Source organism: Puma concolor, chromosome C1 (genome assembly GCF_028749965.1).
Source record: "Puma concolor isolate L17-30 chromosome C1, mPumCon1.1.hap2, whole genome shotgun sequence".
In the NCBI taxonomy this organism is placed as follows: domain Eukaryota; kingdom Metazoa; phylum Chordata; class Mammalia; order Carnivora; family Felidae; genus Puma; species Puma concolor.
In genome coordinates, this window is record NC_141674.1 from 45,748,418 (window position 1) to 45,974,173 (window position 225,756).

The 225,756-nt window shown below is 46.3% G+C and overlaps 1 protein-coding gene, 3 long non-coding RNA genes and 1 pseudogene across 7 annotated transcripts; all 5 read right to left on the minus strand.

The window, feature by feature from the left end:
* Window positions 1-4,741: 4,741 nt before the first annotated feature.
* LOC147578042 (uncharacterized) lies at window positions 4,742-85,739 on the minus strand. The gene is made up of 3 exons (XR_015254180.1): window positions 85,485-85,739; window positions 85,123-85,172; window positions 4,742-4,867 (listed from the first exon to the last, which is right to left on the minus strand). It is a non-coding gene; the product is annotated as an uncharacterized LOC147578042 (long non-coding RNA).
* On the minus strand, window positions 26,359-33,061 carry LOC147578043 (uncharacterized). 2 transcript variants are annotated; one of them, XR_015254729.1, is made up of 4 exons: window positions 32,738-33,061; window positions 32,274-32,367; window positions 30,768-31,819; window positions 26,359-29,165 (listed from the first exon to the last, which is right to left on the minus strand). It is a non-coding gene; the product is annotated as an uncharacterized LOC147578043 (long non-coding RNA). The 2 variants fall into 2 exon arrangements; XR_015254730.1 differs by having other exon boundaries at window positions 31,708-31,819; window positions 32,738-33,051.
* Window positions 85,740-101,148: 15,409 nt separating the features above from the next.
* On the minus strand, window positions 101,149-188,264 carry PLPP3 (phospholipid phosphatase 3). 3 transcript variants are annotated; one of them, XM_086717080.1, is made up of 6 exons: window positions 187,590-188,259; window positions 143,285-143,442; window positions 127,500-127,780; window positions 127,007-127,064; window positions 116,078-116,254; window positions 101,149-103,087 (listed from the first exon to the last, which is right to left on the minus strand). In XM_086717080.1, the coding sequence occupies exons 1-6, from the start codon at window positions 187,726-187,728 to the stop codon at window positions 102,962-102,964; spliced, it is 939 nt and encodes a 312-aa protein (XP_086573206.1). In that variant the 5' UTR covers window positions 187,729-188,259; the 3' UTR covers window positions 101,149-102,961. The 3 variants fall into 3 exon arrangements, with proteins under 3 accessions (XP_086573206.1, XP_086573207.1, XP_086573208.1); XM_086717081.1 differs by lacking the exon at window positions 187,590-188,259 and adding an exon at window positions 176,387-177,568; XM_086717082.1 differs by lacking the exon at window positions 116,078-116,254 and having other exon boundaries at window positions 187,590-188,264.
* On the minus strand, window positions 128,680-143,277 carry LOC147578044 (uncharacterized). The gene is made up of 2 exons (XR_015254731.1): window positions 141,338-143,277; window positions 128,680-141,083 (listed from the first exon to the last, which is right to left on the minus strand). It is a non-coding gene; the product is annotated as an uncharacterized LOC147578044 (long non-coding RNA).
* A 3,633-nt stretch (window positions 188,265-191,897) lies between the features above and the next one.
* On the minus strand, window positions 191,898-192,067 carry LOC112849193 (U2 spliceosomal RNA; annotated as a pseudogene).
* Between the last annotated feature and the right edge of the window lie 33,689 nt (window positions 192,068-225,756).

The window sequence follows — 225,756 nt, forward strand, 5'->3', positions numbered from 1 at the left end:
TGCCCTGTCTTCCCCATCTTGGTAAATAGCAACTCCACTCCACTAGTTATTTGGGTTCAAGACCTTCAAGTAGTGTACTTTCACATCCCATCTCTGTCCATCAGCCAAGCCTGCCTCTTGCACCTTCTGCAAGCTCACCTGTTCATAACACCCAACCCCTCACCACCAACATCCAAGGTCCCATTAATCCTTTGCTTGGATTATTGCAATAGCCATCTTCTGGCCTTGCCCATGCTGTACAGTGCCACGGTAACACTTTAGAACCTTAGATCACAGATCACGTCTCTACTCAAATCGTCCAGTGATTTCGTACTTGACTCAGTAGAAGCTGAAGTACTTACAGTATCATAGGGGGCTTTACGAAATACGCCCTCCTCTCTCACAGCCAGAACTTCTTTTCTTCCCTCTTCTCCCACCACACTCCCTCTCAAGCCATCCCAACCCATCCCACACCACCCTCCACTGTGCCTCCGACCTCCAATGGGCTCATTTCTACCTCAGAGCCCTGGTAGGAGCTGTTCCCACTTCCCGGATTGTGCCTCCCCTGGTTATCCGTGGGGCTCAGTCTCTTACTTTTTCTACCCCTCTGCTCGAATATCATACCATCAGAGAGGTCTTCCCTTACCCTTCTGCACAACAGTGACCTCCTATTTACCACGCCATTACCCCCAGTCCTGCTCTATTCCCCCTCCTGACCTTACTACCACCTAAAGCACCCATTCGGTTGTGAGGTGTCTGTCTCCTGAATGTGCATGTAAGCTCTATGAGAGCAGGAAATTTGCTCTGCTTCCCACTGTGTCCCCAGAATCTAGAATAGCACTTGGTGTAGAGGAGGAGCTTTATTTTTTTTTTAAGTTTATTTTGAGAGAGACAGAGGCAGCACAAGTGAGGGAGAGGCAAAGAGAGAGAGAGAATCTCAAGAAGGCTCTGCGCTGCCAGCACAGAGCCTGACACGGGGCTTGAAGTCACAAAACCATGAGATCGTGACCTGAGCCAAAACCAAGAGTCGCTTAACCGATTAAGCCTCCCAGGTGCCCCAAGGAGGTGCTTTATCATGAATAAATGAATACATTCTTAAAACGGAAGATAACTGTTTCCCTACAAGGAATGGTGGAGCGATTGAATGGGATGTTATATAGGGGCTGCAGGTGAGCCTTTTAGTGAAGTTTCCAGTGTTATAGGTCCTGGTAACAAGTGATGCGGTAAAAACAGCATCCCAGCCCCTTACACAACAAGAGCCAGCATTGACTCCTGTGTGCCAGCTCCTGTAAGCTCTCACCTTCCTTATATATCATTTACTCCCACAGCCAACCTATGAAGTCGGGATTTTTATTATTTCCAACTTATAGATGGAGGAACTGGGGTCTGGGGAGGTAGAAAAATTAAACAGATTAAATGTATGTAAAAGAGCCTGTCACAGAGCAGGGATGCGACACAAGTGTGTCGAACCTTCCATCCAAAGTTCTGCCTGTGACTGGGAATTTAGGGGCCAGTAGTCTGCTGGGCCTCATTAGAACCCAACTATCACTCTAGATCAGACTTTAAAAGGCTCAGAATGCCTGAAAGCAGCAAGAGAAAAGAATGGAACTCCTCTTCCATAAATTAGGCCTGTAAAGAAATCTTTCCTTGAAACTTTAATTCTTTAATCAAAGAAGTACTGAGGTCAGCTCAACATGGCCCTTTTCAACACTTGTTTAGAGAAAATCGACTAGCATTGAACCAAAATGGATATGCGCTTGAGCCCACATGTAACACTTATCCCAGGTTTCTACTTCCAAATCTTGCCTCCATCAGTTGAAAGAACATGGCAGCCAATAGAATCAGATTAAAAAAAAAAAAAAAGGGGCGCCTGGGTGGCGCAGTCGGTTAAGCGTCCGACTTCAGCCAGGTCACGATCTCGCGGTCCGTGAGTTCGAGCCCCACGTCAGGCTCTGGGCTGATGGCTCAGAGCCTGGAGCCTGTTTCCGATTCTGTGTCTCCCTCTCTCTCTGCCCCTCCCCCGTTCATGCTCTGTCTCTCTCTGTCCCAAAAATAAATAAACGTTGAAAAAAAAAAATTAAAAAAAAAAAAACAAACAGAAATAACTGCAGCCAGCTGAGTCACTTGGTTGAGACCCACAGATGGGGGATTCCTCTAGCACCCTGACACCTGACCCCACCTCTCAGGCCTTTGAGGTGTTCTGAGTAAGAAAATGACAAATGGGGGCGCCTGGGTGGCGCAGTCGGTTAAGCGTCCGACTTCAGCCAGGTCACGATCTCGCAGTCCATGAGTTCGAGCCCCGCGTCGGGCTCTGGGCTGATGGCTCAGAGCCTGGAGCCTGTTTCCGATTCTGTGTCTCCCTCTGTCTCTGCTCCTCCCCCGTTCATGCTCTGTCTCTGTCTGTCCCATAAGTAAATAAAAACGTTGAAAAAAAAATTTAAAAAAAAAAAAAAAAAGAAAGACAATGACAAATGACACCTGTAAAATCACATGCATTTAAATGATGAGAGAGGGTGAAAGAGAAAGAGAAGGTAGGAAGAGCTAAAAGCCCAGTGTTGGGAGAAAAAAAGCTCAAAATAGATGCTATTACACCGATATGTGAGTGTGTGTGTGTGTGTGTGTGTGTGTGTGTGTGTGTGTGTGTGTACCTGTTATATAAAGTTTTGTACATAGAGAGATTCTGTAAGCACATATACTAAAATGCTAAAGGACTTCTCTCTGAACAGTGGGAATATGGGTGATTTTATCTCTTGTCCTTATATTTATTTTTTTTCCCTGCAATGAACATATTTTTGTAGTAAGAAGGAAAAAGAAGATACTAGCCAGAAGAGAGCAAGCCTCACCATTTCCCAGACAGCACTGACACTTGGCTCAAGCATTCGCCTGCGCTCCTCAACTTTACCCCTCTCCTCCTCCCCTTTTGTCCTTGACTCATCCTAACATGCAAGATGCTGCTTGGAAAAAATGGCCTTCACCAAAAAATAATAACAACTGAAGAGAAGCAGGAAGTATCAATCCTCTATGAAGGAAAACGATGCACTCCAATAAGTAAAGAGATGCAATGTGGAGTGAAAGGGATTGACCATATTTCTCCTAATAACAAACAACAACCACAACAACAATAATACCAAATGCTGGCAAGGGTGCGTGAAATCTATAGCGTCCTGCATCGTTGAGGACACTGCAAGTTCAACCCCGTGGAAAAAGCAATCCTGGAAATATGAATTAAGATCCGTGAAATTGGTACTGTATTTCATTCAGTAATTCAACATCAGGAAATGTATCTTTAAAACATAATAAAAGGTGCTGTCAAGGATTTATGTTCCAAGATGTTCATATTAGCAGAAAAAAATAGCTCTGGTCTATCCATGCAATAAAATATTAAACACCATTTAAAACTATCATCATCCTACGCTCGTGATATTTGTAAATGTACATCATTATTACAATTACATGTAAGTTATGGATAAAAGAGTCTAAAACACTTTAAAAGGAAACATAGAGACCTACTCTCATTGGATATGAAAGACCGAGAAAATCGGTATTTTTATTGATTTTTCTACAGTGTGGGTATGCCTAAGAACTTTTTTAAAAATCCATTCTAAATTAAATTGGGGTGGAAACCTGCCTTATTTGCACCTCAACTTCTCCATGCCTCAGTTTCCTTACCTCCAAAAAGTGTTAAGAATGGTGTTCACCTCAGGTGTGCCATGGGTGTAGGACAAGTTAATACATTTGATACATCAAATGAGCAAAGTCCCTGAGATGCTTAGACAATACCAGGGACACAGCAAATACTCAGCGAACATTAGTTACTACTGCTGTTGTTCTTTTGTAATTTGTCCTTCCCTTTCCTCCCCATCCCCTTGTACCACATGATTCTAGGGAATTTCTCTTCTCACTGAGGCCCTTTAAGCACCCGCCTGATCTGCCTTCAGACTGATTTGTTACAGATCCTGAGCGCAACTTTCTAAAAGCAAACAAACAGACTGTCTGTTCACATCACTCATCACAACCTCCAACCTCTTCCAGCTTGGAGATGCTATCCAAACTCTTCAGCCTCTCATCTTATGCTACGGGATCAGCCCTACGTTTCCTAATAGACTCGCACCATCAATCGCAAAACTGCCCTTTCCGCTGTTGCTGAAAGGCGAAGGCGAATTGATCATGCACGCCTAAAAGAAACCGGGAAGGGGGACGGGGGCTGTTGACGCGCACAGCACACAGGGTGCCTGCAAGCGCTGTGCAGCCGTCAGCACTGCCATCATGTCACAAGAGAAAACAGGCTGAGATAAGTGACTTGCCCAAAGGCACACGGCTAGCAAAGCACAGAGTGGAGATTTGGACTCCACGCTCTCCCGCTCCCGACACCAACCCCCGCGCCCGTGTCCTTCCGCCTGCCTCCCTGCGTGCCTGCCTCATGAACATACCTTCCAGTTCAGGTCTTTCGTATCACCATTCTGCAAACAGGCCATGTTTCATTAAGGACCCCTTAGGTTATGGCGTCTGAAATGGCCCATACACACACACACACACACACACACACACACACACACACACACACACTCCCCTAGCCACGTGAGTGTGCCCGCATGCATACCACATACAGACACTCTCTCTCTCTCCCTCTTTCCTAATCTTTTCTCTCTTTCTTGAACACCATTCCTCCTTCTAAGACCATTTACATCCTTCCCCTTGCATATTCTTCCTTTACCCTACCTTATTCATTGAATTCCATCTATGTTAAGAGATCACTCACCTGCAGTAAACAGAGCACTGAGATTCGGCTTCAGGGTCCGCTGAGAGGTGGTGGGCATGGTTCCACCTACAGAGGGCTGACAATCCAGCGGCTGCATCCTCGAATGCTGACCCCAAAGAAGGTCAAATCCTAGGAGAGAGGCGGGGGGGGGGGGGGGGGCGGTCAGAGCTGCTTGGCATGCAAGAGGAGGTATTTCACATCAGTGAGGACAGGACCAAGTCCTGACTGATCCCGTCATCGTAGACAGGTTACTTCTTTCTGCGCTCAGTCTCTTTCTATATAAAATGGTATTAATGAGCTGGCTGTCCTCGGAGTGCCTCCACCCTCACCCCAAACTCAGCACAGTGTCTGGCATACAGCGGGTATTCAATAAATATCTGCCGAACGAATAAATGAACTCTGTCGGTCTACAATGGAGGGGAATAGGAAGCGAGTCCTTTCAGGGAGAAAGACACGCTCTTCTCTTCTCAAGCTTTAGGCTCTGAAGAAATGATTCCTGCCCCAGGGGTAACCAATCACCCTTCTCCCCTTTCTCGCAAGGTCCAGGCCAGGTTTTCCCCAAGACCCTGACCATTCTTAGGCAGGGAGTGTTTAATTATTTCTCTGTGAGCCTGTACCCCAGCTGGACAGAGTTAATAAACCCGCCAGGTCTTTATCTTAACAAGGAGTCTGAGGATCAAATTCTCTCCTCATTAAAGGCCCAGAAATCTCCCTGACAGCGAGGCCTGGGAGTTCAGCAGTCAGCCTGAACACAGAATTTGGTTTCTTAGTGAATTCCTCCAAAGGCTCAAGCCTTTAGAGGTGGGGCAGTTAAGGGAGAGAGGGAGGGAGAGGGGGGAAGGTCAGGGAGAGGAGAGGGAGGGAAAACAACCCTCCCTTAGAACCCAGGACTTAGAGATGAGGCAAAGAGGCGCTTCCAGAGACAGCCAGTCCGTGGTGTGAAGGGGGGGGATGCTATGGGCCAGAGCGGGGCCCTCCACACACACTATCTCCCTGGACCCTCTGACCTGTCTTCTCATCTGCAAGAGGCCTGACAAACCCGAGTCCCCAGCTAGTAAGGGTTGAAGCCCATCCTTCCTCGAGCCTGAGCCCCTTCCAGTCATTGCACAGGCTTCCCCAAATATGCCTCCAGACCGCGGGGGCACCAGGGGCAATTTCATATTCCCACTTCTCAGTGTCCCAACAACCACACAGGACAGATTCAGAGCCAAACACGTCTTTCCTCCTTCAGATAATGCCACATATAGCCACACATTTATGAATAGGTGAATATATGTAGGGAGAGATTTCAATGTGTGCAAAACATACACGTGTCTGGTTTTCGGGACCGTTTTTCTGTATGTACCTGTGTCTACACATTCAACATGGAGCCACAAGACCTGAGTTCGAATCCCGCCCGTGTCACATACTATCCACGTGAAACCAAAGAATCTCTTCCGTTTCATTTCCTCACCCATCAGGCATAAGTAACAATAAGGCCTGTCTGCCAAAGTGGTTGTGAGGGTTGAGTAGGAGAATACATATGCCAGTCAAAAAGAAAAATACCGTGTGCTTTTATTTACATAAGGTCACTAGAGTAGTCAAATTTACAGAAACAGAAAGTGGAACAGAAGTTGCCGGGGGCTGGCAGGGGAGGGGTACTGTGGGTTGTTTATGGGTGCAGAGAGTTTCAGTTTTGCAAGGTGAAAAAGTTCTGGACATGGGTCACACAAGAAGACGTTTAACACCTCTGAGCTGCGCTCTTAGAAATGGTTCACATGATAAATTTATGTTTTGGGATTTTCATCCCGCTTAAAAATAAATGCTAATCAAAGGATACACATGAGAGGGCCCTGCCTAGCATGAAGCACGTACCATGCTTGATGTTGTCTCACACACAGGAGCACACACACACATGCACACGCATCCACGGCACGCGTGCTCTTTCGCAGTGACACTTACAAGGCGGCACACGGGAACCCTATTTTAGGAAACTGTTCACAAATGAATTAACAATCCCATATTGGCTGCCTCTTCTGATAAGCACAAGTTACGTGCTAGTAAGCAGGGTGTGGGGAAAAGATGGCCCAGGACAAATAAATAGGGGAAGCATTAGGTAATATCTCGGGACTTGAGGCTCATGCTTTTTTCTTTGCAAAATATACCAGTGTGTCTGCTGGTATGCCTGTGTTTGCACGTAGCTACCACTCATTTGGCATCTCCTGAACAGGTATTTTAAATACTTTGTCCCACTGAATATTCTAAATCACTCATCGCCATTAGGTAAGGTAGTAATTATCTCTAGTACACAGATGAGACAACTGAGGCTCAAAGAGCCAAATCATTTACCCAAGCTCACGTGGCTAGGTGACGCAGCTTTATTTTGAACTCGAATTTCTCCAACTCCAAAGTCCACTTCCTCTGTTTTGACAAGCCTGTCGCTTTCCTTAGAATGCTCATCCAGGACAGCGCTGGACATTCTGGAAGTGTTGAGAGCAGATGTCGGGTGAATATGTTCCCTTCAAGGTGGAGGAATATACTATGCCCTGGAGTATAAATGGAATGAGTCACGGGGCAAACCGAGCACCAGCTGGGCGATTCTGAGTATCAGTTCTAGCTTGGGGGCCCCTAGGAACCCAGTGGGATTGCCCCCTGGGGGAAACTGCCAGGGTCGATGAGGTTCAGGCACCAGTTAAACCACCAGGGACCAGAATTCAGGGTTGCGAGGGAGGCCCAGGGGTGGCAGAATAAGTAAATCTGATTAGCAGGGTCAAAAGGCAAGGCAAGTCCAGAAATTAAAAACCGAAGCAATGGACTTGAAAGCAGTGTGGACCAAAACACTGTGGACAAAAGCACATACCACGTATGTCTGTCCATGAGAGGGAAGCAAACCAGGCTTTGCCCTTCAAGCAGCGCTGGGGACATCACTGGGCTTAGAGAGACCACAGAGGAGACACTTCGCATGTTTCCGAAAGGTGCCTTTAATGACTGAGACATGCACACTAGCCTATGAACCAGAGCTGAAAAAAACGGACTGTCTTGCTATAAGCTCCAGGGGTAAGGACAAAGCAAACCAGTGGCATTTTCCATCACAGGTAATTCAGCCCCTAGTCAGCCTCACAGAGGAAATAAGGTTTCCGTCTTCCCCTCCACGGACTGTGGATCTATCAGAACAGGAGCCTTATGGGTTTTTGAAAGATTAGACAGAGCTCAGTGAGATTTACATCGGTCAGAGGACACACCGGGGCAGGAAATGCTGAAGAAGTGGTGACCACCCATCTGAAGACAGTGTGGGGAGTGGGGCACTGGGACAAGGGTCTCCTGTTGGCTGAGTGCCCCCCACCCCTTCCTTCTGGTTCTGGCAGGGCTGAGACAGAGGTGCTGGAGATGGCAGTGATCCCAACACTAAGAAGGGCTGCAAAGAAGTCCTCCCACTGCCCTCGGGAGAAGGACGGTTAGCTGTGAATTCTGGTGCTCTTGTCTCAGGGAAGCGGGGCTCTGTGGTTGGCCGGGGGGCGGGGGCAGAAGGCTCCTGGAGAAGGTGGCATCAGAGCTGGGACCTGGGTGAGGGCACGGAGCTAAACAGATGGGGAGGCACACTTCAGAAGGAGGGAAGAGTGGGTGCCAAGGCCTTGAGGCAGGAATGACTTGGAAGCGCTGGAGGAACAGAAAGGGCGTCAGCATAGGGAGAACTTAGCTGTGCCTACCACGTGGGGCTTGGAGAAGTACCTAGCGATGCCTGAGGGCAGGCAGGGGCAGAGGCTGCAAGACCCTAGTTTTCTCAGGTGTAAGTGCAGGTAACCTCCCTCCCCCTAAGATACCGGGTGGGTGAAAGAAGTCTGCAAACCCAGACATAGGTCACATTCTCGGGGTACTCCTCCTCTGAGGGCCCAGGGAATACTCAAATATAAGCCTGGCTGCGGGCTGCATAATTTTCCTGATTTCCTTATCACCCGACAGGCAAGTGAGCAAAGAGCAAGACCAAAGGCATGTGGCTTGGCAAGAGTACCCTTCTTGGGGCCATCTGGTACCTAGCATGCGGGGTTTGAGTGAGGAGTGCACACAGGAAGGAGTATGAGGGAACTCCCTAGTCACTTGTCACAAAAATCTGAGAACAGCGCATCCTTGACGGCCATGAACACCGGGCGCTACTTTGATGGGTAAAAGCGCATCCCGCTTCTCATCGGAGCAGGTACAGCCGAATTCAGGTTCCCCAGGTGCTCCTAGCCAGCACTGTAGGTCACTCATAGAGAGGTGACCAGGCTGGGAGAGGCCTAGGAGGAAAGCTGGGAAGAATTTTCTGGCTAATCATGCTAGAACCCTCTAAGACCAAGAACTTGGTGTTGAGTTGGGTGTGAGAATTTTGGGGCCGTTCCCCGAAGAACATGTTATTAACATTCTGAATGTGTTGGCGGGGGTGGCAGTGACCCAGAATTCCCTCCCACATACCCAGCCAGGGTGGAGAGCGAGGGAAGGGAGTCTCCCCATGAGTATTTATCCTACATGCTTGCACCCAGACATAAAACATCCATGCTCCGTGCTGAAATCCCACCCCCACCCCCAAGCTTGTCCACGTCATGCCTTTTACGTGTGTGCAGGAGAAGAAGGAGGGCTCATCGCCTCCCCGGAAAGAGCCAACAGCTGAGAGAGATAATCACAGGACTGAGAGAAGACACGGGTCTGGATTCTGACCCTCCTGCTTCCCCGCTGAGTGAATTTAGGCAACCCACGTGATCCCACTGCCCTCCAGCCGCCTCCCCTGAAACACAGGTGGCCCCGCCCCACCGGACTCCAGCCTTCACCTACAATTCTGGATTGCTCAGGGAACACGACACCAAAAAGGACTGCATCAGTTTGGTTTAACAAAGAATAAAGTGTAGCGACGAGATGCTAAAGCTGCACCAGTTGTCCCTTTCCTCTAAGAGCTCCAGGTGAGACAGTAGCACCATATTATAATAATCAGCAGTAGCAACTTTACAGAAAGATCCCCCTCTGGGATATCTGGATGTAAGCAACTGCCTTGAGGCTTTGAGAATGATTTGATTTGCATACATTTGGACTGCAGACAACTATTCAGGAGCCTACCCACCTCACACGCATACACTGAGCCTGCCCTTATTGTTGCAAGTTTATTCTTACTTATTCTTTGATTTGACAGATGGCCTTCTGTCTCCCCTGCCCCCCGGCCCCTCAATCTCCTGAGAGCTGTATTTGTTAGAGAGTCATGATCTTTCTTATAATTTTTTTGTTTATTTATTTTTGAGAGAGAGAGAGAGACAGAGCATGAGTAGGGGAGGGGCAGAGAGAGAAGGAGACACAGAATCTGAAGCAGGTGCCAGGCTCTGAGCTGTCAGCACAGAGCCCGACACAGGGCTCGAACTCACAGACCGTGAGATCATGACCTGAGCCAAAGTCGGAGGCTCAACGGACTAAGCCACTCGGGCGCCCTGAGAGTCATGATCTTTCAACCAGTAACCACCAAGTACTGACTTTCCCCAAGGGGCTGGGCACAGTATTAGCGGTGTTCCCTCACGTTTCCTATTTTTGCAACAGCCCAGGAGATGGCTGCTACACGGATCCCATTTCACACACAAGGACACTGAGGATCAAAGAGGTTAAGTGACTTGCCCGGGGTCACACGGTGCTGAAGTGACACGGCACTATGTGTCAGGACTGACTATATGTCAGGAGCTATGGTGGCTCCTGAGCGCTCACTCCATCCACGGCACGGGAGAGGCAGCAGAGTTTCCCGCCTGTGCACTGTCCTGTTGGGTCTGACGCACACCCTGAGCTCCTCCTTGCCAGCGGCTCCGGGCCCACGCAGCCATCCACGCGGCTAGCTCTGACGTCCCCTCAAAGTCACACATCCAAGGGACACTCTTTTGTAGCAGATCAGGAGGACTTTCCACTGCACGGAGGATTCCAGCCTTGCCAAGTTCTGCCCCAGCCAGGCTCCTGGAGGTGGGCCTCGTGTGTTCCCATTGCATAAGTGTTATTCCAGCCAGTTCCTGGAATCGGAAATACGGCAAACCATTCACCTCGTGGGGAGCCCTTGCCCGGGAGGGATGGTTGTTTGGTTAGCTGTGCCTTCAAGGCCCTTTCCAGGAGAAGAGCTTGTGAAAAGGCTTGTCTAGCAAGGCCACTTTCTGAAGTCAAAGTTGTTTTATTTTCCTTCTTCTTCAGTCACCCAACAGACACTTTTCCGCCCAATGATCTCTGAAATCCACCTCAGCGGCCTCTGCCTGGCTCAGCCCCGCTGCCATCTCCGGCTGAAATCACACTGTGGCCTCCTTGCTGGTATCCCAGGCTTCCTGCCTCCAGCCAGGACCAGCTATGAGCCAACCTCCACTCTGCAGCCAGGAGGATCTTTCCGAATGCCAGTCCTCCTGCATATAGGCCCCAGCGTAAAAATCCTTCTATGGCTCTCCAGCAGCTAAAAAATAAATACTCTCTGCTATTTGAATTGTTTGCAGTGAGAATGTATTATTGTTATAAGTTTGAAAGAAAATGTTTTAAAATGCTTATTTAGCTATGGCAGGGGGTGCTTGGCTGGCTCAGCCGGTAGAGCATGTGACTCTTGATCTTGGAGTCATGAGTGTGCCAACCCCACGCTGGGCATAGAGTTCACTTTAAAAAAAAAAAAAAAAAAAAGTTTCACAGATATGCTTCCCTCCCTAGAATGAAACTCTCAAAAGAAGTGGGACAGCCAAAACAGCTTCATCAGTGCGTGCTGCATCATCTAAGATAAAGATATAACTTCCATTATAATATTTTGTTATTGTAAATGGTTCCTAGACTCTCTTTGTTAATTCATTTTAGACGAGAACTCCAGATTGGGATCCATGTGATTGGCCAGATCTCTTGTATACCAATGAAGGCATACAAATTGCCTAGGGACAATTCTGATCAGCTCCCAAAAGAGAACGAGAGTGGTGAGTGGAAATTACCAGAAGAGCAATTTCGGTCCCCTGCTCTACCCTCCTATCTAATGCCAGTGACACCCTTTGCCCACAGCTGATGTCTTGGGCGTCGAAGCTATGTTTGGTCGTGTACTAGCTCTGTGACCCCTTCACTTCTTGAGACTCTATGTGTGCATCTGTTCATGGGCTACTTGTGAGAAGCAAATGAAACCACATAGCATAATGTTTTGTAGATGGCTGGTGAATTCAGGGAATACAGAAAACCACCGAAATGATTAAAGTTACCTAGGCACAAACCTGTCTCTACTGCAAGATTCGGCACTTGAATTGGAGAGACCTTGTCTCACTCATCCTGCCTTCCTCAGAGTTCCTAGGAAGTTATCGTGAATTCACCAGGTGATCAGCCAGTGATCTGGGCAGGAATTGACATTAGGCCTGGATGTGCGAGCGCTACTGGCTTCTAGTAAGAACAAGGCCAAGCCTATGGGAATGGTCACAGGCCTAACTCAGGTTTGCATCCGCGAAGCAAAGAAGACACATTGTCAAGGGAAGGCAGTACACGGTTAAGTCTTCCCAGATGTCTTCCAGGCGAGCATTTTATTCACTCCCTTACCGAATTTGCCCAAGTTGTGGATTTATCCTATAGCTGCAAAGGCTAAGAAACACTGTGTTGTCAGCCCCCAAGAGCTGATCTTTCTCTCCTGCACACCAAGGGCTAATCTGGAAACCAGATCGCTCGTGTGTTATTGGACAGTGAACGCAGGAAGGTACCATAACATGGAAGTAGAATCCACACATCAACACAACTAGTACATTCTCTACCTTCTGGGCCACACGGCTTGGGATGTCACATTAGACACGCTGACGATCACAGGGTGACCTAGGGATCAGCGCAGGAGGAGTTACATGACTACACTATCTAATAGCACCCAATTAAGATAGTCTTATGTGATTCCTAGCACACAGCATGGACAGAGTGCCAAAATTTCCCTCTCTGACTCTGTTTTCCTTCCTTCTTCAAATATATTTGAGATCTATGGCTGGATTAAGATCAGTTGACTCTCAGAATCCTGGGAGCCATCCTGTCTCCTCACTAATCCTCTTGTGCCTGTCTTAAACTTAAACTCTCAAAGGATAATCTTGTTTCCATATTTCTGAGAGCCCCCCCCCCCCCCCCGCAGGAAGTTCCTTGTAATCCTAAGTACTGGCAACAAAGGTTTTACTTGAGAACAGCCTGGTACAGTAGAATGAGCATAAAATCTACAGTCAAGAAATTGGGATTAAAAAGAGGCTCAGACACTTGCGTGGAATGGACCTCATCTCGTCATCCGGTAAGTGGGAATAAAATGCTCGTAACCTCCACTAGGGTAGTGGCGAGGGTCAAATGAGGTCAAGGATGTTATCAACCCCATGTGACAAGCTAGTCATTATTTCTGTTCTTTTCTTTAAAGTCTGGGAATAAGAAGGGTATAATTTTACTGTCATTAGGCCGTTCTTTACTTGACACAAAGAGAAAAACCACCTGTAAAACAGGAGGCAGTGTTTCACACTCAACCACTGGGTAGCCATCTTCCCTCCCAGACCAGCCACACCTCTTCTGCATCTGAACTCCTAGTCTCAGACTTCCCTAAAGGATATGTCTGAGGAAGCATCCAATTGGATGTATTTCCTGCAGAGCTGCCTGGGGAGACATTGGATGTTTTTGCCCCATTTTGCATATAACTGGAGGTTCCAGTCATATGAAAGCCAAGAACTGGGTGGAGATTCGTCCAGACAATAGCCAGACTTTCTGGATACCAGAAAGAGTTCACTTGGGGTTGGACGGATTCAGCTGTCAAGCAGTAGCAGGCAGAAGGATTCCTTTTTAATGAGAGCTAACCAGCCCACTCCTCGTGGGGTATGAACAGCATGAGCAGTATTTGGCAGATGAAGCTACCGACTGTAGGGTCATCCATCCGGGATCGGCTCAAATGCGGCCCAAAGAACCGGGAGGTCCTTGCGAAACAGTCACCACTGTTAATTACAGGACTGTGTGCTGTGGAAACCGAAGCAGATGTTGACTCCTGTTCTCTAACCGTCTCTGATTCTCGTGCCTCAATAACTTCCTAACACTCAGTCTTTGCTTCAGCAAGACCTGTCTCCTGACTCTGATCTCCTCATGCCACGACCATTTCCCGCCTCTGGGTCTTTGCTCATACTGTCATCTGTCAACAATTAGTAGTTGGGGGTAGGGGGACACAATGGCCTTATCCGTAAGTCTCTAGTATCTAGCATGGTGTCTCGACAGAGAAGTAGCTCAGTGAGTGTCAGGTGGATGAATGAATGAATGAACGAATGAATGAATGAGTCAGTGAATGAATTGGTGAATGAGTAAGTGGATGCATAAGTAAAGGAATAAATTAATGAATGGAAGCCTGCGCTTTCCTTCTTCGAATATAAGCCAGCTGATCTCCTGATCTCGTTTTATTCTAGGATGGCCCAGACTGCATAGTTCTCATAACATAGCAGGAAAATAGGTCAGTGAAACCTGGGGAATCACAATGAGTTTCAGATTAATTGGGCTTAATTCCCAACCATCCAGTGATAGCCTAGGGGAGTCTAGTACCAATACTAAGATCTGGGGGCACAGATTTGGTATAAACTCCAAACAGTAACCTGTTCTGTTAGGGCGATGGGTTCTTTAAAAAAAAAAAAAAAACTCAGGTTTTGTCTCCATGGGGCACGACCTGGGTGAATCGGCTTCTCTTCTCCCGTCAGAACAGGGTCCACAGAGGCAAGATTGAAACCACTGCTTTTCACATGCCCAGAGGTGTGTGCTTCTCTTACAGCTGCTGTACAATATAAACAATCGTTACCCTCCATTTCACTGCTGAGAAAGCGGAGTCTCCAAGAGATGAGGTGACTTACCCAATCATATCACTAGCGCACAGGTCCAGGATCCACATCCGGGCCATTGTGCCTCTAGGTCCATGCTCTTCCATCCACGCCTAGAGACGGCGAGGCCAGTGGTTCTCAAACTTGAGATGTCTGCAGGGCTTGTTAAAACCCAGATTGCTGGGCCTCCCCTCCAGATTTTCTGATTCAGTAGGTCTGGGATGCAGCCTGAGAATTTGCCCCTTTAACATGTTCTCCAGTAAAGATGTTGATGTTGGTACCGGGATTACATTTTGAGAAAAATCTGGCTACAGTAACAGAAAAGACTCTTAATTGTAGTTAATAGAACCCAACTGAGGGTAATTTGAGGAGGAGGAAAAAAAAAAAGAGAAAGAGCATTTTATCACATGGATATCAGGGAACCCAAAGGACAGAACGCGATTGAGTCTAACAGGTCTGGAAGCTCTATGCCTAGCTTTCATCCTCAGCTTCTCTTTGAAAGTTGCTTCATTTTTCTCCTTCTATTTATACCAGCTTCTGAATCTGCCCCCCACCCCCACCTGCCATCTAGTGACAGACCACATGGCAGGCAGCTTCTTCTAAGTTATGCCATGCAGAGCGAGCAACCCAAAGAAAGACAGAACCTTCCTCACTGTCCCAGTCCCAAAGTTCCCCAGACTTGCTTGAGTGGGGTGCACGCCTCTAGTCTAATCACCTGTGAGCGGGACAATCATGGGGATGGCGTTGTACAAGCGGCTACCAGAGCCCCATTACTGGAACCATACAGATGGACAAAGAAGGCTAGTTTGCAGAGAAAGGATCTGGGTAGTAAACCCAACAGCTGACCACTAGGCTAGGGTGTGATACGTGTGCATACAGAGAGGTGAGAGGTGAGAAAACTGGATTAAGCTGGAGTATTGACCACAACATGAACAATGATGGTTGGGAAACCTTTCAGAACATGCTGCTGATGGTCTTTGGAAATACTGTTTTTCCCTGGGACTAGAAGAGACAGTAAACAGTAAATCCATCTGGTTTGCAAATTCTCTCAAACAAGTCTACACAGACAATTCCGAGGGCTGAACAGAGCCAATTCTGTTTTCTTAGAAGGACAATGGAATGTGGAATTTCAGACCAGTACAGCTGGCCAAGCTGGGTCAGGGAAAAGGCACAGATTATATTCATTAATGTTTTGCAAACCCACCCAGTTCCTCCCCCTGCCCCCCCACCACCACCCCCACCCTTGCCTCTCTTTACCCCACCCTGCAAGGGAAAAGCCTAAAAGTTGCTAAAAAGGGTTGAGAAGAATTTGAGGCAGACGGGGTCAGATGTTCAGCGAGCACTTCCCACGCGGGCACGGGCACCAGCCTGCTGCTGTGTTTTCGAGAAGCGTGCACTTCCACCAGGCCGTGTGCTGCTGAACTAGGATCCCTGTCCTGGCAGCGCCTCTGAGTCCCTGCTTGCTGGGAATTCCCATGATGGGAGCGTGGTGAGGGGCAGGTGCCGGCAGCCGGCACCATGCAAAGAGCACTGGATTTGTGATTAAACCTCAGTGGGTTCAACTTCCAGCTCTGGCGAACAGAGTGAACAGCCCAAGGAAGTCACCTGAAGTTGGGCAACATAATAATCCGCATCCCTCTGATTCACCCGACCGCTATGAATAGCAAATGTGATTGGCTGAAGAGTATCACACATGACATCAGGGCAAGGCCACCGCTGGCACGTATGATGCTTTCATGTAAATTAGAACGTGGTTTAGCAAGCTGAACATGGGCTGCATTTCTTCCCCGGAGCTACCTCTGCACAGGGAATATCTTCACAGTGTCCCTCGGGTCATGGAGCCCCCTTTCAGAGGGCCACAGAACGGTCCCCGTCAGCTTGGACGATAGCAAGAGGCAAGGAGAGCGGTCAAGGCAGCCGCGACCACTATCCTCCCCGATCTAAGTTAAAAACATCCCAAAATGAGCAATCCCTAACTAGAAACCCACCCTCGCACCAATGGAGAAAGGCGGAGGAAAGAGTCGTAAATCTGCTTTCACTGACATGCTTAACTGGAAACACCTACACCATCAAGAAAAAACAAAGTGTTTTAGAAGCTTCAAACTGGCTGGTGTGAACGTACCTATTTTCACAAAACTCCCCCCAGCATCTCCGTTCCTAGACCTTACTATGGTAGGCCTGTACTCACCGTTCCTTCCATTGCCAGGTCTATCTAATATGAGTAGAGGTTTGGTGTTGAATGTCATGTATGAAACACAGAGTCTCAGCCGCCAGAGTTCATAAACACAAATGGGTGTTAATGCTACTTATCCTTTGCTTTCTGCTTTTTACTAGAATCCTATTTTTCTTTGATTACTTTTTTTTTCCGCTTCTAAAAACACTATTGAACCTGTATTCCTATTCAAGCTTATCTTTTGCCTCATTGATCTGCCTGCTTCTGCTGAGCCACAGTGCCTGAACCCCTCGTGCATGGAACCACAGAGAAAGGGGCACACAGGGCACAATCTTGTTTCTTGTGTGCCTAGTCCTGAACTATATGTCTTTGTCTCTTTCTCCACCCTCACTCCATGCTGCTCCTGAAGCTCCTAGATTCTAATCGCATGGCCCACTTTCCATTTATATCTTCACCTTGCCGTATAAACTTGACCCTCTACTTGCTCCCCCCAGATGTTGAGATCACCTCCCAGCTAACAACATTCTGGTTCTCCCCTCCCAGCCTGAACTGTTTCAGGTAAATATTTCTACTGGTTTGGCTGTGCCCTGGGGCATCCCACATTCATCAACCCCACCCCTCGTGAGTTTCATACCCAAAAGGCCACCCAAACTCAGGAACCAGAAAAGAGTAAGCAGCCTTAAGAGGAAACCCAGTGAAATCTGGAAGGAACAGAAAGGTGCCCTCATGCTCTTCATGAGGGGGAAATCCCAGCCATCCCACTTGGAAAGAAAGGCACCGTGAACCTCTCAGGAATTGAGTCTGAACCTCATACGAGCGGACAACTGGGGAAACCTCAGGGATGCCGAAAGGGAGTTTCAGGAGGCTCAAAAGAGCTGTAAATACAGTTCATAAAGTGTCAAGTGAAAAATCAATATAGGTTCTCATTAAAGTTGGATGTCAGTTAATACTTCCAGGATTAGGCTGCCTGTAACTGCATGTCTTTCTTAAATTCCTGAATGTTTCTGAAATCTGGGGGTCTACCTGCTTTCAGGCTTGTTCCACTCCAATTCACCCCCAAGTAGCCGGAGAGCCTGCCCCTTGTCCGCTAAGAACCCGTGAGTTGTTTCACCAGCACTGGTGAAGCTCCATGCGTCCTCGGTCTGCCCACAAGGCCCTGCAGGACCACAGCTTGCCTACTCACCTGTGTAGATACCTGTCCCCATCACAGGACTCTTTAAGGCACGGCCTCTACCTTCCTCGTTTTTGTGCTCCTCTCACCCAGGGTCACCCTGACACATAGTGGACACTCCATAAACAGTAACTGTATCATTTCACTAATTAATAGCATGGACAACGTCTTCCTGATTGGGACCTAATCCCGTTTATGTAAACTTCTCTTCTTTTTGTGAAGGAAGAAACTAAGCGACATCACTGTGCTCTCAGCCACCGAACCTCAGCGGCCCTGGACCTTGCGAAAGCAGTCCCTAGGGCTGCGGGGTTATGGGGCTGGGCTGGGGCTCCCTCCGCAGCCCGTGTCTGCAAGGCTGAGTCCTTGAGCACGAAGCCTGCCCTGGTTGGAGAAGGGGAAAATAGCTAGGAGCCACTGAGAGCCTGCAGCCAAGGAGATGTTTTTCTAGTCTGAACCCACACACCCAGACAGTCCCGAGAGATCCTGAGGGTAAGTGAATGTCCGCTTACACAGGAACTCGACTCCCTGTGGGGGCCACCTCAACACCAAGCCCACCCTGGTCTTCCTCCCCGGCACCCGGCCGTCTGACGCCCACTTCCTCTACCACGTGCCACAACAATGAGGTCTCCTGGCGCCCCGTCTAGCTTCTGTTCCCCCTCGCCTTCGTTCCAGAATGCCTCCTGGAAAGGTTCTAAGTTTTCTCCCAAGAGTGGGGGATTCTTGGCTGTTCAGCAAAGCCAGCATGCGTGAGTGCACTCGGCAGGCTCCAATGCAAAGGTTCTCTCGATGGCTCTTGGCAGCATGAAGCGGCCATACCAGCTGTCTTCCCATCACAGACCCTCTTTACATCCCCAAGGTCCAAAATAGCCCAGAGTGGTGGCATGAAGCAAAGGTCAGAAGCACCCCAAGGACAAGCAGGCACTTGTCTTGTCGACCCCATGACATTTCTGCTAACTTGGGACCCTTTGTGAAAGGCAACTTCTCTCACAGACAGCTGAACAGAGGGTGCTGGGGAGAGGCCGTATGTAGAGTAGAAAAAGCAAGGACTGTGAAACCAGAAGGTCCAGGTTTGGCTCCCTGCATCCAGCTTTGGGGTCTCTGACAAGCCACTGAAGCTTTCTGGAGCCTCCTTTGCCGAGAGCCCATGAGGTCAGTTAGATCTGAACCTGCCGCATAGAGAGCATGTAGAGAACCCCGACAAGTTGTGCCTTCACTGAGTGCCAGATTCTCCGTCCACGAAAACCAGCCCAAAACTCCTTCCCCCCTTTGGGAGGAGCACTGGGTGTTGTGGGTGAGCAGTGGATCACGGGAATCTACCCCCCAAACCAAGAGCACACTGTATACGCTGGTATGTTAGCTAACTTGACAAAAAATTATATTAAAAAAACAAACCGAAACAAAAAAAACCTTCCCCCTTAAATCCTCTCGGCAGCTTCTTGAAGCTCAGAGAAGTTAAAGTGCTTTCTAAGGTCACATAGGTGATGCTGCAGAACCGGGATGGAACTCAGCTCTAATGACCAAATCCTGTCTCCCGAGGCTCGTCCTTCCAGAGCAAATAAGACACACACAGAGTCTCTGCTTTCAGCCAACTGGAGTCTTTCAGAGAAGTTATGTTTACATCTCAAAATATGTGCCTTGTGTCCCTTTAGGTTTGGTAGAACTTCTTCGGCCAGGTGAGACACAGGGGCTGGGCTCTGAAGAATGGGTTTGCTGGGCCCTTTGTACCCTCAACTGCCAGCAACACTGGCCAGGGTGAGTGGCTCTCTGGCAGCAACAGGATGGGCTTGTGAGCAGGGGTGCTGTCTGCACTTACCTCACCTGCCCACAGCCTCCTCCTCCTGTCTCACCTTTCCCCTCGCTTTGCCACTCTTGACTCGAAGTGTACTTTATCTCCCAGGTCTGAGTGTCTCTGTGTAAGTAGGCTGCCTTCGTGCATTTTGCAACAAGGCACAGGACGGGGCAGTTCCCCACTCCACACCTACTTAAGCGTAGACACTGCTGGGCCAGTGACTGGTTTCCGTCCTCACTTTGTGTGAGGCCCCTGCCTCAAACGCCCTCTCATCCCTGCAGTTAGGGCCAATTGCCCTCTCCCGCTAGGCCTCCAGGTTCACTAATTAGGGACACTGAGGAGCCCAGATATGGGCAGTCGGGGTCTGGCGGTTCAAGCAGGTCAGCCTGCTGAGCTCACGCAGAGGGTGGCCCCGATTTCAGTGAAGGTGCTCGTGGTGCTTCTGCAGACCACTGTCAGAGCCTCGGTCCCCACCTGTCCCTGTGCCTACCCTCTGCTGAGGCATCCCGCCAGCCCCCAGGTTCTTTTCAGGATTGGGCCTTTGCTCTCGCCAGACCCCGTCCTGCAGCCAACCCCAAGGCCTTTAGAGGTGAGCACAACGTGGGACAACTTGGAGGTAAATGAACGACTGCACTCAGATTTGACCCTTCACATCAGTGGATGAGAACAGAAATATGCAAAGTCATCTGAAAGACCTAGATGGGCTCCCAGGCAGGAGAGGCTGAAAACCCCGATGACTTCTAAAGGAAGGCAGGTCACACTGCAAGGGAGCTGGCCGACCGTTTCAACTGAAAAAAAGAGAAGGTTACAAAGTCAAACCAAAGGACACCGCCTATGGAGAAGATTCAGCCGAACAATTTCCAGCATTTACAGCCCCACTGGCAGACTGCCCCTACTGTGTGGTCAATAACTGATGGGTCTCATAAAGATGTTAGAGGGACCTAATTCTCCTTGTTTCTATTTCATGCTTGCCACACAACCTTGCACCTAGGGGTTAGTTTTACCGGTAGGTCTGCTTTCAGGGAAAGCGTGAGCTTATTATGCCGGTGGGAACATTCCATTCCTGTAACCTTGAATTAGCAAGTTACATGAACAATTGGGCTTCTGAGACCCTTCAACCTCATTAACAGTCTCCTCTTGAGTCAAAGATACACTGCCAGAGACCTCACAAAGTAGATGTCTACGTCTGAAAGCCAGCATGGTTGTGGAGAATTCACCGCACGATTGACAAAGTGTAAGACCCTTTGGTGGCCAAGCCATTGGGGATCAGTGGGTAGGAAATGTAGCTGCCAAAGAGAGCGTTCTTTCCTACATGTGAAATTCCACTTCTCCCCAGTCTTCCTAAAGCTGCCATCCACAAGAGTGCACGGCTGTTTTCCCTATTATCTGTTCCCTATCAGGATGCCTGTCCACCCCTCTCCCCATACACCCCACTCACCCTGGTGGATTTCTAGGCACCTGTTCTCAGTCTGGACTGCCCACCACAGTCCCTGGGGAGCAAGCACACCTTGACGAGACTCACCCTTCCCCTGTGCAGTTGGGCCAGACTCTCACTAACAGCCAACACCCCGTTGGTGAGAATGATTACCAGTTGGTGAGAATGATTACCAGTACCCAATCCCTCTCCGTGCAACCTGTCCCACTACCTAACCGAAGTCAGAGCCACGCCTTCCCTCCCATGTGGCTCCCTGGCCACCGCCACCCCCACCCAGCTCATACAGGAAATAGAAATGTGTCTCCTCGGATAATTAACATATTAAAAATGTTCATTTCCTAGTATACAGCACTACTCAAACTGGATGGAAAAAAACAAGAAGGTGGCACTGGAAGAACACAGATTTACTACAATAGATATTTTGTGTTTGGTTATCCAACTGGCAGGCATCCTTTGATACCACTTTTGAGGGAACAGGGAAGCAGGAATGTTCACCCAGTGCTAGCAGCAATTAAAAATTTTTACAGCTTTCCGGGGGGATAACTTGACAATACGGTATACAGAAATGTCTTTAAAACTGAAATGTACTAGGGGCGCCTGGGTGGCTCAGTAGGTTAAGCATCCGATTTTGGTTCAGGTCATGATCTCGCAGTCTGTGAGTTCGAGCCCCGCATCGGGCTCTGTGCTGACAGCTCAGAGCCTGGAGCCTGTTTCAGATTCTGTGTCTCCCTCTCTCTCTGACCCTCCCCCGTTCATGCTCTGTCTCTCTCTGTCTCAAAAATAAATAAACGTTAAAAAAAAAAATTAAAAAAAAAAAAAAGAGTCGTATGCTTGGGGCACCTGGGTGGCTCAGTCAGTTAAGTGTCCAGCTTTGGCTCAGGTCATGATCTCGCGGTCCGTGAGTTCGAGCCCCGCGTCGGGCTCTGTGCTGACCGCTCAGAGCCTGGAGCCTGTTTCAGAGTCTGTGTCTCCCTCTCTCTCTGACCCTCCCCCGTTCATGCTCTGTCTCTCTCTGTCTCAAAAATAAATAAACATTAAAAAAAAAATTAAACAAAAAAACTGAAATGTACTTTAAATCATCAACTGCATTTTTAGGATTCTAGCCTAAGGAAGCAAAGATGTACACACAGATTGAACTGCAAAGAGGCTCACTGCAGCATTTTTTAACACTAGCGACAAATTACATCAAACTAAATATTTAACAGAGGATTGGTTAAATGAATGGCACATTCATAGAACAAACTACGAGGCAGCCCTTTTTAAATTACACAGAAACATGGGGCGCCTGGGTGGCGCAGTCGGTTAAGCGTCCGACTTCAGCCAGGTCACGATCTCGCGGTCCGTGAGTTCGAGCCCCGCGTCGGGCTCTGGGCTGATGGCTCGGAGCCTGGAGCCTGTTTCCCATTCTGTGTCTCCCTCTCTCTCTGCCCCTCCCCCGTTCATGCTCTCTCTCTGTCCCAAAATAAATAAAAAAACGTTGAAAAAAAAATTTTTTTAAATAAATAAATAAATTACACAGAAACGTATTTATAGATGCAGAAAGATGTTTATAATATATATTGTTAAGCAGAAAAACACGTTACATTGGGGCGCCTGGGTGGCGCAGTCGGTTAAGCGTCCGACTTCAGCCAGGTCACGATCTCGCGGTCCGTGAGTTCAAGCCCCGCGTCAGGCTCTGGGCTGATGGCTCAGAGCCTGGAGCCTGTTTCCGATTCTGTGTCTCCCTCTCTCTCTGCCCCTTCCCCATTCATGCTCTGTCTCTCTCTGTCCCAAAAATAAATAAAACGTTGAAAAAAAAAATTTTTAAAAAAAAAAGAAAAACACGTTACAAATATACATGGGGGAGAAGTCTGAAAAGACATACCAACGTGACAATAATTTTTATTTTTGGATGATAGAATTCATGGGTAATTTTTATTTTTCACTTGTTTCAGTATTTTCTCATTTTTAGGCAGTAAATATATATTAGTGGCAAAAATAGATAGATAGATAGATAGATAGATAGATAGATGATAGATAGAATGAGTGAAAGAATGAATGAATGAATGAATGAATGAATGAATGAATCAATGAATTTGGGTTTTTTCAAGGGTGTGGACTTCATACTCACACAGACTCAGATTCAAGTCCCAGCTAGGCCACTGATCAGCACCATGACCACAAAGACATTACTGACACTCCCTGAACCTCGGTTTCCTCATATCCAAAAAGTCAATCCTAGCACCTTCCTCATGAGGCATTTGCAAGGATTAAATGAGGAAACATAAATAAAGCGCCTGGCACCAAGTAGACATTGATGACATTTTTCCCTTCCTTCCCGGATGTCCAAAAATACCTCGGAATAACAATTCACAAAGACAAGATGGTCAAACACGCACCTAATTATGTAAAACGTAGTTTGGAAACTTAGGAAAGACTCGTATTTAATGCTCCAGGCTTAATTTTTTCAGCTCTGATCTCCCCAAGCCCGCACGGTGGCACACACGGAGCCCCGTAGGTTGGCAACCCAGGTGGAATCAGGCAGGCTGTGTTACCCAGCCCCAGCAGCAGGTGGGGCCGGTCTCCATCCTGTGTCTATAGACAGCCTGCCGTATCCACTGGCCAGCACTGGACACAGCTCACGGAAGGCTATCCCACCAGACCGACTGCAGACACGGGGACCCTCCTCTCCGGCCCCTCCATGCTCCCATCTTCATCCAGGTCCCGTTCACGTCCCACTCTTAGCATTTTGGACTTGAGCTTCCAGGTTCATGAGTCTAGCTATCCATCAGGAATCCAGCTGGGATCTGCCCTGTCTTCCTTCAGCTTCTCATTCATTCACTCTCCAAACTTGATGCCCCCCTAACGGATACGAAGCTCGGCACTAAGACACAGGATGAATCAGAGACAGGCCCTGCTCTGGGGGCCTCACAGTCCGGGGGGAGAACCGACAGCAACACTATATGCTGTGGTATAGTGACTATTAATATCATACTTGTAGCACTTGCTCTATGCTTTTAAAAACATTTATTAATTTCTTTACAATAATACCAAACCCACTACACATTAATCTAAATAACACGTTAAGTGAAAAAAATCTATATGAAAATTAGTGAGAAGAATGGCATTGTTTCACAAGTTTACAAATCCCTTTAATGTCTGATTTATTACCATACAGGTGGATTTCTGTAGCCTCTTTTTTTTTTAAGTTTATTCATTTTGAGAAAAAGAGAGTGCAAACGCACGGGCAAGTTGGGGAAGGGCAGAGAGAAAAGGAAAGAAAGGAAGAAGAGAGAGAATTGGGGCACCTGGGTGGCTCATTCGATTGAGTGTCCAACTTTGGCTCAGGTCATGATCTCACAGCAAGTGAGTTCGAGCCCCGCATAGGGCTCTGGTGCTGACAGCCCAGAGCCTGGAGCCCGCTTCGGATTCTGTGTCTCTCCCTCTCTCTGCCCCTAACCCACTTGCATTCTGTCTCTGTCTCTCTCAAAAAATAAATAAACATTCAAAAAAATTTAAAAAAAGAAAAGAAGACAGAGAATCCCCAGCAGGCTCTAGAGCCCAGTGCGGGGGTCAAACCCACGAACCATGAGATCATGACCTGAGCCAAAAGCGAAAGTCAGATGCTTAATGGACTGAGCCACCCAGGGGCCCCTCCTCTTTTTTTTTTTTTTTTTTTTAATTAAGTAGGCTTCACACCCATCCTCTTTTGCATTCAGTCTATGATGATACGGTATTTGGTTGTGTGAAAAGATAAGCTGGGGACAGTAAAAATTTTAAGAGCTTTGAGGGGTACTGATGGTGCACAGCCTGCTTGGGATTCTTCTCTCTCTCTCTCTCTCTCCCTCTCTCTCTCTCTCTCTCTCTTTCTCAAAATAAAGAAATAAACTTTAAAAATGTTTGAAGAAAAAAATGGGCTTATTTGAGTAAAAATCAATTTGAATGAGGCAGGACCAAACCGGGAGTGATTAGCAGTGCTCCCATGGCAGGAGTGCTCCCATGGAGGAGCTGGGGGCAAGACGTTCGCAGAGAAGACAAGGAAGTATGGCTAGGGAATTACTGGATTGGCCATAGCTTAAGCAGTGGTTGCCTTATTTGGGAAAGCCTATTAGGCTGGGATTGATTATCCTTAGGTTTTGATTTCTTAAACTTGAGGCATTTAAAGGCTTAAATTTTGGTTTGCTTGCCTAGGATACAAAGGCATTAGAATGACCTTAGCCTATAACATTAACAACTCAGGCAACAACAGATGTTGGCGAGGATGTGAGAAAGAGGATCTCTTCTGCATTGTTGGTGGGAATGCAAGCTCGTGCAGCCACCCTGGAAAACAGTATGGAGGTTCCTCAAAAAACTAAAAATAGAACTACCCTACCACCCAGCAATTGCACTACTAGGTGTTTATCCAAGTGATATAGGTATGCTGTTTTGAAGGGGCACATGCACCCCCATGTTTACAGCAGCACTATCATCAATAGCCAAAGTATGGAAAGAGCCCAAATGTCCGCTGATGGATGAATGGATAAAGAAGATGTGGTATGTACACACACACACACACACACACACACACACACACACACACTCTGGAGTATTACTCGGCAATCAAAAAGAATGAAATCTTGCCATTTGCAGCTACGTGGATGGAACTGGAGGGTATTATGCTAAGTGAAATTAGTCAGTCAGAGAAAGACATATATCATATGACTTCACTCATATGAGGACTTTAAGACACAGAACAGATGAACATAAGGGAAGGGAAACAAAAATAATATAAAAACAGGGAGGGGGACAAAACATCAGAGACTCTTTTTTTTTTTTTTTTTTTTTTTTTTTTTTTTTTTAAACTCCAGGGGATCAAGTCATGGAAGGTTCCCCAACTGTGAGTTTTTGGTTTTTTTTTTTAATTTTTTTTTCAACATTTTTTATTTATTTTGGGACAGAGAGAGACAGAGCATGAACGGGGGAGGGGCAGAGAGAGAGGGAGACACAGAATCGGAAACAGGCTCCAGGCTCTGAGCCATCAGCCCAGAGCCCGACGCGGGGCTCGAACTCACGGAGCGCGAGATCGTGACCTGGCTGAAGTCGGACGCCCAACCGACTGCGCCACCCAGGCGCCCCCATCAGAGACTCTTAAACATGGAGAACAAACCGAGGGTTGCTGGAGGGGGTGTGTGGGGGGGGATGGGCTAAATGGGGAAGGGGCACTAAGGAATCTACTCCTGAAATCATTGTTGCACTCTATGCTAACTAATTTGGATGTAAATTTTAAAAAATTCAAAAAAACAGACAAACAAAAAAAAGAATGACCTTAGCCTAATGGCCTCTTTGTTTAATCAGTTCAACAGCTGAAATATAAGAAGAAATGTGGCCTCACACAGATGGTGGAGTTGACTAAGGGAGACCTATTTTAGTAGCTTATTCAGGTAACTGTGGATATTCTTCTTTGATACTATTCCAACACTCGACAGGCGGTGGGTGGTTTCTTAAAGGATGGACGGAATTTGACAGTTCACAGTGGAGGATATAAATCTTCCAAAATTCTCATTTTTAATTTGTACTCTCAAATATGGTCTTGTTTTCTGTGAAGTGACAGCCCCCCAAAATCTGCCAACTACCCAAGTCTGATAGCCACAGTGTGTGTATCAGTCATTCTTTAAAGGGAAAACTGTGTTCTCAGAAAAAAAGTGGCTAGCTCAGTTCCCAGCTCAAACAACTGTGCCAGCATGCTTCCTTGAGGGTGGGCAGGAGAAATAGCTTATGAATACTTCCCATTTCATCACACAAAGCATTAAAAGATAAGTACTCGGGGCACCTAGGTGGCTCGGTCAGTTCAGGGTCCAACGTCAGCTCAGGTCATGATCTCACAGCTCGTGAGTTCGAGCCCCGTGTCGAGCTCTGTGCTGACAGCTCAGAGCCTGGAGCCTGCTTCGGATTCTGTGTCTCCTTCTCTCTCTGCCCCTGTCCTGCTCACACTCTGTCTCTCTATCTCTCTCAAAATAAATAAACATTTTAAAAAAGAATTTTTTAAAGACAAGTACTCAAGGGTTGACATTTAATAAATGTGGTCACTTTTACTGCTTCACCAAGCAACACTCTGAAAACTGGCTTTTGGTTTTTTTCTTTGTTTACTGTGCACGAGCGGGGGTGAGTCCCAGAGTGATTGCTACTGTAGCAAAGTAACTGTGTGTCAGGTTCCTCCGGGGCCCTCAGACTACACTTCGAGAACCGCTGCTTTATACAACAGACCCGGGATCAACCTGCGGCTGTAGGAGCTTCCTCCTGCAGATCAGAGTTTGGACTGAAACCCTGCCCTGAGCCTCATGACTGCAACAGCCCACATGGCTTGGCCAGCCCCTTCCCCCACAACCTCCAAGAGTCAGCCCCAGTCCCTTGACCTCCAGCTTCCCGCTCGGATGCACCACTCACCACCGCTTGTCATCCACCTATAGAAACGGAGGGGAATTCACATGCCCCGGGCCCTGACTGTGTGCCAGGCATGACATTATCGGATTTAATGGTCACGACACTCCTGTGAGGTAGATATTATCATCCCCATTTTGCCAGTGAAGAAACTGAGGCCCAGGGAAGCAGGATTCCCACACAGATCTGTCTGACATGATAGTGAAGGCTCGCCCCGCCTTCTGGTCCATTCTCACAGTCTCATCCCCACCCCCGGTCTGGACTTCCTGCCCTTCGGGTCTGCCTGCTGGGGAGGTTCCAGCATGCCTCACGACCAAAATTTCCTGAAATGAGAAAATTCCCAGCACTGGCCGTTTTAATCATCCAGCGTCTGAATTCCTAACGTTCACAAATCACTCAGATGTTGGAAACTATGAGACACCTCAGTCTCCGGAACGGATAACTGATAAAGTCTGAGCTGAGTTCGCTTCTGCCGGTGTCTGTCGTGCCTGAGCCCAGGAGACGAGGCTTTCCTCTGGGGAGCACTTCCACCCAAAGCTGACGGTTTGCCATCTCTGCCTTTGTACTGCACACGGGAGTTGACATCCTCTGGCCTCTTCCTCGGTGCCAGGGGGCTCCCTGGAAAAGCCAGAGCCCATTCAAACAAGTCACAAAACAACTCCCCAGGATGTGACCAGGATAAGAATCACATCCTAAGACTCAGCTTCAGGAAAGTTCATCTCAAAATAAACCCAGAGCTGAAGTAAATAAAGCATTAGGATTATTTTGGGAGAGCAATTTAACAGAACTAGAGAAAGGAAAAAAAAAAGAAAAGAAAATACTATTGTCCCCAGCCTTTGTTCAGACATTCTGCGTTTCTGGTACGTCTTGTTAAGTGGTGGTTTCGTATCTGACATTGATGCAAGGGGGAAATGACCCATGTTTATGAAAATTATACCATCTCTGCTGAGGGGAAGAGTGTCCTTTAAGCACTGGTTGGAGAGAGGGCAGAGAGTCTGATGAGGATTCAAGGTTGTGTTGATTAAAGCTGGAAGAAACATGTAATTTGTGCAAAAGAACCGAGCGAACAGCAGCTAAGGAAGAACAGTGCTGAGCACGTACCAAGGGGACCCTGCGGTGCTGGCTCCCAGGGGAGGTGGGGCCGCAGACAGACAGCAAGATTTCTCAGGACAAGAGAAGGAACGGCACTCGGCACAAGGAAGGGCAAAGCAGTTGGCAGAATGGACGCCAACAGAGCCTCCACTCACGCATTCCACCAAAACAAGCAGGTTGTTGTTCTGTCATGGTGTGACCATGATCTTCCTGCAATCACTCCTTCATCCGATATGTACCAAGTCCACAGTCCTTGGCTAGGCACTGGGAAGATCTCAGGGATGACAACACCGCCTGTGCCCCCCAGGAGCTTCCAGGCCAGTGGGCAAAACGGACGTGTGAACAGGCAAGAATAGGAAAGCGACGGTGCTATGGATTCTGTTGGGGAAGCGGGTGCACCCAGGACGCTTCCTCTGGAAGGTGGCAGTTGACCTAGTTAAACTCCCAGCGAGGACGGTGTGGGGAGGGGTTTGACAGACGGAAGTGGATGCCGATGGTCAGCATGAGTACTCCCAAAGATACCAAGGCATCAACCTTCTTCAGTCTGTGTTGTATCATTCCACTTAAATCCTTCCAAATTGGTATAACTTCTATGGTCCTTAATTTAAACAGGGTAAGCAAGAAATGGTCATATTTGACTTAGGAAAGCCACACAACCTAGTAGTGTTTGGGGTTTGGGGGCCCACAGACCTGGGTTTGAATTCTGCCTCTGCACTCACTAGTGGTGGACAAGTTGCTTAACCTGGAACCATATCTACCTCACAGGGACGTTGTAAGAAATAGAATGAAGCAATTAGAGTGTCTGGCCCACTCTGTCTCTGAGATCAAGTAACCACTACTCAAATATCCCTCGGGGCAGCTGGGTGGCTCTGTCGGTTAAGCATCCGACTACGGCTCAGGTCATGATCTCGTGGTCCATGAGTTCAAGGTCCGCGAGTTCGAGCCCGGCATCGGGCTCTGTGCTGACAGCTCAGAGCCTGGAGCCTCCTAAGGATTCTGTGTCTCCCTCTCTCTCTGCCCCTCCCCCCGCTCACACTCTGTCCCTCTCTCCTTCAAAAATAAACATTAAAAAAAAAATATATATATATATATATATATATATATATATATATATATATATATATGGGCGCCTGGGTGGCTCAGTCGGTTAAGCATCCAACTCAGGTCATGATCTCACCGTCCGTGAGTTCGAGGTCCGTGAGTTCGAGCCTGGCATCGGGCTCTGTGCTGACAGCTCGGAGCCTGGAGCCTGCTTCGGGTTCTGTGTCTCCTTCTCTCTCTGCCTCTCGTGCTCTCTCTCTGCCTCTCTCAAAAATAAATAAACATTAATAAATATATATATATATATATATATATATATATATATATATATATCCCTCAACTCCCTGTATTACTTTCTCTCTCCAACGCCACGACCTAATCCAGGCTGCCGTCTCTCCCCTGGACTACAGGACAGCCTCAGCGCTCCTGTCCCCGCTTCCTATCTTGTTCCCCTCTGAGCCCCTTCAAGCTACCAACAAGGCTTTCAGGTACTTATGTGCCCGTGCCTTTCCCCGGCGTCAGCCCCTCCACAGCTCCCCTTGTCCGCGGGGTTGAAACAACAGTGGCTCTCAGCGCATTCACCACCTTACCTCCCAACCTGATCTGCCCCACACTGCCCCATCACACTCCAATTCACTTTTGCCTCCAGAATTTGGGTGCGCTTCCTTCGGCCTGGAGCACAGTCCCTGCTGCCGGCCCTTTCCTCCAGGCTAACGTTCTCCTTCCCAATGCTCTATGCTTCTATCCTTCTTTCGGGATGCTCTTCCTGCCTCCTCCCCTATGGCAAGGCTGGATCTGGTGCCCCTTTTTGTGCTCCCATAAAGCCACTTCCATGTTTTCCCCATCGCCCTACTCTATTGTAATCCAGTTCTCTGTAGCAATTGTTAGACAGTCATTTCTTAAGAGCAGGTCTTGTACTATCCCCATCATCTGGCCTGTTTTGAATGAATGAACAATCTCACAGCTAATGAATGGCAGAAATGAGATTAAAACCCAGGGCACTCTAATTCCTAAACTCACGGGTTCCCCCCATCCCCACTGAAACCTAACTAAAGACAGGTAGTGCTACCCCCCCATCCCCTTGATCCCCCCCCCCAACTCCTCCCCACCCCCCTGCAACAAACACATTCTACAGCCTCTCTACTAGGTGTGGACTCACTTTCTGCCAGGAATGCATATCTCCATTGCAGACGGAGGCTCTGTCTGTATTGTGCAAAGTTATTATTCTCAAGGAAATCACTCAACCCACTGATTTTGGTGAAAACATTTTGGAGTGACAGCAATAACAGGGGGCTTTCCTGAGCTTAGGACATTGGTTTTGGGGAGTGGCAAAAACCACATTGCAACTCGGTTCGGGAGAAAATTCCTGGAAATTTGAGCAAGCTTGTTTGTTTCTTACTCATTAAAGTGCATTGGGCCAACTCTCATTCTTTTGTCAATATTTGCAGACTGAAGACATGACAAACTGCTCTCTGTGCTGGTCAAGATATGGGTGTGGAATGATGGGACTAGGGACAAAAATCCCCTGGGACCAAGAGAAGTTTCATGACTGGCTATAGGACAACTTTTTCCCATTTTGGAAGGTTCCACCACAGGATGGGAAAAATACATGTATTGGCTGAACATGGGAGACATTCCCTTTCTCTTCCACCCGGAGCAATTCGAGTCCATTGCAAGTCCAAAGGGACTTGCATGTCACATAAGGAGTTTGGATGTTAACACTAACAATGCCAATTATTGGGGACCTTCATTGTGGTAGATACACTTAATGTATCTCTATAATCCTGAGAGCTAAGCATTGATACAACCATACTATGGATTTGGAAAATGATGTAGAGAAGTTAAGAGCCGTGTCACTGCCACTCAACTGCTAAGCGACCAGGTTCAATTTTGTCCTTTCTGCCCTATCTCACCTGCCTCCCTCCTCCCGGGCCCAGCCACCATCATCTCTCTTTGGAGTAGCTCCAAATGGTTCTCCCAGCTTCCTCATTTTCCCTCCTCCAATGCAGAGAGATCTTTAAAAATGCAAACCAGTTAGGTCAACCTTCCTGAAATCTGCTTGAAATCTTCCAACCGTAACAGGGGTTGTCGCTACTTACCAGCATCCATCCTGCCAGCAATCCCGTGGTTTGGTGAGCCTAGTTAACTAATCTGGGGAGTCCCATGAGCCCTGCTGTAGGAATTGGTAATGCAGGCACTGCATTCTCTTCGCTGCAGAGATTGAGCAAGGTGTTGGGAGAGGCCATTAGTCAGAAGTTCAGAAATGATGTTCTGTTTTCATTCTGGGGCTCTCTGTCTCCGTCCCTGTCTCTACCTCTGTCTCTGTCACTGTCTCTTTCTTACTCCAGAACATGAATGAAAAAGCACAGCCTCCGTGCCTGCGGGAAGCCACCTTGGGAGGGAGGCACTGAGCTTCACGAGAGGAGCACGGAGCCAAGGGGATCACAGAGACAGAGTTGGAGCCTCGGCTGCACCACATCTGAGGACTCTCTACCTTTCACCCTTCTAGTTATGGTGTGCCAATAAACCCTCTTTATTATTCAAGCCGGCGTCCATTAGGTTCCCTGTAACCTGCCACAGAAAGTCTCCCGAGTGGTTCGAATGCCTCCCAGGGCACTTTGAATTACATCCAGATGCCCTACCTTGGTATTAAAGGCCCACTAACCTCCAAGATCAATGAGAGGTGAGGGCAAGGACTGGACTTTCATCTACCCTGGTACTGCCAGCCCCTCACATCAGTCTAGCACATAGCAGGCACTCTAAAAAAAAAAAAAAAAAAAAAAAAAAAAAAAAAATTTGTTTTTGGAGCCTATGAAGCCAGGTGTCTCTCTACTACATTATCTGCTTCCCCAAGGCAGGTGGTCCCACTGGCGTCCCACTGCATCGCATGCTGGACTGACCTCTCTGCAAGTCAGCCGCATTTTGCTGGACATCAGTTTTATTAGACATTCAGCTCCCCCATCAGTGTCCTTGGGGACACCACCATCAGGGAGGGCTTGGCCCTTCTGAATGTGAGGATGTCAAGCTGTGCCTCTGATGGCCAGACACTCCCGGAGGAGGCAGCATCCCAGCAACGCCGAAGCTGCGGACCTTCCCCCTCACCCCCCACCCCCCTTGCCCAAGGAGAACCTCTGGAACAGGCTGGAACTCCCACGAGCAAGTGGGGAGGGGACTCCTAGCCATCATGATCCGGGCAGTGGGGCATAAAGAACATTCAGGCATGGGTCAGAGGAACATTTTATTCCCTTTGTTTATCTGACCAGCAGGCCCTTCCTGCCCTGAGCCCTCTGCACGGCTGCTTCCTCTGCCTGGTCACCCAGTTACTCTACTCTCCGAACAACCTTTGTCCTAATTCTCTGCAGACTGTTGATCAATAACTGATTTTACTTACCTGTGTGTTTATTATTTTTCTCTGTCCCTTCTTCTCAAACATAAACTCCATAAAAGCACAGACCGAAACTCTCTGCCTCATCACCACATCTCTGGTATCGAGAATCCCCTAATACACACAAATTATCAGTGATCGGTTGCCCTGCCCCCTCCCCGGGACCCACCCCCTGAAACAGCTGACTTTGTCTCATCAGTTAGGCATCATTCATTTTTTTTTTTTCAGGCGTCATTCATTTTATTCATTTATATTTAATTCTGAGAGAGAGCAGGGGAGAGGGGCAGAGGGAGAGAGAGAATCTTAAGCATGCTCCACACTCAGCCAACTCGGGCTCAGTCCCACAACCCCAGGATCATGACCTGAGCCGAAATCAAGAGTCAGATGCTCCACTGACGGAGCCACCCAGGCGTCCCAGTTAGGCAATCATTCAAATATGGCCTCCTCAGAGAGGCCGCCACCCCCTCGTGTAGAGCGACCCCTCCCCACAGAACTGCTTTCTGTTGACACATATGTGTATTTTCTTTCATAGCTCTGATCACACTACAAAATTATCTCGTGTTTGTATTTACTTGTTTGTCATCCGTTTTCTCAAATGAACGTAAATTCTCTATCATTCCCTGTGGAATTCCCCAAAGGCAAGATCACTTCCAAACATTAAGTAGGTACTCAGTGAACTTTTACAGGAGGAATGATAGGAAGAAAGGAGGGAGGGAAGGAGGGAGGGAGTCTCCAAGGCTTTAGAACTGGCAGACAAGAGGAGATAAGGCACGGAGGGAAATCAAGGTTGATTTTAGAGTAACGCCGTGAGGTAAACAGGGCAGGTTTTGCCACCTGAAGAAACCACAGGTCAGCCATGTTGTGACTGTCACAAAACAGCATGTCTGGTGAAGTTCAAATTTGAACCCAAATCTCTATGATCCATTTTCCAGTTCCCTGTCTCCAGAATCGTGCTGCTTTCCTGTTTAAAACTTATCTACATACACTCTTAAGGGAGCAACTATCTCCCTTACCCCCATCAGTACAGATTCTCCTGAGGCGGAGACTAGCTATTCAAGAAACTGTAACTGAATCTCTTGGTTTGTCTTCACAATGCTTCAATTAAACCACTTTAATGAGGCACAAGCAGCCAATACCAGTCTGATATAAAAGTCTTTCCATGCCTTTGTGCAACAGCCAGGTCTCTGGCTTCTCTCTCTCAATTATTACCTTAACCGTGCCCTGGAGACTGAAGGAGCCAGTTTATTTTGACTGGGAGATTGTTAAACTGCAGGAGGCAAATCTGAGACACTGCCAGGCTGTGATTTCCATTGCCCCACATGGCCACAGGGTGCTGAGAATAGCCAAGGGCGCTTCCTGCTGGAGGAGGAAATGGCAGTTTCCTCAACTCCCGGAAACATTACTTCCTCTCTGGTGCCTAGCTCCGTGTTAACCAATTAGACAGCCTCTTCCCACCCCAAACCCCCAGAGACCTGGCCCAAGCCTGTAGAAGAGACATCCTGTTTCCCCTAAGGAAGTAGCCCAACTTGAAGGGGCCTCTAGGGTACTGAGTGAGGGGTGGGTAGGTAGTGGGGCAGGAAGGCAATGACCAGCAGTAATAATAGTGTTATCCAGTGTCAGCTAAGTACTAAGCCCCCACCCCGCCCCCTTGTCCTGAGACTCAGAGATCTAAGTAAACTTGACCTAAACTCTCACTGGCCTTTGATAGTCCAAAGTCATCAAAGATAGAAAATTCAACCCTTTTCTTGTTTGTACAGAAAATAAGCTCACACCACACATTCCAGGAATTTAGAAACACTGCAGTGGAATTTGAGTGGTCACAGGGCACCGACATATTTCTTGGCAAGTAGCCTCACGGAGACGGCTCTGGAGCCAAGCTTCCTGGGTTCAAATCCTACTTCATACTCCCTATCCCTTCTTAACTGTATGTTATTGGGCAGGTCAAGGTCTCCGGGCCTCACTTTTTTCTCTCTTTCCTTCTTTCTAGGGAAACAGTGGTACCTACCTCATCAAGATTCAGTGAGATAAAGCACTTAGAATAGATAAAGCATTTGGCACAATTCAGTACTCAATAAATGTCCATTATTGTTTATTCTGCTTCCTCCTCCCCTTCAGAAGGAAAAAACAAAAAAAAACCCTTCCTTGTCTCATAAAGAATAATGGTACCCCTTCTCTGAAACCTTGGCCTCAGCCAGTATCCATGCCCTTGAAATTTTAGCTCCTATGGGAACTGGCCTTGTCAGGCATTCCTCTAAGTGCTCTCCCTGTAGGCCATTTGAGTGAATAAAAATTTCTCAGTCTCATTATCATTTATTACCATTTAATAGCAACCACTTACTAAATAATGTTTGATGGTATTATTCCGTTTTTTTTTAATAAACTTCCTATTTTAGGATAGTTTTAGATTTACAGGAAAATTACAAAGATAGTACAGAATTGCCATATATCTCACACTTGGATGCCCCAGGTATTAACATTGCACATGAATGTGGTACATTTGTTACAATGAATGAGCCAAGGTTGATATATCATATTAACTGATATATCTGTATTCACTCATACATCTTTATATTTTACCTAATGTCTTTTTAGGTTTCAGGATCCTATCAAGGATAGCATATTATATTTAGTTGTCTTCCTCCTAGGCCTGTCTCGGCTGTGACAGTTTCAGAGGCTCTCCTTGTTTTTGATGACCTTGACAGTTTTGAGGAGAACCAGTCAGGTATTTTACAGAGAGTCCCTCAATTAGCCATTGTCTGGTGTTTTTCTTATAACTTGAGAGACTGGGTTTCGAGAAGGAAGACTGCAGAAAGCAAGTGTCATTTTGATCATATCATATCACCCTATACCAATATAACTTATCATTGTTGATGCTGACCTTGAACACCTGGCTGAGGCAGTGTTTGCCAGATTTCTCCACTGTAAAGTTACTCTTGTTTTCTCCCTTTCCATCCACACTCTTTAGAAGGAAACCACTCCATGCAGTCCACACTTGAGCGGGGAGATGTGCTTCACCTCCTTGATGGCACAGTATCTATATCAAGTATTTGGAATTCTCCTATACGGGAAATTTGTATATTCTCCTCTGTTGATTTATTTATTCAATAATTTGTCTATACCAGTAGGGGCTCCTCTGACAGTCAAAATCTTAACTTATTTATTCTGTTGTTCAAATTACTCCAGCTTCGATCATTGTGAGCTCTTTCACTTGATTCGTGCATCCCTTCACCATATTCTGTCACTGGTTTGGTTTCTTTCGTTTTACTTTTGAACACTTCCTCATATCCCGGCACCATGAGATGCCCGAAGCTCATCTTATAAATTTCCTGCCCCGGTCTTAGATTCGGCCATGTCTCTAAGGAAAACTGATTCCTTTTATTGTAGGACGGTGTTAGCAACCAAGATCTGGGCACTAGATGTGCTCGCTATGACTGCAGTGTCCTTGCTTTTAGGCTCTCTCAGTTGACCAAGTGAGGAAATTTTTGTGTGTACGCTAACTGCAACCCATGTATTTATACATATCTATAAATACTTATAAATGTAGCCATCGGTATCTGTATTAAGCTGAACACTGTTGACACTAATGTCCTCAACTCTAATCCATTAATTGCCACATGGGTCATTCCAGCTTCCTCCTCTTGCTCAACTATGTACTCTCACTCCAGTAGGAAGAAAGCTGGCCCCTACCATCCATTTATTTAATTGTTCATTTCCAGTATATGGATGACCCTTGAACAACATGGGTTAGGGACACCAATCTCCATGCAGTCCAAAATGCCCATATAACTTCTGATTTTCCAAAAACTTAACTACTAACAGCCTACTGTGGACTAGATACCTTACTGGTAACATAAACAGTCGACTAACATACATTTTGTATGTCACATGTATTATATACTCTATTCTTCCAATTAGGTAAGCTAGAGAAAAGGAAATGCTATTAAGAAAAACCATAAAGATGAGAAAACACATTTACAGTACCATATGGTAAAAAATCTACATGTAAGTGTACTCACAAATTTCAAACCCGTGTTGTTCAAGGGTCAACTGTACTTCTATAGCAGTATCAGAACTGTTGACCCATATTCCCTGGGAACCAAGTTTTTAACGGAAGCACAGTGTTTATACACAGTTCCTTCTGCCTTTAGTTTTACAAACTCCACTCATTTCCAAAGTTACTTAGTTCAGTGACTTTTTCCTTCACCCCTTTCACTAAAGTTGTGTCATACATGTGTAATACAATTAAACTGTTCTGCCACATTCTCATCCCATTCCAGATCCCTTGACGTCTCAATGATGTTCCTTTACTGTGCATACATTAAGGTTCGCTCTGTGCTACAAAGTTCGATGTGTTTTGATAAGTGCATAATGTCATTTACCCACAGTTACGGAATCATATTCTAAAAAAACCCACTAAGCTTCACCTACTTAACTCCCCCACCCTAGTGCCTGACAATGACAGATTTTTTTTTTTTAACGTGGGGCTCAAATTCACAACCCCGAGATCAAGACCTGAGCTGATATCAAGAGTCAGACATTTAACCAACTGAGCTAGCCAGGTAACCCCTCTACAGATGTTTTTAGCCCTACTTTAGTTTCACCTTTTCTAGAATAGCATATACAACTGGAACCATAGAGCATGCAGCCTTAGTAGACTGCCTTCCTTCACTGAGCAGTATGCATTTAAGAGTCATCCGTATCTTTTCAAGGCTTAATAGCTCTTTTACATTTTGTTCTCTTACTGTGGAATAATATCTCATTGCATGTTCATACCACATCCAGTGAGGAACACCTTGGGTGTGTGCGGGGGGCGGGGTGGGGAGGATCCAGTTTGGGGCAATTATGAATACTAGTGTGCAGGCTTTTGTTTGCACGTTGAGTTTCCACGCTAGAAAAATACCTAGAAGGGCAGCTGCTGGATCATAGAGTAAGAAACTGCAAGACTGTCTTCCAAAGTGGTAGAGCCATTTTGCATTCCTATCAGCAATAAAGGAGAGCTTCTGTTGCTGTACTGTCCTCACCAGTATTTGGTACAGTCGATGTTTTAAATCTGGGCCATTCTTATAGGTGTGCAGTGATATCTCATTATCGTTTTAACTCGAAATTTCCTAATGACAAATGATATTGATCATCTTTCCATGGGTGACCTTCTCTGATGAGGTGTCTGTTTAGATCTGCTGCCCATTTTCATATTGTTGAGTTTTAAGTGTTCTCGTATATTTTGAATAGAAGAAGTCCTTTATCAGACATGTGTGTTGCAAATATTTCCTCTCATTCTGTGGCTCATTTTTTGCCTATCTTAATGGTGTCTTTCACAGAGAAGACGTTTTCCATTTTTTTGGAAATTAAAAAAAAAAATTTATGTTTATTTATTTTTAAGAGTGAGAGAGACAGAGTATGAGCAGGGGAGGGGCAGAGAGAGAGGGAGACACAGAATCCGAAACAGGCTCCAGGCTCTGAGCCGTCAGCCCAGAGCCCGACACGGGGCCCGAACTCACAGAACGTGAGATCACGACCTGAGCCGAAGTCGGCTGCCCAACCGACTGAGCCACCCAGGCGCTCCTAGAAGAATAAAGTCCAAGTTACCTGCTTTTCCTTTCCCAGGCCACGCCTTGGATGTTATATCTGGAAACGCACTGCCATGCCCCGAAGGATTTTAAACGTGTTCTCTTCTGTAATCCTGACACCAGTGCTCTGAGGCAAGGGGCGTTACACCCATGTCACAGAGAGAGTGGCTGCCTGCCACACTTTTCTCTGAAGTACCTTTAAACAGCCGAAAGAGGGGTGCCTGGGTGGCGCAGTCGGTTAAGCGTCCGCCTTCAGCCAGGTCACGATCTCGCGGTCCGGGAGTTCGAGCCCCGCGTCGGGCTCTGGGCGGATGGCTCGGAGCCCGGAGCCTGTTTCCGATTCTGTGTCTCCCTCTCTCTCTGCCCCACCCCCGTTCGTGCTCTGTCTCTCTCTGTCCCAAAAATAAATAAAAACGTTGAAAATAAAAAAATTTTAAAAATAAATAAATAAATAAACAGCCGAAAGAGAGGACAGGTAAGAACTAAAAGAGAATGGGTGGCAGGCCAAGACAAAAACTACATGTCTTCAAAGTTCCCTATTCAGCCTTAAAATTTGAGCCTGTTGACTATCTCCTCCGCTACCCAGCTCAGTTTGTGGTGTTTTTAGTTTCAGAGAGGGCACGCGCGCGGTAGTGGGGGCGGGAGAGGGGCAGAGAGAAGGAGATGGAATCTTAAACAGAGTGCACGCTCAGCATTGAGCCCAACGTGAGTCTCCATCCCACGACCTGAGCTCAAGTCAAGAGTCAGACGCTCAAGGAAACGAGCCACCCAGGCGCCCCAAAGCTGAGGTGTTTGTTTGTTTGCTTGACTTTTTTTAATGTTTCTGTATTTTTGAGAGAAGGAGAGAGAGCAGGGGAGTGGCAGAGGGGAGACAGAGAATCCCAAGCAGGCCCCCCGCTGTCAGTGCAGAGCCCGCTGCGGGGCCTCGAACTCACCAACGGTGATATCATGACCTGAGTCGAAATCAAGAGTCAGATGCTTATGAGTTTGTTTTAATATAAATATTACATTATTGACATTATTGTTGCTGGAACACACACACACACACACACACACACACACGCACACCACCAACACTATAATGAAACTAATGCCTCGCTAGGAAATTTCATATTTATTGAGTGGGTGACTTTGCACCCCCCAGCAGTGACATGCTCTTTCTAAGAATATTCATTCATACCTCAGTTTGGAAAACAAACTGGACTGAAGGGAGAGGCAACGAGAAGGGACCTGGCTAGTGTCACGCAGCTAGCAAGCTGCAGGTTCAGGATCTGATTCCTGAATGAGCAGACTCCCAAAGCAGTGCTCCTGGGGACCTGCGGGGTACAGTAGGTGTGCCGGGGTCCTTGGCCAGACATAGCCTGCAGCGCAAGGAGGCACCCCCTCCCCTTCTGCCCGCTGACCTGGCCTTCCCCTGGCTTCGAAGCCTCTAGAACCCTACCATGTAATTTAGGCTTCCCTCCCTCTTTGAAGCATAGAGAAAGGGAAGGAGCAAACCTGGGAAGTGCCTACCACTGAAGCCTGTGAATGTGGGGGGAGAACTAGCTCGAAGGGATGATACAGAACCTGAAAAAAAATCACCGATGATAAAAAAAAAAAAACAACTTTGTAGGTCAAGACAATTTTTGCTGCAACAACAATGCACATAATAAAACGTCCCGAGGAACCTTATAATTACGCCAAGTTAAACTGCGCGGGAGCGTCTCTCCGGCCGTGAGAACCATGTATTTCTTGGTGCAGTTGCATTCAGTGGCTGGGGCTGGGGTAGCCACAGCTCTGAAAGAGGCAGCTTCATGAGAGAAAGAGGTCATTCTCTCAGAGGAATGGCCTCTGCCCTTCAGAGCTAGGATCTGACTGGCTCCTCTGGAAGGAGTGGGGGCCGCAGGCATCTCTGTGTGACAGCGGGGCTTTCAGAGCCCAGCGCCAGGCACAGGAGCCTCTCTGCTCCCCACCCACCCCATCTGGATTTCACGCATTCAGCGAGCATTCCTGTGTACAGGCGGGGACCCCCAGCTCCACCCTCCTCCTCAGGGTTAGTGGCCCCTTTTCCCACATGCCGTCCTGGAGTCCAAGGCCTCCGGTTTTTTTTCTCTGCTTCCCCAGCGACTAACCCTGTCCTCCTGCCTGCCCTCTCGGGGCCACTTTCCTCTCCTCTGCAAAACAGGAGTCAGAGGACTCTAGGTGGGGTTGGACGGGGCTGCCTCCACCCTCGTGGTTGGACAGACGCTGCTATCCTAGCAGAAAAACGGCCATCGGGACTGGCCTTCCAAGCTTGCTGCAAAGACTTCAGGTCCTTCTGGTAGCAAACGCCTCCTCCCAGATGTATGTAAAACAGTCAGCACAGGGTGCTAAGCCAGTCAGTGTTAAAACTTTCCTTCCCTTTTCTTGCACCGGCTTCAAAGTGCCCCCACCCGCTTTGCATGCCTCACTGCCTCGGATAAGGCCGCTCCACCCCATGCCCCCCGCTTATGCCCCGAACCCCGGCGCATCTTCAGGGAGAGGGTTGGGGTGACCACTGCCATTCACATTTCAAAGACTCCAAAACGGGGGGCTCCTCCGAGCCCCAGCCTGATCGGCGGCGTGACTGAAGGATGGAGCGGGGACAGGGGGTTTTGCAGGATTAACCAGCTCTCCCACTGAGAGGCCGGGCAACCTGTGTTACTAAATCCTCCTACTGGATTAAGCCTGAGCCCACAGATCACCCGCAGCCTTGAACAGATGTGACACAATGGGACACTTTCTGGGCCTCGGTCCAACGAAGGGGCTAAAAGTAGACGGCGCATGGGCACATAGCACTTGTCACTCTCTCCCTTGTGTTATTTGTAGAGGCAGCAGGGTGTCTTAAAAAGAACATGAGCCAAAAGACCTGGGTCTGTTCCCAGCCTTGCCACATGCCAGCTGTGTGACCTCTGGTGGGTTACTTCACTTCTCTGGGCCGCAGCTCCCTCAACAGTTCACTGCATGGATTTCACGGACTCGTGCAGGGTTCTGAGAAATTACTGAAAACTCATGTCCTCAGAGAGCATGGGCATGAAGCATGAATGGGACTTCCCCTGGCTGGGATGAAGGCCTGGCTCGAATGTCGTCTCACATCTGTGGCTTCCTGCCCTCTTCCTCCTTCCTCGTCCGCGCTCTGCGGCACTTTGCACGTGCCTCCATCTTTACCCTCCGTCTTTCCAGTTTCTCTCCTCTTAAGGGGGTCAGGGTGGCTGCCCAGAAATTAGGGCTCCATAGTATTTATCTTTGCCCTCACTTATCTGGCCACCCATGGGTTCCTAGAAACACAGATCAAACTAAGAACGCTTTGTAGCTGGTGCCCCCTCTGGGGTCATGAACCAGCCTATCTACCGGTACGCCCCATCTCCCCTCTAGACTGTAGGCACTCCAGGGGCAGCGACCAGGGTCGACTCATCCATGCATCCACCATGGTGCCACACTAGACACACAGCGGGTGTTCAGTGAGTACGTGTGGAAAACGGGAAGGGGAGAGAAACAAACAGAAGCCCTCTTCCCAAGAGCAGCTCACCCAGATAACTGTCATACCCCCGCAGCCGCCAGGCAGACCTCGATCTCACTCCTCCCCCGGGGTGCAAGTTCCACACGTTTTCTCAGTCCTCCTGGCCAAAATCTTTCCAAATTCAAAAAGACTGGCTATGGTCTCTCCAGCAGCACGTTTCCTGTGTGATGTTGAACTCAACCTGTCACCCAAAGGACACAATCACTGCAGGGCTATCAGGGTTATGAGAAAAGTCACCCCTGGCCCCATGGAGCAGGAAGATCCCCGTATAATCTCTCCATAAACATGGGTGGGGAGGACCCGCCTTCCATTCACTGCTGCTTCTGTCTTTGCCGGTGCACGCTTCCCTTTGGTCTGAACCGCCTTTGGCCATTCCCCAAACCACACCCTCACATGAGACCCCTCCAGCCACCACCCTCACCACAGCCAATTTGCCTACGGGACTCACACTTCTCCTTCAGAATACAAGCCAGGTGTCACCTCTCTGACGCAGAGGCCATCTGCACAGCAGGCATGCAGGACAGCTGTCAGGAGCCGGGGCGTTCCAGTTGAAGCCCTAGCACGAATGCACTGTGTGACTTCGGGAAAGTCGCCTCCCAGGTCTGAGCCTCAGTTGGCTCATCTGTAAAATGGGAATGATACCAGCTCCTTCACACAGTTGTTACGAGATGTAGTAAACGTGAAGCGCTTGGCACGGACCTAGGCAGAGGGAGAGCTCTTAGTGAACGGTGGCTGTGGGTGCATATGAAGCATTCCTAGACCCCCGACTGGATTAGATGGCCCTCCCCTAGACTCCGACAGCACCCTGTGTGTATCCCTGTAGTTGTCATTCATCTGTTTTAATATCTGCTCATTATCTGATCATACCAACTCATGGGCAGCAACTCTCTGTCTTGGTAACCTCAGGAGCCAGGAGCAGGTCTGTTTATTGCAAGGGAATGAATGGATGAAATGAATGAAGGCAGGAGTAAGTAAAGTGAATGAATAGGTCTTCAGGCTTCATTGACAGCAATGCCTATTCTCAACCCCAGTAGGGCTAAGGCTGGAGCTGCCCAGAGCGGCTCAGGTCTAAACCATGCCTAGGATATCACTTTGGGCCCCCAAGGACACAGAGCAGTGGGGACAATGAGAACTCAAAGGTAGACTCTCACATGTACTTTGTTACTGCTGAGCCTGGCCCCTGTCCTCCCCCCAAGGCCCACCAGGCATCTGACCATCAATAAATATTTGCTTGGGGGGGCGCCTGGGTGGCGCAGTCGGTTAAGCGTCCGACTTCAGCCAGGTCACGATCTCGCGGTCCGTGAGTTCGAGCCCCGCGTCAGGCTCTGGGCTGATGGCTCAGAGCCTGGAGCCTGTTTTCGATTCTATGTCTCCCTCTCTCTGCCCCTCCCCTGTTCATGCTCTGTCTCTCTCTGTCCCAAAAATAAATAAACGTTGAAAAAAAAAATTTAAAAAAAAAAAATAAAATAAATAAATAAATAAATAAATAAATAAATAAATATTTGCTTGGAATGTAGAGATTCATTTATTCATTTAAGAAATATTCATCGAGACAGACACCATTCCAGGGAACAGGTTACAGCAGTAGAGGGATGAGCATGTTCCCAGGACAGACAAGGGGAAATATGATTCCTTAGAGAGGTGACATAAGCCAGTATCACCTGTCACTGTGGAGGTAGAGGAGGAGGATGAAGAACTATGGACAGGGAGCCAGGAAGCCCAGATCTGTACTTTGGCTATAGGCACAGTCATCTCAGCCAGGCCACTTAGCTTCTCTTGGCCCCTGTGACTTGCTGCTTAGACGGCCATATCTGCCCTTCTACACCAGGTCAGATATTCATATCAGGAATGATTCTAGAAAATGCTGTGGAGTCAGGGAAGGATGACAGCTTATTGCCACAATGACCTGGTTCGGGGACCTCCATCTACCTCTCCAAGCCTCTACTTGTTCCTCTGTAAAGTGGGGATGAATACATACTTGGCCTACCCCACAGAGTCCTCGTGGATCTTAACCCAGACCACAGAAGGACACAGGGCATTGTGAACAAGCAAAGAACACTGACATTGGAACTCCCTGCTCTAGGCTTGTACTTACTCCACTCACACTTCAGTTTCAAGGCCCGGATTTCCCTGAGGTGAATCACTTAGCCTCTCTGATGCTCAAGGTCCCCATCTGTAAAATGGGAATAATAATCCCTGTCTGGCCCGCCCCACAGCGTTGTGAAAATCTAACGAAATTGTGGATTTGAAAAACCTTGGCAAATGCTGACACGCTATATAAATGATCAAGGGCTCTATAAATGTGAAGAACGATTATTCTTTTTGTTGTCATGTGGGAGGATGTTCATCGTGGTAGAATTGGACTTGGTGCCACATCTGTGGCTCACCTATCAAGAGAGAAAGAAAAGAACCAGTAAAATGCTCTCCGTGTATCCCAAACGTGTGGAATCTCGCCCGATTCTTGAGGGGACCCCACGTGCTCTATGCAGGAAAAAGAAAGACTTTTTTTCATTAGAGAGGAAGATAGAATAGGATTCCAAGTTGTCCCTGTTGCACCTACAGTGTGACCTTGGGCAAGTTGCTTTCCCTCCCTGAGCCTCATTCTCCACACTTATCAAAAAAAGAGATCAGATTCTTTTTAAGTTGAGATGCTCATGCCTAAGAGGAAAAAAAAAGTGATAATCAGTAACTCGATTTGTTATCTCACAGCAAGAAGCCCAGATATCGGGGTCCTGGGCTTGGTATTACAGGGCCTCAAAGGGATCAGGGCCACAAGCCAGTTTCTAGGTCATTCTTTAATGGTGTCAAGACAGCTCCTGCAGCTCCAAACTTCACACCCCCACTCAGCAATGCCCAAAGGCAAGAAGAGCTGAGTGTTCGTCTTGGGCCTCTCTTAAGAAAAGAATGAGGAAAATTTCCCAGATGTACCCCCTTGTTTTTCGTGGTGGGGGCGGGCGGCAGGGGCAGGAGGGTGATCACATGCCTCTTAACAATCAGCAAAAAGAAAAGGGAATTACCATGATGAGCAACAAAATCGGTGCTCTGATAACAAGAACCAAAGCAGAAATGACCGCGGGGCAGGTAACCTTCAGCGTCTGACACAGTCTCTGGATCTCTGAAGTCCACTCGAACCCCGAAGTGCAATGATGAGATCAGCCCAAGGTCACAGAGCCCCACGGGAGGAACTGAAACACCCTGCCCCTGCCCAGTCTCCACGCCCTACCCTGTTCCTAGTAGATGGACTAGATGGGAGGTGGTGCTGGTGAGTGAAGCCAGACTCTACACCATCACTGAACTCTCCTCCGGCGCAGGACACCCGTTCAGCCAGGTGCACCTCTGACAGCTTTCTAGATTCTATTTCTAAAAACAGCCTCGCCCACCAGGCTCAGAGCTGATGATCCCTGACTTTCCTTCCTGCATCTTTCAATAAATAAACAGCAACTGATAAGAGTGACTTAAACAAAGAGGTGTGTTTTTTCCCCATATAAGAAGTCTAGAAGCAAGCAACCCAGGGCTCCACGGTCCTGAAGAAGCCAAGTTCCTTCCATCTCTCTGCCCCTCCATCCTCAAGATTATTTCATGGTCCAAAATCACTTCCACAACTATCATTATCATTATGTCAACATTCGGAAAGGAAAAGGGAAAAGCAAAACCAACAACAAAAAAAGACCTTTATCTTTCTTACCCTCTCCTTTTTTTTTAAGTAGGCTCTATACCCAATGAGGGTCTCAAATCCACACCCCCCCCCCCGAGATCAAGAATCATACGCTCTACCAACTGAGCCAGCCAGGCACCCCCTTCCCCTCTCCTTTTTTAAAGAGATTTCCCACACACCCCATCCCCAAACTCCTTATATCTCATTGGCCAGAACTTCATCACAGGACCACACCTTGCTGCTAAGGAGGCTGGGAAATGTCTGTTTTAAACTGGGCATTTTGCAACTCCCAATTCATTTAAATTAGTAAGCAAGACAAAGAGAACGGGTATGAGGCAGGCAGCCCGCAATCTCTGCTACAGTTTTGGGGCTGATCGTTAGAGAAAATAACGTGAGTTCCAGACAGGAGATCTGGGTGGTTGATCGCTGCGAAGTGTTGGAGGACAGGGGACCCTGGGCAGTGGTGGGGGTGGTGGCTGCTTTGTTTCGTTTTGTTCTGGCTGGCTTTCATCTGGCTACCCGTGGAACTTCACACATGTCGCCACATCTCCCTGAACCTCCTAATGTAGAGGATGGGACTTTCTAGGTCAACTGTGGTAAAATGAATCTGGGGACAAGGTTCATCCCTTTACTTGTTCATTCTTTCACCCAACCAGAATCTACTCATGCATCTTCTGTGCGCCAAGGGCTGTGTAGGCATTGAGGATTCAGAGATTCATCATGAACCCTGCTTCCGGCAGTTTATAGTCAATTGAAAAAAAAAAAAAAAAAGTCCAGGGAAACAACATCCATTAAGGTACATTGTGCTAAATTCTACGTGAAGGATAAGTACAAAGAAATCGGAAGCTGGAAGAGGGGCGCCTAACACAGGCATCACGAGGATGCTTAAAACATGAGCAAGAGCTGGTGGGGGAGAGGAGGCTGGAAAGTACAGGAAGGAGGCTGGCACGTATAAACGTGTATCATGTTCCAGAAACACTCTCCCACTGCACACTGACCCTCAGGTAAGGCTCTGGCTTCTGAGCTTTTTTTTCCAGCTGGTATTGTTTATTCTGCTTGTTCAAACAGATCAGAGATTGGATCTCAGGCTACCACCTACCAACACGGGTTCAGGTAAGGGGCTTCATCTTGAACTTGAGCTTCACCATTGTCATGAGCTTCCGTGTCCTTGTCCATAAACACCATCAGCCACTGGTGGTGAGGACTAATATTGTGCACGCCTGGGCCTAGCCTGATCCTGATGCACAGTGAGCTTTCAATCCATTTCTGCCCTCCCTCCCTTTCCTCATGACTATGGTGTGAACCCAACAGGTGTCAGGGAACCAGGAAGAGAACCACTGGCAAAGGGCTTAAGCAGAACAAGAGTGGTTTCTGTATTGATCATGGAACGGGGAAAATTCAGGTGAAAGGAAACGTGACACATGCCACAGAGCCAACCGTGTTGTTCGCCCCTGATGAGGCGGCCAGAAGAGCTTCTGGAGCAGGGGGACGGTCAACCCCTTGGAAGAGAACAAACCACCAAACCTTGTGGCCCGGTGACCCCTGCTGCAATTGCCATGAATCTCTGTGCTGGCTGCCTCCTGTGGAACAAGGGAAGTGTATCACAACCTCTGCCCCGCCAGAGCTGCTGGGGCTGTGTGAACAGGCCTGCAGGGGCATCCAGGGCACCCCTGATGAGGAAGGTCGGTGCCATCTCCGTGCCTCTGCCAACCTAGACGCACACCTCCGTGCCTTCCTACAGGCTCCCCTTACCCCCGACCCAGAGCCCTCCCTTCTTCCTTTTACCTTCCACATCCTGCCCATCCTTGACAACCTTGCCTCCAGGAAGCCCTCCTGATGGCCAGCCTGCACTGATCTCACGCCCTCAAGACGTCTCAGACTGGACCACGCCGTAAGACGGTCACTCTGCCTCTTCCATGTTTTTCTGTTCTGCTTCACCCTCACCTCACCAGGACAAAGCCCCTTGGGTGTTCACCGTATCATCACTTCCAAGGGACTTCCCTCTACCCCCCCAGTGCCCACTGTAAATCAAGGCCACTTCATCTCTGCCCTCTGATATGATGATTTCAGTCCCTAAACGTGCCATACCCCAGCTTGTCTATCTTTCGAGCTCTGGTTTACACGTCACCCCCTTTGCAAGCCTTCCTTTGTCCTTTGCCTCTAACTCCCCTCAGACCGAGTACTTTTACCACGAGCCCCTTTTATACCGTTTCCCCCATTACTCCTCTTACCGATGCTGAAACTAACCAGTTCATGCCTTCCTCCCCCTCTGACAATAAACTACATGAGAGCCAGGGCAGAGATATATCCCCAGCACCCAGCGTGGTACCCACCTGGGGCAGGTGCATGAATGACCTACCATGAACTACCCGACCTTGCAGTGATTGCACTCAATTCACAACACATTCGCACCGAATGCCATGCCATCTCGGCTCCAGCCCATCCTTTGAGGTGTCAGGCACAGAACTAGATCCCAGGAAAGAATGATCCCAGGCTGAGGGGGACAGGAGACAGCTGTAGGGTGTGGGGAGGGAGCCCTGGGTGGAGATACAACATCACTGCCGCATCAGTACAGGGAAGGAAGCCAAAGCTTCATCTGGGACAATCAGGGAAGGTTTCTCAGCAGTAGCAGCTGAGGGGTCCGTTCAGATAAGGAGGAGTTTCCTAGGTTTAGGAAAGAGGACCGGGCTGACCCAGGTAGTAGTAGAAGCAGCATGTGTAAAGACAGGGAAGGAGGAAAAAGGTCACTAACACTAAGGGCAGGATGAGAAGCCCAGGGTCATGGGCATATGGAGTCCAAGAGGGGAGTGGAGGCAACAGGGCTTGAGAGGAAGGCAGAGCCCAAGTAGGAGGGTCCTCACACTGCCAGGTGCCGCACCTGAGCCCTGATCCTGCAGGCAGCGGGGGGCCGTGGAGACCTCTGAGTATGTGAGGCATGTGCCCAAGTCTGATCTCTAGAAAGATGTCTCTCAGCGCAGTACAATCTCATTTCCTATCCTCCTCTTTGACAAACTCATTCACGACCTCCACCCTTCCTGCAGACCAGCAGTGCTCAAGGCATGGCTGTGAACCAGCAGCAACATGTCAACTGGGAATCTGCTAAAAGTGCAGGGGCACCTGGGTGGCTCAGGCGGTTAAGCGTCCAACTCTTGATCTCAGCTCAGGTCACGATCTCACACATTGTGAGATGGAGCCCTGCATCAGTCTCTGTGCTGAGAGCACAGAGCAAGCTTAGGATTCCCTCTCTCATTCTCTGCCCCCCACCCAACTCTCTCTCAAAATAAATAAATGAACTTAAAAAAGAAAAGTGCTTCTTATGGGGCTGTACCCAACCCACAGAATCTGAAACCCCAGGACAGGGCGGGGCGGGGGTGGGTGGGGGGGTGGGCACCATCTGTGCTTAAGTCTGCCAGGTGATTCTAATACACATCCAAGTTCAAGAATCAGTGCTTCAGGTGACCCTGTCTTCTAAGAAGGGAAAGGACAAAGTACTAACACCCTTCCTTAAGCTGCAGAGTTCTCCAGAAACACACTGACATGAAGGTCTCCATCACAGTGAACTTAGTCTCTCCTCCAACAAAAATCACGGCACACCGGCTGCCTGGAGACAGAAGGCAGAATGGTCTGTGCCCGGGTTCATTCTGTACTTTACCCCCCCCCCCCAATAGGATTGAGTGCATATGATGCACGTTTCCAGCTTGAACTCAGAGACATCTGAGCCTCAAGGGGAGCAAGGGCTCCCGTGGGGAAGTGAGACAAGAGGGCTGGGTGAGCTCAGTGCCCGGCTCTGCCTGCAGGAGGGGCTGTTCTGGGGGGGGGGGGGGGGGAATCTCTCTAGGGGTCCCCTCCACCTAGGGCTTCAGCAGAAGGGGCTACCAGCCGCGAAGCAAAGGGCATGGGGTGCAGCACTCCAGCAAACACCAATGACACATGTTTCCTATTACATGCAACATTCTTTGTGGGAGCCCCTGTGAAAAATACACATGGCCAGCCAGCCCTTTCTAGGCAGGAGGGGCCCCAGGAAAGGGGATTTGGGCTGCTGGTTTTATCAAGCGTTAGAAACAAAGTGAAGGCTTTGAGCTTGTTAGAAAAATACACGGTTTGTGTTTGGGCTTTTATCTTAAGGATCTGGAGGTGGTCTGGATATCAGGGGATACCTGAGGAGCCCACGTGAGTCTCAAGACAACGGTTGAGAGTGCACAGGGTTTGGCACCCCCCCACCCCAGCTCCGTGGCTTCCCTGCTGCGGGACAGTGGGGGAGCCACCTGCCTGGCTGAACTTCCTGAATGTGATAACACTGCACCTCGCAGAGACGGGGCAACGAGGACCCTGGGAAATGTCATTTGCACGCCTGCTTTGTGACACAAATTACATAAAGGGGATTCTTCTTATCATTACTATATGTAGAAAATTCAGAAGGAAATATTGTCCAACAAGTTATCCGGCAGCATAATACAGTGGAAGAACTATGGATTCGAAGACATTCAAAACTGGACCTAAGTCCCAACTTCACCACTTACTGGCTGTGTGACCTCAGGCAAGTTACTTCACTTCTCTGAGCCTCAGCTCTCTCATGTGCCAAACGGGGGTAAAAATGCTCCCCAGCAGACAGGTTGCTGCAAGGACTAATGAACGCGCACGCTCTGTAAACGTCCCTGGCCTATGGAAGGTGCTCCATACAGATGAGCACTGCAGCCCAAAGGTGCCCAAAGCAGCACCACCCACGCCCCCGGGTTCATGGCCACTCCAAGGGGCAGCTCCATGCTGCACACCCCCTCGCTGGAAGAAAGGAAGCTGCCTCCACCTCCTGACATGCTTCTGAAAGGTCTTCCTCAACCTTACAGCTCTTGTAGCCTCCCTGGCCACCTCGATCAAGTTACAGGTCCGTTTGTTTCCCCTCACAAAGCACTGCGGTCTGGAGGCTGCCCCCCTTCTCTACCCTGGTGAGCTGGGCCCAGAGCTCCGCTCTGAGTAGCACGGCGTCCGCACTTCCCATTAAGGCATGGAGAAGTCTCCCGCCTGGCCCTGTGGTCCTTCCCTAGTATGTGTCTTCATCAATTTCCAGGCCACTGGAAGCGGCCCCCAGCATCCACTTCTTTTCAGCTGAGTAAGCTCCCTAGAGGGGAGGGGGTTTCATCAACCCACAGAAACCTGGTAGGTGTTGATGAGAGAGGTGTGATCCAAGGCAGGGGGTGGGAGTGAGCATTCACCAACCATCTCCCACATCCCAGGCTCCCTGGATGCACAGCAAACCTCAGCATGAGCATCACCTTTCTGGGGGCCCCTCTCGTGACCCCCCCCCCCCCCCCCGCCCCAAGACTCAGCGAAGTCCTGTTACACACCACCTTGGCAAGCCACATTTCTTCTGGCAACACTTACAAGGCTGTGTTGAGTCTCTTCCCTGCTGGTAAGCTTCATGATGGGTAGGTCAAGTCTCCCTCCTTCCCCAGATTTCTTTGGCACCTGCCACACAGTAAGCGCTTAACATTCTACTGAATGAGCGCATAAAACCTCATGGCAATGCTGTGGGGTAAATATCGTTTTCCTGATTTTTCAGAGCGGCTACTAAGACTCCCAGGGACAGAAATGTCTTCCCCCAGCCAACAGCCAGTAAACGGGGGAACTAGGATTCGAACCCAGGTTTTCACCAGGCCTCGCTGCATTTGCTTCATATTAAGATCAGGCTGAAAACGTTAACAAAGGAATTTTTCAAAATAAAGAAGCTGAAGCTGTTTGCCCAGAACTCCCTCTCCACCCCCAACACAGCGGGATTTGTACCAAGTGAGCAAGCAGATTCTGAGAGCTCTATGCAACCCACACAAGGCGGGGAACGGGGACAGGGGCGGCCCTTGTCCCCCCAGCTGCCAGGGACTGGCTCCTCACACAGAGCCCCTCCCTGGCTGGTCCCCACCAGGGCAGGACTGGGATGAAAAGTCTCTCTCGGGAGAACAAAGACCACATTTTCCCCCTGGAAGCAGAGAAGCCAGTGCTAGGGAAACAATGGCCTTGCTGGGATCAAAGAGAGTGAGGCCCAGACAAGGGACAAAAGCTGAATCCCAGCAGGGTAAGAATGACAACCTGTTCTCCTCCTCCTTTTGCAAAGGTCTCCAGAGAGCAAGCATGCGCCTCCTTTGCAGCCCACACCTCTTTCCCGCCTCCCCTCCCCACGGCCTAACTGCTCTTCCCTGGGCCAGCCATGTTCTATTCCCTTCTAGGCCTTCCCTCAGGTTTTTCCTCTACCTACCCTGCCCTTCCCCTCCTTTTCTCTGAAGTGTACTTACTCAGGCTTCAGTTCAAGAGCTGCCTCCTCTCTGCCCTCTGTGACCCCACACACCAGGACCAATGAACCCTGCCGTACAGTGCCCCCACACGGGTGCCTGCTTCTAGTTACAGCACTGATCACGCTAAATTATTACTACCAGGGTCAATGCCTGCCTCCCTGACCAGACTGTGACCATATGGAGGCTACGACCATTTCTTGATCATGTTGTAAATGCATTGCCTGGCACAAGAGGACAGGGATGAGTAAACAGTTTGTTGAACGAACAAAGCAATAAATGGTGTAGAGTGAGCTCTCCCAAGGCATGGAAATTCACTTGGGGTACCATGTCTTTTGGCAAATCAGAACCTCTCTGACCTCTCAGTGCCCCTCATTTAATATTGTGCAACTAGGGGCACCTGGGTGGCTCAGTCGGTTAAGCGTCCGACTTTGGCTCAGGTCATGATCTCACGGTTTGTGGGTTCGAGCCCCGCATCGGGCTCCGTGCTGACAGCTCAGAGCCTGGGGCCTGTTTCGGATTCTGTGTCTCCTTCTCTCTCTGACCCTCCCCCATTCATGCTCTGTCTCTCTCTGTCTCAAAAATAAACGTTAAAAAATTTTTTTTCTTAAAATATTATGTAACTAGAATTCTTTTTTTTTTTTAATGTTTATTATTTATTTTTGACAGAGAGAGAGAGAGAGAGAGACAGAGCACAAGCTGGAGAGGGGCAGAGAGAAGGGGGGAGACACAGAATCGGGAGCAGGCTCCAGGCTCTGAGCTGTCAGCACAGAGCCCGACATGGGGCCCAAACTCATGAACTGTGAGATCATGACCTGAGCCGAAGTTGGATGCTTAACCGACTGAGCCACCCAGGCGCCCCTAAATAGGGCGTAATGTTCTAACCCCGCCTTGCCACCTAGATGGCCTTGGCAATACCCTGATGCCTTCTCCTTGGTAACAACAAATGGGATGTACCCTGCATCCCATAATATCTACATTCCTTTTCTTCTTGCATAGTTCCATTGTGTAAATAGAAAAAAAATAAATTCCTCGGCAGTGGTCACTCCAATGGCAAGACAGGAAGAAGGCTAAGGTTCTGCTATTTTCAGAACCAGTCACACCAACACCCTCCAAGGGCTCCGCTTCCTGCTGTTCCTCTGAATCTGTAGTTGAAGCAACTCCAGAAAACATTCTTTTCCTTACCTTTCCCCTCCTGCCCTACCCAGCAAGTGGGAGCCACGTTTTGCTTAGAGGCAATCAGTTTTATTATTATCAGGCAAAGAAGACATAACTTAGGGAGCCACCCTGACAAGACTTAACTGTCCCCAGGTCACCCACTGGGTATTTTAGGCAAGATTCATCCATCTGGCAACCTGCCTTGGCATGCCCCAAACAGCTAACCCTCCAGGAGCAGGTGACGAGGCAACTTCTCATCTTGCTGCTTTCTTGGTGAGATGCTAAAGAGATTCTGTAGTTTTCTTCTAAAGACTATGTCAGCATATCATTTTTGCAATCTGAGCCCAGGCAGTTCCTAAAGACTGGCTTTACTCTGTTGTATTTGCGTCCTCTTTGAATCCAGTCAAATCAAGATAGTGATGCCAAAAGAGATGAGTAAGCAGAGGAGAGCCGCTGAAATGGCACTTTGGCACAGTCAGAAAAGCAAAATAGTTTTGAAAAGGTGCTAGTTGATCTCTGGGCCACTGAGGCCCTATCTGGGAGCTCACTGTGCCCCATTCTGAGCCCCATATTTTGTGTTGCTTTTCAAAATGACCATGCGCATTGCAGAAAATTTGGAAAACAGAAAAATGTAAAGAATGTACACATGTACACACATACATATTTACACACGTGCGTGCTGTTTGTTAGCCTATCATCTCAAGATATTGTTGAAACGATGATTAATGTTGGGATGTATTTTATTCCAGGCTTACTTTATGTTGAGTGGAAATCATACTAGAGATAACGTTTTATATCTTGTTTGTTTTCTTTTGGTTTTTAGCTTAATTGAGGTATAACTGACATATATTGCTTGATTTGATTAGCATTTTATCATAGGCTTTTTTTTTTAAAGAAACTTTAATAGCTGCATATTATCCCATTGACCTGATGTACCTTTGCTATTTAACCATTCTGCTGTGAACGTTTAGGTTAGTTCTGTTTTCTGTTTTATTGTGGATGGCTTTTAATTGTAGGTCTGTTATAATTCGTAATTGACTATCACTGCCTTAATTTCCTACACAGTATTCTTGAAACTACCTTGAGAATTAGGTAGTATTCACCTGGAGTAGATAAGGATCCCAGAAGCAAGTAATGAAACACAGCTTGTAAACCCAGAACTAAAGCAGAGGCCACTTCTTCAGGCCTCAAGCCCCATGCCTGTTCTACCACTCTGTGCTTCCTGATACAATGTGAATGACAGGAGCATGGACCATCTGACAGTCACATCTCATCAGAAAGCACTGGAGGAACCGGGAATTCTGGACCTGGAGGAGAGAAGACTTAGAAAGCAAACATTTCTTCCAGCACATGCCAGGACGACAGATTTCCTGATGCAAAAGCAAGCAATAACGTCTATATGGAAGGGGCGCCTGGGTGGCTCAGACAACAGTTAAGCGTCAGACTTTGGTTCAGGTCATGATCTAACAGCTCGTGAGTTCGAGCGCCGCGTCAGGCTCTATGCTGACGGCTCGGAGCCTGGAGCCTGCTTCGGATTCTGGGTCTCCTCCTCTCTCTACCCCTCCCCTGCTCACACTCTGTGTCTCTCTGTCTCTCAATAATAAATAAACATTAAAAAAAATTTTTAAAGAACATCCACATGGAAGTTAGAGATGACTGTAATTCAACATGAGGAGAACATATGGTGCCTTGGGTTTGACATAAGATGGACTTGAGTTTGAATTCCTGCTCCATCACTTACTGGTTGTGTGACCTTAAGCAAGTCTTACTTGTGTTCTATGAAACTCAATTCCCACAAATTTAAACCATGTGTGGCTCATCGGAGGGTCACTGTACATTTAGAATACTTCTTGGTTATTTAGAATAACAGGGACTCAAAAAATGGTATTATTTTTAACACTCGGTTATAACTGTCTGACCCTAGAACGGGCCACGTTGGATGTTCAAGCAAAGTTGGTAGAAACAGTCAGAGGCTGAACCAGGTGATATCTAAGTCACATTGCAGGAAAAAGGTGAGCCAGAGTTAGGAGCCCTGCACACAAGACCCGGCTGCATTACTTAGCAGCCAAGGCATAAGGACAAATGACTTGCCCTTACGAGGCCTCGGTCACCTCGTTTATTAAAATGGGTAGAATAACAATGCACTCCTCACTGGGCTACTGGGGCAGAGAAAGGAAACTGCGGATCTGCGAGCACTCATTATAATTCCAAAAATTTCCACCAAAGTCCACTAATTTTCTGATTAGCCTTCCAACTCTATGACGTGATGACTCTCCCGGGGTTGCATGGAGAAAATAAACCAGGCTCCTGATACAGCTGCTGCCTTCCGGCCTCCACCACTCTTCACAGCAGGCCCTGCATTTTCCATCATTGTTTCAAGGGAGAGCCAGCCAGGATGAGCAGGGCCTTCCTGGGGTTCGGAGGGGCTCCCAGGACTGCCTGTGGAACTGCCTTTCACCTCCCAGGAATGTCTGGGGTACTGACAGAGCAGACAGCACCTCGCCTCCAGGACTGGGGCAGAGACTGTGAGCACCCTTCCCCAGCCCCCTCACCTCTGGGTATGGGACGCTCTCGGGTTTTGGACAGCTGACCCTTTGGGCTGGAATGCAGTGAGCGAAGCCTGACACATCTTCTATCAACTTCCTTGGGAAAGAAAGATCCCAGAGAGGCAGCCTGCGTTCATCCATCTCATCTCAGCCATCCCGGGTGTCTCGGGGGTTTTATCTGTTCATCCATCGCAGAGACTGACTGGTGCCCTTCACTCAAATGTCCATTACGTGAGGCCAGAGATTCCCGATCCTTGGTGCTCTGACCTCCATCCATCACTTAGAAATGGACAGGAATTGCATTCATGACAACTTCACCCCATAAATTCTGATTAGGTGTTTTCTTAGCCAACATTAGCTTTCCTCCATTGAAAACCTGGGATTTATATCAATCCCCCATCAGTCTCCTTAGAGCAGAACTGGGCAGAAGAAAGCTCTGAGCAGAGGTAGACCTGATCATAAATACCAGTTCTGGCATTTATTGGTGATGTAAGGCAGGCTGTTAGGTAGATTAAATGAGAGAATGTACATTAGGCCCTAAGCCCACCGCCTGGGGTCATAGAGCACGCTCTATAAAAGTTAGCTCTTACTTAGCTGTTGTATCAGCTGCATGATCTTGGGTAATTCACCTAGCTTTTCTGAGCTTCAGTTTCCTCATCTGGAAAAATGGATCATCTGTAAAAGGCGGTTGGGCAGAAAGCAGTAAGTTTCACACTCAGAGCAGGCTAGGATCATTTTCTACTTCTTTCCTTTAGCAAACTGTTTTCCTTGCATGTTGTTGAAAGGAACCTCAGAACTTCATTTTCCTTTTCCATAAAGTATAAATAATAATACCCATTATTCAGGGTTGCTGGGAGAATGAGAGATAATATCTGGAAAGCTCCTGGCAAGAAGAACAACTATGACATAATTCCTGACGGGTGACCGGCAGAACGATTACCACTTTGACCTTGAATGGCAGCGATTTAAATTCGGCGTCTGAAGCCCTCGTCTTCTTCAAAGGGTGGAAGGGTATAATCACCAGCCAACATCGTAGCAAGTGGATGCTGAGGTAGATGCTGTGGGCACAGCTGATGGGCCACAGAGATTAAATCAGAGCCGGGCTCAAATTACACAGGCAGCCACTAAGTGCTTTGCAGGGGGAGATGACCCCTGTCCAGTCTGTCCTTCCCAGCCTCGCCCTGCCCCAGTTCAGAAGTAGCTATTCCTCAAGACCCAACTGCGTGGGACAGTCAAAATAAAACAGATTCTTACTCCCCAGTTTCCATTGCATCCTCAGTCCCCATATCTACCCTGGTCACCCCACATCCAAAAGCAGCTTTGTCATATGACTTTCAGTTTAAAGAGCTTCAGCGTATCCCTAATATCTCCCAAATGAAGTTCAAATTCAAAGCATAAAGTTAAGGTCTGCTAGAACTTTCCACCATTTATCCTGAGATGAGCTCATGGTACAGCGGGGTAGGGGGCTCTGGACTAGGAATCACACATACGTAGCTGAAGCCCGGCCCGTGCCACAGAGTGCCTCAGTCTCGTGTGGACAAGTTTCCTGGAAGAGACAGGCGAGCATCCCTCAGGTACTACAAGCTGGGAGCTGGTGCTGGGCACTTCCCCTTGGTATTCCAGAGGCATTCTCACCACACGGCGGCAAAGCAGAGATTTTTTTTTTTTTTTTTTTTTTTTTTTGAGAAAGAGAGAGTGTGTGTCCGGGGTGGGGGGGGGGGGGCAGACAGAGAGGGACAAAGGGAATCCCAAGCAGCTTCCGCACTGTCAGCACAGAGCCCGACGTGGGGCTTGATCCCATGAACCACGAGATAATGACCTGGGCCAAAATCAAAAGTCGGCCGCCTAACCGACTGAGCCACCCAGGAGTCCCAGAGCCAGAGACTCTTATTGTCCCTGTTTTGCAGATGTGGGACAGAGCTCAAAACCAAGCAACACAGAGTCTCTGAGCTCACTTCCTGGTGCAAAACAGGGAGGCCCTGGGAATGCCTCTCCACGGGAAACAGGAGGATGCCCCCAAAACACCGTGAGGTTCAGGGCTTTTGTCAACGGCACCTCAGCTTGAGGGTTGGTACTCTTTCCGGCCTCATCTTCCTTTCTTCTTGATCTGTGGCTACACCATAGAGGCTGGCATGGCGTCTAGAAATAGCATGGACTTAAAATCTGCAAATGATTTTGAAGACTGGACTCATCCCCAGGTTCCCACCATAAAGAAAGGAGCAGGCAACTCCCACCCAGTCTGAACTAGAGCCAGCCTCCTGGTTATACATTCTCAAAGTTCCGCTGAATTTGCCTATAGCTCGTACAATTATACCCAGTGGGAACACAGAGTGTGTGGAGTTTATGAGGGTAAGAATTATGTCTAATGAGGGGCGCCTGGGTGGCTCTTGATCTCAGCTCAGGTCATGATCCCAGGGTCACGGGATCAAGCCGTGTGTTGTGCTTCGGGTTGGGCGTGAAGCTTGCTTGGGATTCTCTCTCTCCCTCTCTCTCTGCCTCTCCCCTGCTCATGCTCACTCTCTCTCAGTAAGTGAACATTAAAAAAAAAAAAAAAAGAATTATGTCTAATGTGCTCATCAGCCCCCTGCCCTGCTGTACCATGAGCTCACCTCAGGACTCAGGACACCTGAAACACTGGACCAACGTGCACTGCCTTGGCCACAGTGTCCTAGGCTGGCACCACCTCTGACTCAAAAGAGGCTGTGTGTCCCTCAAGGCCCGGGCTATGTGCGCAAGTTTTCAGAAAGCTTTGTTTCTTGTCGAGAGCTAAACTGATGTTTTTCCTGGAATGGGTTTTGGAAGGAAGCATGATTGCTGATTAAATATGAAGTGGTTTGAAACCTCAGGGTCTCTCTGAATAACGTAATGTGTACTCCTGATGACCAGGAAGGGGTGCCAAGGGGCTGTCTCCTCAGAGTTATTTACATGTCCGGGTCTCCAACACCCCCTTTGGAAGCTGCTGCAGTGACCCTCTTTGGGTTGGATGCCCCTGAAGGGATCCGTGTCCTGAAGTGGCCTGAGGGCTGGGAGGGAGGACTGCTGTCCCCAGAGCCATCATCTCTGCTGGCTGCACCCCCCACATCCACCCCCAACTCTTGTGCCTGCAGAGAGCTGGCTTCACTGCTCCGTGCCCAGGGGAGGAGGCAGACACATACAGACTCACAGTCTCCCACCATCTTAGCATGGGGCCAGGGGATCCTGGCCTGTGATGCTCTGGAAGGAATCCTGCAGGCAGGTGGAAAGAAAAATAAAAGTTTCGTCTGAAAGGGCATCCTAGGGGTGCCTGGGTGGCTCAGTCAGTTGAGTGTCCAACTTTGGTTCAGGTCATGATCTCACGGCTCATGAGTTCGAGCCACACATCAGGCTCTGTGCTGACAGCTCAGAGCCTGGAGCCTGCTTCGGATTCGGTGTCTCCTTCTCTCTCTGCCCCTCCCCTGCTCGTGCTGTGTCTCTCTCTCTCTGTCTCAAAAAAAAAAAAAAAAAAAAATAGATAAAAAAAATAATAATAATAAAATAAAAGGGCACCCTGTGCTACATCTATCATCTCTCTGAATTCTTCAAAGAACCCTCAACGTGATCATTCCTGTTGCCGTTTCATAGTTAAGAAAAGCCAAGACCCAGGAAAGTTAACACTTTTCCCAAGTTCTCAGAGGATTTGCCCCCAGGACTGTCTGATTCTAATGCCTCTGTTCGCTTCAGGAAGGAAAGGGCAGGTAGGAGGAAGGGGGGACTTATTTTCTGCCATGCACTGTGCAGGATGACTTCCTCTCCATTATCTACTTTATTCTTCCTACCATTCTTGTGAGAAAGGTGTAATTATGCTCATCTCACAGGTAAGAAGACTGAGGTTCAGAGGACTGGAGTGCTTGCCCAAGGGCACACATGCAGTGAAAAGAGCTAGGGGGCCCACCCGGGTGGCTCAGTCCATTACGCGGGACTCTTGGTTTCGGCTCAGGTCACGATCTCATGGTTTAGGAGTTCAAGCCCTGTGTCGGGCAGCATCTGCTTGAGAGTCTCTCTCTCTCTTTCTCTCAAAAAAAAAAAAAAAAAAGTTAGAACCGGGTGATAGTTGAGGCTGGTCCTCATTTCCCATCCCCTTACACTGCCTCACTGACAATGAGTCCCAACGTCTGAATCTCTTTCTAACCCTACCCCTAACTGGTGTGTGATCTGGGATCTGGGGTAAATCACTCGCCTCTCTCAACCTCAGTTTCCCCTTCTGAATCATAAAATGGCCGCGAGAGTCTCCTAGGTTTCTAAATCTGAAACAATGGAGGCCCATCAGAACAGTCTCTACGTGTGGAGAGACAACCTGGCTCCTGGTCGGGTTTTACGTAAATGTTGTTTAAGTAGCTGGCTCTTAGGCTGTCTTTCTGTAAGGAAAATATCTCAGAAGATACCCAAAAAGTTTTGTCGGTCACTAGGGAGAGGCTGGGGGCAGGCGGGGGGGGGGGGGGGGGGGGTTGTGGGGAGGAAGAGTGGGATGTAGGAGTGTTTGGGAGAAGAAGCTTCAAGAAATCCCTGGAAAGTCCCTGAAATAGCTCACGTAGCCACCACCTCGCTCAGCCACAGCAGGAAAAGTGTAGGTGACCCGGGGCTCGCGTGATGGGGTTCTGAGGATGTATCACGAGGCCATCACCCTCCATTTCGTCACCCCCAAATTCCATGCCCCTGACACGTGCAAGAGTCAGGGCTTGCAAACATCAGTCCTGGGACACCAGTTATAGGAGAGTCTGCAACAGACCAAGCTTGAGAAAGGAAAAAAACCTAATTTGTTGCAGACCAAATGAATACCAGACACATATTCAATAATAAAAGTAACAAATACTGCAGTATTTTTTACCTACTAATAAGAATAACAATAAATAGGAAACGAAAGACAAGTAAGAACAGTAATAACTGTGACCAACATTCCCAGAGCTCTTCCTTCGTACCTATGCCCCAGTCCCTCTTTGCATGCATTATGGTCACGAACCCTGACAACAACTTGCTAGAATATTTACTGTTACTATGCTCATGTCACCATTTCGGCCCCCTGAGGCTCAGAGAGGTTGAGTAACTTATACAAAATCAAACAGCAGGCAGCTGGCAGATTGGGAATCTGAACCTATGTCTGTGACCCGAATGCTCTGGTTACTCTCCATTAAACCATGAGGACTCCTGGAAGAATTCCAAGAATTTCCCCGTCTTTCCCCTTATTAACTGTGCCACCTTGGTCAAGGCACTGAATGTCTCAAAACGTCAGTTTCCTTATCTGTAAAATGGAGTTGTATGAGGACCAAGAACATTAGATCTGTTTGCGTACTTAGCCGGTCATTCCACAGCCACTTGTGGGGCTCCCCTGATCTATCAGGCACTGAGGTTCTGGGGTTTGGGAGGTGAATGTGAGTGTCCACCAACAAGGGCAAAAGACACCTGCACAACTAACCACAGGAAGCGTGCTAAGCGTTATTAGGAAACTGACTGTGCACCCAGTGACACCGATAAACGCTCAGGGTTCTTAGGAATACAGAATATTTATAGAATAAATTATTATTACTGCTGTTCACTGGGACATTAAAGGCCCTTCTGAGTCTCCCTTCCTGACTTCTCCCTTCAGATCCCACATTCCCCAGATGAACACTTTGACCAACAGAACATGTAAATGCAGCTGGCTTCAGAACTTGCAACACTATGGACTTTTTTTTTTTTTTAACCCTCCAGGAGCCGATAACTTGGAAAATCCCAGAGGTGACTCAGAGACTTTCAGGGAAAGCGACCAAAGCTGAAGCCACTAAAGCCCCTGGACCCTACCAACCCTACATCGTCCCCTCTCCCGGGGGCAGAACTGGCCGGAGCTGAATCCCACAGACCTTCCCACCGCCTGTGGCAGCTGAGGGAGGGCGCAGGCGCCCCGCGGGATCTGCTCATCCAGGCTCCACCTGCCGCTCAGTTCTGGGTCAATTGTGGGTCCCTGGGCAAGTCCCTCCAAGGTCAATGTCCTCTTCTACAAAGTGGAGATAGAATTTTTCTACCCTCTTTTCCTCATAAGGCTGCTGTAAAAACTCAACAGGAAAGTACAGTATTGTGCAATGACTTACCTGTAAGAAAGAATCCATTCATTCTCTATTTGTTGAGCATACGCTTTGTGTCACAAGCTGACCGCAATAATTTATTGGGTACTAATTCCATGTCTCAAATTAGTTAACAATTCTACACTACATTTCATATATTACATTTGTCAATACATATTTTTTTAAAGCTTAGTTTTACATATATTACCTAATTTAATTCTCATAGCAAGCCTGTAGGTATATATTTTCTGTATCCCTGCGTTGGGTTAGGCGACCTGCTTGGGTTACACAGACGTGGCCGGGGCATAAGGAGCTGGACTCTGAACCTGGGCAGGCTAGCTCCAGAGTCTGTGTTCCCAGCCTTTATAGTACTTCCCTCTCCCTGGGGGCAAGACACGGTTTCTGCTCTCAGGGGGTTCGTGGTCGGGTAGGAAAGAGAGACAAGTAAACAGACAATGACAGTATACAGTATGATACTGCTGTGATGGGGGACGTACAGGGGCTCGTTCTGATGGAGCCTGGGGGTATCAAGGAAGACTTCTCGGAAGAAACAGATATGGGGTAACAGAGCCAGAAAGCCCCGGGGTGAGAAGGAGGCTGGTGCATGTGATAACAGAGGGGGCCAGGGAAGAGATCAGTTGTGGGGGGGGGGGATCACACAGGACCTTGTAAGCCAGGGTCCCAGCAGGAGAGAGGAGGCACGCTCGCCTGCACGGTTTAAGAAAAGCTTAAGACAGGGACTTCACACAAAGTGTGAGCAGGGACTAGGAGACTGATAACAGATGTTGTAGGGGTCATGGGTTAGCAACCAGCAGCACCAGCAGCCTGAAGAGATAAGAGGCAAGAGGAGTATACAGGACTGTGGCAGGAGCTGCGGCCTGTGGTCCAGGGGCACAGTCCTCCATGGGAACCTGGCAGGAAGGAAGCAGGAGGTAAATGCTCTGACCACTCTCTCCTCCCCTCCCACCGCCTGGAGCTTCGGGGGTTGAACCCAACTGGAAACATGCATGCAAGCAGGCTCTGTTGGCACAGTCAGGACGGCTCGGGGTCTTGAGGCACAGGGCGGGGTGAAGAAGGGAAGATGGGAGACCGATAGGGGGGTAATCCGAAAACAGCCCTGCCATGGGATTTGTTATTCATCCTGGGGGCCACGGGGAGCCATTACTATACTAAGTGGAGTATCATTCTAGAAGACTGGATCACAGTGTGAAGGAGAAGGAAAGCAGCATGCGGGCTGGAGGCAGGAAGGCCAGTTAAGAGGCCACGGGCGGATGTCCCCGTGGGAGGGGCGTGGGCCTGGACCACAGCAGTGGTGTTTAGGGTAATGAGATTCTCACAGGTCATTAGGGAAGGCCCTCCCAAACCTCAGGAAACTGCATACCTTTCCTTTTCCTCTTCCTCTTCTCTTACACGCACCCCTTACATGCACCCTCACGGGCACTGAGCCACGTGCCCTGGTGCTGTCCCCAGCTGCATCCTCCGTTCCTCTGACTCAGATTCAGCTCACACTTGCCGGGCATCCCCGGGAGAGCCAACACTGTGTCGCTGTGTTGTTTCATTCATACCCTCCGCAGACCTGTGGTCCGGGCACTCTGCTTTCGTCGTACAGCTGAGCGCCGAGAGGGTCAGACAAATCCAGAGACTTGCCCAGGGCTCCCGTGGCAAGTAAGCGGCACAGCCAGGACTGGGAGCCAAGAGTGCCTGGCGCCCACCCCCCCCCCCCCGCCCCGGGGCCCTGACTATGCAGAGTAGCCCCCCTCCTCTTCCCTTCTTTTCTCTTGCCACCCCCCCTTTGCCCTGCCATGAGACCTCTGACTCTCACACTTTGCCCCCACCCCGGGATTTCCTCAGTGAGAGGCATCACTCCCCACGGGGTCCTCAACAGCCAGATCGGGATGTAAAGTCAACTTTCCACTGGCACAGGAAGCCCACGGCACCGTGGGGCCCCACAGTGGTCTCCGAAACGGAGGGCATCGCCCGCTGTGGGATGGGTGATGATCACAGTAACTCTTTATACCTACAGGCCACTTACTTTACTTTATGCCAGGCACTGTCTGAAACGGGAAACCCCACATGGTGCATACAGTGAATATTCCCATTGCACAGATGAGAAAACAGAGGCGCGGTTTAAACGAATTACCTAAGAACGCAAAGACTGTGGGCGGCAAGGCTGCATCAGAATTCGGGCAAGGTGGTTCCTGAGTCTGCTCACTTAATCTCCTCATATGTTTTTTGCCAGAGCTGGAAAGTCCCAAAGGACATCCAACATCACCCCTCATTTTGAAAATGAAGACCATGAGGCCCAGAGAGAGGGAGGGGGCTTGCTCCAGTCCGTGGGTCCGTGGCAGAGCCTGGACTAGCAGTCTCCCCCCGCCCCAGTTCCAGAGCCCCTCCTACCTCTGGCACTGCACCCCTTCTTAGCCTTCCATGGAACTAGTCTCTCCTGGCTGGAAACGGGCTGGGTTTCTCGCTAACAGCTCGATTATACTGGGGTGAGCACTCCACTCCAGGAAGCCGGTTTACGGGACATTAAAGTCTCTTGCTAATGACCTATGTTCCTCACATTCAAACTGGAGCCTGGCCAGACGCTCCAGGCAACCCCTTGCAGGAGTCACGAAGCTTTTGGCTGGGGAATAAGCGAAGTCACATATTTCCAGAGACAGGAAAACCCCTAGGGTCCCGTTGCTCAGCTCCTCCACAACCCACAAGGAGGTCGCTGTGCAGCCAGTGGAAGGCATTTTTTTTTTTTTGGCCTCCTGAGATTCTCCCGGAGGACACCTGGTTAGCCTGGGCTCCCATCACCCTCACCCCGGAACTGTTCTACAGATGAAAAACTGTCACGGGCTTTTGGATAGGGGATGTCTGTCCAAACCCCACCTTGAACCAACGGGGAAACTGAGGCCAGCAAGGAGACTGGGCCAGCTCCGAGCCACACGGTGGGCCAACAGCTGCCAGAGGCAGGCTGGAAACCTGACCTGTCCACTCGGAATCCTACTTTCCATCACACTGGCTCCTCCCAGCACTCTGCCCAGAGTAAATAATCCCTGAAAGTGTCTTAGGTTCTTCTTAAAACTTTAAACCATTGTAGATATCTCTGCAAAGACATATTTGTGGAAATAAAGAAAACAATCGTTCAGGGAATAACTTGTCTCCCTCATCGCTTACTTAATCTGTTTACTCAGCATTGCTGGGCCAGTTACCCAGCTGTCCCTTTCCTTCCCCGGGGGCTTGAAGGAGGTAAATTTAGGACATATCAATGAGCTCAACGAACTAATGTTTGTGAAGTGCTCCGCTTCACACAATGGTTTCGTGTTACATTTTCCAACGGCCTTGTGAGGTAAACACAAGCGTCTTGCAAGAGATGGTATGGCATGCTGTCTCCACCGGACACGAGAGTGAGGTAGACCGAGGGCTAGATCCCAGTCTCAACACACACGAGCCATGCGAGCTCAGGTCACTCATCTACCCTCTCTAAGCCTCTATTTTCCTCACTGATAAAACGGACATCGTACCCACCTCACAGATTTGTTGGGGAGACTGAATGAGGCAAGGCGCCCAGCACACGATAGCACTCAGAAGATGCTAGCAACGGTTATTCTTGCTTCCTCTGTGGCCAGGGGCCACATTACCAATAAGGCAGTCACCCCTGGGGTTTGATAACCCAATACAGGCAAAAACCACAGATGAGCGTCAGAAGGGCTGGATGGATTCCAGCTGACAAATCCATAGCGGGAGCTGGATATACTCAGGATTGGCACATCACCCTGGCTAATCTAGTCAGGGTGAAGCCGGGATTTGTGAGGGGGCTGCTGGGAAGATGCACTACTTTTTTCTGTTGGATGTGAACCCAGAGAACGCAGGCATGGAGGTGGTGGCTGCCATGCTGGCACTATGTGGAAAGTGGGAATGAAGCCAGCAGGGAGAAAAGAAGGCCCAGGAAGGGAAGAAAGGGTGTCCCCGATGACATCATCTTAGCAAGTTCTGCCCCAGGGCATTCAAAGGGCAGGAACCAATGCATCCTTTTTTGGGTGGGGGAGAATGTCTATCACTTACAAGTGAAAGAATCCTACAGATTCACCCACTGGCCCCCTTTGATGGATCTTTGATGGATCAAGAGAGCCACTGGCCCGCTGGGAGAGAAGAGTTGGGCGATACCACTGGAATGAGATACGCAGGGCACTTCAGAGAACTGTGGAGGAGTTCTACTTCTTAAACTGGAGAGCGAGTATGCAGGTGTTTTTAATGTTATTCTCTGTGCCTTGCACGGATGAAAAATCTCACCAAAAAAAATTTTTTTAATTCTACCTAAAGAAGTATACCTCACAACTTTTCTGGAGACAATCTGGCAACACGTTGTATTGTGTACTGTGTATTTGTGTAAACACAAATGTATTTATCCATTTTGAAATTACCAACTGAAGGTGCACAAACAAGTTAACCCTAAAATCCCTCTTCTTATCCTACGAAAACATTACCGTGGGCACAAAGATTTATGTTTCACACTGTTTATAATTTTCAAAAATTGAAAAGGCCTTACGAGATTGATCAATAAGGAACTGAGTAAATCCTTATGCGGGAATATTTAATCATGAGGAAGAATACAGTAGATTTTCCAATGTGCTAACAGGAAAAATATCTACAATATAAAGTTAAGCGGAAGGGGTGGGAGAGAACTAGGTGTCATTTAGAAACTGCATTCAGTATCAGGAGCAGATGACTTCATCATAGTGGCCTAAGCTCACAGGGGATTATTCTCCAATGTTAAAGAGAGCCTGAAGAAGGACGATCAGAAGTGGTGTGGCTGTTCCTTTAAGCTGTCAATGATTCAGACACTTTCTTGTGGCCTCCAACGTGTAGCTTCCATCCTCAGGGTCCCCTCATGGCCTAGGATGACTGCTGGAACTCTCCTTCACATCTGTTTTGTGCTAGGAGGAGACGGAAATAAGCTAAAAAGATGCACCTCCCACCTGACTTAGCCTCATTTAAGCAAACTTCTCGGTGTTGCACAGTCTGTCTGCTTATCTGCTATTGGTCAGAAGTTAGCCACATGCACACGCCTTGCTGGAATGGAGACTGGGAAAGGTAGTCTTTATTCCAGGTGGCAAAGTGCTCAGCTAAAAATCAAGATTCTGCACTAAGTGGGGCGTGTGTGTATGTGTGTGTGTCCACATGTGTGTAGACTGCAACATACATGTTTATGCGAACAGAGAATAAAGTCTGGAAGCGTATGCATATGACAAAACATTGTTATGTCTGGGAAGTCCAATTAGAAAGGATTCTTTCACTTGCTACTTCATATCATCCTGAATTAATAAAATTATTTTCAACCACCTTATATTACTTTTAGACTCAGAAAAAAAAAAAAAAAGCCATAAAGATTCCTCAATACTGGGGACAAAAGAGGTTAATCACGTTAAAATCCTATAATGTGAACTTCAGAGTGTGCTATGAAATTGGCAACAATATTTTATTTATGCCAGGGTTTGAATACACTCATCTACAGTCATGCAGTTAATAACCATTCTTAAAGCCTTTAGTGCGTAGTAAGCCTGAATAAGGCTGAACATTGTAGACGTGAAAATCTCTCTTCTGATCTAAAGAAGTTAGATCCTCCTGGTGGTGCTCTGATCATGAGTCAGTGAAGACTTCCTTTTACAAACATTTCATCTCCCCACGAGACTCATTCAGTGAACATTAACTGAGTGCCCACCACAGGCCAGGCAATTTATCAGGCCCTTTCAACCTTTTCTCACTTCATCCTTAACAAAAGCTCTGTCAGGCAGATACTACCGTCCCATTTTATAGATGAGAAAACCAAGCCTGAGAGAGCTGAAATAAGTCACTTGATCACATACAGCTCAACACTAGATCTATCTGACCTTGAAGTCCGTCCTTTTTCCATGCCAGCCCCTCCTCTGAAGGCCAGCGGATGATAAATGACAAGTAATCTTCACTGAGTTCCTTGTCTCGTACCTTAGGAGCCTCAGAGTCTGAGGCTTTCTAAAATTAGGTTGATGGCTTCCTTCTCTACCTCCGGCCAGTTTTAAATATAGGCTCTCCTATCCATCTTCCTTACTCACCAATGTTTCCTCTGCACTTCACAGACCATCAGACCAGCAGTATTTTTCCTATTGCCCTCTTAACTTCCTCTGGGAGTCTGACTTGTTACTCGTTTTGGACCCAGCGTCTTGCAAACTTGTTAATGGTCATCCTTACCTAACCGTCAGCTCTGACACAAGTCAAAAAGAGCCTCCATGTATTAGTCACCCCTTGGGGACAGGGCTCTCGGTGACGTGCCGCCCCTTCCACGTTAACTTGAGCAAATTTCCTGGAAGCAGTGGGTGCAGTGGACAGACCTTGGGCTTCGGGCCCAGAGAAGCTTGGGTGTGAATCTCAGCTGTTCGATATTTCTGAGTCTTAATTTACTTATTCCTAAAATGCAAGTAAGATAATACATCTTTTCCAGGCTGTATGGGGGGGGGGGGGGGGTGGGTAATGGAGATAAGTATTTTATCACCTGGCACCTGGGAATTGCTTAATAACTTTGGTTATTTCTTTTTTTTTTTTTTTTTTTTTAATTTTTTTTTTCAACGTTTATTTATTTTTGGGACAGAGAGAGACAGAGCATGAACGGGCGAGGGGCAGAGAGAGAGAGGGAGACACAGAATCGGAAACAGGCTCCAGGCTCTGAGCCATCAGCCCAGAGCCCGACGCGGGGCTCGAACTCACGGACCGCGAGATCGTGACCTGGCTGAAGTCGGACGCTTAACCGACTGCGCCACCCAGGCGCCCCAACTTTGGTTATTTCTCTACCTTTCAGTTTTCTTGATTGAAAATGCCCCAAATTCTCACTTTATAGCTAAAGCATACCAACACCGGTTGTAACTGTGCCAATAATTACATAGCACAATAGTCCAAAGCACAAGCTTTAGGATTGACTGCCTCAACCCGAATCTCAGCTCCGTCACCTGGTAGCAAGGTGACCTTGGGCACTGACTTAAATCACCCGAACCTGTTTCCTCAACTGCAAAATGAGTTGTCTGACCTTACCTACCTCGTGGGGTTAAATCACTTAGAATAGTGCCTCGCCCATTTGTAAGCACTCAGTTTATGTGAGCTATTACAGCTGCCGTGCACTGAGCTCCTGCTACATGCCAGCCTCTGCGTTCAAGTCTCATCTATGTGTTCTCATTTCCACTACGTCATGGGTCACACAATCCCCACCTTTAGGCCATGGGAACCAAGAGTCACGGCAGGAGGTTGACTTCACAGCTGGCAGGTGGCAGAGGCTGGGCTCAAGTCAGAGCTCTTTTCCACTTCACCCCAAGTTTATCTCCCTCTGACTTCCAGCTCATTCTCCAAGGAGCCCCCTTGGCTCCTTCGCAATTTCCTATCCTGATATCTCAGGGACATTTCCACATTAATCTTGGTTTCCTATGCTATTTATGTGCTGTTACCTCGCCCATGCTGTATCACCAGGGTTGATTAATCAGAAATCGTGTCTCCGTGGTTATGACCCTGAAGGAAATGTTTCAGAACCCCCGCCAACCCGTCCCTGATGTCAGCTCGTGAAGGACGGGCTGTTTATCAGAGGGCAGAGGGCAGCCTATTGTTGCGATATAAAGGACGCTGGTGGCAGCGTCTCCCACAAGACTCGGCCTCCGGGGCCTGCTGAGTAAGCGGGGGCCCATGTGGCCCTCTGTAAGCAGGATGGTGCTGGCCCAAAGTGCTGAAGCAGCTCCGCTGTGTGGTGGAGGGAGGCCTGCAGGAGCAGGGATGCGCACACAGAGACAGTCACACGCCTACCTCCCCACCAGCAGCAGTTAGGATCACGCAACACTCTGACTGTTTCTCCCATGCTGAGGAGGAGGCACACATACCTCTTGGGTGTCAGCTCTCACCAGTCCCTGCCTTGCCCCTGAAGCACCAAGAACCCCAAACAACCCAGAGCTCCCTACAGGCCGCCTCCCCACCAGCCCCCCGCCGAGCTGCTTCTTGCCTCTGTGCCTTCATCCATGCATTCCTTCATTTGACAAATATATTTTGACTACCTACTGTGTGCCTTTTGTGGGTTGAATTGCACCCACCCAAAATTCGTATCTTGAGGTCCTAGCCCCCAATATCTCAGGATATGATCTTATTTGGAAATAGGGTCATCGCAGATAGGATTCGTTAGGTTGAGGTCATGCGGAAACAGGGTGCACCCCTAATCTTATATGAATTGGGTCCTCACAAAAAGGGAAAATTTGGACACAGACGCACACACTCAGGGGTAAGGCCACATAGAGATGAAGGCAGAGAACAGGGTGAGATATTTACAAGAAAAGGAACACCAAAGACTGCCAGCAAACCACGAGAGGCTAGGAGGAAGACATGGAACTGATCCTTCCTCACGGGCCTCAGAAGGAACCAATCCCGCCTATGCCCTGATCTGGGACTACTGGCCTCCAGAAACACGAGGAAATACATTTCTGTCATTTGGGCCGCCCACTCTGTGGTCTCTTGTTATGGCAAACCGAGCAAACTAATCCAGCATCAGGCCGGAGGCAAGGGGGACGCCACACTGAACAAGACAGAGGAGGTCCCCACCCACATCACGCTTACATTCCCACAGGGAAGGCAGGCTGTAAATCCACAAAAATATATATAAGATGATTTCAGGTCATGATAAGTGATATTAAGGAAACTAAATCAAGGTAAAGGAATAGAGGGACCAAAGTACTCAGACCAAATGCCTGTGGGGAGGTGACATTTGAAGCCCGGAAGAAGTAAGACAGCATGCCATGAGAAGTTATGAGGAAAGGACATTCCATGCGGCCGAGGTGGTCCACCTCTCCTGTGCGCCCCAACTCTCACACCCGGCGGACTCATCCTCCAAGGCTCAGGTCAGATGCCATCTCCTCTGAAACAGACTTGGCTGACCTACAGACTAAGCTTAAACGTGCTTCCCTCTGGACTCCCAGGTCCCTCGAGTTCAGGGCTTTCCCCAAAGTCCCACACTGTTTTATAATTTGGGGGGGTAGAGTTTGTGTGCAAGCCTAGATAGTTTCTGTCCCATTACTCCAGACAAATACCAGAGACACGCCGCTCTGTTCCAAGACAGCAGGAAACACCTGCCCTTTAAAACAAAATAAACAAGAAGCAAAACAAAAAAAGGAGAAAACCATTATACAGACATAGCCCAAAAATCCATTTTTCCAGAGAACTGCACTTTAGTCTTCAAAGCCCCTTTCCCTGGAAGACCAGAGCTTTTCTGGAGGATCGAGCTGGAAGACAGCAGACTGACGATGAATCCGCCAAACAGAGCAGCCCCTTCCACAGGGAAACACGTGGAGGTGGAGAGGAATACGTGTGGGGGTGGACGGAGTTCCAGAAGCTTCTGCCTCACTGACATGGATGGGGGTTTGCCCAAATGGCCCAGTATTCCCAGCAGGAGATGGCAGAGAGCACAAGTCCCAGCGTGGCCGGCAGCCTATAGGCCAGCAAAGGTCACTCTCCTCAGTGTGAATATCGCTGTGACTTCCATCCTTGCTGCCCATGTTGCAAAACAGCCCTCTGTTCCGTCCTGGGCCTCTGTGCCCAGGTCAAGGGTATGGATTCCACCTGGAGAGGTCAAGGTCAGATCCCAGAGCCCCAGTCCCCATGTGAAAAAGAAAAAATCTTTCAAGCTTACAAAGCATTTTTGAGTAAAATACCTCAAAATTGGTCTAAAAACGAGGGCTCTTATCCCCCCAAGCTTACTTCCACTCCCGTGTTCTCAGGAAGCACCAATACTCACGTATCATTCAGCTAGAAAAGTAATTAAGCATCTTCGTTTTATCTCTGCATCATTCCCCTATTCAAAAGATGAACAACTTGAGAAATGTCTCCCGGTATCCCTTCCTCTCCATTCCCGGAACACCTGCACTCCTGCGAGCACCTTATCGCCTCGCTCATGACCTTCTAACTACAGCAGCAACCTTCCTCCCCCCCACCACACACACACACACACACACACACACACACACACACACACACTTGCAACCTACCCTCCCTGTTGGTGCCATCTTCCCACACAGTTACCCTGATCAGGTCAGTTCTCTGCTCCTACTGCTGAATCCCGATTTCCCTAGGGATACATCCAAACTCTTTATCAGGAACCACAAGGTCCCTTTTCCTGGGACACCTCCCTTCCCTCACCCTGCCCCTACCTAACTCCTTCTCATTCTTTGTGGCACAGCACAGGTATCATCCCCGTGAGGAAGCCTTGCCAGGCCTCCCTCACCCTGCCCCAGCACACCTGGCAAGGGTAGGTACTTTTCCAGCACCTTTTAGGACCCGAGTAAGTCATCTTGCCACGGCCCTTTGTTGTGACATGGTGCACCCAGAGTGACAGCCAGCCATTCATGTGCGATTCCTCTCATTTGACTGTGAACTCCTCAAGGGCCAGAGCTGTGTTCTACTCGTGTCTACACCACCAGCTGCTAGTCACAGCCTTGGCAGAAAGTAAGAACTGAGTAAGGGTCGAATGAAGGAAAGAATTTTAATGGACTTGATGTAACTCGAGTGGAAATGAGGAGTCTAGGGTAATTCCAAGTTCAAGAGGCTGGATAGTGATGACTTTTATAAGCATAGGAAATACAGGATGAGTGAAGGTTTAGGGAGCAGATAGCCACCTGCATCAGGAAGAGACTTCACTAGGCAGTTGGGTCTATGTACGCTTCTAGAGTTCAGGGAAAGCTCTCGCCCGAATCAGAGATATCATTTGGGGGAATCAATGCAGTGGGAAAATTCCCCAGAGGGTGGTCTAGAGTGAGAAAAATAGTGGAGGAAACCTTGAAAGAACACTGACATTAAAAGGTGGGCAGAGAAAGACAACCCCATGCAAATGACAGAGGGGGACCGGCCAGAGAGGTAAAAGCTGCTCCACCAGAGAATGATGTCAACCAAATCAAGTGAAGAGTGCATTTCCAGAAGCGTGACAGGGTTTCCAAATGCAGCAGTAGCGACCACACTTTTTCAACTATGGGCAAGGCCCTTTATAATGCAGTCTTTGCCTAGACTTCCCACCTCACCCCCTCGCACTGCAGATCCCAGCCTGTCTGCATGGTTTAGGATTCCCGAATATGCTATGCCATTTCACCCTCTCATACCTTTGCTCAGTCATTCCCTCTGCCTGTAAGGTCCACATCCACCCACTCTGAAATTGTCATCAATCAAATGCCACCTTGAGCTTTTCCTCCTGCAAAGCTCTCCTAGCCTGTGCCCTCACAGGAGAGGGAGGTGACTGCTCCCTCTTGGTAAGCCTCCACTCTTCTGTGAACTTGGCTCTTATATATGACCTGTAATACTATATTTTTCTTTCCATGCTTGAGTTGTCTAGGGGCACGGGCTGTCTTATTTATTTCTATATATTTTTATAATGCCAAGACCAGACACAGTCTGGCATAAAGTCTGAAGTCCATATATTTTATTGAATGAGAAAGAAAGAAGGACTCTGCATGTCAACATCACTCAGAGAACAAACCAACAGACATGCAAGAATCAAAATCTGGTTAAATGATCTCCTTGGTTGGGATTCGGTTAACAGGTTTTCCTGAGAATGCCTGGGTTAAATGTTACATAGGATGCATTAAGTGAGTTTTGCCCTGGCCTATGGAAGCTCCCGAGCAAGGCTGCAAATGAACTAATCTGGGTGGGAGGGAGCACCTTTGAGGGATCACAGAGAAACATCCGTTTGTGTTGAAGCTGCCAAACTGCCTTTCCCTTGCCCCCAGCGCACCAAGGGTGTCTCATAAATGTTAAATAATCATAATGACCACGCTCAAGGGGTGTCAGTGCTCATAAAATCTAGCTTTTATGGATGATTCCGAGTCTCCTGGTGGGTGGTTAGAAATTGAGCAGGCCTCATGGCCAGAGGTCTCCATACAGGCTGCATCTGAGAGACCTATAAGCTTGGGTGGCAGGAAGGGGATCCAATCACAAGCTAGGACGCCCAACCATTGATTGATTGAGGAAGGCCACCCACACTGAGCCTTCTGGAATCCATTGGTGAGTCATGGGCCAAAGGATTATGTCTTCAATATGGGCCATCGGGCCTGATATCGAGGCATTTCCTGCTTACAGCTTAGGGGAGCTATCCTTAATGAGGGTGATGACCTGTGAGTCCAAGAAATAAGCAGCTGAGAGGAAAACCCTGGTCTCCTTTACCCCTCATGGCGGGCGCATGGCTTCCTAAGCCTTTTCTGATGGTATAATCTCCAGCAAACCTCAGTTTACATTCATTCGTTCATTCATTCCATCATTATTCAGCTGTTGTATTCATTCTTTCCACAGACATTAATTAAGTACCTGGGCTAGATGTTAGAAGTACCGAGATAAATAAGACACGGTTCCCACCCTTGTTGGGTCAACTGTAGGAAAATGAGTAAAACACCAATTTTTATGTAATGGGTTAAGTACATATAGCCATAGAGGCACGTACAAAGGGCAGCACAGCAACCTGTACTGCTGTAGAGGATGAACAGAGTTCTACCAGGCAGGTAAAAGGGAAGAAGAGAGGGGGCTAGGTATCCAGGGGGGTTGAGAAGGCACTGTAAACAATTAGATGCACAAAGTGAGGGTGGCACCAAAATAGGGGTCACGACCAGGACCTCCACCTTGCATAGTTCAAGGAGCTACTACTCACATCAGCATCTATAGTCATATAGTGCACAGTCAACCCCCACACCCGCCCCACCCCTAATCGGGGTTCAGTTCTTGGCTCTGCTTCTAACTAGCTGTATGACGCTCTTGGACAATGCTTTTCCCATTTCTCAGTCTCTTCAAGTGTGGAAGAAAGAAGCTGCACCAGCTAGCTTCCAAATCTCTTCTTCCCTCTAGAGTCCCCTAGGAATCTAGGGGTCTAACTGGAGCTGGAACGACATGGGGTTATTAAAGCTTGTCATTCAGGACCAAATTAGGTATTGTCCTTGGAAATGAAACTCTACTCTTCGCCAAATCTTGATTCGCACAAAGGTTGATTAAACACTGACGCACTAAAATGTAAATTAAGGATCACTTAACCCAAGTGGTTCCTTTTTGAAAAGGTGAGACTGAGGCCCAGAGACAACAAATGGTTCACTCAGAGGTAAACAGCCAAGTGGATTAGGACCAAGACCAAGGTCGGGACAAAAGTGTTGTGTGTGCCAAGCCAAGTAGTTACCAAGCTGGACCCTGACTCCCTCCAATGCTTTGTAATGGCAGAGCACCCCGTTGACCAAACCTACAGATCTAGGACGGGAGCACAATTCCAACTGATATGCCATTAAGACCTAAGACTTCCAAACCCATTTCCTCGGAAGTAAATTGAGTCTACGTATATAGTCAAGTTACTTTAGACATGGCCAAAACATTTTAAACACCATCCATCCTGACAGCCAAATGAGAACCCAAGTGTGATCCTAGCTCCTCCCTCTCTCTATTGTCTCTTGCCAGGGGGCGCCTGGGTGGCAGTCAGTTAAGCGTCCGACTTCGGCTCAGGTCATGATCTCCCATGAGTTCGAGCCCCGTGTCGGGCTCCGTGCTGACAGCTCAGAGCCTGGAGCCTGTTTCAGATTCTGTGTCTCCCTCTCTCTGACCCTCCCCCGTTCATGCTCTGTCTCTGTCTCAAAAATAAATAAACATTAAAAAAAAAAATTTATTGTCTCTTGCCAGATCCTAAATACGTGCCTCTCCCTGTCCCACCACTGACCTGGTTCAGAGCCAGGCTATTGCGTTAGCTGGCTGACTAGTCTCCCGCCCTCCCATGCATCTTCCTCCGTGTAGCTACCAGGACGGTGTTGACTCTCCCCTGCTCTGAGCAAGCTGGGGGCACTCCCACATCTGCCAGATAAAACCCAACCTCTGCAGCATGGCACGCCACACCTTTTGCAATTCCCCCCACCTGCCTGGCATTGTTGGTCTCTGCCTTCATACTCCTCAAGGGTGCACCGGTATTGCTCATGGGTCTGCAGTCATGCCGAGCTCTCTCGGCTCTCTGTGCCTCTCCTCAGACTGTTTCCTATGCCTGGAAGGCTTCCCCCGCCTCAAATCCATCTCCTTGTGCATCCCTCGTATACTAGTCTGCTCGGGGTGCAAAATACCACAGGCTGAGTGGTGCAAACAACAGAAGTTTATTTCCTCACAGTTCTGAAGGCTAAAATGCATGACCAAGATGCAGGAAGATTCAGTTTCTGATGAGAGCTCTCTTGCTGCTTAGGGACAGTCGCCTTCTCTCATGACCTCATGTGGTCTTTCCTGTGTGTGTGCATGGGAACAGAGCTTCCTGGTATCTTTGCCTCTTCTTACAAGGACACCAATCCTATTGGACCAGGCACCCACCTTCATAACCTCATTTAACATAATAACCTCCCTAAAGGTCATACCTGCAAATACAGTCATATTCAGGGTTAGGACTTCAATATATGAACTTAGGGGAGGGGGACAAACTTCAGTCCATGGCACCTCCATTTAGAGGTCTTATCTCTACGAACTGGGATGATTTATTTTCATATCTGTCTCCTCCACTGGTTTTGAGTTCCTGTGGAAAGTTAAAATGGTCTCTGAATCCTATGTCAGTGATGACTGGTCTAGGTTTTGCGAGGTCCTCATTAAGAAAAGGATGAAAAATTAGATATGAAGTGAATTTAGAAAGGGCCCGTACAAGTGACGGACCCTGGAGTTAAGCTTTACAGCTTCAGAGTACATCCGCCTCTGGGCTCATAGTAAGAAGCCTCACTGGGTGCTAGAAAGACCACAGGCTGGGCTGCATTCCAACTTCTCCTTTCTTTTTGGGCAGGTGAGTTCACTGTCTGCACTTCAGTATTTCTGCACACCTGCAGGTGAGGGCATTTTGAAAATGTAATGACATAACTCGAAAAAGATGTTACATATTTGTTTACGTGCCTACTGTCTGTGTTTCTAACTACAGTGTGTACTCCACGAAGAAGGGGACCTGCCCTGGTCACTGCTGAATCCCAGTGTTCCATGATGGTGCCGGAAAGGACGAGATGCTCAAGAAACATGTGTTGATTGAAAGAATGTAGTCCTTGGTAGTACCTGAAAGATTGGTGTCTGGTATCCATCTGTAAGTAAGTTTTCCCCATTGAAGCTCTTGCTATTATTAATGAATCTTAGTTAAATGAATAAAGAAGAGTCAAAACACACCCACGTTCAGAAGACATAAAAATCACTGTAAGCTAGACTCTGGAGAGCATAATAATTCAAAATTTCTTATGGCCCTAAGTGTTTTTAAAGCTAGAATAATAAAATACCTGGAAGGAAGAAGGGAAGGAAAAAAGGGGAGGGAGAGGGGGAGAGAGAGAAGGGGAGAAAGAAAGTAAGGAGGAGGGGGAGAGGGAGACAGACAGAGAGACAGAGAGAGAGAGGCAAAAACAAAAGAACACAGAAAACTCTCCGGGCAGTGGGCGTAATCGAAATAGGAAAGCCCCGGAAATTTGACATGGTTTCTCTGGGGACTAAACATATTTATTCCTTGTGGAGTGGCCACCTCCGTACTCTCCAGGGAGCAGAGGGTGCTGGTAGGTGCTCTCCAGTGGGCTGCTTAAGGGGAGGCAGGGACCAGCCTCATCGGACAACCTGGAATAGTGCCAAGCTCCAGTCTCTTGCAGCTTGGAGCTGAAAAGCCAATCCTCCAACTTAGCTCTGAACTCTTCACCCCAATCAATTAAGAGAAATCCCATCAAAACCTCCAGATAAGTCTGCTTGGCCTGACCCTGATGATTCGAGAGACTCTGCTGCTCCTGGAAGAATCGGTTTTTAAATGGCTCACCCTGTCAGGTTGAGGAATTCAGGGAGAGGTAGACAATCCCAGCACTGTAGAGCTGAGAGGGACTTAGCACTCACAGAGTGCACATCTCGACAGGGTCACGTAGCTTCCTTAGTGTTGTTGGGAGAAATTTCTTAAAGTGGTCTGGCTTCCTACGCAGCCCATTTAATTCTCACACTTGACCGTGTCAGTAACTCTGACTCGTGGTTCAAGCATAAGAGCGTGGCCTCGGCTTCACAGACCTTGTTTCATTTCTCACTCTGCTTCCTGTGTACTGTGTGAGCTTCACCTTCCTGGGCCTCAATCCCACCCTCCACAGGGCAGATATTATCTCACATTCCTGTAGTCAAGATGGAGTCAGATAGCATTTACCTAAAGGCGGGCACTTTCAGTGGTGATTTCCCACCTTCTCTCTTGCTCCCTCTTCCCTCTACTCCTTTTCCCCCTCTGTTCCCAGCAGGTACTGTGATGAACGCAGAGTGCAGTACGGAGCCCTTGCTCAAAGGAAGCTCACCTCCATGGAGCTTCAAGCTTCCATGTGAAGGTGGGAAGACATGGCTTCTCCAGATCCATGCTCCCCCACAGACTTCTGGGACATCACATCCAGGCCGTGGACCAAGCTGCAGGAATACACAGATGTCCATTCCCTATCCTCAAGGAGCTCACAGAAAACTCTAGCTAAAGACAAGGAAGAGAAAAAACCCACAGTAAGCATGAAATTATATAGAGTCCAGAAGTCATGTAGAAGGGAAGGAAATGGCTGCATCAGGGTCCAACGATGACACGATTGGGGGGAAACCCGAGAACAACTGCAAAGTCCTCCTTGTCTGATTAAAAAAATAAACATGCAAAAAAAAAAAAAAAAAAGTACAAGGAATTAGAAGCTCACCAGTCAGGGCAAACTATTCCTGGGCACCGCATATTCTGAAGAGAATCTGGTGCGTACCAGCTACTACACTTATTCAGTCCTCTGGATCCTGTGATTATTAAGGCTGGTGGGAAAAAGTATACAATCAAAGGAGACTGAAAGAAAAAGAGAGAAAATGAAAGAAGAGCAGAAAAGAGGAAGGAAGAAAGGAAGGTAACTACCTTTGGTTTCACTTGTGTGTACTAAGTCCCCTACCAGGTCCCTGCACTTACTCCACTCCCTGACTGGAAAGAAAGAAGGCGGTGGGGGAGGAAGAAATCCTTGAGATGGATAATATCTCTCTGTAACTATGAGGAAAGTAAAGCCAGAAGATGAAACGCCTTGCCTAAGGCCACATAACCGTAAGCAGAGAACAGGGATTGAAAGTCAGCTATGCCTGGGGCGCCTGAGTGGCTCAGGTGATTAAGCTCAGGTCATGACCTCACGGTTTATGGGTTCGAGCCCCACATCAGGCTCTGTGCTGACAGCTCAGAGCCTGGAGCCTGCTTCGATTCTGTGTTTCCCTCTCTCTGCCCCTCCCCTGCTCGTGTTCTCTCTCTCTCTCTCTCTCAAAAGTGAATAAACATTTAAAAATAAAAAATAAAATAAAAAAGAAAGTCAGCTACACCTAACTCCAAAGCTCATGTTCCTTTCAGGGTATCCTGATCCCTGGGACAGACTCTACCATATTCTTCCCAAATGATGGCATAAATGGAAAGGGGTAGTCATGGGTGTAGGAATATGAAGAACAGAGACATGAGCCCTTCCACGTGCCCAAGGAATCCCACCACCCCTGTGACTGACTTCTCCCTTTGCTATTGAGTTAACCCTGGGCAAATTGCCTAACCTCGGTGCATCCTGGGTTGTCTTACGTGTAAAATGGATTCCCTAATATCTTCATCATCTGATAAAGGAGAATGGATTAGCTAAATTCTTTTTTTTATGTTTATTTATTTTGAAAGAGCACACGAGTTGGGGAGGCGCAGGGAGACAGAAAGAGAGAGTTAATCCCAAGAAGACTCTACACTCGGAGCAGAAGCCTGATTCAGGGCTCAAGCTCATGACCCTGGCATCATGACCCGAGCTGAAATCAAGAGTTGGTTAACTCAACTGACTGAGCCACACAGGCACCCCCAGATTAGCTAAACTCTTGAGATCCCTTAGAGTCTACTCACATCACAGAATTTCATACGTAGAAAGAACTGTAGAAATTAGCATTTCTCAAGCTTGAGGAATGGCTAAATCCTATGGCAGCTATCTCCATTTGGCCTCTTTATCTGTTCATGAACGAATTTTTAGTTGGTCACAAGAATGTCCAGCTAAAGAGATTTCTTGGCATCCCTTGAAGGTAGGGGTGACCACTTGACAAAACTATGGGCAGGGAACTATAAAAAGAAGTGATGTGTGCAACTTCTGCCCTTTAAAGGAAACAGTAGACTCTTGCCTTTCCTCCTTTCCTCCTTCCTATTGGATGGAATACAGACTCAATGGCAGGAACTGGGGCTGCCATCTTGGATCACAAGATGGAAGGCATGTGTGGAGAACTACACGGCAATATGATGGAAAAAGCTGAGGTCCTGATGCTTGAGAAGCCATCGTTCCCCTTGGGATGCCTATCTGGACTTTATATTTGAGAAAGAAATAAATTCCTATCTTGCTTATGTCTTCTAACAAATACATCCCATTTAAGGAAAAAAAATTCACAGATTCCCCAGTTTGGGAAACACACTGCACAGAAAGTGAAATGGGAGAAATTTTAGATGTTTTCAGGCTGCTGCCACAGTCATACATATAAATGCCAAGGGAGTGACTGAAATTTCATGTCTATCCATGAGAAAAAGGGGTGAGGGAGGGCCATCAAGATAATCTGGATTACGTTTATATGTAATGGCTAGAGCGTTGGATAATCATTTAATGTATACACAAAATTATAAAATTATCACAGGACTTTTTAATTGCCCTCACCCCTACCTTGAGCCCAGGGACCTGAGAAGCCAGTTTACAGGGAAAATGTTTGATTCGGTTGTTTCAAACTAAATTGCACTATACCTCCAGGGCAATGTCTAGGACTCAAAAGTCCTGAGAGGATGAATAGGACAAGTTGAAATCTAAAGCTAAAATCAGCAGAACCTCAGGCCACAACCCCATGGCTTTCATCTGGTTTATATATTGGGGTTCCATAGAAGAGTTCAAAGAGCTCTGCTGATCACATGTCACTAAGTGAAACCTTCTTGTTAATAGAGGAGGGACCTAATATCCAGAAAGAGGAAGTGATTTGCCCACAACCACACAATGAGGAAGAAGCCCAGTTCCCAGGCCTAAAAAGCAGCCTTTCACCTGAATCTGACCTACTGAGCAGACCATGCAGCTTCTAAGCTGGGGACATCCCAACAAGGCCTCCTGGAGTCCCTCAGCCCACTCTTACCCCAGAGATGGAGCTTCCCTTTTGTTCATAAGTTTTAAGTAACTCTCCATCTCCACAGCCAGAAGAGAAAGCAGCTTTGACCACAGCAGGTGCTCCCAGACTAAGGATGAGCTGGTGAATTCCCATACAGGCCCCAGAAAGTCACAGGCTGGCCAGCCTGCTCAGCTGACCCACAAAGAGATGGTTTCTCTCCTGGGCAGGATGGGCCATGACAATAGATAAGGGAAGGTGTCAAGGTGTCACATTGTGATCATGACCAAAGGTCACTTCTACCCAGAAAGTAGGATCAGGTAGGTGCCTAGTGTCAGGAACAGACCCCCAAATGCCTGGGCACTGGTGCTGGCCACAAAGATTAAGATTAAAAGTGTGTTGGGGCACCTGGGTGGCTCAGTCAGTTAAGTGTCCAACTCTAGATTTCAGCTCAGGTCATGATCTCACAGTTCGTGAGTTCGAGCCCCACATGGGGCTCTGCACTGATAGCACAGAGCCTACTTGGGATTCTCTCCCCCCCCCCCCCCCCGTCTCTGCCCCTCTCCCACTTGCACATGCTGTCTCCCTCTCTCAAAATAAATAAGTAAATAAATGTTTTTTAAAAAGAGTGTCTAGGGGTGCCTGGGTGGCCCAGTCGGTTGAGCGTCTGACTTCAGCTCAGGTCATGATCTCACGGTTCGTGGGTTCGAGCCCTGCATCAGGCTCTGTGCTGACCGCTGGCTCAGAGCCTGGAGCCCGCTTCAGATTCTGTGTCTCCTTCTCTCTCTGTCCCTCCCCCACTCATGCTTTGTCTCACTCTGTTTCTCAAAAATAAATAAATGTAAAAAATAAAAAAATAAATTTAAAAAAAAAAAAGTGTTTACTCAAAGGAATGATCCAGAAGTTCCCGGTTCTCAAAGGGCTTTTACACACATTATCTCATTACATACAATCCTAGAGGGAAGGACCCTTATGATACTATAACAGACACCAGAGGCCCAACAGGATCTCACTACAACACAAATTCCTCCAGGGCAGGGGACTGTGAAGACTTTGTTCACTACTATTTCCCTCATGTCTACAATACTGAACTTGGAGTGACGCCCACTGATTATTTACTTCATAAGTGAATAAACGGCTCTGCCAATCTTCCAACCTCGTCTCTTCAAGGCCCCCAGGACACCACACACTCTCCCTTCTGGTCACAGTGAACCACCTGCAGGTCCCCAAATGAAGGAAGCTCTTTCCCAAGCCTGCAGGTTTTACACATGCTTATTCCTTGGCCTGAAATGGACTCTTCCACCTATGTCTTCTGCTGGACCTCTACACCTTGGTCTTGACATTCAGGGCCGCAGTGTTCAGATCTGCAAGCTGTTCACAAAGCAGGAGTGACCAGTCCAGGGGGGCGGTGACTGGAGGCACCAAAGGGCTCCGCCTGCCAAGCGGTGCAATCTGATATGGGGATGCCCAGAAAAAAAAGGGGGGGGGGGGGAGCGGAGGTTGGCACCTTTTTCAAATTTTCATGAAGGTTCCACTACTAGGGTTGTTGTGGTCCTACTGCCATCAGCTCCTCCAGGGGCTCTGTTCCCATACCCCAGGGTAGTTTAGGATCCACTCACAATGTCTGGCCTTGTCGGTTTCCCCCTCGAGGTTGTGAGTGTGTCCACTATAGGGGCTGTCTTGTTAGGTGTCTCATCCACCAGGACTGTGCCAGGCCCACAGTAGTACAAGAAATGTTAGTGAATGACAAGGGAATTGCCTTTTCCACGGTCACAAAGCCAGTGAGCGGCAGAGCGGGCTCAAAACCCCCCCAGACCTCCTGTAATCGGGGGCAGAGCTGCCTTCCACAGTAGAAGCCCTCCTTCTAAATATCCCTTCTTGAAGCCAAGCCTTCAGAGACACTTTAGTTAGCAGTGAAGACAAGCCAGAGTGGCTAAATTAATTTTAAGAACTGCACGCACCTCATCCACTAGGTCAGTGAGGTCACTCATGAACAAAAATATTTGGGGGGGAGGGACTTCAGTTTTGCACCCCCAATTCATAACTCTATCTATTGGTCACTCTCCACCCAGATTTAAGAGATTCTAAGTTCCAGCAGGCCCCATGCCTACGGTGCCGGCTATCCTGACCAGGTTTTGCCCCCCTGATTCTCATCCTGCAAACCTAAACCAAAGTTGCTTTACCAAATGGCTTCTCTAAGGGGTCGCAGAGCCAAAAGCATCTCACACTTTGGTTTTCTGGGATGATGTGATCCAGATCCCCCGAAGGCATGCTGCACAGGAGAAAGCAAGGAGGAACACAGAAAATCACCACGTTGGCAGCCAGGAGATCCAGGTCCTTGTCTTGTTTGAGCAGGAAATTCATTATGGGAAAAGTGGTATTTGACCCCTTCTGGAGCCAGAAGTGGAGCTATTTTACCTGCTGAGGCCAAAATCCCCAAGGGCAGTGTCAGAAAGATGGGAGTCAGGAGAAGGAGGGCTGTGATCAATTCTCTATAAGGCGGGGTTACGCTAGACGGAGCAGAGAGAACCCAGGACTGGTCTCCAGGGCCGGTTCCACCACTTTTTCACTCTGCGACCTCGGGCACCGGACATCTCTGAGCCTCAGGTCTTCATCTGAATGTGGGGGTGAGACACATTTCTACTGTGAAAGGTTTTTTGTTTTTTGTTTCATCATGCCTTTCTTTCCTTATCTACTTTCCTTATCATGACAGATAACAGAGTAGTCAAGAGCCTGGGCTCTGGGCTGAGATTTGCACTGTGATCTTGGGTAAGTTCCTTCTGTCTCAATTTTCTCCTCTGTAAAATACTTGTAAAAATACTATATTTTGTCCAATACCTCATGGAGTTGTTATGAGGACTAAAAGAAATGCAAGTGTATAAAGTAACTTATTTAGTATGTGTTAAACAAGTGAACTACTCTTACAGAAGTCGGACCCTCAGTTATTAAGAAATCCAGAGAACACCTTAAAGGGTAGAGAACCTGTGTTCCAGGCCATTTTGTCATTCCTGTTCTGTGACCTCATCCTCTCTGGGCCTCTATTTATTTCCTCAGTAAAATAAAAGGGTGGGGGCTCCCTAAGAATCTTCTAGTCAGTCCATCCTGTGGGTACCGATACATGCCCCTTGGAACCTGTCTCAGCCATGGAACTCCCTACTCGTCTTCAGTGGCCAGGTTACATTTAACTTCGTCTGGGAATGCTTCCCTGTATCACACAGAAACAAGCCAACACACAAAAATGACCACTGGAATCTTCCCTTGCCTTGAGCATTCACCAGATACTTACTGATTCCCTAATCATCAGTTTCCCTCCTCTCCCCACCCTTGCAAAGCCCTTACCCCTGGAGGGCATGTCCCAGGTGGAGTATTACAAAGTGCCCAGGCTATTAAGGCAGATCTGGGCGAAGCCGAATTCTAGATGACACTGGGTACGTCACTTCAACCCTCTAAGCCTCGACTGCCTTATCTTAAAAAAGGCAGACTAGTATCTACATCATAGGGGTGTGAGGATTCCACGCAGGGACAGCCAGGAGCTGGAACACAAGTCACTAGAAAGGGCTGGAAGTCGCCTTTTTCTCCAGAAACGTCCCAGGCTGTGGCAGACAGCACGAAACACAGAGCTGGAGGACCGCACGCTGTGCTTTGTGCAGCTTGGAGATCCAAATCGTCCTGCCGCCTCCCCCACGGATAAACCACCGCCACAAAGAGTTAACGTTCAACCAACCACCCTACTGACCCCATTCTTTTCAAAACCAGACCTGGCTGGAAGCCCTGAGCTGCTCCCATTGGGCCCGTGCCTGCCCCGCCCTCCAGCGTCCCACCCGAGGCGGGGGCTGGGGAAAAGCACGCCAAACAAAACCCTGCTGCTGTGATCGGGGTCACCCCAAAGACGCTCCCAGGAAAGCGCGCCGCTGCCGCAGAATTCCGCACCCGCAGTCTAAACTGTGGGCCTGGGGATGAAAAGCAGGGAACTGGGTCCCAGCCGGCCTCACTCCCACCCCGGGACACTCGGGCCGGAGGCAGGGCTCCGGCGCCCACGACGCCCAGAAAGGCGCGCGACGAGCTCACCGCGGGGTCTCGGCGCCCGGCAGCCGGGGCAGGCCCCGCCCCCGCACTCAGGCCTCCAATCAGCGCCTCCTTCCGCCTCCAGCCGCCCGAGTGCATTGCCGGGGGCGGCGGGCGCGCGGGAAAGCTGGCGGAGACCCACCACCGGGCGCGGGCCTCGCGGCGGCCGGCGGAAAAGGCGCTAAGAAAAGCGCAACTCACCTTCTCCCGAAAGGCGGAGAGTAGTCCTCACGGGAAAATGACCGCAGAGGCTATTGCAAAAAGGAAAAAAAAAAAAAAAAAAAGAATTGGACAGTCACAAAGGCGCATATATATATATATATATATATATATATATATATATATATATGAATATTTTGAAAAGAAAAATCCATACCTCACCCCCACGGCTTTAACAATCCATCGCTCCCATCACCCATACCTATGTCCTCCCTCCGCAGCTCCAAGGCTAGCCTCCATCACCTTTACTCGGCCTCAACTCCTGTGCCCCATCCCCCACACCCGTCCCGGGCCGCACCTGGCAACCCCCAAGCTGGTTAAAGCCCACCCCCGGCCGCCCTCACCTGCGTCCCGCCCCGGGAACGCAGCACGGGAGCAAGCTGCCTTGCTGCCTGGTGTCGATAAATTCCTGCGAGGAACCTCAGGATTTCCCGAGTGGATTCTTCCCCGCTCCTCTAAAGGACATTGCACATCTACTCTCTTATCAGCCCAGCACCTTCGCTCTCCTCACAGCGGCTCGTTTGGCCGGGATATTACTGCGGAGGTAGGTGCAATCGGGCCAGAAAGGACACTTTTCACCTAGTTCCCCCACCCCCTCGTCTAAGGCAGCCAGACTTCTGCCCGCCCCCGCGCCTGGGGGTCTGCGGGTTCGCCCAGGCCCTTAGGCCTTGCTTTCGCCGGTACTCTGTGCGCATGCCCTTCCCTTCTCCCCACCCCCCATCCCCACCATCATTTGCCCCTTGCTTCCAAATCCTTGCCCTCGGCTCTCGAGTTTTCACCTATCTTCAAAAACAAAAGCAAACCAAAGCCGAGCCAAAAACCAAAAATCTCTCTTGGTACCCTAATTTCCTCCGGCTACCTACCCGTTTGCCCCCTTTACAGAGCGACTCATCAAGAACCCTTAATGCCAGTGGTCTTCAAACTTGTTAGGTTCACCTGCGCCCGAAAGAACATAGACGAATCATGTACTCCAAAGCCGATTTTTAAGTTAACGTCTAAAATTGTTCATATTAAGTTTAAATAGTTGCAAACATGATAATTTATGGCAATTTGTAAATATTGGAATTATAAAGGCACTTACTATTTTAAGTGTATCCAAGTGAATTTAAATATAGCACTCTGTTGCTTGCAAGAATGAAAGATTTACAGAATCAGAAATTTTGCATAGTTCCTTTTATTCCTTGAACTCTTATTTTTATCCTATTTACCTCCCTTCCAGAATCTTAGCCTACTGCAGATTATTCGATTCAAAGTCTTTTATTCATCATCATACCATATATCTAACAAAACATGGATATAAATGGAAATATAAAATGTTCCGCTTCCCGTGTCCATGTGGTTCAAAGTATCAGAAAATTCCATCTGGGGTTGCCTGGGGGGCTCAGTCCGTCAAGCGACTTACTTGGGCTCAGGTCAGGATCATTGGGCCCTGTGCTGACAGCTCAGAGCCTGGAGCCTGCTTCAGGTTCTGTCTCCCTCTCTCTCTGCCCCTTCCCTGCTCACGGGCTCGCTCGCTCTCTCTCTGTCTCTCTCTCTCTCTCAAAAATAAATAAACATTAAAACATTTAAAAAGAAAATTCCATCTGAATTATAATAATTATCAGTAGTACACAATTGACCAAAACAACAAATATACTATGGATTTTTAAAAATAATTCTGAAACGTATAAAGTAAAATTTTATTGGAAATGAATCTCATAATGAGATCTATGAGGATTTTCTCAGTTCATGTATCCATTGGCATATATTTATTGCTAGAATGGCACAAGGTTAAGCATCAAATCTGTTCCTGTTTTTCATATTTACAGATGTCAGCACTGAGAAACCTTATTCTCAAAAATAAGTATGTGGGGAAAGAGTTTGTTGTAAGAATGTGACTCAATTCTTTGAATTCCTTCTAAGGCACGTTCCAAAACCACATCGCGAACTACCATCAAAAATTGTTTTCAAAACTGTATCATTGGATAACAATAAATCAGGGGCTCAGTTTAGGGTATTGTGAGGTGTCTATTAGATATTTGGGCAGAGACGTCAAGGGAATGCATTCTCTGCTATGGAGAAAACTGTGTTCTCCAGGCAGCATCAGGATGTGAAGTGACTGCAGAGGCCGACCCTGACCCTGACCCTGACGGCCAGTGGAATGGGAAGAGCCCTGAACTGGAGTCAAAAACTTGGATCCTGGGGTGCCCCGGTGGCTCAGTTGGTTGAGCAACTTCAGCTCAGGTTGTGATCTCACAGTTTGTGAGTTCGAGCCTGGCACTGGGCTCTTTGCTGTCAGTGCGGAGCCTGCTTGGGATCCTCTGTCCCCCTCTCTCACTGCCCCTCCCCCATTTATGCTCTCTCACGCTCTCTCTCTCTCTCAAAATAAATAAACATAAGAAAAAATAATAAAATAAAAAAACCTGGGTTCTACTCATGGGACCTAGTCTCTGCTGACAGTGTGAGCTTGCCCAAGTTACACAACCTCTCTGAGCCTTAGCTTCCCCTTTCCCCTTTCATGGGGTCCACAAAATCTGGAGCAGGAGGAGCTCTCACTGGGAACACAGACTTTTCTGAGTTCTTTAACTTCTCAGGAGACCAGAATAACACAGATCCAGATACGGCTGCATCACCAGCCACTCAATGAGTTTTTATTTTATTTTTTTAACTTTTAAATATAGTAAGATAGGCATAGTATAAAGTTTATCATCTTAACCATTTTTAAGGGTACAGTTTAATAGTGTTAAGTGTATTCACATTGTTGTACAACTAATTGCCAGAAGTTTTTCATCTTACAAAATTGAAAGTCTATATCCATTAAACAATTTTCTATTCTTTCCTCCCCCAGTCTCCGGCAACTGCCATTCTACTTTCTGTTTCTATTACTTTCACTATTCTATATACTCCGATAAGGGTGATCATCTCTTATATGTCCTTGTGATTGGTTTATTTCATTTAGCACAATTTCCTCAAGGTTCATCCATTTGTAGCATATGTCAGAATTTCCTTCCTTGTTAAGACTGAATAACATTCCACTGTAGGTATATACCAACTCTGAATTTTATTTCACACTGAGATGGGATTTTTTTTTTTAATTCAAAAGATGCTATGTTTCTGCATACACATTTGTATACGACCTACCAGACAGATGTAAGGTTCACGGTCTACTGTAGACTTCAAAGTTGACTCATTCACCTGTCCTATTTATTATTCCATCAATCAAAGCTGTGGGTCAGAATATCAAGTTAACACCACAATCCCAGTGTTCCAGTTTGGAGCCCTGAGACTACCTAGTTCCATTCTCCAAGCATACAACACATCTCCAGATCGGTCCTCACACCAACTCAAACCTCTGCTCACCTTTATTCACTCTCTTATGATAGCTCTGTAGAGGTCTGTATCTCTCATGAGATTGTATACCTGTTTGCAAATAAGAAGCAAATATTTGATTCTGCATCCCCAGCACTTTAACAAGGTATTTGGCACATGGAAATGTTCAATAATTGTTTTTTAATGTTTACTCCTAAAGTTGGAAAATCCCTTATTTGCTTGTTTCAAATTATTCAAATAGTTCAAAATTTGAATGCAAAATAATTCAAAAATTACTGCTTGCCTTCTCTGAGCCAGGCTCTGTTCTAGGAGATGGACTATCACAAAGAACAAGACAGACTTGATCCATACTCTCATGGCACATTCTGGTAGGAGTGTGGGAGAACCAACAATCAGTAAAATTCCAGGCCCTGATTAGAAGAGGGTATTGGAGTAGCAAGGGCCTGGGTTTATATTGACTTATACTGGGGGGGATCATGGAAGTCGTCTCTGCAAAAGTATTAAAGAGAGACCTACATGCCAAGAAGGAGCCAAGCAGGGGAAGAACAAAAAGAAGGGCATTCCAGGCAGAAGGAACGGAGAGTACAGAGGTCCTGAAGCAGGAAAGTTACACTGATGCAGGTTAAAGTCATATTACTTCTATTCTAGAGATACGACAACTAAATCTAAGAGAGAGTGATTTGCCCACCTCTCACAGAAGTGGCAGCTAGGTTGGGAGTTGACTACAGCCAGAAAGTAGTCATATTTAGGGGGTTTGCAGACACTTACCAAAGCGGTTCAATTCCCTACACTATGAAAAAGAAGTAGCCTGACTGACTGTGATCCCCAATAAGTACGCTTCACATTCTACATTCTCCCACTGGACCATTTGTCTCATCCACCTCTACTGGCTTTCTCCACCTCCGCCAGTTGTTGACTCCAAAAAGCCTACTAACCCCCAACTGGAATGCAAGCACTATTTTGTTTTGTACATTCCTACATGCCGAGAGCTAAAACACTGTGTGGCATGTAGTAGATACTCAATAAATATTTGTTGAATGAATGGATAACTGGACCGCAAACCTATTTTTCTGTTATTCACTGGAGGTGTTCACCTCGACCTCCCACAAACACCTGAAGTTCAGCACATGCAAAGCAGACCTCCTCGTCTCTACTACTCTGTCCCCCAAATTGCCCTTTCCCTGTCTTGTGTCTCTCTCTGAGATCAGTACACACTCCACCTGATTGCCCAAGTAAGAAACCAGATTTCTTCTTGATGATTTCACCCATATCTAACAGAAAATGAGATCTTCTCAGTGCTGACTCTTGATATTTCTATAATCTGTCCCTGCTTCTCTATATCCCTTCTGCTTATGCCTTGGCTAAAAATCTTATCCTTCTCTCCTGGATTAGTATAATAGTCAATCAGTTGTCTCATTTTTTTCTTACTGCCCTACATAAGCCTCTATTCTGTACATGCCTATAAGAGTGATAATTCAAAAAATATTTTTAAATTGTAAAAGCTATATATCCATTCTAAAGATTTGGAAAGCACAGAAAAAACTTGAAAAGCAGAAAAGAAATCACCAATAATCCCTCCACACAGAGATAAGTACAGTTATTTATTTATTCGGGTGTAGGTCTTCCCTTTCTTCCTCTCTTTCTTTCTCTCTTTCTTTTAAAACAAGACCAGGGGCACCTGAGTGGCTCAGTCGGTTAATCATCTGACTCTTGACTTCAGCTAAGGTCATGATCTTGAGATTGGTGGGATTGAGCCCTACATCAGGCGCTGTGGATTCTCTCGCTGTTTCTGTCCCTCCCCTGTTTGTGCTCTCTCTCTCTCTCTCTCTCTCTCAAAATAAATAAACTTTAAAAATAAATCAATAAATAAACCAAACCCAGAACCATTGTATTTAAACTTTGAATTCTTCTTTTTGCATTAACATTTTATTATGAATGCCTGCTATACCTTTAAATGTTGTCGAATGTATTTGATTTAAAATATTCTATCATTTGGATGTATCATAATGCATTTACTCATTTTCCAATTATTTAACATTTAGATTATTTATAATTTCATTATTATAAAACAGTCTTTGATATGCATTCTCGCACATAAATTTTTGTCTTTATCTCTGATTATTTCCTTATTATAAATTCCTAGAAGTAAAATTATTAGATCAAATTATATGAAAGTGCTTAAGGCACTTGACACTTTTATCAAGTTGCCTCAGCATAATTTTTTTTTCTTTCTTTCTTTCTTTTTTTTATTTTTATTTTTTTTTGCCTTAGAGTAAATGTTTTTAAATGCAAATCAGTTGGCTACGCATTTGACTCTTTATTTTGGCTCAGGTCATGATCTCATGGTTCATGAGCTTGAGCCCCACATCAGGCTCTCTGCACTGACAGCAAGGAGCCTGCATAGAATTCTCTCTCCCTCTCTCTCTGCCCCTACCCAACTCATGCTCTCTCTCTCTCTCTCAAAATAAATAAGTAAACTTAAAAAGTTTTTTTAATGAATAAATAATGCAAATCTAATCACCTTCTTTTCTTAAGTGTTTTTAAAAGATTTTAAGTAATCTTGGGGCGCCTGGGTGGCGCAGTCGGTTAAGCGTCCGACTTCAGCCAGGTCACGATCTCACGGTCCGTGAGTTCGAGCCCCGCGTCGGGCTCTGGGCTGATGGCTCAGAGCCTGGAGCCTGTTTCCGATTCTGTGTCTCCCTCTCTCTCTGCCCCTCCCCCATTCATGCTCTGTCTCTCTCTGTCCCAAAAAAATAAATAAACGTTAAAAAAAAAAAAATTTAAAAGATTTTAAGTAATCTCTACACCCAGTGTGGGGGCGTGAACTCACAACCTGAGATCAAGAGTCCCATGCTGCACCAACTGAGCCAGCCAGGTGCCCCACATTATTCTTTTTTTTAAATCTCTAAACATGGAGTGCAGAAAATGGTTCAGACTTTTTAGGTATACAGGACTGCATGATTTGACCTCTGTCTCTCTGACTTCAGCTTCCACTTGTTCTGTGAGTGAACACTTCGTTTCAACCATATCAAACTATATAACAGTTCATTACATGTGTCACACCTCTGGACAAGGCTGTGTACCTCGTCTAGAACACCACTAGAACACTTTTATTCTAGCCAATCTTGCATGTTGCTTCAAAGTTTAGCTTTAAGCATCATCTGTATGTGATATAATAAAATATCTTCCACTTGTGGCGCCTGGCTGACTCAGTTGGAAGAGTGTGCCACTCTTTTAATTTTTAACGTTTATTTATTATTGAGAGGCACAGAGAGAGAGAGCATGAGCAGGGGAGGGGCAGAGAGAGGAGGAGACACAGAATCTGAAACAGGCTCCAGGCTCTGAGCTGTTAGCACAGAACCCGAAGCGGGGCTCGAACCCACAAACCGCGAGATCATGACCTGAGCCGAAGTCAGATGCTTAACCGACTGAGCCACCCAGGCGCCCCGAGTGTGCCACTCTTGATCTCAGGGTGGTGAGTTCAAGCCCTACGCTGGGTATAGAAATTACTAAAAACAAAATAAAAAAATAAAATATCTTCCACTTAAATGCTTGCAGTGAGTCAGACCTTCTGCTAAAAACTCATGTCATTTGCTCATCAGACCATTTCACACAAGTACGTTATCTTCAGTATCCAACTGAAGAAATGGAGTCTCCATTAGTAAGTGGTTTCTACTGTTAAGTGGCAGAATGGAGGCTTAAACTGCTTCCAAGCCCACATTCTTTATCACTGTGTGTGATTTCCTGCCTCTCTGGGCTTCTTGCCATTTAGATTCATCTTCTCTGTGTTTCCATAGTATCCTGGGCTTACCTCTGTCACTCTGTCCATAAATCAATCTCCCTCCCTAGACTGTAAATTCCTTGAGGGCAGGAGCTATGTCTAAGTCACAGTATAGGAGCTCTTCATTGAATGAATGGAGAATGAATAAACAAATACTGGTATTACTCTTATAAATCTGACCTCGGTTTTCCTTAATTTCCTTTGCTGTCACTGATGATGACTTTATGAGCTTGTCTCCTTGGGGGATCACCACTCATTTCCTCAGATGTCTTGATTCATGCTGGGGTCCTCCAACAGAGCAGAGGTGACATCATGGTCATGGAACTCCTCTGCCAATAAAGGTGGACCCCTAGACAGCGTCCCATGAATCAAGCAGAAAGAGAAAGATGTCGAAGGGCAGTGCTGGTAGAAAGTTTCTGTTTGCCCACACATGCCAGAGTAATGAGAGGAAAAGAAACACAGAAATAGAAGGCAGAGGCTTAATGGGATGGAAAGAGGCCCCAGTGTGCAGCAGGAACTAGCCTCAAAGGATTAAAAAGAAAATGAAAAAATGAAAACTTGGCACATAAGCTTCAATTGGCATTAAAGAGATCGGGTCCGTAGGAACCATTGTCCACCGAGGCTGTCCCATTGATGTCAAAACTCATTCTTCCCCCTCCTCCCAACACCCTAAGTGTAAGAGCAGTGTAGTATTTGCTTAGGTAGAATGGATTGCACCCCCCATTAGAGGCACCTTCCATAGGGAGAGTTTCTAGCTGAGGGTTGCTTGGACCACATATGCCACAGTTTGGTCACCAAAGTGGCAATTATCCTTTATTTCCCCTCTCCACTGTCACCGCAAACATCACAGCATCTCCACAAATGCCACCTAACGGTTTGTGTCTCCCACTCAGAAGCAGAGTGAACATGGACATGCATATATTTGGATGCACACACTCACATTTGCATGCATATCCAGAGATACAAATCACGCATCTGCAAATACATATACATACTTGCGCATACAATCCCACCCCCCTCCCCCACACATGCAACTTTCACATATAAACTGAAAGAGGGACTCTCTAGTCATCTATTCCATCAAAAACTATTTATGGAGTTCCTACTCTGTGCTAACCCCTGAGCTCCATCTTAAGGAAAAAATGAAGGATGAGACATTATCATTGCCCTCAAAAAGTTCTCAGTCAGTAAGTGAGATAAGGAGACATATGGTCAACTGCAGAACAAAAGGGCAGTTGGAAGGCCAGCAAAGCCATCCAACCCAACCTCTGGACCCAGAGTTTTTCCAGAGAGGGTGGAGGCAGATCCGATCCTCAAGGACGACTGGCTACAGATACAAAAGCAAAGCAGTATGAGTTTAGAAGGATTGCAAGCAGTTCAGCATGGCTGGATTTTAGGGGGCAAGGGGGAAAAGTAAGTACATTGGGAAAATATAGGGGTAGAGGGATAGGCAAGTCCCAGATCATGAAAGTTATATTCCATGCTGAAATTCCAAATCTACCAACATGGCAGACTTCACTAATGTAGAACTTCCTCTCCCAGAAAAACACATAGAAATACTGAACACAATATACTGCCTCTCTCCACTGAATAAAGTATAACAATTCCATGCCCCCATTAATCCATGGACCAGATGAGTAGAAGTTCCCTATATCTGAAATGAAAGAGAAGTACAAGAGCAACGTAAGACCTTGAGGCTAAAGTTGATGTTGGAGAGGCGGCCATCAAATCACACAGTCCTATACCTCTGAAGAGTCTCAACTCTTTCCTGAAATCCCTCTTTACAAAGTTTGAAAAGATGGGGCACCTGGGTGGCTCAGTCGGTTAAGCATCCGACTGAAGCTCAGATCATGACTTCATGGTTCATGGGTTCGAGCCCCACGTCAGGCTCTGTGCTGACAGCTCACAGCCTGGAGCCTGCTTCCGATTCTGTGTCTCCCTCTCTCTCTGCCCCTCCCCTGCTTGCTCTCTCTCTCTCTCAAAAATAAATAAAAACATTAAAAAAAATAAAGTTTAAAAAGAGAATAGCATATTAGATTTGCATTGCCCAAGGCCTGTGAAATCCCTGGGACTCCCTCCTGGCAGGAGCAAACACAGAACTACTTTTTAAAGACCAGGGCACATGGCACTCCTACATTAAACATAAGCCCTGCCACAGATAAGCTCAGAATGAAAACATTATAAACCACACAAGCTCAACCTATTTAGTATCCAAAATGAAAACTAAAATGCAAAGGGATTTTACTTATTCATACCTATTAGATCATTAAAATTTTAAAGTCCAACAATTGTTGAAGATGGAAATCAATTGGAAATCTGTGCTGCTAATAATAGTTTGAGTGTGATACAACTACTTCTGAGAGTATTTTGACAATGTCTGTTAAAGAAGGGATATATATATATTCTATCCAGTGATTCCATGTCTGTGGATCTCGTGACTAAAACTCACATAGACAAGGAGAGAGACATAAGGGTGTCCATTGCTGCACTGTGTATAATAGTCAAAAATTGCAAACATCTTGAATGTCTTTCAACACTATAATGGATTCATGAGGAATGGTTTACTCATACAGTGCTGCTGCAGAGTGGCTAAGATGAACATTCTAGATCTGTGTTGCATCATGTATAAATTGCAAAAACACAGTGCTGACTAGTTAGAGCAGATTATAAAAATACATACTATTTTGATAATTTTTACATATATGTATATTTAAAGCTCGTAAAATAGTTCTACACATTATTCATGAAAGCATCCATGTATTATTGTTCAACTACGAAGATCTGATTTGAAAGGACTAGAAGTCAGGATAATGGTTACCTCTGGGACAGACTGTATGGAAGAGAGGGGCCGAGCTTAAATTGTATCTTAATGGTTCATTTTTTAAATTATAACACTATTTGATCTGGAACAAATGGGGCAAAATGCAAATTTGTTATACCTGAGGGGTTGGCATATGGTTCTCACGTTACTCTCTGTATTGTATTACATTTTTAAAATAAATTGAAATTTTCAAATAAGAATAAATGCCATGCAAAGATTTTATTCCCTGAGCGGAGAATGACACGGTTAGTTTTGTGCTTTGGAAAGCTCCCTCTGGCCCTTGTGTGGAGGGATTGTTATGATAATGTAGATGGAGGCAGGGCTCTTGCAGTAGACTAAGAAAGACGTAATGAGGCCTGGCCTAAGTTCATGGCCAGGGAGTGAAACGAAGGGATGAGTTTGAAAGTAATTTAGAAAGTAAAATTGCCTATATACTATCAGCCTTTTCCTTTGTCCTTTGGTCTTTTTTTTTTTTTTTTTTTTTACAAACTCCTTTTTTCCCGTTTCAACTGAAGTATGTCATGGCAAAGACTAATGAATAAATCATAAGCATACTGCTTAATAAGTTTTCACAAACTGACCACCACCTAGGTCAAATCCTCTCCCAGCCAGTATACTCCCAAATGTAATCACAAATCTGACTTCTGTCACCGAAGATGAGTTTATTCTGTCTTTTTTTTTTTTTTTAATATTGAGTTGAATTTATTAAAATAACGAAGGCATTTAGTGACCATGTATTATGAGAGTCTACATCCAGATGGTTCCAGAGCTGATCCATCCGGGGCATCGGGTCAACGGCCCTGTGAGGTTCTGGCCCTTTCCTTATGGCTGGCAAGGAGGCTGCCATAACCCCAAACATCATACCCTCACAGGACAATGCCGAAGGAAGGAAGCAGCCATAACCAAGCTAATGAGACACCTCCTCAAATGCTTTCCTGTTTTCTCAAATACATAGAATATTAGCAGCTGCAAGGAGGCTCAGAAAGCCAGTGACCCTCTTCTTTAGACTCCATGACGGAGGATAGGTTAAGAACAACCTTCTTGGGCCAGGCGCCTTATGATAGTTAAATAATTTCCTTGGTTTCCAACCAGGCCATTTCAATGCTAGGAATCAAGTAGTACAAATATTTATTTTGGTTCAAGAGTCTTTTTCTGTCTGACGTATAATCATTACCCTGGAATTTTCTGTTCTTATTGAGCTCCTTGAACTATTTTTGTTAGTTTGGTTTTATTTTTTGTTGTTGTTTCCCACTTTTGAGTTATAATACGCATACAGCACTGTGTCAGTTTAAGGTATATAGCATGACGATTTGACTTACATATATTGTGAAATAGTTACCACAGTAAGCTTAGTTAAGATTTATCATCTCGTAAAGATAGCAAGAAAAAAAAAAAGAAAGAAAGAAAAAGAAAAAGAAAAAAATTTTTTTTCCTTGTGCTGATTTAAGATTTATTCTTTAACACGGGTGCCTGGGTGGCTCAGTTCATCAAGCACCCAACCCTTGATTTTGGCTCAGGTCATGATCTCACAGTCAGGGATTGAGGCCCTCATCGGGCTCTTCACTGGTTGTGGAGCCTGCTAGGGATTCTCTCTCTCTCCCTCTCTCTGCCCACCTCCTCAAAATAAATAAACGTTTTTTTAAAAAAAGGATTTATTCTTTAACAACTTTCAAATATGCCACACAGCAGCGTTAACTATAGCCATCATGTTGTACATTACGTCCCCACTACTTATTTATCTTATAAGTGGAGTTTGTACCTTTTGCCACCTTCATCCGATTCCTTCCCCTCCCACCTCCAGCCTCTGGTACCACAAATCTGATCTCCTTCTACGGCTTTGGGTTTTTTGGTTTATTTTTTACATTTCACATATAAGCAAGATCATACTGTATTTATTTTTCTCTGGTTTATTTCACTTAGCCTTAAGCCCTCAAGGTGCATCCATGTTGTTGCAAATGGCCGAATTTCCTCCTTTGCATAGGTGAATAGTGTTCTATTGTATATATATTCCACAACTTCTTCCTCCACTGGTAGACATTTAGGTGGTTTCCATGTCTTGGCTATTGTAAATATTGCTGCAGTGACATGAGGGTGCAGATATCTCTTTGACAAAGTGTTTTTGCTTCCTTCAGATATCGTCCCAGAAGTGGAATTGCCGGATCATATGGTATTTCTATCTTTAATTTTTTGAGGAACCTCCATACTGTTTTCCACGGTGGCTGCACCAGTTTGCAATCCCACCAACAAGCATAAGGGTTCCCTCTCTTCCACATCCTCATCAGTATTTGTTACCTCTTGTCTTTTTTATGCCGTTCTAATAGGTGAGGTGATATATAGGTGAGGTGGCTTTGGTTTGCATTTCCCTGATGATGAGTGATGCTGAGCATCTTTTCATGTACCTGTTGGCCATTCATATATCTTCTTTGGAAAAGTGTCTATTCGAGTCCTTTGGCCATTTTTTAAAATTAAAATTATTTATTTATGTTGAGGGAGAGAGAGAGAGAGAGAGAGAGAGAGAGAGAGAATCCCAAGAAGGCTCCTCACCCTCAGGGCCAAGCCCAACGCAGGGCTCTATCGCACAAACTGTGAGATATGACCTGAGCTGAAATCAAGAGTCAGACACTTAACCGAGCCACCCAGGTGCCCCTCTTTTGGCCATTTTTAAATTAGGTTATTTGGTCTTTTACTATTGAGTTGCATGAGTATTTATATATTTTGAATATTAACCTCTAATCAGATATATGATTGGCAAGTATTTTTTTCCCATTCCATGGTTGTCTTTTCATTTTGTTGATCATTTCTTTTGCTGTGGGCTTTGCCAGTTCCGAACTTCGTACAAATCAACTCACACAGTATGTATTCTGCTGGGCTTGGTTTCACTCACTCTATAGTCTTCTGTGAAATTCACTCATATTATGCATAGTGGGGGTTTGTTAATTTTCATTGTTTAATAGTATTCCTCATGTGGCTATTTAATTATCCACTCAATTGATGAGAATTTGAGTTGTCTCCAGTCTTAGGTAGTGCATCCATGAACATTCTTGTACCTGTCTTTTGATAAGTATGTGGAGATATATATATTTGGTGTATATTTAGGAGAAGAATTTCTGGGGGATAGGGTATGTGTATAACTGGCTTTAGTAGATACTGCCAACGTTCTCCAAAATGGTTGTACCAATTTACCTCCCATTTGTCATGCATGAGTTCCAGTTTTGTTTTGTTTTGAATGTTTATTTTTGAGAGAGAGAGAGAGAATATGCAAGCTGAGGAGGGGCAGAGAGAGAGGGAGACACAGAATCTGAAGCAGGCTCCAGGCTGTGAGCTGTCAGCACAGAGCCTGACACAGGGCTCAAACTCACGTACGATGAGATCCTGACCTGAGCTGAAGTAGGACGCATAACCAACTGAGCAACCCAGGCACTCTAAGAAGTCTACTCTTTGCCCAAACCCAGGATCGAACTAGGGACCTTTAGACTCTTTTTCTTATTCATTATTATCTACAACCTGTTTTGGTGTCAAAAGAAAACTACCAAAGCCTCCCTGTCACTAACATTTTCTCTGATATCTGGCTGGGGCCATTCCTTCCACGTCATTTAGAAAGAGATGTGGAGAATCCAAATGGGACTGTGTGCACTCAAGGGTCTTTGAAACTGCAAAAGGCTGTTAAAGGCATGATTATCATCATTGGAAGGATTCTTGCAGAAGCTAGCATCTTTTTCGGGATTGGATGTTCTAGAAAGGACGCTTACATGAGGTGAGAAGAGGGTCCACATGGAGGGTGTCAGTCTTTCTGATTCATTCCATTTAAGTTCCCAGGATACTTTATACAGGGCCCTCCTCCCCCATTCTACTGCCATAATTATTTATCTACTCATTTGTCTCTTGTCCTAGACCTGCATTTGGCAGACTCTTCATTCGTTCTGTTGGGGTCGGGGAGGGATACAAACAGGCTTTGGCCCAAGGTAGCTCTTAGGGAAACCAGCCTCGGATAGGACATCTCCTTCTGCCTACGCCTCATGGCTTCCTCTACTTTCTTCATAACAGCTTAATTCGTGATTACATATTTGTGTGATTATTTGATATTTTACATTCTCCTCTAGCCTATAAACTCCTTAAAACAGAGATCCTGTCCCTTTTATCCACTATCCCACCTTACGTGTTTACTAGTGCTCAGTACACTGTAGGGAATTGATACTAGTCAACAAATAATTGAAATGGGTTGGATCTGAATCCCAGAGGTGCCCCATACTATGGCATGGCTCCATCTTCCCTTAAGTCTCCAGGAAATGGGGTTATTTCTTCTTGAGACCAGTTGAGTCTGTCAAGTGCTACTGGAAAGGTGTGATGGAAAGACTAGAGGATTAGCAGTACAGGGGTTTGGTCTCCTGGTCCCCCCTCCTCTAATTTGCCTTCTCCCCCCCACAAGTTGTTTTGTCTGTCTGGACCTTTGTTCCTCTGGATTTGAAGGGAAAATCTGGACTCTGACCTTGAGGGTCTCCCTAGCTGCATACTGGGGCCCAAAGGTACATTTCTGCCTGCAGGAAAATGCTGAGAAAGTGCTGAGCTAGTGTCAGGGCCTGAGCAGGCTTATCTAGAAGTGAAGAGCAGACTGATTGGGGGGGGGGGGGGGGGCTTTATTCCCCCATGCCCTGAAACCAAATGAAGTTTTGCCTCCTTGGATTTTCAAAGTGCTTGGAATCCACGGCTTTTTTCCTCCCATTTTCTCTTTTGAACAGGAATGTGTGTAACTGTTATTCTACGCCTGTCCCATCGCTGAATTTGGGGGAGCAGCTGACTTGTGTTATGCATTCACAGTTGGAGAGCAATTATGCCTCAGGATGGACTAAACCCAGAACCCCATCCTTACCTGACTTCGATGATTTAGTTTAGATGATGAGATTTGAGACTCTGGAGTCAAGATTTAGATAAGACTTCGGATTTGAGTTGATGCTGTAATGGGTTGAGACTTTGGGGGAGGTTGGGATCTGGTGAATCTATTTTGCATATGGGCTGGATGTGAATCTTTGAGGCCTAGAGGGTGAACTGTGGTGGGCAGCCTGACCACCCTGCAAGACGTCTGTGTGCTAATCCCTGGGTTCTATGCATATGCTCTGTGACATGGCAAAGGGGAATTAAGGTAGCAGATGGAATGAAGGTTGCTAATCAGCTGACCTTAACACAGGTAGAGCATCCTGGGTAAGAGAGGTGGGTCCATCTAATCAGCAGGGCCCTAAATGTGGAAGACGTGGCAGAAGTAGAGACCCAGAGACCGCAGAATGGAAAGGACCTGGTCCAGTACTGCTGGCTTTGCAGATGGAGAAAGAGGGCCACAAACCAAGGGATGCAGATGGCCTCTAGAAGCTGGACAAGACCAGGAAACAGCTTCTTCCCCAGAGCCTCCAAAACTGTCAGCAAATCTGTGCCGCTTTAAGCTACTGTGTTCCTGGTAACTTGTTTACAGCAGCAATAGGCAACGGACACAAGTCTTGGCCGGCAATTTACTCTTCCAGGATCTCAGGTCGTTCCATCTTTGGGCTCCTTCGCATTCCTCAGTTCTCAAAGTAACTGCCAGAAGGATCAGCAGTGACAAACAGGCAGACGTGCCTGGCACACAGGTGCTCAACGGGTGTGACATGTACCAGCTCCCCCTCTTCTTCCAGGCTGGGGAGACACCGGGAGAGAAAGCAAGGGCCAAGTGCCATTCTCTGGGGAGCGCCCTCCACCCTCCTTCTTTTGATACGTAAAGAGCTCCCTTGGGAGCTCCCCGAAGCACACCTTATCAGGAGCCCTGCTTCTTATCTGCCTTTGGGGGACCCACTAGCTCCTCCCTCCTTGACAAACCCCTTTCGAATACAGAAGCTCTTTAGAGCCTGAGACAGAGCAGAGCCAGAGTCTGGCTGGGCAAACAGGCTTTCAGAGATGAAAGAGCAGCTGAGGCAGCTACGGCCACCATATTTCCCACTGGAAGGATCAGGAAGTGGTGCCCCGAGGTGAAGCCAGCCCATTGAAAGAGCTCAGATGGCCTGCGAGCCCCCTCCCTCCTGCCACACACCCGAGACAAACACCCCTCACACATTTCAGGATTCCAGCCCCTTCATTAGTTGGGTTATGAGCTTTTATTTAAAAAGCACATTTAATACAAGTGTAGTTTCGCAGATACAAGTTTTCACTTTGTATTCTACAAAAGTCTTTGAATATTATTCTCTTTACAAAATGGAACCTTACAAAAATACTGACACTTTAATGTTTTTATACAGTTTTCTCTAGTTGCAGTTATTTCTTTCATTGTAAAACAATGTCTACCACAGAACTACGATATTTTATTTGATATTAAAAAAAAAAAAATTAACTCCATGCTTTTTTAAGCAGCTAATGTAAATAACACAGGTCGAGACAGTTTATAATCATAGTGGATGTAGCTAAAATTGTTTCAGAAATAATATCTTACATAGTTAACTTTTAATGTTTTATACATTATTTATATAATATTTATATATAAAAATCATAGCTTGCTAGAAGTGGAAATGAAAAGGACGGCTTCTGGAGTAAGGATGTACATGTGCTTGATCCATGTGGTTACATTTAGCCCTTTGCAAGGTTTGCACCCGCGATCTGAAAGCATTTCTTCCTTCCTCCTTTCCTCGAAGGTTCAGTAGAAAGGATCCCTGTCTACTGCCCCGCGTGGGACCTTGCTTGGAAGGACACTTACGGAGAGAGGATGAGGAAAAACTCTACGGAGATTTAACCCATGTGTTCTGCCCAGCAGAACCTACCGAGAACTGCCCTAGAGATCAACCCCAAGACAATAGTGCTTTACACAGCTTCGCAAGAGCAGCCCCCGCAGAGACGCTCGTCCGTTCCGAGATCTGGAAGGGCCGCCTCTCAGGCACGAGACCATCTGCTGCTCTGGCTCATTCTGACTCTGAGTAGCCAAAAGGTTGGTGAGTTTTTCATTCTTGCCCATTCGCTCCCACGTCTCTTGTACGTAAGGCTGCTTCCCGTCAGCCGACGGCAGAGCATGCCTTTGCTGGTGTCGGGACCCTCCCGGAGACCCCGGGGGGCACACAGCAAGGACTTCCAGGGAGAAAGCAGTGACCGAAGCTAACTGTTACCAAGAGTGTGAAGGTGCCGAGTGACTCGTGAACACAACAGGGGCATCCCGCTGCTGACGTCCCGCATCACCCAATGATGCGGACAGAGAAGACAAAGGAGGGCCAGCACCCTCGATCGCTTTTGAAATTGTGCTATTTGTGAAACTCACTCATCCACAAAGAGTCTCCTAATCGCTAAAGTGAGGGGCTGTGGCTGCTGGCCTGGGGGCCGGGGGAGGGAGGGAGAAAGGCCTCAGGACTGGGAATCCAGATTCGGGATCGCGTGGCCTGACTTAGCACACCTGCTCTGCCCTTATATTGAACAAAACAAAACCAACCTTCCCGAACCAAAGTCACAGCACAGATCAGAGTGGTGTGGCCAGAGAGACACGAGACAGGAGCCCGCCCAATGGCTGTTTTCTTGATTCAGTGCTACTTCTGGCATTGTGTGCTACAATGTGAATTTGATCTTTTCTCACAGGCCTGGGGTTCCTCGGGTCACAAGCGTGACTGGCAGACCCTACTCAAATCATTTTAGTGTCTGTTCCAGAACAAGCCCGTGTTCACTAGAACATGAACACTTAGACCAATTGCACATCCAGGATTTCGGCACTTGGTGTTAGTTTGCTGTTGTTTCCACATAGGTGAATGCTACCTATTTTGGAAGGCCACAAAATAAGACTTTTTTTTTTTTTTCCTTTTTAAAATCAGTTGGGCAAAAAGTTTTTCCCTACATTCTACTGTCTGATGAGATTGGAGAGCAGCAAGAGCTTGCTGTCAGCAGTCATTTTATAAAACAGCTCAGGAGGTGGGCAGCACCTACACCATGTTGTGGTGATTGTTCCTGTCAATAATGTCCACAGGCGAAAGGATTTCCTTCCGGAGAGCAGGGGGAGGCAGGGAGAGTGTCGTCTTGGTCTTGAAGAGGTCGGACACAAAGAAAACCTAGAAGCACAAAATCAGACATCGAAATTAATAACTGACATCTGGGGCCTGGGGACAGGCAAAGGGAAGGTCATAGAAGCACAGACTTTGGGAAAAAGGGACCCCCAGACCATAGATCTTTGACTAGGGAAGGATCCTACGGAGATTATATATATACACCAACTTGTGTTATACAGGTAGGGAAACTGAAGCCCAGAGAAGCACAGTGACATGTCCCAGGATGCACAGCCATGGCGGGAGTAGAATTCTGTTCTCTGGACTCTCAGTCCAGTGCTTCCTACCAAAAATGCTACTTCCCTATTTCTCAAGGAAAATGAACAGCAGTGAAAAATAAATTCCTACATGAGGAAGCAAGTCATAATTAGTCATGCTCATTAATCTACGATACTTTCCCTTTCCTCACAAAGAAATCTAGGGTGTAACCACAAGAGATCAGCCAACATGAATTCCTATCAGCAGGAGTGGAGAAGGAAGCCGTTGTGACCACGTTTTCCTGAAAGTCCGGATCTCAACAATTTGATGGGGGTGCAGAAGCCAGGGTTTTGTGGCTGAGGGAGTCAGCAGCTAACCCGGAGGAGAGGTCAATGCAATCTCCTATCGCTCCTTCCCAAAGTCCTTCCCATTTGTGAGCACAAGACCCCACCCGGTCTTAACAATCCCTGAGGAACATTTACCACTTGCAAAGGTACGGGGACGGCTGAGGCATAGCTCCCGTCCCAATTAGCTTACGAGGACAGATTCAAGAGCCTGATGAGTTAGTGGAGTAAGAAAAATTTATGCTTTGTATTACAAGGCAAAATAAATACACAGACATCCACTTGAGCCATTCAGCAATAGGAGTTTGTATTGCGTAACCATAAGAGGCGGCTATCAGTCATGTCATTTAATAGGAAACACAGGGCAGATTTTTGAAATGGAGACTAGAGCACCTCCAAATTCCCTATGCCTAGCCAACTTTCTGGATTGGAAAGTCCTTGTCCTGCCATGGGTCATGCGCTCACTAACAATGATGGCACTGTGACTTCGTTCTGGACACAGTAGAGGCTAAAAAGTTACTTTTCAAATTTTTTTGAGAGAGAGAGTATGAGCTGGGGAGAGGGGCAGAGGGAGAGAGAGAGAATCCCAAGCAAGCATGCTCAGTGCGGAGCCAGATGTGGGGCTCGATACCCTGATCCTTGGATCATGCATCAAGGGTCCATGGATCACCCCTTGGATCACCTATCGAACCAACTTCCATGATGTCCTTTCTATAGTCAGACAGAGCATCAACCAAGTGCCACAGAAAGCACAGCCAGAAACTGGTGGTGCTGGTTACTCAGGAGATCAAGGGACCAGAAGAGGAACAGGAAATAGAGACTTATCAGCTGCTACAAAACCCTGACAACTTTTTAAAAAAAAAAAGAATTTTTTTTTTTTTAATGTTTATTTACTTTTGAGACAATGTGAGAGACAGAGTGCAAGCAGTGGAGGGGCAGACAGAGGGAGACACAGAATCTGAAGCGGGCTCCAGGCTGAGCTGTCAGCACAGAGCCCAACGCGGGGCTTGAACTCAACGAACCGTGAGATCATGACCTGAGCTGAAGTCGGACACTTAACCGACTGAGCCACTCAGGCGCCCCAACCCTGACATCTTTTGAATTTTGTACCCATTCTATACATCGCCTACTCAAAGGTTTAATTATTATTTGTTTGTAAAAAAGTAATAAATAAGAAAATATGGCTGGGATGTTTCTGTGCTACTATCAGAAAGTGAAATGTTGCCAAGAAATGTTAACATTTTAATACATTTACAGCCCCAGTGCTATAGAATGTACCATTTTGCAAAGAAAAAAAAAAATTAAACCTTCTGTCCCTTTCTTTTCCAAGGAGGTGTGAACAGTGAGAACTCCTGGCTCCTAGTCCGGGCCAAACCCGAGAACCAGGAAAGGAAAGATGTGTACCCAACCCTGCCAGGAGGTTCGAGGCCCCCTGGCTGGGAATCCTTTACATGTGGTCACAGAAGGAGCTTGCAAGTGCTTCCCGTATAAGGAAGCACTAACGACTGTGACTGAAGTTAAATGTGGAAATAATTACACTTTTCAACTCTTCTCTGACAGGTGCAGAGCCAATATCCCCATCTCCACCTGGAAACTACCCTCTCCTTCCTCCTTTACTTGGTTTTGGAGGAAGGCTTCAATCTAGCCCTCCGAGGTGGACTCTCAACTGCACTTCTTCCTGCCCAGCCGCCGGTGGCACCAAATGAGGGTTCTCACAGCTCCCATCTCTTAGAGATCTTTCTCCCAGCTTCAGCCCACCTGCTGAAGGCAAACATAGCAAGGGGATGAACCCCCAGCCCCCAATAAACATCTTCCCTCCGAGAATCTGACACCACCTTAATCTACTGGCTTATTTCCCAGTTTAATTTTCTGAGCTCATTATCTACCGCATATTAGGGTTTCCGTTTCCCAGCTGCGAGACAGGGATAATACGGACGTTAAAGGCAAGAATGTAGGGGCCGCCTGGGTGGCTCAGTCGGTTAAGCGTCCGACTTCGGCTCAGGTCATGATCTCGTGGCTTGTGAGCTTGAGACCCCACGTAGGGCTCTGTGCTAATGGCACAGAGCCTGCTTGGGATCCTGCTTCTCTCTCTCTCTCTCTCTCTCTCTGCTCCTCCCCTGCTCACTCTCTCTCTCTCTCTCTCTCTCTGAAAATAAATAAATAAACTAAAGAAAATTATTGTTGAATTTTTTTTTTTTAATATGAAATTTATTGTCAAACTGATTTCCATACAACACCCAGTTGAATTTCTAAACTCCTCTCTACTGGAAGCAAGCATGCTGGCCTTGGGTCTTATCGGCACATGCAAATCCCCCAGCCTTCTGGGGAACCACACGCTCGCACGCTGCATGTACGCGGCCAGGCGGCAAGATGAAAAGTTGAGTCAGGTCCAGCAGAACCCCCCTTTAAAAGCTGCATTTCGCTTTCAGCGTGGCTTGAGCTTACACAAACACTTTTTTGGGATCATGAAACTCGATCCTGTCAAGACTCAAACAGGGCTCAGTCTTCCCAACGCTTGAACAGCAGAGCACAAAAAGGACTAGCAGAAGTGAAAACCTTGCCCCGAGCAGTTCCATTTCCTGCAGAAGGTGCTCTCCACCCAAAAAGAAAACCCAGAGGCCCAGACGGGGAAGGGTCTATACAAATTAGGTAGCTATCTTATGTCCAGGGAACCACTCCCAGCCCACAGCCCTACTTCCACAGATCTCTGCTGTGAGAAGAGAGCAACATTAGATAATAAACACAGTGTCAGCGAGCCGGAAATCTATACCCTAAGCACCAAGAAAAGCTCTTGTTTAAACTGCCCTGAGCATTTGCTTTCAATTCCGTCTCTCCGATTCTTTGAATTTTATAAAGTGCTTTTTTTGAAAAATGCAACCAGTAACGCGTATTGAACATCTGCTCTGTGCCAAGCCCTGAGATTATAAAGATAAATATACCTAAGAGCACTTTGCCCTCCCAAGCTCACAGGGCAATGGGGGGGGGGGGGGGGGACAGATCCAAGCAAACAGATAGTTACGATACAGTGTTTTAAAGATCATGATAGAGGGAAGCCAGGGGGGTTGAAGAATCATGGAACCCACACTGAAGGGGAGGGTGGGGGGCTTTATAAAGAAGGCTTCCCCCAAAGGAGGTATATTTGAGCTTAGCTCAGTAGGAGTTAGCCAGGTGGCGAACGCCAGGAATGTTGTTCTAGGCAGAGGAGCAGTGCGTGCAAAGGCACGGGAGTGAGAGAGAACAGCACGTTCAGGAGCTGCAGGAAACTCAGCATGGCTACGGCCACGTGGTCAGTAAGGCTGCAGAGGAGACAGCCAGATCCTGAGAAGGCTCCTAGGACACGTTAAGGAACTCGGACCTCATCCTCTTGGCTTCAGGAGCCACTGTCAAGGCTGTAGCAGAGAAGCAGCCTGTTGAGAAGGCTGTTACCTAAAGATGCAGAAGGAGTCAGAAAGGGAATGGAGAACCTGAAGGCAAGGGCACCAAGTCAGGACCCGCAGAGTCCAGAAGACGGGTCCCACGCTACAACCAAGCCGTGAAGACGCAGAAGAGATGGGCTTCTGGAATGTGGAGAGGAGACGGCAGTTGATAAGAACTGACGGGGGTTGGTGTGGACGTGTGGAGGTGGATACGCGTGCAGGAAAAAGGCGATGCTTTCCTTCCTAGTTGCGCGTCTCACTCTAGAAATCTTTGCTCTTGTTCCCCCCCCCCCCCCCCCGCCGAACTCTTGCGGCGGGGGTAACCACGCCAGGGGAAAAAAATTCTAGCTCCGTTTTCATCTGCCTTCTAACATTTGGGGTCCCTCTGACAGCACCTTGGGGAAGCAGGTGTGGCCTTCTTCTGAGTTAGAATGGCCAGGCCATTCTGGGACCCGAGTGTGCAAGATGCCCTGACGTACCCAAGCCCTCAGGAGACTGGAGTCCTTCGACCAAGAGCAAGACTCCACACAAATGAGGCAAGTCCAGGCTGAGGAATCCCATTTGTTACAAAGAGGAGGTAAGAAGCATACAGGGAGCCACCATCCCCAGCGCACCACTGTGTCATCACCCCCCCGCCCCGTCCAGCACATGCAGCACTGGCAACGAGCCTTGCCCACAAGGGCAAGACAGACTTGTCTTCAAATCCAGCCTCTGCCATTTTCGGTAAAATACCCAAATGAGGGACACAGTGCCCACCTCGGAGGGTCACTCTAAGGATGTGACGTAACAGAAGGCACAAGTGTTGACAGCGTGGTTAATAAACCATAAATAAATAAATAAAGGTTAATAAATGGGAGCCATGGCCACTGGCTCAGGCGTCCAGTGCCTACCTACACAACGTCACTTCTCCTTCCCCGCTCCTTGTGTGGGAAGACAAGAAACAAGAGAAGGAACTAGAAGAAAGGAAAAGGGGGGGGGGGGGGGCGGGGAAGACGGATGATGAAGAATATAAATAAGCCAAAAGGTAAAAGTCGAGCCAGACAGAAAGATCATACGCAGGTAGGAGTTTTCCACAGGACAGATAGAATCTGATCTCCAAGTCCTATAATTTCCGAGGCTATTTTGGGGAATGAGTCAGCACAATCAAGAAGGAAGATGCCTCTGATGTCTTGCTGTCAGCACTCACTGGCCCCAGAGATGCCAGCCCCCCGGAGCAGAGAGGCCCTTCTGGGGTACGGCCTGGCTGGAGCTCAGCAAGGGACCAAGCCGGCCAGAAACAAGAAGGCCGGTCGGTAGCAAGGTTTCCACTCCCACTTGCCTGCGAATGGCCACGTCGGCAACTTCTGAGGGTCACTTCGTTAATCTGCCCTCGGTTATGACAACAAAAAAGTGTTCTTTAAATGTTTCTGGAGTCCTTGAGTGTTTCAACTCCTGAGAATGTGGAAGTTAGCTCCCTGAAAATAGGAATCACCTCCTCATACATTAAGGATTTTTATAAGCCCCTGTTGAGCTTAGATGCCAGCCCAGAGCAGCTAAATATTAAAGAAGAATGTTAGAACCTTAACAACCAGAAGAACACGGAGGGTTGTCTATTCTGGTATTTCTCCAAATGTAATCCTCAGATTATCTGTTTCAGAATCAGCTGGCTGCCTCTTGAAAAAGCAGATTCCTAGGCCCACCCTAGGCCTACGGGAAGTGTAGGGTTTTAACAAACCCTATTTTAGTCTGTTATGCAGACTAAAGTTAGGAGAACCGCCAATGGGCACCCGATGGAGATAACACAGATGGGCTCAAATGCTAGATCTGCCATTTTAATGGCTGAAGGTCTTACACATCTTGTAATTGCTTTGAAAGCAGCTCCCGTATCTATACACTGGGTTTCGGGATACCTGCCCGGAGCTGCCTGTGTTTGCTCTTTGCTATCCACACTCAACGTTTTTTTAAGTTTATTTATCTATTTATCTTGAGAGAGACAGTATGAGCGGGGGAGGGGCCGAGAGGGGGGGCTCCCAAGGAGGCTTCATGCTGTCAGCGGAGAGCCTGACGCGGGGCTCGATCTCATGAACGTTGAGATCATGACCTGAGCCAAAACCAAGAGTTGGACACTCAACCAACTCAGCCACCCAGGCACCCCTACCCACACTCCACTTTTAATGACCTTCCGTCTTAGCACTGGGCACAGGCTTTAACGTTTCCACTTTAGACTGTGAGCTACTCAAATGCACGAACGACTCAGAGCCCAGCTGTGGCCCTCAACAAATTCTACTCCACCCCCACGGGAGGATACAGTCCATGAGCTGATCTTTTTCTTTTTAACATTTTATTTTCAAGTAATCTCCACGCCCAGCACAGGGCTCGAACCTACAACCCCGAGATCAAGAGTCTCACACTCCACCGACTGAGCCAGCCAGGCACCCCTGTGCTGTTCCTTTTTGTAGACATCCCCATGCCTTGGCCTCAGGATTTCCTTTTGGCATCCTGCTCTACCATAATAAACAATCTCATGGATTAAGGAATCATTTTCTTTGCAGGAGAAAGCCTTGGGACCTGGCTCACCCTCGTGCCCCAAGTATAATAAGTGCTGTCTAAAGAAAAGCCATCTTTGGCAGCCCTGTCTTTTGACTAAATGAGAGCTACCCAGTTGCAATCGTCACTTTTTGACCTCAGAAAAGGACTTCCAGTGGCTTTTGGCACTGGGGACTTGCCAGCATCTCATTTGAATGGTTTCCTGGTATATCTGAGAGAACTTGATGGGGTGGAAACGGTCACACTAGGCATCAGGCAGCAGGATCTGGTACCAAAATTGCTCCTGCTGTGTGTGACCTCAGACTAAGTCACACTCTTGTTGGGACTTGAATTTATACCAAATGAAGAGGTTTATAACTTCAGATGATAGATCGTCTCTGTATGTGTGTGCAAGCATTATTTAAAAATTCACCTTCCCATAGTTGTCAGGCTTCAGTGGGAGAATTCACATGAAAACACCTCCTACTGATGTAGGGCTACTCAAATCCTACCTCAGTTATCATCATTCATGACCATCACTGCTACTGAGGGTCATGGATGAAGTTAGTCCCACAAAAACAAGGTGTGTTTGGAACAGCGGAGGAGAGTTGGGGGCAATTCTGGAGGAGAACAGGGATCTGTGCCTGCCTAGGACCCTTCCAGGAAGGCGCTTCTAGGCTATGGCAAAGGAGGGTTTCTGGGAAGGCGGGGGGCGGGCACAGCACCGACAGCTCAGCTAGTGGGGAGCTACATCTAGCAAGATCTGGGCTTCCGGAACATGATGCTCAAGGATGACAGAGGCTGGGAAAAGCAGGGGCTCTGCTTCCAGAAGTCCTACATTTTGAAGCCTTCTAGGATCAGAAGACACACTGTGTTCCCATTGTTTTCACCCATCCCCATGTCTCTGCAACATTCCTTCTTCATGAAATGCCTTTCCTTCTCTTTCATAACTCATAAAAAAATGTCCACTCATCAAGGTCCCATCTCCTCTAGGAATTCTTTCTAGCCTTCCAACACCCTCAGAATGAACTAACTATCCCCTCTCTTGTGCCCCCCATTGTCCCCACTACATCAGTGTTTTTCAAACCTCATGTCACAAGTCCTGAGAAAGTTACAAAATCCATTTACTGGGTGGTCACTACCAGCATTTGGTTTTGTTTTTTTTTTTTTTTGGATACACTATCAGCATTTTTAAAGGTTGAATGAAAAATATTAGACTGTATCACACACAGTAAGGGTAAGTCTTATTTTGGGAAATTTTCCAGTTATGTGTGAGTGCTTCTATTGGGTTATAATGGAAAACATACTTCTTTTACAGTTTATTTATTTATTGAGAGAGAGAGAGAATGAGAAAGAATATTCCAAGCAGACTCAGTGCTGCTTGCACAGAGTCCAATGAGGGCTCTATCTCACGAACCATGAGATCATGACCTGAGCCGAAATCCAGGGTCAGAAGCCTAACCAAGCAAGCCACGCAGGCACCCTGGAAAATGTATTTATTATTACGGATCGTGGTCAAGTCTGGGGAAGCTCCTGCATTAAAACTCTTCAAGGGCCAACTCTTTTTAGCTCCAAATCTTTAAAACAAAGTATAGTACTTCCTCCATGATACACATTCAATTGATGTGTTGCATGTGGCAAGCACAAGCATCTTTTATTCATCGATTCCACAATCCAAAGAGAGTGGGATGTTATTATCATCCCCACACCCCACTATGGGGAAAGGTGGCTGAGAAGAAGTGACATGCCCATATGCCTCATTAGCAGGTGGCTAGTGGGATTCCCTTTGGAGTCTCTGACTCATCACTCATTCATCTCAGCAGTGGAATGAGAAACGAGATTTTCGAAGGACACTGAAGATGGTGGAGGATCCAGTCATCATCTGTTGGGGCCACAGTTTGTCTCCAGACCTTGCTCCCTTCTCTTTCCCACATCACGGTCCTGACACCCCTACCCTCCTCAGAGTGGGGGCCCTGAGGAGGCAAGGTCAGCCCCAGGGCCTACTGGGCAAAGAGCTAGACTTCTGCATGGCCAGAAAAGACTTGCAAGGTCATTTCATCCATATTCCTGTGCCCAGACAACAGTGCGATCAATCTAATGGGAATAGATGGGAATCTTCCATTAGAGAAGGAAGAGATCTCACAAATTCATGGCATAGACCAAGCATGTTTGGAGTTCACGGTTTTAGTCCTATGAGAGAGAATTGTGAGCCAGGATCTGGTCCCAACTCTGCCACTGTGTGTCCTTGGGTGTGCCACACCCTCTCTGCATCCATTTCCTCTCAAGGGGGTGTCATCACCAAGTTCTTAACACTTGTGTTCTTGCTGGTCTATTCTCCCAAGGTCACCGCACTGGGGCAGAGACAAAGAACGCCCTCTCCCTTCCCTACATCCTGGAGGAAGACAGCAGCACACAAAAGAGCGACTGCTAGCTGAGCTACACCCCCGGGGAAGAGGAAAACCAGGAAAGACTCTGCCGTGTGTTTATGACATTCGAAAACAGCTGCTTCCTCTGCTGCACCCACAGCAATGGCGGCCTGGCCCTGCCCTGACCCCTCCCAGGGCCCCATCGTTTGCCATCTGCTGGAGGGTCAGGGAAGAGGTGACCAGATAGGCAAGTTGTCACCAGACAGGAAATGAACTGATGTTTGTCGCCTCGTCGGAGTCCCTGGGTTACTCTAGGGGTGAGTCCAGCTGTAGGGCTCATATCTTGGTAGGGCTGACTGTGTGTGTGTGTGTGTGTGTGTGTGTGTGTGTGTGTGTGTGTGTAGGCAGGAAGGGCACTGCGAAGGTCAGTATGTGGCTGTGTTTGCATTGGCTTGCCTGACTGTGTGTTTCTGTGGTTCTGATCGGAAAAAGGATGGATGTCTATGTGTCTGGGTACTGCTGGGTCTGTCCATGCGCCTCTGGGTCTCTCTACCCCCAGCCACACGTGTAAAGACCTACATCAGTGCGCAGGCCTATCTGACCCCGTGTGCCCATGTCTTCGTGTTCAGTCCGTGATGCCACATAGGTTCAACTAGCGAGCAGTGGGGTAGGAAATCGGATCTGCTCTTGCTTGACACGTGGTTTCTGTCTAGACACATGTGCTTGCTGTGCAGGACTTACTCTCAGAAGACCTGAGTAAAAGTGCTAAGCTGTCACAGCCTGTTGCCCAAGGCTCTGCAGTGACTCAGCCAACATTCTAGGGTGATGCAAGGCACCCACTGGGACTTAAAAACAAGTCCCAGCCCCCCAAAAGAGGCCATCTTCGTGGGCACTGCAGGAAGACGGTTCCATCCGAGAAGGCAGGTAGTTTACTCGCTACAAAGTCGGCCGTGCCTCTCAATCTCTGTGGGAGAAGGTCCCAGAGCTATCACGCCTCCAAGGTCCATTCACAGGATGAGAAAACTAGGCTCAGAGGGGAAGTGTCTCGCCTGAGGTTACAAGTTCACTCGTCACACGCCCTCTTTAACCAAGGCTAATCAAGCACCCCTTGTGCCAGCCACTGTATAAGGCCTGAGGATGACAAAGAGCTGGAAGGTGAAGCCACAGGATTCTGCTAAGGCACTGGCAGCCTGGTTCGGGAGACAGACATTTGAGCAGGCAACTTCAACAAAGCCAGGCTGAAGGCCACAGCAGGAAAACCATGAAAAGGGCCACGGGAACAGGAGGAGAAAGTTAGACAATTCTGTCTTCGAGGAAGATGGCGGGAAACGTGTGATAGACTAAACAACGGTGCCCCAAAGATGTCTGTGTCCTAATCCCTACAACCTGCTAATATGTTACCCTCCATGGCCAAACAGACTTTGCAGGTGGGATGAAGTTGAAGACCTGGAGATGGGGAGATTTCCCTGGATCACCGGGCGGACTCCATGGAATCTCCCGAGCCCTCCTAAGAGGGAGGCAAGAGAGTCAGAATCACAGGGGGAGATGCAGTGACAGAAGCAGAGGCCAGAGAGAAGGAAAGAAAGACCTGGAGGGGGAGGAAGGGGCCATGGGCTAAAGAACGCAGGCAGCTTCCAGAAGGAACGCAGCCCGCCAACACCTTGATCTCAGCCCAGTGAGACCTATTTTGTAATTCCAAACTCGAGAACTGCCAGAAAATAAATCTGTGTGGTCTGTGCTGTTCCGCCTCGGGTTAACTCTGGTTGGCCTTCAGCCCCAGTGACCATCCTTCCTTGCCAAGTGCAGAGGGCAAAGCTTTCAAGTCAGGGAGCACCTAGGAGCAGCCATCGACCATGGGTAAAGGATCTGGAATGGTGCCAGCACAGAGTAGGGGCTCAGTAAATGCTCGTACCCACTTCCTCTCCTCAGCTACAGTCAGCCAGAGTCAAACAGGACAAAAGTCAGACCTCTCATTTCCCTTGTTGAAAATAAACCCCGGTCCTCCCAGATACTGTCTCATTGTGCATGGAGAGTGCTATAGGATATGAAAGAGGCAGGCTACAAAGCATCTCTGCACCTTTTTAAACTGGGGGTGCAGGAGACCCTAACTAGGACAGCAGCACGCGGAAGAAAACACAGCAGCAGGCCGGTGGGCCGGGCGCCTGCCAAGAGCACGGCTCAGAAGGCCACAGTCGACAAAGGGTTACCCCCTCGAGCAAACGCCCGTCCCCTGCTGTCACTTCACATTAAAGCATCAGAGACTGAGCTGGCCGGTGACCGATGCTCTCATTTAACGGTTTGCTCCCCCAATTTCTCTCCCTTCTGACCTTGACTGAAAAAAAAAAAAAAAAAAAAAAAAAAAAAAAAGGAAGAAAGAAAGTGATGAACAAAGCCATCAAAAGAGGCAAGTCCTGGGGCGCCTAGGTGGCGCAGTCGGTTAAGCGTCCGACTTCAGCCAGGTCACGATCTCGCGGTCCGTGAGTTCGAGCCCCGCATCGGGCTCTGGGCTGATGGCTCAGAGCCTGGAGCCTGTTTCTGATTCTGTGTCTCCCTCTCTCTCTGCTCCTCCCCCGTTCATGCTCTGTCTCTCTCTGTCCCAAAAATAAATAAACGTTGAAAAAAAAAAAAATTAAAAAAAAAAAAAAAAAAAAAAAGAGGCAAGTCCTTAGGCCAGGATTCTCCTGCCAAAACTGACAAGCAGCTCAGACACGACTTTCTACCTGGTGCCCACTCGATCGCCACTACTCCCTGCCCACTTCCTTCCCCCTGCACCCGGCCCTCGCCTGTAGCCGAAGCACCCTGTCCGTATCTCCATGACAGCCCCGTGCTGTGTTCTAACCCCTGTGCTGGCCAGGCGGTGGGAGCGAGTAGACTGGGATTTCCTTGGAAGCAAGGCCCGTGCCTTATTCATCCCTCTGCCTCCAACACAATGTCTCTTGTAGTGTTCTCAAGGAAGAGGAGAGCCACCCATTGACTCAAGCTTTCTGTGGATTAAAGATTTATCTACTCTGAGCAGACTCCCTGAGAGGCACTGGGGAGACGGGGAGAACAACAGTGTGTCATCTATGGTCCCTGTCCCCGGGGAAATTTACAGTCTAAAGGGATACACACATCTGCAATGTCAGCACAGGGTGACAAACGCCATCACAGGAGTGAGTGGGAGAGGTGATCAAAGGGAGACTCGGGGCAGCAGCCAGGTTTAGAAATGAAGAAAGGCCAAGGGCTCGTCCAGATCTCTATTGTTCATGAGTCTTACTGCGAGTGGGCAAGGATTATACGAACAACACGACCCGCATGTGTGGTGCCTAAACATCCAGCCACGACTGTGCTCTGAGATTCTCACTGGCCTGGTGTGAGCTCCCCAGAGTGGGGCCCAGGAAGGCACGGTATCAGAGCAGGAGCTCCACCATGTGTGCTGAATAAACCCCTCAAAACTTTTAGCAGGCAAGAAAAGCAGAGATTCTTGAGGGGACAGAAGCTCAGAGAGCTGGGATGCCTTATGCACATTCACAGAGTCAGGGATGAAATATGGGAAAAGGGTAACCCAGTCACCTGGGGCAAATGAGAACCTGGCCCATCCCGAGGCCATTCTCTAGGTACAAGGCCTTCTCTTGATCTACAAGGCCCTTTAGCTAGCCAAGGTAAGGCTCAGCCTTGACCAAGCCCCCTCTTGTCTAGCCAACACCACGTTTAGGGTCTGTTCAAGTCACCCTAAAGGTCACACTGGGAACGGTGGAAGTTTCCCAAGATTCTGAATTCAACTCAATTTTAAGTGTCCACCAAAGCAGCACGTGAGCACTGAGTCAGGGACCCAGACTCTGCTGGTCACCTGACATGTGACCTGGGGCAAGTTTCTTCCCCTTTCAAACCCTAAATGTCCTCATCAATAAAGTGAGCAAGGTGGCCACTATCAAAGATCTCTGGCTGCAATGCTCTATGAGCCCAAACCTGAGGACTCACAGACTCTGCTGAATGAAATCTCACAGGCTGGAAGGAAACAGAAATGACTTTCCTTTTACTGAAGGGGTCCTGGGGCGGGGTGACTCTTTATACACCAAGCAGAAAAAAGGATTGAGAGCTCCCTAGCTTTGGTCACTGAGCTGGAAACATTTAACAAGCAGGCGGTGTGGGGCTCTGCGTGTGTAGTAAGAATACGATGCTACTCACTATGCAGCAGGCCACCAGGGCTCCTTGAGCAAATCCTGCAAGCACATCGCTGGGATGGTGCTTGTGGTCGGACACACGCGACAGTCCTGTGTAAAAGGCCATCATGATCAGGGTGAACTGCAGGAGGGGCCGGAGCAGGCGGGCCCCTCGCCAAGTGAAGCGGGCCTGAAGGTAGAGCTGGACAGAGGAGAGAAAATGAACAGAAGCTCAGTGCATTAGAACACCACGAGGACACACACTACACTTCCATTAAATGGACCCATCTGGACCTCAGGTGGCATGTTTTACAAAAAGCATTCAGCTTGGATATGACCTCAAGCCAGTTATTTAAGCCTTGAGCCTCAGCTCCCATATGGAAGAAAGAAAGAAAGAAAGAAAGAAAGAAAGAAAGAAAGAAAGAAAGAAAGAAAGAAAGAAAGAAAGAAAGAAAGGAAGGAAGGAAGGAAGGAAGGAAGGAAGGAAGGAAGGAAGGAAGAAAGAAAGAAAGAAAGAAAGAAAGAGGGAGGGAGGGAGGGAGGGAAAGGAAGGAAGGAAGGAAGGAAGGAAGGAAGGAAGGAAGGAAGGAAGGAAGGAAGGAAGAAAGAAAGAAAGAAAGAAAGAAAGAAAGAAAGAAAGAAAGAAGAGAGAGAAAGAGAAAGAGAAGGGAAGGAAGGAAGGAAGGAAGGAAGGAAGGAAGGAAGGAAGGAAGGAAGGAAGAGAAAGAAAGAGAAAGAAAGAGAGAGGGAGAAAGAAAGAAAGAGGGAGAAAGAAAGAAAGAGGGAGAAAGAAAGAAAGAAAGAAAGAAAGAAAGAAAGAAAGAAAGAAAGAAAGAAAGAATTAAAATGGAGACAGCAAGGAATGCCTTAGAATACACAGCCTGGGGGCGCCTGGCTGGCTCAATTGGTTAAGTGTCTGACTTCAGTTCAGGTCATGATCTCACGGTTTGTGGGTTCCAGCCCCGCGTCGGGCTCGATGCTGGCGGTGCAGAGACTGCTTGGGATTTTCTCTCCCCCCCCCCCCTTTCTGCCCCTGCCCCACTTATGTGCACACATGCTCCTTCTCTCTCAAAATAAATAAATAAACTTAAAAAGAAAAAAAAAAAAAAAAAAAAAAAGAATCCACAGCCTGGACCAAACTGGACACTTCCTAAGTTTACTAGTTTCTTTTCATCATCTTCTTTTGAAGATTTGAAGTTTGATTGAAACTCACTAAAGAATACTAACCAGGGTAGGAAAGCTTTCTTTTCTGCAACCCGTGACAACTCATTTCATGCATTTGTGTGTATTCCTGGAGATATGGCTGTACAGTCCCTACATGACTCGCCTCTTAGGATCGTGTTGGAAATAAATGCAGGATCGATAGGAGAGGTTATCGAGATAGTCACAAGGGGATGCTTCTGCTTCAAAACAAAGCAACCCTACCAAAGACCAAGTGTCTAACTATGGACTTTTGAGCTCGAATATAAAGGAAACACATAAACCAACCAGACAATGCCAGGGAGCTTTCACACAGAGGTTGACAGACACTGGGCTGGGTGGAGTAGAAGAGTAACCTGAAGAAAAATGGAAGAAAGAAAAAAACCACCTCTGGCCGAGGCAAAGAAATGACGTCAACTGAGCATTGTCCCTTGGAGTTATCTGGCTGCGGTTTCCGTTCTAACCTCTGGGCACAACCTACTTCCCAGGTTCCTGTGGGAACTTGGGAAATGAAGGGGAAAAGGCAAGTGGACAAGGGGAACTTCCGAAGACAAATCAAAGGCAAGCGCAGGGGGAGACCAGGAGAAAGGGGAAGAGAGCGCAGGGGAGGAGCCGATGGCCCAAAGACGGACCTGGGACTGCAGGGATGGGACTCTGCCCTGCCGGAGACAAAGGGACACCTTCCTCCTGGTGGTCAGGAAGGAGCAAGCCACTGGCTGGTCCTGAGGAGAAAGAAGGGTGGAAGATTCCAGAGCCAGCCCTGACAGGGCAGGAAAGTTGGCCAGCACTGAATCCACAACTAACCGGAAAGACAATTTTAAAACCCAGGCCAAGAAAACAGCAGGCAACTCTATAATCATTATGAAATGCTATGAATGCGTTATTGGGCAATCTACGAATAACAAATGAGAAATAATAAAGAATGCACTGATGGGCACGGTTGAACAAGTGATAAAGATCAACAGTTTCTCGTATATAAAAAATAAACAGTTGAAAATCTACAAGAAGAGGTAATGGGGCGCCTGGGTGCCTTAGTCCATTAAGCGTCGGGACTCTTGATTTGGGCTCAGGTCATGATCTCACAGGTGGTGGGTTCGAGCCCTGCTCTGGGCTCTGTGCTGACAGTGTGGAGCCTGCTTCGGATTCTGTGTCTCCCTCTCTCTCTGCCCCTCCCCTGCTCACACTCATGCTCTCTCTCTCCAAATAAATAAAACATAAAAAAAAAAAAAAAAAAAAGGAAAATCTCACTGAGCCTTGAGTTTTCTCACAAAGAAAATAAGTGTAACAGCCACTATCTCTCAGGCTGTAGTACAGGTGGCTGCTACGGTAGAGGTGCCTGGCACCAAGTTCTGCTCAAGACACAGATTTTATTCTCTAACCACATTTCTTTTTTTTTTTTTTTTATTTAAAAAAAATTTTTTTTTAATTTTTTTTAACGTTTTTATTTATTTTTGAGACAGAGAGAGAGACAGAGCATGAACGGGGGAGGGGCAGAGAGAGAGGGAGACACAGAATCAGAAGCAGGCTCCAGGCTCTGAGCCGTCAGCCCAGAGCCCGATGTGGGGCTCGAACTCACGGACCGCGAGATCATGACCTGAGCCGAAGTCGGATGCTTAACCGACTGAGCCACCCAGGCACCCCTCTAACCACATTTCTTAACCCGGCCCTGAGATATTCTCATTTCCCTCAACTGAAAAGTCTGCAGATCCTCAGAAAATGCTTCTTTAGAATCCTCCAGGGCTTCTCCCTCCCTGTGCAAAGTTTAGGTCATGGGCCTTGGAAATGAGGGTGGGGCAGAGGAAGGGTGGGTTTCCCAACCGGACACGGCCCACATCTCCCCTTCTACTGACTCAGATACTGGAGCTCACGAAAAGAAAAAAATAAATACACCAGAGGAACTTGAAGAGAGAGGAAGAGACCAGTCATCAGGAGAGATTCAGGAAGGGAGTGCTTATGAATGAAAAAGGAGTAGGGGCCACAGGAAAAGAATCCCTTTGGGAAGCAGTCAGACGTGGACTGGCCGGCAGCACGCTGAAGCTTGCTCCTCTGCTCCCATCAGTAACCAACACATTTTACCCACGAATGGCTCAAGGCCTCAGGGCTGATCCTGGGGTCTGCAGCTGGGGCTGCAGGGGGAAAGCACAGCGGGGGCGGCACCGGGAATTTTGGGGTGAAGCAGCCCCAACTCCATTCCTGACTCTGTCACCTCCTAAGTGGGTGGGCCCCCAACTTCTCATCTGTGGAACAGGTACAACACTATCTCCCTCTCAGGGTTGCCGGGATCGAATGGGACACACAGGACCCTGCCTGGCGTGACATGGGAACTCAAGGCACTCTTCAGAAACCTGTGTCAACCCTTTACGTCGGTGAATGCCATTTACTCGCTGACGATGAGGGATTTTGCCAAAACAAGTAGATTACCAAAGCAAAAGGTTGCACAATAACCTTCCACCTTGTGGCTAATTCTGATTTGAGAAGCTGTTACAACAGGCTTGGAGGCTGACCGAAGGACCTGGTAAGTCCCTCCATGCCCCAGCAACCCTGCCGCTAAATGGATTAGCTTCTGCCGGTTCATAGCCCAGTTCTCCTGCTCTCGGAAACCTGAGCCTGGGAACAGTCCGTGGGGCAAGAGGCTGAGTTCACTGCCATTCCACGGGAGGAAGCCGCACTTCTGACCACAACACTCCCATGGCCCCTGTCCTAGACCAAACAGCAAGGAGACTTGCCCAGAATCAGAATTTCTGCAGGGGCTTCAGCAAAGTCCCAGGCACCCTGAACGAGTAATTAGCAAAGACATAAGCAGAGTTGGACAAAACCAGAAAGGCTGAATCACCTTGATCTCTCCTCGTGGTCAGCAGCCCTGAGGTCCTGACCGATCTGTCTTTACTTCCCCTTCTGTGTGAAGACCTCTGGGCTGGGAGAATCCACTTCTAACCATCAGTGTGACACTGCAGAAAAGTGTCTGATTTGCAATCAGAGCAAAACCAAACTTGAACCTTTTCTCTGCTCCAGGCCAGCTGGGGGACCCTGAACCAGTCACTCTGCTTCTCTGAAATTTCTGCTTTCTCTTACAGAGTAAGGGGATTTGTTCATTAAAAAAAAAAAACCTCCAACACATATCGTGTACATCTGTTCAAAATTGTGAAAGACAGAAACATCAATAAAAAATAAGTTCCTCCATGCAAAAAGAATATGTTCACATTAAAAATTAAATCTCGGGGCGCCCAGGTGGCTCAGTCAGTTGGGTGTCCGACTTCGGCTCAGGTCATGATCTCCCGGTTCGTGGGTTCGAGCCCTGCATCAGGCTCTGTGCTGACAGCTCAGAGCCTGGAGCCTGCTTCGGATTCTGTGTCTTCCGCTCTCTCTGCCTCTCTCCCGCTGATGCGCTCTCTCTCTCTCTCTCTCTCTCAAAAAGGAATTAAATGTAAAAAAAATTTTTTTTTTAATTAAATCTCATTCTTTGACTAAGATTTTTCTCCCCAATTGCTAAAATAACACTGCTGATCGTAGACAGGTAGCTTACAACAGAAAGGACTATGTCTGCTCGTGAACCCCCATCCCCAAAATGATGTATGTGGAAGTCCCTGGCACACCCAACTCACTCCCTAAATGGAGTTCTCTTCTTCCCGGTCCTAGCTCCCAAACTGGGGTCCTGTGGAATTCAACAAAAACTCTTTAGAGAGGTCTGGCTGAACTCAAGCTGGCTCCTCTGGTCTGAACCAGCCGAGTCACATGTGGGGTGAGTCACACTCCTTCTTGCGAAGTCATTTGTGTTTCATTACATGATTTGCATACTGGTGAAACAGGTCGGTACTGTCCTCTTACTTCATTTCCATTGCTCTTGGGACTGCTCTGCTCAGAGTGAAAAGGAGGCTTTTGTCCCTCCTTATGTCCCTGCATATGCTCTCTTCCTGGAAGTCGGTCCAGATCACTGACACCCACAGGGAGAAACTTTCTCCCTCCTCTCAGCTCCTCCACGGCTCACGCCTGGCTCTGGTGCCTGTGCCTGGTGATTCATCTACGTGGTGCAGAACGGGCATTTCTCTCTGGGAAGCTATTCAACTACTTTCAGGAGAAAAGAAGAATTTTTAGTCGACTTTTCTCCTCCTTGAGAAGGGAATCAGCTCTTGTTTTCTGTCACTATCAGGGGGAGAAACATACACTCCCCATTTGTCAAGCACGGTTTCAGACACAGTGCCGCGGCTTTAAACGGCCTCACCTGCAACTATCACAATCATCCTGTTGGGTAGATACCACCATTGTGCCCATTTTTCAGATGAAGAGATCAAGGCCAAAAGGCCCTGTCACTTGCTCAAGGTAACAAAGAGCCACGATTTACACTGAGTAAGATGTGTCTTTTTCTAAGACTGAGATCTAACCACAGAGCCTGGCTTCCTTTGAGGAAATTAGTGCTCTCCACACAAAGTAATGGTCTTTTATACTGGATTTGTCTTAGGAGAAAAGCAATTTGAGGGGACTACCCGCTTGTCGTGGACTTAAGGACAACCTACGGGGAACATCTGAACACTCCTGCTCCTTGAATTCACCAGTCACATACTTTTACAAGGCCCATGTCAAAGCACAAGTACACAGCTTTTGGAAGAGTCAGGGTATTAGAATCTCTGACCTGATCATAAGCTAAGGAGACCCTGTGAACTGAGTCAGTGAGCCTCAGAGTGGAGTTCACAGCCCTTCCCTTGGGGCTCCGTGCCTCAGTCCACCCCAATTGGGGACCTCATCCAACTGTTCTGAGACTCTACCTTTCAGGATTTCCACACCAAATATGAGGTCTCTTCGTGTCCTCAGGTGCTCAAACAAGGTCTGGCTCAGAAACTGCTGGCTGGCTGAATGGATGGACAGATTGATGGATGGGCAGATGGACAGAAGGGTGGTTGGATGGATGGATGGATGTAGATGGGGGTGGGGAAGAGTTTGGAAAACATTTGGTACAGTGGTTTATTCCCCTTACAAACAGCCATCTTGTCCCTACAAGGGGTTTCACCAGAAACTCCCAGGATCCGTGGGCATGTCTCGTGGGCATACCAGACCCCACCGCTCCAGGATTCTAAACACACTGAACAAAACCTCAATGACTAACAAGCACAGGCCAGGGAACATGGCGGTCAGAGGACGGCCGCTTCCCTGTTTCCTTGGTATCCGACAAACCCTTTGACACATCGACATTTCTCATGGGCACTGCAGTAAAGAGCCAGTGCATAAACAGTTCAGCAGAGAGGCAGCAGAGGCCTTCCTTACACCACATAGGTCCTTCACGATCTATCAATTCAGTGACGAGGAGAGGAACAAAATCTGCATGGAACGGAAAGAAGCATGGCCTGGGAATGTTGAAGACCTGAGATTGATTCATTCACTCACTCGTCAAATATTCATTGCAACTAAGTGTCAGACGCTGTCTGGGGCAGTGGGATACAAGAGTGAGTCAAGAGACAAAAACGTCTCCCTCATGAAGCTTACAATTTATCCGGCAGAGATAAACAAAGAAGCGAAGAATATATAGTATGTCAGATGGTGAGAAACTGGTCAGGGGAGGGGGGCAGGGATTAGGCTGCACAGGGGAGTCAGGGAGTATTGCAGAAAGGGGGCAGGAAAGGCTTCTCTGACCCTGAAAAAGGCAAGCGGCCAAGGTTCACGTTTGGGGAGGGGAGCGTAGCAACAAGGGAAAGGCCTCACCACCAACTTGCTGCCTGCTCTGGACTAGAGAAGGAGGAGCTGGGGTGGCTGGTCCCAAAGGTCCTCTCAGCTTTTACTGCGCCCTCCCGCCCCTGCTTCCTCCCCTACCAGCCACCCCAGCTAGACCGAAATGAAAACCTGCAGCCCCCAAACCATCGTCCCCCTTTTCACCTGCACACGGGTGGTCCTTCCAATCTGCCCATCTTTACCCTATGGGAACCCTTCCCCAGCTCTGCCCTCCTCCACTCTGGGCTGGCTTGGGGTGCCATGACCCCGAGCTTCCATAAGATCCCACATCCACCCCCCACCCCCACCCCATCACACAGTGTACCCAACCGCTGTCACTGTCTCCTTGCTCCCCTAGACTTAACTCCCCAAGGCTGTGACCACGACTTCCCCATGTCTATAATTCCACCCCCTAGCACGCTGTTTGGTGTATAACAGCCACCCACTGAATACGCGCTGAATGCCAAATGCCGAAACCGTGTTGAGTCCCTGGAGGGCAGGGCCCACGTCCGATGCACGTCAGGGGCCCCGGGAGGTAGCAGGGTGCTGGCACAACACAAGAAACACCAGGTTGTCTGGTTGCTACATGGTTTAGTGCCTGTGCTGGTATAGGCGTTTTATCCAGAAAGCCAAGTTATCCTCAGTCCCCGACCGTGGAGGGTACAGGGCCAGTCCAGATGTGGTTCCCTGGGGTTGGGGCCAGGACTCCGGGCTAGGAAAGCTTCACATGCACTTATACATGCTGTGGGTTTTTCTTATTAGAATCTGCATTAATCACTAACATGCCTTAACCTCATCTGTAAGCTTCTATGCCCAGAGATAATTTGGTGTTTGGGGCATGGTTTTTCCAAGCTAACCATTTTACAAATCAAAACCTAATACGGAGTGTCCTTCAAAGCCATGGGAGGCTCTAGAGGGCAGCTGCCGTCAACAGGCCTAGAGTGCTTCCTGTCCGCCCCTCTCTTTGAATGCCAGGGCCATGAGGGCATAAGTTTGCCCCCGAGGGCTTCCCATCTTCCCTTGCAGAGTTTAGGGTAGTTCAAACATCTTTCAAAGAGAGCCACAGAGATTGAGAAGTAAGTAGATGCCATCTAATTCCACTCTTTCATAGGACAGCTGGAGAACGTGGGACCTGAAGAAGTGAAGTGGCGAAAACCCGGCGAAATACACTATTGTCTCTACTTTACAGAGGAATACACCGAGGCTTCAAAGCTCAGTGAGCAATGCCTGGTTCCAGAGCTAGTAACCGCCAGGGCAGAATCTTCCAGGTCTGTCTGACCTTGAGGGCAAACGCCATCAATGCTGCCGACACCCAGCTGGTTCAAAGGTGATTTTCCCCCAAGGCCCCAAGGAAGCTGCCCTGGGGGGGGCGGGGGGGGAGGCCAGGGTCTCCTGTGGTCTCATTTGCCCAGCTCCAGTACTTTGGGAAGCTCCACATCCCTGGGGGATGGGTCTGAGGGCTGCTCTGGCCGACTACAGCATTTCCCACTGACCCTGACGGGCAGCCGTGGTGTTCTAACTTGCTTTAGAAACCTCTGCAAATTGAACATAGAGAGGGTTGAGACTTCGGTATGACATCACATAGAGGAAGAGCCCTGGGAATGAGCACTGTCCTCCTTGGAATTTAGCCTCAGAGGTTGCCTTAGGGCAAGATAACCTCGGAGCTAAAAATGGAGCTATGTGTTTCCATGTTGTGTATGTGGGTGTCCGCGAGTTGTGTCTGTTTGCAAGGGTCCTTCAACGTGTGATGTGCGCATGGTTGTGTGTGCACGTGTAGCAGGATGCGAGGGATGTGAAGGACTAAGGACGCTCTTCTCTTCCTCCCTCCCTCCTTCCCTTCCTTCTTTCCAGGAACATAAAGGCACTGCAATTTTTTTCCTCCCTCAGAGATGCAAATAAACACCCAGTCTGAACTACCCCTTATTCCTCACCCCTGCAGAGATCTCCAGCTGTAATCATCCTGGTGGTGGAGGGTGGGGGCGAGGGGGGCATCTCATCCATTAAGGCAGCTCTGAAGAAAGGCAGGTCGCCTTCAGGTGAAATTGAAATTAGGGTCGGGAGCTTATATTCTTTAACTTTATCCCGACGAGGTTGGTTTTGGGTTTGTAGTGCAGTATCACGAAAGGAAGAGGCAGCGATCCTGGTGGCATCGAGACCAGCCTTCAAATCTCTTTTCTGCCTCTTACAGGAGGTAGAACTTTTATTGTTTTTAATGCTTACTTATTTTGAGACAGAGACAGAGTGCGAGTGGGGGAGGGGCAGGGAGAGAGGGAGACGCGGAATCCGAAGCAGGCTCCGGGCTCTGAGCCGTCAGCACAGAGCCCAATGCGGGGCTCGAACTCACGAAACGTGAGATCATGGCCTGAGCCGAAGTCAGAAGCTTAACCGACTGGGCCACCCAGGCGCCCCTGGAGGTAGAACTTTTATTACTAAACTTCTTAGCGTCAGGTTGGTTGGTTTGTTTTCAGCTTAAAACGGGGTAATCAAAACGCATCTCATCGAGTAATTGAGAGAACCAGTGTGGGAGAGAGAGCTTGACCCAGTGCCCGGCACACAGAAGGCACCAGAAACGGGTCAGCACCTTTATCTTTTGGGCGGCCATAGAGCACACAGTGCACACAGTTGGTTTCAAAATTACCCAGTATTTTTCTCTTGGAAGAAAATGAAGGAACATGAGAAAAATGAACAGAGACCCACTCCTCCAAGCACCTTTGCAAAACACTGAAATGACATTTGTAAAATTGCTTCCAGACCTGAGTAGAATACAAAAAAAAAAAAAAAAAAAGAACGAAATAGGAAACGAATGATCTTCGCGACATTAGCTTTCTAAAAGCCAAGCGAAAGCAAAACAACAAATGAAGAATGGAGGGAGTGTGATTCGTGTATAAACAAAATCCATGTTTGAGGTTTTCATAGGTTGGGGCCCACCTTTCAGCTCCGCATCCCAGGTAACGGGAAGCCGGGAGGCCTCCAGGCTTGGAAAGGATTGTTTTGGGAGGAGGGGGGAAACAAAACAAAAAAAACCTTCTGCTAGGTTTTCCAAATCCTAATTATGTTTTTTAAATAAGTCAAAATCAAAACGTTCTTTTGCAAACAGCTTTTGCTCCCCTGAGCTATGTCTGACCTCTCAGCGCCTTCTCGCTCTGCATCAAAGGGGCCGAAAGCAGGAAGTGCCTTGGCACAGGGGCCTCATTCAAGGGGAGAGGAGAGGCAGGGGACCATTTTTTAACTCGCAAAGAGAAACAGACCAGCTGCTGTCTGTGCAGCAGCTGGGGAAGAACTGGGCACTCACCTGTCCCTTCCCAGCACCTCTAGGAAGTCGGGGCAGATTCAGATCATGGCCCCACCACTAGCTGAGGGACCCCCCAACATGCCGCTTAGCCTCCCTGGGTCTTAGTTTCTGGCTCCAAGCAGTGGGGATACACATTTCATACTTCGCCATGCTGTCATGAGGTGACATGTGCTCATGGAGCAGAAGTATTCTGAAAAACTTGAAATCATTCTATGTAGTCAGATATTGATGATTTTTAAAGCCTTTCCATCAGCGGGGTATGGAAGAAGCCTGGCATGGTGAACACTAGGAATTTGATGACAGGGTTTGCATTTGAGCAACAGTTCTAGTGCCTGTCAATTCTGACAGTTGACTTGAATTCTCGGAGCCTTATTTAGTAATCCTTTCCCACAACGGAGACAGTAGTACCAGGGTACCTGGAAGGGTCAACTGAGTAAACAGATGGTCAGAAGACAGTACTCATTACCATAAAATATTACACAAGTGTCTTTATCACTTTATAACTTCAAAAAGGGCACACAAGCCTTATCAAGCAGCCATGATCAATATTATTTTTATTTGACAAATGGGAAAAGCCTAGAAAGGAAAACAACTTCTAACGCTGTGGCAGAGCTCAAAACGGAACTTAACTTTTCTAGCTAACTTCTTTTTCAAGGATTTCACAATGGGGTCTATCCCTAACCATTCTGAGGGCTCTCTGCACAGAAGAGATTTAAGCTGGGGCTCAACAGTACACTCCATTGGAATCAGAAGGAAGGTACTTACCACCAAATACAGCATAGTGTACATGGAGAAGGAGGCGTGGCCAGAGAAGAAGGACTTCCTGCAAGAGCAAGAGAGGGCCATGAGAGGGCCATATGCACATCCCTGACACATGTCTGCCTGTCCGTCTTCTCTCCCTAGACCATGACCTTGAGACCAGCACTGTCTTGTTTGGTTTTGCCACCTTGGCAGTCCGTGGGACATGTTTTCTAGAACCTAGCAGGCACCCATGAATGAATAAGCAAAAGAATGAATGAATGAATGAATGAATGAATGAGTGGACTTACCAGTATTCTACCATAATTGCTTATTTACCTATGCATCTAAATCAACTGACCCCGAGTTCCTTAAGGATGGGGACTATGCCTCATTCACCCACTGAAACCAAAGCCCAGCACTGAGCCTGGCACCTCATGTCGCAGGCGCCTTCGCAAGTGCTCCCTGAGCTGCCCGTGTCAAAGCAGGCACGCTGTGGCCACGGCAGGTGGTGACTCACCTGGCCTCTTGGACTTTGCTGTCGTCCCCTCTGCATTTGTAGTTTTGGATGTAGCCCTCGGAGCAGTTGATCTGGCTGAAATCGGGGTTGCAGACGTTCAAGAAGTGAGGACGCAGGCGCCCAATGGAGACTTTGGCAATGTCGGTGAAGGACTGGCTGATGGCACAGCCGAAGAGGAAGCAGCCCACCTGCTTGTAGAGGGCTGCCACATAGGGATTCTGAATCGCTGGCCGGGACTTCTCCTTCAGGTAGTAGATACGGTAGAACTCCCCAGTGATGATCTGAAAGGAAGCCAACGGGGGGAATTAGGTGGTCTCAAGACCCGTCATCAAAGTGGACGCTGTAAAGGTTATTTCATGGCTCGAGAGAACGTTCAGTACGTAATCGCAGGCTATAATCTAGAAAAATCCCAGTTTTCTATTTAAGAAATATACAGACAGAAATACGCAGGAGAGGAAAGAGCAAAGTGCTAATAACATGGTCATTTTCTCCTTTTTAAAAAAAGTCCCACCAGAAATATACAACTAAATATATTTATATATAAACACATATGATATGTAAAAATATAAATATTATGGATATGTAAAAAATATAAATATTATATATAATATAAATTATATACGTATTTTTTTAAACAAAGAAAGAGACAAGGACCCAGATACGAAAAAAAAAAAAAAATAGATGAAGAATCAAGGACATGGTCAAGGGTGGCCAGGATGTCAGAGGATCTGAGCAAATGTCAGGATTCTGAGCTTTTGAGTAAGGGATCCCAGCCTTGTGTCAACACTGAGCCGTGGTGGGGGCTTCTATAGGAGGGTGGATGCCTAAGACCATGTCCTGGGTGTGAGTCCCAGCTCTGCCACCTGCCCAGTGTCCTTCAGCAATGACTTAACCTCTCCGAGCTTCAGTCTCCTTCTCCTTGAGAGGAGGCTGCAGGCCTTTGCAGAGTTGTTGGCTTCAATCTGGTAACGCGGATGGGAAACGACCTGGGTTGTAGAAAGGGATTCTTTCATTTTCCTTTGTAGAGGAATGCTGTGATGAAAAGAATACTGCTCTACAAACCAAGGAGCTTTTTTTTTTTTTTTTAAATAGAATCCAGTTAACTATTAAGCATTGTCTTTAGTTGGCATGTTTCTTTAGCTGTCTTTATTTATTTACTTTTTTATATTTATTTTTGAGAGAGAGAGAGAGAAAATGAAGGAAAGGCTGAGAGAGAGGGAGAAAGAGAGAATCCACTGACAGCACAGAGCCCAACACAGGGCTGGATCCTATGAACCCTGAGACCATGACCTGAGCCGAAATCAAGAGTCTGACTTAACAGACTGAGCCACCCAGGCGCCCCCAAACCAAGGAACTTTTAACACAATGCCCTTCAGTGTTTGCAAATTTCCAAGTCTCAGCACATTGTCTCCCATCTCCTCAATCCTAAAGGGCAGCCAATGAGTCTGGATGTTCATACCCTTTCTCCATCCCACCTTGTTTACTCCTAATACTTAGGGGAGGTTTGTCACTCCGGGAAAAATTATTGATTACCTACTGCATACTAGGTATTGCTTTCATACACTTCATTTCATGAACTGCCTACAATAATCATGAGTTAGGTACGGCGGGAGCTCAAAATCAAGTCACACTGCCTGGTTTTATATTAGGAGTGGGGGGCCAGCCTGCTCTCCGTAAGGCAAATGCCCTTGATGCCTACACAGCAGAGGACCAATCCCACTTTGGTGATGCCCCACCACACAGCCTGCTGCTCTTGTCTTAACTCCATAGCACAGCCCCGGCCACTTCCTGATTGCAACCACAGTCCAGGGAGAGTGATGTTCAACTCATCACACACCACAAAGCTCCTTTCACAATTCCTCCCAGGGCAGGGTGACGAGCCATACTTGCTGCTTCAGGGAACAGACAGCGTGTTCACAACCGCAAGGGAAGCAATAGACTGACATATCCGGGCACTCCTTTTCAACGTCTCCCATTATTTTTTTTTTTTTTACCGCTGGGGAAGGGGTCAACGCAGGGGATCTGATCCAAGTTCTCAAGGGCTCCTACGTCTAGCAGGAGGATGGCCAGGTGGCAGGGAGATGCCAGCCGGGCCCAGGGGCCAGCCGGTGTGGCAGCGAGAACAGCCACCAGCACTGCTAACGTTTACACAACGATTCTGTGTTTATAAATACCTGATTACTTCTAAGTGCTACACCTTGGTTCCCACATCACACTGTGATTCTACAATAAAGAGAGACGGTCAAAGGCCAGTCCAATGCAAAGTCCTGGCTTAGGCAATCCCTGAGGGGCAGGACGAGTACCTGCTCTGGCAGAGGTGCTCAGACTACTGATTGAATGAATGGACGGATGGAAACAGGACCACAGTTTTCGCAGTTGTTTTATTGCAAAATTGGAAATATCCTCTAAATATTACCAAAAGCCCTTTGAGAACATGTTGCAGAGATTAAAATCTGAGAAGCACAGCAAGTCAGAAATGAAAGGGTCCCCTATACACGGAAGAAACCGAGGTCCAAATTAACTCGCAACTGAAGATTGGACCCAGGTGTTCTAGCTCCCCGCCCAGCGTTCTTTCCTACGATTCCTGGTCTAACTCCCCTTTGAACCTGTTTATACTTTTACTCTGTGTAACCTTACAGGCTAACAAGTTCCAGATGTTCACTACCACCGTCATGCTCTTTCTTCTTCTTTATTTATAAATGATGCTCACATGACTTTGGATGCAGGGAGAAGAAAACTACAGTAGGAGTCGGTAGCCAGCGTTCTCTACTCACTGAGCGAGTCTCTACTCACTGAGTGAACCTGAGATAAGCCAGTTTCTCCATTGAGGAGACTAGACTCCGTAATTTATCACTTCCTCATTGCAATGACATTTTCTTGTTTTTGAAAGGGGGGAAGGGGTGCAAGTGAGCGACGGGCAGAGAGAGAGGGAGTAAGAGAGAGAGAAGCGGGGCTCACCTGAAGCAGGGCACGAGCTTACCAGAAGCGGGGCTTGAACTCACCTGAGGTGGGACTCGAACTCACAAACCGTGAGATCATGACCCGAACCAAAATCAGATGCTTAACGACTGAGACACCCAGGCGCCCATACAATGACATTTATTTTCAACTCTCCCATACTACCTTCACCACGACCCTCCTAACCAAGCAAAGGTAATCAGCAGTAGCAGAGGTAAGGTACTCCCTCCGAGATGATGCCACGGGCACGGAGCAGAACCAAGGCCCCGTGCACAATCCCCGCCCTTGGACGGCTCCTGAGTTCCTTGAACCATACCGCGGCCACAAATGAAGAAACTCTAAGCTGGCCTGGTTTGAGCCCGATTTCCTATTTGATGCTGAAAAAGAACACGTAGCTTTTCACTGCAAATCAGCATCTCTTACACAAATCCACGGATTAATCTCAGGGGATTCACTGCTGTGCTTGAGTCACTTTAGGGAGAAAGGGTTTGGTTACAACTCAAGGACTCATTTCAGTGCTAACATCCCTTCATTTGAAAACTTTGGGTTCGGTGCCACAGTGTCTCACACAGTTAAAATGCTTCCTCCTCTCACTGGAGGAGAAAGAGGTAAAGAAGGCATTTCGTGGCACCTCAGATTCCTCAAAACGATGCTAATAACGGCAGCAATCTTTTACATTTCTTTCGTACTTTTTGGTTTCATTTGATCTGCGGCTCTGTGAAGTTATACCCATTCTACAGCTGGGAATGGTAAAGCACTGAGGGAGAGTCACTAACCTGAAGGTTCTGAAGCTTCTAAGTGACAGAGCTAAAAGGAGAGCCCAGATATTTAAGTTCAAAGACTCACAACACACTGTATTGAGAGAATTTTTTATTACAGATCTTCCTCAACCTATGATGGCATTACGTCCCGATAAACGCATCCGAAGTGGAAAATATCGTAAGTCAGAAATGCATTGAACACGCCTAACCTACTGAACATCATAGCTTCGCCTGGCCTACCTTAAATGTGCTCAGAACACTTTCGTTGGCTTACATTTGGGCACAATCACTACCAAAGAGTCTATTTTACAATAAAGTGTAGAACGGCTCACGTAATTTATTAAATATTGCACTGACAGTGAAAACCAGAACGGTTGCACGGGCACAGAATGATGTGAAGAGTACAGGCTGTTTACCCTCGTGCTGGCAAGGCCGACTGGGAGCCGTGGCTCACTGCTGGTGCCCAGCACCGTGGATCACTAGCCCAGGAAAAAAAAAAAAATCAAAATTCAAAATCAAAGTGTGGTTTCTACTGAATGGGTATTGCTTGTGCACCCCCGTAAAGTCGAAAAATCGTAAGTCAAACCCTCTTAAGTTGGGGATCAGCCGTATTTCTATTGTTACTAAAAACGATCTCCACGGCCCAACAGCAACTGCGTATTTTCAAGGACAGGGCCAGGCTGAAGCCATTTAGCAGACACATGACTCCAGGACCACATGGCTTCTGGGGCAGCCCTGACAGATCTTACAGTTAATGAGCAACAAATTATGTATTTTCTCTATCCCCTTGTACAGAAGGGTCGGGGAGTCGACAACACAGCCATAAATCATCATTATGAACCAGCCGGACTTGGCTTCTTGTAATCCTAACTCTTAAAAGGCCATTTAATGAAATTCGGGCTGTGAAAGGCGGCCCGAATACCTCACCTCTGCCGAAGAGGCGAAGGCTTAAATTGTTCTCCGACACGTTACACACCTAACGCCCGAGTTCCAGATTTACTGCTTTCGGACTTTATTCATTACTCACAATGTTTTTATTCCCGGGTAATAAAATAAGCTCTTCCCTCCCCCTACAAAGGCTCTGTCCCCACCCCCAGACTCCAGCCCCTGGAGCCCTCATTTCTGCTTCAGTCAGCAAGGCTGTGATATGTAAATTTCACTACTGAGAAAAATGCCTTCAATGTTGATCCCTTTCTGAAACAGCAAGCAACAGATTCCGGGGGTAATGGCAAGCTGCCAGGCAGCAGAGGAGAATTCTCCCCTACCTTTCTTTTAAAGCACTTGGCACAGAATCTGGAAACTAATAAAGCGGGGAAGCATCGCAATTAAAGCTACAAGGAGACAGAAAACGACCAGCGCTTGCCCCCCGACCACGGTGACGGTTTGTCCCCAACTCCAAGCCAGCTCCTCTCCGCCTCTTCTTTCTGGTGTAAAAGACCTCAACTGTCCACATATTCACCAATATCGGAAGTGTTCCAGAGAGGAAATCTGGAGAGCATTGACTTTTTGAAAAAGAGAGAGCACAGGGTGGTCAAAGCAGCACTGACTTTGGAGCCAGAAAAACCTCAGCCTGAATTGCACATCTTAGGTTAGGCAAGTAACTTCGCCTCTCTGGGCTTAGGGCTCCTCCTCTATGAAAATAACGTCAATAACATCTACCTGGTAGGATTGCCAAGGGACGCAAGAAGGTGGTATGTCAAAAGCCTAGAGCTCTCTTATAATTTTTTTCTCTTCCCCTTAGGGAAGAGGAAACAAAACATTAACAAATACTTGTAGAAAAATCTTTTTTTTTTTTAAGTTTATTTATTTATTTTGAGAGAGACAGAGACAGCATGAGTGGGGGAGGGACAGAGAGAGAGAAGCAGAGGCTCTGTGATGCCAGGGCAGAGCCTGACACGGGGCTCGAACTCACGAAACCGTGAGATCATGACCTGAGATGAAGTTGGACGCTCAACCGACGGAGCCACCCAGGCGACCTGAAAATATCTTCTCTAAGATACTTTCAAAAGCTCCTTGGAAAAGCACATTCCAAAGTGAAGAGTTTGGAAGTACTACCCCTCCAGAGTAGAACCAGAAAACATGTGTATGGATATGTTGGCTTTGACCACTTTATCCATAGGATGTCTTTTTCAGGGGGACAAAGCAGAAGTCTCAACCCAGGGCAGCAAGGGAAAGCCTAGTGCATTGTTCGTGTCATCTGTCACATGCCACTCTGTAAGTTATCCCAAGAAAAGTCAGACTTTTGCACAGCATCCCAACAAACACCTCTTTTAGAGACTGAGAACTCATCTTCTTCCCCTGCCGAGTTTGAAGGACAAACTTCCTTATTTTTTGACCTGCTTGGATAATAATATTCGCCTAGCACTTTATAGCTTACAAAGCATTTTCACAACTACTGCATTATCTGCTTCTCCCAACATCCTATTACTGAATTATTATTAACACCTTATAAGTGAGTATGGGGAAGGCCGGGGAGGCCAGGGAATCACCCTTAGAAATCAGGCAATGGCAGAACTGTCACTGCAGCCTGGACTCCTCATTCTAGCTCCTGGGTCCTGTCCGATGGCGTCAAGCTGGCTTTCTCTTAGATGTCCCAGCAGGCGGCAGGGTCTGTGTTTCCAGTGAGACAGGTGCTCCTAGAACACCTGGGAAGGTCAGATAATCTTGTCAAACGCTTGCCCACCTCAGTCCCTGCTAGCCACAGAGGGCCAACCTGTTCTTTCACATCTCAGTTATGCAGACTAGTGAACTTCTTTCCATCCAGAAGAATAGATTCATTCAACAAACACTGGATGATGGACAATAAAGAAGGGAGAATCATTTTTTTCAGTCCCCAGCGAAAGGAAAAAGGTAATGTTATTTGGATCCCGCTTCGCGGGACGGAGACAGAAGTGTGGCTGGATTTTCTCTGAAGCTGGATGCTTCATCCAGGACAACAAAATGCAGTATCTTTAATGACTAGAAATAAATGATGAGAAATTTAATCTTCACTGCTTCTCCTGCTTGGGTGGAAGAGTAGTGCCTTGCAGACTGGGAAAAGCACTGAGGACATAGTTCTGTCCAAGGCCACCAGTGGAGTTTCTGGACTCCGTGGATAAGCCAACACTCCAATATCTAGAATACAGACAGCAAAGAGGCCAGAGAGAGGCCACAGAAGCTAGCTATGGCGGAAATCAGCAGTGGCTGCCCTAAACCCAGAAGCTTTAGGAAGAAGGCAGTCTGAAGTGCAAAGCATCGTAGGGGCGCCTGGGTGGCTCAGTCGGTTAAGCATCCAACTTCAGCTCAGGTTATGATCTCACAGTTGATGAGTTCGAGCCCCATGTCGGGCTCTGTGCTGACAGCTCAGAGCTTGGAGCCTGCTTCGGATTCTGTGTCTCCCTCTCTCTCTGCCCCTCCCCTGCTCACGCCGTCTCTGTCTCTCAAAAGTAAATAAATGTAAAAAAAAACAAAAACAAAAACTTGAAGTGTGAAGCATCGTCATTTTCCCAAAAGTCAGGGACTCAAAGCCACGGGTGTCCTAGATGGCTAGCTCTGCCTGTCCGCGTAAGGGTCTCCTGAATGTTTTTTCTGTAGCACTGCCTGCTGCCCATCTCATGCTCTTTTTTGACACTGAATCCCCTGAACTTCCTGAATATCGCACCACCATGCTTTTCTTCCTATTTCTCAAATGCGTTTCTCCTTCCAGAGGCTCCCCTTCAGGGTTCTCCCAGATAAACGTGGGTCTTCCTGGGGTTGAAGCCTTGCCTTTCCGCCCTGATCTCTGCTGCTTCAACAGTTCCAGTTATTACCTCTGTGAAGACGTCCATCAAAAGGGCACTTCCCTCTCTCTCTTCCCCCCCCTCACCCCAGCTCTACTTTCAGCTTACCCCTTACCCCAGGGGTTAGCCTTCTTCCAATCTTCTGCCAAATCTCCCAACCAGTTATCAAACCAATGGTATCAGTACGTCAACCTAACCCAGTCTGTCACACCCATTCCCACTTTTTCCCCAAACCTCACTCCTCTTCCCCTTATTCCTGCTCAAGTTACCATCATATAACTGCAAAGACATGACCCTGTAGGCTGTCGCATGGTCTTCCAATTCCATTCATCTTACTTCTACAAGGGGTCTCGTATCCGTCTCTCTCTCTCTCTCTCTCTCTCTCTCTCTCTCTCTTCCCCTTGCATCAGCCCCATCGTGGTTCAGGCCTCCTCCTCACCTTGGCTGCAAAATTGACGAAGCTAGCTTGAAAGGCTTTCATCACAATCTCCAGCCGATTAACTGGGGTAAAAACTCCTTGACATTCAAGGAATTTCACAATCTCGCTGTGATCCTTTTCTACCTTATCTCCATCTACTCCCCGATACTCTTATTTCTCCAGCCAAACAGCGTTGCTCTGCGTTTCCTGAAAACACTCCATTGTTCCAGCCTCTCGTTCTCCAAGCAAGCCCTTCTGCCTAGAAGGTCAGGATCTCTGATGGAAGTCCCACCCACCCTTCAAGGCGGAGCTCCATCAATCAACGAGTGCATCGGGGGAGAGTTCTGGCTCTCTTCACTTAATGGGTCCTGGACAACAGAGCGCTGTAGCCCTCAGTTTCCTCATGTGTGAAAAAGGAACGATGCCAATACCAAGAGCTCAAGGGCTGTGGTGATGATTAAGTGGGACCAGTGCCCAATGAATGATGAGGGGGACAATGATGATCCCAGTCTTGACCCATGAAAGTAACCTTCAGTGATCTTCTTCTGAATTTTCACAGCAGCACTTGATTTATACCTCACACCATCTACAGCCTTTGGCCTGTTTTACCCTTGAAGCTCTCAGTTCCGGGGGGCACCACCAGCACCACCGGGGGCACTCTGGCCCCCGTCCTGTTCTCTGACCAACTCCTCAGTCTCCCCGCGGGGAACAATATTGTCAGTCTTGTAGTTGCCCTGCTTCCCCTTTAGACCCTAAACCCCTAGGGTAGCATCTGGGTCCTAGGGCGAGGTGTCTACCACAAAGCTTGCTTGTTCTAAGGGGGCAGGGGGGGCTCACCCAACATCCACCCTCCCAGCAGGTTATCACCTTCTACAAAAGCCACTTTGCCCAAAACACTATCGCACACCGTCCACGGGAGGATCTTAGGCGGCCGTCTGCCTAGCGGTCTCAACGTTTTGCCTTCCGCCATACGCTGAGCTCCCCAAGCCCAGAAACGAAAAGGTTTTACAGCTCACTGAAATAAAGAGCACTCGGCATAGCTCCTGGCAGAGCAGGCCTTGAATAAATGTCAGTTCAGGCACTGGGCTCTGAAGCCACAGAGACCTGGGTTCTCATTTCTGCTCCCTCATTCACTAAACAGAGTAACCTTAAACTAGCCACTTCTCCCTTGGGAGCCACCGTGCCCTCCTTCATTTGTAAAACAGGGTAAATAACACCTACCTCTGGGCACCTAGGTGGCTCAACCGATTAAGCGCCCGACTTTGGCTCAGGTTGACAGTCTCACAGTTTGCGAGTTCGAGCCCCACGTAGGGCTCTCTCCTGTCAGCGCAGAGCCCGCTTTAGATCCTCTGTCCCCACCTCTCTCTGCTCCTACCCCGGGCATGCTCTCTCTCTCAAAAATAAATAAACGTAAAAAAATAAAAATAAAAATAATAATACCTACCTCATCTAACTAAAGAAGAGGATTTAAGATAAGGCATTAGTTTCCCGTCCATCAGATAGCTTGTAAATGTTACCTGATTCTCTGCCCCAATCCCGAACAGAAAATGATTCACAGAATGGACTTCTCGGCCTCCAGAGCATTATCATTTAAAATGGACAAATGAGGGGCGCCTGGGTGGCTCAGTCGGTTGAGCATCCAACTTTGACTCAGGTCATTATCTCGCGGTTTCCAACTTTGAGCCCCACGTCGGGCTCTGTGCTGACAGCTTGGAGCCTTGCAGCCTGCTTCAGATTCTGTGCCTCCCTCTCTCTCTGCCCCAACCCATTCGCATCCTGTCTGTGTCTCTCTCAAAAATTAATAAACATCAAAAAAATTTTTTTTAAATGGACAAATGAAAAGCCACTTGCACACTGGAGACATTTTCCAAGTGGTCATTAACCCCCTCAGAGCTACATGTGCCTGAGGAAAAACTGGTGCCAGAGCATGGACTGTGTGTGTGTGTGTGTGTGTGTGTGTGTGTGTGTGTGTGGAAGGGGACAAACTAAATCCTAATCCCGATGCCTGTGTTTGTTAAATTGCAAATGGATGCCCCCTGCCACCATCCCCTCAGGGATAAGAAGGTCTCAGAAGAACTCTGTGCCATTTGATCAGAGACCGACACAGTGGAAGGATTCATGCGGCCACTCTCTGTGGGTGGTCCTGGTAATTGCACAGGCCTAGTGGATTGTAAACTGGGGGACCGGGTCTCCTACCGGGGCACCGCTGGGCCAGCCCGACTTCACTTTTTGCAGAGTTGAAAACTCGACTAACCCTTAATGAGGCAATCTTGGGGAACCTTGTTTTCTTGGCAGTGTGCTCTCAGATAAAGGGGTTGGAGGGGTGGGGAGGAAGTAATGAAGTCCAGATGTGGGCACACTGAAGCCCGATCCTGAATAAACAAGTCTTGGAGGTATTAAGCTCTTCTTCTTGTCTCTGCAGCAAGACATCTGCCGTGTGCTACACAGCCCGTTCCCGCGTGCGTCGGGGACCGTATTTAAGATTTCAGGGAAGCACATGGAATACTTTGCCCGGCTGCCTAGGTCCTCTGACATCTCCTGGCCTAATGCTTTTGATTTGCTGCCCAAAACGTATGGCTTGTGATTTTTACAAACGCGTATTGAGCACCACAGTCTGTGCCTTGCACTAGAGACTAGCAATTTAAAATCAGATCAGGCCGCTCCCTGTCTCTGCTGCAGCTAACGGGGTCACCGAGAAAAAGATAGGACAGTTGCACACAGTAACGGCAAAGACAGAGGCCAGCCCAGGGATCTCTGGGACCTTTGGAAGGTGGGGAAGGAAGCAGCCAAGGAATGTTTCCTGGAGAGGGAGATGTCTGCCTGGGGTTTATTTAATACATACCATGGGCAAGAAGAAAAGGCTGGTCTCAGCCTTCCAGGGACCTATCATCTAGCTGGGGAGACAATACCCAGACACAAATCACATTACCAGGCAGAAATACTGTAGGTGCTGTTTGCCTGCTTGAGATGCAGCAGGTTCACCATCGGGTCCCCAGCACCTGCTACTTCGGGGGTGCTAGACAAGTGAATGTGGAAGGCAGGCAGGCAGGCTTTATAAGGCAGCAATGGTGCCTTATATTATTATTATTATTATTATTATTATTATTATTATTATCATCATTATTATTATTTTAAAAGCCTTACCTGTGAATCAGAGGACCCCTGGTCTGGCCCTGCCACTAAGTAGTTATGGGAAAGTCACTTAATATCCTTGATCCCCAGTGGCCTTAACTGTAACAGTCAACCTCCCAGAATCACCACCAGGTGCAAATAAGAGAATGTGCACATAATGGGCACTCTGTTAACTGCATGACACTACAGCAATGACAAGGAGGATTCTCGCCAATGACACACGTAATGTCACTTGATTGGACCTCCAGAAAAGCCTAGGGGGTTGGGGAGCTACTGTCACCATCTTACAGGAAAGGAAGGTATAGTTCTTTTCCAAAGGGGTCTGACGACCAATAATCAGCACAAAAGTTAGGACATAAACCTAAACCAGATGATGCCAAAGTCTGAGCTCTTTCTCTAGTTAGGAGTATTATTACAGAAGTCCCATTCAATGGGATCTGAGAGGAAAAGTCAAATTTATATGGCCAGAGGGAGAAGGGGATTCACCCGTGACTCATTCACACATCAAGTCCTAGATGCTAAGAATCTATATAAACCACTTTCAGGGCCTGACCAAAGCAAGCCCTGAGCCCACGCTGATTTAAAAAGAATACTGAGCATTTTTCCATATTAAAATCTTCGCCCCTGATACTCTTCATAGTGCGGTACAAGGCAAATTGAGAGGAGGCTAGGTAGGGGGTGATACTTCACTGTTTTTGCTCCTAATCTCTCTGCTGCTAGAGTCATTAAACCTTTACAAGGCAGAGATAGGAACCGCTGCTTTGCGGATTTGGAAGGAATTCCCATTATGCTATAATTCCAGAATCTGAGATACATCTGAAAAAGAAGTCAAAGCGACTAGATTTTTCCATATCTCCTGCCATCAAAAGGTGTCTGCTTTCTCTATAACTTCTGATGATTTGCACCTCCCGGTCACATTTGAAACGGCACCGCCACCCCACTCCTTTGCTGTGGGGACACTCAGACTGGAGCAGGGGCGTGCAAGTCAGCCAAGGATTCTCTTGTTGTTTTAAACAAACCTGAGGTCGGCAGGAGAAGGCCCGGGCAGCAAATATCAAGATGATTAGATTTCCAGACCGGGTTCCCCACCCCCACCCTCCCTGACTGTCACTCACGCCCTCTGATCAGAAGCAGATCCTGGACGGAGGCAGCCAGGCTCTGTGACCAGTCATGATGGGGAAGTGGGAAACGTGTTGTTGTTGTTTAATTTAAGCTGTATATAGCTTTTCCAGAATCGGGTGCACTAAAGTGAATTACTCATTTCTCCTCTGAGGTCTTGCCTCTGCTTATTTCCATGAGTACTCTAGTACTTAATGGCAGGGAAGTGGGTAAGCAGACCTCGTTATGAGCCCACATCTCACACATGCCCCCAGCTGGATCCAGAGGTAAAGGTCCTTTTGCAAAGAGCACGGGAGGAAGAGTCAAGAGATCTGGGTTTTAGTGAATTAACTACAAGGAAAGAGCGGGAGCGGCAGGATGGGTCCCAAGGCTGGCGTTCCTTTCCTGATTCTATTTTTATTAGACATGAGGTCTTTGCAAAGTCACTCCACCACTTTTTGACTGTTTAGTCACTTATAATGAAAACAGTTAACGTTTATCAAGGATGCCCCAGGCACCAAGCACGGAGTTACCTTACATGCATCATCTCATTTAATTCTGAAAACCTTAATAAGGAGATGTATTATCTCCATTCAACAGATGGGCCTACTGAGGCTCAGTTAATTCACTTGTTGCATACACACTGCACAGCGGGAGTTCAGAGAGGCACCGGAGCACATGCCTTTAACTCCAGACTATATGGAGGCAGGTTACCTAGCTGTCAGGGTTTCCGCACGGGTGAAATGCTTGAACACAGTTTGTAGGTTTCTATGGCACACAGTGGCACCTGACGAAGGACACTAATTATTATCTGTTTTGCCTGTTTTGTTTTGGGTTTCGGCGGGGGGAGGAGCACGGAGAACTAGAGGAAAGCACTATCCAAACCTATTTTGCTGACACCGTATGGGATGTGGAAGCAATGCCGTCGCTCATCCTATAACCAAGGTCACAGCGCACAACTGACCGTTTCAAGGAAACCTGGGAGGTCAGGGAGGCTTTTAATTAAAACACCAACATGACATGAGGAGAAGAGCAAGCCAAACTAAACTCCTAAAAGCAGATTTTTTTTTTCAGAAATGCTAGCATTTCAAGAGGAAGGGGCTGGTCTTGGCCGACAGCAGGGAAAGAGCTGCTGACCAGGAGTTTTGCTTGAGGAAGGAAGAACAGACGAGAAGCACAGCCCTCAGAAAAGCCACTTTGGCACCCCATGTCCATCTGCTACAAAGTCCGTTCCCACGAATGATGGCATCTGATCCTTATAGCAAGGCCCATGAGTGAATCTGAACACAGGTAAGGAAAACGAGGGCTGGACAGAGTCAGAATTTACCTGATTCACGTAGCTGGGGTGCCACGGCCTCTGAAGAGTGCCTCGCTCCCGTGCTGGGTCTGGGAGCAGTCCCACTAGGCAAGCCGAAGCCAAGAACAATTGCATGTAGAAAGAGCAAAGGGCATGGGGCGCCTGGGTGGCGCAGTCGGTTAAGCGTCCGACTTCAGCCAGGTCACGATCTCACGGTCCGCGAGTTCGAGCCCCGCGTCGGGCTCTGGGCTGATGGCTCAGAGCCTGGAGCCTGTTTCCGATTCTGTGTCTCCCTCTCTCTCTCTGCCCCTCCCCCGTTCATGCTCTGTCTCTCTCTGTCCCCAAAATAAATAAATGTTGAAAAAAAAAAATTAAAAAAAAAAAAAAAAAAAGAAAGAGCAAAGGGCATGTGACACTTTGTCCCTGTGCTAGTCTTATCTTAACCACTCCTGGGTTATAGTCAGCTTCCTAAAAGCACTCAATTAACTGATCCTCCCGAGTGTCAAAAACACCTGTTCAAACCCTAGTAGACGATACTGCACAATTATGTGCCTTCTACGACAAACTTCTCTTCCAGGAAAAGCCATTCTTCCTACAGAACTCAACCCCACACTGTCCATTTGGAACAAACAGTAAAATTAGATTTTATATCTCTCAGTTTCTGAACACAAAGATCCTCAGTGCACCTTTAAGAAACTACGAGCATTGCCCAATGGACTGTTTTTATTTTAAAGGTTGGAAAGAATTCTACCAGCCCCCCTCCCCCCCCTCCCCAATTTCAAACTGTTGATTGTGTGCCTGGTTTACGATGTTATTAAAAAACAAAGAGGGGTCTCAAAGTTTACAACCAACCCCCAGAGTGGGGAAGTCAAAAGAAAAACTTCATGAAATGCGGCTCAGGACCATCAGCAGCTTCCATCTGATCCAGAGTAGGTATGAGTAGACAAATGCCGATCCCTTAAGCAATTAATTTGAATAGAACAGCCACTCTGCATTTGAAATCACGCCTGCAAAATGGAAGCAGGGCTTTGAAATAAGCCAGGGACAGGCTTGAGCCCCAATTTTTACTTGCTGTAGACTTTGAACCTATCACTTAACCCCTTCGAGCTTCTGATTTTCCATTCGTATAATGGGAATACTAGCACTCAATTCACATGTAGTGTGTTTAACTCTAGCTTCCTTCCTTCTCGGCTTCTCATATAGGCCAAAGATAAGCTTCCAGGCTCTGGCTAATATAAACATGACTCAAGGATCTGAGAGGGAGAATTTATGATCTTGGTGGACATGATGCCTATCCCTTATGTCTACATGGCTGGGGTTCAAGGGCAAAGAACAGAAAATACTGGAGATGTGGAACGGACATCTGTGAAAATGTATGACTCACAAATTAGGAGAGTGGATGATCATCAATTACTCTCCCAAACACCCCAAATGGGCACATCTGAAAACAAAAGGTGGTGACCTCCCAAGTAAAGCCCAAGTAGGCCATGCCCCAATTTCCACGAGGCTAACATTGCTCCAAAGTAATTCTGGACTCTGTCAAAGACCGTGGCACATGTGTGCATTCCCAATGAGGCCTTCATCCTTTAAGGGATGAGCTGTATGTAAGTCTAGACTTTACACTTGCACCTGAGTAACCCGCTCAGCAATTCAGGAGTTTGCAAAGTATTTCAATGCTCATGCTCTCTTTTCCTCCTCAATACAACACTACGCAGCAAGGGGGTCATCCCTGGTTTTAAGCACGTACAGCTTGTCCGCGGGGTGCCAGGTCTAGAACTTCGGTCTCTTGATGCCAAGCCCCAATTTTATTTTCGCTCTGCCACCACAGCCCCTGGATGAGAGAAGTAAACAATATGCCAGAGAACACCAGTGGCATGACTGTTACAGAGGCACAGCCATAGTGTGAAGACAGCAGAACATGCCTGTGATACCCCTCCTCGGGGGCTCACCTTCATGGCTCAGAGGTCAGACTCTGAGGTAAGGGACCAATGGGTTCAAATTCCAACTCGACCGCTCCAAGTGAGCGTGGGCAAATTATTTTCACTCTGCAGACCTCAGTCTCCTAATTGTAGAAGAAAAACAAGGACGGTATCTGGACTTCACTGGATGGCTGTGAGGATAATGCACGCAAAGTAGAGTAGAGGGGTGCTTAGCATACTTTTAGAAGACGTTCAGTATATATGTGTGTATACAGATGATACTTTTAGTATATGCTTTTGGTAACAGCATTAACCGCATGAAATACACACTATTATTAACCGAGTGAAATTCTGCTTGCGCGGCCAACCTCCGTTGGCTCAGATATCCTGAAACACGACACAGGGGAAGTCGGACAGGTGGAGCACGGCAGCCCGGGCGCTTACCGCGAGGATGGCGATGACAATCCCCACGGCGCAGAGCACAGCATCATTGATGGTCTCGCCGGTTTTCAGAGGATACTTGATGCTCTCGTCATTGCAGTAAAACCCTCGGTGGTAAGGCTTGATGGTGCTTGTCTCAATGATGAGGAAGGGCAGGCCCGCTGGTCCAGATGCGACCATCACAGGCACCGGAAAATTAAAAAAGGGAGAGGAGAGAGAAAGGGAAAACATCAATAAAAGGAGGCCGGAGAATGACTTGCAGCAAAGACCAGCCCAGGTAACACCATTGCCAGGGACAGGAATTTCGTGCATTTGCAGCTATGTACAGCCCACAGAGAGTGTTCAGCACCTGCAGTCCCTCTGTTTCCTGGTCACCCCCGGGAGGAGCAACGCATTATTCTCTGGTCTTGTCCAAGGGCACAGTGGGAGGCAGTGGAAGAGCCGGGGAGGAGCTTTCCCACCGCGCGACCACACCCTGCGGACATTAAAGCCCAACGAGTGACAATCGCCAACAGGGCCCCGAGTCTAATGATGTGTCGTTCGCCAAGTGCATCGGACATCACCATTCCCCCTTCGAGAGGCTCATCGCAAGGCTCTGCTGCTTGGAGCCGTGAAGGCCTCGGGGTCAGATAAGCTGAATTTGGATCTCAGGTCCAATGTGACCCCTGGTTGTCATTCCATCTTTCCGAGCCTCAGTCTCCCCACACATGAGTTGCAGGGACGACAAAAGGAGAACCAGCCACACGCGACTTCCAGCGTAGCGCCTGGCACATGGTAGCTGCTCAGCGGTGCCCTTTTCAACCATTTTCTTCCACTGAAGAGTCCCTACCAAGACGAAGTAGAGCTGAGCAGAGGGCCCTGCGGCCTGGAGCTCTGGAGCGGAGCCCAAGGGCATCTGGGAGCACCAAGCTGCTCCCGCAGCTGCTGCTGGTTTATCAGTGGCTCGGCTCAGATGCCATTCCCTTAAAGGTCATGGCGAGTGGATTCCATCACCTGCCAGGAAAAGTTCCTCACAACCCTGAAGCAAAAAGCGAAGGCCTACAAGATCTCTGGCCTGGTCACTGCAGCAGCCTCCGCATCGGTCTCCTGACCTTCACCGCCTCTCACACATATCTACCGGTTCACTTCCTGACCACAAGCACGTCACTGCCTTGCTTAAGTTTCTTCCGCGGCTCGCCGTTGCACCGCACGAGATAAAGTGTGACCTCTGGAGTGCCCCGCGACCTGGACCTCCCTTCTCCTGACTCACGGTCTGTGGCCCCCTTGACACAGCCTCCAAGAAAACAGGACACGGCGACTCTTGCCTCAGTTCCTACTCTTCTCTCAGACTGGAAGACCTCTTCCCCTACCACCCAAGTTCAATACCAAGCTGCAATACCACTCCCCTAAGTAAAAGGTGAGCCAGTAAATGTTAGGACTAGGGAAGACCAAGAAAAACATCCTGTTAACAGCCACCACCGATGTAAGAGCCATCCACAATGTGTAAGGCATTCATTCATTTCTGTATTGGATCTCCCAACAACCTGAAGAGGTCATTTTACACCATCAGTTAAGCATGTGCCGTTCATCTTCAAGTGAAGAGAACAGTGACTACGAGAGAATATTTAGAGACAATATTTAGCTCCTTCAGGGTCTCTTAGTCTACCCCCAAATGCCTGAATCCCTGATTTAACTTTGCAAATTGGTTTCGTCCAACTGTGAATTTCATGAGCCGAAAAATCCCAAGATAAGCGGTGGTTGAAAAGATAAAATTCCACTTTCGTGTTTTTCAAAAAGAATTGAATTCACGTCACGTTGCTCGAAGCCCCAGACCGCCTCTTAAAAAAAAAATGTACCACGAACTCCACAATTTTTCAATTACTTTGGTCCAGACCAGCAGCGATAAAAACGCTCACTTTCTAAAAAGTGTATTTATGTATCACTGTGCATACACACATGGATTTATTTGGTTTTATTCTTTGGATTTATTTGAATTCTACGGCTATTTATTTTGTGACCCCTAACTGCTTCCTGCTAGAACAACAATTTACTTTATCAAATTCATACTAGTGCTTTGAAAAGAAAGAAACAGCAACATACCACAGCATTGTGCCTGACCTTCTCAAAGTAAACACAGAGGGACCCTGGAAGGCAATAACCATTAGCTCTTGAGACCGTGTCTCTGCAAAAGAGTGAAGCGGGAGAGGTGAGGCAGGGAGGGAATGCTGTGGCGAGGAAGGGGCAAGAACAGTCAGCTGATCTTTGGGGGGTGGGGCCCTGGGAGAGAAAAAAATATCCTACGGGCCCAAACCATCTTCATTCCACTGCCTAAACATTTTGAAATGGGGCCAAGTTGGCTACGAAAAGTAGCCAAGAAGCCAGCACTATGATATTAATAGTCCGCTTTTAAAGCTCCACACATCGTGATAAAAACCTTGAGCTCCACGTCTGAGCCCGGCCGCAGCCTCTGTGGTGCCTGGGAGCCAAAGCGTTGCTAATAAACTCAGGAAGGGAACAGACCTCGAGTGCCTCACATTTGGGCTGGGCTCTTAGGCCCCAGCTTCTATTTTTAATGGTGTTCACATGATAGGCCTGTAAAACATATGTTTCTAAGGACAATAAAACACATATAAAAGAGCTGTGGAGTTAGACAGAACTGGGTTAATGACCTCAACTCTGCTCCCAGCTACTTGAGCAAGTTATTTCACATCTCCAAAACGCTCTTCTCATCTCTGCAATGGGAAGAGTGCAGTCTAGCTTTGGGATTGCTGGGATGATGTCATCTACTACTACACTAATGCATTCATTTAGTCGACAAATATTGATTCAATCTTCACTACGTACACGAGGTACAAAGATGGCACGAGCCCTGCCCTCAGGGAGCTTGCAATCTAGTAGGGCAAGACGTCATGGAATAAAATCAGTGCAGGAAGGGGTTTTAGTTAGAGGAAACCAGGCAACAGCACTGGGTCATGTCAGCTCCGGGTCTGGCACGCACCACAGACACTCAATAAATGTTAAAAGGACGAAGAGGGGGTGGGGGGGAACAATCCCACAGAGAAAGTTAGTAAAGAAAATCTGTTTATTCCGTTCCTTTGCCCTCTCTTAACCTGGGAGCGATCCAAATCCTTTCTCTTCCTCCCTTGCCTAAAGCTCGGGGAGCTTCCGGTTCTGATCATGTGGATGGTGCCCACAAACAGTCAAGAAGTTGGATCTGAATGTGTTCTGTTTATTTTCTTGAAAGGCATGGAGAGAGCATTTAGAAGACCCAATGGCTTTTTCTGTTTCCTCTAAAAATGTGTGGTATGATCGGGGGTGATGCCAGTCAAGTCTTGACTTCACTCCAGGAGAGAGTAACCTCGGATTCCCTTCAGTTGATGGGAAAAGCATAGGCATTTTCTCCAATGGGGTAGCTGGTCCTCAAGAGACACAGCACCATGCCTTCCTTGCCTCTCCAGGACCCAGAGAGGAGGCTGTTCTTTTCCAAAGCAGGATCTCCATTTCCAACACTGGCACCGTCTTTATAACCAACTACTATAGTTCTTGATCACTTCATTTCCAAAAAATTCCCAGTGCTAATGACTAGGAACCTAGAGGTGAATACATCATAGTACCCGCCCTCAGGAGGCTTATGGTATTTTGAGAAAGTTGCAAAAACAAGCGCACTAAAATATTTCTAAATGGGCAGACTGACGTATGTATAGATTACAGGGAGGGCCCATAAGGCTTCTCCACCAGGGACACTAAAGATGGCCCACAGAGGACGGGAGGCTTGAGGGAACCCTTATGTGAGTAGGAGGTTTCTGGGGTCCAGGGACTAAGTACGCTCAAGAAACTCGAAGTAGTTTAGGGACTTCAATAAGGCAGTCATCACAACCGATGGCCATTACGAGAACACGATTTTAGATTTGGCTCCAGAGCTGGAAGAGACACACAGGTGGACAACGAAAGGAAGAAAGAGAGAGTCAACACAGACAACAGCAAGAGTAGCTAACATTTACTAAATAACTGTTTTGTGCCCGAACTGTGCTGAGGAACCCCACATAAAGGACTGCCGTCTGGACAATCTGGATACCCATTATTGTTCTCGGCACCGACTGGGTCACTGTGCTGAGGGAATTTAAGTCCCAACCTTCAAGTGGCCCAAAGGCTAATGGGAGAAACAGTCATAAAAATGAACACATTCAGTCACCCGAAGGTTCAAAGGGATTAAAGTGACTTACCAGAGACACTCGGACTTTCGAGTGCTTTCTAAAGTAAACGAGTCACTTGAAACAGAGAAGGAAGCCCCGAGGTATATTGATAAATTAGTTAAAGCTCAGCAAATTTCATCGCCTTTGAAGAAAAAGATGCTTTATATGGAACAGTCAAGGCAACAGCATGGGCGATTACTCACTGAATATTCACCACATACACATCTGTGCTCAGTATCTAATTTAACCAACACTCTGAAGCCAATATCCTGGAATTTAGATTTATCTATAATGAAAGGTACATTACAAGCTTTTTGCAAAGTAGAAACAAGAAGTGTGTGTGTGTGTGTGTGTGTGTGTGTGTGTGTGTGTATACATACCATCTGGTGATTCTAGACCCCAATTCAAAGCACTTCTCCTTCTTTTAATCAAGGATCAATTAACTTCCTATACCTCCAGGGACCTCTTGGGATATGTAGGTTGCAGAGGAGGCGAAATACGAACTCACTGACAAACACTTAACGGGCAGAAAATCAAAGCGTGAAGAAAGGCCCCTGTGTTGGGTTCGGGCCTTTGAAACTTCTTGGGCTTTGAAAAACTAACACTTGAGCAGGTTGGGTGGTTTGGGGGTGGGGTGTAAAAAAACACAGGATAAGTTTTTGTGGCCCACCCATTGATAAAGTCATGTGGGAAGTGTTACCAAAGTGACCCAGCCCCAGAGCCCTGCTCCCTTCAGCCACAGCTTCACGTTGGCACAAAATTAAACACAGCCTCCTGCTCTCAAAGTGCTTTTTTAGAAAGGGAAGGAGTGGGGGTGGGAGAGTGAATAAGAAATCTTTGCACTTGGGCGGGACCCACGGCAGGACCTGACTCAGAGCATCAGGAAGGGGCTGCCCGTGGCTCCTATATACCAAGTCCTTCGAGTGCCTTTCCCGGAGTTGTCCAACTTGCCATTTCATCCAATCTGTGGTTACCTTAGAATAAACAAAGTCCAGGATCTGTGAGAGTAATAATTAAACTAATATCTGCAGAAAGCCTACACTTCTACCCACAGAAGAATACTGGGTGCAGACCACGTATGTGAATATCAAGCGCAGGCTCACTGCTCCAATCAGGCAGCTGGGAGAACTCTACAACAGAGTTTTCTACATCTTACCTACAGTGTAGACTTCACTCTTGTGCTCATTTTACAAATGAAAGACTGAAGCTCGGAGACTGAAGACTGAAGACTGCAGCTCATCTAAAATGCAAAGCCGGCAAATGGCACCAGTGTGGACCAGATGTTTGAAATAGTGACGGAAGGGCGCCTGGGTGGCTCAGTCATGGAGCATCTGACTTTGGCTCAGGTTATGATCTCACAGTTAGTGAGTTCGAGTTCCATACTGGGTGAGCTCAAGCCCCGTGTGAGCCCCACTTCTCTCTCTCTGCCCCTCGTGGGATTCTCTCTCTCTCTCTCTCAAAAAAAAAAAAAAAAAAGAACAGAAAGAAAAGAAAGAAAGAAAGAAAGAAAGAAAGAAAGAAAGAAAGAAAGAAAGAAAGAAAGAAAAAGAAAGAAAGAAAAAAAGAAAAATAGATGGAAGACATTGGGCTTCTGAGTTCAAACTTGGAATCCAATTAGGAATTAATGTATCTGAATTTTCACAACAGCTGTGAAAATGTGCATTATTATTTTCATCTGTACCCAACAGAAAGCTGAGGCCAGAAGTTTTGTAACATGTTCAAGGTTCCCACACTGAGTCAGTTGGTCACTGGGATTTGAACCCAGGTCTGTCTGTCTTTTGGTTCATGTTTTCTTACTCCATGACCTGACCCTCCCTTTCTTTATAAATGTATGCCTTGTTAAAATATGACCGATTTTTTTTTTTTAATCACTTAAGGCCAGAATGGTCAACCCAACTACTACTTAGAGGTTCAAAATACAAATATTTATGTTGCTTGTAAGTGACAGGGTTTCTATTTAAAGTAATTAATTGCTACTGGTCTTAGAAGTGTGCAAACTTTCTTTGGTTTACGATTATTTGTCCAGATTTTTGTACTGGACACAATCCAGATGAGACAAAACTGAGTTTACTATGAAGGCGTTTCCTACCTTTGAAAAGGGCTGCCATGAAAAACACTCGCTGTGGGCTGGTGTGAACATGCAATATTCTGGGTCTAGGGGTTTGCCTTGACAAATGGTCATTCTTCAAAGCTGGAAGGTCCAGACCTTTCTTTACAAAAAGAAGACTGTCATAACCGAAAGCAACTCCATGGGAGAAACAAAGACATTAGTGGCAGATCTGGTCCCGGTGCCGGGTTTCCTGAGCCCAAATCCAAGGCCTTCAATGCAATTCCACAAACACGTACTGACAGTTCCTGAGTACTGGGCACTGTTAGGTGCTGGGGACACACAGTATCGAGAAACCACACTGTTTCTGAGTTTCTCAACGTTGGAAAGTCTCCGGTTCCGTGACAAAGGGACATCTGTCTTTAGTCTAATCATGGATGTGAAAAAGAACTTTGGATGGCCTTTCTTATTTGGAAGTGCTTAAAGGGAAAAAACCCACTTTATTCTCCAAAATAATATCAGCCACCTTAAAACTCTTAGTGCTATTTTGGCCTTTTCATTTGGATTTTGAAAGGGGTGTCAGATCCACCCCTAAAAAACAAACTAGCCAACAGCATGATTCAGATCTTTCAAGAAGAGAGCCCCAGCCCTCTTTTGTCAACATGATATGTCTAATTTTTGAGTGAGCTCCACACCCAATGTGTGGTTCGAACTCATGACCCTGAGATCAAGAGCCACATGTTCTACCGACTAAGCCAGCCAGGCACCCCTCGACATGATATTTCTAGTAATACACAACTACCAAAGTTAAAAGGACTTATAATTGCTCTTCCCCAGGTCAAACTGGGTTATTACCTCCTTCCTCTTTTGACCCCTCTTTTCAATAAGGACGAGAGTAATATGCATTCTTTGGGTACCCATACTACGTGCCAGGAGCTCTGTATAAGTCAACTGATGTAACGCTCAAAACAATCCTCTAAAATAATTATTATTTTTTTTTTTTAATTTTTTTTTTTTTAACGTTTATTTCTTTTTGAGACAGAGAGAGACAGAGCATGAACAGGGGAGGGGCAGAGAGAGAGGGAGACACAGAATCTGAAACGGGCTCCAGGCTCTGAGCTGTCAGCACAGAGCCCGACGCGGGGCTCGAACTCACGGACCGTGAGATCATGACCTGAGCCGAAGTCGGACGCTTAACCGACCAAGCCACCCAGGCGCCCCTAAAATAATTATTAATATACAGTCAAAGAATTGAGAGTCAGAGAGATTATAATTTGCCACTGCTGATAACCAGTGTAACCAGGATATATCATAGAATACCAAGACCCTTAGAGTTCATTCAGAGATGGGGCCAGTTAGCCTTTCTTGCTAAGTACATAGGAAATATGTCTATGTAGAGATTAGCAAAGCTACACAGCTCTGAAAAGTGTAGGCTGACCTTGAACGAGGATAAAAAGCAGGGCTCCCCCTTATATGTGAGATGGACTTACCACCTACCCTCTTGATCTCTCTGGATCTCTCAGATCCACCTACTCTCCTGCCTCAGTCTCTGTTATGACCCAATGTGTTTATTTCCAATATGGCTCCCCAGAGCTAGGACACAGCAAGAATCCCATGTGTGCATGGGGTTTTATTAGCTCTTACATAAATAACCACATTTAATCTTCCTAACAACTCCAGGAAATGATGTCTTAACATCTGGATTAAAGTACCACTGGCAAACTCCTATTCATCCTGTAAGACTTAGGTATCTCTTCTACAAAGGATTCACTGAGCCATGTAAGCTACTCTGGCAGAGTTACTTTTTTTCAATTTATCTGTGAACTTCAGAGTCAGGCAGACAGGATTTCACCTCTTACCTCTATCACCCGCCACGTTTACGGTGTGACCTTGGGCAAGTCAGGTTTCAGAATCAGGCAGACAGGATTTCACGTCTTACTTCTACCACCTGCCGTGTTTATGGTATGACCTTGGGCAAGTCAGTTTACCTCTCTGAGCCTCATCATCATACAACAGGACCTTGTACAATAGTTCCCAATGCACGAAGACACAGTTTATAAAATATCCAATTGCCTGGCTCCATGTTAGCTCCTGCTCCTGTAAGTGACAGGAAGCCACTGAAAGCTTTTAAGCAGGTATAAGATGTGATCAGAGTTCAGTCAAAAGCTCACTCAAGCAGCTGTGGGTTTGCCAGCTCCTTCCCAACTGCAATCTGATCCCATGGGAAAAGCATGCTCATAAAATCCTGCAATTCCAGGGACTTCTTGGGATTGTATAAACAGAAGGGGCTTGAGCAGTGGTTAGCAGGACCTGGCACCCTGATGCAGAGAAGAAATATCACGGCAGGAACCCTGCCACGTGTCATCAAAGGGTCGCACAAGGCTGAATGGGAGGGAAGTCCACGAGGGTGAAAAAAAATGTTATTTTCCCAACAGTTACGCACACGTGCGTCAGCAGGCGTGCTCCCACCCCAGCCACGCTGCCCAGGTGTACACAAAATACCAGGTTCACGTGGCGGTAAAATAAACAACATGTGGACTGGCAGGACATCAGACACCTGGGAGGGCCAAAGTTCGAGATAGTCAAAAGGCAAGACTGGAGCCAGACGCGGTGCCAAAAATGAAGAGTTGGAGTGTTACTGGAGACGCTGTGAGAACAAAATCACACTGGTCGGCAATCCAAGGCCACCAGGGCCCAGCTGCATGGTCCAACCTGGGTCAAAGGTCACAAACTGGCAGCCCATGGCCAAATCTGGCTGGCAGAGATGCTCAGTTTGGACACCCATTGCTTAAATTTTTTTAAACATGTATTTATTTAAGAGAGAGAGAGAGAGAGAGCAGGGGAGGGGCAGAGAGAGAGGGAGAGAGAGAGAATGAGAGAGAGAGAATCCAAAGCAGGCTTTGCACTGTCAGCACAGAGCACGACGTGGGGTTTGAACTCACAAACCGTGAGATCATGACCCGAGTCATCAAGACTCGGACACTTAACCAGCCGAGCCACCCAGGCACCCCCCCCCCCATGTATATGTTTTCATCTTAACCCTATCTATGTGTTCAACTATAAATCCAATAATTTATCCATCACATCCTAGCACTGTTAATTATTCCTTTTACTGTAAGCCCCCTACATCAGCTGATAGTCTCTTCAGAAAAGGGTTCATATTTTATTCATCTCTGCATACCCCGCACAAAAAGACTAATTCCTGGTGCCTAGTGAGTGCTCCACAAACGTATATTGGAGAAATGCATAAAGGAAATAAACTAAAATCCAGATGACCTGGCTCTGCCCCAGATACAGTGTATGGCTTGTAAATCCTTTTTTCCCCCACCCTTCGGAGTTTTAATCTGATCTCTCTCACATCTCCAATCCTGTTTTTCTAACACAATCCCCTGAAACAACACACGACCACACAACCTCATGAAGACCAGACAAATCCATCGGGAGTTATTTACGGGGAACCTAACCAGCTTCAAGCCTCTGGCTGTTGGGCTGGATGACCGCTAAGACCCCGAATTTTCAGTTTCCTCATCTTTTTTCAGGTAGTGAAACTATCAGAAAACACTTTGTGGGGCAGCCCCAGGTAAGCCTCGGAGGCCGCCACTCAGTGATTCAGCCGCCCTGCCCCACCCCACCCTGCCCGGCCACCCCGAGGGCTAAGGGATCCATTTCAGCACACCTCTGACCCACTTCCTGTGATCCTCTTGGGAGTTGCTGCCCAGGAGAGAGCTCCCAATCAGAGGAAGGGCACAAATCTCAAGAAGGCAACTCGGATCCGGGTTTGGAAACCCGTTTTGCCACTTGAAATCTATGCAACCTTCAGCAAGCCGCTTAATTTCTCAGAGCCCCAATTTTCAAAAGAGGAGGTCAATACCCACTTGGAAGAGCTGGGAGGATGACAGATCACATGGTAGGTATTTAACAAAGGTGAGTTCCCTGCCCTCCAAGCCTGCAAATCGACTATCCAGCTGTATCAGCCGGCTTGACTGGTTTCCCCAAGAAGGTGGCGAGACTACCCTGGTCGGGGCTGTGTCAGCTCAAGACAAGGACCGGCACTGGAGTTCAGTAAAGCTGGAGCGACTCCAGCTTCAGGGATAAGACCAGCCTCACACCAGGAGCACACTCCCCATTCCCCAGCCTGTCAAACGTTCCTTTTGTAAAAACCCAGAAGCCTCCTTCAAATCTGACAGCTGCCACCTGCACAAATAATTCAGGGATGCAATTCTGAAACCGAATACAAGGCCCCTAAAAGCTGAAAAGTTTGAAGTCCAAAATAATCCCTTTGACCTTCTGCCTAAATGCGCGCTAATCACTTTTTAATTTGTAGTGTATTTCCTCCCTGTGTGTTGTACTTGTGGGGCCACATTTTCGTTTTAGAAGTATCCAGGGAGTGGATGGCATTACAAAACACCTGATTAAAGTACAAGGCAAACTTCTTGCCCCGACATCTGAGGCTTGGTGTAGGCCCCGAGTTTTCCGAACTGCACTGGGTGGCGAAGAAAGTGAAGGAGAAAAAGGCTGCTTTTGAAGGAGAGTCCGTACTGAGAGAATTACGGGCTACAGAAATTAATAAGAGGTGGCCCCTGCCCTCTAAGAGTGCACGCTCGGGGGACAGCACACGCATCTGGGGAGGCGTACTCATGATGCAGCGTGACAGGAGCGTCCAGGACACGTGTTAGCACGTGACGCGAAAGCCAGCAGACGCGCAGTACCGGTTTATTGACTAATCCAGTAAACACATTTCAAAGATTCCTTGCTGTCATCTGAACGCCAACAATGTAGGTAAGGCCACACACGAAAAAAATTTTAATAAAAAAAAAAATAAAAATAAAAAAATAAAAATTCAGGGGCGCCTGGGTGGCGCAGTCGGTTAAGCGTCCGACTTCAGCCAGGTCACGATCTCGCGGTCCGTGAGTTCGAGCCCCGCGTCAGGCTCTGGGCTGATGGCTCAGAGCCTGGAGCCTGTTTCCGATTCTGTGTCTCCCTCTCTGACCCTCCCCCGTTCATGCTCTGTCTCTCTCTGTCCCAAAAATAAATAAACGTTAAAAAAAAAAAAAAAAAAAAAGAAAGGATCTATAGTAATCCCCAGGATAACTCTAAATGGAAGTAAGTCAAATCCAAATAGAAGGATCAGGGTCATTCTACACTGTGTGACTATCCTAGTGAATTAGGCAACCTTTCACCTACTGACTAATGAAGTCTCAAGTAGTCGGAGCTGGGTCAGCTCAGCCAGGGTCCTAGAGAAGAAAATGGTCTCCACACTAGCCCCTGACTCGGTGAAGAGATACCTGTTATCACAAGTGAGTTGGGAGTACGAGGGAAGTTTCTGTTGGCAAGGCGACCTCAAAAACTAATACCAACTAACAATAATTGACAATAATAATGACCCGTATTCATCAGCGTTCATTCCGAGGCTGGCTAACTATACAGAGATTCACTTCTCCTCTCTCAGGCTCTGTTTCTTCATATGCAAAATGAAAGGGGTGGTTTCATCAGGTGGCTTAGGGACATTTCTAATTCAGGAGAGTTTTTGCCTTTACCCTATAGGCATTCTATAAACAAACTGCAGGCTTCATTCCCATGGCGTCCTTACAGGGCGGATTCGCCACCTGCCCGCTATGCCCCTGGGGTAACTGAGGAGCGGTGCTACTTTCAGTTGGGGTGCTACTTTCAGTTGGGGAAGAGAGACTGGCCAAGCAGAACCCTCCAGAATTCAAAGGTGCTCATTTATAAACAAGAGCTTCAGAAAACATCCCCAAATCTGCAGGCCTTCCCATCCAAAGTGAGTTAATGATTGGCACCTCTTGGCTCTGTCAAAGAAGCAGGTTATCAGCAAAAATGCAGTGTGGGTTGGAAGCAGGTGGGAATTCGCATCAGCTTCTGCAGCCAACTGGATACTCTCCTAGGTGATTTAGAGCTGAGCCTCTTTTATTCCTCCCAGGAACCCCTTCCACGTAAGCGGCACCACCTAGGGTTTGCAAAGGCCCAAACTGAAGATCAGAAACACGGTCACAGAACAGCAAAGCAGAAATGCCACCGGGTCAGACCGGCTTTGCACAGTTCTGTACAGTCACCGCACTTCCTATCTTTAGGTGCTTTTGCCCAGACTGAGAAGGGGGTGCCTCTGGTGAACTGGCTGGCCTTCTGTAGTAAGAAATCCCAGAAATGTCTCTGGGGCCACCCTCAGTTGCTCTGGCAGCCCCCCTCCTCCCACCAGGATGGGGATAACAAAATGTGGGCATTCAGATACAGGAGAACTGGCAGCAGTAAAAAAAAAAAAAAAAAAAAAAAAAAAAAAAAAAAAAAAAAAAAAAAAACCAAAACCCTAGGTGGTTTGCTATAGGAACCCTATTGTTCCAGAGGGAAGCTCTTTTGCCAAAACTCTCCAGGAAGCCACTGCTCTGTGATGCATTTTTCAGCTGTTGAGAGAAAAGGGTAGTTCCTGGGATGTTTCTTCAATGGTACTGGAAACCAGGCCCTTAATCCTTGCAAAGCAGCAAGGAGCCAGCTTCCCTCAGAGGGACAGAATGTCTAGAGTCCTTCTTCCAAATAGAAACATAAAAACTCCTCAACTTCCTCCTTACAACCTCTCAAAATGTGTGAATCAGGCAAAAGGGGAGAAGCAGGTAGTGAATCCCAAGGTGGGGAGGGGAGCGTTCAGGCCTCCTCTGCACCCCACCTCCCCTCATGGCCCTGCCCACCTGACCTCTCTGTAGCAGTAAATTACAAAGCCCCCACTGTTCTCTCTGCCCATCCTCCCACAGCCTCCCTACCCGCCCCCCGCCCCCCACACATACATTTTTTTTTAAGGGCGAAATGCCAAATAACATTATTCCCCTTCACCATGGTATTGCCATGAGAGCTGCCTGGTATGTGTGCCTGAAAATTGGAAGGTTTTCATGGAAATCTCGGCCTCCACTACAGCCCTCCCTTTGTGGAAATGGACTTGGAAAGAAATGGAAGGGCCTCTAACTGGAACCTAATTGGGCAGACGAGAGCAGAGAGCAAGGCCCCTGGGACTGCTCGGAGGCCTGAGGAATACCTGACTGCCTTCGGAAGCCTGGAACAGGGCTCTGCACACTCGAGAGCCCGCCTTCTCCAGCCACTCATCCGCCTGCACCATGTGGCTCTCTGTAAGGGGCAGCCTCACCCCAGAGTAGGGACCCTACTACAGAACTTCAGGGGAAAGGGGAGCACTGTAAGTGCATATATTACCCACAGGTATCCCTGGCTCAGGAGGTCAACGACAGAAAACTGTTTCGTAGCCCATCTTTTGTCTGTTTTATTTATTTTGAGAAAGAGAGAGAGAGAGCAAACATTAGCAGGGGAGGAGCAGAGAGAGAATGGGAGAGAATCCCAACCAGGCTCCATGCTGCCAGTACGGGGCCCAATGCGGGTCTTGAACTCACGATCCGCAAGATCATGACCTGAGACAAAACCAAGAGTCCGACGGTAGAGCGACCCAGACGCCCCCACAGCCATCTTAATCAACTGACCACCAAGCAAAACGAAAAATGGTTTTCCGGGTTTGGTCCAGTTTGGTGACAGTTTGGAATTAGCGGGCCTAGATAGGAGTCCCTCCCTTCTCTGTTGTGGCACTGTGACCCTAGATTAGTGAATTCTCAGAACCTCCGGATCCTCAAAAGAGGTCATGCAGCCCGGAAGGGCTGCTCTAAGGATTTCCTAAGACAGGGTGTTAAACAGCTGGGCATGACACAAGAGTAGATGCCCTGTTTCTTCCTTCCCCCGAAAGCACGGCAGGGAGGGGGACAGATTGCTGAGCACAGGACAGGAACCGTGAGAAATAATCTCTCCTATCACACTCCTTGTACCGCTGGGAGCAAAACCATGTATGTGGGCCCCTGCTTGTCCATCAAGATGACAGAATGGGTCTCGGGGAATTAAGTATTCAACAAACTGGCCCTTCACAAATCCCATCCAAAGGAACGGTTTGATGCCTTTCAGTACACTGACTATACAAAATACTGAAAGACCAGCGCACTTCAAAAGCTTCACAAAAACCCAGGCCTGGGTTTGGCAGGAGTTCCTCAGCCACTGGGTTTTTCTGCGTGTGGTTTATAATAACATGCAAGCCCGATGCCAAGTCCTAATCTATTAAGGGACTGCCAATTAGCAGGGGGCTTAGAGCCGCAGGTTTGAGAACTAGGGAGCAGGTCTAATTAGGGTTCCAAATCATTTCTCTCCATCACCCCCTCTCAGTCTGACACCAGGTATACTGGCCAATTGTTCTGCGAATAACCTTTCTGCATTTCTCAGCACGCTTTGTTTCAAGGCTCCAGGCCTGAAGGCTAGTGCTTATTTTCATGGCTGTCTTTAAGTGTAAAGCTGGGGATTGAACCAAGTTATCCTCTGGACAGCGACTTTCAGATCTGGCCAGTCAACAAAATCATCAGGGGCACTCATGAAAAAATACATTCCAGGCCCTACCCAGACCTACTTAATAACTCAATCAGAATTCCCAAGACAAGGGCCTGAGAATTCTCATTTTTAATGAGCCTTTGAAATGATTCTATTCCCAGGTGATTTGGGAATCTGCTTTAAAAAGTAAAAGCAATTTCACTGTTGAACTCAAGGGCTTTAAAAAAAAATTGACAGGGGCGCCTGGGTGGCTTGGTCGGTTAAGCGTCCGACTTCGGCTCAGGGCATGATCTCGCGGTCCGTGAGTTCGAGCCCCGCGTCGGGCTCTGTGCTGGCAGCTCAGAGCCTGGAGCCTGTTTCGGATTCTGTGTCTCCCTCTCTCTCTGCCCCTCCCCTGTTCATGCTCTGTCTCTCTCTGTCTCAAAAATAAATAAACGTTAAAAAAAAATTTTTTTAATAAAAAAATTTAAAAAAATTGACAAATAATATACATAAAATGCAATTTATATATGCATACACCAAATGATTACAATTTTGAACCACAATGAACATCAAATGTTTGCTGAGCACCTACTGTGTGAGAGAAGGGGACAACCGAGGGGAAAAAAACAGGGTTCCTGCCCTCAGAAGAGCTCGCTGTCTAGCGATGCAGTGACATCCCAACAGGAAAGCCAGCCTTTCTTACCCAGGGATACTGTGAGACTACAAACCCGCGGCTCTTCCTCGCTTTCTCTTTTGCCTCATGGTCAACTTTGCTTTCCAGTCTCTTCGCCAAGATGGCACCAAAAACGAAACAGGATGATTTCAGGCACCAAACATCAGAGGCCTATCTTAGAAGGGGAGGAAAAGCCTGAGAAACATATGGTTTCAAGATCCAGGAGAAAATATGTGCCTTAAGCCTGCCTAGTCTGAACACAGAGAAATAGAGTGGTTCCCTCTACAGCATACAGAGCCCTGGGCTGGGTTTTGAAAGAGCCCAAGGTCGGAGTGTTTCTCAACTTACGGCCTCCGTTCCTCATTGTGCCTCCTTATCTGTTAAAGAGGGGAGACTGGACCTTGTGGTCACACCCGAGAGCATATGTAGCATAAACCTTTTCCCTGGAGCCTTCATCAAAGTTCTCTGCTGAGTCTTCAAGACTGGAAGAATCGTAGCTCTCCAGAACGCTCTCTAAGAAAAGCTCGACTAAAGGATCTCTGACCGGCTCTAAAATTAGGTTTCATGTAGCTGGCTTTCAAACAAGACTCGTTTCTTAGCCGGCAGAGACAGGGCTTTTTCTTTACTCTCTGCAGTGCTGGGTACACAGCAGAGACTCAAAATGAAGGAAGAGGTCTAGGCTAGGCAGTGGCATGGCCAGGCTGCTTTACAAAGATGACTCTGGCATCCACGTGGAGGACAGACTGGAGCACAGGGCCCTTAGAACTAATGCTCCCTGCTAACTGAGGTGTGACCAACCACCTTCCCGAGGAAAAGCCTTCTGCATTTTTTAGACACATCCCCATCAATTCTGAATAAGATGTATTAAGGCCTCCCACAGCCCTGACGCCATGCTAGGTCCTGGCCAGCACAACTCAAATAAACACGGCCTGCTCTCCGGGAGAGTCTGGGGCTCTTTCCCTCTTTGCTTTTAAACACCTCTCTGAAACGGACTGCTGCGGCCTCTCTGTTCAGACTCTCGGGTTATCTTAACACAGAGCACTATTCAGGAGCACGCCTAGGTATAGACTGCCGAAGGGGCAATCCATCTATGGGCAACTGAACTACGATGGCTTCGGTGGTGCTCTAAGCAGGTGGATTTGGGGAGTCAGACACACCTGGGGCTCATCTCCACCTTAACCAAGTCAGTATACCTCACGGTGACGTGAGATGAGTTAAGACATTGGGTGCAAAGATGCTTAATTCAATGCCTGGCACACAGAAACGCCCAATAACTGTTGCTATCGGGACTATGGGATGGAGCGCCTTCTGTAACAAGGAGAGAGACAGGTGTTATCCTGGCCCACGAAGAGGGCCATGGTTTACTTTACGTACAGTTGCCGAATATGTACCACGACAGTCACCAAGCCTTTGGCTTTTTGAGGAGACGTGAGTGAGTGAGTGAGTGAGTGAGTGAGTGAGTGAGTGAGTGAGTGACAATATAGATGATCAGAAAAAGCACACAGGGTTTGGGGCCGATTCAATTTGCATTTGAAGCTTAGATCGGTTTCTTCTTAGTCCTGTGACGTTGGGCAAGCTGCTGAAGTCTGTAAGGCCATCTGTTAGGTGGGGCTAGCTGAGCCACTCCTGAGGGGCGAGTGTGGGGTTGAAACATACAGCATGATATATAAAGTGCACTCCGTTCATAGAGGTGATCGTGATCGCTGACGGTCTTTCCTACAAAACCCATCAGAACCAAGAAAGAGGATTAGGGGAGTCCTTTGTCCCCGAGTGGGAGCTCTTCATTTCCTTTCAAGCAGTCAAGAGCAACAACATATGCAGAGTTTTCGAAAACACCAGTTGCCTTTTGGATGTTGGATTATTTCCCGCTAATGGAAAATAACTGGGGATTTTCTCAGCACGGCAGGCTGGTTTGAATGGAATGTCCCTTGGGACTGCCTGGGGCCTTCACTTCATATTGATAGTCTCCATACAGACAGAAACTACTGGTTCACCTTCTCTTCATTCACTTTTTTCCAATCAATATTATTATGCACCCACAATGAACAAAGTACAGATGTGAGGGCAGCTGGGGGTAATCCCGGGTCAAACCCTTTTTTAAAGCTCATGTGAGGAAGTTAAGAAAAAGAAGAGTGACCTGCCCAAGCGCACCCAGTGAAAAAGGGACTCAGGTATTTATGTACAGGACGACCCCAAAGGTCACTACTTATAGGCTTCAGGGTCAGCCAGGCCTGAATCTAAGGGCCATTTCCACTCCTGCCTCATGGAGAAGGCTGAGCAGGCCCCGTGCAACCTCCTCTACTCAATAGCTTCAACAGGGGCCTTGGATTTCTTGTGAGCATGGCATCCTCAGGACCACGGCCTGGCTGATGACGTCAGCTGGGCACTGTTACGCTGGGTCTGGCCTTCCCTGGGGCCTACTGGGGTGTATGTGATGTTCACGCCAAACTTGGATGAATCGAGTCATAAGGAAACAGAAAAGCCCAAAGTGTGGGGCAGTCTTTCACACAACTCGCCAGAACCCCTCAATAAATTCAAGGTTATAAAAAAAAGAAAGAAGAGAAAAGAATCTGCTGCAGATCGTTGGTCTCCTTTGAGACTGAAGAGGCAGTCGTCAAATACGCGGAGTGAAATTTGATTAGATCCTGGATCCAAAACACCTGTAAAAGACATATTGGGCCCATTCTGCCATTTTGAGGATGGCCCACGTATTACACATTACTGAGTACATGTTACTTTCCTTACCAATAGTATGTATGTGGGGGTGTAGCACGTAGGCACATGTGTACTCCTAGTTGGCCATAGTCACGCCGAAGAACGAAAAACTAAAAGGGATCTACGAAAAAGAGAAACAAGATAAAAACGGATGACCACTATGTAATATTGATAGGTTTTTCACTCTGAAATGTGATCCGACTGCCAGGGAATCACTAGGATGCCACGGAGCCAAGAGGAACGGAACAATCTGTGCAACAGGTTTAGCAAACACCGCAGAACAATAGAAAGGTTTCACAAAGCATAGTGTACTGTACTTCTCTTCATTTTTAGATAACACGATTACCCAGGTTCCAAGGGTCAAGCAGTTAAATTTAGCAGTTACTAACCATCATCAAACATTGTCTCACACTAATCAAAATCACATCAAGGAAGACATTTTTTTTTCCCACCGTTCATGGCATTCTCAATTCATGAGTAGAAAACAGGATGTGAGGATAATGCACATTTCAGAGTCACAGAAGCCTGGGTTCAAAGCTCCAGTTACTTGACTTGGGACTCGTTTTCCTCGCGTATAAATGGAAGAGTGTTATGGCTTGAAGTGTCTCCTCCTCCCATCCCCAACATGTGTGGACCTCAGAGTGTGAGACCTTATTTGGAGATGGGGTCTTTACAGAGGTAATTCACAGTGAGGTCATTAGGGTGGATCCCAATCCAACATGACAAGTGACCTAATAAAATGGGATATCTGGACGTAGAGAGGCGCATGGAGAGAGAACGCCAAGGGCCCAGGAAGATCACCATCTTCGGCCAAGGAGAGAGACATGGAACACCTCTTCCCTCACAGCCCTCAGAAGGAACCACCGTGCATCACTTTGGTCTTGGACTTCTAGCCGCCAGAGTTGTAAGACAATAGATTTCTGCTGTTTAAGCCACTCAGTGTGTGGTACTTTGTTAATAGAAGCCCTAGCAAACAGGGCCAACAGTACTACCCCAGAGAGAGAATCAATCTGGGGGAGAAGCGGCGAGGAAAGGTACAGGGTTACAGGGTAATCCTTAATTCTGAATAAGGGTAGAGATGAATAACTTTGATTATGGCAATTCTTTGCAACACAGAAAATCATACAAATATATGTACATATATATACCTAAAAAATTAAAAGAAACTCAAATCAAAATGGCTAATGGGATATATGCCCAAATGGTGGTAGAATTTGTGTCAGGTGGTGGATATGAGTGATTTTCTCCCTTTTTCCCAAATTTGGGTGAGTTTAAAACATCAGTGGTGAAAAACAAACTGATAGGTTTAGAAAGAAAGGCTATAGGGGCACCTGGGTGGCTCAGTCAGTTAAGCGTCCGACTTCGGCTCAGGACATTATCTCGCGGTTCATGAGTTCGAGCCCCGCATCAGGCTCTGTGCTCAGAGCTAGCTCAGAGCCTGGAGCCTGTCTTCAGATTCTGTGTCTCCCTCTCTCTCTGTCCCTCCCCTGCTCATGCTGTTTCTCTCTCTCAAAAATAAATAAAACATAAAAAAAACTTTTTTTAAAAACTTAAAAAAAAAAAGACATTATTTCAAAAAAAGAAAGAAAGGCTATAACATTTATGCTAGTGTAAAAATCACTTCGGTTTATCTGTTTGTTTGTTTTTTTTCAATTTTTACTGAACAATTTATGTATACCAAGCCCTGAGTTAGGCAACAGGAATACATAAGTAAAAAGAGAAAGTCCCTGCCTCAGATTTCACTCTCAGGGTTCTACATAGACCTATAGCTATTCTCTGTGTCTCTCCCAATATGTATAGGAATATGGTATTTTCTCCAAATCTTAATCCACCATACAAAATGCTCTCATTCAAAGAGGGAAAGAAAGTTGTGTGCGTGGTCCAGATATCTACAAACACATGGGACACTTTTCTTCTAAATGTCATTGTTCAATAAACCAATCAGCTGTTATGATGTCTCTGATTGAGTCCAGTTGTCAAAGTGAATTAAGTCCACCTGAATCAAAAGAGAGAGACATGCTGTCCCTACATCTCATGACCACACCTAACTAGGGTGAGAATAACCTAGCCTGGATGCAGATTCAAAGCCCTGGCACCTCTGAATTCAAGTGTGCTTGACTTTGTTGGTCAAGCGCGTCCGTAAAACTACTAGGGGAGGAACAATACTGCCACCACGTAAATAATGCTACAAGGCAGAGGCTTAGATCTTGACTCTCAGAAGCCTCTTAGCATGGACTACATTACTGACACCCATTTGGGGCACAGAGCACAAATAGTTAAGATCACTAATGTACGAAACACTGTCCCTCCTTGCTCACATCTCTGAGTCCTGTTGCCCTGAAATCTTAGTTTTCCAAATGGGTGACCCAGAGTCGCTGCGCCTCGTCTAGGTGACAGTCCCGGTGGACCCAGGCCCTCCCAGAATCCTGTCTGTTGTCAAAGTTCTGCCAAACCCACTCATTTCCTTTCGTTGTTCCCATTGTTCTATGTCGACCCCCACACCCCCCTGCTCCAACCTTACGAAGCAGTTGACAGGAAGTGGGTCTTTACTGCTCATGGACGTTTTTGCTTAGTAGGTACTGTTTCGATACATAAAAGTGAAGAAAAGGAAAACAAAAAAAATGAATGGGCTCTGCCAGAATTTATTTGCTCTTCCGGGAGTTATATCGCTGAGTCTTCTCCATGTTTATAGCCCTTCTCTAACCGAACCGTCCCTGCAGGGCTCCATCTGTTGGTGGGGTTGCTGCTGTTTAGAAAATCTGTGAGGCGACCACTGAAGTCTCACTTCAGGGAAGGTCAAATTTAAAAGCCTGTTGGTTGGGAGAGGGCCACACGTATGTGAACGCGGTGGTGGGTGCTTATGAAGAAAGGCAGTCTCCTAGACTTCCAATCTTCGCGCTCCGGTCAACTCAAGTTTAAGCTCCTTTGTACTGGAATCGTACTCCTTTAACTCAGCTCCATCAACCTGGCGGATGGCAGGTGATCAGAAAATGTTGCACAGATAAGCGGGTGAATCAATGAATTCATGAACGCAGTCACTTTGGGTGGCGAAAGGAAAACTTTTGGTCTCAGGGCAGACATCCTTGCTAGAGTGGTCATGTCTGTGTGTACCTTCACGGATCATTTCTGTCTTCTGCTAAAAGACATACTAGTGTTAAGTCCACACTAGACAGGCTGTGCAGATTAAGCGGACAGAGGAAAGATAACAGCTTCTGAAACCGACTTTCGAGGGTTTTGGAATAAACTCTCACTGTATGGGGAAAGTTTATACTTCCTCCATCGATCCCATAGTCCCTCTCCTCCTCGGCAAGTCCCGGGGCGCTGTTCCAATCCCACACTGCTCTGTGCTGAAGCCAAAGCCCCGTTTCCTGCCTCAAAAGGCCCTTTGTTTGGGCTCTCTTTCCAAATCAGCGTATCCTGAGCTTGAACCCTCTTGCTTTTGAGAACTCCGATGCCTTGGCAGCAGAAGCGTTGGCCAGCAGGTCTGTAGTCCTAACAGCTTTCAAAAACCTCAATGTGAGGGCATGTCTATAGCTAAGAAACTCTGTTTCATGGGAGGGGGGGAGACGGAGTATTATTTTAAGAGTTGCAAAAACAACTTCAAATTGACTCTTTAGTCTTTAATTGCTACCAGAAGACTGAGAACTTCTTGTTCCCTTGTATTTAATTAAGATGATAGTTTTAATCAACTTTAAATGATATTGGTTAATATGCTCAGCTTAATCTCTTGGGCAAGTTTTGCCTCAGAACACTGGAATGCATTAAAGACAAAACCCCAGCGTGCACACTCTCTCCCAACTGGAAAACACCTTCCTTTAGCAAGAGCAGCTGGCAAGGTAGCTATCTGTGCAGCTGCTATAGGATTCTCTGGAAGGGCTCCAAAGCTACTTTTCAAAGATCAGATAAACTACGTCTAATCCACACTTTGTATACTACACATGCTATAAATCCAGGTAGCACTCTTTGACACACTTACTGGTTCTGAAGTTTGCCAATTATCTCCGACAGATAACGGTTTCCAAACAAAAAGTTTCTAGGGGGGCAGGGCAGAGGTAGAGGTCAGTGTGGAATAGGCTGCTGTCTGCCAGGGCATCTTCCAATCCTGGGACAACCTCTGAGATAGGGATGACTGCCCCCATTTTACAGATGAGGAAACTGAGTTTCAGAGAGGTTACAATCCTTTCCTTGGGTTGTAAGCTAGCAAATGGTGGAACCACTATTTGAGCCCAGAACTGTCCCAAGACACATCCTTTTTCCATTGTGCCACACTGTTTTTTTTATAAAGTGTTAACACTTTGGGCAAGTGCTGTACTGGGGGAACTTGTTAGGTCAATCTCTTCATCTCTCTTCTTATGTTGAAATCCTGGGACAGGACTCAGCCATCCAATACGATCAAGACTCCAAAGTAACTAAGCATTGTGTTAGGTGCAGTCTTTAATATTTTATGACCTCAGCAGATCTTAAACACCATCTAGGGGTGCCTGGGTGGCTCAGTCGGTTAAGTGCCCGACTGTCGATTTCAGCTCAGATCACGATATCACTTTTGTGAGTTCAAGCCCTGTCAATCAGTGGGGTTCAGCGCTGTCAATGTGGAGCCTGCTTGAGATTCTCCCTCTTACTCTGCCCCTCCCCTGCTCTCACTCTCTCTGCCTCTCTCGAAATATATAAATAAATAAACTTGAAGGGAAAAAAAAAAAAAAGGCCATCTAATTCAACTGCCCCATTATTTAAGTGAGGAATATTAGACCAACAGAGTTCAGGGCTCTGTTGAAGGCTGTTAACTAATGCCACAGCTGGGATGACTTCAGATGAGGTGGACGTAGTGAGGGAGTGGGATGAGCAGAAACCAGCCATCAGAATGGATACGCTTTCCCACATGCAGAGAGGAAGGGGAGGGTGCTTTGAAGAGGGAAGACGTGATCAAAGGCCAGAAGGCAGCCATCTGTGGGGCGTGTCTAGGAAACAATGAGAGCAATATGGCTGAATGTGGATGTCAAGGAGAATACCTGTGTATTCAAAATAAGCCTGGTAGGAACTAGAAACTGTTAACAGTAGATGCCTCTGGGGATTAGAATTTTGAGGGATGATGGGTGAGGGGGTTATTTATTCCCTTTTAACATTATCATATTTTTGGAATTTTTTTTTTTTTTACTGTAAGAAAATTTCGCTGTGCTCTGGTATGCTGTGTTAAGGTTTAAAAGGCTTTGTAGATTACTGACACATGGGGTCAGTATCTGATCTGCAAAACGACCAAATCCATAGCGCGCAGGGATGCTTTAAAATAAAGTACTTACTGGATTTAAACTTGAACCTGCACAAACAAGGTAAGCGTTTTATTTCCTCTGGGTTTTACCCATTTTCCAAGACGGTTAACTTTTCTGAGCCTAGTTTTCCCACCCATAAAATAGGGGTGGGCAGGGGAAACCCTTGGTGCTTGTGCCCAATGCCTTCTGCATTCTAAGACTTTTCTAAAGGATGGTCATCAGTACAGGTCAGGGCTGAGAACGAAGAACCACTCTGCTGGTGTAATGCCTTATTTGACAACGGTGCCTAACAGCCTTCTCCCAATTTGCCGTCCAAATAACTGTGATATTACTACCCTCGGTCTCCCCAGACCAATTCTGCTACCCCCGTACAATGTCCGTGTTGAACTTCTAGATTCGTATCTGCCCAGTGTCCGCTCCAGAAGACTCATGGGCAGGGACCACATCCAATTCATCATTAGATCCCAACACCTAGCACTTTACCTGGTACATTAAAGATGCTCAAGGAGGGGCGCCTGGGTGGCTCGGTCGGTTAGGCGTCCGACTTCGGTTCAGGTCACGATCTCACGGTCCGTGAGTTCGAGCCCCTCATCGGGCTCTGTGCTGACAGCTCAGAGCCTGGAGCCTGTTTCAGATTCTGGGTCTCCCTCTCTCTGCCCCTCCCCCGTTCATGCTCTGTCTCTCTCTGTCTCAAAAATAAATAAACGTTTAAAAAAAAAAAAAGATGCTCAAGGAATATCTGTTGAAATGACACATCATGACCATTTATTCTAGGGCTTTTAATGATAAAGCTGATTAATATTAATAATGCTAATAATTAACGACACAGTACTAAAAATAGTTCATGCTGGATTAAAATTATAGCAAGACAGATTGCATATTAACATAGTCTTTGAGGCAACAGTCATAGAGAAGGAAAGTTACCTGGCCAAGGTGATCCAGTAAAATTAGAAGGTTAGAACAGAAGCCCAGATTTAGATTTCTTTTTCCCAGTTTGGATGTCTTTCCTCCACAGAAGGCCTCCTCTCTCTCTCCAGGTAGAATCCTACCTTCACACAGGACCAGATGAGAAAAATCTCTCATTCTAAAAATAGCCCTGGCTTTTGGGGCACTTGGGTGGCTCAGCTGGTTAAGCGTCCGACTTTTGATTTTGGCTCAGGTAATGATCTCAGGGTTGTGAGATCGAGCCCTGCATTGGGCTCTGTGATGACAGCGTGGAGCCTGCTTGGGATTCTCTCTCTCTCTCTCTCTCTCTCTCTCTCTCTCTCTCTCTCTCTGCCCCTCCCCTGCTTACTTGCTCATGCTCTCTAAAAAATAAAAAATATTTTTTAAAAAAGTAAAGAAATAGTTTAAAAATAGCCCTAGCTTTTAAGGTAAGTTAAACACTTTTTTTTTTTAAAACAGAAGCTGTCGTGGTTAGTACAAATTCAGTCTGTTGACCACAAAACACTGTATGAATGTGAAACTGAACTCAAAATATCTAGCGGCATTTCATTTTGTTACATACTCTCAATTTTCTCAAGTTCATTAGTACTTTATGATGGGCTGTTACAAGTCTAGGAAGCAAAGGGTTTTTTTTTTGGTTTTTTTTTCCCATTTCATCACACTGACTGGCAGGAAGTATGTAGTAAGCATACAGTGTTTAGCATTATAATTATACTTAATAATAATGTAGCTATTTATAGAAAGAAGAGATAGTGTGCCAGCGGCTACCTTAGGATTGTGCAAAATGTTACTTTTCTTTTTTGCTTCTTGTCTCTACTTTCTAACATAACTTTTTGCGGACATTTTCTTTAATACAATTTCTTGAGCACCTATTATATGCCAGGAAGTCGTAATCTATTAAGATGGAACTATACAAAAGTGAAAATAAACCAAACGCTCTACCTGAGAAAGATCAACACAAAGTGCTATGAGGGCCCGAAGAAGGTCTAACTCTGCCCAGAGGAAATACAGTAAGGCTTCACAGATATTGCACCTGAACTAAATACGGGGAGGTACGTAGCATACAGTGAACAAAGAGAAAGCATGACAGTGGGGAAGCCAGTGAGCAGTCAAAGAAGGGAGATGCCCGGGGCCAAGGGCATGGAGAAGGGGAGGAGAGGGGGAAATGGGAAGCAAGGGAATGAGGAACACAAACAGTTGGCTGGGGCCTCACTCCGAAGGGTCCCAAATACGTTTAAAAGTTTATTTTGTAGGGGCACCTGGGTGGCTCAGTCGGTTAAGCGTCCAACTCTTGATTTTGGCTCAGATCACAATCTCACGGCTTCATGGGTTTGGGCCCTGCATCGGGCTCCGCGCTGGTGTTGGGAGAGTTGGGATTCTCACTCTCTCCCTCTCTCTGCCCCTCCCCTACTCATACGGTCTCTCTCTCTCAAAACAAGTTTTAAAAACCTAAAAAAAATAAAATAAAAGGTTACTTTGCTGTCAATAAGAGGTCGTAAAAGTCCTGGTCTGAAGAGAAAGGCCTATGCAATCTGAATTGCTGTTTTAGGACACACTCCTTTATTCTTTTTTTTCTTTTGTAATGTTTTTTTTATTTATTTTTGAGACAGAGAGAGACAGAGCACGAGCAGGGGAGGGGCAGAGAGAGGGAGACACAGAATCCGAAGCGGGCTCCAGGCTCTGAGCTGTCTGCACAGAGCCCAACATGAGGTTCGAACTCGCGAACTGTGACATCATGACCTGAGCCAAAGTCGGAAGCTCAACCGACTGAGCCACCCAGGCGCACCAAGAAATACTCCTTTATTCTTAATGCATATGGAGGGGAGACACTATCACCTTAGAAATAAAACTTCTGAAGAAATGTTTTCAGCCACAAGTATGTGATAGCAGGCATCTAAAATGAGATAGAAACAGGGAGAATGGAGAAGAGAGCAAACTCAGAAGATAATATATATACATACATATATATGTATATATACATACACAAATATATACATATACATATATATACATATACGTGTATATACAGATACATATATATATGAATACACACACACATATATATCCATTGCATAATACATACATGATTTTACAGCCTAAGGCATTTCCTGTATATTTGTGACACCATACCCTGTGGTCTCAATAGCTCTAACAGGTCAGCAGAAAATGAATTGTCACCCCCACCGTATCATTTCTAAAGTAGTACTGATTTGCCAGGGGACCCCCAACCAATACAGCAAAGCAGGGAAGACAGCCCAGGATCAGCAAGGAGCTGCTTCCTAGACTCCACATTTTAAGTTTTTCATTTAATTATCCACCCAAGACACCTGGCTGTGTTTTCTAGGTCAACTGATTGTGTACCTATCTTCTCATCTTCTCACCTGCCCCTTAAGGGCAGGATCCACCTCTCCAGATTCTTTGTGTCTCTCTCAGCCTTTGTATGTATCTCAATAAACACTGAAGGATAGATAAGATAGACCGGGAGTCCCAGGAATGTTCTCATCTGTAGTTTTCCGACAACAGAGAATGGTCAATAGCCAAGAATGCACTTTCTCACTGGTTTTTTTTTTTTTTGTGTGTGTGGGTATTTCCCATTCATCACTGGTCCACAGGGGAGGAACAGCCCTTGCTATGACTCCTATGATCCCAAGTGCCTCTTGCCAGCTGCTTTGCTGCTCTGCATGCTAAGTGTGAAGGATCTGTACAAAATGGGTCTGCTCTAAGTCCTATTTAACTTTTCCATGGGTCTGTGTTTGTCAAAGCTTCATGCCAACTCTGTCAGAAAAAGAAACGCCACAAAACTTCTTTTAGGAAAAGGAGAAAAAGACCTACTTTATACACTTGCTCTCATGCTAATCATACCACCATTCAAAACCAGATGAATAGGAAACCTACAATAGCCTGGGAAATACACAGAGCCTGTAACCAAAGTGTAGGCTACTTCCCTCAAAATGTTGCATTTCCCCGGGGTCTTTTTAACTCTTTTGGGCAAGACTGATAAGTAGCAATGACAGAATCTGAAGTCCCCGATCTCTACACAGAAAAGTCCATCCATTTCTGTATGAAATTGGCAAACTATTCTCCGGCCAGGCCCCTGCCCTTCTTTAATGCTCTATGGAGCTGGAGCTAAGAATCTCCTGCGTATTTTCAATAAAAACGGATGCGTGGCATGAGTGACCAGCTCAAAACAGATCCCAGAAAAGCACTTCCCCTGGGATCTTAGTAAACGATCTTTGCTAGTGATTAACTAGTTGAATTATTAATACGTTGTGTCACTACTCACCAGAAAGAGTTGAGACAGGCATTGCTAACTAAGTTCAGAGAAAACTAAAATGAACTCCAACCTGCTCCTTCACAGAGTTATTGTGAAATTCAAGTCAGTTAATAATGCCTGTAAAGCCCCTTGCATTACAGCCTGCCAGATAAGTCTCCAGCAAAATGCATGCCCTTCCCCCTTCCAGCCTGAAGGTTTTGAGTCTAATCTCGACCCTCCAGGAATCTGCAAAGCAACAGGCAAAACTAAAAGGCTCTAAATCCTAAATCACACTTGAACACTTTAGAAGGCCTGATCATTTCATTCTAAAACTTTCTGGCTTGCTTGCTTTCTTCATAAGCTTATTATTGAAAATAGAAGCCAGTGCAATTTCCAATGCTAGTCTTCACTCTTGGAGGAAAGAGCGAAGGTGTTGATTGCTTCTTATCCCCAGGCACTCAACCATTTTCCTATCGCAGGATCCCCAGCAAGCCACTCAACCTCTCCCCAATCAGTTATGGCAGTATCCTCCCCTTCGGCATTACACAATTTGATGAGATACACATCATGCGTGACTATACCAGAAGGGCTCAAAAAATGTTCGTTTCCTAGTCTTTTTCCAATTGACATTTGGAGAAAAATATTCTGAATGTGGGGGTATTTGTGTTTTGTTTTGTTAGCTTTCAGGGTTTAGGTAGCCAGAGATCTATCTAGAATGACAGAAATTAATTGGGGCAAAACAAAATATTTACGTTCAAATTCTCAGATGCATTTGATGGAACTGTTCAGTGAAAGAGATTATTAATTAATAATAACTGGATTTCACCACCAAGATGAGCGGGACTGCAGACACCAAATTTAAGGCAAAATGTTGATTAAAGGTTTTTCAATCATCAGTGGCCCTAGGGAAATTGAACCAAAGGAAAAAAAAAAATCAAGATGGCTTATTTTCCCATGGGATTGAAAGGCCAGTAGTTTGAATGTTTTGACCCAAGAAGCATATTTTAATTTTCCAGCCAGCCCCTGGAAATCATGCATTCACCCAATGCCTATGATACAGATCTTCCAAAGCAATCGTTTACCAGGTAATGAGTGGAGACCATCCCTCCTGCCTACTTATTGGAGTCACTCTCTCCAAAGAGATTTAAGTGAGAAGCCCATCAAACAAAAGACTCGGCTAAGTTGGTAACACCCTTGGCAATATTTTAAAAATCCTAGCCTGCTGAAAGTAGGTACAGCTGTTCAAAAGACAACACTATATATTTCATCAAAATGTCCATCAAGGCCAAGATGACAGCCAAGACCAATGCAATGATGAGAACTAATACATCAGGTCATTCTTCCCTAGAAACCAATGGAGGCCAAATTGACCAAATCAGCTACTGTGGGCAAGTGTCTAATGAAATCCACCGTGCGGCTGACAAGCATGTCTGCAACTTCCTGTTGGTGGTCACCAACTCCACAAAAATGTGGGTCATCTGTGGGGAAGAGGCTATTGGGAGAAGTTCTATTCACCGCATCTAATGAAGGTACTGCACCCACAGCCACTAACCAGAAAAGCGCCAATTTCTCCATGGGACCCAAAGGTTACATCACACCACAAGCACAGCACATCGAGCCCATGGAACGAAAAGGTCACTAACACAACAACCCATTACTGTTGCCTGATGCCGGTGACAAAGGCTTGGTTCCAGCCCCTCTTCCATTTGGGCCGCCTTCCCATGACCTGGTGGTTTCCTCTGCTCTAGATTCACAGAGCGGCTTCTCCATCCAGGAATGCTCAACCTTTTCACCACCAGAGATACCTGCCACTTCCTTCTTGACCCTCTGTGACCTCTGGAAGATGTCCTTATTTACCAAGTAAACTGTATTTTACATCATTTCTCCGCTTTTGCAAAACAAAGCATAGACAGTGCCAATCCCATCTCCGAATGAGAAGAGATAACCAGCAGGACCAGAGTGAGTGGACAAGTGTCCTTACACATTCAAGTCACAGCACAGAACACCAATGCTTTGACTCGTCTAGGCAGAGGCTGATGGTCTGAGTTAGTCCAGTCTAATTGACTGTGGGTAAATGAATGTGCAGTACATGTTAGCTATTTTTGAAGTACAGAAAATAGCATAAGATGCCCCATAATTGCCCCAGTGGAGCTTTACAGGCCCAGAGAACCCAGGGTGAGAATCACAAATATAACTCATGTTGGACAATTCATCATGTGTCACCAATGTGAAGGCCAGCACGGACTAGTACGGACAAAGGGGGCTTCAGAAGCACCCGGAGAACAAAAGCAGTAAAGCCTGGTCTTATGGGACAGACTGCTTAGCTCTGACCCCAACACTGACACTCACTTGCCCCATAATCTTTAAGAAGTTATTTTTTAACCTCTCTGAACCTCGGTCCTATAAAATGGAGATATCGGTAATAAGGACTCCACAGGTTCATTGGGAGGATTAAATAAGAGAATGAGGGCACACTGCTTAACCCAGTGAGAGCTAGTACTTGATAAATGTCAGCAATTAACATTATTTTGGCAGGCCTGAGTCCCAGGCCAGCCCCAACACACATGAGCTGTGTGACCTTGGCCAAATCATTTCCCCTCTCCGCGTTGTAAAACCAAGTCATTGACACCTACCTTATTCTGTTATTGTAGAGATCAAGCGAGACAGCAACTAATGTTCCTATTAATAAAGGTGAGTGTTGGGGCACCTGGGTGGCTCAGTCTTAAGTATGCGACTTTTGGTTTCGGCTCAGGTCATGATCTCATGGTTTGGGAGCTGGAGCCCACATCAGGTTCCATACTGACAGCGTGGAACCTGCTTGGGATTCTCTCTCTCTCTCTCTCTCTCTCTCTCTCTCTCTCTGCCCCTCCCCCCTCGCTCTGTCTCTCTCTCTCTCTCTCAAAGGTAAATAAACTTTAAAAAATAAACAAAGGTGAGTCTCTTCCTCACCCTTTTGTAATATCTGTGGTTTTTCATGCCCTTACCGTTTCATTTGTAGTACAACTTACAGCATGATACTTAAACTAATTCCTAAAGATTTGTGCTCGGGTCTTACGCTCTTTACCATCTCCGGCACCCAGCACAAGTCCAAAAGACAGGTGGTAATTCTCATTTCTGACATGATCATTATGTACACAGCCACACAACTGGGGGCAGGGGGGAGAGTGAAGGAACAACCTTAGCAGACACGACAGCTCTATTCCATAGCCTTAAAAAGACTGTAAGACAGATCTCAGGAATACTCAGGTCTTAATATTAACATTTGCACTTTTAACTGTTTTCAAGAGGCTCTGAAGATCCAAGTCTTGTTTTCATGTTGCCGAGGCAGGAATCTGCCTGTAACATCCCGGTTTGTGGAAATAGGTTACTCAGCGGGTGAGCGGCCTAGCTGACCACCCGGCATCTTTTTCTTCGGTCCGCTTTATTGTTCTCTGCCCACTCATCTTAAACCCAGGGACAGTAGTAAACTGATTAGAAACTTTGCTTCTTTGTGGAAAATGGCCCTGAGAACAAAGGGACACTATCGTGGTTTCATGAATATGTTAATTCCAAAGGTCTTTGGTAAAACTTTTGTGTTTTCTCCTTACATATTTTAATTAATCCTAAGAAATTTTCCCTAATTTTTTTAATTTTTTTTTTAATTTATTTTTGAGGGAGGGAGAGAGAGAGAGAGAGAGAGAGAGAAACAATGCGAGAGGGGTAGGGGCAGAGAGAGACGGAGACACAGAATCCGAAGCAGGCTCCAGGCTCCGAGCTGTCAGCACAGAGCCCGACGCGGGGCTCGAACCCGTAAAGTGCGAGATCACGACCTGAGCTGAAGTCGGATGCTTAACCCACTGAGCCACCCAGGCGGCCCCGATCTTAAGATATTTCTAAAATGGTACAGCCGCTGTGGAAAAGAGTTTGGCAGTTTCCTCAAGAAGTTAAACACGGAGTTACCATGGGGTCCAGCAATTCCACTCCTAAGTATACATGCCCAAGAGAATTGAAAACATAGCCACACACAAAGTCTGTACAACGAATGTTCAGAGCAGCATTATTCGTAATAGCCAGGAAGTGCAAATAACCCAGAGGTCTTACTGACTGATAAATGTGGTATGGCCATACAATGGAATATTATTTGGCAACAAAAGTAAATGAAGTATTGATACATGCTGAACAAACACGTTGTTCATATGTGATAAAATATGGATGAACCCTAAAAATATTATCTTGAGTGAAAGAGGCCATTCACAAAGACCACATAGACGATTCCACTTACATGAAACGTCCAGAAGAGGTGAATGCGTTAGACACAAAGAGTTGATAAGTGCTTGCCGTGGGATGGCAGGACCAGGAGGGTAAATGGAGAGTGACCACTGACAGGTACGGGTTTCTTTTTACAGGATGAAAATGTTCTAAAAATTGGATGTGGTGACAGTTGCCCAAGTCCGTAGGATATACAGAAAGCCAGTGAACTGTACATTTTAAATGGGTGAATTATACAGTACCTGAATTACACCTCAACAACGCCATTTTAAAGACAGCATTACAATCCAAGAAAAATTGTTTCTCTAAACCAGGAGGATATCCAATGGCCCGTTTATTTTCAGGGGCATTTGAGAAACTAAAAGTTCCGGGAGGCAGGGGTGCAGAGATAACTCACAAGTTCACTTGTCTAGTAAGGTTATGAACATGAAGCATTTTAGTAGTCCTACAAGATGGGTTTCATTGAGTCTTATATAAGCACTGCCTTGAAAGTGTGGAGGGAGGGAGTAACAGCACCACCGTTCGGAGGTTCCCACCAAGGAGATCAGGAACTAGCTGTCTGTCTGTCTGTCTATCTAGCTTGCTTGCTTTCTTTCTTTCTTTCTTTCTTTCTTTCTTTCTATCTATCTACCTACCTATCTATCTACCTAATTTTTCTCCCTCCCTCCCTTTCTTTCTATTTATTTATTTTGAGAGTGTGTGCCACTGGGGGAGGGGCAGAGAGAGAGAATCCCAAGCAAGCTCTGCGCTATCCTCACAGAGCCCAGAGCACACAGCCCATCAGCGGGCTCGATCTCACAAACTGTGAGAGCGTGACCTGAGCCGAGATGAAAAGTCAGATGCTTAACCAACTGAGCCACCCAGGCGCCCCTCTCTGTCATCTTTCTTACCTTCTCTTCTCTGCCTCCCTAATAACTGGTCCTCACTCTGCAATTTCCCTCTCCTCAGACCCAGTGATCTCCAACACAAATCAGAGTAGATGAATCCTCTCTTAAAAATGGTTCATGAATATGTTAATTCCAAACGTTGTCTATAAAACCTTTAATTTTTTTCCTGACATATTTCAACTAATGTTATGCTATTTCTAAAACATGCTGCAGCCGCCATGGAAAAACAATTTGGCAGTTCCCCAAAAAGTTAAACATGGAGTTACCATATGACCCAGCAATTCCACGCCTAGGTATATGTGGTGTTTGGTTTCTATATGACATTTTCCATAATAAAAAGGAAAACGAAAACAAAAATAAAATTTCATTTGCTCGGCTGGTCCTCCAAAATAAAGTTCAAGTTCCTTGGCTGCCTGCCTTTCACAGCCCCCCCTTTATAATCTGGCTCCAAGTTATCTCTCTAGCCTCATCCACAACATTCTCCCTCCCACACACAATACAAACACACAATGCTGTGCTTACACCCCAGCCTCGCATACGCACCCTTCCTGGATGTATGTTCCTGTTTCCACGGCTCAGCACCTGCTGGTCCCTTTGCTGGATCGCCGTCTCCTCTTTCCGGGCATGTAAGCCAGGATTTCTCTTGCATGACCCAGCTCCAGTCGCTCAGGCAAACTTCCCCACTCTTCACTTCTCTGCTAGAGCCCCTCCTCTATCACTCCACATCAGCGACACTTAGTGTGCACAAGTATGCAAGTCTGTTTCTCACTCCCCAGCCTGAGGAATTCTTAAAGGTCAAGACACCCCGAGGGACCCAGCATATAGTAGGTGTTCAAGGAACATCCGTGGAAGACAAGACCCCTACTCGAAAGACAGGTACCAACCTAGACTTAATTAAACAGGCTCTCTAGCAATTATACCGACTGATACCACAAACTAATTTGGGGGCCAGATATAAAGAAACCATCAATGAGAACGGCTTCCTTCGTGTCAATATAATTATGTGCATTATGTGCTTTGGGGGTACATAAACAGGAACCAAAGCATACTGCTTATTATGACAAGGCGCTTATACTGATTTGCATTTCTCTGCAAAACTCTCGAGGCATATAATTTTGTTAATTTGTGACAAACCTCAAAAACACACTTACCACCAATATTCTGATTGCAACATATACTTTCAAGGAACACAGAGATCAACAAGTTCCTTTCAAAAGTTTCCAACTGGATCTCATGTGTGTTGTTTGGTTTGCTTTTAAATTGGGGGGACTTTAATGCACATTCTAATTTATAAATCTGGATCTAAAGGAAGGAGAGTTCCACAAGGATGTTGGAGAACCTGACCCAGCTTTCTTTTGAATGTTGGCACCAGTAATTAGTGCATGACCCTGAGGAAATTATTTAATCTGAGAGCCTCTGTTTCCTCCTCAGTCACATGAGAATATTTTCTACCTCAAGAAGCTTTTAAAAAGCAAAAACTTAGCAAACTTGGTTTTCTTTTTCTTCCCTCCTGATACAGCGTTTGAAAAAGTGGGCGCCTGTTCAAACTCCAATCAGTCAGCAGTGATCTTTGGTAATGAGCACTTTCCAGAACAAGTGCTGGTTTGAAGAAAAATGGTATCGAAAAGCTGCCTTGTCCTTCAAATTTGCCTCATGTGTCTCTGGCCTCACTCAACTACTACCTGCCGATTTAGATTACAAGTTAACCCATTTGCCTTGTTCTTCCTTTGACACCAGCAAGGGAAAAAAGAGAAGTTCTGGAGAACTGGACCTCACGAACAATGCTGATTTCATTTTTTTTTTTTCAACGTTTTATTTATTTTTGGGACAGAGAGACACAGAGCATGAACGGGGGAGGGGCAGAGAGAGAGGGAGACACAGAATCGGAAACAGGCTCCAGGCTCCGAGCCATCAGCCCAGAGCCTGACGCGGGGCTCGAACTCACGGACTGCGAGATCGTGACCTGGCTGAAGTCGGACGCTTAACCGACTGCGCCACCCAGGCGCCCCTAACAATGCTGATTTCAAACTCACAGCCACACAACACAGGAAAAATGGCAGAAAAGGCAAGACACTGGTTGGAGGCCCTGCTCCTCCATGATGGCCAGGCGATCACCACCCAGTTCAGGCCTCAGGCTCCTCTTATCAGATCAAGGGCCCAGATGAGGACACAGTGACAAGGATGACAGCAGCCGCCACCACCTGCTGAGCGTCCCGCACCAGGCACTATGCCTGGCAGAGTCTCACCACCCTACAACACAGTACCATCCCACCGACAAAGGAGAAAACGGAGGCCTCGCACACATGCAGTGACTTTCCTTTTTTTTTTATAATTTTTTTTTTTAACGTTTATTCATTTTTGAGAGACAGAGAGAGAGCATGAGCCGGCAAGGGGCAGAGAGAGGGAGAGGCAGAATCTGAAACAGGCTCCAGGCTCTGAGCTGTCAGCACAGAGCCCGACGCGGGGCTCGAACCCACGGACTGTGAGATCGTGACCTGAGCCGAAGTCGGACACTCAACCTACTGAGCCACCCAGGTGCCCCTCAGTGACTTTCCTGAGAGTACAAAGCCAGTACTAGCAGGCAAGCTCTCATCTGTCTGACTCTAAAGTCTGTGCCTCCCTCTCCGACCTCCCGACCAAGAGCCCTGTGTTTCTGGCTGAAATTAAAAAAAAAAAAAAAAAGACCTTGATATTGTTGATCATCATGCCTCCAAGCCCCTTCCAAATTCTAAAGATTCCATGAATCTAAGGCAGTGGAGAACTGTTCCTACAGAAAGGCTCATTCAACACACTCTGAGCTGTTTTGCCATTAATTATATACAGCTAGCTCTTCACTGCCCAACGTGATCCTTCAGGTTTCTATTTATGTCCGAGGCACCTGGGTGGCTCAGTCGGTTAAGGGTCCAACTTCAGCTCAGGTCATGATCTTGCAGTTCGTGAGTTCGAGCCCCGCGTCGGGCTCTGCTGACAGCTCAGAGCCTGGAGCCTGCTTTGGATTGTATGTCTCCCTCTCTCTCTCTCTGTTCCTCCCCCACTTTCTCTCTCTCTCTCTCTCAAAAATAAACAAACATAAAAATTAAAAAAAAAAAAAAGACTCCTACGTATGTCCTATATTGGGTCCCGTAGAACATACAGTACATATCCGGACTCAGTAAAACTGAAACGAAATAGAATGAACTAGAAAAAAGCAAGTCTTCGTTGCATTAATTGCATTGAAAAGTGGGCAGCGAGACAGACAGATGGGAGAGGACAAGAGCTCTGGAAAACTGCACGACTAAGGACCGCTAGGCGCCCGTGTTTCCTCATCTGAGCTGCAGTTTCCTCATCTAGGAAAGGAATCTGGTACCGACCCCACACGGTCGGCCTGCATAATCAATCTGATAATTAGCACGGCTGGTCCCCCACTTCCTCAAGAAATACAGAGTGCCCTGGACGACAGGTATTTTGAAAACTGTCAATCATGGCTGTTCTTTTGAGTCAGATTTTTCCCTGGGCTGGCCGAAGACACGGAGAAGAGGTGACCCTGAGACATACCATTTGTCCAAACTCCCTCCCACCTTTCCTAAGGTGTGTTTGTCTTTCTCTCCAGATGATGCGGCCGTGTCCCTTGCAAAGGGGAAGAAGGCAGCCATCAGACATTACTGAGGTTCCCGTATTGTGACTTTCCCACAGGCCCCGCTTTTCTTCCGCTAATGGAAACCATTTGTGTTCCCTCTGCCTGGTTTTTTCTTAGGATTCTCTTCCCACTTTTTCCCCCTAGCATATTTTTCAGGCAATTCTGCTGCCAAAAAATGCAAGGATTTCATGGCACCACTGGGGAGTAAGAACACTAGGAAAGAAAGGGAAATACTACTATTACCAGGAGTAATAATAGCAACACAATACCTGGTAGTGATAGAGTGCTTTTTAACTTCCCAAAGTGCTTTCAGATTCATGACCTCATCCGAGTTTCACCGGACAAGGGGGTCACTAGGTTTCTTGCTTATTTTCCAGATGAGGAAAGTGAAGCCTGGAAAGGTTAAACAATTTTTGCCCAGGTCACACGCAGATCTGAGTGAATCCAAAGCTGGTATTGTTTCTACAATACTTTGCCAGGCTAACTTTGATCCTCTGAAGGCTCTAGTCAAGAACCTCATTTCTTCATTTCACTTGTCACTCATACACAAACTTCCAGATCTCAAAAGAAAATATTTACAAAGTTAACACCTCATGTTTCCAAAGTGGTCACTGGGCTGGCAACTTCCACTGAGCAGAACTCAGTTTAGAACCCGGAAAATAAATAAAAAATCCCGGCCTCTCGGCAATCAGAAGACATCACGCCTAGTCCCTGCACTAAAAATCACAGACCTTCAGGCCCGCACGCAGAGGTAGTTCTTCCTTTTGAAAGAATTCTAACAAGCTTCGTGATCTTTGCTGAAAGACAGGTGTGCTGGCCACCAACGAAAAAACTACAGACGACCTAACAACGTGAAAACTGGCAGAACAATCAGTCCGGGGACAAAAGGCCCAGCACATAACCAATTGCCCTGAAGACACAGCTGTTGAACAACATAGTTAATATCCGACTGGCTTGATGAGAATCACCAGAAGCTTTTAGAAAAAACAGGACCCCAGGTCCTGGCCCAAAGCCTGCCGAATCTGAATCTCCTGAGAAGGAGGCTGAGAATCTCCGTTTCACATCAGATGGGTTTCCTTACTAGGTGAGTTTGTGACATACTGATATAGTAGGCATCCCCCAAATAAGGCATTACCCCTCATATAATGTGCACTGGTTGAATTGACACACTGGGTAGGGTGTCTCCAGAAATAGAACTGCCCACACAGGGAAGAGGTCCTCGACTACAATCTCATTAGCATCATGCTGTGACCAACTGGGCTTGCCAGCCCAAACAACTGCACAGGAAGGGGAAAGAAAAAATCCAAAATTGACAGGAAATCAAAGGGGCTAAAAGTGGAAAAGGCCACCAACTCTGGCTTTAACAGCCTCCCACAAAGACAGCTAAACCCCCCTGGTGTCTTGGGAAGAAAGAGCTAAGGGAAAACAAAAACAGCACAAAAAGACCCTGGCCGTTCGGACAATTAGGGAAACCGAGGTTTTCAACCATTCTGGAAAAGTCATCATGGCTTACCTATGAAATGGAGGTTCCCTTCTTTTTTTTTCTTTTAATGTTTATTTATTTTTGAGACAGAGAGAGATGGAGCGTGAATGGGGGAGGGGCAGAGAGAGGGGGAGACAGAGAATCGGAAGCAGGCTCCAGGCTCTGAGCCATCAGCCCAGAGCCCCGACGCGGGGCTCGAACTCACGGACCTCGAGATCGTGACCTGAGCTGAAGCCGGACGCTTCACCGACTGAGCCACCCAGGCGCCCCTGGAGGTTCCCTTCTTTATTTCAACCCACGCAGGATGCCTGGCTGGACAGTTCACCAGTGGATTAATGAAAACCTGTTTCTACATTCTGTGGTTCACATGGTAGATAGATTAAGCTATCAAAACGTATTGAGTTATTAAAAACACATAGTGACTACAATAAAAGAGCAATAAAAAAAGGGAAAAGTCACCTGTTGTGATGGTATGCTTGTGACTACAGCCAACTCTTGAACAACACAGATTTGAACTGCATGGGTCCACTTAGAGATTTTTTTTTTTTTAACGTTTTATTTTATTTTTGAGACAGAGAGAGACAGAGCATGAACGGGGGAGGGTCAAAGAGAGAGGAAGACACAGAATCCGAAACAGGCTCCAGGCTCTGAGCAGTCAGCACAGAGCCTGACGCGGGGCTCGAACTCACAGACAGTGAGATCGTGACCTGAGCCGAAGTCGGACGCTCAACCGACTGAGCCACCCAGGCGCCCCCAGAGATTTTTTTTAATACAGTACAGTACTACAAATCTATCTTTTCTTTCTTAAGATTTTCCTAATAACATTTCCTTTTCTCTAGCTCACTTCATCGTAAGAACCCAGTATATAATACCTATAACGTACAAAATACGTGGTAATTGATGTTCATGTTTACCAGTAAGGCTTCCGGTCAACAGAAGGCCCTTAAAGTTTTGGGGAAGTCAAAAGTCATATGCACTGCTCAAGGGTCAGCTGTACTATACATTTCAGGAGGCAGGTTAAGGGACACATCTGGCCAAGGAAAAATCTAGCTAGTTTCTCAGCATATTGGGTTAACTTTAGTAATGGTGCTTACTTTTCCTTCCAGAAAGAATACCAATATTACCTTATGGTCAGCATTCATTCTTTGGTAAAAAAAGATGACACTTCAGTTGATGGTAAATGGTCCAACAGAAGGTTTCTACATCGCAGTATCTACCAGCACAGAATCATAAAACTGTTAGTGCTGCAAGAGATCTGAGAAGATGATCTAGTCCCTTCCTTTTGTTGTGATAATGAAGAAACCCAGGCCCAGGGAAGTCAAGTGACTTTCTCCACAGTTACATAGTGACCTAGTGGCAGTCTGAGGCCAGAACCCCTATTTCTAGGCTCATCACTGTTGTGACTCACTGAGATAATGGACAATGAAGAGTTAAGCAGAGTGCACCCATGAGGGTAGATATTCCACAAATGTGTCACTCCTCTCTACTAGAAATCCGTCACAGAATGTTGCAAGGCAGCTTTACACATTAGAGATAATCCCGCCCAACCAGTCATTTTACTACTGGGGAAAAAAAAAAAAAAAAAAAACCCTGAGATCCACAGAAAACCAACTTGTCCACAACCACACAACTGGATGGTAGCTTTGGCCACCCTGGAACTGGAAGCTTTCTGGCTCCAAGTCTCCTGCTCTCTTCACTACACCACACTGCCTCTCTTCCACAGTTAAAAGTGGGTAGTTTAATAATAACACAAGATAGTGTTATGTAGCCCATATATGGAACCAGTTCTAGGATTTTACCTCCACTGTTTAAGTGAAAATCAAGAAACATCCAAGAACATTCTGGAATCACTAAATTACCCAGCATAGTTGCTGAGTGTCCAGATTCTAGATTTTTACCCGTTTGAGCTTCTTTCTCTTTGCTTCGTGATACTACACCCATCGACTGCATTTCCTGGCGGGGAAGGGCACAGGAGTCCAGCCTTCCAGGCTAAATCTGACCAAGCACCTGCTTCTTCAAACACCTCCCACCCCCTACCCTAAGTTCAACTTACCTACCTTCGGGTATCAAAAGCCAAATGAGGACAGTTGGGTTTTTTGTTTGGTTGTTTTGTTTTTGTTTTTTTTTTTTTGAACAAACAACTTTCTCTAAAGAGAGCTCAGGGTACGCTGTTGTTGAGCAGTTGGCTCAAGAATTCTGCTCAGTTTTAGGGTCCACTTTCTCAGCTACAGTTTAGCGTCCTGATGAATGGAAATCATCTGTCTTCAACTTGCTGGGCAAACGTGACATTCTCCTATTTGAAATGAAGCTTTCTGGTCTTCACCATACTATTCTTACTGAGTATTTCATGGTCTCATCTACTTATTATTCTGAGACACAATGTATGAAGACAACCACAAAACCTTCATCCAGGGCCAGGTATAAATCCCATTTATACCTTGCATTTGCCCAAGTCTTAAGAGAGGACAAAAAACTTTCACATCCAGTATTTCTTCTGATCCTTGCAGCAACGTAACGAAGTGGCCAGGCTGACCACTGTTTTGCAGATTAGCTAACTGCACTCGAAGGATGAAGGGCCTTGAACAAAGCCCACGCATAAAAAGCTGGACCTGTCTCAAACTGCCTAGACCTCAAAGTGCATGTGTTGGAAGGAGGCACTCAGTAAATACCTGGGATGAGGGACAGGAAAGAGGGAAAGCAGGGGCATAGAAGCTCCTCATGGATTTACCAAATCTCTGCCTTTTGCTCTCAGCCACGGACTGCTGGTGTTCCTTCTTTGGAACTGCAGTCGCACAGAGTAAAAAGGTGCCCTCAAAAATCTGTGAACTACTTAGACTCACAACCAGCCCCAAATCAAAACAATGCTATGGGGCCACAAAACCGTATCACTAATTAGAAGAGTTCAATCACGTTTATCCATTTGCTTTGGTGCAAATGGGTAACTGGGAAATGTAGAGAGGGAGGACTTTGTGCGAACGGTTTCAGAATTTTCTGGTAAGAATCTCAGTTTGAGGGGTGCCTGGATGGCTCAGTCAGTTAAGCATCTGACTCTTCATTTCAGCTCAGGTCATGATGGATCTCAAAGTCCACTGAGATCGAGTCCCACGCAGGGCTCTGCACTAAGTGTGGAGTCTCCTTGGGATTCTCTCTCTCTCTCTCTCTCTCTCTCTCTCTCTCTCTCTCTCCTCTCTGTCTCTCCCTCGCTCACACACACTCTCTAAGTAAATAAATAAACATTTTTTTAAAAAAACCTGAGTTTGAGGGGCGCCTGGGTGGCTCAGTCGGTTAAGCGTCCGACTTCAGCTCAGGTCATGATCTCGCGGTCCGTGGGCTCGAGCCCCACGTCGGGCTCTGTGCTGACAGCTCAGAGCCTGAAGCCTGCTTCAGATTCTGTGTCTCCCTCTCTCTCTGACCCTCCCCCGTGCATGCTCTGTCTCTCTCTGTCTCAAAAATAAAAATAAACGTTAAAAAAAAATTAAAAAAATAAAAACCTGAGCTTGAAAAGGAGAGTGACTCCAGTCCTGCTCACTGAGAATTAGTCCTCAACCCATATTGACTTCAGTGTGAACCTCAGTCCTTCCCTTCTCTGACACACTGGTTTTCTCACCTAAGAAATGGAGGTGATCTCTCCACAAAGGTTACAGCAAAGAGGAGATACATTTATATTAAGAAGAGGTGAACAGGGCTTAGAAGGACAGTGGATGCTCCTCCCTTCTTGCCTGGGAAGGTCCTCTGCCACTCTCATGTCCCCTGCTACACCAGAACCCATGCACAAAACACAGGAGGCGGTACATGTTACATAATTGAAAGGAAAACAAAACCAATTTCGGAAAGACTACCACACAAAGATTCTTAACTGTGTTTACAAAAGCAATTAGTTGGCAAAGACAGCTGTTCAATGGGAGGTAAACTCCCTTTGGTGTCCTCAGACACCAGATTCTTCTGGCCTTCAAGCCAAGAGTGGACTTTTGTTTTGTTTTTTTTTTCACTAAGAATTTAGCGTTCCAAGAAGGTATGAGAAACGAGTTCAACCACTAGCATATTTCCACTCACATAACACTTATGTAGCACATCAGCTTTTATTTTTTCCAGATACAAGGAGATGAAGCTTGCTATGTATTCCTGTGAGAGAATAAACAGAAAACTATGCTTCTCTTTTTTAATATATTAGTGCCCTGTAATCCAGACCATATGATCAATAAACTATATAAAAATTAAATCATACTGACAGTCTGAGGCAAAAAGTGAACCAAGTAGAAACAATGTTTTAGGACCGTTGTGTAGGGGATATTAAAATCACATGCTGGTTATTAACTTTCTTTTGGAAGTCAAAGAGTTCTCCTGCATGGGTTTCTCAAGTGCTTACCTTATGGCTTTTCCTATTAATGAAAGGTGTTAGGCATTAAGTTGGTGATGATGTATTTTGGTCTATGCATAGGGGAGACACTGATAATAAGTCACTTTGAAAAGGACTTTGTTGACATAGTTTTAATGGCACGGCATATACCCTTAAAATAGATAGCTACATGCCTCATAATAAAATGCAGGGTCCAGCTATCACCTTTTTGAGGTAAACAAAATCATTTATTCAACCAGACCTGCAGTGAGTCAACATAATAGCAAAGTAGAGAATATCAGCTTCTGGGGGGGGGGGGGGGACACAGGGAGAGTTGGGGCAGATGACCTAAAATGCACAATCATACACATCACTCGCACCTTCCACGCACAAGAGAGTCCCTGGCTAAACCATAGCTGATAGTTGGGTCTTCTTGCAAATTCCTTCACACTTCTTTTCCCTTTACTGAGAATGCATGGTCTCTTGGGGACGGCCTTCTGAAATCAGCAGAGTGGAAGGGGGGAGGAGAACAATGAAACTGTTCAAAGGCTGTCAGGCATGTTCTACCTTTGTTTTCCTAATCACAAAGTGGGAGGCAGGAGGGTACCAGGCACAGACCGTCTGGGAAGAGTTTACCTTACCGCCAACAACACGCACCAGTAAACACTGGGAAGCCCCAGACAAGTTTACAGCAAACAGCTTCAATGTGTTTAGTGTTTTCCTTGTACTCCCCCAGGACCAGGGAGGGCCTTTTAAAAATTCAATAGCTTGGCAGCAGACTTGAAATACTAATCTTCCCACTGTGCAGGATAATAAGCCCGCGGCCCTCAGGAAGGTAGGCCCCCCAGTGACAATTCCTTTACATAGCATCTTAACGTTCAGTTTCTAGCAAGAGGTGCCAAGGGGATTTGTGCCTCTCTTCCCTTCCACAGAGCAGTTTTATGGACAGCTGTCTCTCTGGGCCCAAAGGGGACCATTCTTATGTTTTCATAACCCTAAGGGTCCCATCTTTCTTTGACTCCCAAACTTACTACGGACAGTCAAGCCAAGAACAGACGGACGTCAGTAAGGACCTCGCTGCAGAAAGAGTCAGCAAACACAAAGAGAAGTGTACCTCCAGCCCACTAAGTCTCTGGTTTGCACAACGTGCACGGACAAATCCATTTCAAAGGGGACTTAAGTCTCCGTGCCGGAGTTCTATTTTAAGGGAACTGAACTGGGAACACAGATGTTTCTTCAGTTAGCAGAGTTGGCAGAACAGCTCCTGGACCAAATCCGAGTTCTTAATGCAGGAAGGGGCCTTAGGAGAGCATCTAATTCAACCCACTCACTCCACTGACGAGGAAACTGAGGCCAATGAGGCAGTGGGGTGGCACACCCAGCAAGTGGCAGTGTTCTGATGACAAGTCCTGCGCGCTTTCCATTACGCCATGAAGCGCTTTAAAAAAAAAAAAAAAAAAATTCTACTCTGACTTCAACCTTGGAACTCCTGTAGATTCATGTCAATAGCTTTCTCCTGCCTCCTACCAAGTTCATAAATCCTCCTCGCTCCCGGCTCCATTCTTTAACGCCCACCGCTCTTCCGGCGGGGGCATCTAACTAGTGGGGAAAACAGCAAAGGACCATCGCCTCAACTTTCTGGGACTGCCGTTAACCGTGGTGCCACAACATGAACTCGATCCTGACTTGCCTGCCCCGTGCCTCGGTCTTCCTAATCGGTGAAACGGGGTTCCTCACCCATCCCGCACCGAGTCAGGGCGAGGGCTGGTTGAAGCCAGGGCCGCGACACCGCCCACCCCTGGCACACAGTAGGCGCCCAACAAGTTGCAGCGGAACGGGCGCCCGCATCAAGGCCCCGGGGCGCACCTTCCTACCCCCCCGGGGGGCGCGCGGGGAAAGGCCAGCCCGAGAGCCGCCGGGCCGCGGCGGCGCGAGCGGAAGGGTTGGGTGTTTACACACATTCAGCGAGGAGGCAGCGCGGCTGCAGGCAGGGGCCCGGCGCCCCCGGAGATCCATTTTACTCGGACGCGGGGCCACGGGCTCGGCGCGGGCTCCGGGTCACGGTTCCGCCCACGGCCCTGCGTAAGGAGGCCGACCCCGCACCTTCCGCGGGACCCTGCCTGCGCCCCCAGCCGGAGGCGGCTTGTAAGGGGCCGCGGGCTCCGGTGGCCCGGGGAGCCTGAGCGCGCCCCCACGCCCGCTTCCAGGCCGGGAAGCCGGCGGCCCGGGGAAGGGCGGGCGCCGGGGCTCGGGCGGCGCGAGGGCTCCGGGACAGGGCTGGGGTGGGGTGGGGGTGGGGGGCCGAGCTCACCCATGAAGAGGCAGAAGAGGTCGAGGCAGATGAGCAGCGCCCGCTTGCTGCCGCCCTTCCTCGGGTTGTTGTTGAGCGCCGGGCTGCCGCCGTTCTTGCTCTCCGGGGCGATCGCCTTGTCGTACTTGTAGTTTTGCATGGCGCTGGCTGCGGCGCGAGCCTCCGGCCCCGCGAAGACGCCCGGCGGCGGCGGCGGCGGCGGCGGCCACACACCCGCGCGCCCGGCCCGCCTCCCGGCCGCGGCTGCTCGGGGACGCGGAGGGTCGGCCCCCGCTGGCGGCGCGGCGGCGACGGTGCAGCCCGCCGCGCGCTTCCCGCTGCAGCCCGGGCTGTGTTCGGCTCCCCGCTGCTCCTCCGCGCTCCTCTCTCAGCCCTCAGCCGTGCGAGAGTCCGGGGGGACGAGAGCCAGATGCCGAGCAGAAACTTCTGCAGAGAGCTGTGCTGCCCGGGGCGCGCGGGGCTGGCGCGTGTCCGGCTGCGCTAGCGGGCGAGTGGGCAGCGCGGGCGCTCGGCCACCTTCCTCGGCTGCTGCTTCCTTAATGAATGGGAGCTGCTCCGAGCCCGGCCGGAGCGCCTGCCCCGACTCCCAACTTCTCCTCCCTCCTCTTCCTCCGCCTCCTCCTGCTGCCGTAGCGGCTGCTGTTGTGGTCGCCTGTGTTTGTTTCTGCACTTTATTGCACGAGGTCCTTTTAAAAAGAGAAGGCGGGGGGGGGGGGGGGGGGGGTCCTTACTTGGCTCCGAAGAGATCCCGAAAGCACAGCCCCTTCCTTAAACTGCCTAAGACGTAGGATAATTAAGGCCACATTTTCCCCCACCCCCTTCAAAAAAAAAAAAAAAAAAAATCCTAAAAGGAAAAGTTAACTCTCAAACCAGAGAATCCGGGAGCCCCTAGCGTTCAGAAACACCAAGTTGTCACAAAAGGAAAACGATATAAATAAAAAACATTGTCTTGCTGGCCCTTGGGTCGGCCAAAAGTTGAGGCTGTATGCATTCGTTTCTCCTCCCTTACAGATTCGGGGCTTTCAAGGATTTATTTCGGTTTGAATCGTATTAATCGTGAAAATGCTCAGGGAAAAACGCCCGGCACTGGATTCTGAGCTAGATTCTGAACATAGGAACTTGAGACACGACTTTGGAGCCCGAGCCTGTAGATTTGAATCGCGGCTGTGGCTCTGTGCCTCAGTTTCCCCATATGTAAATGCATACGTTAACTGTTTCTCCCAAATACAGTAACTGTAAAGATTGAATTAGTTAATCCATGTAAGCATCTAGAACGGTGCCTGGTACAAAGAAATGCTACGTAAGAGTTAGCCATGACCTTTATTCCAGTTTCTGGGGATGAAGGCGTCCCAAGCCATCAAGCCACTCTGCAATATCTGTAATATTATTTCACATTATTTTATATGAGTTCATCCTTCTTCCAGGTAGAATACTATATCAACATTTACGGGTCAAGAGTCTTCCCCTATATCTTCTATAGCGCTTGGCAGAGAACTGGGCACACAGTGGACGACAAATGGACACTTTTTCCAGCTGTCTTTTTTGTGTATCAAGAAAGAGTTGTAGCTTGCTGATACATTTACACTGACTTGTTGTGGGGTTCAGTGACACCTGTATCCAGCCACCGTCAACCACTTGTCCTTTCCAGAACAGTCCTTTGACACCATTCTCTTGCCCTCCTACTCCCTCTGCTTATGACGCACATCTATCCTTTCTCTAGCTAGCAAAAGGCTTCTGTTCCTCTAGAGTCCTCTGAAATGTCACCTCTCTGAGCCCTTTCTTGACCCTTGGGCAGAATTAACTTCACTTTCAACCTTTGTTGAGAACTATCACCGTCTGGTGTGGCGTTATAGTTGGGAAAAATCAGTTGCACAGCATCTGTACCGTCCCCAGCACAGGGTTTGGTATCTGCTGAATTAAGGTGAAGTCCAGCCTGGACGACAAGTCGGGCTGGCAAAGAAAGGTAAAATCTCTGTCTTCTGGAATCTCCAAGACAGCTTTGGAGCTGGGGCATCCAGATGTGTCACACACACAGCACTCTCAATTCAAATAGCAACAAGTAAAAGCCAGGATAGCTAAGAGAACAGATTCCTTCCTAGCTTTTCAGTGAGACCCACCTCTTGAAATGTTAAAATGGCAGAAACAATACAATGTGATTATTGACGTTCTGAAAGGAATTCGGGGATTCTGGAGTCTTTCCCTTGCCCACTCAACCCTCTTTGTAATGATAATCACCCTTGAAGTTCTAAGTCACCAACCCCTGTCTTTGGAATTTCGATCTGCAAGTAAGTCCAAGTCTTATTGAAACCTCAGACCCCTCCTATCTTCCCCCCTCCTTGGGCACCTGTGCCACTCAGATGGCTCCTTGTATTCTACTCTGTTCTATCATTAGAATTTTAGAGTTACCTCCTTTTCCATTTCCTGTATGCTTTTCCTTATCTGCGAAATGACTTTTATTAAGAATAAACATATTTAAGAATAAACATTGTAAAAGCCAGCCTTTTACTGTAGCTAAATGGTATTACAACTCTTCAGTCTTGTCGGTTCCTAAAGTAATTGGGTGAGATTGTTAACTTTAGCTGGCACTAGACTGAATACTAAGAACCTAACATTCAAGTTCTCCAGGTTGAATTCAGCTGCTTGCTAAGAAGGCAAAAAAATCTGTTGTTCCAAGAGCAGATAAGAGGGAAAATGAATGGATGTTGAAGTAAGTTTTATATTTCCATTCACAGGGCTCTGCAGGTTATCTTTTGTTCATAACAAAAAGATCATAGCGCTGATTGAAGCCTGTAGTTGTATGCAAACAAGTACCGTATTTGAATTACTCTTCCAGGGAACAGAATGGTAGAGATACTCATTAAAATTGACGTGAACAAATCACAAGTACAGTGTCAATATCATTCTTTACATAATAGGAAATCAAACCACCTAACCAGATACGTGAACGTGAAGGCATCTTTGCTTTAAACTCTAAAATTGAGCAATCTAACTAGCAAGTTAAATGCAGTGGAACAGACTTCATAGTTTAGAATGGTGTCATTTCAAAGTAATTAAGTCATTAAAATTCCTGGTAAACATAGCTTACCCAAACTCACTCCTGAAAATGGCATCCTGTTCACTAAACTAGTCTGTATAAGAACTATAGCATCAGCAGGGATAAATGCCTTTTTTAAGATTAACTTATTATGTGTGACAACCACAGCACATCATATTCTTAAATAACTGATACCTCCCAAGAGATTTAAATGGCTTTCATTTCTAAGATCTCCTGTTACCTCATTATTTTATTTCTCTTTCTCTTTAACCCCTAACATTTAATAATTAATCTTTTTTTGTTTTGTTTTGTTTTGTTTTGTTTTTTGAAAAGGCATGAACTGGTTCTGGAAATATTTAGAGGAAAGGTAACTGAGTGCCTTTACATGAGAGTGTGTAGTCCAAAGGTCAAAGCAAGCCATTGAAATTCACTTAAGGAGACAGATAAGTTTTGGTTATGAAGTACCCCATTTATCCAGTTTCTTTAAAACTGGTACATTCCACCTCTGGATTATACTAAACAAAAATTGCTAGATTGCTTTTTTGTAAGTGCTGGATTTGGAGTCATGAGTGTTGCTATAGGAGTGAGTAGAGGCCGCCACAGTAATGGGCCTAGGAAAAGGCAGGAAGGAGGTACCTAGGTGGCTCAGGCAGTTAAAGGGCCAACTCTTGACTTTGGACTCGGGTCATGACCTCCCTGGTATGTGGGATCAAGCCCCGCATGGGCTCTGTGCTGACAGCAGAGCCTGCTTGGGATTCTCACTCTTCTCTCTCTCTGCCCCCCCCCCCCATTTTCTCTGTCTCTGCTTCTCAAAATAAGGAAATAAACTTAAAAAGAAAAAGCAGGAGGGGCAGGGGATTTGAGGTCTGAACATCTTGGATCTGCTGTTTGACCTGAGGCAAACTGAGCAACTTCTCTGAATCTCAGTTTTCTCAACTTTTAATTTCAATTTCAATTTAATTTCAATTTTTCCCTGGTCTTGAGGACTAAAACATTAAAAATGAAAGAACACATTTTGAGAATACTCAATACAAAATAGGCAGTTGATAAATGTTTAGTTGAATGTTAGTATTTTAAGCGAACACTTTATTTCTACAATACACCTAATTTAAACACACATATTCAAAAAGTGTTTATCAACTACTAACTCTGAATATATACCATTTAGTTTGAATTTATCCTTCCCTAAATGCAATGATACCTTAGGCTTCTCTATTCCTGTCTTTTTTTTCTAAATGTGCGGTCTCCTGAGATTTCTCCTCCTCCCCGCCCTGAGGGGGTGCGCAGTTCCTAGAGGTACTGCATTCCCAGGTCCCTGTGGAGTAGACTGAGCAAGCTCCAAAAATCCATTTACTAGATTGTCTTCAGATAAAGGACATATCAGATATTAACCTGATAAGAACAGATACTACACTTGATCTTAGCTCAAAGGCCAAGAAGTGATGCACAATTTCCTGAGATTTCTGAAGTAAATCAAACATGCTTATTTTTAAAAGCCTATTTAGTTACATGTTTTCTTCAGGATTGTTTGTGAAACTCAAGAAGAGCCATTTGCTTAAACTAACAATCTTGTACAAGTGAGAGTACTCGCACTGTAAATGCACTTTCACATCTATTACCTCATTTTATCCTTACAAGTCACTGAAGTAGGTGGGGTTGCTTTCATCAGCCCATTTTATAGATGAGAAAACTGAGGCAAGCCCATTTAACTGGCTAGAACTGGTTTTCCCCGTAGGTAAAATGGAAATGATTCTAACATTAGCTCATGCAGTATAAAATAGACCCCTTTACAGTTTATAAATGTATTTACATTCACTGATCTCATTTCAAGTAGATAAGGCAGACATTATTATCTTTGTTTTAGAAATAGAGGTACTGAATTTGGGAAAGATAGGAACTTTGTTTAATGTTTATTTATTTTTGAGACAGAGAGAGACAGAGCATGAACAGGGGAAGGTCAGAGAGAGAGGGAGACACAGAATCTGAAACAGGCTCCAGGCTCTGAGCTGTCAGCACAGAGCCCGACGCGGGGCTCGAACTCACAGACCGCAAGATCATGACCTGAGCCGAAGTCGGACGCCCAACCGACTGAGCCACGCAGGCGCCCCAGGAACTTTGTTTAAAGTTGAAGATAAGGAGATTCCTGAAGCACCACTAGAATCCCAGGTCTCTTAATTTCTAAACCAGGATTCTTTTCTTTACACCACAAGGTCTCACCTTCAAAGGTACTCGGAAATTTCTGCTTCTGCGCAGTGGTTTCACAGAATTAATTTAGAAGGACTGCAGAATCAGCCACATGTCTTTATTTAGAAAGCCGAGAACATTTGCTTTTGTTTTGTTTTTTCTTACAGACTTGAAAAGGAACAACATTGTTGCACCTTGTGTAGAACAAAGGAAGGCTTGGGTTCATGATTTGTCAAGCAGTTATTTGTTACGGAAATGGACCTTTAGTAACAAAACAGTTACTGTAAAGCGGCCTGGATTATGTCAGTACTTCTTCATCTTTTTACCAGCGGTAATCTTTTCGTTAGCTAGAAATTAGGGCAGTTAAGAGCTCACCTTACAGTAATTCAAATAGTTAATGTTGTTATTCAAAGCAACAGAATCTAGAATGGATGGAGGAACTTGCGCATAAAGACGCTGCGGGATTTCTCTCTAGAATAATGAAACTAGTGCGGTTGGTCGCTCAAAAGGAGACTGATGCTGCCACCTTGTGTCACTGGTGAAAAATGCTATGATTCCCAAAGAGTGAAATTGTCATCATTGGGAACTGGGGGATGGGGAATGGCTGGAACTGGAATTCAGCGCTTTTCTATCACGTATGAAATAATCACAGCCAACAATCATCGGGATTTTCCTGATCCACGTATTTCTCATTCACACAACAGATGTGATTATCGAGTGTCTACAGCGTACCGGTCTCCTAGGAGCTAGGGGTGCAGCAATGAAGAAAGCAGACAAAAATTCCTGTCCTCATCGAGCTTTTTAGGTCTCTGGTCGTTTCATATGTATGCACTCATTTAATATTCTAAACAACCCTATGAGAGAGGTCTTCCCATTTTACGGAGGAGGTTACTGGGGCACAGAAAGATTTAGCAACTGGTCTAAGATTACACAGCCACTAGGTGTTAGAGCCTGGATTTGAATGGAGGCGGTCTGATACAGGAGCCACCAGGACTTTGATCATGAGGCTATACCACATAAACTTTGTCCTCTGACCAAGGTACACAAAGATTAGTTGCACAAGAGGTACTTTAGCTTGTGTGTCTGGGAGGAAGAGGTAGAAGGCTGTGTCTGTGTGTGTGTGTGTGTGTGTGCGTGTGTGTACATATTCACTGAAATCTTATATGTACATAATCTGTGTACATATGCACTGTATACATATATGTGCATATAATCACTGTGTATGTATGGGTATTTATCCACTCATTTACTCACGAAATTTTCACGAGTACCTCTTTTCTACCAGAATTCATGCAAAGTGCTAGAGATAATCGAATTAAAGCTTTTGTCTCTTTCTTCAAACGACTAATTTTTAGTAGGAGAAAAACATAAACAAATACCTGCAATATAATCATGGCACTTATCACATTTTATTGTAGAGACTTCGTTGTTATCTTCAAAAGGCTATAATCGCCTTGAGACTAAAGCCAAACCTTTGCGTCTAGCATGGTGCATAAAAAGCCTTTAAAAAGTAGTCGTTGAATGAATGATGAGCTGACAGTTGTAAGCTCCACATTCGGCCATCAGGGAATGTTTCAGGGCTGGTAAGTCACAGCTGCATAGAAGAGTTGGAAAAGGTGTATGATAATTTGAGTACATAGAAACAAAAGTGTAAAACCTCTGCTTTGCACCATACACAAAACTGAATCCTACACGGGTCATTGACAAACGTTGAGTGATAAAATACAGCTTTTGGGGATAAAACAAAGGAGAACATATTCAGGAACTGTGATAGGCAAAGATTTCCTATATAGGAATAAAAAGCATTAATGACCAAAGAAGAGACATACATTGGAACTCATGAAAATTAAGAACTTATGTGTATAAAATACATGTCGGGTCCACCAAACTATGGCCAATGTACTAAATTCATCCTGCTATATTGTCTTTGTACAGCCTGTGAGCTCAAAATGGTTTTTATATTTTCACGTGGTTGAAAAAAGTCAGGGGAAGAATAATAATGTAATGATATGTGAAATGCACATGAAATTCAAAATATCAGTGTCCATAAATAAAGTTTTATTGGAATACAGCCATGCTTATTCATTTAATGTATGGCTGTCTACAGCTGCTTTTTTTCTACAGTGGCAGAGTTGAGTAGCAGCGACAGAGATCACATGGCTTACAAAGTCTAAAATAATTACCATCTGGCCCTTTATAGAAAAAGTTTGCTGACGGCAAAAATACACAAGTGAGAAAATGAAAAGGCAATTAGGGCAGATCAGGAAAAGACATATATTTACAAAGAGGACTCATATCCAGATTGTATAAAGAACTACAAATCAGTTGGAAAAATACAGACAACCCCAATTTTTTTGGGGGGGGGGACAGAAAAAAACCTTCAACAAGCACTTTGCAAGAGGATATACAAGTGGCCAGTAAGCATAGGACAAAGTACTCAACATCATAAGTCATTAGGGAAATGCGAATTAAGACCCAGTTAAATCCCACTATATACCTATCAGAATAACTACAATGAAAAATCCTGACACTATCAAGCGTTGGTGAGGATGTGGGCCAACTGGAGTTAAAATTGGTATAGCTACTTTGGAAAAGTCTTTGGCAATATCTACTAACACTAACCATATGCCTATCCTATGGCCCAGCAGTTCCACTCCTGGGGATGTGCCCAACGAAGATAAGGGCATATGTCCACCTAAAGACCTGTGCAAGATGATTCATAGCAGCTTTATTCATGATAGCTCACAAATGGAAGCAACACAAGCACCCATCAAAACAGAATGACTATATAATACACAATGGAATACTATGGAGTGGTGAAAAAGAAAGGACTCCATCTACACGGAGGAGCATGGATGAATCCCTCATACATAACGTCTAAACAAAGAAAGCGACACAAGAACGCATACTACGTTGCTTTATAAGAAGTGTGAAAACAGTTAACTAGTCTATGGTGATAGAACTCAGAATAGTGGTCGCTTTGGGAGGAGGGGTTATTAACTGGGCACAGGTATGTGAAAGCTTCCTGGGTGCTTGATTTGAATGGTGCTTACATAGATATACACATATGTGAAATTTAATATTATGAAATCAATACGTGCGCATAAAGTTTTAGGCTTCGTTGCTTGTATGTTATACCACAAGTTTAAGAGACTTAAACTATAAAAAGGTAGCCAAAGTAGAAGTGAAATATGAATAAGGAAGGGAACAGTTCTGTATGGTACGGATGGGAAAAGGGAGAAATGGAACAATTTCTTCAATATGCCAGATTGTTATCATTGGATTACATTTATCTACTTGATGTTTGGCCAACAGGGAGTTAATAATTCTTCTGAAAATTTAACCTACCTAGTCATCCCAACTCCAAAACAGATGCCAGCCCCACCTTGCACTTGGAACACATTAACGGCCATGGCCATATGAACATCTCTTTCTCAGATAATTCGTGGTCGTCCACCTCGCCTAGTTCTGCATAGGCACTGCCTTCCCAAAAAGCATGTCTACAAGGCAACCTTTCAACCTGAAGAAAAAAAGATGGGGAATGTGAGGAAGTCCAGAGTGAGGGCAAAGTAACACTAAGACAACTTCACTGACTATAGTGGACTCACACCCTTTGGAGGGGTAATTCACCCCTTTGGCGGGGGTGAATCCACTCACACCTTGGAATGGTCACCGCTCCAAAGATATGTTTATGTCCTAATTGTCAGAACCTGTGATTGTGACCTTATTTGGAAAAAGCTTCTTTGTAGATGTAATTAAGGTTCTTGAGATCATCCTGCATTATGAAGTTGGGACCAGAATCCAAAGACAAGTGTCCTTTTAAGACACAGAAGAGAAGACATGGGCACACACAAGACAAGACCCTGTGACGGTGGAGAAAGAGGGGACAGCGAAGCAGCCAGAAAACTCTGCGGCGGTTGCTGGGAGCTGGAAGAGGCAAGGAATGGGTTTTCTCCAAAAGCCCCCACAGAGAGCACGGTTCTGCTGGATTTTGGCTTTCTGGTCTCCAGAGCTGTGAGCGAACACATTTTTGTTGTTTTAAACCCCCCGGTTAGTAGTAATTTGTTGAAGTAGCCCTTACAAAGTCATATGTGGAGTTATCGAGTACATTATCTTCTTCAGTCCAATAGAAACTTTTCACTTTTCTCTTTCAATGTTAGAAGTGGAGAAATGGGACACGACATGGCAGGCACAGACAGGATGATGCAGGGCCTTTGCACTGAACGCTCCCACTGTTGGGAATTTCCCCTCCTCAGGCCTTTACTGTATTCGCCAAATGCCATATCCACGTCTCTCCTGACGCCACTGCTTGCTTTGTCCCCATAGAATTTACATATTTTACTTGTTTCTTCCCTGTAGTCCTTGACCAGACTTCAAACTCCATCAGGATAAGAATTTTTGTCTTGATTTCCCTTTGGTTTCCTTAGTGCAAATATCTGTTGCCTAAATCGGTAAATGAGTGAATGAACGAGCAGGTGAATGAATGAATACCTAGCTGGGATGGCAGACACAAAGGCCGCAGGAAGAGTTCATGATAATTTTAGGTATTGACAAATCACTTGAAGAAGCCTGCTTCCCTGTTATTCATTAGAAAAAAGACATGATGTGGGGTTTCATCTCTTAGCAGCCAGTGTTTCAAGCCAACTCGACCTTTCCATATTACCGCATCTGCTTCACTAAGCTGGATTCCATATTTGCTGAGTGCATTCTGTCTCCTCAACCTGGATTGTGCCTCCTCTTTTCGAGATTCCTTTCTCCATTTTCCCCTCTTTGGTCACTGTTAACTGGCCTTTATCTCCCATCCTAAACTGTTGGGCAGGTAAGTAGGCTTTCCTATATTGAGTGCCTCAGGTTAATCCAGTCTGGGTAAGGGTAAGAAGTTCTATTGAGGCAAAATTCAGGTGGAAAAATAAGGAAGGAAACTTTAGTAACACTCTTCGAACACCTACTACATACTGGTTCCCCTCATTTGTATCATCTCCTCTCTTCATGTTAACCCCGTGAGTTAATAATAATAGCAACCACCTATGTCATTCTTGTCCACCAAGCCCAAAGCATTGTGTGTGTAATATCTAATGCATATATTATTTGATAACCCTATGGGATAGGTGCTTTATTATCCGTATTTGGGGGTGAAGAAAATGGGATTTGAAGAGGTAACTTGTCCCACGTGACACTGCTGTGGTCATGGATCCAAGTCAGGCAGTTGAGGCTCAACGTCTGTGTTCTTAACCAAAAAGCTGTGATAATCCAGTGGGTTATCATTTGGCTATTAAAGGGTATTGTAATCTTCACTACCAGATGAAGGAATCAGGGAAAAAAATAACTTTTTGCAGTGTCACGTAGCTTGCAAATGGCGGAGCCAACATTGGAACCCAATCTGAGCTGTATATCAAGCTACCTATGTACATCTCTACCTGGTGGTTCTCAAACGTAGCATATCCAGAACTCCCGGACCCCAAACCACCCTTCTCGTAGGGGTCTCCATCTGATGGAATGGAATCCTCCTCTACCCCTAGCCTTCATGCCCTACATCAGTCTGTCACCAACTTTATCTACTTATCCCTCCAAAGTAGATCCTAAGATCCGTCTCTCGTCTCTGCCTCTACTTCGACAATCCTTTCTTCTGCATCTCCTGCAATAACCTTTTAATTGCTCTATTTCTACATTTGTCCTGTTCTAATTCTCCCAGCCAGAATGTTTGCTTTTTTTTTTAATGGAAATTTGATTATGTCACTTACCTGGTTGAAGCTCTTTAAAACTTCTTTCAGGCTTGTGATAAAATTTAAAATTCTCCATGATATAGTCTTTATCTAACTCTCCACCTTATTTCCCACTTTGCTCATACACTGGGGATTTTGGCTTTCCCTCTTTCTTTTAGATGCTAAGTTCCTTTCTAATCTGGAGTCTTTACATATTCTGCTCCCATTTTATTGTGTTCTGTCCTTCCCTCCTATTACCTTCTGTTGTGTTTATGTTTGTTTGTTTAGAGAGAGAAAGAGATGTAATTCACCTATCATAAAACATACCCATTTATAGTGTACAATTCAGAGACGACTGGGTGGCTCAGTTGGTTCAGCGTCTGACTTTGGCTCAGGTCATGATCTCACAGTTCGTGAGTTCGAGTCCTGTGTTGGGCTCTGCACTACTAGCGGAGGATTGGGATTCTCTTGGGATTTGCTTGGGATTCTCTCTCTCCCTCTGTATCTGCCCCTCCCCTACTCACACTTTCTCTCTCTCTCAAAATAAATAAATCAACTTAAAAAAATAAAGTGTTCGATTCAGTGGTTTTGGTATATTTACAGAGATGCGCAAATATAACCACAAGTCAATTTTAGAACATTTTTTTGTCATCCCCAAAAGAAACCTGTGCCCACTAGCAGTCACTTCCTGTCTCTTCCATCCCCTCCAGTCCTGGATAGCCACTAGTCCATTTTTCCATCTCTATGGGTGTGCTTATTCTGGACATTTCATATAAATGGAGTCAATACAATATGCAACCTTGTGGCTGATTTCTTTCACTTAGGATAATATTTTCGAAGCTCATCTAAGCTGTCGCATATATTCGTACGTCACTTTTTTTTTTCTTACCAAGGATTTTGCATTCTGGACTCTACCACATTGTTGTTGATGTATCCATTTGGTGACATTTGGGCCGTTTCCACTTCTTGGTTTATTAGGAACGATGCTGCTATAAACATCTGTGTCATCGAAGGGACTGTAGCCCTTAGAAGACGTGAAATGAAAGTCTGTTTTAGAGCTAGGGTCAGAAAGAATCATTCTGGCTGTTTTTTTGTTTGTTTGTTTGTTTGTTTGTTTTAGAATAGACTGGTGTGGACAAAGGGAGAAGCAGAGTCTGGTTAGAAGACCATTGCAGTCACCCAAGAGAGAGATGGCTATGGACTGGTTTAAGGTGCTAGCAGTAGAGAACGTGGCAAGAGACGTCAGATTCTGGAGATGTTTGGAAGGTAGAACCAGTTGGATTTGTTGACAAAATGGTATGTGGCAGGAAAAAAAGAGAGACATCAGTAACGACTCCAAGGTTTTTAGCCTGAGGAACTAGAAGGATAAAGTTGCCATCAATAGAGAGAAGGAAGACTGAGTAAAGCCTACCTGGGGTGGGGGGTGTAGAACAGGAGCTCAGTTCAGGACTTGCAAAATTCGAAATATCGATTAGTGATTCAGGATGTTAAGTAGACAGATAAGCACGTATTATAAGTTTATTTGTCCTTATTACATCAAATAGTATAGTACTAACTTAATTTTTTTTAATGTTTATTTATTATTGAGAGACAGAGAGAGACAGAGCATGAGCAGGAGAGGGGCAGAGAGAGGGGGAGACACAGATTCCGAAGTGGGCTCCAGGCTCTGAGCTGTCAGCACAGAGCCCGACGCGGGGCTCGAACCCACGAACCGTGAGATCGTGACCTGAGCCGAAGTCGGACGCTTAACCGACTGAGCCACCCAGGCACCCCACTAATTTAATTTTTTAATTTATTCAGTAAATAATTAGTGAATGCCTCTTATGTGTAAGGCACCACTGCGGATAGCCAATGAAGATAATCTGACTCTGTTTACGTTTCAGACAGTATTCTACATATTGCCAGTTATCAGTGAAAGCAGTGTGGAGTCTGGAGACACGAATATTAGTTCTGTCTCTATTCCAACTGGTTACCTGATCTTGGGCAACTATCTTCACTTATCTGTGCCTCAGTTTCTTCAACTTTAAAAAGGGGGGGTCATGCAAGAAGATAGTCAAGATGCCCCCACCTGGCCCTAAAAATTCTTCAGTTTGCATATCTGACTTGAAGTGGATTTTTCCTCAGGTGATATCATTCCCTTGGAACTTAACCGGGGAAGACAGCTACTTTTCCTTTTCCCAGTAATTCATTGGATAAAGAAAAAGTTGTTCTATACACAGACAGTCCCGACCCACAATGGTTCAACTTACGATTTTGCAACTTCACGGTGGTGTGAAAGTGATACGCATTCGTTGGAAACCATGCTTCGGATTTTGAATTTTGATCTTCCCTCGGGCCAGCTGTGCATGGTATGAGGTTCTCTTGTGCTGCTAAGCAGGAAGAGTGAGTCACAGCTCCTAATCAGCCCCATGATCATGAGGATGAATATCCAATACGCTTACAACCGATCTGTACCCATACAACCATGCCGTGTTTTCTGTCTGTACAGTATTCAGTAAATTACATGATATTCAACAGTTTATTATAAACACTTTATAAAATACACTTTATGTTGGGTGATTCTGTTCAACCGTAGGCTACTGTAAGTGTCTGAGCATGTTTAAGGCAGGTCAGGCTAAGCTGTGATGTTTGATAGGTTGAGTGTAGAAAGTGCATTTTTGACTTGCGATATTTTCATTTTACAATGAGTTAGCAAGGTGTAACCCCACCGTAGATTGTGGCAGACCTGTATCTGTGACTTTCCGTGGCCACTTCCATATTTGTGCTTCTCTTCCATAAACTTAATGATCTCTCTTCATTAAAAACTAGGGGCGCCTGGGTGGCTCAGTCGGTTAACCGTCCAACTTCAGCTCAGGTCACGATCTCGCAGTCCGTGAGTTCGAGCCCCATGTCGGGCTCTGGGCTGATGGCTTAGAGCCTGGAGCCTGCTTCTGATTCTGTGTCTCCCTCTCTCTCTGCCCCTCTCCCGTTCATGCTCTGTCTCTCTCTGTCTCAAAAATAAATAAACGTTAAAAAAAATTAAAAAAAAAACTAAATGAATCTTGGGGTGCCTGGGTGGCTTAGTTGGTTGAGTGTCCGACCTTTCACTTTGGCTCAGGTCGTGATCTCAGTCATGAAATCGAGCCCCCTGTCAGGCTCCACACTGAGCGTGGAGCCTGCTTGGGATTCCCTCTCTCCCTCTCTTTCTCTGCCCCTCCCCTGCTCATGCACATTCTCTCTCTCAATAAATAAATAAACTTAAAATATATATATAAATAAAAAGTAAATGAATCTTTTAAAATTGGTATTCTAAGAGTAATATGTATTTAATGTAGACAAAATGAAAATTATGCTGCCTCTGCTAATTTCTCATAACCCTACACTCACATGGCTGCTATGGCATTTGTAACATTTTGCCCGTTATTACAGTTATTTGTGTGCTTAGAGATAATACATTTCATGAGGTCAGTAATTGTGTCCCATTCGTTTTTACAGCTCCCATAGTGTTCAGTTCAGGGCCTTGTCAATAACAGACATCTCCCAAATGTATACTGAATTAATGAGCAAGCCAACAGGCCATGTATGATAAATTTTTAAAATTCTAATATACAATAAAATAAAATTTCCACTCTGATGTCTGTGGGTATTTTTCTGCTCTTTTGAGCTCTTATGTAATATTGTGATAGTTCTTTTGATTTTATACCCACCTATGAGGTCACTGAAGGGAGAGAGAAGAAGAGAGAGAAAGGAAGGAAGGAAGGAAGGAAGGAAGGAAGGAAGGAAGGAAGGTCATCCCTAATTTCATGGAGTAAAATCATCTTCAAGTAGGAAAGAATTAAGACACATGAGTCAATTTGGGGCTTAAGCTGATAGTCCCATAGTAACAAGAAGAAAAGGTTACATAAAGGAACTTTGTTGTCCCTCAATCTCTTACAAGAATGATAAGCCTATTTATCCTTAGCAAAATAAAAAGGCTTCCTTTCTTTATGATATTATTTAAAGTCAGTTTTTCCATTTTTTTTTACGCAGTTGGTATGATAATAATAAAGAAGGCATTATTTTGTAGTTGAATCTGGGCAAAGTATTTTGTCTGATACCCTAAACTGTGGGTTGGAGTGGAGATAACCGCTCCAAGGTAATCACACATAAAAGTTTATGCATGCCCTTGAGCATTCTTTCTAGGTCATTCTCCTAGAATAGTTAGTAGTTATTCAGGTTCCAGGATTTGGAATAGATACCCTCTCTTAAAATAGGGAAAGAAACACAGGAGAAAATAGTAGGGCTAATGTCTGTGGAAATTTTCTTAACCCTTAAGGGGCATGTCTCTGAATTTTTAATCTGGGATGTCTGCCTAAAAGACTCAGTTGAGTAAATTTGATATTGTGAGTGTGGAGTCAGATAGGCTATACTGCTTACTAGTGTGTGTGATCATGGGCAGTTACCTCAGCTCCTTGTCCTTGAGTTTCCTGATCTGTAAAATAAGAGAGTTAGGTCTGCTTTGTAGTGTTCTGGAACAGAACGTACACTTAAATAAACTGCTCCATCCATGGCAACTCTTATAATTCAGTGACAGAATAAGATTACTCCTTATAAACCACATTCTGTTATGGAAGATTAATGCTTCATGTTTGGTAACTAACTGAAATGCTCAAATTTCTAAAATTTGTAGACAAATGAGGAAAAGAAGTTTATTATTCTATATCAGGCAAATACATACACCGAAAGAGAAAGAGTGAAAGGCAAAAACACAAGACTGAGCGCTCATGGAAGCCAATAAAAACCTTTGCCTTAAAAAGCCTGCAAGGCCGTCTAAATTCTTCAGAGACTTTGTCATCAGACCTCTAGATCACTTGAGGGCATCTAGACAGGAGGAAGGGTGATAGAGTCTAAACTACTTCCCCCTGTAATGTATGTAAAACTGGTCTGAAGCCTGGGATTGCGAGGCCACAAATACAAGGACACTGGAATTGGCTATTTGCTATGAAATTGTATCTTACAGATCCTCTGTCTTACAGATGATAATGAAAAGCTGAGAGCAATTAACAATAGAAAATGAACTACGATGCCCAGAGAGCCTCTTTGGTATCCTACAGGCCCCTTTTCTCTTGTAGTGAGAGGCAGAAGAAGCTAAAAACCAAACTCAGAATTAAATAGAGTTCCTAGCTTCAAAGACAATTGAATATATAACCCAAGAAGGTCTATTATGCCAATGTCAGGGCCCTGCTTGGGAAGCCCAGGAATCTCGACACACAGGATAAGGACATCTGCGTATTTCTTGAAGATTTATGCACCACAGACTTATATAAATCCTCAGAGCCTGCAAAGATGACCTACCTCTCTTCGACAGTGCAACTGGGCCCAAACTACAAAGTTAATAGGTATGTGGAGTGACAGCCAGGTCCATGTTCAGCCTGATGAGGGAGGACAGGGTACTCCACAAGAGCCACGAGAGTTAGTCGGCATTTTCCACACGGAACCGAGGGTACCTGAGCACTGGATCTTGTGAAATTTTCTCAAAGGGCCTGGCACATAAGACTGAAAGTGGTAGAGTTTCTTGAGTTGGGGTAACTCTCTTGAGATACTGGGTTTAGCATCCTTCCAAGAAACTCAGGTGACAGTACAAACCCAATGCAAGGGAGGCCGAAGAAAGCAATGGTTTATGCTGAGCTAAGTTGAAATGCTTGAGTCCCTGTAGCGTATGGTGAACAGGAAGAATAAAAAGCTCAGGCAATGGGTGCACTTGAGTAGATATACCACGGGAGGCTGAAGAACCCACCAGAGGGTTTTGTTCCACGAGGTTCCATAAGTCATGCAATTTGCCAAGGCCATCAGGTTTATGCCAGTGAGAGAAGCATTGGCATCATGAACAAGTTTAGCGGTGGCTCCCGTCTGACAGTAGGGGAGGTAAGAGAACTTGGCTCATCGATGGGAGGGGACGAAGACACGTGGTAGTGCTTAACCGCCAATGCTTCACAATGGTTCACGATGATTGTAATGATGGACAAAGTTGATGTGGCATCCAAGAGAATGTGACCTGCAGGGCTGTAGAGATTATTAGTAGAACACAGTGTCCCTCAGGACAAAATAGATGGCGGGGCGGGCGGGGGGGGGGGGGGGGAAGGGAAGCTCTGTGCTGGTTTATGTCTCCAGCCAAAAGAAAGCAAGAATGGGATAAACAGACGGCTGCAGAAAGCTGTCTTAATAAAAGTTCACCATCCCTCGCTCAGTTTCTGGACCTGTGCCAGATACCAAACCTGGAGTCCATTTCAGTACAGGTCCAGTCAGAAGACAGAAACTACACTGTGATGTTTTAAATTAAATTTTTTAAAATGTTTATTTATTTTTGCAAGAGAGAGGGAGAGACAGGGCACGAGCAGGGGAGGGGCAGAGAGAGAGGGAGACACAGAATCCCAAGCGGGCTCCAGGCTCGGAGCTGCCGGCACAGAGCCCGACGGAGGGCTCAGACTCACCCACTGTGAGATCATGACCTGAGCTTAAGTCAGATGCTTACCTGATTGAGCCACCCAGATGCCGCTACACTGTGATTTAAACAAGGGAAGTTCAGTGCAAAGAATGATCAAGCTATGATAAAAGAGTCACTGTAAGTTACAAATAGATCTTGGGGCTGAGGGAGAGTAACCAAGGCAGGACAAACGTGTACAGGACTTTAGACCTCACTGGAGACAGTAGAGTTGCAGTCCACTGGGTGGTGAAAAATTCTCCAACATCCCAGATCAGAGATGGTCCACAGTCATTGGGCAAGCAGGAAGCAGCCCTTGGGGTCACAGACAAGCCACAACCAGTGGACACGCACAGGGTACAGGAGAAAGCTACTTCTATAAGGGAGCTACACGTTACTGGTCTTCAGAGCGTCTTTTTAAATTTTTTTTCCCGTAAGTTCTGAAGTGCTTTCAAAAGGGTCCATCTGTGGACTCTACCACAGTCCTTACGGACTGTCATAATGGCCAAACGCCGTAGCCACTTAAGTTTCTAAGGCACTTGCTTCATCTGGCACTCCACCACAATCCACGACAGTGTGATTACTCGCGATGCCATCACATGCACTGACTTACTAGCATCCCGCTTCCCTTTAGCAATGGGTTCAGCGCTGCACTCAAGACCAGGGGATGACCCATCTGATTCCCAAATCCTAACTCTCTGGAGCCATTCCCAGTGTGTAGCAGTCTGGGTCCAATCGAGAGACAGCAACCACACCATGATTTTAAAAGGGCAGGTTCAAGAGTAAGAATAATTAGGCTATGATCAAAGAGTAAGTATAAGATGTAAGGGTACTCTAGGGCTGAGGGAAAAATACCCAGGAAGGACAGACTTCTATGGAGGGAGTTCTCTGAAGGCTGGGGTTCAGATCTTGATGGCGAAGGTATGGTTGCAACCCATTAAATGACAGGGAAGTCTGCTGGCTTTCCTAGGCCAGAGCTGATTAGTTTCCGGGCAAGCAGGGAGAGAATCACTGTGGGGGAAGGTTGGCCACAGTGGCCGGCACAAATGGGATGCCTGGAGAGCACAGCGTCTATGTCAGGAAGGTCACACCATTGTCAGGGATACCAAACCTGGCGTCCTCTCCCTCTGGGGGAGAGGTAGAGGCCAGCAGAAGGAGGTGCTGGTGCAGGCAAGAGCCTTGGAGGACACGGTATCTGTATTGAGAGGGCCATGGGAAGATTATCAGGCTAGGCTGGGCTGTGTATTCTGGGAGCAAGGCTGGATCGGCACCACTGACCGTGTCACTGACTGACAGCACAGCAGCCAGAATGAGTGGAAAAAGCTCCTTCCTTCTTCCTGTATTCTTCTAGCACCTGCCACCGAGAAAGTTTAGCATTTTGCTCACTGCAAAGGATAAATCCTTAAAAACATTTCATCCATTATCATAGAGTATGCACTGACGTGTAAATTTGGAGCTGAGAGGTAATCAATTGATAATTAGGACACGAGTGAATAACGAAGTCGTTTGTCTCCAGGAAGAAGGACCCTGAGGTACCACAGCAAAATACTCAAATTCTCTTTGTTCTTTCCCAAAGGATGAACGGCTGTTTGCTTGGGTGACTATACACTGGGGAGAGAGAAATACCAATACCTTTGGAAAATTATTGGAACAGGTTCTGCTATTTGATATTGACAGCACGATGGTTAATTTTATGTGTCAACTTGGCTAGGCTCTGATGCCCAGATGTTTGTCATAATATCAGACTAGATGTTGCGGTGTAGGTATTTTTCAGGTGTGGCTAACATTTAAAATTAATAGACTTTGAGTAAAGCAGATTACTCGCCATCATTCTGAGTGGGCCTCATCCAATCGGTCGAAGGGGTTAAGAATGAAGACCGAGGGGCACCTGGGTGGCTCAGAGCCCCCGTTCATGCTCTGTCTCTCTCTGTCTCAAAAATAAATAAACGTTAAAAAAAAAAAAAAAAAAGAATGAAGACCGAGGTCCTCTTTAGGGAAAAGGAATTCTGCATCCAGACTGCCTCTGGACTTAAGCTACCATATCAGCTCTTCCCTGGGTCTCCACACTGCCAGCCTTCCTTGCAGATATGCCTGTCCCTATAATCACATGAACCAGTTCCTTAAAATCTCTTTCTTTACGCAACACACACACACACACACACACACACACACACACTTTTGATTTTGTTTCCCTGAAAAACCTTGACTAATACAGATACCTAGAAACCAGGTGTCATTATAACCTTCTGCCAAGTGGATGCAAAAGCGAACCAGGAATTAAGTGGATCCATGGCCACATGATAGCTTAAAATCAATATACTATGTCTGTGCACTGACCCTGTGGTTATTTCCCCAATTCTTGAATATATCACGGAGACCGAATTACTTGGCATTTGAAGTAACGCTTGGCTTGTGGAGATAAGAAATACGATAGTAGGTCAAGTAAAAACCTCTGAAACTGCCCCATCCTCACCCCTAATCAAGGTAGAAACAGCATTGTATCCCAGGGAGGATGGAATGGATTGGTATCAGCCTTACGTATCTCAAGGATGCAGTGATGGTGGCCACCACCTTGTCCCCATGTGACCAGCCAGTCTTGCCTCTGCAGAAACCAAATGCTAGATTCTGGAGAACAACAGTAGGCCACTGCAGGCCCAACCAAGTAACATCCCCAGTTGCAGCTAATATGCTAACCATGGTATCTTAGCTACAGCAGATCAATTACGGCCTTAGGTACATGGTATCTGGCCATTAATATGAAAGATGAATTCTTTTCTATCCTGATCAAGAAAAAGGACCAGAATCGGTCCCTATGAAGTGGAGAACTATACACATTCACGGTTTTGCCATTGTGTTAATGTTAACTCTTCTGCTATCTGACATTAACACAGTCCGAAGAGATCTGAACTTTCCGGATGTCCCACAAAACATCACATTCATTCATTACAGTGATGACATCACTCTGATTTGACAGGGTGAGCAAGAATTGGCTAGCGCGCTGGAAGCCTTGATAAAGTACGTGCATGTACTCCAGCAGGTGGACCATACATCCTCGGATAATTCAGGGACCTGCCATTTCAGCGAAGTTCTTAAAACCCCAGTGGTCAGGCGGATCCCAGAACGTCTCCTCCAAAGCAAAAGACAAATTGAGGCATCTTGCATGTTTCCATAAAGAGGAAAGCACAAGGTTTGGTAGGCTTCTTTGGGTTCTGAAGGCGATAAATGCCGCATCTAGAAATACTGCCCTTCTACCGGCGTCCATCGTGAAAATTTGTCAGCTTTGCACGGGGTCTAGAATAGGGACGGACTCTGCAGCTGATCCAGGCAGTGGTACAAACAGCTATTCCACTTGGGCCATGTAATTTGGCAGATGCTATGGTGCTGCAACTATCAGCGGCGGGGACATTGTAGCATAGAGTCTGTGACAAGCTCTAGTGAAGGGGTCACCATGCAGGCCCTTGGGCTTCTAGACCAAAGACCCTGATCCACAGCGAAGAATTATACGCTTTCTGGAATACTGCTCCTGGTATGCTGCTGGGTCCTGATAGATTAGAACGATGACCATAGGGTACTAAGTGACCAGGCATTCAGAACTGCCCATAATGACCTCGGAGCTCTGATAGACCCACCGGGTTATAAAGTTGGACAGTCTCAGTAACAATCCATCCTAAGATGAAAGTGTTACACCGGGGGTCAAACGTAAACAGAACCGAAGGGCACAAGTACATTGCATAATCAAGTATCTCAACCCCACCCCCACCCCCGCCGCAAAGAACCCTGCGGGAGATACTCCCAGGGCGGAAGTGGACAGCAGTGGCCACAGAGATGTACCGCTTAGCTCTCCCTTCAAGAGAGAACAGCTACAGTTGCAAAGATTGAAGTCATTTGACAGCTTCCATTTCAGTGCCTTCAGGATACACTTTGGTTTAACTGAAACCTTACTCTTCTTAGGCAACCCAAGCCAATGACTAAGCACAATGGAGATATGTTACGGACTGAGTGTTTGTGTCCCCCTCTCACTAATTTATATATTGAAGACCTAACCCCTAAGGTGATGGTGCTGTGATATGTCTGTGGCATTTTGTTATAGCAGCCAGAACAGCCTAAGACAGGCGGTATTTGGAGATGGGGACTTTGACGTTAATTAGGGTTAGATCAGGTCATGACCATGGGGCCCTGGTCATGTGATTAGTGGCCTTATAGAAGAGGAAGAGAGAGACCTCTCTCTTTGTCCTCATGAACATGGAGGAAAGTCCACATGAGGACACAGAGAGAAGGCAGCTATTTGCAAGCCAGGAAGGAGTTCTTACGAGGAAATGAACCCCATCTAACTTTGATCTTGGACTCCTCAGCCTCTGGAACTATGAGAAAATAAATGTCTGTTTAAGCCCCCTTGTCTATGACAGTGTATTAATGCAGCCCAAGCAGATGGAATCGGTGTATGGCCACCAAGACCCAACCAGGACTCTTAGTCTTTGCTTCAGAGCTCCTCATCAGGCTGATTCTGACTTCGGCAGGTCTGCATTACAGTCCTCCCCTTACTGGTAACTCAAAGGATCTGGTAAGTCAAAGGATCTGTGGTTTGACTTTTTTTTAAATACAAGCAAACTAGCTTATATATTTGAATCTTCTCCTCCCTTTCCTGGATAAATGATAACGTTCTACGTATGCTTTCTCCTCCTTGCTGTTTACACTTAATATATTCTAAAGATAACTCTACTGTAATATATAGACAATTTTATTCCTTTTTGTACATCTGCTTCATACTCTATTATATGAAGGTGTTATAGCTTGTTCATCGAATCCCGCATTGAGACTTCTGACTTGTTTTCAGTGTTTCATTGTCACTTCACCTTTAGGAGGGAGCCTGAGAAGTGGGGCTGCTAAGTCAAAGAGCAAATAATATGTATTTGCTAGATATTTTTATTTTTGTAATTTTTTTAACGTTTATTTATTTTTGAAAGAGAGAGACAGAGTGCGAGCAGGGGAAGGGCAGAGAGAGACAGAGAGAGAGAGGGAGAGAGAGAAAGAATCCCAAGCAGGCTCCACGCTGCCAGCACAGATCCCAATGTTGGGCTTGAACCCACGAACTATGAGCTTATGACCTGAGTCAAAACCAAGAGAGGGATGCTCGACTGACTGAGCCACCCAGGCGCCCCAGGTTCTGACTTCTAATCCCAAAATCCATGGCTTTAATTCAAACTCTTGCGACCTCCTTGGACATGCTGTCTTACACATCGTATCATGGGTATGTTGAGGCACATGTACCTGGAGACTGAACAGACATTGACTAGAGAAAGGGCTTTCTAGGCAGAGCAAAAGCATATCCTAAGGTACTGTGGCAGGGAAAGCATTTCCTAAGAGTAGGAACTGAAAGAAAGCTAATAAATTAGAAGCACAAAGAGGAAAAGAAAATAAACTGGAGAGATAGGAGCCAGAACATGCAAGGTATGTAGACTAGATTAAAAATATTTTTTTATTATTTAAAAAAAAAAAAAAGGATTCCCTACTTTATGCTAAACAGGATGGGACCCGTGGGCAATAAACGATGCCAGAGGTTCATTTGAAATTTTAAGATAAGATAGTAAGCACTAAGTGGGAAATAAAATTCAGTGGGAAGGACTGGTTGATGACGTACGTTTCTGAGTCATCTGCTAATGACATAATTTGGAATCACAGGTCTATATGAGAATGTCCCAGTATTGTAATGAGGAGGGGACAGGACTAGATAAAGTCTTAAGGTCCGGTGACATTCACTGCCAGAAAGAGGAAGAGCAGCACACAAATGTATAATCAAGAAACAGCAGCACGTTGTGGGCATTAAAAGGAAGCCAGAGAAGGAATAGTTAAAGAGAATGCTTGGTTGTGTTGATTGCTGCTTGAGGTTGGGTTTAATGAAGCCACGAAAAAATACGATCATTAGACTGAGCAACAGAGCCCTTAGTAACTTCTATAAGGTCACTGCCTGTGCAAGTGGAAGCCTCACTACAGTTTGTCGAGGAGAGAATAGAAGGTAAGAGAGTGGCGGGGCACCTGGGTGGCTCAGTCAGTTGAGCATCCCCTCAGCTCAGGTCATGATCTCGAAGTTTGTGAGTTCGAGACCCGCCTCCGGTTCACTGCTGTCAGCACAGAGCCCGTTTCACATGCTCTGTCTCCCTCTCTCTCTGCCCCTCCCCTACTTGTTCTCTCTCTTTCTCTCTCTCAAAAAAATGAACAAATGTTAAAAAAAAAAAAAAGAAGAAGGTAAGAAAATTGAGACAGCCTTTGTTTTGCTTCAGCGAAGTTGACTGGGAAAGCAAGTACAGAAGTGTAGAAATAGCTGGAGGCCTGGATGCAGTAAAGGGAGGTCTTTTAAAGGTGGGAAAAGTACAGTGAACGCAGACGGGAATAGAGGAAGAGGGGTTATGGCCACAAGAAGGAGGGGAATGAGGAATCAAGGCCCTGAGAAGGCCAGGGGCAATCAGATCCATACTGAGGAATTGGCTGGCCATAGGAGAAGAGACACTCCACCAGATGGAATAGGAGGAAAGGAGAGGAGGGCAGGCGCAGATGGGCTTATTGACCTAGTGATAAGATGACCCAAGAGTGCCCATCTGATGGTGTCTATTTTCCCAATTAAATGCGAAGGGAGGTTGTCAGATGAAGGCGATAGTGATGGGGATAGAAGTTTGAGGCTAGAGGGTCTACGAAGCAGACACCCGAGAATTTGAAAGCGAGCTTTTAAGAGGAATGTGGTATGACGGTTGCCCAATGTGGACAGCTCATTTTAACTTGTCAGTTGGCATTACCATTCTCCTGTATTTAACATCCTGACTTGTAAATTAATCCAAATTGATCTCTGCAAGAGTTTGGTCTGAATTAACCAGATGATGGGTTCAATTCTCCCCTTATGTCTTAGTCTGGATCTCCCCAAGGCAGAGCCTGAAGCAGAGGGTGTGTGTGCTCTTATTTTATTAAGGAGTACAATCCCAGGGAAGGAGTGTGAAGGGCTAAGAGAGCCAAGCAGGGAAGGTGAGAAAGCCCAAGTGCCGATGGTATATACCAGTTGCTGCAAAGTGCTATTGATTGCTGGATTCAAAGACTAGGCTCTTAAGAATCCAGACATGCTGTTTGTCAGGACTTCCCACTTGGCAGGGAAGGGGGTAGAAAGGAGGAAGATTTTATCCATTGGCTGTGATCTATGAGATCGTAGTTTCACCCCCTGCGCTTCTAGGTTGCATCTGTCCGGGTGCATGTGGACCCCTAGTAGGGATGTGCCGGGATGGGAGGCAGGGCTGGAGGTCACGTGCTTTCATCTTTGGCCTGTGTGAACTTTGTCAGAGCTCATACAGAGCTGGCCTGCCCATCTATGCCTAACGAGCTGGACTAAGAGGTAGAAACGTCCAAAGAAGTATCTCATATTACCTACACTTCACAATATGGCTTACTGATTTGACTCAAGTCAAGTAACGCTTTAGAAATCCAGACAACGATGGAAATGAACTAGCTGATTTTTGTTTTCGTTTTTGTTTTTTTTTTTTAATGCTTATTTATTTTTGAGAGAGACAGAGACGAATGTGAGTGGGTTAGGGGCAGAGAGAGAGGGAGACACAGAAGCTGAAGCAGGCTCCAGGCTCTGAGCTGTCAGCACAGAGCCTGCCGCGGGGCTCGAACTCACGAGCTGTGAGATCATGACCTGAGCCGAAGAGGGACACTCAACCGACTGAGCCGCCCAGGCGCCCCTGAACCAGCTGTTTTTAAAGTCATTAATAGAAGTCCTCTAACCTGGGTGGTAGGCTGATCTGAGATTTTAAGATGCTTTGTACATAGCAGGAGAAGTTCAGATTTGCTTTGGGCAGACTTACACAGGAAACGATGTTAAAATTATTATTTCAACAGGGCAGAAGAATCTCATGGATTTTGAATGCTGACCTCCCCCACCCTTAATCAGAACGCTTCACTGTCCTGCCATCCAGTGTCCATCTCAGAGGGACGTTTGTAAGGAGTTGCTTTATCTGGTCCTCAGGGGCAGCCCTACAGACGTTTTGTGGCAGGGCAATTTCTAGTTATGGGGGACTACTCCCTGGCATTTGGGGATATTTATGTCCCCGTCCCCCATCTGCCTCCCTCCAGCCCTTGTGAGGACTGAAAACACTTGCACATTTTCAAATGTGCTCCAGCACCCCAACCTTTGAAAACCAGTGCTGGAGGGGTTGATGGTGAGCCCCTACCTTATAGATGAGGGAACCAGGGCTTAGAGAAGCTGGATAGCAAGGTCACGCTAGATATGAGCAGGGGATTTGGTACTCCATAAACGTAAGTGCTTTCCTAACTTCCCTCTGCAGAGGGTGTTTAAGTGAGTAGCAAGTTATTTAAGTTAGTGCATGTATGATAGGACACAATTTATTAAATATTTTCACAGAGCTGCGTTTCACAGTGAGGTTCACTTGTCAGATGGTCATGCTAACAAAGATAGAGTAAATGATAGAGAAGTCGATAGAAGAAACGATAGAGAAGTCACAAAGCACAAAGACCATGAAGCGTTTGAGGAAAGATTATAGGAAGAAATTATAAATAAACTGGGCGATTCAGCCTAGAAATTGGAATGAGGATTTGCTAGTGGCCTTTGAGCATATGAAAGATTTTTGCACAGAGAATGGTGTGAATATGTGACATGCTATAAGGTCAGAGATGCTGTGAGTGAATGGTGTTTGCATCGGGATAGTGTTTGTAAAGAGCTTGAAAGCTTACCAAGCACTTTCATATACATTATCTCATCTAAATAATTTTTCTAGCATTGAATTGAGTTTAAGGTGGTAGTGTTATATGTACTTGTTATGTACATGCATAAAAATGAGAGAAAACAAACATTACTGATAAAAATCAGAGAAATATAAATATAATATATATAAATATATAAAAATATATATAAATATATATTTATATACATATATAAATATATATTTATTTATATATATTTATTTATATATTATATATATATTTATTTATATATTATATATATACATATAAATATAAAATATATAAATATAAAAATCAGAGAAATACTGAATATAAACATATATGATGATTCGGTTTTAATTAGATAGGAAGATGGGAGTTCATATAGGCAGGCCCGTGTCTGACCATCAGAAGCCTAGGAAATTCAGGCAACTGGCTAATTTTAATGGAAGGTCTATGCATGCATTACAAGACCTGCCTAACCGAACGCACCAACAGACAGACCATCAATCAAAGTGAAATCAAATTCAAAGAGAAAATACATATCCGTGACATATTGCAGATGGTCACTGAAAACAAACCCCAAATTAGAAGGAGGTGGGAACTAGGATTATCAGGAACGCACGAGGCACAATGCAAAGACAGGATAAAAAAGATGATCTAAGGGGCGCCTGGGTGGCGCAGTCGGTTAAGCCTCCGACTTCAGCCAGGTCACGATCTCGCGGTCCGTGAGTTCGAGCCCCGCGTCAGGCTCTGGGCTGATGGCTCGGAGCCTGGAGCCTGTTTCCGATTCTGTGTCTCCCTCTCTCTCTGCCCCTCCCCCGTTCATGCTCTGTCTTTCTCTGTCCCAAAAATAAATAAACGTTGAAAAAAAAAATTAAAAAAAAAAAAAAGATGATCTAAGAGAAAACTCTGGGAAAAAAAAGAAGAATTCTGAGAAGAACTCCTTACGTGAAAAAAAATTGCATGCAATCCAGAACCATCTAATTTATTGTACCTGTGTGTGTAACCCCAAATAACCAGAAATGACATAAGAGGTAAGAATAATTGACTATGTATACTGCATGAATATGTGTTTTCATAGTCACATTATCTGACTGAGTTTTAAATCCAGGAATTCTCTCCTGTGATGGCGCTATTATCCCTTCCTCTTGGACATTATTTATTCAATAAATAGCATACCCACTGTGTGCCAAGCCTCCTTTAGGCACTGGTGACACAGTAGAGAACAGAATAAACATATTTTTGCTCTCATGGAGATTACTTTCTTGAATGTGTGTAGGGGGTGGGGAGGGGAGGAACAACAGGTGAACAAAATAAAGAAGTAACATTTGACATAGCAGCGCGTCAAGGGAGGTAGGTGTTACAGAGATGGTAAAACAGGCGAGGAGGGTAGGCACTGTTGGGACATCCATAAAAAAATAGTATTTGTTGCTCAGGATAAAATATTCAGTGAAAAGAACAGGTCTGAAACTGCATATAAGTGTATTGCCCATTTTTATGTAAAAATACATTTAATACAATATGCACAGGAAAGAGAATCCAAGGGAATGTTCCTAAAATTAAAGCGATTATCTTTTCAGTTGGTGAAACCAGGAGTGATTTTTAAAGTGTTTTTCGGGGCGCCTGGGTGGCGCAGTCGGTTAAGCGTCCGACTTCAGCCAGGTCATGATCTCGCGGTCTGTGAGTTCGAGCCCCGCGTCAGGCTCTGGGCTGATGGCTCAGAGCCTGGAGCCTGTTTCCAATTCTGTGTCTCCCTCTCTCTCTGCCCCTTGCCCGTTCATACTCTGTCTCTCTCTGTCCCAAAAATAAATAAACGTTGAAAAAAAAAATTAAAAAAAAAAAAATAAAGTGTTTTTCTTTATATTTTACCATTTTGCTAGTTTTCTATGTTAGCACATATTACTTCTATAAATCAGAAGTAATGCAAAGTTATAATTATTTTTTAAATATGGTTTTCATTTCCACTACATAGAATGGCTCATACCCAGCATAATAGATTTGTGTTACACGTATGGAAGAATCATTTTTCTAGAGAGATAAAATAAAATCTTCTTGAAACCCCAATAATATCTCTTATCATTATCCACTGTTCTCTCTACTAAAGTGTTATCAATTTTTAAAGATCTTGACCCTTTGCCCTGATTTCTCTCCCCTCATTCACTTACGGCTTAGACCACTCATAAGATGTTTACCAAATATTGTTTTGTATTAGTAACCTCCCTTCAAGAAGGAGTGGCTAAGACTCTGGAAAACAGGATGGAGGTTCCTCAAAAAATTAAAAAATAGAACTACCCTACAACCCTTTGGAAAGAGCCCAAATGTCCATCGACGGATGAATGGATAAAGAAGACGTGGTATATATATACAATGGAGTATTATTCAGCAATCAAAAAGAATGGAATCTTGCCATTTGCAACTAAGTGGTTGGAACTAGAGGGTATTATGCTAAGCAAAATTGGTCAGAGAAAGACAACTATCATATGACTTCACTCATAAGAGGACTTTAAGATACAGAACAGCTGAACTTAAGGGAAGGGAACCAAAAATAATATAAAAACAGGGAGGGGGAGAAAACATAAGAGACTCTTAAATACAGAGAACAACCTGAGGGTTGCTGGAGGGGTTGTGGGTTGGGCCATGGGCTAAATGGTTAAGAGGCATTAGGGAGGACACTTGTTGGGATAGCACTGGGTGTTACATGTAGGGGACGAATCACTGGAATCTACTCCTGAAATCATTATAGCACTATATGCTAACTAACTTGGATGTAAACTAAAGAATAAAAAAATAAAAAGGAAAAAAGAGGCAGTGGCTAAGAACACAGATTCCAGAGACAGGCTGCTTGGGATTGAATTCCACCTTGCTACTCACTAGTTGTGTTACTATGGCTAAGTGGCCTAATCTTCCCTTGCTTCCTCACAGAAAACAGGATGTAGGGGCCCTGGGCTCAGTCGATTAAGGTTAAGCGTCTGACTCTTGGTTTTGGCTCAGGTCATGATCTCACGGTTGGTGAGTTTGAGCCCCTGGGGCTTTGCACTGACAGCACAAAGCCTGCTTGGGATTCTTCTTTCTCTCTCTCTCTCTCTCTCTCTCTCTCTCTTTCTCCCTGTCCTTGTCCTCCTCTCTCTCTCTCCCAGAAGAAATAAAGTTAAAAAAAAAAAAAAAAGACAGGATGTGCATAATTCCTATCTCATAGGTTGGTATGAAGAAGAGTGAGTTTATCCATCTAATAGTACTTAGGACAATGGTTGGTATATATTAAATGGTGTTCATTGTTATTTAATTTTCCAGGAGACAGGACCACATTTGATAGTTCTCTATATTAGCTCCAACTAAGCACAGTGCTTAGGAAATGCGTCCTATCCATCTTGTATCCCTAGGGCCTAACATGTGGGGAACAGGTGAGCTTTGGCGTGGGGTAGGAGAAAATAAAATGTCAAGCAGTTTTATCTGTTATGTTTGTAATCCACTCTGTCATTCTTCAAGGTAAACAGCAGGTATGAAAGCTGAGGCTCTGAGAATTTAAACAACTTGCCCGAGATCACCCTGCTGTTAAGTGCAAATTAAATCCATGTTTGTTTGACTCTATTCATTGTACTATGTGTTGGAAATAAACGTGAATAAATGGATGAGTGAATCTGAGAAGGATCTGGAATTGTCTTTTGAGCTCCTCCTGTGTTTATTTATTACCGCTGTATTCCCAGAACTTCGCACAGCGCCTACTTCACAGGAAGCGCTCAATAAATATTTATTGTTAAGTGAATGAATAAATAAATGAAGAGAAGGACAAAGGAACAAATCAAGGAATGAATAGGCAAAACGCCCTTTCAAAATATTATTTTCAGCCTTAGTATCCAGTCTCCTACATTCAGTATATGACAGGTTCATGATAAATGCATCTATTCAGCACCTAGAGAAAATGGAGGAAGTAATTCATTACCTATTTGCTACATGCACAAATTCAGACCAACTGGTACACAATCACCCGTGGTTTTATTTTTATTAAATGAAGAAGTAATAAGTCTCCAGCTGTGCAACCATAAGCTTCATTTTTTTGGCTGTGGGTTCACATGGAATAGGCAAAGGGATTCTAGTAAATTTATATGGTGCATCCCCAACATATTTTCTCTTTCGATTCAAAGAACTTTGGGGAAACATTTTTGTTTATATTTTAGATTATTGTATTTCTTCCCCCCCCCCCCCCTAAAAAAATCAGTCTCAAGCTGGCAAAAATCTACAGGGACTCCTGGAGGGACTATTACAGATACTTCTTTTGATTCACACTCGTCCCCCACTTCCTCTTAATATAAGCATGGGAGAAACACCATAAGTTTAAGATAAAATGATTTATTTATAATAATATGTCAAATGATAAAAACACATTAATATATCTGCAGGGTACAATGAAAAACTGCTCTAAAAATCAACTGTAAAAATAACTTTCATTTCGATGAATAATAGTAGATAGCTCTGGAATGAGCCAATACGTGTTTTTGCGAAGAAAGTTTATATCCCGCTGGTGCTTATAAAACATTTCTCAATTTATAAAAATATGCTTTTTTGCATGATTTTAGAGTTTATAAAAAAAGTCACGCTGGAAATGGCATAGTATCGTTATGTTTTATACGTGTACATTCTCTCCATTCACACATACAAATCTTCAACATTAGAATGAATTTTGGAACAGGGAGGTTGTTTTCAGATAGTCAAATAACTATAATATGCAAATACTGCAGAGCAGAAATATAAACAAGATGAGTGTTAGTCATAGATGACTTTAAAATTTTGAGAGCTACTACTAATGCACAGTATTGAACAAGAAATCTTTCTCAGTGGTCAAACTAGAACCCTCCAATAAATGAGAAAATACTAATGTTTGGTATTATTATTTCTATTACCATATGCATCTGGGTGTATAGTTACACAAAACACAGTTACAATCCTACAACGCAGTTTCTTTCCTTTATTTTGCTTCCCGTGGCCATTAGTGGAGAGTGAAAACTGAAGCATTTCATAAGCCTAAAGTCCTATTTCATTAGGACAAAACTCGTCTTCATCATGTCATTTTCTTTACTGAATTAGATTGGTGGCAATGGATTTTATTGTGAAAATGATTTCTTTTCAATTTTATAATAAAAGGGGAATCATGACAGATACATTATTATTAATTATTAATACAAACACAGAGGCACGCAGGCATACCTGTAGGCTATCGTATGGCAAGTATTTGCATCCTTTGCACGCACTTTGGTACAAAAAGGCAGACATTGTGTTAAGAGTGACACACGGCACATATTTGACAATCGATGTGTAACATTTGCTTCTTTGTTTTGAAAGTCACTTCAAAGTCCCCCCTTTTCTTTATATTGCTTATGGTTTTTCTCACAAGCACGCTATGATCAAAAAGTTAATTCTTTTTTGCTATAGTACCAGGCGACCCTAACACTCCAGTGGCTTACATTAATATAGATTTATTTCATGCTCACAGGCCTCTGAGCATTGCCTACAGCTTTGATGGGCTCTATATGTTTTTTTTTTTTTTTTTTTTTCGGCTCAGGACTATCCGAGAAAGGGTATTCTTTTGGCAGAGATCAGAAGCTTAAGAGGACAGAGCAAACCATGCAAGCATGTTAGTACCTGTTCAAGGATGGGGTGTATGTCACATCTGCTCACATTCCATTGGTCAAAGCAAGTCACATGGCCAAGCCCCTCATCAATGTGGTGGGGAAGTATATGCCTCTCCTACACGGGAGGTGGGGGAGGAAAAATTGGGGGTTAAACGTAAAGTAGTATCACCTGTCTTGACTGCAGATTAAAGAGCCAAGTCATACCCCTGAGTTACAAAAACGAGTTAAATTCTAAAATATCCTTTCAGATTTAAGTAACATTTTAGTATTTCGTTGGAAAACCACTTACAAAGGACGTGATTGTTTGGAAGCCAGACTAGTAGTTTAGAGAAAGCGATCTGATACATTAATTAAATCTAAGAAAGTACAGAACAAAACATATCAATTTCTTTCTGGGGCTTCCGTAGCACCTGTGCTTATCTCTATCATTTTATATATTATTATGCCTTCTGATCGTTCATTTCTGAAGACAGAAGCAGTATGTATTGTCTTTGCATACCCAAGGCCTCGTCAAAGCCCTGGCATCAAAAAAGCACTTAATAAATGTCTTTTGAATGACTAAATGAATCCATGCACACAGAAACCAGAATATGTTGTTCTTAATCTTTTTCAATTCTAAAATCATGGGAGAATTAATGTAGTTATTTTTCTCTCCCCTGTTGCCTATGTGGCACTTCTCACTTTTCCTTCTCTCGGTGAGGTGATTTTATTTTAAATAAAATAAGTTAAGCATGCTTCGTTTAATATACCTCAAGTATTTTCCTGCAGATAAGCTGTGTGCACATGAACATCTGTGCGTGTGTGTGTGTGTGTGTGTGTGTGAGAGAGAGAGAGAGAGAGAGAAATCTGTACAAACAGATTGTATACATTTACCAAATATCTTTAGGGTATTCACTATTCATTTACTATACTATCGATAAAAATCAGTTCTTGAACCGACTTCTTTCCACATTGATTTCTTTTATGATTTGCTTACTGGGAAAACCTTCAGAGAGTCACATTATGTAGTTACGAGCCTGTCAGGAGGTCTATCACCATAACAACACAGTTAAAAAGATTTCAAATAGGTTGTATAATGCAGTCCCTTCACAGTAAACAGCAGACAACAATATACAGGAATGAGAAAGTGATGATAATTCAAAAAAAAAATATGAAAATGGAAACAGTAGAATGCAAACTGGTTTCTATTACCATTCAGCACATAAAATAAACCTTTCGACTTCTATAAAATTATTGTTAGACTCACTTGGCTCAGTTGTATATTTTCCTGATGTAAACCTCACACTGAAGTCATGAAGTATTTTTAAATGAAGTTCATATGAAATTGCATCTTTGCGAGTTATTCACAAATAATGGAGAGATACCATCTCTGCAATTCCCCCTGCTTCTCCAAACCATGACTTTCCAATTCTGTAGCTGATATTAGAGAGATGAAGTATGTGACAAGAGTAGACAGTATTATTTTTATGTTGCTACACAAAAGGAAACAGAATTTGCTTGTGTTTTTTTTTTTTACACGTATGCATATCCTCTTCCTGCGGGAAACTTAATTGTTCCTGACAAAACTTTTGAGGACGCGAATGGGTGTGATTTCTTAGTACAAGTCACCTTGGCTTCTTTTTTTCTTATAGGTAAAAATGTGATGACAATTTTTTATTTTATTTTATTTTATTTTATTTTATTTTATTTTATTTTATTACCATTTATTTATTTTTCGAGACAGAGAGAGACAGAGCATGAATGGGGGAGGAGCAGAGAGAGGGAGACACAGAATCTGAAACAGGCTCCAGGCTCTGAGCTGTCAGCACAGAGCCCGACGAGGGGCCCAAACTCACGGACTGTGAGATCATGACCTGATCCAAAGTTGGCCGCTTAACCACCTGAGCCACCCAGGCACCCCATGTGATGACAATTTAAAGACTAAATGAGGGGCGCCTGGGTGGCTCAGTCAGTTAAGCGTCAGACTTCGGCTCAGGTCATGATCTCACGGTCCGTGAGTTCGAGCCCCACGTCGGGCTCTGTGCTGACAGCTCAGAGCCTGGAGCCTGCTTCAGATTCTGTGTCTCCCTCTCTCTGCTCCTCCCCTGTTCACGCTCTGTCTCTCTCTGTCTCAAAAATAAATAAACGTTAAAAAAAATTAAAAAAAAAAGACTAAATGAATTATCCAAAAATCACAACTTCATGAAATCTCAGATTTGTAATGAATATTCAGAAGATTTTCATTTAGAAACTCACACATATCAGGGCAGAAATAGTAAAGTGATTCAAAATAGTTAACACCCGAAATCTGAAAATTCTTGGCTTAATGCTGAGAAATATTTGGAATATAATAAGATCAAGCTGTTTTTATCTGATGCTTGACTCTATGCTAAGGATTCTATCAGATACAAATTCAGCTAAGACTTAATGACACAACGCTATGACATAAAGCTCCCAGCAGCAAATGAGTGAGAACATAAAATTCTTGTAGGGATTTATTTTTTAATGTACATTTGAAAAATGTTCCTAACAGATGAGAAAAAGTAAGGAGCTATTCATAAAACCTTTGGCTTATTTCCATGAAAATGTTCCATTTATTGAACAGGAAATAAGGTGTAGAATGTACTTTTAACCAAACTAAGAATTCATTTCTCCAATTTATAAAAGCTGTTCATTCCTTCTACTACCAATCCAAACATTTCCTCATCTGTACCTCTCAAGAGGCTTGTGACTCTTTAAAAGAAGTTCAAGAATAAGTGTTTATGGCACCCTCTTTCCTGAAGAGGAGGAAAAAACAATTCCTTTTCAATGTTGCTAAACTCTGGTGGGTGACAAAGCTGGGGGTTACTTGGTGTGATGAGAAACTTGCCAGAGTTCCCAGTTTATTCATTAACAAGGCAACCTTTTTTAAGGGGAAAGCCTAGAGTTTGCTAGGGTGCATCCATATTTTGTAGAATAAATTTTGCCCTGATGGGGGAGGAGCAGGATGTTAAGACAGTCAGACTTGGGATGTAGCAGTCGTAGAAAAACAGGTAAATATAAAAATGCAGAGCAGACTTGGGGTGCCTGGGTGGCTCAGTCAGTTGAGCGGCTGACTTCCGCTCAGGTCTATAATCTCACAGTGCGTGAGTTCGAGCCCCGCGTCAGGCTCTGTGCTGACAGCTCAGAGCCTGGAGCCTGTCTCTGTCTCTCTCAAAAATAAATAAACATTAAAAAATGCAGAGCAGACTTAACCAACAAACTGGTTACAGAGGCAAAAGAGGCAAAGTATGGAACAACTGGTGAGAGTTAACCACAGACAGGTGTCTTTACAACTAATGCGGAAAGTCTTTGCAGAACGAATTCAGGGCTGAGGCCAAGTTTTGGATTCAAGAAACATAGTCAGTGCTGGTACTTAGAAATATGGGACTTATCAAAGACAGTTTTGATTCATTATCTCTCTAAAAAAATCTTCCTTGCCTTCAGGTTATTTTTTTTTAATGTGTATTTATTGATTTTTGTGTGAGAGGAAAGGGAGGGGCAGAGAGAGAGAGGGAGACAGAGAATCCCAAGCAGGCTCCATGCTGTCAGCACAGAGACCCACACCAGACTCAAACCCACAAACCATGAGATCATGACGTGAGCCAAAATCAAGAGTTGGACCTTTGACTGAGCCACCCACATGCCCCCCCCAGGTTGTTTATTTTAAGCTATCACCACTTGATTCAGCGTTTTCTCTCTAGGCATCATAAAGATACTTTAGATTTTCGAGTGAGGGAGTATAGAAAAGGGCAGGAAGAGTGTATAATCAGACTGTTTTTTTACAAGCCCATGTTTCTGAGAGTATTTATGTCACAGGCAATGAAAAGTAACAAAAGTCCAGTGATTTCTTTCCTATGCAACTAAAGAGAGTTTGGCGGAAAAAAATAAGAGGTGCCATTTTAATTCATGGGTTAAAAAGGAATAAGTCAAAAAATAATGACTTACTTTTAAATTGTTTCATGGTGGGGCACCTGAGGGGCTCAGCTGGTTAAGCATTTGCCTCTTGATTTCAGCTCAGGTCATGATCTCACAGTTTGTGGGATTGAGCCCCGAGATAGGCTCTGCACTGACAGCACGAAGCCTGCTTGTGATTCTCTTTCTCCCTCTCTCTCTGCCCTCCCCCACTCTCTCTCTCTCAAAATAAATAAATAAACATGGAAAAAACAAATTGTTTCATTAGTACAAGTCTTCTTGAGAAGGTGAGCTTCAGGGCATTGTTCACGGGTTACTTCTTTTGTATGTAGCATGGTAGGCACTAGAAAATTCTTGAGGCTTGAATGACATTCTGAAAGATTAGCATTTAGCTTACCAAAAGAATTCCTCCAATGATTCACCTTTACAATAGACCTGATAACAGTTACCTGAAAAAAAGCTACATTAAAAATGATTGTCCAGTAGCCAAATTATGCAAAGAGCCCAAAAGTCCATCAACTGATGAATGGATAAAGATGTGGTCTACACATCCATACACAAGGGAATATTACTAGGCGATCAAAAAGAATGAAATGTTGCCATTTGCAACAACATGGATGGAACTAGAGTTTATTATGCTAAGTGACATAAGTCAGAGAAAGACAAATAACATATGACTTCAGTCATATACACAATTTAAGAAACAAAACATGAATATAGGGGAAGAGAAGGAAAAATAAAATAAGATAAAAACAGGAAGGCAAACCACAAGAGACTCTTAAATACAGAGAGCAAACTGAGAGTTGCTAGAGGGGAGGCAGGTGGGGGGATGGGTTAAATAGGTGATGGGCGATAAGGAGGGCACTTGTTGGGATGATCATTGGGTGTTGCATGTAAATGATAAATCACTAAATTCTACTGAAACCCAATACTGCACTGTATGTTAACTAACTTGAATCTAAAAAAAAAAATGGTTGTAAGTTTTATTAAAGAGAATTAGAATCAGATTTAAAGCAAAACAAAAAGAATGCCTTCAAATTTATTTTTACTTTTTTCTTTGTTGTTCCCAAAACAAGACTTGAAAAAGATTATAAAAGGCTGGAAATATACATTTTAAAAAATAGAGGATGATACTTAAGGTGGTTTCTTTTTTTTCCTCCTGAGGAAAAATTTAAAGACCTATTTATTTCCAGGAATATAGTTGAAGATTGCTTTGAATTCTTTTTTTTTTTTTCTCCTGGAAAAAGTCATGAGAGATGCTGTGATAAGTTTCTCATTATGCATTATGATTTTTAGCATATCCCTAATCTCTGTCTGCAGCCAAGTAAGCCTGACATTCCACACACTTTGTTACATGATCTATGTGAGATATCAAGAGGATCAAATCAGGAAAGCGTATGAGAGCAGGATCACGGTAGGGATGCCAACCACATGCTCACTTTCTAAATTCTGGCAAGGGAACCCAAGTGTCAACTTTGCACAGAGACGTCCTCCCTACGTGCCTTCTCCCTTTCTCCCAGCATCAGGAGCAGCTTTCTGGGGCACTTGGATGATCACACAAAGAGGAAAAACAAAGTGGGGGGAAATAAAAGCTGCCTCCAGTCTTTGAAAAAGTGGAAGGTGTTCCCTGAGAAGGGGAGAATTACCCACGCAGGTAGAAGGAGCAGAGAGACAGGTGCTCCAGGGCTGGGCTACTATGGTTTGCAGGGATAACGGGTTGGGGCTGAGCGTGCATGATAACTTCCTCCCGGTGCTCAGTCCTCCTGAGACATTTGTTTCAAGTTCTGCGTTGTATAATGGGGTCTAAACCAAAAGAACAAAATCGCCTTTCACTTTTTTTTTTTTCACTTTTTAAAGTTTATTTATTTTGAGAGAGAGCCCGTGCATGTGTGAGAGGGGGAAGGGGCAGAAAGAGAGGAGAGAATCCCAAGCAGGCTCCGTGTACTGTCAGTGCAAAGCCCGATGTGGGGCTCCAACTCACCAACTGTGAGATCATGACCTGAGCTGAAATTAAATGACCTGAGCTGAAATCAAGAGTCAGACGCTTAACCGCTTAACCGACTGAGCCACCCAGGCACCCCCGAGATCACCTTTTCAATTGTGAAAGAGTTGTAGTCACTGGGAGGAAAAAAAAAAAAATCCCTCCTCCTCAATTTTGGGGATCAAGAAAGCAGCAGTGGGCGCCAGATGGAAAAGCAAGTGCTGGGGAACATGGGAAATGGGAAAGAGTAGTGGTTACTTGGGTTACACAGAGAATAGACAGGTCAGAACATACTAACACCTCAGGGAAAACTCAGTTCCTGTAAACATTTCTATTTGTTTCCAAGGTTAGTATGGCCTGGAAAAAAGAAGCGTATTTCTTTTAAGTGAAACTATTATTTTATTTCAAATTTGGCTTATAAAGGACAATACTAACTTCCTCTAGCCCATACAAACAAATTATTTTTGGCTCTAAGCAGTGATAGATAAAATGAGCAGACTAATTTTGGACAAAAAGCAAAGTCTGAAATCCCTCTGAAGTTGGTAATGGAAATAGTATTCCTTCCTT

What these genes read in the sequence shown, in the direction of transcription:
- PLPP3 (XM_086717080.1), bottom strand. Translation starts at nt 187,728, where the DNA reads ATGCAAAACTACAAGTACGACAAGGCGATCGCCCCGGAGAGCAAGAAC. An exon ending in TTGTCATCGCCATCCTCGCG is followed by an intron (nt 127,781 to 143,284) that starts GTAAGCGCCCGG and finishes GCTTCCTTTCAG; the next exon opens with ATCATCACTGGGGAGTTCTA. An exon ending in CCCTGGTGGCCTGCTGCATA is followed by an intron (nt 103,088 to 116,077) that starts GTGAGTAGCATC and finishes TTGTGCTTCTAG; the next exon opens with GTTTTCTTTGTGTCCGACCT.